Source organism: Mustela lutreola, chromosome 2 (assembly GCF_030435805.1).
Source record: "Mustela lutreola isolate mMusLut2 chromosome 2, mMusLut2.pri, whole genome shotgun sequence".
Lineage (NCBI taxonomy): Eukaryota > Metazoa > Chordata > Mammalia > Carnivora > Mustelidae > Mustela > Mustela lutreola.
The window spans coordinates 221860987-222141043 of record NC_081291.1 but is presented as its reverse complement, the minus strand read 5'-3'; the positions used below and the strand labels follow the sequence as shown (position 1 = coordinate 222141043).

Here is a 280057-nt window from a genome sequence, read left to right as displayed (position 1 = left end):
ATCCTCCATGGGAAGGTTGTCTCTTCTCCGCGACGTGGGATGGTTGTTACTCAACCGCTTATGCTCATCTGTCTGGACTCATGGATAATTGACTGTGTTTTTGGGTTACAATCCAACGCTGCTTTATTTTCTTGCTCAAATTGTTCCAGTTTTGGTCGCTGGGAGCTCTTTCAATAGGCTCCCGGGCCCCTTGGACATTCTCTACACGAGCTTTTCCATCTCCCTCCGTGGCTCGCTCTTCGTTGTTCTCACTTTCGGCACCACAAGAGGCTCCGCTCACCTGGCATAATTCTTGCCCAATTTGTGCATCAGCCTTTTCCCCAGGAGCCCTGGTTTCTTGGCCTGCGGGATGGTGTCTGAGACCCACATCCCGGGCTGGCTGTGCTCATTGCTTCTGGGCTGTCTCCGCTGACAGAACAAGAAAATACGTGTGTATATCCTGACCCGGGAGCAGACACAGACCCACAGCCTCTGTACCTGCAGCGCGCCAGATGTGATCACACCGGCATCTTCAACTCTAACCCGCTAGTTCCCGCACAAAATAACCTTTCCGGCCCCTCCTCTTGCCTACGCACCTGCTCCAGCTCCCACAGCGGGAAGCTGGCTCCCGTCACCCACTATCCAATGCTTAATCGTGGAAGCCCCGTATCCACGTGTCCTGACGTTTGGTGAGCCTGCCAGGGGTGCTGGGATCTCAGGGCCCAGCCACCCGGATGCAGAGGTGAGGAGGAGGGGTACCCAGCAGCAGCAACTGCTCTGCTCCTGCCTCTAGGACCGTGGCTGTGGAACATTCCAGGCTCCCTGCCCCGCAGTGTCAGGAGTTAGCCTTCTGCTGTGGCGTTCACGGGCCGTGGAGATGCCGCTCTGTACAGCGTTTGGTGAAGGGTCTGGACAGACCAGATGCCCTTCTCCCCCGCCGGCTGGGGCAGAAAGCAGAGCCTGCAGAAAGCCGGAGACAGTAGGAAGGATGTTCCCGTGAGAACTTGTGTGGGCGGCAAGGGGCTGCCTCGGCTCCAGAAACCAGGACGGGGCTTGCGAGAGAGAATGAATGAAGGCGCTGGGAGGGATGTGTCAGACCAGCCGGGGAAGGTCCTAGACCCAGGCGGGGCCCCCACGTATGCAAGGAACGAAGACTCTGCACGTGCTGATTTTGACTGCAGCCCCGACCCTCTTGACAGGAGGCCCCAGGTGGAAACAGCAACTTTGAAATAAGCTGTTGAAAGCTGGCCCTCGTCTTGATCTTCATCCAAAGGCACCTCTTCAAAGTCTCCAGACCCAGGTGGCTTAGGCAGGGCCCCTGGGAGCCCACCTGGTGAAACCGATGGTTTTATAACAGTTTGGGGGGTGGGGTCTGTTTCTGGATCTGCAAACATCTTTAGGGACTTCTGCAAGGCTTCTTTGGAAATGCTCCTTAACTGAATTTCGGTGTTTGCAGAATGTTATTAAAATGTTAGCCAATAGGGCATTGTTACGGTATGAGTGTTACAGAGCCAGAAATCCATTTGCTTCCATGGAAAGTTAGTCACTCTGGAATAAATATCTAGTAATTTGACAATGTAAACCTCTCCACTCACTGACTTGATGTTCTGTAGACAGAACTTTAATAAATCATTGTTAAATCTACTTAGCTGCCTCATGGAGGAAGGAGAAAATGATCTTTAACTGAACAAATGAAAAACAGAGACTCTCTCAAGCTCTCTGCCTTCTGTTCTTTGCTTTGACAGGGGATGGGAGGTCAGAAAAACTGCCACACCCATTAGGGCTCCCCTGCCTGCCCACCCTGGGGCGGGCATGAAAAATGGTCATCTTGGGTCCTTGGTCAGTGAGAAAGCCACCTTGCCTCTATGTGGAGATGGGCTATGATGATCTAAGATACAAAGCTTTCTTGGTCCAGGGTGCCTGCATCCCAGGGTCCCAGCAACCTCTAAGAAAATAAGTCAGAGGATGAGTCAAAGACAAAGTTAAGGTCATAAGCCACAAGAAGTGAGGCTGGTGATGAAAGGGATGAGAATATATCTTAAATGGGTGGATGGGTAGATGGGTGGATGGGTGGGTGGGTAGATGCTCGGGAAGATGAATCATGGATCACAGATCCTTGGATGGATGGATAGATCCTGGAAGCTTGGAGAGGTGGAGGGATGAATGCTTGGATAGATGGTTGGGTGGGCGGGTGTTTGCATGGATGCTTGGATGGATGGATGGACAGATGGTTGGGTGGGTGGGTAGATGGATGGATGGATGGACAGATGCTTGGATGGATGGATAGGTAAGTGCTCTGGTAGATGAATCATGGATCTCAGATACTTGGGTGGATGGATAGATCATGGACAATGGCATAGGTAGGTGGATGAATATTTAGATGGACGGATGGGTGGGTGGATGATGGGTGGACCATGGACACTTCATAGGTGGGTGGGTGCTTGCGTGAGTGCACGGGTGGATGAGTGGATTCTTGGTTATATCTATGGGTGGATGCATGGATGCTAAATCATGGATCACAGATCCTTGGATGGATGGACGGATGACCGATGCTTGGATAGATGGGTGTGCGGGTGCCCAGATGTCTGGATGGATGAATTGACAAATAAAGACGTTTGGTTTGGGCAATGTCAGCACCTGCGATCGCAGAAGTCCAGGAGGTGGGTGGACACACATTCACGCGGTACTCACTTTCTGACAGGCACAGTGCCGGCATAAGGCTTAGCTCTCAGAGTGTGAGGACCTGGTGGTTGGAAGAGGGTCAGAAAACATCTGAGGAGATGACAGCTGGCTGAGCCTGAGTGAAGATGGAGCTGGCCTTCGGCAGGGAGAGGTCAGAGCTTTCCAGCAGAGAGAACTTCGGTGGGAACAGCCTGGAGATGACGTTGGGCTTCGCAGAGGCCTGCAAGTCTGTAGCATGGTGCCATGGGGCTACGCCCTCTGGGTCCGCCCTCTGTCCCTTTTCTTCACCTGTCCTGGGGCTGGCGCATATGGACACACCAACAGGCCCCCTTCTCTTCGGGCTTCTGGTTGGGTTTAGCCAACACGGAGTCCTTGCGGGAGCTCAGAGCTGGGTGAAGAGGTCAGGGCCTCAGTCTCTGAGACGTTGCCCTCTTCAGGCTTTGTCTCCCGTGACTGACAGTCACGGCTCTGCTCAAGGTGTCCTCCTATACGTGGCTGTCTTCTCGCAGGCTCCTGGTAAGCGCTTTCCCCCTCCCTATAACCCCTCTGGTGGTAACAGCTCCAGGTTACCACATCATCTCTCACGTCCCCGATGCCCTGCCCACACCTTTATAACTAGTTCTTTGCCAAATAAGCCCAAATTATACCGATTCTGGAGTTGTTTCCTGTTGAGACTCTGACTGATAAGGTAGTTAGTACAGGGAGGGGCACAGAAAACAGATCCTCAAACAGGTTCTCAGAATGGGTGGGTCACATATTCCAGGAGCTCAGGAGCCATCTCCTTGATGACACAGGTAAGCACAGGTGCAGCGACATCTTGGTGATTCCGACAATCACTGGGGTCAACGTGGACTGAAGTGCAGTGGGGAGGGCAAAGGGCGAGGGCGGAAGCCCTACTGCGGCCACAGGGATGAGTCCCGAGAGTTTTAGTCTCTCGGCTTCATCCTATTTCCCCAGGGAGAGGAAAGACTTAGATTATGGGACATGCATGAGGTAAGGGCCCTGGCAGGCAAAGAGAGGGACACGAGACATGGGTTGAAGACACGTCTAGAGCCAAGAATTTTGAACTTCCAAGTTCCCTGAGCCTCCTTTCCCTCTAGAAGCAGTGCTCCCCTTTGTCTAAGGACACCAGCCCTGCTTTTCCCAAAAGCCTTTCAGGGACTAGACTTGGCAGGTGCCCCCTGAGCAGATGCTAAGTCACCTTGTTCCTCCCCTCAACCTCTCCCAACCCGAACCACCTCCGTTCCCACGAGGTGCAAATCAGAGTGGGGTCGGCTCTCCCTTCTCATGCTTCCGTGTGTCTGGGAATCTTCAGGGGGTTCTGTTAAAAGGCAGATTCAACTCATTGACTCCCAACAAGCTCCTGGCATTGCCACTGGGCTGTGGATCATGGGTTGAGCCACAGAGAGGCAGGCTCAACATAGTCCTGCTGGGGAGGGAGGAGGCACGTTACCCACCAAGAGGTTTCAGGACCTTGGCCAGTTATCAGCCGGAAATAGGGGAGCCCATGTGAGGGACTCTGATGGTATAAGACCAAGTAGGGATATGAAGCATTGGGAGGCCCGACCAACCCACTGGCCCACATGGGACGGGTGTCATCTGCCCTCTGCAGAGATTCTGATGTAATTATCTGGGATAGAGTTTGGCATTCAGAGTTTTAAACATTCCTCAGGAGAATCTGATGGGCAGCCAGGGCTGGGAACCATCGGTCAGGTGTGGCTAAAGGTATTGTCTTCATCAGCAGACGGCTGGGTTGCTCATCGGAGCCTAGACTCAGTGATGGTCTATAGAAGGGCTCTATGAGCCTGTGACTCTGCATTTCTAAGAAAAGTCCTAGAGTGGCAGAGGCCCAGGGCTTATCCGTCCGAGATAAGTGGGTTCCACTTCCATATCCAAATGGGAAGCGTGGTCTTCAGAGTGTTTGGACAAGCAGGATGTGCAGCAATGGCTAACTGATTATGGAAACTAGAAATGAAACAGGTGAACAGCCTCTCAAGATGTATGTATGTAAGGAGGAATATTCTATCTATCTATCTATCTATCTATCCATCCGTCTCTCATCCACATCATTATCTATGATCTATCTATATTGATCGATCTGTGGAAAATTCAAATTCTAAATTGATAGGCAGAAATCCAACTTAAATCACCCTAGTAGGGATTCATGACCCAGATCCGGACCTAAAGGCAATTCAGAGATCTGCATCTCTCCATTGATGGGGAGGCTGCCTTCTGTGAAGAGGATATTGCCATGAGGCGCAGGTGTATAATGTAGAACTTTCCTCAAACCTTCTCTAGAGATGTCCATGTCCTGGGACCAATGCAAGGACCATCCTTTGGGCAATATTAGATATTGATTTAGAACATACAGTGAGCCACTAAAAAAAGGTAGAAGAAGCTTCTGGGGGATCCTGGGGGCTTGTTTGGTTAACCATCTCCACTCTGGCTTTCAGCTCAGATTCCTGATCTCACAGGTTGTGAGACTGGGTCTGAACTCAGCAGGCGTCTTCTCTTTCTCTCTCTCAAATAAATAAATAAATAAATAAATAAATCTTAAAAACAAGTGGCAGCTTTTGGTAAGGTGATGATGGCGTCTTGGCCCAAATTCATCTCCCGTGGAACCCAGTGGACCTACAGATTCATTCCGGATTACTTCCCTAGACTCGGAGTATACAGTGGGGATAAATAAATGTGCTTAATGTCTCAGCTCAGCGTGCCGTAATCAATACTATAGACCAGGTGGCTTAAACAGGAGACATCTATTTCTCACAGCTCTGGAAGCTGGAAGTCCGAGATCTGGATGCCTACAGATTCAGCGTCTGGTGAGGTCTCTCTCTCTGGCTTGTAGAGACCGCTGCCTTCTCGCTGTGTCTGCACACGGCACAGAGAGAACCAGCGCTGGGGTGTCTTCCTCTTCTTATAGACACAAGTCCCCCACGATGGGGTTCCACCTTCATGTCCTCATCCAAACCTAATTATTTCTTTTCTTTTTCTTTTCTTTTTTTTTTTTTAAATATTTATTTATTTGAAAGAGAGAGAATGAGAGAGAGGGAGAGAGAGCATGAGAAGGGGAGGGTTGGAAGGAGACGCAGACTCCCCGCCGAGCAGGGAGCCCGATGCGGGACTCAATCCCAGAACTCCAGGATCATGACCTGAGCTGAAGGCAGGCACTTAACCAATGAGCCACCCAGGTGCCCCCAAACCTAATTATTTCTTAAAGGCCCTACCTTCAGATACCATGGCACTGGGGGTTAGGATTTCCATATACGAATTGGGCGGGGAGGGGAAATGCAGACATTTAGTCCATGATATTCAGCAACCGGCCCAAATGCCCGTACCGGTAGAGGGGGCCCAGGAAACTCCATCCTCTACACCATACCCCTGAGAAATAACGAATCATACCCACAACTACATCGCAGGGAAACTGAAAATCTGGGCCACCAGCCCCCTTGGGAGAGGCCGTGGTAGAGATCTGCACGGCCAGCCCGTGTAATACACCCACTTAGCTGGAACAAAAGTCAGATGGATCCTAGAGCACGATAGCGGACTTTTCACAGACTCGGAGGTGATGGGGACTGTGGCTCAGCTATGTCTTTACTGGGGAAAGTCAGCGCAGCCCCCGGCACCTACAGATTTGTAGGTGTTGCCTCGAACACGCCTTGTTCTCGGTTCCGCTCACTAAGCAGAATCACACACCGTCTGCACTTACGGTGTGCACTAGGTCCAGCCACAGGGTCCCCCTTTCCCCAAAGCTGACCTGGTTACCACCATGGCTGAGCGCTGACCCCAGACCAGTGCCTGGTCACCGTGATCTCCACGGGGACGAGCTGATGACCCGCTGGCTGGCCGGCTGCATACACCAAGCCCCGCCCATCGCAGAGGAGCCGCCTCTGCTTCCGCAGGAATAAAAGCTTCGTCTGCCTCGCTCGCCCCCGTGCTCCCCAGCACCACCCCCCACTCCGCAATCGTCTACGATCGTCCCAGACTTGACTGTGCCGTTTGCACCCCATCGCCTGCAACAGCAACACATTTCATGGCGAGCGGCTGCTGCCATCCCTGAAAGAGGTCACCGGCTGATCGTGTGCCCCAACCGTGAAATTGGATACACAAACAGAATTCCATCCTGGACTGCACGTTCTCGTGGGGACGCCGGGCAGGGGCAGACCCTGAGGCACACGTAAACTGCATGAGGGGTGAGCTCAGGCTTGAGGGACCCTTGTGCTGCTTCGTCACCTCTCCCTCAGCCTGCACCGGGGGCCACCAGGGGCATCTCCCGTGGTTCATGGAGAAGGAGCAGCTTGAGCCTGGTCAGGGGAGAGTCTGCACGTGGTGGAAGTAGTGGCAATTCTGGGCAATCAAGACGTTGCCCAAAAGGACGATGATGAAGGGAAATCCTCCTGGTGGGCAGGACTCCACGGAACACATCTAGGTGTCTACCTCGTGGAGGTGCGGAGTTTGCCGAAGGCTCAGAGCTCTGTTGCGTGATGGCAGTGGGGGCGCGGGGGTGGGCAAAAGGATGGGCCAGTCCTCCAGAGCTGTGGAAAGAGCACAGATAAAAACCCGGGGACAAGGCGGGTCCTGGGGAGACGTCTGTGGATCTCGTGGAAGGGGCCGAGTGTGAATTATTTGTACCTGACGTCAGTATCCACTGGGGGATGTGGGGCGGCCCAGGATCCAGGGTCATGGGTGACGCATCTCATGGAATCAGCGAATCTCTGTCTTCAACCAGCCTCGTTGTTGATCGGATCCATGCCAGAGAGGCAGTGCATTTTTAAAAGGATTAAAATTAATGCAAACAATCCACAATAAACAAAATATCAAAGTTTAAAATACAACCCGGTGGGACCCATGTATATTCTCCCGGCTCTGGAGGGAGAGCCTGCTCGGGTCTCTGTCCCACCGCTGGAAGGCGGCTGGAGGTTCTAAGGGTCCTGGCGGGAGGCGTCAGCAATGCTACCTGCGCCTCCTTCCTCACGTCTTTGTCCCCTCGGTGCGTCTCGCCCCTTCTCTTCTCTCGTAAGGACGATCATGTTGGATTAGGGCCCCTCCCAGTCCAGGACGGTCTCATTCCCAGACCCTGGATTTAATTACATCCGCCAAGACCCTTTTTCCAAATAGAGTCATCGTCATGGGCTCTGGGTAGCTCCATCCGGACGCGTGTACCCCTGGGGCTCATGAAGCGAAACATCAATCACGTACCCCAGACTGACTCGTTGGCTGATCTGATTTTTAACGGAGAGAATTTCCCTGTTTGACGATTTCTCTTAACTGAGGGGTCATCTTAAATAATTTTTAATCAACTTAAGTCGAAGTAAAATTATAATACATTTTGTTTCGATATAAACAAACCAGTGGCAGTCTGGCTTTCAGTACGCCTACTTCTTAGCTTTTTGTTATTTTCCTGCTGCTTTAACACTCGGGAGAAACGACCAGGTATACCTATGGCAAGCTTGTCTATGGGGCACACGCGCTTCCCCGTGTCACGAGCCCCCTGGGTTGGCGCAGAACTTCTCAGGAGAGAAGGGGCAGGTGTCGGCAGCCAGAAGCCAGGCTGGGGAGCACATGGGTGTCCGCTCCGTCCCCATTCTCTCCAAATCTAGTCTGGGCCCCCTTCTCGGTGGGTGGCGGCGTGATTTCAGGGGCAGGGGCGGGGGCTGCGGGGCCGAGGGCATACGGGTGTGCCTACAGCACCTGGAGAGCGGGGCAGGCTCTGGGGGCCGGGGTGGGGGCTGCTGGCTCCTGGACATGGGGGCCGTGGGAGCCTGGTGGGGGTCCACTTCGCCCCCTGCAAGGGATGAGGCGAAGGGGGCTGGGCCGGCACCGAGGTGTCGTTCGGATCAGACTTCGGGCCGGCGCTGTCCCCACTCCAGGGTCTCCTCCCGTTTGGGGAGGACACACGCCCTGAGGACGTCCCGCTCAGCAGCTTACAGAGGAATCCGGGTGTGATCAAGGGCCTCGGGGGCCATGGGAACAGTCACAGCTGCCCGTCTGACCCCGCGTGGGCCTTGCTGGGTCCCCTATCAAACTGCCACAGCTGAGGCCCTGATGGTGCCCCCCGACAGGCGAGAGCCAGGCCCCAGGGTGCAGACGCTCCCCCCAGAAGCTCTGTTTGGCCTGTCGTCTGGGCACGGCTTCCTGGAGCCCCAGGGACATCTCAGCCTCGGAGGATCACATAGATGAGGGACCCTGGGACAGATGGCGTGTCTCTTCCTGGTCCTCGGGGGTGGAGGGAAGGAACACAGGTGATTTTGCAGCAACACGCACTGAGAACATAGAATTGAACAGCTTTCAACTTCGAGCTGCCTTTCTGCGGGGTTTGTAGAGGCTGAGCAAATGCCTCCTTTCTGTTTTTAAACTGGGCCCCAGGGGTCGGCTGAAAAGATCCTGGAAGGAAAAGCCTGCAGTGGACAGTGGCCCGTCGGCAGCCTCCGTCCACGGGTCCACAGCCCCCGTGTGCTCTCCTGTAGTGCCACTGAGCTGGGAGCTGGGACACCCTTTGGCCGCCAAGACCACAGCTGGAAGTCCTGTGACGGGGCCTCCACCACTCCACCGAGCGCCACGGCGTCCCGCGGGCTGGGAGCTGGGGTCCCCGTTACAGGAGATCACACTGGACCCTGTAGACGCTCAAGCGTGTTAGTCACCAGAGGGGCCCAGCTCAGGTCCGGAATGCACCCTCGGGAGGACCATGAGGAGGGAGACAGAGAGCGAGTCCTCCCCACGACCGGAGGGCTCGTACGCTGCCGTGTGACTCGGGAACGCGGTTGGACGGTGCGCGCTGAGCCCGTGAGCATCCCAGCACCCAGCAGTCCGCTCCTGTTACACGCCCCGAGAAAATGCCCTCCAGTGGCAACCAAGGACATGGACGCTGTGCACCAGGCCACGGTTCGTCTCAGCCACGAGCCAGGAACTGCCACGGAGCCTGTGACCAGCAGGATTAAGGTCCCAAGCCCTGTGTACCCCTGCGCAGTGGTGAGAGTGGACGGTCCCGGGGCGCAGGTGACATCCTAGCGGAACAGCACAGACGTGACGCGGGGGCGGCAGACACAGCGGACCCTCCTGCGGTTCACCTGCTCAAGGGGACGTCGGACGGTCCGTGGTGCCGGCTGTTGGGACGTGGCTCTCCAGGGAGGGCGCGTGGTGGCTGGAGGGTCAGGTGGGATCGTGGGGGGTGAGGCTCTCCCGCTTGATCTGGTGCTGGTGCAACAGGTACATTCTCGGTGTCAAAATCCACCACACGAAATACGTAGGATTCATACACGTCGCTTCATGCAGGTCGTCCCTCAATAAAGAGCTGAGATAAAATGAAAGAGGAGATGACCGTGGGGGTCGGTGCGGGGCGCGGGGAGCGGGGAGCGGGCGGGGCTACAGCCTGAAGACCTGTCTCCATCAGGTCCCCAACGCTGTCACCGGGCGGCGTGGACGGAGGAGGAGGGTGAGGAAGAGCAGGGCCAGGCTCTGGGGGCACGGGGGGCTGCTGGCTCCTGGACAGGGGGCAGTGGGAGGCTGGTGGGAGCCCCCTCGCCCACTGAGGCTGGCGGTGCTGTGGGAGGGAACGAGCGCCCCCAACTCTGGGACCAGGGGAGGCTGCAGGGAGGAAGCCGGGCCGCCCGGGGGGGCCGCCATGGGACCGTTGGGAGGGCGAGAACAGGACAGTCAGGGACCGGACGGAGCGAAGGCCCAGGACACGGGGGGAAGAGCCTGCAGGCAGCTTCCTGGTGGCAGAGGGGCACGTGGAGGCGGGGGGTGGAGGGGTCTGCTGGAGACCGTTCATGGCCCAGGGACGGTGCTGCTCTCACGGCCCCTCAGCTGCCCCTTTCATCCCTTGCTTGGAAAAGCGCCCATCCTAGGTGCCTGCTGCCACAGCTCCCTGGAGGACGTAGCCCCCCACCCCAGCGGGCGCTTCCCAGCCCTGTGACTGGCAGCTCCAAGTCCCACACTGTCCCCTTCTGGATCCTCGCCCTGGCTCACCCTGGCCTCCGTCTCTCGGGTCTCAACGTGGACAGTGCGCGGTCCCCTGCTGTCGGGGGGGCCTTCGGGTGCTTCTCCAGCTGCTGCAGCAGACCCCGAGGGGCAGAGACTCCGAGGCTGGGCGAGACCCCAGCTCAGCCCCCGCCTCGGCTCGGCCACCGCGGGCTGGACGGGGAGGGTGGCTTCATTCTGCTCAGCCTCTTAGTCTGCGCTTGGCCATTGTGGGGCCTGGAGAAAAAGGGTGTGATTCTCTCATGCAAGGGGTGTGAGGGTCTTACGTTCCTCTGATCGCAGCCTGGAGTTCCGTGGGGAGCTTCGGTTACTTGATCAACAAAGCAAACGTGCCTGTTGGATCCAACCGTCTAGGAAATCAACCTTTTAAACACAGAAATTCTCGAGCTCTTTCGAACGTTCCCACGCTGGAAATAAATTTGGTACCATTTCCACTTAACGTCCCCGTCTGGAGCAGTTCCTGCTGTCTTAACTGAAAGAAGGAACCGGGGAGCCCTTCGACGGTGATGACAAGCTCGGCCAAGTCTGGAGATCCGTGGGTTCTCTGACGTCAAGAGCAGGACGAGGAGTTTGATTTCCTTAAAATTTCTGTACGGGATTCCAAACATTTCAGCTGCCGAAAGGTCCTGAGATGGGGTCCCTAGAAGGCCTCCGAGGAAGCAGGGACATATTCCCAGGCCACTGTGGGGACAGCAGCGTCTTGTTTCCATGACGACGTTATTGCCCAGGCTGACCTCGGCTCGTAGCCTGTGAAAGCGGAGGTCTCATTTTCAAACATGACTTATTGTAAGAGTTCGATGTGGTTTCGCATCGCAGAGGTTCACATCCGCCTGGCTAGGTTTTCCTGTTCGCCCCCGGAGGGTTCCCATTCCACGGAGGCCGCCGCGTGCTCCCTGCCAGGGGGCGGGACCTCCCTTTCTTTGGTGCTCCCGAGACTACAACAAGACACGTTTCCAAATGGGCACACAGTTAGGGAGAACAGGGAGCCCTCTGTCCCCACGGTCAGTTTCCGAGCACATATCTGATGCATTCTCTCCCACTTCCTTCCCCTTGAACTTGACCGAGCCCTGCGCTTTCTGTCCCCACCCTTCTTTCTTAGGGATGCTGAAGCCACGTGTCGTAGGCAGCCCCTCGGCCTGTCCCCCCTGGCCTGTTTCTTCTTTTCCCCCATTGGGCTGCCACTTCTAGAGGAGAGACAACGATCATGGAAAATACTGTAGACGTCCTGAGGAGGAGGAGGAGGGAGAGGGATGGCAGACAAGGGGAACCCGCTGGGTCACAGTCCCAACACCTCAGCCGCCATTCAGGTGGAGGGCCGAGCGCCAACGACCTCCGACGACCTCCGACGGCCTCACCAGGAAGTGCCCAGCGGGCGCAGGGAGCGTCTAGACCCGCTTCTGTTTCCTCCGTCACCGCACTCTGCCCTGCGGCTTCGGGCAGGTCCCTCCTCTGCAGGAAGAGGGCAAGGGGCGCGTGTCCTGGGACCTCAGCCTGGTCGGACGCCCCCAAAGCACACAGACGGCTCATCGGCCTGGGGGCAGGTGCGCTGCCCGCTGCCTGGGGCCCATGGGACACTTGGACTCGGGTGTCTGCTGGAGACCAAGCCCCCAGCAGGGCGGGATGGGGTCTGCCTGTCTGCTGTTCCGCGGCCGACACCCGCTGTGGGATGCCAGCCACAGACGGAAGGATCAGCAGGAGAGGCAGGGAGGGTGAGTTTTGAGGCAGGAGGAATCCCGGGTCTCGTCAGCCATCAGTTCCAGAACACCGAGGCCCGGAGGCTGCTGGCTAATCAGCTGACCCGGGGCCACCTGACGTCCGGCTCGAACCCGCCCACATTCGTGGAGGTCACCTTGCGACACATTTCCCTGTGGTGCCTTTTCTGAATAATGCTGGGGTCTCGTGGATTCCCAGGAGCAGCTGCCTCTATACCGTGACTTTAAAGCTCACATGTCACTGCAGGGACCTTTTAAATGTGGAGGAAAGTTGATGGTCAGCCTTTCAGAAACCTCCCTGTCCTTAAGATGACAGGCTTGCAAGATCACACAGGACCGCTGCCGGTATAAAGATAAGATCATTGCTCCAGGCTTGCGTTTGATAAACCGTCTGCGGTCTGAAAGCCCTGTCTCTGAAGACTCTTCTCCATGGCTTGTCCTGCCTTTCTCCCATCACGTCAGTGACCATCCGGTTCTCGGTTCTGGAAGGACGGCAGCTTGGCCCAGCCTGGATGGCTGCAGGAGCCCAGCCTCCTAAACAGTGGCCTCTCGATTAGCCTAGGTTGAAAACTGAATACGTTTACAAAAAAAAAAAAAAAAAAAGGGGAGGGAACGGCTAGTACCTAATTTGGGGACCCTAGAAGTGAGGTAGAGAAGTCTAGTGCAGACCTTGACTCTGAGAGCCGAGAGGGACCGCCAGCGCCCTCGCACTGGGACTGTGGTGTGTGCGACCGCCAGCATCGCTCATCTACAGAGGGAAGCAGTGTGGCTCCGAGGACGGAGAAGCCCATGGGCTGAGCCTCAGCACCTCCAAGACCTGAGAGTGACCGGCTGTTATTCCGTCCTGCTGGCCATCTCTGTGGCGATAAGGTACTGAGTTTGCTCCCTCTGGGGAACCCCTCAGACTTCACGTCTGTCTGTCCACCTACGATCGGCCATCAGCTTGGCCTGGTGTGGCCGGACCCTTGGGTGCTGGTTGCGGGGGGGTGATCATGGTACCAGAAGGACAGTTGGAGCCACACCTGGAGAAGACTTCGTTGCTGGCCTCCTGGCTGACTTCACTTTGCAGTGGAAACCCTGGGCAGGACGAGAGTGATGCTGTCAGGGTGTCTCAGTCTGCTTGGGTGCTTGTAGCGAAATCCCAGAGACTGGGTGCCCAAGCAGTACAAGTGCATTTCCACCTGCTTGCTTCTTCCCATTGTGTGCGCTTCCGCAGGGCTGGGGAGGGACAGAGCTGTATTCTCACAAGGGCTCTGGTCCTACAGGGTCAGGGTCCCACCACGAGGACCCCACTGAACCTCGTTACTTCCTTACTCCAAAGACACCCACAGTGGGGTTAACTTCAGCCTATAAGTTTGGGGGTGACACAAGTCAGTCCACAGCTGATGGTAGTTTAGGAGGTTTTATGGGGGCAGCAGAGAAGGGAGCTGGTGGAGAAGAAAAATATTTGAGCAGCTGTTGTATACCTGGCAGTGGGAGGGCTATCGTACGCCTTTTAGAACATTATCCTCTCTTCCTAGTCTTCTTTTACAATAAGGGAAACTGAGGCCAAGGAAGTGGAGGAACTGCTTGAAGGCATAGAGCTCCAGAGTGGGGAATGAGCCTCCAACCCTGTGTCATCCTACCAGAGCCTGGTGCTGTCACGCAGTTGAGGAACAGGGACTGGAAGGGGAAGTGGCGGGTGACAGTCATATGTTTGGGGACGGGGCACAAGGGACAGACACTTTTTGGATGTCTCAGGTTGGGAGTGGGCCATTTTAAGGGTACGGCGCAGGATCTGTGAGAGGGCCAGGTGTCGCCCAGGGAGAACCGGAGAGAAGCCTGGGGCTGAATCGTTCAGCACTTGTTGTGTAACAGACATCGGGCTGCTGGAGAAATCTTACGGTCTCAATGTGGCTCCCAGAGGAGTCTCCTTGACCAGGTGCAAAGATCTTTGTAAGGGGTTAGGAGGGTGACAAGTGCTGTTGTCCACACTTCTTTAATAATGGGGATGTGTTGGGGGTGTTGTCAGAGTGCCGGAGAAGAGGCATGGTTCGTGGGGGGCGGGGCTTGACAGAGGCAACTGCATGTTCCCTGTCTCCGAGAAAGGAGAGTGCACATGCCTGGAGTCCACAGAAATAGGGGCCACAGCACGGCGTCTCGGCCTGTACCCTGCATTTGATTAAGGGAGAATGCCACATCCTTTCAAGCTGTTGTCAATCAATGTGCTCTGAGTACACACATGAGCTTCCTTGGGAGAGCAAGGGTGGGTTTAAGACAGAGTGTTCCCCAAGGAGGTGGAGGCACTTGGCAGAGAACCCTCTCTGAGCCGGGAGGAATTTCCTATCCTCCTCAACGCAAAGGCATACTTTCAAACCAACCAACCACAATGAGCCAACCACAACCAACCAACCAGTCAGCCACAACCAACCAACCAACCATGACCAACCACAACCAACCAACCACAACCAACCAACCAGTCAGCCACAACCAACCAACCAACCATGACCAACCACAACCAACCAACCACAACCAACCACAACCAACAAACCAGCCAACCACAACCAACCTACCAACCATGACCAACCAGCCAGTGAACCACCACAAACCAGTCACAACCAACCAACCAACCGACTACATCCAACCACAACTAACTGTAACCCACCCACCAACCAATCACATCCAACCAACCAACCACAACCAACCACAACCAGTTCAGCATTTAAACAGTGTATTGCATAGTCTTTCACCCAGAAGTCACAGTCACAACACAAAATAACTCATTGTCTAAAGACCCACATAACAAAAGGGCACCTGTTCCTCCTGGACAGGATGGTGAGGGCCTCATTGCCCAGAGATGTTTCTTGCCCAACACTACTTCAGCTGCCGTGACCTCCTTCAGCCTTGGTCCCCCACACCCAGTTAGGAGGGGTTAAGGGCCTCATCCATGATAGAGATGTAAATTCTGGAATCAAATTCTGCAAGGCCCCGGATACTCTTCCTACAAGCCCACACACCCTTGCCTCAGCCTAGGGATGACTGTTCTGGCCATGCTGGCCACACACAGCCCTCTCCAACCTGCCTGTCCGGGCTGGATTTCCCATCTTGTGAGTCGAAACCGTCTTACTCTGTTTCATTTGTCTGGACTCTTCCCTTGTTTCTCTGCTGCAGACAAGGTGCTAGAACCTTGCCCTCTACTCTCAAAGGCAGCAGAACACCTGGGGTAGTGGTTCCACAGTGGGGGGTGGGGGGGCTCTTCATGTTAGGAAAGGCCATGTTTTACCTTCAGGCTCTTTTTGCCTTTTAGGACTGGGTTGTTTTGGGATTCCTCGCCTTGGATTGAGTCCTGCGTACCATCCCATGCTGGTGGAGCACTCAGTTGCCCTGGAGTTTCTGTCCTGGTGGTCTGAGAGATGGGAAGTTCTCCTGCCGGTCATTTCCATCTGTGGTTGGCTTGTTTTGTGAAAGTTGCACACTTGCTGGATAGGAGAAGGGAGCTGCTTCCGCAGATCCTCAGGCCTGGCAATCCTCTTACATTCACCAGTGGAAGTGGGTTTGACAACTGCTTCTAGGTGAGCTCTCTTCTGCTATTTCTCGGGGAGCAAGAAAGCACACGGGCTTCTCCAGCACCACCCTGTGTGGGGTCCACCTCTGGGGGTGCAGGGAAGCCTTGGGATCAAAAGCAGATTGAGCAGAATCTAGGCGGGGTGGCCACATTGGTCAGGGTTCTCCAGGGGAACAGATAAGTATGTGTTTAAGATAAGGAATCAGCTCACGTGATCACGAGACTGAGAAGTCCCTAGACTTGTGTCTGTGGCTGGAGACCCAGGAGTTATCCAGTCTGAGTCCAAAGGCCTGAAGCCTAGAGCTCAGGAGGTGTGAGTCCCAGTCTGAGGGCAGGAGTCCAATGTCCCTGCTTAACAGCCAAGCAGAGGGCAAGTCTTCCCTCCCTGCCCTTTGCTCTGTGCTAACAGACTGGACGGGACCCCCACCACACCCTGAGGAGGGGACACTCTGCTCTACCCAGTTGAATGTTCACCTTACCCAGAAACATGCTCACAGACACACTAAGAATAATGCTTAGCCTAATAACCCCAAACACCCCTGGCCTGGTGCAATTGCACACATTACCTCGACAGTGGCCTTGAAGCCACCAAAGAGAGGCGCTTCCTGCTCACTGGGTCTGAGTCCAGGATCCATCCACTCCGACCTGCTGGGAATTAGGCACTGGCGTCCTGCACTCAGGCAGTGGGGCTGTTAGGGAAGGAGCAGCCGGCCTCTCGGCTGACTGCTGGGGTTGGGTGAAGATGGTGTAGTAGGTCCCCTGTTTCTTGAAACAAGCGCATGTCAGTTTACAAGTGTGTTCACTTACTCGCATGGCCATTGCCGTGACATAACCCTGCACGCAGCTATGCACACTGCCGCCAGGGAGTCACTTAACATCACGCAGGCTCAGGTTCCCAGTGTCGGCCATGGAGACCAACGGGTGGCCCTTCCTGATGGAGACCAGCGGGTTCCCCTTCCTGATGGAGACCGACAGATGCCCCTTCCTGATGGAGACCAGCAGGTTCCCCTTCACGCTGGAGACCAGCAGGTGGCCCTTCCTGATGGAGACCAGCAGGTACCTCTTCACGCAGGAGACCAACGGGTACCTCCTCTCCATGGAGACCAGTGTGTGCCCATTTGAAGATCTGGTGACGATGCTATGAGATGAACTGGATGTCAGCCCCATTCACCTGTGTGGCTGGCACCTTTAAGGCACAGCCTAGCTGGGTCTACACAGCAGGTTTGGTTGTATTGCCGTGGAAGAGTAGGGGCATGGGAGGTGGGTGACATCTAGCATTAAAGAGAAGTTGGCGTACTTAGTTAAGTGTCTGAGTCTTGATTTTGGTTCGAGTCATGATAGAGGTGGTGAGATCTGACCCAGCTTCGGGCTCCAAGCTCAGTGTGGAGTCTGCTTGGGACTCCCTCTGCCTCTGCCTCCTGCTCTCTCTCTTAAATCCATAGATAAAATCTGATAAAAAATAAACAGACGTTTAATAGGTGCTTCTTGAAGAAGGAGAGCATAGGGGATAACCCCCCCCCACACACACACCACATGGTGGCTAGGTGTTGACAAAGCACCAATGGCGAAGAAAGAAGTTCAGGACGTCAGTGCTCTTAGGGTGTGTGTCAGGGGCTCGGCGTCCAGACCTTGGATCTGGGAGCACGCGGGGCTGGGAGCCTGCAACCGCTCTCGGAGCCCAAAGGGGACAGGAGTGAATGGGAGCTTGTGCCAGATGTCAGGATGCCAGCCAGTCTGGGGAGAAACACTTGTTTCAGGATCAAAAGTCCCCATCGGTTCTCTTCCTTTGAGGTCGAGTATTGTATGCGGAGGGCTCAGGGCAAGGGAGGTATGGGTGACCTTGAGAAATGGGGTCTGTGGGGCCATCAAGGTGTCTGTGCTGGGGACTCTGCCAAGAGACCGCATGGTTCAGTTACTCTCTCCCTCTGGGTCAGCCTGTGACCAGGGCCACGATCGCCCCAAAGGATAGTCAGTTTTTCATGAATATCATCTACCGAAATAAGAAAAATAGAGAAACGATTGATTAGGGCATAGCGAAGCTGTCGCCTGGAAAAGAAAGGTGCACTGAAGTTTTAGCACCAAAAACGGTCAAGCTGGGACATTCCAAATGGAATCCACAGTCCGACTCCACACCTGGAGGTTCCGACTGCATTTTCCACTTCGAGATTCCCCATCATGTGTGCTCAGAAGGCTTTGGCCATCAAAAGCATAGTGGGTTCTTTGCTCTGTGGCCGAGGCTGTGCTGGTCTGAGTCTCACCCGTGTAGATTGTGGGAACCAGTCTTGGGACCAGGTTTACATAGGGTCTGAGGAGCGTAGACTACAGTGGGCACGAAGCAAGCTCCCTGACCTGGGCGCTGGGGGGCCGAACTCCTGCATCACTGTGTTGGGGGTCCCAGCTCTGCGAGAGAGAGCAGGAGAGAGGTTTCAGTTTCCTTCCTCTGCAGGGCTCGAAAATACCACTGGGCACCAAATGACTTGGTTAATCTTACGACTGGTACGGGTGTCTGCGGTACACAAAATTTCACCTTACATGTTCGTAGATGTGAAAAACAGCCATTTTCCCATGTTGTTTTAGAAAAGTAGTAGCTTGGCATGGGCAATAAGGTAAAGTAGTTTGAGAATTTCAGAAGAGGCCAATATTCTAACTCGAGCAAAGAGGTTCCGAGGCCTGGGCTCCAGACCTGGGGACACCGAGTCCAGGAGGAGATTTGTTCACGCTCGGGGTCCCCAGTGCAGGAAAGTGCTCTCAGCACAGTGGGGCTTCTCAACTCTGGTCACATCAGCATTTCAAAATCCTCCCCAGAAGACACCCAGATCCTGCTCTAGACCAAAAGGAACCAGAATCTCGGAGGAGGGTAGGGCTGGACATCTGTGTTTTACCAAGAGCACCCCGGGTGGGTGCTGAGAGCCACCACATAGAGCTTTCTGTCTGCTGCAAAACCAGAGTCAGCCGGGTGCGGGGGTTGGGGCTGAGATGGTGCAGGGGACAGTGTGGTGTGGCTGGTGAGAAGTGGGGTCCCCTCTGCGGCCGAGCTTAGGGGGGAGCCCCGTTCCCTTTGCCCCTTGATCAGCATTATTGAGGCGGCCAATGGCCCCATGGAAGGTTGGACGGCGGCCCTGCGGGGAGCGTAGAAAGTTGACAAACACTGAGTGGGCCAGTCCCTTCCCCGCAGCATCTCCGCAGCAGACGAGCTCTCATTAGCTCCTCTCACGGTGAGTCATCGCCCAGCGGCCCCTCCGTCAGCCTGCGCCGACCCACGTACACTTCAGGGAAGTGGTGACTGACGGCTTGTCCCAAAATGGAAATGCAGATGCCAGAAGCGTAATTAAAATAGAACAATCAGGATTTTTAAGCCTGCACATGTGCAGGCACAGCTTGCGCTGGAAACGAAGCCGACGTGGTGGCCTTGAATGGGAATGCGTTGGGGTGTAGATTTGTGACGCAGCAGCACTGAAGGAGGGGGGTTGAGGCCTCTGGACTTTTCTCTGCCGGGGTCCCCGACTCCAACCACGTTCTACCCCCTGCAGGCTGGGCTGCGTCTTCCCCGGCTCAGTCCTCACAGCCTCCAGCGCGACGTCCATCTCCCAAGAGGAATTCGGTCAGTGACGTCTGAGCGGAAGACGACGGACCCGGCCTCTGCGGGCCCGCGGGGGGCACATCTCACCGGCTGGGGAACGTCTCCTGCCGCCGCAGGGTGAGCAGGGAGAGGGCAAACGCTGCTTGGTGTTTTCAACGCGGCGGTGACCGTCCGGCAGCTAGATGGGCCTCTGGGACAAGGGAGTGGGGGGAAGCCACGTCTTCGGGCCTGGCAGGAGGGAGCGCTCCAGAGGCTGAGCCCGGCGTCAAGAGCTCTGCGCCCTTGCGAAGGACAAGAGGAGCAGGTGGCGGCCCCGTGTGCTCCCGCACTCGTCCCCCCGGCAGGGCTGTCGGGATCGGCAGGGTGACCCGGGCACCGAGCTGAGGCCACGGCTCGCCCTCCTCAAGGTCCCTGTGGAACGTGGACACACGCTCTGACGCGAACATTTCCAACTGCATCTGAGCGATAGAGGTGGTGCGTGCGGGGCAGGGGGACTCTGAGGAGAAGCCCAGCCCGTGCCCGCGGAGGGGAGGCCCACCGAGGGTGGACGTGACCCATCGGAAGCATGAGGGCAAGGATGGGAGAGAACTTTCTTCTCTCCGGCATTGTGGCCACGTAACATTGTGACTGAATTTTAGAACACCAGTGGGAAGGCCCGGGGCGGGGGGTGAGGTGTACGTCTTCAGAGTGTCTGAGTAGAGCTGACACCATGCAACAGCCCAACGAGAGTACTGGGCTCCTGGTTTACGACGAAGGAGAATAAAATGTCTACTTTCCACTAAACAACTTGCAAATGCAGCTGAATCTCTAGTCCTGGGCTAGTCTTGGTTCCCGGCAGCCAAGGAGAGTGGAAGCTGGTTGAGGACAACGAGTGGGTCGCTTGGGACCGATTTAGTCACGTTTACTACCGACCCATGCCTTGTGCACCGCGAGTCCCCGACACATTGCAGGAGAGCAAAGGCTGACTTGTCCAAGCCCGCGTGGGCCCTGCCCTGAGACAGTTGCTGTCGCCTTATTAAATGTCTTTGTGTTTTCAAGGTCAGCATTTCTTGATTTGTAGCTTTTAATGGCATTTTGCCGGGATACTAATACAAAGGAAGATAGTTTGAATTTTTGGACGTGCTCTAACGTGTCCATATGGGAGATGGCGTGCCTAGGAACAGATGCTTACATTACTCCTGGGATCTGTTATTTCTACAGATTGCTGCTGCCAGACCAGCATCTCATAATCTTCTGGAAGTAAGGATGCGGATCAGATTTTCTACCGGCATTATACACGCCACGAAAATACTAGAAAGAAGACGCGCTCTGATTCAAGGGCACATTATGTTCTCTGGCCTTGTTTTCAGGGAGGCTTTGGGTTAATTCCTGTCAGCTCAAGTGGCTGATTACTCCAAAGAGCAATGGCCTCTCCGTCTTCGCCTTTACACTTCTTTGGACAAAGATGGGGCTTTCTAGAATATCTGCTTTGAATGAATCACATTCCCGTGGGCCATCTTGTGGCCTTAGCCATCTACTATGACAACAGGTCAAATCTGAAGACTGTCCCCGAGAGAATGACGTTGTCGTCTGCTGGCTACAGGGCCATGCACACATTTCTCCCATTTTAGCAGCGTGAGTCAGCAAATGAGCCCATCTGAGAGATTTTTGCTCGTGTGCACTTCTAGCTCTCCGTGGGGTCCTGTCTACCTAGGAGACCCTGCTGTTGTGAAGATACCCACACGAGGTAACTCAGAATGTGTGTTTCACCTCGATCCCCTGCGACACGACGTGGTCAAGGCAAAGAGAGGGCTGCTGTCTGTGAATTCCGAGGACACCATGCCCCCAAGGGAGGTATTCTGCATTCCCCAGAGCCCTTGACAAAGGGTCTCGTGGTGGTGGAACCCGGTAATTGGTGTGTCCTTCAGAAGCACTTTCCAAGAGGTAATGTCTGGGGCAAAGATGGGAGCCTCCGTACCAAGACACACTCTGAAGGCAGTGACCAGCAGGGGCACCATGACGCAGGCGACGGCCCATGTTGGGGGGCAGCTGGGGACACGTCTTCCTCCTGGACAATGGCAGTGCCCTCCTTCTGATGAAAAAAGTAACTGTAAGAAAGCTCCTTTGTGACAAAACTCTCTTTGATAAGTGCCCTAAAGAATAGAAGACACGGACCATCGTCTTCCGGCTGGTCTGCAACCCGGAGATTAAGTTAATCCCTCCCTCGGGTCGGCTGGACCCTTCGTGGCCGTGAAGGATGGGGCGACCCGGACGCCGGGGCAGGGAGGCAGGGAGGTGATAAACACAGCTCTTGTTACACTATTATTTAAAAGTCCCACGGCAGGTACTCAGTAGCTGTGCACTGAGAGATAAATTTTAATTCTGGGCAGTGAACAATTAGTTTAGATTCGCAAACATCACCACGAGACCAGCGCTGTCCAAGGCTCTCCACCACCCGCTGACGCTCTACTCCAGGACACTTTAATTCTTCACCGTGGGCGGGCGCTGTAGGCTTCTATCTCCTTTTCCCCTGGCTAACAAACCTCAGTTGTCTTTTAAAGATTTTATGTATTTATTTATTTGAGAGAGAGCACACGTGCAGGGACATTCCCGCTGAGCAGAGAGCCCGATGCGGGGCTCCGTCGCAGGACCTTGGGATCGTGACCCGAGCCGAAGGCAGGCGCTTACCTGACCGAGCCCCCCACGCGCCCCCAACAAACCTCAATCTTATTTGAGTGCAGTTTTCCCTGGTCCTGGGATTAAGTATTTTCTGGTCCAGGCCGACCGCAGCTGTCCTGTCCATGTGTCCCAGTGGCTATCTCTCTACAAGTTCGGATGTGACCGACTTCCGGCCAGTGAAATGTACAGGGATCCGGCTGGAACGTTCCTGGGAAATTGTTCTCTCCCTGATTTAAAAAAAAAAAGAGAGAGAGAGAGAGCTTTGTGAAGATGCTTTTGCTTCCTCGCCCTTCGTGCCATGGATGCTGTGTGTGAGAACGTGAGGTTGGCGTGGTGGAAGCCACTTGCAGCTGCGGGCAGGGTGCACGCTGGCCTCTGGGCATAGTGAGCTGGACGGCAGGGGATCCCGGGCTCCGTGATTCTGAGGGTCCTCACAGCTCGTGTGTGTGTGTTTGTGTGTGTGTGCGTACACACGTGTGTTTGAAGTCAGTGCCAGGTCACAGATCTGCAAGAGCTCCCTGTGTTGGGCTCACCATCTAGATGGAAACCGGGACATGGAGATCCCATTAACCACATTTTGTAAATCTCTGCACATCAGAGGAACGTCTTCGTCCCGGCTTTGGAAACAAAATCCCACCAGGCGGGCGTGTAAACAAGCATGTGCATTTCTCAGAGCTCCGCAGGCAGGACGTCTCTGATGGAGGTACAGGGGGTTTTGGCTCTCGGCGAGGTCCTGTCCCTGCCTGCCGGTGGCCACCTCTCGCTGTGCACACGTGAGCTCTTTGCGGGAAGCTGAGAGCTCTGGTGCCTCCTCCTCTTCTTATAAAAATGCGGATCTCATTGTGCGGCTCTGCTGCAAACGTCGCCCACATCGGAGGTTAGAGCTTCGCCGATGGATTTCGGGGGCGCACAAATGTTCAGCCCATAAGGGGAGGTGGCAGGGAACTGTGGCAAGATCCATAGACGTCCACCCCAGTTTCTGGAAAAAAAAAAGCTCTGTGAGCCCTCCGAGCGGCGTCTCAGGCCGCATTCTCAGGAAGAAGCGGGGCCCGAGGTGGGGATTGTGTGCAGGTGACCTGCGGAAGGCACGTGCTCCGAAGCGGAGAGAGGGAAGCAGGACGGGCCGGGGGAGCCGGGGTCTCAGCTGAGGACCGGTGCCAGCCCGACACCACGGAGGAGCCCTGCACAGCCCCCATCCCTCCTTGAGGTGGGCCGGCTTTGGAACTCTCCGGCAGCCGTGGACCATGGCTGCAGGGGCTGGGGAGGGTCTGACACAGGAGGGAGCTGGCCCCCTTTCGACTGACCGTGGTTCTTCGGAGAAGGTGGCCCCTCGCCCGGGCTAGCAGCCCTCCCGCAGCTGTGGGACGCGCCCCTTGTCACCTCCTTTCCTGTCGTTGCTCGGGAGCCACGGACCGAAGCAGCACTGACCCACTGTCAGCCCCGTCCTACGGGGGGCGTCACCACCGCCACGGGGGGCTTATGGGTGCATTTCTGGGACACCTAGAAATGATGCCACCAACAGCTCCAACCAAACCATGTCAGTATTTGCCATGCGTGCGATGTAGCAAGCTTTCTCGAGCCAGTGGACAAAGTGCAGAGATGGGTCCGTGCCGAGCACAAGGAACCTGCCACGGAGTGAGTTCATCAGAGAACCTGCGAAAACACTTTCCACCGCACCACGAATCCCGTGCACGCAAATTAAGGGAACAATTTGACACCAGCGTTTATGTCTCAAATTGGCAAAGATTAGAGACACGTTCAAACACACTAAATTTGCGGGTGGCTTCAAAGGCTTCGAGGTTTCCCGACGTGGCCCTTCCATGCTGGGGGTCTGCTTCACGCAGGGCTGCTTTTTGCTTCATCTCCAACATTCTGTTCCTTTCACGGCTGCCCTTCCCTGATCTTGGCCAAGTTGTGTTCAGAAATCGAACGGTCCAGGAGTGAACTCTGGCCAGACCCACAGCAGATTATACATGCCAGATATCCCCGTGTCCCTGCAAAGCCCAGAGATGTCCCTTTTGGGGAAAATATGGCAAAGTTTGTTGGCCCCCAAATAGCCCCTTGGTGGATGCGGTTTCCTACTACAGACACTGTGATAAGACAAACCCCGTAAAACGCGAGAGCCGAGTTTGAGAGGGAGATGCAGACTGTGCCGCGGAGCCCACGGGAAGGGCTGAACTTGGATCAGTCGCCCTGGGCTGACCCGGAGGGCCTGTGGCTTCTGCGAGCCTCATTTTCTTTGTGAGGTGGGACAAGCCACACCAGTGGTTCTGGGGGTGGGGAGAGTCACGCTGTAGAAGTAAGGAATGAGGAGCTGTGAGGTGCCGCCGGCACCCTCCACCTTCTTGTAACAGGCGCTCCCGCTGGGGCCACAGGCAAACGCGGCAAGTGTTCTGTTTTATGGATGAATTGAGTGCAAGGGAATTGTCCATGCGGGTAAAGCATAGGCGAGCCAATCCTGCTAGGAATGAAAACTTGACTTTGCTTTGTTTTTAAACTGATAACAAAGAGGCACCTGCATGGCTCAGTGGGTGAAGCCTCTGCCTTTGGCTCATTTCTGGGACACCTAGAAATGGTGTCCTGGGATCGAGCCCTGCATCGGGCTCTCTGCTCAACGGGGAGCCTGCTTCCCTCTCTCTCTCTGCCTGCCTCTCTGCCTACTTGTGATCTCTCTCTATGTGTCAAATAAATACATAAATAAAATCTTTAATCTGATAGCAAAGAAGGAAAAAGGAAAACAAGGCACCACACAGACACGTTGGATCCATCGGAAGCAAGAGACTGAAAAGCGTGAATCCAGAGAATCCCAGCCTACAGATGCGTGAGGGGAGCCCTGCCCTCTGCCCTCCCCCGTCTCCTGTCCCGGGTCCCCTTTGACACAACGCCAACAGCACTCCGCCCTGGCCAGACCTGGACCATGAAGAGGCTCCCACGAATCAGCATCGGACGGAGGAAGGAACTGGAAAAGCTGCCCTGAAGGAGGGAACCGAGTAGTTACTGTGACTCCGTGGCCGTCTCCCATTTTCTCTCTCCCCCAAGTAACTCCACCAAGTCTCCTGCATGTTTCCTCGCTGGACCCGGCCTGAGACGACTGGGTCGCTTGTTACAACAGGAGCGTCTTTGAAAACTTCAGATACAACGGGCAGGGGTTAGTGTATACCGGCCTTGAGGCTTTCTCCTGCCCTCATCTAGGAACTGACAAGGCCTGCAAAGGACTTTGAAGTTTTGCTACCAGGGAGGGCGATGAGATTAATTGGGAGCTTGAAGCACTTAGGGGGGACGGGCAGGATGAGACTCTCCAGTGAGTCCTGGGGATCCCAGGAAGGCACCCGGTGCCCGAGAGCTTAGGACACAAGTGATGAATGCCTATGGCAGACCCTATTTAAGAGTTTCTCCTAGTGCCTTCCTCCTGCTGGATAAAGAGGGGACACGACACGTCTCTTCCCCTGGTGCTTCTCCTGTCTGCACCGACATAGAATTCAGGTCACGGCTGGGGGCTCATGGTTCAGCCCTGCGATGGGGGGCTGGCCTGTCCTATATGGGAACATACATCCTGAACTCTAGATAACCTGTTTCCAAACAAACTTCAGAACACAACCTGTTCAGAGTTTTAGGTCAGCCTGTACTCAAGCATCTCTACTTTTTAGAGTCTGAAAGAGTTTTCCCCCATTTGTATTCAGAGCTAGAACAATAGTCAGGCTGCCAAAGTGAGCACATTTGAAGCTCTGATCTCTTGGTGTCAGAAGAATGAGTTATTATTGAATTTATGCTGAGAATAACACATACAGGCTTCTGCTTCCAGTAATGGTGAACGAAGCAATTTGCAGTAACCCTCCCTCTGAGGACAGCCAGACGTATTTGAACAAAATATCCGAAACAGTGAGCAAGTCAGGCAGTGAAAACCATGGCAGCAGCATTGGGGAGAAGACAGAAATTGGAAAAGGTGAGCCCAGCGTCTGGGGCATTTGCTCTATTGGGAGCATTTTGCCAATTATGGGAGAAGAGGTAGCTGAGAGGTGCAGCAACACCTTGAACCTTCCACGGGGATAGAAGACAAAATTTGGGGTTCAAGTTCCCCCAAGGCTGGGGGTCTTAGCAGCCGTTCTTCTTTGGTGGGGACCCTGAAGTGTCACACTTAAAGAAAAAGGTGAACTGGAAATAAACAAGCCCTCACAAAAACTTCAACCCAGTTTTAAAACATCTGGATGTCCCAGGAAAATATCAGCCCATAAAATTAGATTAAGAGGATTCCAGATTGCTAACACAGCCAGATGTCTGGCAGCCACAGAAGTCCCCAGTGAAGATGTTATCAGTAAATTATTTCTACAATTTCCCCTAAATGCAATGTCTAGCACACAACCTAGAATAAATAAACACACAAAGAGAAGAGAGTGTTGACAAGAACCAGCAGAAACAAAACACAACAAAATTAAGCCCTCAGGGGCTCTCTGTAGACGTTGTAATCAACCCAGCAAACTTTTCAAATAGGTGAGAATTGAAAGCTATTAGAAAACGACAGGGCGCCTGGGTGGCTCAGTGGGTTAAAGCCTCTGCCTTCAGCTCAGGTCAGATCGAGCCCCGCATCGGGCTCTCTGCTCAGCAGGGAGCCTGCTTCCTCCTCTCTCTCTGCCTGCCTCTCTGCCTGCTTGTGATCTCCGTCTGTCAAATAAATAAATAAAATCTTTTTAAAAAATGACATAATATATATTAAATATCTGAGTACAGATTTGAGAACTGCAATATATAATCATTGGAATTAAAAACTCAATGGATGGGTTGAAATGGTATCAGCTAGCAGGAAAATTAATGACTCTGAAAGCGGGCTAAAAGAAAATATCCAGAACAAAGTATGGAAAGAGATATCAGGACCCCATACAAAATAGGACTGAAAGACATAGAGGTTTCCTAAGTATTTACTGAGTCTGAGAAGGAGAGGAAAAAAAAGAATTGGGAGAAGCATTACAAAGGATGTTGGCTAAGAGGTTTTTTTTTCTTTTTTAAAGATTTTGTTAATTTATTTGACAGACAGAGATCACAAGCAGGCAGAGAGCCAGGCAGAGAGAGGGGAGGAAGCAGGCTCCCCGCTGAGCAGAGAGCCTGATGTGGGGCTCGGTCCCAGGACCCTGAGATCTTGACCTGAGCCGAAGGCAGAGGCTTAACCCACTGAGCCACCCAGGCACCCCTAAGAGTTTTTTTAATTGAAGGAAAACACTTAAGACTCACTTAAGACTCAACATTTCCCTCTAAACATTATTTTCCTGCATCCTACAACATTTGAAATGTAAGACTAAAAACTGCTTAAAACAAAATATTGGGGGAACATCCCCAAATAATAAGGAAAATGCCGTGTAAACACTCAGAAAAGGAAAACTAGTGTATATGGTCTCGTATCAGACAAAACTGACTGCAGGCATAACATCATTAGAGACACAAACTGACTAGAGACAAAGATGGACACTGATTCATCAGGAAGATACGGCAATTCTAAACGGGTATGCCCTAATGACGCGATGCCGAAAAATACTTAAAAACATTTGATAGAATGAAAATAAGTAGGAAAATTCACAGTTGCACCGATAGCAGAGGATGCTGCCACTCCTCCTCCATGGCTTGTAGATAACAGGCCCCAAAACCAGTAATGAGACTGAATATCTTCATAAAATCCAGACATGACACGACAGATGCATATGTGGACCTCTGCCCCCAAAATCGGCTCCATACCCATTCTTTTCAAGCGCACGTGAAATATTTACCAAAATAGACCGTCAAGTCCGTCTCAACGAGTCTCACAAGCTAAATCGTGCAGAGCATGTTCCTCGGCCGGAATGCAACCGAGCCCGAAAGGAACAGGAAAAGAAAAATAGAAAACTGCCCCCCACCCATGCTTGGCATTTAATTCTTTTAAAAGGCTCGAGTTCGGAGGAGAAATATCTATGAAAACTTTTTAAATATTTTGAATCAAAAGATAACCTTTGGGAAACAGTTCAATAGCTCTTTTTTTTTTTCTTAAAAAACAAAAAAGATTTCATCTATTTATCTGAGACACGGCGAGAGAGAGCAGAAGCAGGGGGAGGAGGGGAGAAAGGGCAGAGGGAGAAGGAGCAGGCGCCCCGCGGAGCAGGCGCCCGCGCGGGGCTCGATCCCAGGACCTCCGGAGCCCGACCCGAGCCGAAGGCAGACTTAACTGAGAGCCCACGGCGCGCCCGTTCAATAGTTCCTAACAACAGATTCGGAGCTTGAGGAGCTCCATTAGGAAGGAAGGAAGATGGGAACTTAACGGCTCAGAATTTTCTCAAGACGTTAGAACGGAAAGGAACACAAAGCAGGAAGAAGAAAACCAAGAAGGGAAGAACAAAAGTAGCCGAACAGACAGAAAATGTCAAACAGAAAAGACCAACAAAGACAGAAAACGCGGCGGGAAGATTAGTAACATTAACAAAGTCTGAGACTGATGAAAAGGAAAAGCCTCCGCCTTCCGCTCAGGTCACGGTCTCGGGGTCGTTGGATGGAGCCCCTGGTCCGGGTCCCTGCTCAGCGGGGAGCCTGCTTCCTCCTCGCTCTCTGTGCACGTGCTTTCTCTCTCTCAAATAAATAATTAAAAAAAACATTTTATTTATTTATTTGAGAGAAAGAGAGAATGAGAGAGAGAGCACCGAGGGGAGAGCCTCAGAGGGCGAAGCAGGCTCCTCGCGGAGCTGGGAGCCGGATGTGGGACTCGATCCTGGGAGTCCGGGCTCATGACCTGAGCCGAAGGCAGATGCTGAACCAACGGAGCCTCCCGGGCGCCCTCAAGTAAATGATATTTTTTTAAAGAGAAGAGAAATAATAAGAGGACTTTATGAACACTTTGTGCCCATAAATTTGAAAATGTAGGTGAAATAGAAACATTTCCAGGAAAATAACTTACCAAAACCAGCACAATAAGAAACACGAAATGTGACTAGTCCACAACCATTAAAGAAATGGTTGAATCATCTCAAGAGATGGGGGGGGAAGCATGACAATATGTCAACATTCATTTGTGTAAACTAGGCTCTGAGGGAACTTCCTAAATCTGATAAAATGTCTGCCAGAAAACCTCGAGCAAGCGTCATAACCCCACGCAGCACGTTAAAAGGTATCCCTTGGAGACTGGGAACAAGACAGTGACGGTAGCGCTCGTCACTTCTGCGTGGTGCCCTGTGTCCTGCCCTGTGCTGGCTCCATCTGAGAAGCTGGGCTCCCTGGACACTTCCACGTAACCCCGGGGAATGCCGACCTGTGGAAGCCGGCCTTGACCCTCAGACCGGTGCGGGTTCCAGGCCTCCTCATGGTTGGTGGGGTCACGTGACCGGCTGTGGCCCACCAGCTGTGAACCCCGGTGTATCAGAGCTCTTGCCCCCTGGGCTGTGTTTCAAGCTTCCAAGGGCTGGCTCGTCCATGAGCATGGCCCCCCCATTTGGGAGTTTGGAGAGGAGCCCCCAGACTCCCGCGAAGGGCATGTCGTGTGAATGAGACACAGATCTGCTGCGGTAAGTCGGAGGGCACGGCCCTGGGACAGAGGCTCGGGAGCTTCATGCCCTCGCAACTAAATGCTCCAGCACGATCCGATGTCGCATGCCCGCTCGTGACTGGTCCCTAACTGGTCACAGGGTCCCACTCAAATGGGAGTTCTGGAATGTTCTCTACAGAAACAGATGCAGAGATGCACCCCGCGTCCCCTTCAACCATGTGCGGGCTCAGATGTGGGAAGGCTGGCACCTCAGGGACTGTCTCAGACCCAAGGGCACACCTCCCAGGCAGCCCGCATTCCGTGGCCGACCATGGCCGGGGCAGAAGGACAGAGAAAGCTGGCCACACCCAGGACTCAGTCATCACAAGAACCAGGTTCCAAAGGTTAGATCCCTGACCCAAGCTAGGTGGGTCTGCTATGCCAAGGCCCTGGTCGGAAAGAAGGGATCATGGCCCCCTGAGCAGGGACTTCCAGGTTGACTCACCTGAAAATACTAAACTCCCAACTTCCCCGGAACCCCAGGTCTGCAGAAGTGGACCATCCCTCCTGGTATAGACGCTCACAGCCCTGCTTGCTCGAAGACGATGTACGCCGTCTACCTCGCCTTCTCTAAAGTGTCCGAATTTCATTCCCTGGCAAGGACCTAGGAGGAGATGTCCCCGACTTTCTACTAGGAGGGTCCCTAGAAGCCTGGAAAAGCACGGGCCCCTGCTGAGCATGATGGGAACCCACAGTTGCCGTGGCAGGTGGTGGACAGAGTAACCCCTTCTCCAGAGCTCTGGACGATGAGTATACGATGGAAAGCCTGAGGTCTACCAGATGGTTGGATGCCACGGGAGGCCCTGGAGGTGAACCCACTGAGCACGGGTGCGTGCACGTGAAGTGCATGGCTGGGGACAGCACCAGCCTCGCTCAGGGGTCAGCGACGGCCCCCTCCGTAGACCAGGCTCACTGCAGACGAGGCCACTGAAACCGGCTCACGGCGGGAGGGGCCACAGACCCAGGCTCACTGAGAGCGATGGGAACAGGAGATGGAAACCACAGGGCGCGCGTCAGGGCCAGCGGTCCGGAGGCAGCGGGTGTGACTACTGCGTGAGCGGGGAGCTTGGGGGGGCAGCTCCATCCTTAGAGGCAGAACGTGCGCAGCCAGCAAGGGAAGCCTCCGCTCAGACCCGAGAAGAAAGCAGAATGGATGACGTGGGGGGGGGGGTGACAGGTGCCCCGCGGAGGTCACGATCCTCCGTCCTATTCCCAGACCTGAGCCGTGGTGAGACCTGGGAGCTCTTGGCTGAAGAGCAGGTTGGATCCCCAGGGAAAGGATGACAAAACAGCAGAGCGGAAAAGCTTGGTGACAACTGTCCTGTTCCTTCCGCAAAGTGAGACGTGTGGTCATGTCCTCGGGTAACTGCACATGGGGCGGGGGCCGGGGGAGGAACAGCCAAACACCCTGAGGCCTGCTGGGGTGTGGGGGGCCGGGCAATAATGAGGTCTTGCCCAAGCACTGACGTCCAATGGGTCCACTCAGTCCGTGCCCCTGCCCGAGCGGCCATGTCCCCCATCCCCAAACTACAGTTACGACGGATAAACGGGGCAGTGGGTGAAACTCTCCTTAGGTCCTTGGTGGTGAAATCAAATGGAAGCCTCTGGAAAGGCCCCTGCCCCCGGTCAAGATGGGAAACATGAGACAACACTGTGTGTGCCCTGGTGAAAAGTGGTGGTGGGAATTAGCTCTATGCTGAAGGATCTGAAGGGGGCAGGGCGGTGGCCTCTGTCACATCCCTGTGTGATGAGGCCACCACTGAGCTCTCTTCCGTCCCCACGAAGAAACGGTCCACATTCATGCGGACTGCGAGAGTGTCTGTTTTCGCTTTGCTCTGGGGATGTGTTCACTCACACCCTCTCCACCCTCGTGGGGCCCGTAGAGAGATGGGCGACCTGGGCATTTCAGAGAACATCACATCGGTCTACGACACCGATGCCATCTCGCTGGTAGGGCGGCAAGCAGGGAGTGGCAAACACATCAGAAGTCTTGAGAAGCCTGAGCTCCTGCCGGTGGAAGATAGGCCCTAAGCAAATTGAGAGGAGCACCCCACTAATAATATTCCTGGGGAGCCCAGCCAGGAGAACGTGGGGACCACCAGAGGCATTTTGCGTCTCCCCAAACCAGAGGCAGACGGTGCCTGGGATTGGCCGCGGCTCTAGACACGGCCCCAGCCCATCTGCTGTTGGCGGGAAGAGCTACCGGCTCTGGGGGAGCCCGGAGCAGGGAGGGCTCCGCAGTAGGGCCCCCGCGTGTGCACACAGCCCCAGGCGGACCCTGCCTTATCACAGGCGTCGGAGGTGCGGAAAGCGCCGCGCGGCGTTCACGGCAAGCCTGTGTCGGAGTCACGGTGCAGGCCCCCGGGGTTTGGGAACAAAGCCATGCCATCTGCGGGAGAGAATTCTGTGCCTTTCGAGAAGCAGCTGCGGATGAGCTGCTGGGCCCGAGAGACACGGGCGCGTGGCCATGCCTCGGGGCCCACTCAGGGTGAGCCAGATCCCGTCACCCCCGACGCCGGAAGGCGGGGGGACGCAGAAATAACCCGTCATGGGCGGCAGTGGACACCCGAGCGGGGGCAGAGGACGGGGAGGGCCGGGAGGAGCAGGGACAGGCGCGGGAGGACGGCTGCGGAGCAGGTCACGCCCGGCGAGCGGCCACCACGGAGAGGCACCCAGCCACCCAGGAGGGAGGGCAGGCTCGGCCGCCCCCGCCGGCGTCCGCCAGCCCGCGGGAGGTCTAGCGCCAGCTCCCCGCGGGGGGTCCTGAGGCCGCCATCGGTCTGTACTGCGGCTCCCCGTCTCCCTTTGTCCCCCTTCCCTCAGCCGTGGACCCCAAGGGAACCTCCCGATAAGCTCCGACTCGGAGCCTGCCTGCGGGGAACCGGGCTGCAACCCCCGTTCCCGGAGCGAGAGGACCTGGGTCCCTGAGGGCTGCCCTGAGGCCCGGGCATCTGTCCCTCTGGTCGGGGGTCACGGTCGTCACCCAGGAAATACAGTCCCTATGTTGGCGCCCGGCGTTCCCGTCCAGCCCTCCCCACGCACCCCCAGTGGCCCCCCCAGGTCCAGACGTGCCCCTTCTTGATTGGTGGGTGGATGAGACGAAGTCCGGTTACTCCCGCCGGCAAGTGCTGGAAAATGGTGGAACGGTGCGGGGGGTGGGGTGGCGGTGACACACTCGGGGCAGGGCAGGATGACAAGAGGAGGAGCCAGGGTTCTGAGGCCCGTCCTGGAATCCCAGCTCCTGGGTTCGGCCCTGATTCTCCCCCCGGGAAGTGCCCCAGCCCGTGCCTCTGGCCCACAGCCCTGTGCTCTGGGGTCCCTCTCGTCTGATCTGGGCTGAGCACTGGGAGGCTGCCTGCGGCCCCTACAGCAGTGGGACCCGGGGTGGTTTTTAGGTCCTTGCAAAGGGTCCCCAACACGGCCCATCCCCATTAATTGTGGATTCTGTATTTTCAAATTCACCTGCTGGGAAGACGTTTTTGTAGTCCCCGTGCAAGGCTCCGGGTTGTTCTCAGACAGGAAGGGGACTGGCCAAAAGCCCGTGAGTGGCTGGACGCCCGCGCTCCCCGCGGAGGTTGGAGAGGACGGTCGCCGCCCTGTTTCAGGCCTCGCTGGAAGCAGGTCTCCCCTCCGTGGCCTCTTCTGAGTCGTGGAGCATTTCTCACATTTTTGTGCTTTTTGATGTTTAAACTGGTCCCCCGGCAGGATGGGAGTGCGGACTGGCGTGCGAGGACGCACCTCACGGGGAACCGGGCCTCCGTCGGGGGTGGGTGACCGAGCTGTCGCCGGGAGGTCAGTGCTCACGTGTCCACGGGACACGCAAAGTCTGTGCCGTTCAACAGAAGCTCGCGTCCAGCCGGCCGTGTGTTGGTTGATGACACGGTCGTGAGCACAGGCTCGAGAGAACCACCGTGGGTCCCCCCCGGGCGCGAGGGCTCCGTCTCTGCTGCTTCAGCGCTCGCGCAGACTTACTGGAACGGAGCTCCCGCACGGAACCGGACATGACTGTTCCCTGGCTGGGGGTTACTTCGGGGGGCACCTGCCCCTTGGAAAGGCCCGTGACCTCTTACTACAGTTATGGGGAAAGATCGTGGCTGGTCCCGCGAGCCTTACAAGCTCAGGTGGGAGCCGCACCCTGGGGTCCCGAGGTCCCTGGGTCCCTCCTGAAATGGCGCCTGGTGCTGCCGCCCTCAGTCCCTGGGGTGGGCTGGGCCTCGCACTCGGAGCCGCGGACTTTGGCAGTCAGCCGCCACAGGCGCGTCTCAGTGTCACCGTTCTGCTGTTGGGACGTGAGCGGCAGCTTCTGTCTAACCCGCAGGTCTCTGAATTTGTTAACTCCCTGCCCCCGCTCATCCCCAATTACACACCGAGCCGTGGGCTCCGGGCTCACCTTTCTCTTACACCTTCCCCACGGAACCCGACAGCCAACGCCGCACACGCCTACAGCCCAGGTTTGGCCGCCTCCCCTTGGGGACGCGGTGCCCTTAGGGGCAAGACCTGTCCCCCCCCTCCGCTGGGGACCCTCAGGCAGCACTTCTATGGAACGGGCCGTCCCTGCGCCCCCAGAAATCACCCCCTCCTGCCCCGGCGTCTGTCTCCTCGCTGCCCTACCCCCAGCCCTCCTTACACGCTGGGGCCGCCCGTCCCGCGTCACGCCCGAGCAGACCCAGGGGCCGCGAGCACCGTGGCAAAGGGAAGCAGCTCTGGACGGACATGCATGCACGGGGTCATTCCACGCTCTAGCACCAGAGGGACGTGGGTCACCACTCTCCCAGGACGCGGGCTGAATGGGCAGGGCGGGGGTGAGAGCATTGTTCCATGGGCTTCGAGGGGCGCGCATTGGAAATGCTGGGCAGGAAGCATGGGAGGCCGCTGGAGAGGACCGAGGGGGCCAAGGGAGCAGCTCTGGTGATGTGGTGGCTGGGGTGGGGGACGAGCCCCACAGTGGGGCGCCACGGCGGTCGGGAGAGTGCTCTGGGGTCTGTCCGCTGCTCCGGCTCCTGCTCGCTGCGCACAGTGGGGCCTGGGAGCCGTGCTCGGAGCCCCTCCAGGCCCGCTAAGCCCCCGCGCACGCCTGTCCACGCTGAGAGCCCGGAGAGCTCCCTCTGCTGCCCATGCAGGGTCCCCGTTCCGGGAACGGGTCCTGGATTTCGGCTCCAGCTGGACTGGGGAGCCCTCGAGGTGCTAACTCTCTTCGTGCCCCCCACGCTGCATTTGCAAATGCTCCTGGGCGCTCTGGAGGAGCCGGCTCTGTCCTGGAGGGTGTCATTAACACCTCCCGTCTGTCATGGACTTGAAAGCCCTCCAGGAGCTCCCGGACCTGCTCAGAGCCCGCCCCCGGGCTCCTCTGAGTCACTGCCGCTTGGACGGTTTTCTTGCATTTCATATAATTTGGAGGAATCGATTTATCATTTCCCCTACTTGGTATTCTAGAGACCTCATTTTTCATTTCATCCTGCCGCTTCTAAAAATAAAGTTAGTGGTAACTTGAGTTTCTTACTCATTTCTCTTCCCTCCGACAGCAGGCGATTAGATTTATAAAATCCTGCGCTGAGGCAACGGGTGGGGACCAAGCGCCCCGGGCTCCACCGTGGCACACGTGCCCTCCCCTCTGGTCATGTCCAGCTGGCGCGGGCAGGGAGGTGGGGGCGCCTGGGGTGGAGGCCCGCACCTTCTCCTCCTGGGCTGGGCCCCCAGCACCAGTGTGCCCGAGCGAGCACCAGATCTAATCCTGGGGGACCTGCCGTGTGAGGTCGCTCGACCTCTCCGGTGGCCTCGTCTGGGCAGTGGGGGAGATCAGGACGTGTGATCTTCGCTCCCACACGGCAAAGCACTGAGGTAAGTGGCTGGCTTAGGCGGGAAAGGGGCTTGGGGCACAATGACATGAATTTAGGATTTGCTTGAAACTATGTCGCATTATAAACCGAAAACGAAAAGGCCGGTGGAGAGGAAGCAGGTGTCGGGGTCACGGACGTGCCACTCCGAAACGGGCCGCTTGGGCGTAGTGACCAGTTTCAATAGAAGTGAGTTAAGAGCCAGCCTGTGCAGGAGGGACCCTCAGACCCCCTCCGCCCCCTGAAGGCAGGAGGTCAATCTTGTGGAAGGCGCCCTCCCTATCAGGAGGAAGAGACGCGTCCGTGTCCTCGTCACCAGAGGTGGGACACGGACAGCCCAGAGGCTGTATGAACAACACTCGTTACTTTTCTTGGCTAATTCACAACCCCAGCCCCAATTCTGCTTAGAATTCCTCCCGACCGGAAGGCCCCCCCGGTCACTTGTCTCGGTCCCGCCGTGCCTCTCTGACGCGGGGTCTCCCTGTGCAGGAGGCAGAGCCCGCTGGTCTTGCTGGTTTCTTTCTCTTCAGTTCATTATGGAGCGGCAGAGCCCACGTGAAAACATTTTGTTTTCTTTCTCCTGTTGTATCGGCCTCAGGTCGGCTGGATCCTCGGTGCAGCCAGAGGACTCGGGACCGAGGGCCTCCCTTCCCCTCGCGGGGCTGCTCAGCCCGTGCTCACGGGTGAGGCCGGACGCGGCAGCTCCTCACGGGATCGTGTCTGTTTCGGTGAGCCCGGCCCTTCCCCGACAGGCGCGCAAGGCCGTGAAAGAGAGTCGTGGGGAGGCCGGGGCCCTGGCGGCGAACCCCGGCTTCGGCCTGGTGACCTCCTCGGGGCCGAGCTCCCTCATTCCTCGTTAGGAGGAGGGGTGAGGAGTGGAGGGCACAGGTGCCTGGCCGCGTCGGGTCCCTCCTCCCTCCCCGCCCATCCGCAGGCTTTCCCGGTTTCTCGTGCCCCGGGAGGGACAGGCAGACGGGCGAGCCCACGGCCCACACCCCGGGAGGCGATGGGAGGGGTTTGCTGGGCAGCGGGCACGGCAGGGCCCCCAGCAGGGCCCGGCTACTTCCTGCAGGGGGAGGTCCTGGGGGCGCCGGGCTGTCCTCCTGTGAGGGCGCCGGGGCCTCTCGCGGCGGCAAGGATTCTGGGCTGTATTCGAGCAAAAGGAAACATAACCCCGGGGCCCAGCTTTTGTGGCAGAAGCAGCCCAGCGTGCCTGCCGGCCCCCAGGCGTGGGGCAGCCCCTGGGCCACCGTCAGTGGCCTCGCCGGTCATGCCCACGTCCCCACCCACACCAGGGTGTCTGGGCCCAGGGCCCGCTGGCCGCCTCCCCGTCTGCACAGGCCAGTCCTCCATCAGGGCTTCACGCCCAGCGGCCCGCCGCACCCGCTCTGAAGCCTGTGCGCTGTCTCGGGCCTCACACTCCCCCCTCCGACCCCTGCATGCCTCTGGCCCCCTCCCCAGCCCGGCGTGTCTGGAGAAACCCGGTCCCGGGTACCTGCTGGGGGCCCGCCCTGGGTCGGCCCATCACGACACTGGATTCTCTGCTCAACTCTCCCTCACGGGAGGCTGCCTGCCCTCAGATAACGCCGTGCCCTCTGCGGTGCCCTCAGCGCGGCCAGTTTCTGCCGGAGGCCGGCCTCCCTCCACGGCGCGGCTCGCTTGCTTGCTGCTTGCGGTCTGTGGTCCCCCGCTGCCGGGTGCAGCCCCGTGGGTGCACGGCTCGGGCTCACCCCGCCTGTCGCTGTCCCCACGCTCCCTCGGCACTGCGCAAAGCGTGTGTGTTGAGGGAATGTGTGAACGAATGGACGGCACCAGCCCACCTGTCGGGTCTGCGATCCTGCCGCCCGGCTCCCCGGAGCTGGCTTCACGGGGCTTGGCTTCAAGGACAAGGGGCTCCAAAGGACAGCTTGTAGAGCTGGTGACATCCCAGGTCACGGAGGGGCGGCAGGTGCTGGGCTCAGGACGCGTCTCGGAAACACGGACTCCAAACACAGCCGTCCCGGGCGACGCCAGCCCGCCGAGCGGGTGTCTCCGCTGCTACAATCAGTCAGCTTTAGTGCTCCTGAGTCTGAAAGTACGACACGTTCATGGCCAGACACGTGGATGATACAGGGAGACTCTGTCTACGTCAGGTTCCCCCAGAAACAAGCAGTGGGGAAACACGGATGGGGACACACACGCGTACCACACACACACCATGTAAACACAGACACACACACACAGACAGGCAGGTACACACTTACACAGACACACATACAGACGTGTGCTCACACGCGCACGTGCACATGCACACACACGCCCGCACACACACCCCTACACACAGACCTGCACGCACACACACTTACAGACATACAGACACATGTGCTCACATGCGCGCGCGCATACACACACGCACACACACACACACATACTCTTGGGCAGGAGCTGACACTGATTCATGGGCAGGATGTCTCGTTCTCCAGGGAAACCTCAGTTGTGCTCCGAAGACCTTTGGGGGATGGCGGCGCCCCCCCTCCGCTCATCAGGACGTGGCTTCCGCCGTGGGAAGGCGTTCACGCACCCACCGGGGCCTCCCAGCAACGCCTGCATTAGTGTCTGGCCGCCTGGGGGGGCAGCCCAGCCGCGCTGACCCGGAGAGCCAGACTGCAGGAGCCTGGAAGACGGTCTGCGCGTCGGGCAGGGGCCGGAGCAGGGCACCGCTGTGGAGAGGACGATGGTGCAGGGAGCAGCTCTTGTGACCCGCAGACACCCGGAAAGACTCGCTGGGCTCCATGCAAACCCGTGTGCTCAGAATAAAGCAGATGTGTAAGGGCGGGGGCCCGGGACTATTTCTGGGGCGCTGGTAATACTTTATTTCTTGCCCTGGATACTGGCCCCAAGGCCACACAATTTATGATTTGTGACCTGTCTGTGAGGGCTTCAGGGGCTCCCAGGGCCCGGCACCAGCTCTCAGGGCAGAGAGGATGCACTTGTCTGTGGGGTCCGAGCTTACGGAGGAAACAGTCTCCCTGGCCCTTTCCAACAGGCTTCCGGCTTCTTGTGTGTCCGCCCAAGCCCCCTGTGTGGTGCCATTGGTGCAAACCCACACGGGGTCCGTCACATCTGTTCTCAGGCATCAGGACATGTTTTGGGCAGAATGATCTGCCTGTCTTAGGCCTTTTGCTTAGTCCGACTCAGAATAATGAAACGGGAGTCTAAACCGACCCGTGTTTAATCCTGGTGGCGGCGGGTCCCAGCGCTGACTGTGAGCCGTCTGGCGCTCCTGGGAGATCACCGGTAAATAAAATCTGCTGAGAAGAGGGGGAAGCAGGTTTAGGACCACTGTGTTGGGGCCTCGGCCTGGGAGGGGTGGGGGCTGCACACGTACACGTGCGTGCACCGAGAGGCTGTGTGTGGGCTCGCACGGCGCTGTTCCTGCCCACTCGCCCTTCCTCGCGGTTCCCGTGTGCGGAACTCGTGAAGACCCTTCCGATGGGCTGGAAACCGCCGGCCGTGGGTGCGGGCGCAGGAGGGATCGAGGAGTTCTGGCTTCACGGAGCTGGTCTGGACAGAGCCACTTTCTGTTCTCGGCCAGCGTCTCCACCCGAGACGTCCGGGGATGCTACCGAGCCGGGTGGCTCTCCCTGCAGGCAAGGTGCACGCCAAGGTCTTAGTCCTTACGGGTCGGTGCACACCGCTCTGGCACGTGCCGGCAAACAGTGCTGTGCGACTCGGGGCGTCCGGCTCCCAGGAAGTCGGTGCAAAGTGCAGCCTCCGTGCGCGTGCCCTTCCCACCCGCGTGCGCAGAAGCCTCGATGGACGCTTTGGTGCCGGGGCTGGTGTGGCCGTGGGGGAATGAAGCCACGGCGAAGGCTGGTGGGTGTGGGAGGGAGAAACCAGAGCTGTTCGTGGCCTATGTGGGACTCGGATCTGGGGACAGCGACGGCTCGGGGAGGTCTTCCGGGGTCAGCAGACCCCGACCACAGTCCCCGGTGAGGCTTCTTAGAGGAGCGGGACAGTGTGACGGGAAACCACGCTTTCCGGCCCACCGGTTTCTTCCTAATGTTTGTTTAACGAGTGGATGGATCAGCGGGTGGATACAGGAAGTGCTGGTTTGCAGACACTAGCTCCAGCAGTTTGGGGCTAAAAGGGGCCCTGGAGCCAATCCATTAGGAAACCTTCATTTGAAATGTGAAGGTCTTGGGGGAGGAGGCTGGGGTGTGACCACTGGAGCCCAGGGGGGTCACGAGCTCTGAGACTTGAGAGCTGTGGTCGCACATCCCCTGGGCACCGAAAGCCACTGAAGGACACACTTTGTGGTGTTACGGGACTCTCACCTCCGTCTGAAAACACACTAAGGAAGCTCTCGGGCTGGTGCACAAGCCGCTCCTTGTGCTGGACTCGAAGCCGATCAGGGAGCCGTGTGGACGCCACGGCCCGAGACCCTGACCCGCTTCAGGCCATGAGCACAGGCAACCTCTCTGTGCCTCCACTCGGGGCCCATCCACCTGAAATGCCCTCAGGGCCGGTCGTACGAGCTCTGACACCTCACAGAGTGTCTGATTCAGGCGTCCGGTCAGAACCTCAAACCGAGGCAGGGCCGTCTGGGGCGTTAACAAGCCGAGGTGCTGCCCAGCCCCGCCCCTGCCCGCCAGGACGACCGAGCCCACCAGCCCCGTCCCTGCCCGCCTCCTCAGGGGCAGGATGCGGCCCTTCTGCCCACGGCGGGGCCTGCAGCGGCTCAGCAGGGACAGGGCTCTCCGACAGGGACTCACGCGGTCCCGGGGTGTGAGTGTGAAGGGATGTTCCTGCCCCGTCCTGGGGCTGTGTCGGCTGGGACGGGGGCTCACCCGTTTCGGTTAGTTGGGATTCACGTTTGTGACGCGTGTGGCTCCTCCGTGGAGGACTCCGTGGTGTCCGGGGCCTGACGGAGCCGGCTCCCTCATCGGGAACGTGTTCCTGGGAAGGCTCCCGCGGCGCCCAGACCTCTGCTCTCGCAAGGACTCGGTGAAGTGTCTCCGCGTTGGCCAGCAGCTCCCCGCTGCAGGGGGACAGGCCCGGGGACGGGAACAGGGCCAGCAGCCCCAGACACACAAAGGACCCGCCTTCGGTGGCCGTGACCCCACGCTGGCTGGTGAACGGTCAGGGAGGGGGTTGACTGTCTGGAGGCTTTGCAGGACCAGCTCAGAGCCTGGGGACTAACCGTCGGCAGGAGGAGGATGTAGAACATGCCGGAATGGAAGCTCACGGAGCAGCACCTGAACTTGCCGCGTGCATCAAGGCAGGACCCCCAGGGAAGGGGAGACCGAGGGAGCACACCCCGCCTTCCTGCAGCCCCTGCCCCCGGACAGCGGCCGCCGCAGTCAGAGGCAAGGCTAGGGCCAGCCCAGCCCCCTCAGCCTCCGTTCTGTCTGGGCGGAGCGTCTGTGGGGCAGTGTCCTGGCACGCGACCCTCCAGCCACACGGGCTCTGCTCCTCGGAAGCCGGTGCCTGGGGTTCCGTGCTCTGCAGTTGCGGTGCTGACGGTCTGTCATGTGACCTCCGTGTTGTGGTTTCTAACAAGTCAGGTGGGACAGCGGAGCAGGCGCTGGGGGACCGGAGCCCAGCCGCTCCCCACGTGTCCCCACGATCCCACCTCCTAGAGTAGGACGGACTGTTTCAGTACCTTGAACAGCACCTTTCCCTGGGTTTTGAGCAAAGGGCCCTCGTTTTCATGTGGTCTTGGCCCTGGCTGGAGAGACACACCTGCCAGCTCGGCTGCCTGCACCTCCCAGCCTGGCAGGCCCGGGGGTGTCCCAGGAGTCAGGCCGCTGTGGCTTCTTGGGGACATTCCTCGTGACACTCCATGAGGAATTCACAGCATCCCCCGTGCACTGCACCCACAGCCTCCAAGCCACGTGCCCCGCAGCACGCCAGACCCCAGCACCCCGGCCAGCACCTAGCACACGGCCACCTGCTGGGCTGGGCTCTCTCCCGCTCCAGGTGCAATCAGCGCGGGGCCACTGCTGGCCACCAACTGTGGAAGTTCCCCACAGAGACCCGAGGAAGCATTTACACCCCCTACAGCAACTGGCACGATGTCTGTCCAACCCAACAGGCATTAGGACTTGAGCTGCTCCAGTTCATTTTTTCTAGTAATTTGTTTTACTGGGTCTCATTAGGCAGCTGGAGAGGGGTTCTGATTTCTGACTGGGAGGGGAGCTCGCAGGCGCGTCACCTCGGAAGGGCTCGGCTCCTGCACTCGGCCCTCCGGCGCCGTCACGAGCTCGCGTTTCAGATGCTCTGGGCGCTGCCCCCTCCCCAATCTTTTTTCGGGTTTGACTAGGAGAACTCATGGAGGGCCGAGTCACATTGCCCTGAGAACACGAGCCCGCATGCCGCACAGCCAGCTGCGAGCAGAGGGGAGTCATCGGGGCTTAGCCCAGATGCCCTCTCCTGTATCAGCGAGGACAAGTCCTCCGTCCACGGCTCCGGCGTGTCTCAGCTAAACTGCCTTACACAAAGCTGCACGGACCCCTCGCTTTCTGATATCGACTTCGCACCTCAACAGGCAGCTCGGGGGTGCAGAGTGGCCTTTCCTCTGTGGGCTGTGGGGACTAATACCCCAGCCCCCAGAGTTGGGAAAAATAGTCACCCCAAAGTGTCCTGTGGCCGAACCACCCAGGCTGGCGGCTGTGCTTTAACACAGGTTGGGGGGGGGGGGCGGCGTTGACTAAAGGCCTTGCCGGGGAATAGGGCCGACTTCAGGCCTCAGGGAGATCCTTCCGCAGGGCAGGGAGCAGCGGGCTCCGGTGGGTTGTTAGGAAGGAGTCTCTGCGTGTCCGCGAGTGCACGTTTGCTTCCGGTTCTGCCCTCTCCGTGTTGTGGACGCTGAAGCTGGAGCCCCAGCGCAGAGGCCGCGGGGCGAGCGGGACGCTGCCGGGGTGCAGCGAACGTTGGCCAGGCGGGGCGGGTGCCTGAGCCCAGGACGGGGAGGGAAGCCAAAAAGGAGCGACCCGGCCTGTGGGCTCGAGGTGAACAGCAAACACAAGACGGAAGGAACCAGAGTGGCAGGGACCCCCGTGAGCGGAGCCGGCCTCCCACGAGGAACAGCACGGTCCGTGCTTACGGGAGCCACACTCCGCTTACTACTGCAACTTTCCAGCGTGTAAGTGACTTGTGCTATTATGCAAGCGAGCCTGTCTGGGGAGGACGATGGCCCCCCAGCAGAGTCCTCATCTCTCTGGTCCTTCTCCAGAGAGCCCGGAGCAGAAGCCTCCATGGGGACGGCGGGGAACCGGGCTGGACTCCCGTCGGGGGCAGTCTGTGCCGTGGCCGGGAAGGCGTCCGCTGCCTGTGCCTGGGGAGAGGCTCTGGGAGCCTGCCCCACGCCGTGCAATTCCTGGTGCAGCCGTGTCCTCCCCTGCATCGAGGACAAATCTCAGAATGTCCCTTAAATTGCATGATTTTCAAAATAGCCTGTTTGCCGGGGCCTGGGCTCAGCCACTCCTGAGCAGGGTGGCCCCTGCTTTGCTGGATGCTGTAAACGGCCTCAGCCTCCAGCCGCGGAACTCGGGGCGGTGTCCGACCCCGGAAAACAAGAACATACAGCACGTGGGGTTCTCTTTTGTTAACAGTGGAAACGGGAGCAGACACAGTCAACATTCTGCTTGAACTGTTTTAAAAAAGACTATTTTATTTCAAAGAGCAAATGAGTATTTTCCTGGCAACAAGTCGGAAAACAAGTGGCCAGAGGAGAGTCAGGTGTCTTAATAAATAAAAAATGCCATTTATGTTTCTAAAACTTCTAGAATACATAGCACATCCTCAATAAATAAGCCCGCACTGGTGCTACATCACTAGAGACAGTCCCAGGTGTCTGGGTGCCCGTCCGCCCCCCAACCACGTCATCCCCGAGACCTGCGGGGACAGCAGCCGCGGCAGCCTCCGAGCGCGGACCCCAGACATGTCCGGGTGTCCCGGCCGGCACTCCCGGGGCCTCTGGATGGCTTCACGGCTGCTCGCTTCCCGCCGGCTAGAGCTCAGGCCCGCAGAGCAGGAGGAGGTGCTGCGACAGTCCTCTGGGTGCTGGGGCGGCTCTGAGTTCCGTCTTGGTGTCGGTTTCCTCCGTCCTCTCAGAGGCTGGGCCCCGCGCTGGCTGCATTCGGGCACCTGCTGCGGGATCGGGTCCCCGCCAGCGCGCGCTCACCCACTCTTACATTCCAGACCGAGACACCTGAGACACCCCGGCTCTCGAGCACCCCCACCAGTCCCGAGCAGCTGCCGGGGGGCCCGCCTGTCCCGCCGTGCGTCCCAGACTCTGCCGTGGACACAGCACTTCCCGCACCTCCTAGTCGCCGTCACGAGTCCCACGGCTCGCCCGAATAGGACCTGGACTTCTCAGGGTGGCTTTTGTGTCTTTTCCAGGGGTGTGTGCAAAAGGCAAGGGTAAACCATTCTTTCCAACACAGGGTCCTTTATTTGAACGTTTCCTGGACAGTGTGTGAAGGACAGGCGCAGCCTCCCTCCAGGGGACTCGAGGCGTCAGTGTTCCTTGAACCTGGAAGAGGATCAAAGGGCAGCTGGTGACACAGCCGGCGACGGTCACAGGCCAGACGCTGCATCTGGGCAGGACGTGCAAACCCTGCAGAGCCAGTTTCTTTCCCTCCCGATGGGGTCTTCAAAGCCACGTGGAGGGGGCAGCCCCGGGGGACAGAGCATGGGAGACAGAGGCGCGCGCAGGACACCCGCAGCCGAGACTATCTCTGTCACAAAGCTGCAGCTCCAAGACAACAAAGAAGGCAATTTCCCTGATGTTTTTCCCAGATTTTGAGGAGAGAGGACCGCCACTGCCACCCCAACACTGGGAAAAATGAGCGTGAACGAGACGTGCAAAGTCGGGGACGTGGGTGGGTTCGCCGGAGCGGCCTCTGACCTGGCGCTGGGAAGTCGGGAGCGGGGGGCACTTACAGAACTTGGTCCCCGGCCGCAGACCCCGGGCAGCTCAGCTCCTTGTGAATGAGGCGGATCAGGAACTGCACCCAAACGGAGAGGAGAGACGGTTACTGCGGCAGGGAGCCTGCGTCCTGAGAGGCGGCCTCCACGCCACCTGCCGGGCTGCCCGTGGGGACTCTGAGGCTCCTTCAGGACAGAAAGGACTCAGAGGCCCACAGATGCCGCGCTCCTGGAGCTAAGGCTGTGAGGACAGAGCTCAGCCTAACATTTCTGGGATCGAGTAATGTTCAAAACGAAAGGAGTCCAATCAAAAGATACCCGAATCAGAAACAGAACAAAGACAAGGTGACCCATGACGGTGGAGACCTGCAGGGGTGGGTACTGGAGAGCCGTGCAGGGGACCCTGAAAGTCTGGTGAACATCTCCTGGGCCCTGGCACCAGGAGGCTGGCCAGGCCGTCTCTGGAACAGCCGCATCTTATCGGGAAGCTTCTGGGGGAGCTCCTGGCTCTGGCGGGACCCTCGCCCGCGGCCTCTGGGGCGGCTGCGGGAATAAACCAGGGACAGCTCTGCGTCACCTGCCGCCGTTCCCTCGAGCTCCCTCCCGCTCACAGGGCCGAGTCACTTTCCAGAGCCGGACTAATGGCAAAGCCGGACACCGGCGAACTGGCTTTGCTGTTGCGGCTGTGGGTCTGGTCTTCCCGCGCGCCGGCAGAAGCCCCACAGGAGGGCCCCGTGTGCAGGGCCTGGTTTTGGTGGTCCCCGCCTCTTCCAAGGTGGCCGGTGCCCTCGGGCCCAGAGGGACGGCGGGCTGGGAGAGGCCCAGCACAGCTTGAAAACCCACGTGGCTCTGCCGGGCCTGGCTCAGGTCGGAGCTCTAGGGGCAGGGACACTTTTGTCTCCGAGGCTTGCGTTTCCAGCAGGAGCTCGAAGTCCCTCGTACGCCACGAGATCGGGCGGAAGAGAACAGGTGTGTCCCCCGCAGAGAAGCACGGCCGGCTGCTCTCTGTGCCCCTCCAGCTGTGCGCGTGCGCTTGGAGTGGGAACGCAGGGAGTGCGTCGGGCGCTCAGTACGCGAACATACCCGCGGGCAGAAAATAACCGGAAGGTGGTGACAGGGACACTTCTGCTGGGCAAGCTGGGACCCCGAGCCCCCAGCTCACCAGCATCTGCTGCTCTGCGGGAGCTGGAACCTGACCGCGGCACGCGCCACCGAAGCCCACGTGCGAAGGAGGAGCCTCCGGTTACACGACACGGATGGGGGGAGGGGAGGGGAGGGGAGGGGAGCGGAGGGGTGGGGAGGGGAGGGGAGCGGAGGGGAGGGGAGGGGAGGGCAGGGGAGGACGACTACCGGTGCATCGTGTGACACGAAACAGTGCGGATGGGGGCAACGGCTCCGAAGGTCAAAGGTCAAAGGTGATGAAATGCCGTGTCTGTGGGGACACCAGCCGCCTGGAGCCCCCGTGACATGCGTCCGCAGGTGTAAGACCACACACGTGACAGCACGGCCACCACGCTCACGCTCCCCAGACAGTCCTACAGGGCGCCCGGATCTGACCCCGCCGGCTGACCTGCCCGGGCTGCCGAGCTTCTCAGTCCCAGACGGGCGGGGTCCAGCAGACACACGACCGATGCATCCCGAGTTCAGCCCACCCCCCACCGCCGGCCCCCGCTGCGGGGCGGCCTGTCTCCTGACACCTCTGTCTCGCCGGGGCCGGTCCGGCTTCCTTCCGGTTATCTTCTGCCTGCGGGTATGTTCACGTTCTCGTCTCTGTCCTTCTGGAGCCGAGACACATCGGTCTGCACGCTCTGTGGCTGCCCGGCTGGCACCGGGGCCCCTCCTGGTCTCGAGATCCCACCCGGGGGGCTCAGAGCAGACCACCCGTGTGCGCTCCATTCTGTGCGTGGTCTCCCTCCGACCGAGCCTCCGCCTCACTGTCCAAGCCGCCCCCGGACTTGGCGCTGTCTGCTCACCGAGCTCGCCCTGCTCTGTGCCCAGGGCTGTTCCTCCCTGGACAGCTCTCGTGGCGTCTCGCCTGCTTACTGTACGTCCGTCTGGTCCTCGTCTTCTTGGACCCACGTGCCCGTGTTGCCGGTGAGCCGCCCGCTGGAGCCCAGCCCGACACCTCCTGTCCTCTCCCCTGGGGCACAAGCAGTGGTCCCCCCGTTTCTGAGTGGGTGACTCGGCCGTGGCTCCAGCCGGGGCCTCAGTACTTGTCTATGCTGTCTCGATGCCGTGGGCCCTGTGGACACCCTGCCTCTCCTCGGGCTGCTGGGCGGCTGGAAGGGACGGATGTGCTCCCAGCATTGGCGAAGGAGTTTCCAGTCCTCGAACAGCCCTCCCTGGTGGAGTCTCACCGCCACCGAGCTGAAATGATCTGGGGACGCTGACGTGGCCACACCCTCAGACACCAACATGGAACAAACACTCTGAGAAGCTGCGTCTTCAAACCCAACAGGCCCCGAGTTGAATGGTGGCACTGGATTCTGTCTGAAACCGGGAGCCCTGGAGTTAAAATCCGAGCCTTGGTGTGATCCACGGAGCTGAGATTTCCAAATCCCCAACTTGCTTCCGGGCGAGGACTCTGCCCACCAGCCACCGCGGGGGGGGGGAGCGCTGCACACTGGTGACTCGGGCTGGGTCCTGTCTGCCCCCGCAGCAGCCCGAGTCTCGGAGCCTCTCCCTGCAGCCTCCGCTCTTCTTTCCCACCCTCTGGGTGTTGGGAGTCGGGCACCTTCCACACGGGGCTGCTGGACGCGGGGGCACTGGGGCGAGGGGGATCGCTGTGCGGGAGGTGGGTCATGGCCTGCCACCGCCTCTGGTCCCCTCGACAGTCCTGTCTTGGGTGCCATTGGATGCCCGTCTAGCCACCAGAGAAGCTACACGACAGCCGGCAGACAACGTGGCTGGGGCCCAGGGCCAGGGTGCCCCTGCTCTCTGCCTCCTACTGGCCCGCCCGAAGCTGCACAGCAGGACGTGTGCTCCAGAGGAAGGCCTCACATCATGAGCACAGGCCAAGTGTCCCCGAGGCCCACAGCTCCCCTGGAGAAGCGTCCCCAGAGTGCAGTCAACAACCAGAGAGACTCACCAGTAAGGCGCAGGCGTCAGCGAACATCAGCATGTAGAATACGTTGTTCCACCCAGACGGGGACAGGAGCCCGGCCAGCAGAGGGCCCAGGGCTGCTCCTGGGAGGGGCAAACAGACACACGTGAGCCATGTGAGGAAGACTCCGGAAGGCGTACCCAGGCCCCGTGCGCACACAGCGCGGTGCTCAACACCTCCCGCTCTGTGAATGAGAAACGCAGTAGAAGCAGCTCCTTCTCCCTCTCAGGCTGGGCGGGTGGAAAGCCCTCCAGGGCCCCGCACGGTGGGGCGTGGCTGGCTCCACAGTCTCTGGAAACAAATCTGAAAATTTGTATTGACCCTAAAACGTTCATTCTCTTGGTCCAACAATCCCAAAGGAGAACTACGGAAGAGCCCCGCATCGGGTGCACGACGTCTGACCGACGTGCACATACGCAGTGCGTCACTGCAACCGGGCAGGAGCAAGGTGCGGCCGCACAGCAGGGAGCGGGGCGCACCGCCCGGGGCTCTCCCTCTTCAGGGAACGCCGCACACCGAATACACAGCCCCGTTGACGGAGGGCGTGTCTGTCGTCTGCCCCCAGCGGTCCGGGCAAACCCACGTGTGTATGTTCTCACGCGTGCGCGTGTTACAAATGCACGCGTGGGAAAGGCGATGAGGCAGGCGCAGGATATGGGAATTCTCCACATCGCTTCTGCAACTTCTACGTAAGTCTAACATGTCAAAATGATTTTTGAGAGACTCTAAAAATGAAAGAAAGCAAATATTCCTCAAAATGCCTGAAGATACCCAAGAACGCAGCAAGCAGTTCAGGTATTTCCTGTCCGAAAAGCGACGGGAGTAGATTACGACCCGCGCACAGGCTGCGTCACCGTTTCGGCCCGGTAAGAAGCACAAAGTTATCCTGACACCTGACCCCGAGCGGCAGGAGTACGGGGTCCTTCCCACTTCGCGTGCACTAATGTTGTTCCATGTGTTTACAGACAGCTCTTACTACTTTCTTACTTGAGAAGATCGCGTGTGTGTTAAGTCTCAGAGAAGCTTCCGGTAAACACGGTGGATCGCTCCCCTGTGCTCATTTCTACACGTCCCAACACCGACATATGCCACAAATGAATTTAACAAATTACGAGCCACAGAGAGAGGGCGGATGGGAGACGGCACCGGCCCTGGAGGACGGACTTTCAAGGGCACGACAAGGACACGGGCTCCGGTCTCCTTGCCGGAGGGAGACGGCCTGAGGACTCCTTGCTCGTAGCCAGGCCTGTGCACACGCGCGAGGCAGGGGAGGGTGGGTGCGAGGGAAGGGGCTGTGGGTGCGACTCTTTCATGAGGAAAGACTGGCCATGCCCCTCCACTCTCCTGACCCAGGCTTTCTCCTCGGTCAGCATCACTCCAGGGGAACAGCCCCTCCGACTGTGAGCACAGGCCCTGGGCTCGGGGATTGGGGGTGGGGGGGCAGCGACTGAGTCAGGGAGCTCAGGGAAGGCCAGCGCCTCCACCAAGCAGCCCCGCCCCCCGCCCCCAACGAAGGCAGTGCCGTCCCGAGGCCCACACCCCAGCCGGCCCCGGGCTTTCCTCCTCCAGGACTCCGGTCTGATCCCGCGGCCGTGAAGACCAGCGGCTGATACATCCCACGCACAAAGGGCTTCTAGGAAGTGCTTGGTGGCTCGGATTCGTCTGGGTCTGAGGAAAGCCCCAGAGCAGCAGGGAGGAGGGCTACTGGGAGGAAGCGAGCAAACTGCGGAGGCGGAACGGCCCGGAAACCGGAACAGCCTCAGAAAATGGATAGAAAATTAAGTCGGATCACACGATAGTCTCACGTTTATACCTGAAAACCGGTATCAGCAATCACACGATTCAGTCTGACGCATGCTGCGTCCAAGAAAGGACACTAGGCTCTCCCTCCCCCACAGCACCCACGCTCTCCCTTCCAACGCCGCACAGTGGCTCCCACAGAGAAGGGTGGTGCCCAGGGCCGTCCTGCCTTCAACGGCACAGTGATCAGAGAACACACCGACAACGTTCACAAGCACGTCCACGGAGTGGGTTCTGAGATGCGTGCCCCTTGGCACACAGAAAGATCTGGAAATTTGCCGGGAAGGAGACGGGAACTCCAGAGGTGTGCACTGACACCAGCTCAACCACGCTGTCTGGTCAAAGGGATAAGGAACGTTCCACACTGTGGCCGTGCGCGGCTGTCCAGGAAGTGTAACAAGATGAATCTCGAGAAAGCTATGTCAGTTATCTATCAAAATCTCCAAAATCTCCAAAATGTGTGGAATGAGAACTAATCACTGGTTGTCAAATAAAGGTATAAAACTGGAAAAAAAGCCCCACAGAAAATGGGATGCACGAAAAGGGCAGAAAAACGCTGATGGATGTTAACATTACGGCAACCAAAGACGAGGTTGGAAAGTCAAGTCAAGAACAGCTCTGAAAGCAGAGAAAAGAGAAAAAGACGGGAGAGAAGGAAAAAAGAAAAAAAAGGAAGGATTAACCCAGGAAGGGTAACCTCTGATGAATCAGTTTTCCAAGAATTAAAAACAGACAGCAGTGGGGACACGTGTGCCCCGAAACCGCAGAGGGGGGGCCGCCAACGCTGGAGGCAGGAAGGACTTGAGGCTCCGCGTCAGTGCGACAGCAGAGGGCGTCCAGGCGGGACGGCGGCTGTCTCCATCCAGCTACACACAGGGCGGTGGGCGCCGCCAAGAGAAAATCCGAGTGTCCGACTCTTGGTTAGGGCTCAGGTCATGATCTCATGGGTCCTGGGTTCGAGCCCCACACTGGGCTCAGTTCAGCTCAGCGGGGAGTCTGCTTCTCCCTCTGCCCCCCACCAGGCTCTCTCTCTCTCTAATAAATAAATAAGTGAATCTTAAAAAAGACAAAAGCGAACCTCTTTAAAGAAAAAAAAAAAAGAACCCTAACAAGGCTGGTAACACCGGACTCTTGTACGCCTGGGGACCTGGGAGTGTTCCTGCCGTTTGTACTGGGTTCAGATTCTGTCCGTCTTGAACGGCAGGGATAAACAGGGACCAGCCCCCTTTGCCAGCAGCTGACTTCAGCGAAAACCTGAGCACGCTTCTGTCACACGGAGGGAAAGTACCCGCAGCCAGTGCCGGGCCCGTCCTCCCTCTGCAGCCAGAGACCCGCGGGCACACGCCTCCACGCCCGCGGCCCCCAGGTCCGCGCACACTTCGGATCTGTTCATGTTTGTAAAGGCCGGACACGGGGACCCTGTCCTCTCCCACCCACCCGCGGTCCTCCGCATGCCGCGCACTCCTACCGTCCGTGTGCGTGCCATGGTTAGGTCCTAGCAAACATCAGGTTTTCACAGTAACAACTGTTAGGAGCTCCTTTTTTCATTATCTAGACTTGTCGATAACAATTATCTGAACTCTGCGGCAACGGCATTCATCAAATTTCCCTGGGCTGGTTTTTATCATAAATTATTAATGTGAATTGGCAACTCTGCTGAAACACTAACTGAACTTTAAGTGACTCTGAGACCTGTATTTTTCCATTCATAAAAATGATTAGTAAATTATCGAGTACATGTGAGCACATTTATGACCTGAGAGATATTTCCCGTTTTGCCAAGTTAGATTTTATACACGTATTGTGTATTGGGATTAAATTTTGAAATAAGTTCCCTCTGTCCAATCAGCTAAGAAAGGGGACCTCCTGTAAGTCTTTGCTGACGTCTTCATTCCCTGTGTCTGCAGAGAACCATCGTGTCTCACCGCTCTTTCTTCTGGACTCTGCCATTTATAAGACTCTGATGCCCAAATCCCATATCAACCTTTGCGTTTTTAGATTATGGTGTTCCACTCATTTGTAGACAAAAAAAGATACTTTTACTAGCACGATGATACCATCAAACTAAAAATAATCTCGGATTCTTGAGAAATAATCTTTTTTTGAATTTTATTTGTTTTTAAAGTAAAGTTTATGCCCAGTGTTGGACTTGAACTCACAACCCTGAGATCAAAAGTGGCATGTTCTACCGATGGAGCCAGCCAGGTGCCCCAATAATCGTCTTTCTTTTAGAATAAGCATTGTAACAATAGCGTAAACAGTGTTTTATGCAGTTAAAAAAAAAAGGCCAGCCCACCCTAATATTACCGAAACATCTGGAATCCTTGGCATCTGGTTAATCGGGATGTGACAGGGTGGACAGTGTGGTTCCCCATGACCATGATGAACTCTTAGAGCTAAAAACACCCACGCACCTACAGAGCCGGTCCCGTCGATGATGGCGGTCACAGTGGCGAGGGCGTGCGAGTTTCCCTTGAGACTTTTGTGCGTGCCCTGGGAGAGAGGGGACAGCAAACGTGAGGCACATCCAGCAGCCTCAGCGAGAAACGAGCCCGCACCTTCTTACAGCAATTTGCCTTAACAACTTGGCAAAGCAGTTCAAAACATGGGGTGTTTTTCCGTCAGAAATTTAAACTCTACTCTATTCCAACTTACTTTGGAAAGGTACATGAAGTTTAAGGGTTTTCAACAGTAAAACCTCATCAGACATCTCTGTCCAAACATATTCTGGTTGAAAGAACTCTCAGAATTTTTCCTTAAGCAAATATTTACTCAGCACCGCCCACCAGCCAGTGGGGAAGACAGACCCACGGACGCCACTCGTCCCTGCCCTGAGCTACGCCAGCGTTAACGCCCACTTCCCCGTTCCTGCGAGGGGCTTTCTGGGACATGTGCCGGACGGCTCTGTACCACCTAAACGCCCACCCAGTTCTCAGCAAATGCCCAGGAGGGTGGGGAGGCAGGCAGGACCCAAGAAGCCAATGTGGGGAGTCACCAAATCCTAAATGACAGACCCACAGGAGCTCTGGTTTTCAGAAAGCAAGACAAAGAGACGGGAGAAAGAAGCACACACTGAGGATGATAAAGGAAGAAAAATTAATTGGGAGAAATGGTGCCCAGATGCCTAAACTACACACATAAACCCGAGACAGTAAGTACAGGTGCTTGTGTGTGTGTCCACGGAAGTATACAAAATAAAGTACATCCATGAAGCGATAACCAGCTGTAATCCACATTTTCTGGAGTTGGGAGTCCCTCTTCTGGCCTCTGATCCCATGGGGCAGACGACTGTTAGTGGTCTGGTGTGGACCCTTCCAGAATGTTCTGTGCCCCGTGCAGGCAAGAGCATGGGTGCACCCTCAGCACAAAGGGGGGCCTGCTGCTGGACTCCCCTGTGCCCCTCCTCTGCTTCTCTCTGCTGACCCGGCACAGCAGGGCCTCAGCTCGTCTCGGGTGGGGAGGATGGGGCAGAAGCCGCTGAGCAGGGCACAGTGTCGGGCAGACGCCTGGCCCTGGAGGAGGGGTGGGGGCAGGTGTGGGGTTCGCAGCCGCCTGGGTTGCCAAGTAGGAGAATGAGCGAGTGGCCGGGAAGTTCGGGGTCTGATTCTAGAAGGACTTGAGAGAGGTGTGTCCCTGGGGCGGGGGTTAGCGAAGTTCCGGGGCCTCGGAGGCCTGATGGGGGGGGGGGGGTGCCAGGCCAGATGCCCGAGGAGGCCGGCCATCCTGCCCACCCGACGATAAACCAGCTCTGGGGACCTGCTTATGAATTTAAATGAGCTTTTACTTTTAGAGCAGTCTCAGGTGCGCGGACCTGTGGCCCAGATCGCACACGGGGAGTACGTGTCCTGTACCCACTTTCCCGCGCCCCAGCTGCTGCAGCAAAGGTCCCGACACCTATGTGCCAGGATCCCCTAACAGGCGGGCTTTTAGCTAATGGTTACTTTACGTCCTTCTGTCCGGGACACCACACGATGTTCCGCCAGCACGCCTTCTGACAGCATCTGACGCCTGCCCTCTCTCGGATGCCGTCGCGAGCGGGATGCCCCTCTGCAGGGATGCTGGGTGGTGGGTCTGGGGACGGAGGCCACAGAGGGGAGGTGCCACCTTCACGGCACATGCCCAGGGTGCAGGCTGTCACACCCTGTCACTGCCAGCACTGACCTTGGTTCCCTGGCAGGGGGCAGGGTCTGCCAGGTCTCCCCATAGCTACATGGTTCCCTGCGCTGGGAGAAGTCGCTGTGTGCAGCCCACACCTAAGGACAGCGAGGCGTGCCCCCCTCCCTGAGGACAGGGCACCCAGTAAAGTCTTCTCTACGGGACATTTGTTTCTTTTCTCCCGTTTATTTAGGGAAACGACTTTTTAAAGGACATTTTGTGTCTTGGTACGGTGTTCCCTAAAGGTGGGGGCATCTGACGACTGCCTGAAACGTCCCTCCTGTCAGGTGGATGACGGTGGCCCTGCCTCCACAGGGTCCCAGAGCATGGGGGCCGGGCTCTCCTGATCCCTAGTCCTAGGTCACCTTGTCAGCACCCTCTTCCTCTGGGAGGAGGGGGCACGGTAGTTCCTCTGGATCCCAGGGCAGACCAGCAGAGGGCCGGCCAGGCACAGCGGTGGCCCGGTGAAGGGGGAGCCGACCCCACTGGGTCTCTGATCTGGGGCCCTGCGGCCGGGCTCCAGGGCGCAGGGTCACCAGCCCCCGGGTTAAGCAAGGGCAGCACAGAGGGGGCCAGCGAGCTGGATTCTGACCTCGGGCCTCACACGAGCCCCTCAGCTCTGCTGGGACGGACTGGGGGCAGCATCTCCCTGCATTTGCTTCGGAAGAGACTTAGGAGCACGGACTCCTTCCCAGAGGAAAGCTGCTTCTATCAAGACACGGTTTTACTGAGAGTGACCGTGTCTGCCAAGGACGACAGCAGGGACGGGCTCCTGCCTCCGCTCTGCGCTCAGCCGTGGGGCTACTCACCAGGTCGGCGGAGACGGCGGTCGTGATCAGGGCGTACGGCCCGCTGACCAGGGCCCCGCTCAGGAGCAGCATGGCTGTGGGAAACCAGAAACCAGAGGAGGCATTTAGGAGCAGAGCAGTGCCCTCTGGGAGAGCCTCCCCAGCCTCAGCTGCCCTGGGGTGAGCAGCCCAGGGTCAGGCGCAGGGCTGGCCTGAGCGGAAGGCGGGCGCAAGGGAAGGCGGCCCACGCGTCTGGGGAGTGGACACGTTGGGCCAAGCGTGGTGGGCATCTGCCTTCAAACCTGCCCACGGAGCTCTGGAAGTCCTCTCATGCGCCCCCAAAGGCTCTTGGCTGTGTTCGGAGGACCTGGTACTCCTGCATCCTCAACCCTCAGCGAGGACAGCTGGGGACCCCCCAGGAGTAAGCAGAACCCTGGTGTCCAAAGCATGACCGTGCCCTGGGCATGCCAGGGCTCCCTATCATTGGTGCCAGCACTGTGCCAACTCCAGCCACGGCCTTCTCTTCAGAGAAAAGGGCCCTCTCTCTCTCTAAGCGCCCACAGTCACTGGTGGCAGTCCCTGAGGGGAACCCGGAGACCCAGTGCAGCTGAGTTCCTGAGGGCAGGATAACATGATCGTTTCTGAACACACGCGTTCTATGCCACCCCCCAGGCTCATTTTCTCAAGCGTCTGGTTCACACTGTAGGCAGAAGCCGCTGGACCAGTGGGTCATGGGGAACCCCACGGTCCCACGCGTCAGTGACCTGCCTTCTGGAGACTTCTAACGGGATCACGCACAGGCTGCTTCCTTTCCAGTCCCCACTGTCGGCTTGCTACTACAGAAGAAATACTTAGCAGCTGTCAGAGGCGTCACCGGAGGGAAGCTAAGACGAGCCCCTCCGCGGCCGGCACTGCTCCCAGAACGGCCGCTGACGGAAGCCAGCTGGGAGGCTGGGCCCTGCCCGGCTCCGGCTCACTCCCGCCCGCATGGGGGAGGCTCGGGCTGCCGCGGCCCTGCCTGCCGCCTTCTGGGGGGCTCCCGGCGGCCCCGGAGCAGCGGCCTCTGCTCTCCCTCGGCAGCGCTCTGACCTGCAGACGGACAGGCCTCTCCCTGGGAGCAGGTGTCCCGCCCGGAGAGGGACATGGGCCTGCTGTGGCCACACCAGCGCTCCAGCTGGCCCAGCCAAGTGCCTCCGTGCTGTCCGCTTTGTCTCCGCGAGCTGCATGGACGGAACCCTACTGCACAAGGAGAAGAGCTGCACGGACTCACCGACAGTGGCTTCCAGGCCCATTCTGCTGATGGTGGAGAACGTGTAGAGCTGGCAAGGGCAGGAACACAGGAGAATTGCGGGTTACCAGAGGCGGCCGAACACCGCCCTGCCTAAAAAGCCAGGCAGGGACTCTTGGGCAGCCCGCGGGAGTCCCCAGGATCGGCCCCTGCGTGGGTTCCGACGGCGCCTCCCACTCTCAGCAACCTGGGCAGCTCTCCCTGGGCTCCATGTGACCGTCCCCTCCTCACACTGTCCCCTGCCCCCCGAAAAGCTGCAGTGCTGAAGGGGTCCTGTGGCGGGGGCCACACGTATTTCCCCAGTAAAGGCCATCGGAGGATCTGTGAGGGTCAGGGTCCCAGGCCCCAAGCTGGGCCTTGTCCTGGGGACGCGGCCTGGCAGAGTGGCAGACGCGTAGACGCTTACAGAGCAAGTTGATGGGTGACAGGATTATTCCTGAAATTAACACGACTAGAAAACGGTACTGATTTAGAAACCCTCGCACTGCCTCTGGGACGGGGTGCTACTGCACCCACATTTTTCAGACGAGGCAACAGGCCCTGAGAGGGAAGGTCACCTGCCCAGGGTCGTGTGCCACCCAATGCATGAAAAGCAGAATCCAGCGTGACCGTGGGGCAGGGGCAGGGAGGTGGGGCATCGCAGAGGCTGAGCAGGAGCCTGTTGGGGGGAGGAGAGGGGCGGGGAGGAACGCCCCCCAGGGAGCCAGGGATGAATGAAGAGCTGGGCCGGCCACTTGCAGGGGACACGGGAGGCACCCGGGGGAGGGAGCTCGGCAGGCCCATGGGGCGTGCTAAGAGGTTCGGAGGCTAGAGTCTGTATCCAGAAACCACGAGCCACAAATGGGGCTGAGTCTGGGCAGGACGTGACAGTGTTTGCTGGGTGGAGAGGGTGGCTGCTTCTGGAGACTTGGGGCCCAGGCAGGTCAGGGGTGCGGTGGGGGGGCCCAGGCTCACCGTCGGGGCCGCCAGCAGCAGCATCAGGCCACAGGTGGACGCCCTTTTCTCTAGTCGGTCTGAGATCACACCCGCCAAGATCCCACCTGCAACACAGAGAGGTGAGGCCCGGAGCGGCCCGGGTCCCCAGGGCAAGAGCCCCTCGAGGGGACGCAGAGGGTACAAGACAGAAGCAATAAGGGAATCATATCCTCCTCCGTGTCCCTGGCCACGTCTCCGGCCACGTTCACCGTTAGCAGGGGGCCGTCCCAGTGAACAGGCCCCGTGCGGTTGTGGGCAGACGGGGGCGACCCGGGGGCATCTTCCAGGGAGACAGAAGGCAAGTCTGGGGTCTGGGTCCAGGCTGGCCGCGAAGCCCCTTCACCGTGACGGCACTAATACTCCTGCGGCCGCCTACCTCGAGGAGGGCCCCTGCTCCCCAGGGAGCACCACTCCGGGCTCTGAGTCAGACGCGGGACAGGGGACCGTCCCCCAGAGGGAAGGCCATACGTCCACTCGGGTGATGCGACGTTTTGGGGAACACACGTTCCTCCCGACAGTAAGTCAGCTCGGAGAGAACACGGGCCCAGACATTCACTTACCGCCCCCCAAGTTTGCGGCCAAGGACAAGAGGGCAGGAGGGACTCACCAAAGATCCCGCCCACATCAAACAGGGTGGAGAGCTCCCCGGCTTGTCGGGCGTCCAGGTGATCTGAGAAAATGACACGTGTCCTTGTGAGCAAGTCACAGCCAAGGAAGACCCCACGTGACACCCTCTGGTGTCCCCAGGGTGACTCACACCAAGAGCAGCTGGGACTTGACCCCGCAGCCCGCCACGTCGGTAGACTCGCAGAAAAGATGAGCGCTGCTCTTTACCAAGAACTGAGGAGTCGCCCGGCTCAACCCGACTACCATCCCCTCTGGTTTGGTGTCCCCCAGGGGCGGCCGTAGCGTGGGACGCAGCAGAGAAGGTGGTAAGAGCCATGCGACACGGACAGGAGGGCCGCGGGCACCGGCCGGCTGACCCGGAGGCTTCAGGTCTGGAGGGACTGGAGCTCCATGTACAGCAGCGGAGGAAGCCGCGCGGGGCTCCCCGGAGGGCTCAGGTTGGCCCGAGTAGCAGAAGGGGCGGGGAAAGCAGCTGGGATGGAGCCCAGCCTTTCCTGGTGTCCTCAGTGCCACGTGTAAGGGACTTGGCTTTTTTAATCACCGGGTCTGGAAAAGCCAGCAACGTCTGACTCGAGTCCTGAACGTGTCACCCCTTCCACAGTCATAGGGAACAGGGGAAGAAAGAAGGCGGGGCGCCTGTCTACACTGCACGGGCTTGCCTGCCCTCATGGAGTCACCCGACAGGGAGCAGCTCCTTACCGCCCCCCTCACGTGGGCGGTCCCCTTACTGCCTCAACTGCTGTCCCTGGGAAACCCAGCCCTTCTGCCTCGGGCCCACGGCCACCCCTGCTGGTCCTCACAACCGTCGGGAATCCGCGGTGCTGGGGCCCAGGGCAGGCTGCCCCCACACGGGCCACTTTGACATGACGATCATTTTGAGTTAAAGGGGCGCCTGGTAGCTCAGCTGGTTAAGCGTGCGACTCTTGATTTCGGCTCAGGTGGTGACTCAGTAGTTGTGAGATCGAGCCCCGTGCCAGGCTCTGAGCTCAGTGCGGGGGCTGCTGAGGTTCTCCCCTCCCTCCTCCAATCCTGCATTCTCTCTAAATCGATCAATCAATATCTAAAAAAATTTATTCTGAGTTAAAGTAATTAAAACGCAACAGATTCAGGAAAAGCTCTCTGCCTCCCCCACAGCCGCCGAGATTTATGGGGGGAAGGAGAGCCTTCCCCAGGAAGGGAGCTATTACCAAAGACGCCCCTTTACTTCAGGAACTGATCTGCGTAAGGGGGTTTTCCACACCTCTCCTCTTACCTGCCTGCCAATGCGCGTTCGTCCCCCTGGGCCCCCAGACCCAACGCCGCTCCTGTGCCCACATAAGCTTCGTGTGGCCTGTCTCAACGCCCCCGTCTGCGAGGATATCTGATACACGCGCTCTCAACTGTGACTTTCTCCGGGCACCTGTCGCGTGGCATTTGATTCCAAGTCCGGCCAGAAGGACCACAGGGCGGAGGAAGGGCTTCCTCCCCGTCAGTGGTTTTGTGCTCTGCGAAGCCCCAGGCTCCAGATCTCCCCTCGCTGTCACCTTCCCAGAGCCCACACTTCCAGGGGGCCCTGCTTTCTTTCCTTTCTCCCTGCAACCCACAGCTCCTGGCCCGGAGGCTCCAGGGCCCTCCCTGCCGATGGCCCTCCTGACTTCCCTCTGTGGTCGCACACAGCACAGGGGCACACGGAGCCCATAGGCTGGTGCCTCTGACCTATCTGCAGCTTCAACTGCGGCCGGACTCAGGAAACATGAGACAGGCTGCCAGCTGTCCCCAGAACTAGAGCTCCTCTCCAAGGAGCAATTTCCAGGTCAGGTGACTCAGCATTTATTATCTCCGCTCCCGGGGGCCTCCCCTGCACGTGGGAGGGTGTGACCTGACGTTGGGTGTAGCCTAGATTCAAATGCGGGCTGCCCCAGATAGAAGGGCCCCACGGCGCCAGCAGCCACAGCTGGGATGGAAGAGGGGGCCCCTTAAGCCCCATCAAGGTTATTATGGCTTCTGTATCCGAATTCTCTTCTGGCCTCTACTTTTCTACTAACCACACTATTTGATCAACAGTATGTCTCACGAGACTCTAGAAACCAGAGCTAAAAGAGCGTCCGGATCACAGCCACGGCAGGAACGTAGCATCGGTGTTTCCAGCAATGGATACTCACCCACGTTTGTGATGTACAGAGGAAGCCAGAAGAGGAACGTATAGCTGACCAACTTCGCAAACAGCAAGCACAGAGAGAACTCGATCACACCCTGAAACGGAGAGAGCCGGTCTTCACCCCGAGCGTACACAGCAGGTTTGTGGAAACAAGCAACACAATTCTAGTTCCTTCATTCCTGTAAAAACAGCCGCCATCTCTGTCTGGTGGGGCACCTGCCGACGCTGCCGGGAGAGGGGAGCTGGCATCCTCGGGACTGGGTCCCGCCCGAGGACTGGGGTGGCGGCGGCCGGGGCTGTGGGGTGGAGGACCCACCCATGGCCACTCTGGCCACCCCTGTCTTTACAGATTGAGACCCAATTTCTTGACGTCAGATCAGAGTCCATGAAAGCCCGTGTTGACCTGATTCCTACACCACATCGCTCTGGAAACTCAGCTGTTGAAGGAGTCCTCCAAGAGCGTGCCTGGAAGGGCCGCCTCGACACGGTGCACGCTCTCCCTCCTTTTGCTGGAAACCCCTGCAAACTACGCAGCGGCCGACACACACAGGACAGGGCTTCCCACCGGTCATAGCACGCATGCCTGCCGGCACCTGCACCCGCACCCGGAGAAGTGGGGGCTCGGGGAAGACACTGGGAAGAGAAATGTGGGTCTGGACGAGGACCCCAGGGCCCACAGTCTGACAGCTGCTGTGAGAGTCCTGTCTGTGCTCTGCTTGACTACTCTTGGGAAGGCGTGGCATCGTGACACGAGTCCCAGATGTCTCCGGGAGGTCTGGGTGAGACACGGGGTGATGCTAAGGTGTCACGTGTGCGCACAGGGACCAAACCAGGCAGAGAACACGGATCTCAGTCTCTGTGATTGTGAAATTACGTGAGTTTGTGCTTTGCAGTGGCAAGCCCCGTCCGAGGATGCGTGCGGGGCTGATGGCGTGGACCACATGCCCTGTGTGGCCTCAGTACTGCCCTGAGTGACTTTGTTTAATCCTCAGAACATTAAGTATAATGCCAGGCCCTGAGCCCCATTGCAGACGAGGAGACGGAGGCTCAGCATGGGTGACACACTTGCCTGGGATACCCAGCACATCTGGCTGGAGCGGGCCACAGTGCCTCCTTCTGCCCTGACCCCGGCCGAGCAGCCGCACAGGAAGGCCCCGCCGGGAAAGTTACTAGTTGTTACTAACCATCATATGCGAAAGGCAACTTTCTATTTAGAAGCAGCCGACCCACATTCTCAGTGGCTGTGGGGGCCCCGGCCTGGTCTTCCACGCTGCCCGCTGGCCAGCCGCCCAGCGTCGTCTGGTGCCGCCAGGACTTTCTGTTCTCAAGCACCTGTTCTCTGAACGCACCATTTATGCTTCCTGCCTCACCCGGTCGCTGAGGGGCCTCTGGGCTCGTGCTCCCTCAGCCCTTCCTCGCCGAGGGCCGCGCCGGCGAGGCTGTCTCGTCTGTGTGTGAATTCTGCAGGAACTCCTCTGCCTGTCACACCCTGGGGCGGGAGTCCAGATGTTTCTAGGCGCGGTCCACACGCCTGGCCACCCCACGGGTCTGGATATCCTCTCTGACCTGGGCAGTGTTCGCAATCTCCCCCTCTGCATGCTTCTGCCCTGGGCTCTGCCTTCATCGCCTGCCGTGGCTCACCATGTTAGAACACATTTTCCATGTGTCCTTTGTGGGTCCCCCACATGCTCTGCTGAAGGAGCCCATGGATTTCAGACAAGAAAAAACCAAAGCAACAAGAGATCTCACCACAGCTCCACGCCCTGGGCGGAAAAGCCTCTCGCTGGACCCCCTTCACGCCCTGGCCACACACCAGCCTGGAGCCAGCCTCACCAGGACCAGCACCTGATCTTTAAACGACGGACCAGAGCAGAGTCCCAGCACCATCGGCGCCTGTGTCCGGGGGCTTCTGTCTCTTCCCTTGGCTCTGCACCCCCGTCCCTTATTTCTTCTCTTAGCACGTGTGGCTGCAACGCACCAGCTCTGGTCTCCTTTTTAAAAGCACTTTAAAGGGTAAAGAAAATCGAGTGGGCTCACCCACACCCCCACAGCAGGACTTGGGGACGTGCCCCCCCCAAGGCTCGACACTCAGGCTCTTCATGGGCCAGGGAGGGGAGCACCAGTGAGGGGCTGGGCCACGGGATGAGGGGCTTGCTGGAGCCAGACCTACTGGTTTCCCAAGTGGAGAGGGGAAGCCCTGTTTGTGAAACGGGTGACTTCTACATGGAGGCAATGATTTTGAAAAACTGAAAGCTTAGTGTGAGGCAAACACTGCGGCCTCACTCAGCCCCATGACTGCCGGCTGGCAACCTCGGGTTGATGCCCAAGAGTTCATGGGTTATGTGACCACGGATTTCTGTTGCTAAGCTTGATCGTCAACCGCAGGCACAAATGCCCCTTCCTGAAACGCCTCCCGGGCATGTACTCACTGGGATCCTCAAGGCCCCGGTGAAGCTGATGGCAGCCATGCTGCCCCCGCCGTCGGCTGGGAGGACCATGACGTGGCTCTGATGGACGGGGTGCTTCCCGTCGGACGGCAGCAAGCACTGCAGCTCGGGGTCCTGGAGGCGAATCCCATCGGGAAGGAGAGAGAGAAGAAAAGCTGTCAGCAGGGCACGCACCTGGCTGAGCGAGGCCAGTCCTGAGCAGGACGCTGTTCCGCTAGGTCGTGGGGCCTTGCGGGGCTGCGTCTTTGCCTTACGTCCCCGAGCGCCCGTGTGTCTCTGGGGAACAACTAAAAGCACGCAAAATCCTTGCACCCAGCAATGCAGGACTCTATTTGTGAAAGACCATTTGAAAGTTGGGAAAACACCATAAACTGAACGTTGCTCAAGGGCGTCCATGTAGAGGACACATCTCTTTGTGGTTAGGGAGGACGGAAGGGAGGAAGGAAAAAGCTGGTGAGATTTTAACGTTTATGTCCCATTAAATAATAAAAGTCAAAACTTCATTTTTCATTATGATCTTAAAAAACATTCAGTATATGCCTATTATGTGTCTAGGTAACTAGAGGGAACTATCTAATTATAGGGGAAAAAAGCAGCTGGATTCCAAATTGACAACAGTTATCACGGAATGACAGAATTAGGGGAAAGGTCAGTAAGCTCTTTACAGGACCCTGTATTTACTAAGGAGTTCACAAAGGACACCTGTGACCAGAAATAACATTAGTTTACAATTCATAAAGCACGTCCAATATTCTGTGAGTTCCAATCCTGGACAGTCCTGGAGGACAACGTTTGCCTTCGTTAAAGAACGGCGCTCCCCAGTTCGGGGCCGGGGGTCAAGTCAGAGCTGGGAGGATCTAAAGATGTTCTTCGTGAAGGTCCAAGACTTACAAAGAAATGTTTCTGTGCATCTCACGCTTTCCACAAAGTCAAACAGTTTCACTGTATGTATCTCACTACAACCTAGGTAAGTTTCAAGTCGTACTTAAATTAGGAAAGAAGAAAGAGATAAAGCGTGTCACGGTCCTCTCGCGATATTTACACTCCCCTTCCACGGAAGAGCAGAAAACTCGCATACTGGACAGAAGGCGACCCAAAGTCCCCAACACCGAGAAGGGGACGTCTGACAACGACGCGGCCCGGTGATGGGGACACACTCACATTTAAGCATATGAGCGGGTGTTTCTGGGTGAGGATGACAAGTCCCAGTGGGACAGCCCATCCTCCTAAGGACAACTCTGTACCAGCACACGGAAACAGAGAACTAGGATTGGAGTCTGCAATAAAGAAACTTCTCTCTCTAGAATGCCGCTGTTTAGCGGTTCCGCTCAGGAGACCAAACCGACGGTTGTGAATCACAGTGAAACATGGCCACCTCGGGGGCTGGGAGGGAGCCTGGTGCTCCGGCCACACCCCGGGCCGGTCACAGCCCTCTCGGGGGACAGGCTCCAGGTCAGTCTGGTGTGCGGTCAAGGCTGAAATTGCAGGACAAGTTTCGTTTTGTTTCGAAGAATTTTAAGGTATGAATCATGATCCACAGAAACCGGTCAACGTGTGCTTTCATTGGTTTCATGAGTACTGTCCCCACACCCATGAGATTCTACAAATCTTACTAGATTGTGTCACTGAATAAAAGATGTTATTCTAGCAAACTTGCAAATGAATGAAGAGTCTAAATTAGGACATGTATGAACTATAGGAAAAAAACTTCCAGACCAATTACAGGAAGAACCACTTCCAGATTCATTGCTTCCAGTCCAGTTGGTACCATGTGTAGCTATCAACAGTTACGATACTATTTCAATAAGGTACTTTTTTATGTTAATTCCCGTACAGTTGCCTACAGTTTCCGGTGTACAACACAGTGGTTCGTCACCGCCACACGGCCCCAGTGCTCACCACCCCGGGGCGCTCCTTCATCCCTACCTCTTCCCCCATCGCCCGGTCGACCTCCCCTCTGGGGCCCATCCGTGTGTTCTCCAGAGTTAAGAATCTGTTTCCTGGTTTGTCTTTTCTTCCCCTTTACTCTTCTAATTCCACAGGAGTGAGATCATACGGTATTTGTCTTTCTCTATTTTGCTCAGCATAATACTCTCTAGCTCCATCCATGTTGGGGTAAATAGGGGAATTTCATTCTTTTTATGGCTGAGTAATATTCCTACACACACGCGCGCACGCACGCGCACGCGCACACACACACACCCTACTTCTCCCGTCCCCATCCATCAGTCAGTGGACACTTGGCTGCTTCCGCATCTTGGCTACCGTAGATAAAGCTGCTGTAAACACGGGGGCCCTGTAACCTTTGAATTAGTGTTTTCGTATTTTTTGGGTAAATACCTAGAAGTGCGCTGGCTGGGTCCCAGGGTCGTTCCATTTTTAACTCTCTGAGGACCCTCCGCGCGGTTTCCCAGAGCGGCTGCGCCAGCCCGCATTCCCGGCAGCAGCGCGAGGCCCCCCTCTCTCCGCGTCCTCGCCAGCACCAGTCGTTTCTCGTGTTGTCGGTTTTCGTCATCCTGGCGGGTGTGAGGTGGGCTCTCAGGTGGTCTGGATTTGCATTTCCCTGATGACGAGAGTGTGTCTGTTGGCTGTCTGGGTGTCTTCTTTGGAGAAATGTCCGTTCATGTCTTCTGCCTGCTCTCGATAGGACTGTATGTTTTGTGGTGTTGAGCTAAGTTCTTCACGGGTTTTGCAGACTCACCCTTTATCAGATTTGTCATTTGCGAGTCTCTTCTCCTCTTTGGTTGTTTCCTTCACTGTGCAGGAGCTTATTTTGAGAGATCCCAACACTTGATTTCTGGTTTTATTTCCCTCGCCTCAGGAGACATATCTACAAAGACGCTGCCAGGCCCGAGGGCAGAGATGCTACTGCCGGTGCTCTCCTCGGGGTTTCTGTGGTTTCAGGCTAGGACAGGTGCTCGTGAACACTAAGCAGGCTCTCCAGGGGACGGCATGCAAGCAGACACACAGAGGACAGACAGTGAAGAGCTCCTGCCCAGCTGACAGAAGAGAGCCTCTAGCCTGGAGCAGGCACTGCACGCTGAGACCCACCTGCCCCTTCCCGGTTCTGGAAAGCACTTCTGGGCCACTCGCCGGGCTGGCGGAAAGCCAGATCCAGATCCAGCACTTCTGGTCTTTATCTAAGCAAGCTCGGCCTTTGCTGGAAAGGCCCCCACTACCAAATTCCGGTCCTCTGCGTGTCTGGAGGGCGCAGAGGGGAACTGGGAAGTCACGGTGGGTTTTCCAAACTAAACCAGGGGTGCAGAGTTGCCTCTTTACAGAGCCGGAGACCCCCTGGGCCGACCAGGACATGGGAAGCTGCGCACCAAGGGCCCTGCAGGGTTTCACGGCACCTGTGGTGCCCTCGGCAGGGGGCGGGGCCTCTTCAGCCACGGGGCCCCACTCCTAGGCTTCGGAATCAGAGAGCAACGGGGCTCCCTGAGATTAAAACAGACACACATGGAGACACAGCGGGGGGAGAAGCGTATAATAACACGCTGATGTTCACGTGAGAAGCCCATGCCGTGCCCAGAGGGGCCCGCAGCCACACTGTGCCGGGAGGGCATCCCCCAGACTCATGGCTCCCACTGGCGTGCCACGTGGAAGGCACCTTTAGCACTGAGACACCCACTCGATGCTCGTAAGTGTCCGCTGAGCCACAGCCCGTCAGAAGGCTCCTCAGAGAAGCCAAGGCTGGGCAATGACACGTGACTACAAGGTGACAAATCTCGACCACCACGAGGCCATCGTAAAGACCCGAAGGACAGAAGCGGGTCCTCCTGGCTCCGTGACGCGGAGCCCCTTCCTCTTCGCTCCTCCTTGCTTCCGCACTGGCCCCTTTCCTCACACAAGCCGCCAGGAAGGCAGTCAGCGTCCCGCCGGGCACAGAGTGGCGGTGATGAGGGGGTGGGTGACGCGTAACTCCGAGCCCAGGGGATCTGAGCCGGGGCATTCTGGGAAAGGGGACACCAGGGTGTCCAGTCGAGCTTGGGGGGCATCCTGGCTGGTGACCCTCATGGGGTCCAGCCCCCTCCAGCACCTTAGCCCTTCCTGCCATGTAAGAGACAAGGGACCAAAATCTGTGTGGTCGTGGGCACGACAGGGTCGGCCCGTGGTATAGCCAGACCCGGAGAAACAAGGCCTGCCCGGGCCCCTCGGTGACACGTTAGTCAACAGGCTTTGGCAGCAGAAGCAGGAAAGGGCAGAGGGAAGTGACACCGGAAGTATGCGTCCGGCTTTACTGGTCATTACAGCGCCCCAACACAGGGCCCGGGGGCTCGCCTCACGGAGAAGTCAGTCTTCAGTAACGAGCAGGACTTACAGCTGTCAGACATCGATTAACACCTGACGCCGTGGACCCGGTACTTGTGTCCCTCCGAAGCTCCTGAGTGGAACCCCGAGCCCCACTGCGGTGGGCGGAGCCCTCAGGACAGGGTCCGTGCCTTGTAAGAAGAGGCCCCCAGAGTTTGTGTCCCCGCTGGGCTCTCTCGAGCATCCCGGAGAAGGCGGCCGGCCAGGAAGTGGGCCTTGCCAGACCCCAGACCCGCCCGCGCCTAGATCTGGGACTTCCCGCCTCCAGAAGGACATGTGTGTTGTTTACGTCGCACAGTCTATGGTATTCTTGTTACAACAGCCCAAACTAAGACACCCAACTTTTTAAAATGCACACTGAGCATTGAGTAGAGAGATTAGAGCACTTCAGTTGAATTTCCCTAAATTCCAAGAACTAAGAGGTATAAGACATCATTTTTCTCTTTCCTGTTATTTCAACCACCACAAATAAGTTTCTGTAGGCAGTAAAGAAAAAAAAAATTAAGAAGCCCATTTGGTACATTTATCCTTTAAGATGTTTGATTTAAAAAGAAAAGAGCTTGTAATTTCAGTGTGTAAAGCTGAGTCTGAGTGTCCCCGTGGCTCAGGGCTGTGCGGCAGAGCCCCAGGAAGGACTGGTCGGAAGGACCCTGAAAGCCAAGGGGCCTGCCGTGCTGCCTCCAGGCCTCCTTTCTGAGCAGGACCGGGCAGGTCCCTGAGCACTCTGCCTCAGTTTCCCCCTCTGGAACATGGGAGTGTCAGGGCGGAGGCCTGGGAGATGACTCTCTTCATGACCTCTTGGGCCCACGTCCCATTCCCAGGCCTCCCTGTCCAGCTCCTGAACCCCTGGCCCAGGTCGGTGCAAACCAACCCCTCCTCCTTCAAAGCGCTGTCCATGCCCCCTGCTATCCACGCCCCCTGCTGTCCAGGCCCCCTGCTGTCCACGCCCCGTGCTATCCATGCCCCCTGCTTAGGGACGGCTCCCAAGACTGGGCCGGAACCAGGGCCTGCTCGCGCCCCGCCCCCCGGGGCTCCCTGCCTGGCATTTAGCTGCTGCGGGAACCTGCTGGCTTCCCGTCTGTACCCCACACCGGCCCCCCAGAATGGGAGTCCACAGGACAGGGGGGACCCTGTGGCTGACACTCCAGGCGCGGCCTGACCTAGGGCGTGCCTGGGACGCTGAATGCTGCCCACGGTCGTGGACCAAGTGTGCTGCTTTCAGGCTGATGACAGACTTCAAGTCCAAAGAAACTGCACAAGGCAAACGCGGGTCTTACAGGAGAAATACGAGACCTAAGTTTGTCACCGCGGCTGGGCTCTGACCTCTGCGAAGCAGCGGAGGCTGGTCCGACTCACCAGGGGCTTGTTCTTGTCGTCCGTGAAGATCTGCTTCTGCAGTCGGAACCTGTGCGTGCCGTTCTCACAGCCCTTCGGCTGCGGGGACAGAAAAGCACACTTAGCAATTACGGACGCAACAGCCAGACGCCTCACCTGACCGCAGGGTAGGAAGGGCGCTCCGCACGAGCCTCTCAGAACAGCTGCCAAGGGCCAGTAAGACGCAGGATTAAAATAAAACACAGGGCTGAGGGGCCTGAGGGGCTCAGTCGGTCGAGGGACCAACTCTCAGGTCACGAGCTGGGGGGCATGGGATCCAGTCCTGCGTTGGGCGCCGTGCTGGGCATCTGGGGGACTCTCTCGTGCCCTCTCCCTCTAGCCTCGTGCTCCTGTTCTCAATCTCCCTCAAATAAACAAATAAAACAAAACAAAGGCCTAACTGGGGGCTCTAGACCCTCAGATAAAAGAAAGCGAGAAGAGGGTCCTCTCGGGAACAATGACCGAGGACCGGCTATGAGGTCTCGGGGCCGACTGTGTCAACTTCACTTTCCCTCACGGTTTTGATGTTTTTAAACGACCTTGAAAGGAAAAGCCTGTAGAAACAATACTGGGAGACATTCTCCTCTGGTGAGAGAGGAACCAAGGTCCCCCTGGGTCAGTAGACGGTTCAGAAGGCAGGGTCAGTGCGCGCAGGAGACGCGTGTGGCCCCTCCCTCGGCTGGGCACCTCGGACGGCGCTGCCGGGCCAGCTGTAAGGGTTAACTCTCAGCACAACAAAACCCAGATCCGTATAAACTCTGAAATCCATGCTCGTGGAAGGAAAATGGGCTTTAAAATGTTGTAAAATTTCGCCTGTTGTTCGAAGGCAGTGACTTTCAAAATTGAGTTTTTATATCTGCTTAGGAAGGTACCGGCTGCCACCAGGAGGCACTGGTGGTGAGCAAACGGGGAGCCACAGGAGGCTGTCAATCAAGTCAATCAAGTCAGCGACCTGCTCTGACTCCTGCTGCAAAGAAATCTTCCCAGGTTGGGGCGCCTGGGTGGCTCAGTGGGTTAAAGCCTCTGCCTTCGGCTCAGGTCACGGTCTCATGGTCTCATGGCCTCAGGGTCCTGGGATCAAGCCCCACATCGGGTTCTCTGCTCAGTGGGGAGCCTGCTTCCCTCTCTCTCTCTCTGCCTGCCTCTCTGCCTACCTGTGATTTCTGTCAAGTAAATAAAATTAAAAATAGATAAATAAATAAAATCTTAAAAAAAAAAATATTCCCAGGTGACGTGTGAAGCACGGCTTTTGCAGGAGCAAAGGGGAACTACTTGCAGAGCTCGAGGAGAGATGCCAGGGCCACGGGCCAGAGCGGTGGAACACGTGTTTAGGAATCCCGAGGATCCAGCCTGCCCACAGTGAGGACAGGGCTTCCCTGACCGAGACAGGGAATGTGGAGCCCAGCAAGCTCATGGAGTGAAGTGGGGAGATGACCCTAGCTGTGGCCCCTCTGAGCCCCCCGGAGGCCCCTGCAGGGATGGCAGGGGGCAGGGGCCTGTGTGACTGTGGCGCTCAGGGGATGGCCCTGCTGGGGGGAGGCGCTGACCACCAGGGCCTGTGCAGATCCCTGGCGGGGAGGGCACAGATGGGGACTTGCGCCTCTGGGGGTCTGGCATAGGCGAGGGGCCAGCAAAGCCCTCTGTGCGGGGCCAGCTAGGGTGGTGGGGCATGGGGTCTGGAAGCCCAAGAAAGAGCGCTGTATGAGGGAGGGGAAAAGTGTATCTCCTGGGGGGCTCAGCCGTAAGATTCGGCCTTCGGCTCAGGTCATGATCCCAGGGTCCTGGGATGGAGCCCTGCACTGGTCTCCCTGCTCAGCGGGGAGTCTGCTTCTCCCCCTGCTGTGCTCTCTTTCTCGGTCTCTAATAAAGAAAATCCTAAAAAAAAAAAAAAAAAAAAAAAAAAAGTAGTGAAGCAGGTCCTTACCACCGCCAGGGACGAGAAGCAGGCGATGTCCTTCGGATCTGCAAGACCAAACGGGAACAGCGGTGAACCCAGGGCTGGGCGTTCCCACTACCCAAGAAGTCACAGCAGAGCAAGACCCCACCTGCGACTTGACCAAATGAGGAGCAGCTGAAGAAAAGGACAAGGCCCGAGCCAGCAGCCCGCCTGTGTCCCGCCCGCACCCCTGTCCTTCCGTCCCCGTGACACACGCAGGGTGGGGTGGGGGAGCTTTGGCAAAGGCAAACCGTCGCGCGTGTGAAAACGGCTTTGCACGACGGGAAAGATTTCACACGGGACAAGTGAAAACAAGCATAGCGTGTGTGTAGCACAGTGACAAGCCGCAGATAGCCCGAAGGACAAGGATCGGGAGGAACCGTGAGGGCGTGCGCAGTGGGGGACCTGTACCATGCGTGATGGGCTGTTCCACGTTACGGGATTAATTACAAATACAAATTAGTGGGAACAAAACAAAACAGCTATCTTGATAAGAACTGAACACTTTTTACCTAAATGCAAAGAAGGAAGGACACATGCGAAGTCACAGAATCGACAGCCAGACCCACGGCCACGAGGAGCCGGGGAAGCAGATGCCCTTCTTCAGAAACCAGGCGGCAGCCTCCAACAGCCCTGCCCCTCCCCAAGCCCTGAATCCGGGTCTTTTTGTAACTTTTGGTAAAACCACTTTTCTGGAACTCCACCAGCCTGGCTGGGGCCTGGCTGGGGCCTGAGCGGGCAGGAAGAGCCGGGCGTGCTGACCCTACACACCGGGGTCTCTGTGCTCAGACACTCGTGCATGGGTGCCCGGGGTCCCAGCACGAGGTGACGTCAGAAGCCTACAGAGATGCCTCCTATCGTGAGGCCGGCGGCCTCCAGAGGGAAGTTCCTGTGCAGAGAAGCCCCTCCAGACCAGGGCTGCAGGGAGCCGGCGGGTGTGTGGCGGGGGAAGGGCACTTCCCCAGACAGTGTGATGTCTGAGCAGAGGGTCCTACTTGGGGGTCAGGGGCTGTACTGCGGTGATGAGGTCCCCCGGCTGAGAGGTGCGGTCTGGTGCACACGCCACAGTGATGGGGGCACGAGCGCTGGGGACCTCCTCATGGCTCCCGTTGGGGGGCCTCATCAGGGGCAGGAAAGAGAAGGGCCTGGAATACCCGGGGTGCGTCCACCTCTTCTCCCACGGACGCTCGGGCCTGCAGAGAAAGGAGGGCAGGAGGCGGGGGCCTGTGGCATACGCACGGCGAGGGAGGGAAGACGGACCACGGGTGGGCCAGCGCGTGTCTTATGAGAAATGGCCAGTCGCCCACTTAATCAGCAGGGGAGGCCCACGCAGTAGAACGACGGTGGCCGAGGAGACCCGGATGTGTGCCACTTCCTTTGAAGGAAAGAGTTCCCGTGGTTCCGGGGAATAATGTTCAACTCCCGGGGTTCTACGGAACCCAGGTTTGAGAAACAGACTTCAGAAGCACCTACATAGCTCACTGCAGGAAAATGTCTTTCAAACACGTATTGTCTCTACAAGAAAAAGCAGTGTTTATAAGACACAAAGTTTTTTTTAAATTATCATCTAAATGAAAAAATATTTTTTTTAAAATTGAGTCTGTAAGAACACATCCCAGGGACCGAGGGAGAAAGTCTGAATGGGCGAGCAGGTACCCCCAACCCCAACTTCACCGCTTAGTGTGTGACCTTGGACAGGTCACCTACAGCCCCTGAGCCTCAAGACTTTTCCCTGGAAATCTGCCAAATAATAGCCGCCCTAAGCCTGGCCCTGCGCCTGGGACACAGCAAAACTCCTGTTACATGGTGGCCGCCTGTCCCCCGAGAATGTCCTCCTGATGACGAGGAAGGCCACAGGGCACGTGCCCACTAGTTACTTGGGGAGTCTGAAAGGTGTCTCATCTCCAGTACAACTACCAAAGTAAACCTCGGATTTTAATACAAGAGGGTAGGTAGATGCCAACACCCGGAGGGAGCACTCAGGAAGACAGCAAGGGGACATCTGGTGGGAGGGCGGAGAAGTGCCGGGGTCAGGTGTCCGTGAGCCACGTGAGCCGGGCGCTGGGGAGCAGCCCCAGCAGAAGCCAGGGGAGGAGAGCAGGTAGCCAAGGGCGGTGGGACGGGGAGGACCAATCCTGGGGAGACCAGCTGGGTGATGTCGGGGGAGAGCAGGCACCAGGGGACAGAGATACGTCGGGTGACCTCGGGCTCTGGGGGGACCCAGTGCAATGAGAAACGTGCTCCAGACCATGGAACGTTGGGGAGGAGGAGATCCCATGTGGGGAGTCCGGGAAGGAGGAAGGAACAGGGGCTCACCTGACATCTCGTGTCACCTGCAGTGTACGTACTACTAAGGGCTGAAGGTAGACACTCTTGGCACGAATCCATCCCCAACCATGAGAATGTGTTGAGGGGACAGGAGGGCGGTGGGGGGAAGGTTCTGGGTCCAGACCTCAGTCCCACTGCACTCACCCTGCCTGTGGAGCCCTGAGTCTCCCACCAGGGTCAGCACCCCGCCTACCCTGCAGGTCACAGAGGACCCGAGGAGCAGGAGATGCAAGCCCAGGTCTGTGCGCCCGCCCCCCTGCAAGTAACAGCAGGGTGTGTGCCTGTCCCCCACCCCGGCCAAGTTACAGCAGGGTGTGTGCCTATTACCCCAGTAACAGCAAGCCTCCCGGGACAGTCTGGCAGGCACGGTCCCCTGGCCTCAAGGCTTGGTGGGCCTGGGGAAGGTGAAGGATTGCACTTCTGTCCCCCAGCGGGCCAGGGTGGAGAAGCAGCGATCCACGGTCACCACAGGAATAGGACAGGGGCCGCAGGTCAATCCCTGGATGGAATGGGAGGCCCCAGCAAGAAGTGGGGGGAAGGCGGCGCCAGGAGAGCCCCGTGTGGACTCTCTCCGCCCTGCCCCCCGCCCCGGAAGCCACAGGAGGGGTGGCCCGGTGGGAAGAAGGCTCTCGTTTTAGAACAAAAGACAAAGCACAGCTTCCTTGTCTTGGGATCCCTGCCCAGAGCAGGGGATGAGGTCCGGCCTGGGAGAACTGGGCTGACCAGGTTCAGGCACTAAGATCCGGGCGGCCAGCGGCTGTTCCCGTCTCTGGCCACACACCCCATTCCTCAGTGCACTTCCTCTTGCCCCCGGAACCAACCCTTCATTGGCTGAGGAGGAGAAGAAAAGGGACTGTGGACTCTTGACCTCGGGCAGGACACACCCAGGGGCCCCTGTGCACGAGCCGAGAGGACTCGCGTTGTTCTCCGGGTGACTACTGCCTAAGGAACAGGCTGAAACGCCCCGTGACAGAGCTCCGCGTGCTAGTGGGCCAGCCTGGAGGACAGGTGACACAGGGGACCTTTCCCGGAACTCCATGACACTCACTCCAGTTAAATGCCACAGGTTGGTGACGCTGGCAAGCAATGAGAAAAGAGAAGCGAGAAGCTGAGTAAAACACGCCTTAATGTCCTGGATGAATTGGGCAGCTCCAAACGCAGAGCCGAAGCTGACGCCCGCATGGGTGGCAGCACCGAGCCCCTGAGCACCCCTACCTGGGATTAACCGCCATCTAGTGCCTATGATTTTATTTTGCTTTAAGGCAAATCGAAGCAGCAAATGCCCAATCCAGCTCCAAGAAGAAGACGCCCTGCCCTGGAACGGCTGAAGCGGCTTTCCTATCACTGGACTAATGGCCAGGAGTCCTTGTCCTGCCAGATTCCCGTTTTGAAAATTAATTTCAAACCCAATTCAATCAGAAGTCTGGCACTGAGCCTAGAAGGGAACAAAGAATTTGATTTTCTGGCAGAACACTCTTCACCTGATTAGGATACAGGGTCTGCAGTCACGCAGTGATTTCATGAAGTTACCCTATCAGAAGGCAGGCGAGCTGGGGAGATGCCCGTTTGTGGCAACAAGACGGCTGAGCAGGTGCTGGGCGCTGTGGCCCTGGGGGTGAGCGAAGTGGCAGATCTCATGTACAGGACTCCTGGCACCAGGCGAACCACGCGTGCCCGATGCTGGGGGCGGGCAGGAGAGGAACTGCCACATCGCTTGCTCCAGAAACCAGGAGACAACAGAAATGCAGCAAGAGCCAGAGAGAAAGCGCTCACGGGAGAAATCTATACCTGAAGAGGGAAGTCCACCCGGCCGGGGGAGAGCCAGGGCCACCGCGGGCCTTTCCCTTAACACTTGGCCCCCCAAACCCCCCGCCGGGACGTCACCGCCAAGGCCGCGTGTACTTACGCTCGATGAGAAAGAGAAAGCACACGATGCCCATGGCTGCCACGATGGCCCCGGGGACGATGAAGGACAGGCCCCAGCACGTGGACACCCAGTAGCCGGCGATCAAGGATCCTAAGATGTTGCCCACGGAGGTGTGCGAATTCCAGACCCCCATAATCAAACCCCGCCTGCAACACAACAGAACACAAATGACCCTGAGAAGTCGTTATGCGCCAGCAGGTGCAGGACAGACGGTGCCCAGGACGTGTCAGGGGCCCCACGGAAATGAGCAGGACGACAGATGCCACTGCCCGAGGCAGACGGACGGACACAGGAGACGCGCACAGAGCAGTGTTCTCGCCGGACCTCCGGAGGAATCCTCGCACGCCTCTCTCAGGGCTTAGTGAGTCTACGCTTAGAGCGAAAGAAGCCTCTGCCTGAGTTCTTGGAAGGGCCCAGAATGAAATCTGTGCCTTCGTAATCTATATACAGTTGTTTGAGAAATCCGCCATTCACAGAGCCCACCGGAGGAGCCAAGTGGGGAATCCTAACAAAGCTTGCGGGCTCTCATTCTGCTTTCCCTGCCGTGTTTAGTGGCTTCAGGCACTTCTAACCTTGGGCCCCGCCACGCTGTGCATCACACGGATATCACCGTGTCATCCGGACTGCGGTCTGTCACCAAGGCTCAGTGTGGCTCTGCCGCTGGGCGCTGGGTGACCCGCTCAGGACCCTGCCACGCTGCCATGTGCCTCTGAGTCTTGGGAAGATGGAGCGCAGGGGACCAGCTGCGCAGAACAGACCGCCCCAGCCATGACACGGAATGGGGGAGGGGTGGAAGGTGGGCGTGTCTCCTGGGAGGAAGGCCCTCCTGAATCCAGCACCCCAAGTCCCAGCGGAGTGCACTTCCTTCACGGAGTGCACTAGTAAAAGTGGCTTTTTCTGCAGTAAATGTCAAGATCACCTAGAAAGGAGGCGGTCTGGTTTTCATCAGAATCTCAGAGAATAAATGCCGCTGGAAGCGGGGCCTCCTTTGCTCACCTTCCCTTCCCAAACCAGTTGCTGAGGCAGGTGACGACGCTGGGCCAGCCGGTGGTCTGCACCAGTCCGTTGACGATCTGCGGCAGAGGGAAAGGGGGCTCACCGCCAGCCGAAGAGGGGGCGCCCCGTCTTCAGGCCCGGCTCACGAAAGCTCACTCCGCCCTGTTCCTGGCACGTCTGGGAGCGCAGCAGAGACTCCCACAAGAAGGCAGCAAAACACTCTCTGATGGGAGCTTCGGGAGCCAAAGATGGGTTGTAAACGGCGTACGCGGCACGTGTGTGTAATCGTGAGCCTAAGCGCGTACAGGGAAGCTCACCGACCACACGTTTCACTTCTTGTATCCCGACCCTCTGGAAGGAGCACAGGCAGGACCCTGAGCTTGCGAAAAGCATTTCTCCACTTCTCGAGAGTGCTCCAAGCTCAGGCTCCAAGGGGCTCAGGAGGGGCGGCAGGTTTGCTTTAGTCTCAGGAGCTTCGAGCAGAAGTTCACAACGGGAGGCAGGTCCAGCCGACCGCCCTCCCCGCCACTGCCGCTGGGCGGGCCAGCCCTCCGGGAGGGAGTCGGAGTGACTGTGGGTCTGGCCCCGGGGCCAGCCGGGCTTGCCTTCCCTCTAGGAACACGGCTGGGACTCTGGGGAACTGTTCACTCTCGCCCTCCAACTCTCCATTTTACTATGAAGTGTGAATCACTGTTGTAATTAAAACAACCAAACTTTTCAAGTCCTGAGGCAACACTTGAAAAAGCAAATTACATACAATCTGCTTTGATGACAGGACGCACCCCCAGGCTGTGTGGAGAGCCTCAGAGGCTGAGCTGCAGTTTCACAAGCCATTTTCCATTGTGGTCGGGACTCACCCATGGGGCCGTGGGGAGCACCGGAGCAGGGGCTGCAGGAAGGACGGCCCCACGGGATGGGCAGAGCCTGCCCTGGCCTCTCCCCCACTTGGGGCACCATGGGGTTCTCTCCTTGCCTCCCCGCTGATGGCCTGCAACCCCGGAGCCCTCCCCTCCTCCTCCGCCAGCCACACCTCCCGTCCCTCCCACACGAGAGGTCAAACGCACCACAGGACACATCTCAAAGCCTTCCACGTGAGGGAGGAAGAGCTCACAGGCTTCCTGCGTCCCCCATGCCGGGTGCCGATGCGGGTGGGGTCCTTCCGACGCCAGCGCCGACCCCGCCGGCAGACAGGACACGGAGCTGGCCCGGCCCGCAGCTTTCTCCCGTGGCAGGGATGGAGACCGGAGGCCCAAACACCCAGTCTGATTCATCACAGACACCCGGCCCCTGGGAAGCCACGGACCCAGCCCTTACCTGAGTTACCACGTAGAATCCCAAACTGTGGATGTTGTAGAAATAGCCTAACCCGAAGAGGGCGGTGAAAGCGCCACTAGCCAGCATCCCAAACGTGAGGTAGTGCCGAATGGGCAGGCGCTCCCCTATGATGCCGCTGAGGACGGAGAACAAAGCAGCGAACGTGAGAATGAGCAGACGGACACACCCATGATGTGGAGGAGCCGTGACCTTTCTGGATGTTCCCACGCTGTTCCCGGAGCTTTCAGAACTCGAATGCACTACAGTTTCTAGGAAGATTTCATCACAACTGTGTCCAGCAGACTGCTCATGAACCAGAGGCTGGCCACCGGCAACATCTTTTAGGACTTTATTTCTGGAAGGGCCATGGACTGTCAAGTTGTAAACCTCAAACACTGTGACTTGTGCATGATGGCTGCCAGTTAAGACCACCGGAACCCCTGGGGGGCTCCGTCGGGTAAATGACTCTTAGTTTTGGCTCAGGTCATGATCTTGGGGTCCTGAGATCGGCTCCGTGCTTAGCAGGGAGTCTGCTTGCCCCTCCCCCGCCCCCCACCCAGAACGGGTAAATAAGATCCTCAAAAAACAAAACAGTAAAAACCTGTCCCGCTAGTTAGTCCTGCTTTTATATAAACAACGTCCAGTGTGTGTGCACAGTATTTAAAATGGTGATGTTCTGACTGTAGACGTGTGTCATGAAAACATCGCCTGTCGCCTCCGGACGTCCCTCGGCCCTGAAACTGTCGCTAAGTCACCTGCGTCCACACACAGGGCTGGATGGGCTCTGCCATTAGCTGCCCTCCAGCCGCCACCACTGTGACCAGGCCTGAAGACAGATTATCTTTAACGTGAGTGCTGACACAGGAGGCTAGGGCTGCTATGCTCCTGTCCCAGCGACGTGACCCGGTAACGAGCTGGCCTTGCAGGACAATTCCGTTCCAGAGCTGTCTGGGATGGCTCCCATGAGATCAAAGTGGGCCAAGGGCCTGGTCCATGGTGGCTGCTCTCCGCAGAGCAGCTCATGCCTCGGGAAGTAGGTGGCCTGGGGAGAACTGTCACTGTAGAGCGGTGTGTCACTGTCACTTATGAAGGGGACAAACACCAGAATAATCAAATGATTGTGAGCCTCCTACAGTCACTGAAAAGCACGGATCTCCCTTCCTTCCACGTAGCCATCCCGGAGTCACATAAACAAGAAATATAATGATACCTGCCGGCTGGGGAACACTGCTCAGGGAATGATCTCCAAAATTCTGTCCTTCATCTCAAGAACCAAGACAGCAGGACACTTCTCCTTCTGAAGTCCCCAGAGAGGACCATCTACCTAGCACCAACCAAGTGACTACAGAAAGTAATTTAAAATTAGGTCTAATTTATAATTATAAATATTTATGATATATATTTATAATTATTTAAATTAGGAATTACATCCAGGTCAAATTCAAAGTTGCATAGAAACATCATAAGCTAAAGAGCATTCTAGAGTTAAGCAAGTGATGTTTTTCCACTTGCTGGCTTCAGAGCAGAGAAAACGTGTCCCAGAGGGTCTGGCTGTCCTGTCTGACGTCACAGGATAGAGCTAATGCCATCGGCCAGGGCTGAAAAATGTTCTCAGTCTTGCTATACAATAATGAGCCCAAATTTAGTCTCTATTCCAAAGTTTTTAAAGAAAAGGCCTAAGGGAACGGACGCCATTCTGTCTCACATCCGATTCGTACGGGGACTAAAGTCCTCGCTGCACCCGCTAGGAAAGGCTTGCGCTGACACAGGCGCCCCTGCAGATGATTCACCTGACCAGCCACGTGCCCTGATGTCACTAAAAGGCCACGGAAAGCAGTAGCTGCCCTTGCTACAGTCGCGAGTCTACTCCAGATTCTACGCTAGATGGAGTTCTGTAATAACCCTCTTTAGCGACTTGCATGACACATTACCTTCGCCAGTGAAGAAGCAACAATAAAACCACCTATTTAAAGGCTTCACCTCAACACTCTCGATGTGCTGCGGGGTCATTCTTTGTGGCGAGGGGCTGTCCTGTGCTTTAGCACACTTAGCGGCCCAGCTCTCTGCCTGCTAGATGCTGCCAGGAAGCCCCTTTCTCCTGCTGAGACAACCAACCATGCTTCCAGATCCTGCTAAATGTTGCCTAGGGGACAAAATCACTCCTAGCTGAGAAGCACACGTAAATACTATCTTCTAGTAACCAAGAAAAACACATTCAAACTTTTAGGCCTTTTTGTACTATAGGTTATCGGTGTCCGGTAAGACTGCAATCTTCGGGTATCAGTATTTGATCTCAAGATGGAACATGGCCAGCCGCCCGGCTGCAACTTAGCCCCACGAAGCCGAATGCTTCCCCTGCCTTCTCTCAGCGGGGCTGTGTTCCGCTGTGGGTCACACACAGAGGGTTTTCGCATCCATCCTTATTCATTCGTTCGTTCAGACAAGTTCTGCAGCGCTAGGTAAATACAATAAAATGGGGGTGCAGCCACTCCACCAACGGGAACTGCCTGCCTGGGTACCGGCCACCCACCAACTGCCCTGAGCTGGGACAGGGGCAGGTCTGGAGGATGCCAGGCTCCAGGGGACTGGTCAGGAAAGAAGCTAACCATTTACAGGGATCCCCAAGATTCTTAAACCTCTGAAGATCTCTGAACAACAATCTCTTGAGCCAAGGGCCTTAGTCCCTACAATTTTTTTCTTTTAAGATTTTATTTATTTATTTGACAGACAGAGAGAGAGCACAAGCAGGGGGAGCAGCAGGCAGAGGGAGACGCACACTCCGCGCACTCCCCGCTGAGCAGGGAGCCCATTCCAGGACCCTGGGATCGTGACCTGAGCCGAAGGCAGACGCTCCACTGAGTCCCCCAGGAGCCCCATTTTTTTTTTTTTTTTTAACCTGGCTGAACTGATACAACGCCGGTGTCTAATCAGGTAATCACCTGTCCTGGTACTGACATACTACTTCCACCTTCCCGGGTCCATTCAGAATGGGGTAATGATCACACGGAAAGATGCTGGAGCGCTCTGCAGGCCAGGCTCTGTTCTGAGCGTTCGTTGGGTCCTCACCACGATCCTATCAGTTAACTACCGTTCTCTTCGGTTCACAAAGGGGAGACTGAGGCCCACAGAGGGGCAATGACTGGCCCAAAGCCGTGTGAGCCAGTGCTGGAGTTGGATTCATTCCCAGCAGCAAGCACAAGGAGGGCGGTGAGGCACCCTGTGGGGCCGAGCTGGGCAGCGGGGACGAAACTGCTCTGATGTTGGCAACCATGTGGGCAGACGGCAGCACCGGAGACCAGAGGGGAGGACGTGCTCCACAGCATATCCCCGGGGGCGACCAGCACCCCGCCCCTGGTGACCACATCGTGGCAGGATTCACTGTGCATGTGAAACCCCAGGGCCCTGAGCGCCGTCCCTGGACAGTCCGCCCTGATCAGCATACTACTGGGCCATCTACGTAGGCAGCTTTGCAGTGGTGCCCCGACCAGCAGGGCACCCTGCACAGGCCGGCTTTCACTTTGCCCTCGTCTGTGAGAAGACACGGGAAGGGAGGTGACCTGTGGACGCGTTTTGCCCCAGAGGGACAAGAACCATCAGGGGACGGAGAACCCCAGCAGACCTACCTCAGGTACATGCCGATGGCGTAGGCACACAGAAACGAGTAATCCAAGGCTCCGAGCAGCTGCTGGTAGTTGTCCTGGTCTACAGGGGTGAAAATCAACAGGCAACAGTGAGCACCGCTCACTCTGCACCCAACACTGGTTCGTGCTCCGGGGCAGGACAGCCCAACACACACGTGCCCTGTACGGTAGGACAGTGCACTCGGGAGAACGGGGCTGTCCCCAGCACAGAAAACCTGGGGAACACCCGAGTGGCTTCTTGACAGAAGGAAAGAAAGTCACCATGTTTTCAAACAGTCACTAAACAAACATGGGTGACAGGAGATCCCCACTCGTCCCGGAGAGCATGTGGGGCATTCACTCTGCCTCCCGTGTGGGTCTGGCTGCTCCTTGGCCGCCCCAGGCCAGCCCCAGGCCAGCCCCTGGCCAGCCCCTGCCCCACGCCCCCCCCACCTCCGGGGGTCTCCCTGTTGTTCCCAGCTTCGACATGGACAAAACACAAGTGATCCGCAGCAGGTCCCCCAGGCCGCGAACCTGTCAGATGGCAGCGGCTCTGCACACAGGGAGGGCCAACTGACAGGATACCACTGTCCCCGGAGAGGCAGTCACACTCAAGAAGGTGGTTCCTGAGGCTCAGACGGGGCAGGCCCGGCATCCAACAGTGCCTAGTGGCCCAGCCGTGGTGGAGCCGGAGGACAGGGCACTTCCAGAACCCCCGACCCCAGCGTGCACACCGGGGGACAGATGGAGAACTCACCGAATGGGGCCCAGCTACAGTCCGTCTCATTGTGGGCTGGCTGGCGGTGGGGCGCGCCACTGGCTTTCTGGTTCCAGCTGTTGAACTGGACTTGCCCCTCGTGCAGCGTAGCGCAGTATCTGTGCAGCTCGCCCTAGGCCACCCACGGGGGTCAGAGGCCAGAGGGAGAAGGTGTGCTCAGGGCAGGCTCCGCGGGCTCACAGCAGGAAGCCTGCACATGGCAACACTTTGCCCAGGGAGTGAGGCCCCATGGGCGCGATCTGTCTGCAGGACCCAGAGTGCCTGCAGAGACTGAGGCTCGTGGGGCCCTTGGCCGTGGCCAGCCCTGAGCACACACACAGCCCACACAGGCCTACGTGGGGCCCCCAAGACGAGTGTCCCGCGCAGCCATGTGACAGAAGCCGCCTGCTGCCGTCCCGGCGCCCATAGTGGAAGCAGGGACTCTTCGTGCTCAATGTCGACAACCCAACCCTGCCCAGCAGAACGCGAGACAAGCCACGGGTCCATGCGACGATGAGGACAGATCTTACAACCAAGGAAGCCTGACACGGTGCCCACGGCAGGATGTCACCTAATGACAGAGGACAGGGCACACGGAGCCTGGACCTGGAGCTGGAAGGGGGCCAGACCTGAGCCCAAGGGATGACTGGCCAGGCGAGCATGTAAATGTTCGCCAGGCTAGATGCTGAAGGTCCGTGGACATCGCTGTGTGCAAATCAGATACCTCATCCAGAGAACCAAACAGCAGGGGCACAAGGCCACCAGCCCACCCAGAGAACCAAACAGCCGAAGCCCACCGAGCTGTCCCCAGAGCCAGCAGGCAGGCCAGGGGCAGGGCGCAGGGGAGCGGGAGGCTCCGGGGCTCTCGGGGTGAGTGTGAGGCCTGAGCAGGCCACTCCCACCCTACCTGTGTGCCTGCCCACCGACAGGGCTGCCCCCCCCCTCACCCACAGAACGCTTCCCGGGACTGGAGATGCCAAACACCACATCAGCACCACACTCGGGACGGGGTGCCCCGTGAGGAAAGGTGGCCGTTGCGGTGGGGCATGGGGGTGCCAGGAAGGGCTGGAGGGGTGGTCACTGGAGACGTGCACAGGGGACACGGGGGGATGCTGGGGAGAGGAATCCCACTTCCGGAAAAGTGCCACATGATGGCTCGGGCCCATCTTGTTCTGGGGGAACCTCCCCGCGCCTGCTGGGCTGCGGGTTGTCCCACGTCTCCCTCCCACGGGGCTCCCTGCCACCTGCTGAGCGTTTTCTGGGTTTCTTTACTCCAAGCGGCTCGGAGGAAGCAGTCCTCCAGATGGGAGGACAGAAAGGAGGCATCCTCGAGGTCAGGGAGGGGCCCTTAGCAGGAGCAGGGGCCCTAAAAGGGCGTTCCTTATCGAGCCGCCACCTGGGAGACAGGGGGCTTGGGGGGCACCAGCAAAGCTGGTCCCAGGAGAACCCCTCCAGGTCAGGACACATGCAGTGGGCAAAGAGCCCCACCCCAGTGCACCAGGCTCGGGGAGGGGAGTGTGGGGGGCAACCGGAGTCCTGCCCACCACCTTCCCTTGCCCACACCGTTTCTTCGGGAGGGAGTCGCCTAAGAGGTTGATCACCTCCAGGCAGCTGCCCTTGCCAGGGCTGTGGTCAGCCTGGCCTGGACGCCTCCGGGTTTTGCATGGACACACGCCACTGAGAGCTGGCATGACCCACGGGACTTGGCCACTCTGTGGTCCTGTGGCTTTGGCACCCTCACTGGGCGTTCTGCTAGAATCCAAACACTGCCCTAAAAATCAGCAAGGCTTGCTTTACAGACTCGGTTCAGTCTTTGCTAAATAGCTTTCCTCTCACCCTTCCTGCATTACTTCGAGCCCCTCTGCCCCTGCCGGTCCTCCGGGGCTCGCCCAGCTGGATGTCTCAGGGAACCCGGAGGGAGGCTGGGGAGGCCGAGCCCCTCCCTCCCACGTGCCCCGGGGAGTCTCCCATTTCCCTGTCCCCTGATTCTATATTTAGCTCCTCTTCCTCACCTGCAGAAGTCAGCCTTTCCCCGGGCCGGACCCCGGGCCTCACTGTCCTCCCCGTACACTGCCCACGAAGAGAGCTGCAGGCGGGCTGGCGGGGGACCTGCCCGCTGAGAGGGGAGGTCCCCACGTGGGAGCAGGGGAGGAGGCGGCTGTGGACCCCTGCTCCGAACACGGTTTTCACATGCTCTCCCATCAGGTTAGAGTCCCAGGAAGCAGCCGTTGTGAGAAACAGCAAAGATTGGGAAGGATCCCTTCTTTCGGAAACAAGCAGAAAAGCGATTCTGGTTTGGTTTGTCCTGCGGTAAGCGGGCTCTGAGCTGGGACACAGGGGCCAAGGTGCTGCCTTCCTGCCTCCACCATCCCTGTGGGGACCGCTCCTCCCCTGGCCTCTGGCCTCTCGGAGAGTGTGGGGACTGGCAGCCACCAGCAGCAGTCCCCCACTCACAGCCGGCCCCTCCCCCGCCCGCCCTGACAGCAGGTGGTCGGTCACTCAAAGCTGAGCAATCGGGAGCCTACCTGGCGTCGAGTGTGCCAGCTACACAATCTTTGAGGTCGTCTTGTCACCGTGGGACCCACGGGGGAACAGCAACAACAAAATACAGAGCACAGGCCGCGGGGCCCGGAAGGTGGGGCGGGAGAGGACGGTGGCCGCAGGACGGAGGGCCACAGCGAGCAGCCCCGGAGAGCAAGCAGCGTGGGTGCAGGCGAGGGGCTGCGGAGGTGGGGGTGGGGAAGCAGGTGTGGGCCCTGGTCCCCCCGCAGATCCCACCCAGCCCTGGCCCTGCTCCCTGCCCCACCAGTGGGCAGCGAAAGGGAACCACATGGGACCAGCAGATAGCACGGCCCTTCCGAGGCATACACATCCACGCAGCCGCAGGCCACGTCCTTAGCGGAGCTACCTGGAAGAAGGCTGCTGTGTAGGCTTGGAACTTGAGCGACATCGCAGAGCGAGTACTAGACCAAAACCCCAGCCCGCAGGCACTGGGGGTCTCCAGCCCCCAGAACCATGAGCAGTAGATCTCTGCGGCTGAGAGGCGACCGGGCACAGGGCCGGTGGCAGAAGGACCAGACGGCTGGGACTCACCCACAGCACGACCCACGTGTGGTCAGGTGCCCCGAGGGAACACAGGGGCCACGGGACCGCAGCGCAAACACACCCCCACCGGCAGGTGCACGCCGAGAGAGAGGAGAGGTTTGGGCTCAGGGCCGATCTTTCAAAACCAGAAGCCTTTAATACAGACTTAAGGACACCCTAACTCTTCTTACTCAAAATCCTTCTTGGAAATCTTTCTGTGTCAAGTGGCGAGGCTGTAATTCTTTTTTTTGTTCGTTTGTGGTTTGCTTATCTATTTACTTGCTGATATACTGATTTATTTTTTAAAGCTTATTATTGTTATTATTATTATTGTTATCTTTTTAGGAATCTCTACGCCCAACATGGGGCTCAAACTCCATTCCCCCAAGAGCTGCAGCCCTGCACGCCCACCAGCGGCGCCCGGCTGCCTTCCCGCCCCCGCTGCCCGTGACCGGGGCTAGCGCGCTGCGTCGGGTGTCTGGACGGTGGATGTGAGGCGACCCAGTGGTCCTTTCGCCGGCCTTCACGGGCACTGGCCAGCTCGCACACGGCTCATCCAGTCTGGCGGGATTCAGGCTCCTTGTCTGTGAACTTACTCTCCTCCCCCTCTGGGGTCTTCCTTCTGCTTTGCCAACTTCACACCCCTCCGACGGACATAATTTTGTTCGTGGATTTTTACTTATTTATTACACTTAAATCTTCCATCCACCCATCCATTTTTGTAAGCTAGGGATTCAACTCCGTTCTTCTAGACGAACAGCCAGCCGCGCTCACGCCGTTTGCTAAAGATGCTCCAGTTTTCCCTCTTCTCTGTCCACCACGCCGTATTTCCTACTCCCTTCCCCTGACCTCTCGGTCTGTTCTCATGCCGTACCATAAAAATTTGATTGTACTGGCTTAAAAATGCTATCTTTTCCACACTTTCCTTGGACATTTTGCCACATAAATTCTTGGGCTGATTTTTTTCGGTGCAAAAGGCCTGCCGAGACATTCTGCTGCAGCCGCCTTCATCCCGGGACACTGGTCTTTCTAGAGAGCAATCTTCCCACCCAAAGCCGGGGTGTGCCGCCAGCCGTCTTCCATCTGTCACTGAGCATTCCACAGCTTCCGCCTTCCGGGCTCTGTGCGCCCAGAGAGGACCGGGCGCGGACACTCAGACCCGTCGGGGTCGCCGTTCCCGCGGGGGGCACGGGAGGCCGGGCTGGGACGGCAGGTGGAAGGGAGGAGGGCTGCGCCTGCACCCACCGCCGCCCGGCCCGTGTCCGTCACCGCCGCCCGGCCCGTGTCCGCCACCGCCGCCCGGCCCGTGTCCGCCACCGCCGCCCGGCCCGTGTCCGTCACCGCCGCCCGGCCCGTGTCCGCCACCGCCGCCCGGTCCGTGTCCGCCACCGCCGCCCGGCCCGTGTCTGTCACCGCCTCCCGGCCCGTGTCCGTCACCGCCACCTTTGTTTTCTTTTTGCTACACCACAATGTCGCATGTCACGCCACTCTTTGAATGTCATTGAGGGATATAAAGTTTTATAATTCACAACCACCGGTGATCAATTCCAGGTAAGCAAATACATTTTCACTTTGTTTTGCTTCTCGTGTGCTAGCGAATACAGACTACAGATAGTTCAAGCTATTCCTTGGGTCACCAGAATCATCCGTAGCTGTAGTTTTATAAGTAAGACGCGCTAAGCATGTCGAAGCTTTGTGAGGCGTTACAAAGTTGAGGCTGACGTTTGTAGGGGGACGTCCGGATCGATCTTAGGAGACTGTGCGTGAGGCCCATCCGTGTCCAGGCACAACTAAGGCGCTAAGTCGGGAAATCTGTGCGTGGGAGAAAATCGGGCTGCGGGCCCGTGGGCGTGTTTGAGATCCTCAACGCCCTTCAGATCCCGCAGCTCAGGGCTTGAGAGCAGAGACCCTGCCCAACTCACCAGACCTGGCACCGCCCTGCATGAGGGGACTGGGCCCCCGAGTCCCCAGGCCACTGTGAGGACTCCGTGTCAAACGGCAAACAGGCCACCCTGTCACACCGCGGGTCACGACAAACCCTGTGACCAACAGATGCTTTCAGAAGGGCTGGCAGGACCCTGCCTCATCAAGACGTCCATCATCAGTGCGCCCCAAACTCCCAACAGGGACACTGGGAGTGCGCCCTACGGCAACGCTACATTCCTTCCTGGCTACGCGAGGCCCCTCACAATATCACATCGAGTCCCCATGTCCTGTCCTGCGACAACGATCCTCCAACAGGCAGCCCGCCTTCCCCACACCGCCTGCGTCCCAGCAGAGCCTCTGCCCCCCGGGCTGGGGCTTCGTGGTGAGGGCCCACGCTCCATCGGCTACTCCAGGCGTCCACCCCCACATCCGAGCTCGATCCTGAAACCCCAGCAGGCTCCCCAAGCACTCCCGCTCCTTCAGCCCCACAGCGCTTGCTGGGACCTCTTCAACAATCTCCTCCACTTCTATCACTTGCCTTTCCTTGAGCTGTGCGTGTGTTTCCCTAACACGGAAGACAGAGAGTGAGTGGTGATATTTAAATGGAGCAGCTGGGGCGCCTGGGGGGCTCAGATGATTGAACATCTGCCTTCGGCTCAGGTCATCATCTCCAGGTCCTGGGATCGAGCCCCACATTGGGCTCCCAGCTCAGAGGGGAGCCTGCTTCTCCCTCTGCCTCTGTCTCTGCCGCTGCTTGTGTGTTCTAATGAAGAAATAAAATCTTCAAACATAAATAAATAAATGTGGTGGCTAGTCCTTGGAACGATTTTAGAGTGCCTGGCTGGATGCATTAAAGCCTGCTCTCTCTTGTCTCTTCTTGGAAAACCACATTTTTAAAAGTCTGCAAACATTTCCACAGCCATTAAAACTTGGTATATCAAAAACCTGAGAATTCTGCAAGTGACGCGAAGGGCACCGAAGGTTCCTGCTTACGCGAGGTCAGCGAGGTCCTGCAGAACCCTCTGCATAGATGGATGCTGTTTTCAAGTCCCCTGGGCATTACTGGAGAAGGGGGAACACAAAACTGTCCACAGGAGCAACAGCCTCGTTTGGCATTGCTGCTCCCACCGGCCTGAAGATTGAGAGGCCAGCGCTCAACCACGTGGTGGGCATGAAGGAAGCGTGGCTGCTAAGGTCAGAATTACAGCGCTGGATCCGTGTCCCTGCCCACGACTAGGCAAGGGAGGGGGCAGTCTTTGGCACTGGACAATTTCCTTGTTCCTTCTACAATCAAGAGTCAACAGCCTACAGCCTTTTGAGAGTTTATAGGCAAAATGATGTCATTTCTAAGAGGGTAAGAAAACGACCTGTTTCTTCCCAGTTGTAACTGGCTATTACGTAGGCTTGTCTACTTTAATCTTCTTTTCTCAAAGTGTAGTTAAATGCCTGCTGAGCAACTTTCTGCTCTCCCGTCACTCAAACAGAAGCTCGGGGTTCTCAGAATAACAAGAGAGCCACCACCATGGCCAGACTTAGAGGACAGCGATCGTAGAGGCACTTCGGGGAACAGTTTAAGACAGGATGTATTTGGAGGGAAGGTCACAGAGTAAATATTTGATTAAGCTTTAGAATTCTGCAACTGTCAGTTACTACAACTGAAAGCATATTACCTCTAAAACGATAAACCCTAAAAGCATGTCCAAGATTTTTGTTTCAGAAAAGAGAAACTAACAATCAAAGCAGGATAACTTGATTCTAAAACCACCTGTTTTCTCCATGGCCCCGCCCCCCACCCCTTCTCCTGCCCCTCCCCCATTCCCGAACTGGCTCCTCGAGTAGCTACCAGCTTCCAGCTCCCGGCAGAAACTACAGGCAGGATACGAAACTGTGCTTTTTATGCTTTCTTACCTTAACTATGCTGATAGGCTTTCGGGATAAGTGGAAACTTGCATACAGCAAAAATGTCAAAATAAAAATGAAGGCTCTGTACCTGCAACACAGAACGGAGGCAGGGATGACATAAGTTAACACAAGACGCATTAAGATTACATTGTATCTCCCTGGTCTCTGGAGACCAACCTAGAAAATGTTGCCAGGGCCGATGTCTGAGAATGATGAGAAAGTCCTGCCTGCGCTCTCCTGCGGGATTTTTTTTTTTTTTTTTTTAAAGATTTTATTTATTTATTTGACAGAGATCACAAGTAGGCAGACAGGCAGGCGGGGTGGTGGGGGGAAGCAGGCTCCCTGCGTAGCAGAGAGCCTAACGCCGGGCTCAATCCCAGGACCCCAGGATCATGACCTGAGCTGAAAGCAGAGGCTTTAACCCACTGAGCCACCCAAGTGCCCCTCCTCTGGGATTTTTATGGGGTCAGGTCTCACACTGAGGTCTTTCATCCATTTTGAGTTCATTTTTGTGTGTGGTGTAAGAGAGTGGCCAAGTCCCATTCTTCTGCATGTGGCTGTCCAGTGTTCCCAGCACCATTTATTGAAGAGATGGTCTTTGTCCTGTTGCTATTCTTGCTTCCTTTGCTGAAGATGAGTTGCCCACAGAGTTGAGGGTCCATTTCTGGATTCTCTGTCCCATTCCACTAACCTGTGTCTGGTCAGCAACTGTGTCTGGTTCTGTGCCAGGTACTGTACTGCTCTGATCGCGACCGCGCTCCGTAGTGTATCTTGCGATCTGGATTGCGATTCCTCCAGTTTTTTCATTTCAAGATTGCTTTGACTGTTTGGGGGTTCTGTGGATTCACACATGTTTTAGGATTGTTTGTTCTAGTTCTGTGAAAAATGCTGTTGCTACTTTAATAGGGACGGCACTGAATCCATAGATTGCTTTGGGTAGTACAGACACTGTACGGATATTTGTTCTTCCAATCCATGAGCACGGGGTGCCTTTCCATGTCTGTGTCGTCTTCAACTTCTTTCATCAGGGTTTATAGTTTTCCGAGTACAGACCTTTCACATCTTTGGTTAAGTTTATTCCCAGATATTTTATTGTTTTTGGTGCAATTGTACATGGGATTGTTTCCTTAATTTTACTTACTGCTGCTTATTAATGTATAGAAATGCAACACACTTCTGTCTATTAATTTTGTATCCTGTGACTTTACTGAATTCACTTACCAGTTCTAGCAGTTTTTTGGTGGACTCTTTTCAGGTTTTCTATACATAGTATCATGTCATCTGCAGACAGTGAGAGTTTGAGTTCTTTACCAATCTGGATGCCTCTTACTTCTTTTTATTGTGTGACTGCTGGTGCCAGGACTTCCTGTCTATGTAGAGGAACAGAGGGGAGAGAGGACATCCCTGCTATTTTCCTGACCTTCGGGGAAAGTTCTGTTTATCCCCACTGAGTGTGATGTTCTCTGTAGGTTTTTCATGGAAGGTCTTTATTATGTTACGGCATGTTCCTCTAGACCTGCTTTGATGAAGGTTTACCAACAGATGTTGGACTTGTCAAATGTTTCTTCTGCATCTACTGAAATGATCAGATGATTTTTATACCTTCTCTTATTGATGTGAAATATCACATTGATTGTTGAATACCAAGCTACCTCAGCATCCCAGGAATAAATGCCACTAGATTGTGACACACGGTTTTTCTTATATTTTGTTGGATTTGGTTTGCTCACATTTTGTTGAAGACTTTCGCATCTATATTCATGAGAGATATTGGTCTGAAGAGGTAAAAATCCTTGAAGAGAGCACATACAGTACTTCCTCTGACATCAGCCCTAGCAATATCCTTCTAGATATGCCTCTTGAGTCAAGGGAAATAAAAGCAAAAATAAACTGCTGGGACTTCATCAAGGTAAGAAGCCTCTGCACAGCCAAGGAAATAACAAAACTAAAAGACAACCTACAGAACGGGAGAAGATATTTGCAAATGACATACCTGATAAAGGGTGAGTATCCAAAATCTATGAAGAACTTCAACCACTCAACACCGAACAACTAACAATCCAATTTAAAAATGGGCAGAGGACATGAACAGACCTTTCGCCAAAGAAAACATCCAGATGGCCAACAGACACATGAAAAGATGCTCACCATCACTCATCATCAGGGAAACACAAATCAAAACCACAGTGAGATCCCACCTCACACCAGTCAGAATGGCTCAAATGAACAAGTCAGGAAACAACAGGTGTTGGCAAGGATGTGGAGAAAGGGGGGCCTCCTGCACTGCTGGTGGGAATGTAAGCTGCTGTGGCCACTCTGGAAAACAGTATGGAGGGTCCTCAAAAAGTTAAAAATGAAACTACCGTACTATCCAGTATTGGCACTACTGGGTATTTACCCCAAAAATACAAAAACACAAATTCAAAGGGATACGTGTGTCTCTACATTTACAGCAGCAGTATCTACAGAAGCCAAGATATGGAAGCAGCCCAAGTGTGCACAGAGAGAGGAATGGATAAAGAAGTGGGATGTGTGTATATACGGAATAGTACTCAGCCCTAAAAAAGAATGAAATCTTACCATTTGCAATGACATGAATGGATCTAGAGAGTTAAGCGAAGAATGTCGAAGACAGACAAATACCGTATGATCTCATGCATATGTGGAATTTAAGAAAGAAAACAAATGAGCAAAGGGGGAAAAAGAAAAGAGAGACACAAACCAGAAACAGACTCATAACTCTGGAAAACACACTGGCGGTCACCAGAGGGAAAGTAGGCGGGGGATGGGTGAACTAGGTGATGGGGATGAAGGACCAAATAAATAAAATACATACATACAAAATAAATAAATATTAAAATTAAAATAAATAAATAAGATGAAAATACATACACACATAAACAAACAATACCTTGTAACTGTATTTTAAATCATCTTATATGTATATTAGTCCCTCAATCCTATATCAATTACTAATCCTATTTGCAACATCACCATAATACATTTAAAAATTTCACCACTTTTGCTTTGTGCAAATTAAAACTGTTTCAATACTTATAAAAACATAACTACAATCAAAGAGAGATTTGGGACGCGGAAGGTGAACACACAGTTCATGGAGTAGACACGAAGAAACCATTAATTGGTTAGTAAGAGCATGAAGTACAAATTTCCTGTAAGCCTGTATCCTGGGCATTTAAGAGCACATCTATTTTTTACTTTGAGCTTCTGTGCAACTTTTTAAGAAGGACACATGCAAGGCAGGAATATAAATATCTCACTGGCCTCCATGAGAAACTTGGTGACCACAGACACGCTATGAACAAGGCAGATGGCGGCAGAAAGCCTGGCCTGAGGCCGGGTGCTCTTCTTGGTTTATGCAAAAGCAGCCCCAGAGCAAGACTGAGGTGAATCAGAGACTAGAGAAAAGAACACCCTGGGCAAGAAGAGAAAAGTTCATTCCAACGTCCAAGCTGGAACCCCTCTCTGGAAAAGCACTTGTTGGGGAAGAAAACAGGTCAGTGGGAAGAGAACTTGGCAAGAGAGCAGAGCAGGGGCCCTGCCAGGAAGGCAAGGCTGGCCCCCACTCCTGAAATACCTGCCTGTTTCCGGCCTGAAAAGGCCAATGACTTTCAGACAGAGAGCCCACCCAAGTGGATAGTCACCTACGGCAGAGGTACGGGCAGCGGAAGGGCACAAGGCAGGGCTCCAGCCCTGCAGGGACCCCGAGCTGGTCCCACCTGGGCTCAGGGCCCCCTTCTGCAGTCTGCTCAGGGAGCACGGACGAAATTCTGGGACCAAGTCAGCCCAGCACCTCCCAGATCAGGGTCCCAGAGAAGAATGGAGGCCTCGAGGATGCTGCATGACCCCGGGTCTCAGGTGTGTTACGAACCAGGAAAATGTGAATGTCATTGTCACCTGGCTAAGGATTTTGATAGAGTGACTTGATTTCAATGGGCCCTGGGTTCACACTCTCCAGTCTCTTCCCAGACATAAACAGAATATTCTATGTACAAGTAATTGATCCTTATTAAATATATTTATTAAGTAGGATAAATAAGCCTAGAAATAAAGAGCTCTTGTGTGTGTCCAGATCACATCTGAAGAGCCCCAGGGATCCCGATACGCCTGCAGCCCTAGAGGACAGTCTGTCTAGCTTATCCAGACTTAGTGGCCAACCTGGGCCTCCACCCACCACCTCTGGGCTGCTGCCTCCTTCCTGGAGATTCTGAACCAGAAAACCCTCCTTCTGTGGAGCCAGTGTCGGGGCGGACTCCGGTGCCCCGACTTCTAACCCGGCCCTTCCTCCCGTCCTTTCCTCTTCGTTGTGACACAGGATTTGTGGAGGGGAAGAGTCAGCATCCCGGGCTGACGGTTCCCTTCCGGAAGGTCTGGAAGACATTTTACTTCCACGGGATTACCTGGGGTTATAGGACCAAAGTCCTACACAACCTTCCTGATTGCTTTTCCTGGCCTGTAATTAATTCTACCCTCATTTTCTGTCTTCCTTTATGCTCTACGAAGCAGGACTGTGGATGATTGTGACCGTCCACTTTGCACTGGGTTGAATCCTCTGCCCCCCCAAATTCAAGTCCAACCGAAAATCTCACAACATGACCTTATTTGGAAATCGAGTCCTGGGGATGTAATTAGTGAAGCTGAGGCCATACTGAACCCACGTATGACCTGAGACCACACGAGATCTTTAATCCAATGACTGACATCCTTACAAAGGCCTTATGGAAGATACAGGGACAGACAGGAAGACGGCAGCGTGATCACAGAGGCAGAGCCGAGATAAGGAAGGCCAAGGACCACCAGGCACTCCCAGAAGCTGAAGGAGGCAGGAGGGATCCTTCCCTGGAGCCTTGGGAGCCGCGCAGCCCCACCAACACCTGGGTCTGGACTTGCAGCCTCTGTCGTGTGTGGGGCTGTTACAGCAGCCTCGGGACACGAATGCAATCTGATACTGGTGTTTTTGTTCAACGTCACATTTGGGCTTGGAACAGGAAACATGTACAATTACAAGGGAGCTACAGAACCCTCTGACTCTTCCACCTGCTAGTACTCTGCGGTTCTGTCTAGCGGTGGCCTTATTTGCATCAATCAGCACAAGAACGGTGCTGGGGTTGATGCAAAGTTTCTAGCAAAGCAAAAGTGCATCTCGGCAGTGACAGCACAGGCCCGGTGTGCACCTCAGAGCCTCGCAGACATGGTCTCCAGCCTCGCGTGTGCTCCCGGACGGCAGCCTGCTTCTGCCCGAGATGAAGGACACAGCGTCTGTTTCCAGCTGCAGCGGTACTCGTCGGAGTCGTAGGCCAACGGGGGAGACCAACACTGTAGAGGACAGTTACTGGGCGGTAGGATCTGGCATGGGAGTTTGTCCAAAGGCGTCCTTAACTTGGGAACAAGGAAACCACACAGAGCTACGATGGGACACCTTCCCAGAGCATCCTAGACACAGACGGGATGTCAGAGATGCTGGCACGGACCACCTGCTCAAGCGGCCCTCTGCCCCAGCAGCCCCGTGCCCAGTCTGCCGTCCAGGAAGCGGCGCTTCTCCCCTCTGTGTAACTAACACGGAGTCTGTGGAGACACACGTAGAGCTGACACGGGCATCCTGTCCCTCTGGTCTCCCCTCGCAGTGTCTGATCCTGAGGATCTCAAAGGGCGCGGGCCTGGGGGGTGGGGAGCTGCAGGCATCCCCTGCGGGCGGGGCTTCCTTTCTCACCCTCGTGCCCGCACTTACAGCCCTGCCGCTCCGGGGTTCTTGTTCTGTCCATCGGACTAATCCACCACTAGCATCATTTACTTTAAATCTCAAGTCCCTCCAGACTCGGCTCGTCATTTCTGGTACGAAGTAGTCCTGGCTCCTCCTACCGCGCCTGCGGCCCAGTCCTCACATCGGTCCGGACTCCAGGGTGCCTGGGTCCCTCCACGGGAGACCGCACGCAGAGCCCGAGACCCGCGGAGCCCGACACCCAGCACCCAGTGCTCCCTACCCTGAACGCCGCTTCATCCAGGGCCTCTGAGCCGACTGGGTGTGGTACGTGACTCACATGCATCACACAGCCCACACTCAGACAGCACACACCACACACACACACACACACACACAGCAAACACACGCACACACAAACACAACACACCACATATACACCATACGTATCACATACATCAAACACAACACACATGCACACCATACACACACACACCACACACCAGACATGCACAAACACATCACACATACCACACACATCTAACCAACACACATCACATGTACACGTACCACACATGCGTGCACACACACACACACCACACATACATCAAGCCCACGTGCAGAACCACATGTAGCTGTTTCTCTCCGGGTCTTCCTGATACGTTACTTCCCGACCAGCCCCTCCTGCGCCCGCGTCTGTAGCCCCTCACCAGCAGCGAGATGTCCTCTGCCCTCCGTGCTGTTCCTAACAGAAGAGCGTTACTGAATCCAGTCCTGAGGAAATACTAACTAGACACCCCAACAAGGGACAGTCTATGACAGAAATGGCCGGTACTCTTCAAAAATGTCAAGGTCATGAAGGACAAGGGAAGGCCAAGAAACAGCTTCCGACTGAAGGACACGGAGTCCCACAGGACAATGGAACACAACATGTGATTGTGGACGGGGTCCTGGACCAGGGGACACAGGACACGACATCCTGGGACGTTGGCTGCTGTGACTTCTGATATGGACCGTGGATTAGATCACAGCATTACCTCACGTTAAATTCCCTGATTCTGACCTTCACGCGCAGTTGTAGGAGAATGTCTTATCGCCAGGAAACACACACCAGCATACTGAGAAATAAAAGGGCATGATGACTACAACTGACTCAAATGATTCAGAAAAATACGTGTGTGCGTGTGTGTGTCACACACACACACACACACACACACACACACACACACACAGAGGGTGGAGGGAGAAGCAAATGGGCAGAGTGTGCAGGTGTGTCTGGGAGCTGAGCCCTGGCCCCAGCTGGACTGGCCACATTCAACAGTCCCTCTACCCAAGGTTTACTCTGCTCAACACTCAGCACCCCAGGACGAGACCAGTATCCCACCCTGGGCCCCAGACTGCCTCCTGGGGGACGTGAGCCAAGGAGAAAGGTCAAGGACACAGAGCCTCGGGGGCCTCAGTCGCACCTACTGAGACAGGGAAGCTAAAGGACCCCATAGAAAACGGCTTTTCTCCCGGCGCTTCCAGCTTCGGTTTTTGCTAGAGCTCTGCCCCCACCCCTTACACATCTGTGACAGAACAGATAACGTCCGTCTTTCGCATGAACACCGAGGAGTTAATGACTTCTTCAGAGTTTTCCAGCACAGCAGATGATATCTAAGGAGTGACTGGGGGGAGTCATCTTGAACTTTTCCAAAACCTTGGACTCACCAAAACCCCCAGCTCCAGGGCACAAGTGACTTCCGGAGGACAGCTCAACACTGGCTTTGTTCCTGGGTTACTGAGGAGGCACGGGCACCAGACCACCGTCAGTAAAAACCCCAGGCCCCAAGCGAACATGACACGCTCTCTTTCTTCCCTTCTGAGTCTCCCGGACGCGCTGTCTGTATCCACACTCTCTCTGTACCTTCAATAGACTCCGTTCTTACTTCCTCTCGGTTTGTGTCTGATTTCTATCCCGCCTGAGGCCGAGGGCTTTCTTGGCTGGTCCTCCGGGGCCCTCCTCTGGGTCCCAAGACCCAGCCAGCCCGCTTTAGTCCCACAGCTGCGCACAAAGGAGTCAGGTCCCCAAAGGAAATCAAGGTGGTGTCAGCAAGGGCAGTGCCCACTGGGAGAAAGACATCGCCAGGCCTCTGAAGGAAGGTCCAAGCTAGCTTTGTCCCTCTGGGGACGGGAGCTGGGATCTACAGAGTAAAGGCCAACGAGCAAGTCCGAGGCAGAGACGAAGAGACATGCTACACCCTTGTCACCCAGAGTGCGGTCTGCGGACGCAGGGCACCCTGTCCCCTGGGAAATGCAGACGCTTGGGCCCCACCCCAGACCTCCTGAGGAAGCATTCGCATTTTAACAAGTTCCCAGGGGGAGGAAGCACATGTAAACTCAAGTGTGAGAAGCCCTAGGGCCTCAGCCTGAGAAAAGGGAAGGAAAAGAAGAGAGAAGAAAAGAATGAACCTGTGACGCACAGGACATGGGGTTCTTTGTGATCGTCTTACAATTTTCTTCTGTGATTTTGGAAACTGTATCAAAACAAAGTTACAAAACAGACAAGGAAACTGAAGGGAAGCGCCCACTAGAGGAAAGGGATGTGTCTACAGCTGGCGACCAGGTGCCCCGTAGACGAGAAATGAAACGACACGGGAACCACTCCGGGAGGGACGCAGAGGCCCTGTGGGTGCCACCGACCAGCAGGGGCCTGAGACGCAGGAAAGGGTGTGAGGGCCACAGGTGGGCTGTCGGGGCAGAGATGAAGGGGTCCAGGATGCGGCACTAAGGCACAGAAACTGCTCTGAGTGGAGGGAATCTGAGTGCCTTTAATTTCTAACCTGCCCACAAGCACAACCACCTAGAAGGACTTAAGTGCGGCAACCCCCTCCCTGGGAGCAGCAGGGCAGACACTCTTCTTGCTGGAACGGAGAAGCACCAGCAGCTCACCTAAAGAAAGGCCCACAGCACTACCTTATCTCCCGTCTGTTCCCATAAGGCCCGCTGAACCTTTCCGAAAAGTCACTTGTTTTTCCCTTGTCCTCCTCTTCCCTTACTAAGATGGCACAGAAGCCACCGGAGTCACTTTTCTGTGACCTCCCCTGCACATGTGATCACATCTGTCTTTCGTAGTTTAATTTGCACGTCCCCAAGGAAAGAGCCCAAGAGGATAGAGGAAAACTTACTCCTTCCCAGTAGAGAGCAACAGGAAAGAGAAACTTCTGGGCGGGTGGGCTCCGGGACGGAGAGGCTGGCTCCAGTCTCTGCCCTTGCCCTCTTCTTCCTCTAGGGGCGTGAGATTCCTGCCCCAACCGTGCGAAGGGCTGTCAGAGCATGCGACGTGAGCTTGGTCTCGAAACAGGAAGCGGTATTCTGGTCTGCATCTAACTTGTTTAGCCTTCATCTTCTCTCAGTAAGTTCTGCCCCAGCTAAGCCACTCACCGCACTCAGGGTTCATACACTTATCTCCCCCGGAGCCACTTTACAATCCTGCCCATAGCCAAGGGGCGTTTTTCCATGGACACCGTCATTATTATAGAAACTACTGAAAACCACGAGGGAGTCCTAACGCTACCTGTCATGGCCAGAACCAAACGCAGAGGACAGCTTAGCAAAGTTCCTGGTCAGACTTTCCAGTGTTGATAAGCCATTCAACAGTAACCCAGGGACGCCAGGCATCCATACGCGTTTGTTATAATGACACTGGCTGTGCGCGCACCGCCACACAGCACCGGGCCACGGACTGAGCGCCAGCACTCACCACTGATCCCGGGAGAACGAGACGATGAAGCGGACGCCTGGGGGCAGCGGAGCCATTTACGCCGCGCTGACCACGGGGCTCTGGTCACAAGAGGCGTCGTGCGTGGGTTACCAACCCGGGGCTCCAGTGTCTCTCTGGCCCCTGCAGCTCCCGCGGACTGGAAGGTGCACCGAGGTGTCCTGCTGGGTCTTGCTTGCCCTCTTCCTTCAGGCAGAGGCTCGGCTCCCTACAAGGAGAATGAGCAGTGGAAAAGTCAGGTGTCCCGGCAGGGCCACTGTGGGAGTCCCTGGCAGATGTACCGGAGTGGGTGTCGGCCGCCGGCCCAGATCAAAGCTGGGCTTCCAGCCCCACACCGAAATCCCCCCACGAGAGCTACTGGGGGAGGCAATCTGCCTGCCCTCAGGGACAGCTTGTTCAGAGACCACAGACACAAACTCCACGTGGTCTGACGATGAACAGAGAGACTCCGAGTCCCTCCCTCTCTATCTGGGAGACATCCAGAGATCTTCCCACTCGCTCTTAACCACCACACTCTACGGAACGAATACTAATATTCATGGAGACCAGTCCGTGCCCAGTAGTCATACCGTGTGCTCAATTACCAGAGCATGCCAGGCAATGGGACAGGCTCGACTCCACCCCCTGTGGACCAGGCCACGTCCAAGCCATGCTAACAGAGAGACACAGAGGCCTGGGCGAGATGGCAGGTCGTCAAGCCAATCATTTCACTGTGGCCTTGCGACTGAACTGAAATGCACCTCGTGCTGTGGGAAGGTACCCAACTGTCCACCGGCCTCTTGATGCCTCATGTCCTGGGGAAGGACCCCATTCCGAAGCCAGGGCTGATGGCAGAGTAAGGCGGGAAGCCACGGCCAGGGAACCCTGAGAGCCAAGGACGCCCGGCACAGCAGTTAGGCCTGGTCTCTCATCCCAAAGCCAACCTCAGGACACATGACTTCTCAGTCTATCCTCGATGCTTGGCCACAAGGAATCTTTTGGACCAAGGCCTTAGATAACACGGGACCCAGCGCATGTAGGAGCACGGCCTGGGCTGTCTTAATACTTACTGAAAATTCACAGTTACGTAATTTGTTTTTTTTTAAAGTTACTTTTGAGTAAACATTCATCTCAGTTTAAAGCTGCTGAAATTTATTTAATGTCTCCCAACAACTTCTTTGGGGTTACAGAGAAGCAAAGCAAATAGCTCCACTAGAAGGTTCCAGCTACATTCCTAAGAGTCTGGGCACCCCCCCACCCCCTGCCGGCTGACATTCTGTCCCTTCCCCCCTCCACACATGGTGACTTCTTCAGGGATTGCCCTGCACACTTTTTAGTAAAAAAGTCAAATTCCTTGCTGCGTTTTCATCCCAGGACCCCCAGCCCTGGCCCTCCCCAACCCCCTTACAGCTGACCTTGGGCTGGCTAATCCCAGGCACATTACTTCAACTGTCTGTTTTCTTGCTGTCCCTGGCTAACAAAATAGGGATGGTGGCACCTACATTTTAGGGTTCTTATGAAGAGAAAAAGAGATCACCCATGGAAAGCCCTTAGCACTGGGCCTGGCGGGCAGAAGCAGCTCAGGAAAAAGCAGCTGTGTTCCGGAAAATCCAGGAGAGCCAGGGTGGTGCGCGGCTGCCCCATTCCCGGGACTTAGGTTCAAACTTGGCACAGAGCGAGCACTCTGGAGACATGTTAAACCAGTCTCTGCAAATGCTTCAAAGATGTTTTGGCTCAAAATCTAGATTTAAAGAGTATTTCACTAAAACTTCATTCAAAATGTGTGGGCTCCTGTCCGGGCCTCTATATACTCTGAGAAACAATTTTGTGACCGCAGAGTAAAGGATTTAAATTTTACAGTGCCTGAAAAGGGATGGCCAGAGTCCACTTCCTTCCTCTGTCCAAACACTGCTTCGCTAGGTGTGGCTTGTCTAGGAATATTCTAGATGGTATTCCCCTCTGAATCAGTCAATCAATAAACCTCGATTAAATAAACCTGTAATTTAAAAAAAGAAATCCAGAAGGCCCTGGAAACCAGCAGGGGAAGAAAATCTCAACTTCTTTTTAAAAATAATTGAACGGTCTTCCCCTGTGAAATGGGTGAAGGCAAGTGCTATCACTCTCCTAGAAGTAAGGGTAGGGATTTTACACGTGGGATGTTAAGAGCTCAACTGAGTGAGGCTCCTTCCTCCAGAGCCAGGCAGTGGCCCCTGAGAAGCACGAATTGCATGGAGAGCCGTGGAGCCCTGTGAGGTCCACCGGCAGGCCCGGCACTCCCTTCCCAAGAGGACGGGCGGCTTGCCCCATGGGCGGGACACTGCGCAAACTCAGGTCCAGACTTTCTCAGCCGCACCCACCCTCTTCTCTTCCTCCGGCCTGTCCCCTGTCCTCCGGAGAGCACAAGGGAACGAGGCGAGGCACTTGACACCCTGCGTTGAGCACAAAACCCCATTGCATAAAAGATGATGTACTCTTTCTGCTGGCCGCTCTTCGTAGGGTCTCCAAAAGTCACTATTCCCGAGAGAAGTCACACCCTCCAGAGTCATTCTACCATCAGACGGGGAATTCAGCTCCCACCCACCCTCCAGAGCAGATCAGTTAAACCTACTAACAGGCAAGGTTTTATAACCACCTTCTGAAAGCACCCAAACCCCGCAACTAGATGAGGAATGACCCGAGGCAGAGAAGCATTCCCGGGCTGTGCCCTCGGGCCGTCCGTGGGTGACCTGGCTGCCCAGGACGGCTCTGTGAGCTCCTTCAACTGAAAGGGTCTTCTCGGAACGGAGCGCTGTGTAAACCTCAGTAGCCCTGTACGGATGTTAAATGAGCTACTCAAAGAGAGTTTTCTAAGTGGATCTTATTTTAAGGCAAAGTCGGGTGGAAGGTACACTTCCCCCCAGAAAGTTACTTCTTTTTTCTGCAAAGAGAGAGAGAATGGCAGGAGAGGGGGAGAATGAAGACAACTTCCTTTCTAGAGAAAATACTTTCTAGGGCTTCGACTTTAAAGGCTCTATTCCCTACGAAACATGACTGACAGTGCCCACTATCTCTTTCCTGGGGTTTAAACACAAAAAGAACTTCTCTCTCCGCATCACCTCCTCTCCCCGACCCCCAACCCACTGAATGTCAAAGGTGATACACAAAACAGACCCTGCCCGTAGGGGTCCACGCCTACATGGGGAGACACTGAAGGTCTGGAGTCTTGACCTACAGGGAGACCAAGGAAGGTGCCGGGAAGAGACCCTTAACAGTTACCAACTCAAACAACCTCCCCAAATCTCTGGTCCCAGGCGGATGGCAGCCACCCAGCAGCTGGCCACCACCCAGCCCCAGGAGACCGGGAAGGAGAGGCAGGCTTTGTAATTTCACCTTTAGAAATGCAAACCTGGGGCTGGAAAAAGGGCTTTCCTGTGTCCTCCGTTCAAATGCAAATCAGGACGGTCCCTCGGGGTCACCGGGTCGCCAGGAGCCGCAGCGTGGCTGCTAGGGCGGGGTTGCACCGGAAGGCGGGGGAAAGAGGCAAAAAGAGCCCGAAGGTTGGAGGTCGACAGGTGGGGGACTTTCCGGCGCTTTCCAAGCGATCCACAGGACGCGGTCACTGGTGTGGGCCAGGAGGCTCACGAGCTCCGGGAACCAGCTGCTCAGCAGGCAAACAGCCCAGAGGCCCAGAGCGCCAGCTCCCCGAGCCTCCCGGACGCCTTTCAGCGCCGGCTCCTCCCCGGCGGCGGGTCCCCGGGAGAGGCAGACTCGGCGACACGCCCACGTCCCGGCGCGCGGCGGCCAATGCGCGGGGCTCCTCCCGCGGGGTCCCCGGAGCCCCCGCTGTCACCGCGACCGGGGCAGGGTGAGGAGGGGCGCCCGCGGGACCGCTCGGCTCGCCCCTGATTCCCCTTCCGAGGCAAGGCAGGAGTCGAGACTCTCGGCCCAGGCCAAGGCCAAGCACAAAGGCCGGCGGGGCGGGGAACGGCCGGAACGCAGGGGCCGCCGCCGCGGCAGGTGCTGCGCGGCCGCAAACCCGGAGACCGGTAGGCCGGCGGGTGCAGGCGGTGCGGGGCGTCCCCGCGTCGCTCTCCCCGCTCGGTCCCTGTCCCCGCGCCTCACCTGCGCCGCGGCCCGAGCCGGCCGCCGCGGGCGCTTCCTGCTCGCGACTTCCTGGGGCGGCGCGCGGAGGCCCCGCCGGCCCCGCCGGCCCTTTCACTTTCCTGCCGCCGGCGGGGCGCTGGGGCCCGGGCCGCGGCGGGTGGCTCGGCCCTCCCCCTCCGGCTCATCCCCCCCCTCCTCCGATCCTTCCCTGCCCTCCCCCATCCCCTTCCCCGCCCCCCACCCCCGGCCCCGGGGCGCGCCGGGGTCCCAAACAGCCCCAGGGGCGCCCCCACGCGAGTGGCGCTGCCCGCCCGCCGGCTGCTGGGGCCCGCAGGCGCGCCCCCCGCGCCGGCTCGGCATTTTGGCGGCGGACCCGTGTCCCTCGCACCGGCCGGCGGGTTCGCGGGCATTCACTGGCTTGTTCTGCACTGGCCGACAGGGAGCCCCCTGGGCCCTTGGCCCTCAAGGTAGGTCTTACCAATAAGCTGCAAAGCCACGGGTCCCTCTGGAAGGCCCAGCGCTAGAGTGGGGGTGCCTGGGACTGCTGGCCTTTATTCCCGCGGTTCCTTCTCAAGGGTCAGAAATCCCCAAACCAGCGTGCTCCTGAGTGAGAAGGGGCCAACGGACAGGCTCTGTTGAGCCTTCCCGAATCACACCTGTGTGTGCATGACACGCAGCTCGGAGGGGTCGCCTGGAGAAGCCCAACCTGGGTCCTGGCACCTGCGACCGGGGCCCCGGCTGTGCCCTCATACAGTTCCCATCACCGCCCAGGACCACTGTTCTCTGAATCCCACTCTCACTGGGGCCCACAGCTGTCCTTGCGCAGACCCCAGAAGGGGCCGCTTATATTCCCACAGGCACCCACAGTGGACACAGCTCCCTAACTGGGCCCAGGCAGCCAGCTCCCAGAACAGCACGACCCAGGAAGAGCAAAGGGAAGCAGAAAACACATTTTGCAGAAAAATTCCAGGAAGGAGGCCGCCCCTGGCTAAAAGTAATCGAGGCCTCACTGTTACTTGCCTGGAGGTCTGTAGGGACAGTGGGTCTGGGCACATCGGTAGGCCCTCCCCAACATCTCCCTCAGGCCAGCCCTGAGGAGGTTTCCTCCTCCCCGTCGGGCCTCACCGTTTCCCCTGGGGCTGTTCAGTTCTAGAACACTCTACTGTTCTTTCCCATTCGCTGAGTTGTGCAGAAGGTGCCACTTCTCTGGTTTTGGTGGTGGTGGTGGGTTTTTTTTTTTTTTTTTTGAGAGTGTGCAGGGGGTGGGGCCGGGGGAGAGAGAATTCCAAGTCGACTCCCACCCCCCCACCCCCCTGCCCCCGCTGAGTGCGGAGCCTGATGCTAGGTGGGGCTCTAACCCAGGACCCTGACCTATGACCTGAGCTGAGTGCGACACTTAACCTTAACCACTTAACAAATGTCCCCTTTGGCTTTTGAGAAGCCTTCTCCGTGCAGAAGGGAAACCTGTTAGCCTCAGGGGGCCCCAAGGTTTCAGCCACAGGACACCCGCTGGGCCCCCCTCCTCCTGCAAGTGAGATGGCCCCAGGCCTCTCTCCTTCTTTCTCCCTTTGGCAGGGTCTCTGAGGGCCAGTTCCTTCTGCCCTTCCTGACTCTCCGTTCCTGGTGATCCCCAAACCAGCCCAGCCTGGCTCGCATCTCTCCCCACACGGGCCCTCCTCTGCTGCTCCCAAGGGCATCCTGGTCTCTCACGGAAAGTGTGCCCTAGCTCTCCCAGCCCCGGGCGGGCTCCTCCCCAGACACCCACTCTCCCTGCTGCCCCGAATTGGCCTCCAAAAGCAGCTGGCATCCTGTCATTCCTGATGAAACCCCTCACGGTGCCCCTGGGTCCCGTGGGAACGAGACCTGGTCCCTTCGTAGCCAGACAAGGCCTGACCACGCTCCTGCCCCTTCCTGCCCCGGCTTGGGGACAGCACTGTCACCTCCAGGAGGCGCGCTTTCTCACACACTGCCGGGTCTGCCCTGCCCGCCCCACCTCAGCCTCTCCGGCTCCAGTAGCTCTGTCCTCTCATTTCCTGGGGGCCGCAGAAACCCGTCTGTCCTGACGGACCACGGTGACTTGGTCCTAGTGATTTCTGAATCTAGCTGGGGAGATACTCAGGCCATGCCCTGACTCGGAAGGCAGCAGTCTGTGTGCAAGCTGTCTCAGAGAAAATGGTATTTGTGTGGCATACTGTGGAAAACCAGAGGGGGCCAAGATGGTCTACAGATTATTTGCCAAAAGTGTTCGTCTTTTAATTTTAAAAAGGTTAAAGTATTCATCTTTTATAAAATACTAATCTTTTATATGATCATAACATCCAGAAAATATAGTAAGGGAGGTAATAAATTTGTACAAAACTTTCAAATAAAACAGTTTGCACTTTGAAATGAGAACCTGCGATTGCTTCGAGGAACATTCCAGGCTTTATGGTTAACATGACTGTACACAAGCTCAGGATGGAGGGGACAGCTGGCATGTCACCACTGAGATACTCTGTGCCACTAGGTAACCTTTTAGAAATTTTTACAAAAGGTTTTATTAATTTATTTGAGAGAGCGTGGGAGGGGCAGAGGGAGGAGGAGAGAGGCAATCTCAAGCAGATTGCCCCGCTGAGCACGGACCCAGACGAGGGGCTCGATCTCATGACCCCGAGATCACGTCCTGATCGGAAATCAAAAGTCAGGCAGCGAACGACTGAACCACCCAGGTGCCTTAGGTGACTCTGACCCTGTTTTTTTCAATCACAAATTTTGTAACAGTTGAAAAGATAAAGAATCTAATGGTTCTTCCTTTTCTTTCATTGATTTGTGTAATATGGAAATTTCCTGTGAGAACAGAATGAATGAAGCTCAACTTTTCCAATCCAGTGGTTCAAAGTCCTGACAAGGTGTGCAGCACCAGAGGTGGTGTGCCCTGAGGCTGCCACCCACGGACACAGGCCAGCCGGCTCCAGATGGATGACCCCAGGGGGGCCAGATGTGGAGCTGTCAGCTGAACACACCTGGCCTGGTTGGGGGGCTCTGCTTTAACCGGAAACGTCCATGCCTGCTTTGACTGTTCTGATGCTATTTCGGGAAAAGAGGAACAGACCAAATGCGCCACGTTGGTTCTTAGCCAGCAGGTGTTTACTGCCCTTCGGGGTCAGCCCCGTGCCAGGCACTGAGGCGTCGGAATAACAAGGGGCCTTGACTTTGCAAAGTTCACAGAGCAAGAGCGTGCAGCAAGAATCGGCTGGGCCCCTCGAAAGGAAACTCATGTGCGAGTGAGGAAGGGGCTCAAATGACCTCAAACAGGGTAGCTTCAACCACAGGGCAAACAGGTCTCCCAGTTACGGGGGCCAGAAGTCTTGAGATGAGGGTGCTGGCTGGGCTGTGCTAGCCCTGAAGCCTCCCCAGAAGAATGTTCCAGGCCTTTCTCTTAGCTTCCCATATTGCTTCCAGTATTGCTGGCCAACCCTGGTGTTTCTTAGCTCGCAGATGCTTTGCTCCAATCTGCCATCACACGGCGTCTCCTGTGTGTCTGTGTCTCTGTGCCTCCTCTCTTACAAGGACACCGGTCATACCGGATCTGGGGCACACCCCACTCCAATAGGACCTTGCCTTAACTACATCTGCAACCACCCTATTTCCAAATAAGGTCACGTTCTGCAGAACTGGGAGGGACTAGAGTCTGGCGAGGGTAGGTTGGGGAGGGCACCAAGCTGGCACAGGGCCACTAGAGAAGGTCAAGCAGGGCACGGGGCTGGGGGGAGGTCGGTGTGGGAATGCACCCGGGGGCTAGCAACATCTCGAAGCTGCCAATGTGCTGTGGCCAGGGAAGTGAGCCACTGCTCGGACTCGGGGAGCTGGGGCTGAGGCCAGAGCTGCTGGACAGGAGGGGGCTTGGGAGGGGATGTAGCTGCTTTCAGGTGGTGCCCGGCAGGGAGGGAGCAGGGAGTGAACAGTTTTACCTCTCAGGTCCCACTCTCCCACTGCCCCAAGCCAAGAGGGAGATAGAGACAAGGAAACCCCAAGAGGGAGGTAGAGGCAAGGAAGCCACAGCACAGCTCCAGGAGGCAAAGACAGATGTGGGCTCCATCCCCCTTCCCCCAGAAAGAGCATCTGGTTAGGGAATAAGTCACACAGATAACCAGCAATCACAACACGGTTACATTATAGCGGCAAACACAGGGTGCAAAAGAGGGTCACCTGATCTGGCTAGCCGGTCACAGGAGGTAATGTCTCGGGAGCATACAAGGGGTTGGCCAAGAGCATGGGCGGAGAAGGGACACGGTCATGCAGAGCGAACCCAGCATGCACGGAAGCCTGAGAAGCAAGGCAGCAGGCTGGTCGAGGGGCAGGGATGGCTGGAGATTGTGGCAGGTGGGGCACATGGGTGGGAGAAAGGTCTAGGGGACAAGGAGAGAAGCGAGCTGGGGCTGGCCCCCAGGCGTCAGGCTTGGGCAGCTAAATGAACGGTGGTGTCCTCATGGAGAGAGGCACACAGAGCGTATTGCCCTTGGTGGGGCGGGTGGGAAAGGAATTTATTTGTATTTGTTGGGCATCTAGTTCCCAGGGGACCTCTCAGTGGAGATGCTGACCAGGGCTGGAGGTGTGGCTTCAGAGTCACTGGAAGATCCTAAGCTGGTGAGGGAGGCTGGGTATGGGCAGAAATGGACAACAGTGGAGTAGAACCTTGCCCAGGCAGGAGGTTCCAGAGGTACCAACACTTAGGGGCCAGGCAGATGGGAGTAGTGGGAAAGGCCAGAAGAGGGTGATGTCCAAGGGCCCAAGGCAGGCAGTTTCCAGAAGGGGATGGAGGGGGCCACAGAGTCAGATGCTGCACAGAAGTCAAGTTTACAGGCTTCACTAAGAAGAAGGGGGACTGCAGCTTCCACGGGGGTGGGCGACCGCTGTGGGGCAGGACTGAGTGGGGAGTGAGGACGAGGAGGCAGGAGAAAGCAGACAGTCATTTCAGGAAGGTTGGCTGTGACTGGGAGGAGAAAAGAGTCCAAAGCTTGAGAAGGACTTGGGGAGCAGGAAGCATAGGTTTTAAACGCCTGGACGTTTTCGATCGTATGTAGAAGTTGAGAGCACGCTGGAAGGAAGCCCCAGGTGCCCATCAGTCAATTTCACCGATCACCAATGCGCGGCCAAATGAGTCTCCTGGTTCGACCCCCTTCCTGCCCCGGCCCCGGTGGTATTTTGCAGCAAACCCCAGACACTGCAGCACTGGATCTGTAACTTTTCAGTCTGTATCTCTAAAAGATACAGTCAGCCTATTCATCAAGGCTCCCCCCAAACAAAAGTAAGCCCAGAACAGCATCCAATACCCAGCCAGTGCTCTCAGCTCCCTGCTGGTGCTACACATGTTCTCACCCTCTATTTCGTTTTTAAAGGGGGACTCAAGCAGACCGCGCACGTATTGCCCGGATGCGTCCCCTGGGTCTCCCCATCTGGGTATTTGCCCTGTGCCTCTCTCTCTCTCTCTGCCCCTGACACTTTGTTCCCGTGGTTGCAGGGGCCGGGCGGTTTGTCCTACAGTTTCCCACACTCTGTGTGGGGCTGGCTCCGTCTTCGTGATGTGATCGAACGTGTTCTCTTGCCCACTGCCCTTCCTGAACTTGGCAGTGAGATCTTGAGGCACCATCAGGTTGGGCAGTGAGGAGCGCGACATGGGTGACAGTTGGTGTTCCCTGCCGAAGTCCACTCTTCCTTGGAAGTGAGAGTCACAGAATTAGTGAGTTCTCTTTCTTTGTAGCACATTCCATGAGACAGACTTGTCCTCACCAGCTACTTAGCTAACTCTGAGGTGTGGTTCAGGTAGGAAAGGCAGGATAAAACCGGGATTCCTTCCATTCTCTGCTACTTGTCAAAACAAGGACTTGGTTTTCTGGCATGCCTCAAAAGTTATCAGTTTCCTTCCATGTTGTTCTGCCCTTTCTGTGATATGCGTTCATCTCATTTGCCCATCTTGGCTGGTGAGAGCCTCCTCTTCTTCTTTTTTTAAATATTTTTAAAATTTATTTGAGAGAGAAAAAGAGGAGAGAGCAGGGACAGAGGCAGAGGGAGAGGGAGTCCTGCGCTCTGTGTTGAGCGCAGAACCTGATGTGGGGCTTGATCTCACGACCCTGAGATCCCGATCTGATACCAGGGGTCAGACACTCAACAGGACAGCAGCCACCCAGGCGCCCCTGGTGGGAGCCTCCTCTCACTGGCCGAGTCCTTCTGCCACGACTTGGTGCTTTGATAATATCCTTGTTTTCCGGTGTGATATGATGTTCCAAGTGTATCTCACCCATGCTCCCCAGACCTGGAAGCAGCCATTTCTCTCAGGAGCTGCCTGTCCTACAGAAGCCAGAAGTCAGGACGGGAGTCCGGTGCACAGGAAAGAGGGCCGTCAGCTTAAAGGGCGTGTCCCGCCTGAGGCAGAAAGACAGGGAATCCAAAACGTGGGAAAAGAAATGAACCCCCAGATGGAGAAGGGACCACGGGAAAAGGACAGACGCAGACAGAGGTCATTTTAGGTGGACAGGCAGGAGCTGGGAGCTGTCACCTACGTTCCCCTGTTGCAGAAGATCAAGTCAGTTGCTGAAATGGAGGGAGGAGGTAGCCTCGGGGGTTTGAGGAAAATCAAGAGGATTTAAGGGAACCTGCAGCGGAACACTGCCTGGAGGGCTGCGGGTGGGTACTGCTGGCCTCCAGCAGAGTAATGAGGTCCTTAAGTTTCTATCCGTGCCAGTGTGAGTGTGTGATGGACTGTGTCTGTGGCCTGAGTGACACGGAGAGGACAAAGGTGGGCAGCGCTCAGCTGAAGGGTCAGCTTTTGTCACCCCGCCTCCTCCAATTTGCAGGGAGGAGTCCCTCCTTTCCCCTGGCATTGAGAAAGGGGTGATTCTGACACCTTCTAGAAGGTTCGGTCTTCCATGAGAAAGACCCATGAAGCATGAGACCCTGTGTGCCAAAGACGCCTTGTGCCAGCAGTTGCAACGGGAAGGAAGGTTTAGAACAAGTACCTTCTGCCCAAAAGCTCGGGGTCTGCGAAAGAACCAGGCGGCCAGGCCACGGCACACTGGGGAAAGCAACAGACATCCCTGGGGGAGAACCTCTTTGGAGGGCGCTTTTGGCAAGTCTGGACTTCAGAGCTTGAGAGAATGCAGCAAGGTTAGAAAGCATGAAAGCACTGACCGTTACCAGAGAGGGAGGGACAGGTAAGACCAGAACCTGCTTACTTAGTGGGGAGAAGAGAAGCTTCGTTTATGTCTCCATTCATCAGAAAGTCAGACTTCCAGCAGGAGGGGTGCAAGGTGATTCTGTTCAATTAATAATGTTGATAATGAACAGAATGGACAGCTTTCCAGTGTTAAGCATGTCCTGCAGGTCCCCCCCTTCACTGTGTGTATCACGGCGGGGCAGGAACATCACTGTCCTCCTGGGCACCAGCCAGCTACAGGGACGTCCTGTGGCTGATCCGGAGGTGAAGGAGGTCACATGTTGGGATGTGGGCTCTGTGAGGGCAGAGATTTTTTTTATCCGTTTGTCCATCAATGAATCCTCACCACCTAGAATCAAGCCTGGCACCCAGGAGACCTTCGAGGAACCCCTGCCGTTGAGTGACTGTTCCCAGGTGGGCAGTGGTGACGTTAAGTGCCAGAAGGTACAGCAGGTCTGTATGAATGTGCCATGATCTGTGGCCATGCCCCAGGTGCCCGGGCAAGAGAGAACTAGCTACAAAGTCCCTTTCAGCAGTGTGCGTGGCTGACTTGCCATTTTCTTCTAAAAATGCAGTTTGAGCTCCCACCTCCTGTCTTTAATGTAAGTCCCGTTAAGGCTGGATTATGCAGCAAAAAGTGAACGCGAGTTTTAAATCCCAATGTGCCTACTAAGGTCCTGTGGATCATTATGTCTCAGCCACCGCCCTCCCACCGGCAAACTCAGGAGCATCTGTGAGGGGACACGCCTGGTCACATTGGGGGAGGGGGATCAGAGGGGACTGACCGCCAGCGCCTGCGGTCTCCCTGCAAGGGTGCTGCCCGCCCTCCTTGCCTTGCCCAGCAGCACGTATTAGATGTGTCACCCTGGAATGCTCCTCAGTGTCTTCTCTAATGCAGGGTCGCCGAGCAACCAAGCGCTTGGCTCTGCATGACGCTGTCTATGTTACAAAGAGAGAAGGACGGATGCTATTCTCAGGAGCTTGCCACCTAGGCGGCAGGTAACTACAGAGACCTTCAAGCCACCAAACACCCCAGCCCCCAAACCCTTAAACATGTTACAAAACCTCCGGTTACAACAATATAAAAACTCTTTTAGGAAAAAAAAATCACAGGGCACCTGGGTGGCTCCATGGGTTAAGCCTCTGCCTTTGTCTCAGGTAATGACTTCAGGGTCCTGGGATCACGCCCACATTGGGTCGGGTTCTCTGCTCAGCAGGGAGCCTGCTCCCCCCCACCCCACTGCCTGCCTCTCTGACTACTTGTGATCGCTCTTTGTGTGTCAAATAAATAACATCTTTAAAAAAGAAAAAAAAATATCACATTTTCTTTGATATCGTCACTTCTGAAAACCAACAATATTTTGGACGGAGTAAGAAACTAATCAAGGAATGCACTGGTGAGATGAAGTCATCTTTGCCCAATTGAACTTGCTTCATACGTGGGGGTTTTTCCATTTCTGTTCTCGTGCAGCGGGGAAAATGCAGACGGTCCCTATCCAGAGGCCACGCACCCAGCCCTAGAAGTCCTTAACACTGAGGTCAGGAGTTGTGGCAAAGCCCAGAGCTGGCGGCCAGGAGCCTAGCGGGGCCCAAAGTGGACTCCAGCCCGGTCTTCAGGGCCAAGTTTTAGGGCTCAGATGGCGTGGATGCCAGTCCCATGTAAAATCTTCCTGGCTCTCTTCGTGCAGGGGAAGTGAAAAGGCTTCTGCCGCTCCGACTAGGGTATCTGGTCCACAGCGGCTCAGAGCCTTGCCCTACCAGCTGGGCCATTAAAAGCCAGGCCCTGGGAGGAGAGAAAGATGCACAAAGAAGCAGGGCACCAGAGCAGAGGGCAGGTAGCGCCCAGAGCCAAGGAAGTGCTTTTGGTGGTCACCCCAGGGCCAGATGAATGAGGTACCGGAACACCCGGAGACGGTATTTTCTTAGTAAACGAGTGCGATCTCCTTAAGGAACGCTCCCGACCGCCTTCAAACCTGAATTAAACATTTCCATTCGTTCTATCATCAAACTTTGACTGAGTCAAGATGATGCTGACAGGCCCTCAAGGTGAAATACTGCTGTTATTTAAAACGCTTCTGAAGAAGCTGATGTGTTTACTGTGTAAGGGCCCCTGAAAACAGCAAGTGATAAAGGAAACCGTTCCAATTAAGTGCAATCATACGTGCATTTTAAAGGCCTGGAAGGATTCACACCAAAATGCCAGTAAGTGGCTGCATACTTCACCGCATTTTACCGATTTTGCCAACATCACTTAGTAATTTTTAATAACGTGAGCCTTGACTGCATGGCAGGCTCTGTGCTAGACTGTGGGGGCCAAGGCCCTGGGGCATGGCGGGAGGCTGACCTGTGGAAACATAAGTCACAGGGATGCGAGGACTGCAGCGGAAGCCGAGAGAAGGGGGGTGCCAAGGGCTGGAAGCAGGAAGGACAGCGTCCCCAGGAGGTTGCATCTGGGTCCGATGTTCAAGGTGAAGGGCAGTTCACCAGCTAGAGAAATGTGAGAATCGCGTTCCAGAAAGAGAGAAGATTCACTGTTCTGGGAGGGAGTCCTGTAGCAAGACCATCTGAAGAATTACACACGGACAACGCAGGTGAAGAATAAGCCTATGGGGGGAAGCGCTTATCCTCAGAAGTACAAAATAAAGGCACCATGAGATGCGGTTCTGCCCACCAAATGAGCTGGGAAAAATGACTTACAGCAGGCGAGGGGTCCTCGGGCATCAGTCACTCCGCTGGACAGCGACACGGGACCGGCCATCCTAGGAGGCAACACAGGGCAGTGTTTAGTCTCCCTCCTCCCCCTCCTGGCCCAGGACCCCTCAGCTCCTCCAAGACTGAATCCTGCACAGAGGGATTTGAGGTGTGGACAGAGATCTTTGCACTCAGACGTTCACAGTGATTCTACTCATCTCCTCCTTTGCTTCCTCATTTTGGGGAGCAGGTTCACAGGGGTTCACCATCTTACTGTGTCCCATCACTGACACATGGGAACGTGCATTGTTCCGTACGGATCAAGCAGTGTGTGATCACTGATTTAAAAACCCGAGCTGAGTACACACATTCCATTTCTACAGCATGTGGCCTTTCCCAAGCATTTCATCCTCATGATCTCATTCTATCCTCATGACCTTCCTGCTAGTTGGGCAGGGCAAGCCTTATTCTGGGAAAGGTCACTTGGCTTGCAGGCTCCTCCCCTGCACCTGCCTCGGAGAGTCTGATGCATCCTTAGGCCCCGGAAGGTACAGTCCCTTGAACCTTGGCCTCACCCTCCACCACCACGGCCCCCCGCAAGGTCATCTTTGGTACCAGAGTAGAACCGGCCTTACATACCCACTAGCTTTTAAGAATGACACTGTTTTAGAATAATGGATCCAGAGGAAGCCACAGAGGATCAGAGTTTTGTTAAGTTTTTAAAGAGCGTGCATTAATGCTGAATTTGTCCCAGACGGGTTTGTACATTTTTCTTGATCCTCAGAGCCCCCTAATAGACAACCCAGGGGCTCAGCACATGCTCAGCTACAATTACTTCACTGAGGTATTGAGAGAGCCCCTGGAAAACTGAATCTGATGTAAGGAGAATCAAGAAAGAATAAAAAGCAAGATGAATAAATAAATAAATAAAAATAATAAGAAGAAGGGGAAAAAACCAAGATTGTCAACCAGACGATAAAAGGAACAAAACACGGATATGCTCTACTTTTTCTCTCTTCTCCAAGTGTTGCATAAACTACAGTTCTGTTGCAAAATGACACCCAACATGCACTTTGGTAAGCGTGTGGCGTCGAACACTTGCTCTGTGCTGTGTGATGACAGAGGGGGTGGGGGCGAGCTGCAGGCTCTTCCCTTGAGTGGCTGCCAACATAAAACCCTAGTCTGCCCGGTCTCTGGACATCTCCTCTGCAGCCCTGTTGACTCCCCGAACCTCTGTGCCCCGCCCCACCGGCTGGGCTGCGTTACTGAATGGGTTCACTTTCCGGGGGGAGGAGCACTGGCTTGTGTCTTGATGACCGCGTCCTGACATCGCTCCATTAACCCACATAACTCCGGTGGGGGTGCATGTGGCCGGCTGTTTCCTCTTTGCTGGCTGCCACCTGCAGGGGAGCCATGAACTTACAAGTGGTCACTTGGAACCGCAAGGGCTGCGGTCTTTTCGCGCCCTCGGGGACATCGGGCTAGTGGACGCGAGTCTTCAGCACAGCCTGACTTCGGACCCCACAAGCGAGCCCCTGGCTGAGCCGTCCTCGGCGGTTTGATCCTCCGCAGGAAGGAAGGACGGCTGAAAATCACGAAGACCAAACGGAGCTGGAAGTTCCCCGAAGACCGGGGCAGGCGGCTCCGGCGGACTACAGGAGCCGCGAGCACGGTGTGAGCGGGGGTCGCCGACGCCCCCTCACGGCGCCAGGCTCCCCGCGAACATTTCACGCGGACACCGCAACAGCGCTGGAGGGCATTTCAGAGATGGGCACGCGGCCTTCAGAGCCTCGAAGAGGGGCTCGGGGTCCCGCCTGGCACCTGGTGCGTGGCCCCCAAACGCACTACAGTTCTGTTCTAAGGAGACACGGGGCCATCCCGGCTCCTGAGGGATCCACTGACACGGCGGGTCTCGGCGCGCGATCGGCGGCGGCGCACCGCGGCCTGCGCAGGGGAACGCGCGGTGCCCGTCTACGCGGCCGGGCCCGAAGCAGCCCTAACGGCCAGCGCGACATTTCCGCGGCGAAGGCGGCCCGAATCCTCTCCGAAGCGGCCCGGCTTGTTCTCAGGCGGCTGCTGCGGCCTCAACCACACCGGACAGGCCTGTGCGCTCTTCCGGTGCCCCGGTCTCGGGGCCGCTTCGGGCGGGTCCCCAGGGGCTCGGAAGGGACAGGCTCAGGGACGCAACTCGTCGCCACGGCAACCGCCAGGCCTGCGGCCCCCGCCCGGAGCTGGCCGGAAAGGCGTGGGAGGAGGGGCCGACCCCGGGGGCGGCCAGCACCTCCGGCCCCTCCGGAGCGATCCCGAGGTCCCCCAGGGCCCTCACGGCGGGCCGGCCGGACCGCCTTCCCCTCGCTCGTTCTCTTCGGAGGAGGGCAGGGCGGTAGCGACAGGCGCGTCTGTCGGCTCGGCCTGGGAAAGGCAAGAGAGAATGTCTCACCGGGGAAATGGAGCGGGCGGACCGGCGGACCCTCCCGCTCGCCGCCCTCTCGCCGCACCGAGGGACGCGTCTGCGCAAGCTCCCGGCTGCGGGGTTATGGGAAGTCCCTCGCGGGGGCTGACGGGAAGCCGCGCGGGGGCTGCTGGGAAGGGCTCACTCGTGGGCGACGGAGAACGCCTCGTGGGGGCTGCTGGGAAGGTTGTGCTCGGGGCTCCCCGGAAGGGTTTTCGGAGGCGGGGACGGTCCTCCTTCCTTGCCCGGGAAGACGCCGCCTTCGGCGACGTGCTCGCCCTTTCCCTCCTGCCCACGGAGAAAGGAGCGAGACGAGTTAAGGAGGCGTTTCGAGGCCTTCCTCGGAGTTTGAAAGCGCTGCCGGTGTGACCCCCAGGCCGTCGGGGTCACCCGGGGTCAGGGGTCAGGGCGTCGGGGGCTGCGAGGAAGCCTCCCGGGACTCCGCGGTCTGTCCGAGGCGGGGAACCGGTCTGAGCGGATCCGGGCGGCGCAGTCTGGATCGGGTCCGGCGTTGCCGCGGGAGGCTGGGGACGCGGCCGTCTCGCTTCTTCAGGCCCCGCCGGACCTGCGGCGCGTGACACCGCCGTGGACGGACGATGGGGGGCGGGGTGACAGCGCCGTGGACGGACGATGGGGGGCGGGGTGACACCGCCGTGGACGGACGATGGGGGGCGGGGTGACACCGCCGTGGACGGACGATGGGGGGACAGGGTGACAGCGCCGTGGACGGACGATGGGGGGCGGGGTGACAGCGCCGTGGACGGACGATGGGGGACGGGGTGACACTGCCGTGGACGGACGATGGGGGGCGGGGTGACACCGCCGTGGACGGACGATGGGGGGACAGGGTGACAGCGCCGTGGACGGACGATGGGGGGCGGGGTGACACCGCCGTGGACGGACGATGGGGGGCGGGGTGACACCGCCGTGGACGGACGATGGGGGGCGGGGTGACACCGCCGTGGACGGACGTTGGGGGACGGGGTGACGCCGCCGTGGACGGACGATACGGACGATGGGGGGCGGGGTGACGCCGCCGTGGACGGACGATGGGGGGCGGGGTGACACCGCCGTGGACGGACGATGGGGGGCGGGGTGACACCGCCGTGGACGGACGTTGGGGGGCGGGGTGACACCGCCGTGGACGGACGTTGGGGGGACGGTGTCACACCGCCGTGGACGGACGTTGGGGGACGGGGTGACGCCGCCGTGGACGGACGATACGGACGATGGGGGGCGGGGTAACGCCGCCGTGGACGGACGTTGGGGGGCGGGGTGACACTGCCGTGGACGGACGATGGGGGGACGGGGTCACGCTGCCGTGGACGGACGATGGGGGGCGGGGTGACACTGCCGTGGACGGACGATGGGGGGACGGGGTCACGCCGCCGTGGACGGACGATGGGGGGGGCGCGGTGACGCTGCCGTGGACTGAAGGATTAGGGGGGCGCAGGGTGACACTGCTGTGGACTGACAATGGGGGGGCGAGGTGACACTGCCGTGGACTGACGATGGGGGGCGGGGTGACACTGTCGTGGACTGAACGATGAGGCGGTAACTGACTCTCCGCAGGAGAGGTCAGTCGCGTCGTAAGCTCCAGGACTCACGAGCTCCATGTCCGGCTGGCGCCCAGTTGCTCCCTGCGATGGGATCCTGAACAGGGGCTTAAGCCACTTGGGGTTCCTCAGTCTAAGCTCACGGAGCTGCGCCTCTGCCTGGGAGGTGGTTTCGGGCCATCCCAGAAAACCAGTTACTCCTTTAAACCAGAGATGTGGGAGGCCAGGAGAGCAGTGAGGGGCAGCAACGGCTTTGAATCCCGCTGGCTCTTCGCCCTGGAGCGAAGATGGTACCTCCCAGCGCTTCCTTTCCTTGGCCAGGGGCTGGGGGATGACTGCGAGGACTCAGCAGGACAATTCACATAAAACAGCGACGCGGAGCTGGACACCTAGCAACTTCAATCGCTGTCGTTAGAGCAAGTCGGGAAGTGGAATTTCTGACCTTCGTTTTCACTTGCAAAAACGCTAACATGTATTTGAATGACCAATTGCCACCCCGGATTTCTAGTATTTAAAATATTTTTGACATTTTCTTATAAAAAGACATGCTTAATTGTACTAAATGTGGCAACTGCCAGGTCTAAAGGAGAGCATGACCATCCAGTCCCCAAACACTTCACTTTTCCCCACAAGAAAAACTGTTAAATTTTGGCGTTTATAATCTTTTTTCTTTGCAACTCACAAATAGTGCTAACTGTAGGGACTTGGGTGTTAATTTGCTTGTTAATTGTCTCTTTTTTCAGTAAGTGAAGTGTTTGGGACTGACGTTAGGTTAAGATCACTACCTTCCATTACGTCATTGTTCTGAGGGACAGGCTGGAAAGCACGCGCGATCTGGGAGTTCTGTGGATGCTTCGCCTCCCGGGTTTGGTACTCTGTAAGGCTGTCGGCTGTCTGTGTTCAGATCAAACTGTTTCCTCAGCCACCCCTTCCCTACCCTCACAGCAACAACAAACAACACACCTTGGGGTCGGCATGAGGGGAACTTTTTTTGAATGATATGTGATTTCTTTGTAATAGTTTTGTTTACATTGGATAGCTTTCATAATAAATAACATGTTAATAAAATATTATTTTTGGTCCCCATGACAGCTCCTTGAGAGCGGAAGGGCTTATCCTCCCCAGTTTACAAAATAGGAATCCAAGGTTCAGAGGGCAGGTGAATTACCTGAGGTCACCAAAGCCATGGGAACCCAGAATTAGAACTCGAACATTCTGGCTCTAGGAGAGTCACGTCTTCATCTAGAACAATGATGACTTTAAGACCTGTTTCCCATCCATTTAGATGAAATTTTTAATACTTAAATATTAGGTTTGATGAAATAAAATGATTGGGTTATTGTTATTGTTCAAGGTATTAAAACTCCAAAAAACCCCAACAATATTTAGATTTGAGATGACAGCTATTTGTGTCATTTGCAAAAACTCATTAGAAATTGGATATGCAAATGTACAAAGGCCAAAGCATACAGAAAAACAGAATTCTGAGCCATAAGCTACAGCCCAGGAAACCAACCCATTATCTATAGTAACCAGTCCAGGAAGCCAGGGTGCTGTTGAGTCGGACTTGTAGGAAGTCAGTCTGCTATCTCCTCCAAGTGATCTAGGGGCAAACACTAACCCCTGTAACCAGTGGCCAGGACTTGATCAATAACTGAGCAATTTTGTCATCGTCGTCCCCATGTCCAGCTTCGGACCAACCAGAGAAAGTCCAATATGCATTGCTCACCAGTCACACAGAATATCCCACTTCTACTGGGACACCCACAGCTTCCCTGGACTAACAGCCTCCAATCGGGGCGCACCTGGAGACCCCGCTCTTTTCCACTGTAAGCCTTGCCTCCCCTTTGCCTGCCCATGAGCTCCGTCCAAATGCAAGTGATGGTGGCTGACTTCCTGGCTAGGGCAAGCTCCGAATACATGGCCTTTGCTTGTTCATTTGGGTGGTCTTTGTCTATTCACACACACAAAATAGAGATTCTGTTAAGTACCACTGATGAAGAAAGACCTCGACCATATTTCCATCTCACCGGGAATCTAACGGCCCCGTGGACTGATTTCAGTGGCTTGGCTGAGCGTCTGCTGCGGGAAAAACACTTTCCTCGGTGCTGTGGGGGCTGAGAGCTAGACGGAGGATAGACAGGTGGACGGACGACAGGCGGTAGACGATACATGGACTTGAAGTCCTTTCTTCCTTGGGGTAGAGAGGGGACTGGACCCAGGCCCGCGGTGGAGAAGGGGTGTCAAACTCTTAAGAGCATCAGTGTGGACGCGCCCGCACACTGACTCCCTGTGTCAGAGAAGAGCTCTCGGCGGACAGATCTCTCCGGACGCTAACACCGAAGGGTCGGGAGAGCCCAGAAGGTGGGGAGGAGCAGGCAGGGCCCACGGAGGGACCCAAGAAGCCAAGGGGCCGGGTCGGAAGGGTCAGGGCTCAGCGCAGGCAGAGGTGAAGCCCTGCCCAGGGCGGGCCCCTGTGCGTCGTCTGTGCTCCACGTCTTTAGGGCCCCGATCCAAAGGCGGCCCCGCGTGAGCGCACCAGCCGGCAGCCGGCCGCCCGGGCCAGCCACACTGGGTCCCCGCTAGACCGCGGGTGGGCGACGAATCCATCCCTAGTCCGCCCCCTCCCTCTTCCCGGGCGCCGATTGGTCGAGGTTCCCTCCCGTTGCTATGACAGCACCGAAAGCGGTCAGTGGCTCCGCCCCACGCCCTCCCGCCCCGCCCCTTCCCGCTAGGCCCGGGCGCCCCTTCCCGTTGCTATGACAGCATCCGAACGCGGCCGGTGGCTCCGCCCCGCCCCTCCGGCCCGCGCCAGGGGGGAGGCGGGGCGGACCTCGTCTCCATGGCGACGGCGGACGCGGCGGTGCGGGCGGCGGGGACCTACCGACTGGAGACGCGCTGGTGGCGGCGAGGACCGAGACCGGGGCGAGGGCATGTCGGACTTGGGCTCGGAGGAGTTGGAGGAGGAGGGAGAGAATGACCTTGGGGTGAGCGCTCCGGGGGCGGGGGGCTTCCCGGGCGCCCCGCGGAGGCCAGCCGGGGACCGGGACCGCACCGGCCACCGCCGCGCCGGGACGTTGGCGATGGAAGGTGCCCCGCTGACGTCCTCTTGCCACATCCCTCCTCGCCGCCTCCTCCCTCCGCATCCCGCCTCCCGTTAAAGGCGAAGACTTCCCAGTCCAGCCTCTGGGAACATCCCCCGCCTGCTGCTGGTCTCCGTCCTGGCGCCCTCCGAGGCGGCGGGTCACTCCGCTCTGGCGAGCCGCAGGGCGCTGGGTCCTGCCCTGGAGCCTGCGCCTCAGGATCAAGGGGGTGGAGGGAAGGGCTTCGCGGGGTCCTTCGAGAGATGCGAGGGGCTCTCAGCGAGGCTTCCACCCTGGAAGCCTGGAATCCTATGGGCTCTCTCCGCTCTTGTGGGAGCTGACCCAGGTCACTGGACTAGTTCCCGGTGCAGGCAGCAGAGAGTCGGTGCTGGGTGCCTGGCGTCCGGGCGGGAGCCGGGCTCTGCGTGGGCATAGATGGATGTCCCCAGACTAATCACTCTACCCCACAGGGTGACTTGTCTCCTGGCCGACAGGTGGGAACCCCAGCCACGGTGTGTGTGCTCGGGGTACAGAGTGGAGACAGTTTCAGAATTAGCTGAAAAACCTACCACTTCGGCTGTGATAGATGCTCAGAACTTTTTTGCTCCCTGGGTGTGCCCACCTCCCAGCTTCTGTCCTGGTCACTGCTCAAGACTAGCCCCTCTAGGGGTGGAGCCACCCGGCCAGTAGGATGGCTGGAAGCCAGGAATCCACGCTCCCCAGACAGCCAGCAGCTCGTGCTAAAAAGAGGACAAACCACAGTGCTTTACCCTCCAGCATCCCCGGGGCATTGAGGCCCAGGTGGGGACATCTCCTGACACACCCACCCTCCTCTCTTGTGTCTGTTTCCCCACCTCCTTTGTTGGTTTCTCAGAGGACGCTTTTAAAACATCACTTGCTCAGAGTCTGTTTCTGGGGGAACCCATTCTTCAGCATCTGCCCCGTAAGACTTCGAACTTGTCCCCTCAGGTAGCCCTGGTGATTTGTAACTCTTTTGTGCCCATAACTTTAGCTTTGAATCACAGCTGGGGTCATTTTAGAGCCCCCTCCCCCATTCGGTCACTCCCGTCGGGTGCCCTGGGAGGTCTTCTGAGCGAAGTGGAGAGCTTTTACACATTTTGATTTCGTCTAACCCTGAAACAAATTGGTAAGGTCACACATGTTTACCTTCCGTTCTGAGCATGGATTTCTGAGCTAGACAGATTTGCCTGGGCAAAGGCAGACCGCAGATGGTTTTTTCCCCACGTCCTAGTCGTATGTCTGAGCTGTATGGTGCCCTCTTTGCAGACACCACTCTGTGTCAAACCGTTACTCTGTGCCTTCGCCCTTTTATTATGTATATGTTCACTCTGCACTCATGGTTAGGGGCTTGAAGAATGTTTATTTGCTGAAGGGTAGGAGAAAATAGGTGAATTACAAACCCGTATTAGTTTTTTTTTTTTAATTGATTTACTTGTAAGCTACATATTATTTCCATGTTAGTCTACGAGTGTTTGAAACTCGAGTCTCTCTCTGAGGAGTTGAAACTTGATAACGAGATTAACTAAGTGGAGTTAGGGACACTTGTGACAGCTGAGCCCTGGTCCTTAGCTTCCCCTGTGGCTTCCTGTCCTGCGGGCGCCCCCATGGTGAAAGGGGTCCTGAGGCCACAGCAGCCCTGGAGATCCTTGGAGGAAGAGGTGTTTTTTTTTTGCATTTTGAGTCCTGGATTATTGGAGGAAGGAACAGGGAGGTATTCCTAATGTGGCTTGAGGCCATGCCACCGGCATCTGTCACTTCATGCCTGTTCCCACAGAGAACACAATCAGGAGCGCCTCGTGTTTCCCGCAGTTTGTCGATTTTGCTCACAGGGCAGAGGATTATCATGATCAGTTGCAAACTCAGATGCTGGAGAGAGCGAGGGAGGCTTCCACCCTTGACCGGTCCCAGGATATCACCTTAGACCAAGGCTCCACATCGCCCAGGTGTGGTTTCCTACCTCACCTGTCAGACGGGGCTGAAGACTGGGACGGATCCCATGACATATCACTTACAGAAGCGCTGAGCGCATCCTTAGTGACGAATACGCAGTGGCTGTCCTTGTCTCTGTCTCTTCTGCCCAGGAGTACGAGGGGGAGCGGAATGAGGCAGGTGAACGGCACGGGCACGGGAAAGCAAGACTGCCCAACGGGGACACGTATGAAGGCGACTATGAACACGGGAAAAGACATGGCCAGGTCAGAACAGGTGCCTTCAGGGGCTAGATTTCTCCAGTTACTATTCTGGTGGTGAGCCCGGAACACAGGAATGATACGAATCGTATATAATCGATGTGTTTCAGGGTGTCTACAAGTTTAAAAATGGTGCTCGGTACATGGGAGAATACGTTCAAAATAAAAAGCATGGTCACGGCACTTTCATATACCCAGATGGCTCAAGATATGAAGGTAAGACGTGCTCACAAAGCAGATGTTTGTGTTGTAAAGTTTATGTGTGGGGTTGAGCTTGTCGTGGTTGCTGAGCTGCGTGAGGGAGCTTCGAGTCCTCCAGATCAGTCAGTCATTCAATAAACACAGCTGTGCTCCTAGGTTCACGGGGTTGATGCAGAGACCAGAGAGGCCTGTAATGAACGGACCGGCGGCTGCCCCTGCAGCCAGCACAGCTGTGAGCCCGTGTGCTCAGTACCAAAAGCAAGGGAGGCTGTGGGGGAGCACAGGCGTCTGGGGTCTGGACCCTTGACCTCAGATACTCAGTCCTTTCAGTCTCTTGATGTTGACTTGCTGCTTCCCTTTCTGGCCAGTCCCTCTTCTGACGAACACGTGGTTTCTTTAGACCTGGTGGCTCCTTCGTTGAAGGCCGCTGGTCTGGAAGACACATCTGGAAGACATGTCTGCCACGATTTCTTTCTTTTTTTTTTTTTTTAAGATTTAATTTATTTATTTGACACAGAGAGATCACAAGTAGGCAGAGAGGCAGGCAGAGAGAGAGGGGGAAGCAGGCTCCCGGCGGAGCAAAGAGCCCGATGCGGGGCTTAATCCCAGGACCCTGAGATCATGACCTGAGCCGAAGGCAGAGGCTTAAACCCACTGAGCCACGCAGGCACCCCTTGCCACAATTTCTTACCTGCCAATGTTATGTGGGAGGGAAATTCTTGTTCCCTTATTTCCAAGAACCCCACGGCTGCCCCCACACACCGTCATCACCCGGTGTGACTACCATGTTGATCTGATCCCAATGAGGGATGAGCCCGGGAAGACAGACAAGTGGGGAGTGGGTGTGAGCCCTCAGAAACTATGCAGGATTCTGTGTTCTGGACTTTTCCTGGGAAGAACATATCCAGTTTTCATCAGATTTCCCAGGGGAGCTATGACTGCAACCCTGGAGCCGTGGTGACAAGCCGTGGTGAGCTTGTGTAGGGAGCCTCACTGCTCGCTGTCCCAGCTCTCTGGTCTGCAGCGTGAGGAGTGAACACGGGGAACCGTGCCCGGTGGACGGCGAGCTCTCAGTACGTGTCCGCCGGCAGCATCGCCTCCCGGTGCGGACATGTCCTTCGGCGCGAGCCCGAGCTGCCTCCCTCATCACCGAATGAAAGTAGAACCAAGGAATTCTGAACCAGAGGTTCTGCCAGAGTCTGAGAGCCAGGGAAAGCCTGCCTGCGTTGGTCGTGTTAGAGAGGAATTTCTGCTCTGTTTCCTATTTCTTAGAGGGCTTATCGCAGAAGGAACACCATCTGCTTTTTAAATCAACTTGAAACAATTTAATTTAGAGTTTGATTTAATTCCTTCCAGACTTTTATGAACCTAATCTCATTGTTGTCATGTTTTATTTTAGTGTAGACGTTAATACAAGTGGAACAACATGTAAATATGTAAAGAAGGTACTCAGAGTAAGGGATCGAAGGGGTTTTTTAAACGTAAAGATTAGCCAAAATGTAGACCTTCTTTGCCAACAGCCATGAGTTATTGTGTCTCCATGTGGCTTTGTAGGTTAAAGTGTGCAGGGTGTGGTCACTGCTCAGAGATTTCTTCTTTGAGGTCAAAAGCTACAATGTTAATTTTAGCTCAGCCATTGAACAATCTTCTAGTCATAAAGTCCAAGTTAAGACATGGTTGAATTTTTCAAGACTGTGTGTTGGCCCACTGCCACCCTAAGGGACACAGAGTGGTTTTCTGCAGGTTATCAAGAGTACTCAGCCTCAGCCCGGGGTTGGGGGCACATTCCTGATCAACCCACTGAGCCTGATGGGGAGCCCAGGGACCAGCGGATACTCCTGGTTTGGGGGCCACTAGAGCAGTGGTAAAGTGGGGAATGAGGTTGGGGGGTGAGTGGGAGCCACTTTAGAGGGGCTTTCGGACCACTTCTCTGGACTGTGAGATGCAGAGACGGAAGGTCCACAAGGGCTTGGGAAAGGAGAGGGAACACCCCTCTCTAGGACCGGTCCTGTAACCAGCTGCAAGGAGCCAATAAAGATGAAGATGTTTGGTCATGACAACGTGGAGAGACAAAACGATATGACTCAAAGTTGGCTTTTCTGGACGCTCTCAGTGGCCAGAGCCAGAAGAAGACATGAATGCATGGCCCTTGCTTGTGCAAGAGAGCACGATGTTGGAACCACGGAAATCGGGATCTTTGTTTCCGTCCTGCTGTGTGGCCTTGGGCAAGGTGCATGATCTCTCTGGGTTTTGGGTGGTGTCCCTGTAAAAATGTGTTTTGGTTATTACACATCCCAAAGGAGGTGACCAATGCAAAGACCCTAGCTGGCAGGAAGCACCCCCAGAGTGATGCCCCACCGATGTCAGCTCCCGTCTCATCCACGTTCTGCCGACCCGGCAGCGGAGGGAGCCAGCGGGGCAGACAGTGACTAACCTGCATCTTAGGTGGGCAGAGAGCTTCTTAGAAGGGCATTTCATTTTAATTATTTTTAAATATTAGTTCTTAAAGATTTCATTTATTTATTTGCTTATTTATTTGAGAGAGGCAGAGAGAGCGCGAGCACTTGCACACGAGCAGGGGTGAGGGGACAGAGGGAGAGGGAGAGAGAGAATCCCAAGCAGACTCTGAACCCAGTGTAGATAGAGCCTGATGCAGGGCCTGATCTCAAAACCCTGAGATCGTGACCCTGAGCTGAAATCAAGACTCAGACAGTTAAACGACTTGAACCACCCACATGCCCCAGGGCATCTTGCTTTAAATGGTCTTTAATCCCCAGAGCTGCAGACCCGGGAGCCCTAGAAGCCTGGGGATAGCGACAGGATGGACGCACGTGGAGAGCTTTGTAAGGGGACGGTGCTCTCCTGGAGGAAAACCAACACAGACCACCAGCCAGCCAACTGTGGAGTTCCTCCCGAGCAGAAATGTAGCTGAAAACGCTCTGGTGACGAGATGGAGAATGATGAGAAAGTACAGAGTTAGGGGTTGGAAGGCTGAGCAACGAAGTGCACGGTTAAAGCAACAGCAACACAGCTTCTCAGTGGCATGCGTGTATAAAGGGAAACCTGGCCCGCGGTGTTAAAGACCTGCTCCAGGAGGCGACCTTTCCCTCACTTAGCTCCCTCACGTCACCACTTCCTGCCACCCGGTTACCATCTGCTGGGCAGGATTGCGAACACCTTATTTGTTCAGTAAACCAGGATTTTTATTTTATTTTTATTTTTTTTAAAGGTTTTATTTATTTACTTGACAGACAGAGACCACAAGTAGGCAGAGAGGCAGGCAGAGAGAGGAAGGGAAGCAGGCTCCCCGCCGAGCAGAGAGCCCGATGCGGGGCTTGATCCCAGGAATCTGGGATCATGACCTGAGCTGAAGGCAGAGGCTTTAACCCACTGAGCCACCCAGGAGCCCCTAAACCAGGATTTTAAAAAAAATTTCTGCACTGCCTTGAAGTTTGGTGCCTTTGCAATTTAATTATTTTCTTTCTTTCTTTCTTTCTTTCTTTCTTTCTTTCTTTCTTTCTTTCTTTCTTTGTTTTTTTTTTAAAGATTTTATTTATTTAAGAGAGAGAGAGAGCATGCACAAGCAGGGGGAGGGGCAGAGGGAGAGGGGGAAGCAGACTCCCCGCTGAACAGGGAGCCCGATGCGGGACTTGATCCCAGGACCTTGAGATCATGACCTGAGCTGAAGGCAGAGGCTTCACTGACTGAGCCCCCCAGGCGCCCCCCCCTTTCCTCCCTCCCTCCCTGCCTGCCTTCCCGTATGTCTATTTATTTATTAGCAAGAGAGACCGAACATGGGGGAAGAGACGTAGGGAGAGGGAGAGAGAATCTCAGGCAGACCCCACTGAGCACAGAGCCCGTCGGACAGGGTGCTCCATCCCATGACCCTGAGATCACGACCCGACCTCAAATCAAGAGTCAGATGCTCAATTGACAGAGACACCCAGGCGCCCCTGTAATTCAATTTGTTTCTTGAAGATTTTCTGTGAAGTGCTCACTACATTGTTCTCGACACGCTGCCCTGGAGACCAGCTGTAATGGCCGAGAGAAGAGGAGGGAACCGTTTTGTCATGGTCTTTTTGGGTGAAGAAACCAAGTGATGTCTTGGCCTCCCGGGGCTCTGTTGCTTGGCTCTGAGCGCTCCCACGCGCCAGCTCGGGGCCACTCGTCCCCAGCCCCGTGCGCAGTCCAACCTTGGCCGCAGTGGGAATATTTACACCACAGAAGCGCCTCTGCTGCACATCTGCCCTCCTCCTCTTAAACTGGTAATTTACCGGGACACAATGGCTCCTTGAAAGCCGAGTCCTGCAGGACTCCTGCACCCTCTCTCTATCCTCAGGGCGACTTCAGGTTCGAGCCCCTGTGTTTGCTGAGTTATTTCAGTGTGGGGCTTCTCCGTCACCCTCGCTCATGCTGTTCCTGACACACGTCACACCTCTTCCCTCACTCACGCCGGTTCCCGCCGCCTCCTCTCTGGGCTGTCAGCTGTGGGTCCGCCCCGCACGTGGGGGGTGGGGGGCAGGCTCCCCCAGGTCAGCGCTCTTGGAGCTGCTGCTTGTCCGTCTCAGAGTGCTCGAGGCCTTGTGGAGCTGGTAGGGAAAACGTGGGGCTGTGCCCTTCCGTCCATCTGTTGCTGTGGATGAACATGGGATTCACGTCGCGTAAACACGTATTTCCTGGACGATCCACATGTCCTCGGCGTGCTGTGTCTTCTTCCTCTTGAAGGGGAAGCAGAGCCCGTTCTCCTGTAAGCCAGAATCTTATGCAAGTCTTGGGGGCTCTCTTTAAGGAAAAGAACATAAGATTGGCATACATGTGAATGTTCATTTGTAATAAAAAATCAAAATAAAATGCCACGACTGTTATAAAATCCGAGGACTTAACAAACAGAAGTTTAAAAATTCATGCCTGACATGGCTGTCACACACCTTTTCCTTGTCTGTCTAGCTATAATGGAATGTCTCTCTGACCGCAATTCTGTAATATCCTTCTCTACAGAGAAAATAGGGAATTCTATCTTTTGTCTTTGATCAGAAATTGATGAAAATTCATTTTTTAAAAATTATGCATAGTCTAGAAAAGCGTCATTCCAGGTAACAACTTGTTATTAGCAACGCCACGTGCCTTTTTAGGAGAGGGGTCAACCTCAGAAAACTCTTTAAGTTTCTTCCCTGTGTGAGCTGCAAGGTTGGAGGGTGTCGTAAGTCTCCTGGAGCAGAGATCCATCCTCAAGGATCGACCTCATGCCCTAACTCGTTTGCTGTTGTCATTACGGTAGAGGTGTTGGGAATTTTATGATATTTTTGCCAGTTCCAGTATTTCTCAGCAAGGCAGCGGGAGATTCGCAGGAGGCGGCACGGGGGGAAGCAGGCAGGGGTGATCAGTGAGGGAAGAGTCCGGGCACAGGCAGGGGCTGGGAACGGTGCAGGGTCCACACCCTTGGAGCTGGTGTGTAGGTGGGGCACCCCGGGCACCCTGGCCGGGAAGGTGTGTCGGAGCGAGGTGATGAGGTGGGAGAGAGAGTGAGCTGCTGGGAGAGGTCGAGGCGGGGTCGGCAAGCCTGGGTGTTGTTGGATCGCGGAACTGTGCAAGCAGGGGTGCGGTGTAGGGAGGACTACAGGACAAAAGCCGGGTTTGAATCCTTGCTCTGCCACCGACCAGCGGGGATACCTGTTGTCGGCACACGCAGGTGACGGCGGCCCGTGTGTGTGCACCTGTCTAGACCTGCGTCCAGGAGGCCCTTGACTCAGTTTCCTTTAGCCAGCCGCCCACACCACGCCATCCAGCCAGAGGGGCAGGGGACAGAGGAGGGTCACAGAGGGAGGAGACAGCAGGTGAAGCCCGTCTTTCCCTTCTCACCCGGGCCATCTTTTGTGTCCTCCCTTCCAGGGGAGTGGGCGGATGACCAAAGGCACGGTTACGGCGTCTACTACTACGTCAATAATGACACCTACACGGGGGAGTGGTTTGCTCACCAAAGGTTTGCGTTCTCTCTTCCGTTCTGTACACTTGTTTATGTGACGAGAATATGACGACGTCTTATTATGAGGCGGAATCATGACAAAAACCCATTAGCCAACTCTGCCAGGCAGTCCAAACCCTTCAAGGCTTTCAGGTGGGCACTCCAGATGTGACATGACTGGGCAGGTACAGATGTGTGGGGAGAATACTCGGTCCTTCATTCAGAGCCCCCGGGGCGAGGGGGCCACAGAAGTACCCACCTGGGGACAGAGCCACAGAGCCTCCTGGGAGCATTGCCTCTTTCCCACGTGACCCGAATGATATGCAGGAAGGGCATCGGGAAGGGTGTCGCTGTCCAGCACGCGATGCCCCTCTCATGCATGGGCACACAGAGCAGGCGCGTGCTTTGATGGGGGCACAGACAGAAAAGCCAAGGATAGGCCACCCTCAATTTAAATGTCTGTCCTGTAAACCTGGAAGGCTTTCCACTGTGCGGGGAGACTGCATGTTCTTTCTGTCTTTACCAGGCACGGGCAAGGCACCTATTTCTACGCAGAGACGGGCAGTAAGTACATAGGTACCTGGGTGAACGGACAGCAAGAGGGTGCGGCCGAACTCATTCACCTGAACCACAGGTACCAGGGCAAGTTCTTCAACAAAAACGTAAGTTGGTGGGAAACGAAGCGCGCCCTCCTCCCCCGTCTGCGTAAATATGTGAACGTAGAATCCTAAAAACTCAGGGAACCCTCCAACCCCTCCAAACACAGGGAGGGGGCAGCTGTGCCTCTCCCCAAGTCTCTGCTGCCTACAGACGGTAGAGTGGAGGGCACCTGGTTCTTTTCTCTGCGTCTCAGTGAACCCCCACTCTACCCGGCCGGGATCCAGCCCATCCTTATAAAGTGGAGGGGGGGGGGTCCCGTCTCCCATAGGTGCTCCTCATGGGTAGGTCAGATGTGAGACATTTCCTGTGCTTGTGAGCATGTGGGTGTTCGGACATCCTTTGCCCTGGGGGGCACGCGCTGCAGCGCCGGGTCGGCAGACCCACAAGCTTCTTCCTTGCCGCAGGCTAGTCCGCCCGCCCTGGACGCGGGCTTGCGTGGGAAGGTGTGGCCAGTCCGCAGGGCTCATAATTGGTCGATTCTGTTGGAGGGCTCCGTGGTTGTGGGGGCCCCGCTGGGACACAGAGATGCCCTGCTCATTCGGCCCTCCCCCCACACTTCAAGCCAGCGTGGCCAGAAACGTCCCCTGAAGAGTTTGCAAAGCAAGTTAAAGGCATTAGAAGTTGACACAGAGAGAGGCGCCTGGGTGGCACAGCTAGTTAAACATCTCACTCTTGGTTTCAACTCAGATTGTGAACTCAGGGTCGTGAGATCGAGGCCCAGGGCAGGCTCTGTGCTCAGCAGGGGGGGGTGGGGTGTCTGCTTGAGATTCTCTCCCTCTCCATCTGCCCCTCTCTCTGCTCTCACACTCTCTCTCTCTCAAATAAATAAATAAATAAATAAATAAATAAATAAATCTTTAAAAAAGAAGTTGGGTGCAGGGAATATTGAACTAATATTATGAAACCACCTTGGACTCTCTTAAAACTTAGTTTTCACTGACATAAAATTCATTCCCTGACTTACAGATTCTACTTTTAAGTCTTTGTAAAGCAGCATCATTCTCCCCAAATCCATGCATTGCATATGTAATTCTCAGGAAAATTCTCCCGGGATGCTTTTCAGCACGGGGAGCTGTGTGGAGGGAACAAGAATTTGACGAAAGTTCATTGGGAAAATCAACAAACCTAGACTCCTCTGGAGAAGGAGAGCTTTGGTCTGCTGGTTAGTGAGACCTGTGCACATGGCACACAAGTCCAGTGGGCCGTTGAACAATGCAGGGGTAGGGGCACGGATCCCTGACCCCCGCACAGTCAGAGATCCACACAGGACTTTGACTCCCCCAAAACTTCACTACCAAGAGCATGCTGTGGACCGGAAACCTTACCAACAAGCCTTACCAACAAGATAAACAGTCATTAACACACACTGGTATGTTTCGGGGGCTATACACTGTATCCTCACAAGAAAGTCAGCCACATACTTTGTATCTATACTAGATACTGTATTCTTATAATAAGGTAAGCTGGAGGAAAGGAAATGTTATTAAGAAAATCATTAGGGGGGCACCTGGGTCGCTCAGTGGGTTAAAGCCTCTGCCTTAGGCTCAGGTCATGATCTCGGGGAACTGGGATTGAGCCCCGCATTGGGCTCTCTGCTTAGCAGGGAGCCTGCTTCCCCCACCCCCACCGCCTGCTGCTCTGCCTACTTGTGATATCTGTCTGTCAAATAAATTAAGAAAATCTTTAAAAAAATTATTAGGAAGAGAAAACATATTTATAGTGCTACTCTGTATTGAAAAAAAAAAAATCCGCATGTAAAGGGACCCGTGCAGTTAAGACAAGCATTGTTCAGGGGTCAGCTGTCCGTTCTAATTGAAATGTCCCCAGACACCCAGCCCTTTCTCCACGCGTACATACAGCATGAGGGCTGTCACTGTATAAAATAGGATCACATTATATCCGGACACGAAAATAGGCACAGAGACCTCGATCTCTTTGCTCATTTGGGAATATTTACGTAGGTTAGACACGGCCATTGCTGAGTTTACAAATATTGACATTTTGAATCATGATTGATATCACCAGCTGCCCAAAAGAGCTGTGCTAGTTTACACTCTGGTGAGCAGACTCTGAGATCTTCTGTCATACATTCTCCAACATTGGGTATCACCAGTCTTTAATGTTTTTGCAACTCCGATGGATAAAAAATGTCTTGTGGTTTTAATGTGCATTTCCCCGATTCCTAGTGAAGTCCAGCATCTTTACGCACTTCTGCTCCTGGTTCCACTACCTTCCTCGGAGATTACCCGTTCATATCCTTGCCGACAAGTTATTAGAACGTACTTCAAACTTTTGATAATTGCAACTGAGCTACCAGGTTGGAGAAATACAGATCATGAAGCAGATTAGAAAGTCTAGGGACAGATGTAAGTGCATACGGCAAATTAGCTCCTGAAAAGGGCATCATTTAAATTAATGAGGACATGATGGGGAGAAGTCGAGGAGTGGTGCTCAGACAACTTAATAACGAAACGAAGAAAAACAAAGTCCGTTTGACATCCAGCACGAGGTGAAGACACACTCTAGAGGGAGCACAGGTTTAAATGTAAACAAAACCACATACAGAAAAAAAAATAGGTAAATGTTCATTAACTTTGAAATGAAGAAAGAGGACTTTCTAAGCAGAAATATAAAGGAAAACCCAACAGATTTTGCTTGCTAAAAATAATCCCTTATTGATTAGAATATGCTTTAAAGAAAGTTTAAGAGATAAATGACCAGTGGGGTTAGGATGTTTGTAAGATTTAGTACGCATACCTAAAGCATTTGCATCAGTCAGTGGGATTTTAAGTGGTCAAAAATGTTGAAAAAAATCCAACCCTACTTATAACTTAAAGATGTGACTTAATGATGAGTCCTGTTACTTATATACTCAAAAAATGTAAAGATAGAGCAAAATGTTGATGCCCAGGAGAAGCAAGGGTTTACTGACAAAGGGCTCTTAAGTGTTGTTGTGGGAAGGAGGATCATTAGAGCCTCATTCTGGTGAATATATAACAAAATAGGTGTGTCTATATATTTTGTGAGTATATATGTACACACTGTGTGTGTGCGCCAGAATTCCACCTCTGAAAACTTCGACTCCAAATACATCTCCCGCCATGGTCTCTGTCAAGGGATAGTGTCAGCACACCAAATATTAACAATAGTAGATGGGTAAAATAGATTACAATTCTTAAATGAAAGAAAACTGGAAAGAACTGGAATTGTGGAAGACCATTTGTGAATACGGGAATTCATTTATGCTGTGTTTCTAAGTAACAGCAGAGTATGAGTCACTGGGAGTAATTACGGTCAAACGTCTATTTGGAAAAATCTAGGCACTAGAAATAAGGAATAAGGTTATAAAGACTATGTCACAATATATATTTTAAAAGATTTATTTATTTAGAAAGCAGCAGGGGGAGAGGCAGGGAGAGAGGGAGAGAATCTGAAGCAGGCTCCACGCCCAGCACAGAGCCCGAGGCAGGGCTCGATCTCATAACCCTGAGATCACCACCTGAGCCGAAATCATGAGAAGCCAGTCACTTAACCCACTGAGCCATCTGGGTACCCCAAGACCATGTTCCAATATTATTAACACTTCTATCTCTAGCTTGTTTGCCTGTGGGTATTGACTTCATGAAATTTTTGTAATAAATACATTACTTTTATGACAATGAAACTCAAGTTTAGGTAAGAAAGCAAACAGGCCCTATACCTGACAATTCCATTGGCCGTGAGTTCACAAAAGCCCTTTAACCCTCATCCGCTGTCTCGCTCCCCGCCTTTGGGATGGGTTTTGGTTTTCTGACATCCCCGTGGCATTTTGTGCTCCGGTGGGTACGCAACACTAAGTGTGAAGCCCTCTTGGTCTCTCTCTGCTCGCAGCCTGTCGGCCCTGGGAAGTACGTGTTTGATATCGGATGTGAGCAGCACGGGGAGTACCGTTTGACCGACGTGGTGAGTGGCAGAGTGCATACGGTTTCCTCTATCCGCGGGCCAAGGAGCTGCCCGGGCTGTTGAGCCCATGGATCCCATCAGATCACATGAAGTCATGCCAGCTCTCGGCCACGCTCATGTTGTCGTCCCCCTGTATGCATGTGCCTTGGTCCAGACCCAAATTTCCAGATCTGAGCAGTGTCACGTCACCGTTGCCACAGAAGCCCACATGCAGCTTGGGTCAGGAGCAGCAGCTGGCCCGGAGTCCAAGGGCTCTGGGCAGCGTCAGGCAGCAGGAGTGACGGCTGGCATCTGTGGCTGTGGTGCCACCAAGCCTGTCCAGCGTCACACTTTTGACATGTGGCTTGTCCTGCCCACTTGTCTTTTTGCGCCTTCCCAGCACTCAGCGCTGTCGTGAATACCTGCTCCATGCCTCCCGGTTCACAGGAACTAGTCAGCGAACACTGTCACTACTAGGCACGTGTTTGTGCGAGCGTGTGCGCATGTGTGACTGCATGTGCGTGCGAACGTGCCTGTGGATTTCTTGTCATCATCTCCTGATCTACAGGAGATTTCATAAAATACCTTGGCACCCCCTTCCTCCCTGGGCATCACCCCCAGGCACATCCCGCCAGGACACCCCACGCCCAGGCCTGCCCTCGGCCCCTCTCCCCTGCTGAGTTCCTTCAGATCACTCTGCCAGAGGCTCTTTATTCTGTAGAGTAAATATCCATGCCCTCGGCAGTGGCCAGAATCCTCCGTGGGCTCACGGCAACCGGTCCCCTGGCCTCATGCCCCCCACTTACCTTCACCATCCTTTAGACCAGGGGCCACGGATTGTGGCAAGGGTCGGTTTCCTGGCAAACTACCCAGTTTGAAGTGTCCCAAATGCTTGATTCTGTTGCTAAAAATAGGCCTGACCCCAGCCCCAGCATCGTTTTGGCCTGGATTCCAGGACGTGCAGTGACTGAGGGAAGGGCTCCCAGAAGCTGAGGCATCTAGAGAAATGCGATGTGTCACCCCCTGCGGGCCACAGCTCCCCCCATTCCTGTCTGCGCCGTGCCCTCGGCGCACGCGGTCTAGAACTGCAAACACAGCTGAGCTGCGTGCTGAATCGTTAGATGGGACAGCGATGGACCGGGTCCTTGCTTGTCTCTTCCTGGGGCCGGAAACCCCTCATGGGCCCCTGAAGGGACCTGCCAGCTCAACTTATTACACTGCTCCCACCGCCCCCCCAAATCTGTCCCTTATAGCCTCGGTGACTGAGCCCTTGTTGTGATTTGGGGAGCAGGCAGTTTTAATCTCTTCGGGGAAAAGTTCTTAGAAGTCCGAACTGCAGGATGCTGGGGAGAAAGTAGAAAGAACACCCTAACACCTAAGTGGGGGGTGATATTGCCATAAGCTCCCAGAACTGCCCCGGTTCAGGAATAAGCCTGGGGAGGAACGCACGGCCCGGGGGTCTTGGTCTAGGGCTGCACTTGGACATTCTGGTATGACGCCCAGGGCTGTGATAAGCACAGAAACCAGGTGTCACAGCACACGGAAGATGGGAGATCTGAGCTCTAACGTCTGCTAGAAACGCAGGTGGTAGGGCCCCACCCCCGACGTCCCAACACAGGAGGTCCCACCCGTATTTTCACAAGCCCCTCGGGAACTCCGGTGCAGGCCTAGAGCACTGGCGTCCCCCTTCAGAGGGGATGGAGCTCAGAAACTTGGAAACCAAGCCTTGTGGTTCTGAGTGACTCAGTGGAAGTGACAGACGGGTCTCTGTCCCACGTTGTCATCTGTATTACCCTCTGTGTAACAGTGGCAATCCCAGATATATTGATATTCAGATTTTTGGAAATGTACAGACGCAAAACCGGGAACAGGCTGGGACGCTCGGTCCGGTGGGCATATGCCGGCTGCTGCACGGCTGGAATTAGGCTCTTACAAAAGAGCCTGCGTGTAGAGGTGATCAGTTCTCCCTCGGCTGTCACGGGACTTCATTTCCCTCCAGAGTCCTTGATCCTAGATGCTCAGCGTTCAGGCCCTTGCACGCTGTCTGGTCGTCTTAGGATGCTCCCAGCCCTTTCCTCCCAGGGACGGGATACTAGCTATTGTCCTAAAGAAGCTGTGATCGGGAAAATGCGACCGAGCAAACTGAAAGCCACACCCAGTCTCTGTCACTTCTTGAGGGCTCCAGAAGGTGGGAATGTCAAGTCTGGAAGCCGTTCACAGCAGAAGCGGGAGTGCACGGGTGGGCGCCGTGCGGTGATGCTCGTCTGTGCCTCAGCCTAGTGCTTCCAAGACCCACCTTGGAGCCCAGATCACACCAGGGACAGCTGGCCACTGGCCTGACCACCGAGCCGTGCTGTCACGGTGGCCGAATGTCCCCGGCAGTAAGCATCCCACACCGAGTCTACACGCATGCAAGTAATTTTGTTTTTAAACTTACCAACAGGAAAGAGGAGACGAGGAGGAGGAGGAGGAGGCGACAATGATGACCGCGCTTCCGAGGTGGAAAGCCACCAAAATCACAGAGCTGGCTCTGTGGACCCCGACCCTCCCTGAGGAGCAGCCCCCTGCGGACGGGCCTGGTGCAGAAGAGGCTCTGGAAACCGAAGGTACGGGGCACCTCCGCGGTGCCGGCCCTGGGTACCCGCTTTGTGGACCTGGAACTCTGGGCCTGTTTTGTGTGCATGAAAATGTCGGGGGGTAGCCTGGGGGGTTGGGGCCTCCTGGCGGTGGAAGGGGGGGATGTGGGACGACCGGCTGGACGGACCACCTGGTTGGTTCCATGGGGAGCCTGGACCAAAGCCCACCGCCCTCGGTCAGGACTGGCTGTGGCTGTGGGCTCGGGCCAGGGCCGGCACAAGCAGCCAGGTGACAAGTCCTTCCTGAAGAGGGGGTGGCAGCAGCTGACCGTCCCCTGCCCCGTGCTCTTCCCGAGAAGGAGCCAAGGCGCCATGGGTTGTTGGAGAAGTTTGCACGGGGCACGGGTCCCAATGCGTTGGAGTTCCGACGGCTGGAGAGGACAGCCAGGGAGGGGACAGCCTCAGGCACGGCAGGGTCAGGCCTCCCCTCTCTGGTCTCTGCTTGTGGGCATCCCCTTCGCTTCGGAGAGCAATGTTCATCGACTCCATCAAATTGCCCCCGTCAGCTCTGGAACCCTGGGGAACAGACAGTGGCTTCTCAGTGGGAAGTAGGCCCCCCTCCCCCACCAAGCCTCTTGCCGAGATGGGGGATGTGTGCTCCAGCTCTGGACCTGATCGGGTGACGTCCAGCAGGAGTGGGGGTCCCCAGAGCGGGTGGCGGGCACCTTGTCGGCAGGAGGGAGTGGGCGCTGGCAGGTGAGGAAGCAGCTGAGACCCAGGCCCGCAGGCCACGTGACAGTGTTTCCTGTGGCTTCATCTCAGGCGGCGGGGAGCCCTCGGAGGAGGGCCAGGCTCTGGCCGATGGTTCCGAGGGGGAGACCGACTCCATGAGGCCTGGGGAGGACGACGGAGAAGGCAGCCGGGAGGAGGGCCGGGAGGACTTCCGCTATGACACCATCGACCAGGGTGAGCACGCCCTCGGGCCCAGGGAGGAGGAGGGCGCACCCTGGGAAGGGCTCTCGGGTTCTCCTGTCTTTGACCTTGGCCTCTGTGGGCTGCCCCGGGGACTGGGATGAGATCTCAGGGGCCGGCTGAGGACTCCTGCTGGGCCGTGGGATGTCCCACTCTCAGGCGCCCGACCAACCCCCTGTCGGTGGCGGGGACAGCCTGCAGCCCTGCAGGGTCTCTCGCTGTCTGTCGCTTGCTAATTATCTCCATTTTTACCAAAAGAGCAGCCTCAGGCTGAAGGGTCTTTCTAGAGATTTAGAATGCTGCTTCCTTTTTTAAATTTTTCTTTTTACCTGATTTTTACCGCTGTGGGATCCCAGCAGTCTGATCAGTGCTGGGAATCAGCCCCTTTCAAGTGGGTTTGAAGGGACCGTTAATCTCGAAGCATCTGTGTCTGCAGGTCACAGGCCAGGGATGTGACCATCAGGCTGTTGGGGCTTCAGGTTCCTAGAGCCTTTGACAAGGTGCTGTGGGCAGCCTCAGAAGTTCAGAGAGGGCTTTCTTCTTGGAACTCAGTTCCTGTGTCTGGTTTAAGGTGGGCATCTCTGTGGTGCAGGACCCAGTGGTCTGGGAACCGCTGGCTCCATCCAGATGGTGGTTGCTGGGCCGGGGACCCCATGCAGGTTTGTTTGTCTCTATTGCAAATATAGAGCAAATGCCTGTTTGGGGGAAGACCTGTACTCCCCACTTTTTTTTTTTTTTTTTTTTCTTGAAGACGATCTCTGCACTAATGAACTCCTGGTAAAACAGGTTTCCATCCCCATGCGCTGGGCGCACATAGGGTCAGGCTTTGGTTGTCAAGTGAGACGAACCACCGCTGTAGTTGCACCAGAGAAGCCCATGCTGGCGGCTGGGCAGCCTGTGGCTTAGAGTGTGGGAGGCCTACGCCAGGCATGCCCGTTGGCAGCCGGGGGGCCTCTGGCTTGTACCCCCTCATCCCGCATTTATCCCCAGGGTCCTGAGGTTTGTGAGGATGGAGGAGGCCCTCATCTGCCGAGCAGGGACATGGCACGGGGATGCTCCATGCGGGGAGGCTGTGGCTGATCTGAGCACGTCTGGCGGTGGGGCGGGGGCACTGTGCTTGCCCTACCGGGGGGCCCTGGGCGAGACCTAGGGCCTGACAGTGTGTGGAGAATCGTTGACTTGACCGCTGTGAGCCTGCACACTGACAGCTGTGTGCCTGCTCATGTGCCCACCGTGTACCCACTCCTGTGGCCACCGTGTGCCTGCAGAATGACAGCCGTGTGCCTGCCGTGTGCCTGCAGAGGGAACCGTGTGACCACCACTGACTGCTTTGCCCAGAACGTGCACGGAGCAAGTACGGCCGCGTCAGTATTCCTGAGAGCAGGGCAGAGATGGGGAGGCAGGGGCGGTGCTACCCACACCTTCCCGGGGAGATGCCAAAATGTCAGAGCGCCTTAAATGAACAACGGGCTGCAGTAAGCAACGGGCCTTGGAGGCACACATTTCATGCCAATAACAAAAACTTAAGATTTAACCCAATTCCTGCATCACGGCGGAGGGTCAGCCTACCAATCTCTTTTCATCGCCTGCAGTGAGGGTTATAGGGTTTACTTACAATGAAAAATAACTCTCAGTTTCATGGCGCTTTTAAGGGAGCACCTTCCTGGAAGGCGGCAAGTCCTTGTCTTCCTTTGTACGGATGTAAGGGCCGAGCAGCGAAGCCCCACGTTCGCAGAGCTGGTGTGTATGGACAGCGCGTGCCGGCAAAGATCGTTCCTGAGCTCACCCTCACTTACCGGAATATTCTCAGCGTCGACTTTGGGTTTATCTTCTGCTCCGTTTATTGCTGGTGTCACAGGACTTTTTGGTCCCCTTAGCGTCTGTGGTTCTTTGGTCACGCTGCCTCGAAGGATGAAAGGGTCGACCGGACGGAGGGTGGGGGGCAGCAAGCCAAGTTTATTGAGCGACAGTATAAAGCTCTCGGAGAGGGAGGGGGCCCGACAGAGTCGCCCTGGGAGTTTCTAAGTTTCGGGGTTTGAGGGCACTCTTCTGCGGAACGATCGTAAGCAATCAGGGTGAGCTGAGTCGTGCCAGTCAGGGCTCTGGTCATGTGTCCGTCCGACTATTAGGATGATATCCACGTGTTGATGATCTTTTTTTTGGCTGACATTTGGGGTTTTAGGTTTTCGCTGCCCCTTGCCTGTGATATTGACAAATGCTTTGGGGTTAACGGTCTTATTTCAGGACATTTTGCCAAAATCACTTCAGCAAAGGCTATGAGGCAGAATGTTTGGTCCTGTCTAAGCTGCAAAATGGGGTGTCAGTGCTGTGTGATCTTAGCCGTCCTGACTCCGTATTTTCTTGTTGGGGACCCTGGCCCCGATTCCCTAACTGGCCAACTCACTCCTAACACTGGTACCAAAGAAAAACCATGAAAGTCGGTATAAGATAAAACTTAACACGGTATTTTTTTGCCTGATATATGCTTACTATTTATAATATTATTCATTACAAAAGATCTGTTAGCACAGCATTTCAGCATAGAAAAAAGGAGTGTGGACTATATTCGTGCTTCTTTTCTCCCCGCAGGAATTGTTAGTTTTGAAGAAGAAGAAAATAAACAGTCGGAGCCACCGGAGTGAGCGGAAGCAAGCGGGAAGGATAGGAGATCGTGTCACAGAAACGCTCCGTTATAGGGCCCTCTGATGCTCCTCTGTTATTAATCTTTTCTATCAGTTGTTAAGTAGTGCACAGTATGAATAAATGTCTCCCTCCTCCTTTGTTTAAGGATGAGCCTCTGCGAGGTCTTTAAGCTGGGCCTCTCTGGGTGACCGGGCTGCGGTGGTGCAGCCCTGTTTTCTCCTGGGATCAAGGACAGGGTCACATACCCCTGACTCCGCAAGAGGCGGTTCACGGAGTTGGCCTTCTGGCTGAGCACGTACAGTGACTACTTGCCAAAGCTGCTCTCTCCAACCTCCCTCGGGAGAGCCACGGAGACACCTAGAAAGCAATCCCGTGCCCGAAACACCGTGGTGAATAGACTTAGGGTGGGGTGCCGGGGGGCGGGTCGGGCATCTGACTCTTGATTTCAGCTCTAGTCACGACCTTGGGGTTGTGGGGTTCAGCCCTAAGTTGGGCTCTATGCTCAGTGTAGAGTCTGTTTATCCCTCTGCTCCTCCCTCCCCCCTGCCCCCTGCCCAGGCACAAGGGCTCTCTCTCTCAAATAAATAAATAAAGTCTTAAAAAAATAAACTTCGGGCTCAGGCAAGTAACCATCAGCTGCCGTTGGAGGGGGCCCTCCTGCCTGTTCTACGGCTTCAGCCTCCCAGCGTGGATTTCGGGGGTCCCTGCGGATGGTTGAGGGCAGGGCTGCCCACGGACACGGCTCTGACCTCGTCAGTGCTGCACCTTCTTCAGGTCCTCCCGTGGGGGCTGGGGGGAGGGGCTGACGCTGTCCAGGCCCCTCCTCGGGGGCCCCGCACCACCCTGAAGACACGTGGCTCTGGAGGAGCCCCCGCCCCGTCTCCCGTCTCCAGCTTCACGTCCCCCATCCTCCTCTACCCCCAGAGTCGCTTGGAGGCCGGTGTCTTCAGTTCAGCCCAGAACAGTCTCTGTAGCTGGCGTGTCCAGCGTCACGTGCTGCGTCTATGGTCACGAGGTCCCAAAACATGGGGCCTTTTTAAGAACATCGCATCATGAACATGGCATCCGGACCTGTCTACAAAAGCACACAGGACACCATGAATATGAAATCGCAGTAAGACGGATACTATTTTAGAATAGGAGATTCCAAATACAATTCCCAACCACAGAGCTGGCGAATCCACAAAGCGCACATCTAGGAAACCACCAGAAGGCGGATGTTCTAACACGGCTCCGACATTGCTTTTGGCCACACTTCGCCTCCCTTCTCCTTACGATGACAATTTTGCACGATCTCCTGCAGGGAGGTTGGGGAAGTCCTCACAGCTGTTCCTTTACCGCGATTTATAACCACCGGCCACTCGGGATAGAACATTGACCTACACACCCCACATCTTGCGGTTCACGAAACTGCATTGGGGTTGTGCGCTCCCAGCGTGCCGTCTGGTAAAACCCTACTGCGTGTGATTTGCGTCAGATATTGTATTCGACGGACCTTTGATGGATCCTGATGGGAGAGTCCAACCCCATGTGTCTGGTAATTGAAGTAGTGTCCACAGACAGGAGCCTGGTGCTGTGCTCCTCGAACCTCGTCCCTCTAGGCCTGCAGACGTGGTGTTTGAGCTGCAAGACAAGGGCAGGTGGAGATCAGACCCACAGACCCCATACCTGGGTGCCGGAGTGCTGGGCAAGTCACCAAAATGGGTAGCGGGTGTATTTCTGGACGCTACTCCAGAGCAGCTAACAAGAACTGACACATGGAAATGATGACAAACCAGGACCCTGCACATTTTCCAGAAGCCCACGCTGCCGAAACCGTCCCCAATGCAACTTACTTGGCACTCCCTTAGTGTGTTGTGAGAGTGCCCGCATTGGCTCCGGGGCCCAGCATCACAAGGGGACAGGTGTGCCAGTGCCTCAGAGGGAGAAGGGACAGGGGACCGCGGTGGTTACACTGAAGCACACTGTGTGAGGCACATGATCCGGGCGTGGAAGGGCCTTGGGCTGGGGAGGCTTCACGCCCTTTATCGGGAGGATTCCTTCCCTTGTGGCTGGTTTGCAAGAGCGAGTCACGGCTCGCAGAATGTCACAGCTCCTGGGTGGGTCCGGGCTCTCTCAGGTGGTCCCGCTGTCCCCAGTATTTCTTGTTTCTGGAAGTTATGCTGAGAGGCTTGGTGGATGCCCCGTTTGTGAACGGCTGACTGAATTCTCCATATTGTGCGCCGTGTACTTCCTACGGGATCAGATCAGGAGCAGCAGCGTGTCTGGGCTGCATGTGTCCCGCCGACTAAAAGTGGTGTGTACGCTGCCTTGCTGCTGTACAAGCCTCCGGACTCCAGCCTCACTGACCCCCGTGCCTCCTGGCCACGTGGAGTCTGAGTCCATTTCCTTGCGGTGTCAGTTTCCTGGGGCTGCTGTCGTGAATTACTATAAACGGAGCGACTTCAAGCAGCCGTGCTGTCCTCGTTCTGGAGGCTGAAGCCCAAACCAGAGGCTGTGTAGGGCTGTGCGAGCCCAGGAGCTGGAGGGAGGACCTGTCCCTGCAGCTTCTGGTGGCCTCAGTGACCACCTGATGCCTCTTCTGTCTGTGTCACCACACCTCCTCCTGCCTCTCTCATAAGGGCCCTGGAGATTGGACAATCCATTTCCCCATCTCAGGACCCTTGGTTTAATCACACCTGCAAAGACCCTTTTTCTGAATAAGCAAGATTGACAGATTCCAGGGATTAGGACCTGAAATCTTTTGGGCCATAAATGTAATAGTTATGATTATGGTTAAACAATGGTTTTTCTAAGTCTACTGTCCCTTCTACGTTTGTTAGGTAGGAAAGTGTGGACTGATTTGGTTCCCATGAAATACAGTCCTCCAGGCAAGACGGGATAAATGCTTCTTTCCTTCTCTTGAATGATTTTAAAAGCAGGATGTTAGTTTAATGGACGTTCCAAATGGTGGCACGTTGGTCTGTCCTGGAGCTCTCTTTTTCGGTCAGCGCTCATGGCCTCACAGATTTTCCTCGGTTCAGTGTGTTTCAGCGGCCGTGATCCTCGGCTTTATCGTGCTGAAAGGGACAGCTCCGGCCACTGGAACTCCTCCTACTTGCTTCGGGTCCTTTTGACACAACCCCATCAGTCCTTGAAAATTTCATTACCTTTTCCCAGTGGTTTTGATGTTTTGTAATTTATTTTTATATAATTTCGATCTCACAGAAAAGTTGCAAGAACAGTAAAAGGAGCTTGTATGTTCTTTCCCAGACTCGGAATCATTTCTATCTTGCTCCATTGGCTTTGGAAAGAGAGTGTGAAAGGGAGAGAAAGAACAGAATTTGTGTGTAAGTGTATATACGCTGTTCTGTAGTGACTCTTACCCACGGGCTGTGTGTGCCCAGACCCCAGGGACGCCTGAAACCACGGGCAGTACAGAACTCTGTCCAAACTACGTGTTCTTCTATACATACATACATGTAATAAAGTTTAATTTACAAATCAGGAGCGGTAAGGGATTGGCAACAGTAACTAATAATAACATGGAACAGTTCTAACAAATACCGTGATGGGAGTTCCATGAGTGAGGTCTCCGTCTCACGCAGCATCTCACTGCCCTGAGCTCGCCCTTCTGGCGACAACAGGAGAGAAAAGATGCCCGCGGGACGAGGCGGAGGTAGGTGAGTGACAGAGACCTTGTGACCTAGGGTGAGGCTCCTTCTGACCTTCCGGTGTGACATCACCGGCTTCCGGATGGTGGTTGTCTGTGTCAACACAAAATGAACAAATCTTTCAGGATCTCTCAAGGAAAGAAACAGTTTTCTTCAAGCCCGGTTAGGACAGCTGCCTGGGAAACTTGCTCTTCATAGGGAAGAAAGTACTCTGGAGAATGAACAGTTTTTATGGTTATATACTTTTTTTTTTTTAATCTTGTGAAAGCCCAGGAGATTACAGATTAGCATATCGGCAGGAATCAGGAGTTTCGCCGTAAACGGGGAGCAGGGCCGTTGGCAAGATGGCTTCCCTTCAGCTCACTCGTTCACAAAGCAGGTGCACCATGCGTGGGGGGTGGGGCCGTAAGGTGGGTTTTGGGTTTGAACAAAGTGTACATATGGTCGTGCTGACTTAGAATCTGGACTGAGGTAGCTCGGACCTTCGGAGGGTTTTTCTCTCAGCTGTGGTAGCTGTACCGTAGGGAGTGGAGCCACACATGGGGCGGGCGATGGTAAGTCAGTAGCTACTTTTTTCAGAATCATTTGAGTGTGAGATACACCTAAATATTTCAGAGTATACTTTATAAAAACAAGGACATTCTCCTATGGAACCACCGTGTGGTCAGCAAAATCAGGAAATCTCATGCTGATAGGATTTGCTAGCGTTCCCCTGATCCGCACGTCTGGTCTCGTCCGTTGGATCCGTATCGCTCTTCGAGCTGAGGCCGGCGATACCAAGCGTTTACGCCCGTGCTTTTTGGATGATTATGTGTCAGCCTTTATGAAACATCAGTTCAAATACTTATCTGGTTTTTAAATGGCTTGTCTTATTTTGGGGTTGTAAAGATCTTTATTCTGGACACAGACCCCTCGCCCGATGCATGTTGTCTGTCAGTCCACGGCTTGCCTCTTTGTTTTCTTGACAGAATCCTCGAGCAGCAGAACTCCGCGTTCTGGTGAATCTGGTCGGGCAGGTGTAGCCACGGGATTTGAGTGTCCCTCTTCCTGGCTTTTTCTGCTCCTGGATTCTCCGCTCACTTTCTGAGGCTGTGTCTGCCCCGAACCCAGTCCTCTGTCCTTCAGGCCAGGCAGGGGCCGTCGGGGCTGAGGTCGCTCTGGGTGGTTGCCGCGGATGCAGGCTGAAGCCTCGGGAATGGACGTCCTGGTGACGGCTCTCTTCTAGAAGCTGGCTGCTCTGAGTCCCTCTCCCCTGGCATCCGGGCCTTGTGTTGTAACTTGCACAGAGTACATGCTATAATCTGCTGGACGGCTGGGTGGGGAAGGAGCTCCCGGGGGGAGGCGGGGTGGAACCCACCCTGTGTAATGCTGGGGAGAGCAGAGTTCTGTTCCCAAATGTCTTTATCACGAATGGAACGATTACGGCGTTCCTCTGGACCTCAAGATGGAACTGGTTCCTTTTCCTGGATGTCTAACGCCAGGGCTGTCCCCCGCCCTGTGGCTTTGTCTCCTTGGCCTCGGGCCTCCACGGAGCCGTCCTAGGGGCTACATTCTTCCTCCCATGATTGCCTTCGGGGTGAGGTTTTTGGGGTCCACCTGCCCATTCAACCCAAAGGGGTGGCCCGGAGCCTGTCTGTGCCCCCCTCTCTAGCTGGGGGCCACTCTCTCAGGACACGCTCTCCTGCCATGTCCACCAGTGCCACTTCCTGCTGCTGATTCGGTTTGGGTGGGCAAGTAGGGCCATCTGGGAGCTATCCCGAGTCACCTTGTTCGAACAAGAGATACTCCTATCCCCCAGGCAATCCCAAGGGAGTTAGGAGCTTGGGGTCAGGAACCAGGGTCGAACACCAAATTTCTCTTAACACCTAAGAAAGGACAAAGGTTTTAGGATGATCATGAACAAAACCTCAACCAAGTAAATGGAAAGATCTAACTGGCCCTGCGGTAGGATTCACGACGGGGCAGCATCCTGCCAGACAGACGGACGGAGCTCCGGGGGGGCGGGTGTTGCACGAAATGGAGGGCCTTTGTAGGCGGAAATGGCCAGGACAAGGGAATTACTGGCAAGACGAAGAAGAGTGGTTTCAGGCAAGGTTGCCTTCCTACAGGAGGGCAGGGGCTCATCCTGCCGGCCACCAGCCGTGCCGAGGAGGGAATTCCAGCGGGGGTTGGAAATCCCGCTGCTGGGGAAGGCTGCGACTCTGCCCGGTTTGCTATGAAGTCTTGGCAGAGGCGCAGCTACAATTTTGCGTAATTTGCACTTTGGTAAATACAGGGGAAAGGTTCCCTGTGCTCCTAATTTTTATTTTGTCGAGACCGTGTCTAATCGAGCCGAAGTTTTCACTGCGTACTTTGATTTTGGGTTTCTGTTTTCCGGGCTGTTTTGGGGTGGCTTTTCTCTGTCCCCCGTCTGCTGCTATGCAGAGCTTCCCCATGTGTTTTCATAATGGCCTGTGTAACGACCGCTCCCCCCAGGGGAACGGAAGGCCCTCAGACGCGTTGTCCTCTGAGATCGGGACCCTGGCAGGACACGGGAACACTCTCAAAACAGGGCAGTTCGAGGGGGCACGCCGTACAGCCTCCCTCTGGAGACGTGAGGACTGGGTGTGGAGAACTGGCTCCGTCTGGGGTCTGGGAGGAGCCGCGTGTGAGGTTCCTCGTGAGCGGACCAGGGCTGCTCATACCTGAACGTGTCACACAGCGCTCTGCATGCATCTCCTTTGTGTCTGGGGACCCTGTGAGCAAAGAGCCAGCAGCACGCCTGCCAGGACACTGTGGCCCTGCTCTCCACGTGCCTCCTTGGGGCGTTGGGGCCCGCCGGGTCCCTGCTCCCACTCCACAACCCCACTGTCCCTGTTGAGATCGGAATTTAGTGCCAGCTCTGCGTCCCCAGCCTCCCCTCCAGGCTGCAGAGCACAGCCCCCAGGGCTCCATAAGGACTCCCGTGTGGTCTCCGTGTCCTCCAGTCCCCTGCAGGGGAGAGACTATGACAAGGGAGTGGCTGCATCACTCGCAAAGACCAGCTCCATTTCTTTTTTTTTTTTTTTTTATAATTTTTTTATTTTTTATAAACATATATTTTTATCCCCAGGGGTACAGGAGGTCTGTGAATCACCAGGTTTACACACTTCACAGCACTCACCAAATCACATGCCCTCCCCAATGTCCATAATCCCAACCCCTTCTCCCAAACCCCCTCCCCTCGGCAACCCTCAGTTTGTTTTGTGAGATTAAGAGTCACTTATGGTTTGTCTCCCTCCCAATCCCATCTTGTTTCATTTATTCTTCTTCTACCCACTTAAGCCTCCATGTTGCATCACCACTTCCTCATATCAGGGAGATCATATGATAGTTGTCTTTCTCTGCTTGACTTATTTCGCTAAGCATGATACGCTCTAGTTCCATCCATGTTGTTGCAAATGGCAAGATTTCATTTCTTTTGATGGCTGCATAGTATTCCATTGTGTATATATACCACATCTTCTTGATCCATTCATCTGTTGATGGACATCTAGGTTCTTTCCATAGTTTGGCTATTGTGGACATTGCTGCTATAAACATTCGGGTGCATGTGCCCCTTTGGATCACTACATTTGTATCTTTAGGGTAAATACCCAATAGTGCAATTGCTGGGTCATAGGGCAGTTCTATTTTCAACATTTTGAGGAACCTCCATGCTGTTTTCCAGAGTGGCTGCACCAGCTTGCATTCCCACCAACAGTGTAGGAGGGTTCCCCTTTCTCCGCATCCTCGCCAGCATCTGTCATTTCCTGACTTGTTGATTTTAGCCATTCTAACTGGTGTGAGGTGATATCTCATTGTGGTTTTGATTTGTATTTCCCTGATGCCGAGTGATATGGAGCACTTTTTCATGTGTCTGTTCGCCATCTGGATGTCTTCTTTGCAGAAATGTCTGTTCATGTCCTCTGCCCATTTCTTGATTGGATTATTTGTTCTTTGGGTGTTGAGTTTGCTAAGTTCTTTATAGATTCTGGACACTAGTCCTTTATCTGATATGTCGTTTGCAAATATCTTCTCCCATTCTGTCAGTTGTCTTTTGATTTTGTTAACTGTTTCCTTTGCTGTGCAAAAGCTTTTGATCTTGATGAAATCCCAGTAGTTCATTTCTACACTTCGTGTCCCTAGCCTGTGACCTCGAACAGTTTGACCTCTTTGGTTCCACACCGCCCTTGTCCAGGTTTCAGAAGTCAACCTGCTGACTTAGCAACGGCACCTTCAGGGCTTAAGTCAACAGGGAAGTCCCAGGTCAGGTGCGGGAGCCTGGGGGTTAGGTCCGCACGGCTGAGCCTGGGGACAGAGAGGGACCTGGAAGCCGTCCAGCTCAGCCACAGCATACACAGCCCTTGGCCCGGCACAGACACTCAACCAGGAATGCTGAAGAACATTCCGGGGAGGGAGGGTCTGGGGAAGGGTTGCCAGCCTGTGAGCTCACCTGGGCTTCCCGCTCCGCTCAGCTCCAAGCCCGAGGCGGGCTGTGCGCCCCTCCTGGAGAGCCTCTCTGTTCCCGAGCCCCACCCCGGTGCACGTCCTTCCGTCCCGTGGTCCTCTTTTCTGGCCATCGGGAGGAGGAGAAGAGAATGGCTTGGATTTTACCGAGGGGCGAACCAAAGGGAGTGCCCTGGTTTGCTCAGGGTCCCATCCAGGCAGCCCCACATCCCGTCCAGGTGGCCTGCCCCCAAGACCACGACACCTTCCGTCACGGTCACATGAAAGCAGAGCAGGTCACCGTGGACAGAGGGGCCCACGCCGCGCGGCTGCTGCAGCTCCCCTGTTCCCTGCGGGGAAACGACACGGTTTCCTCCCACGCCTGGATCTGGGCGGCAAAGACTTAGGCTCAGAAGGTCCAAGCCCCAAGCTCCCAGAGGGCCGCCTGAGGATGGGGTCCCGGGAGCTGCGTGGGGGCGGGACCAGGGCTCTGCTGAGCCTCTGCATTGCTAACAAGCTCCCGGGGACGCCCCACGGACCACGCATTAGAGAAGCGGATAGGAAAGGCTTATTCGGCGTTTCCTCACCTCTCCTCGAGGCTGCTTACAATTCTCAGGGCAGAGCGCTCCGGGGCGCCTGGTGTTGCACCACGAGATGAAGCCGGGCGGGCGCACACTCAGCCCCTCTGAGCAGCGCCCAGGCCCAGGACGGCAAAGTGGCCCAAGGACCCCTGGGGGCAAATAACACGCGCGTTTTCCGGAGCCGGTCGCTAAGCTCAGCGGCGCCGTCGTCCTTCCGGGAGGCGTTCTGGGGCCTGGCCCTGCAGTGAGCTCTTCACGGCCTTTCTCCTTCGGGGCTTGTGCAGGTTTTGTGTCGTAGCTTGTTTGGGTCATGCTTTGCTTTGTTGCACTAAGGAACTTCTACTTCCTTATGGACGGCACACAGCGCAAGACACTGAGTTCCTGGGGGAGAGACATACACTTTTTTAAAAAAGATTTTATTTATTTGACAGACTGAGATCACAAGTAGGCAGAGAGGCAGACAGACACAGAGAGAGAGAGGAGGAAGCCGACTCCCCGCTGAGCAGAGAGCCCGATGTGGGACTCGATCCCAGACCCTGGGACCATGACCTGACCCAAAGGCAGAGGCTTAACCCACGGAGCCACCCAGGCGCCCTGAGAGAAATACACTTTTGCAGAGAGAAGGAGAAATCTGATATTTCCAGATCATCCATTTTCTGAATGACTTCTTAGGGAACTTCTGTGCTTGCAGCCTTCACTAAGAAGACGGTGTGTGTGTTGCGTGTGTGCATGTGTGCGTGCGTGCGTGTGTGAGTGCGCAAGTGCGTGTGTGAGTGTGTGCACGAGCGTGTGTGTGTGCCTGTGTGTGATTATTTTGCTTAAGTTTTAGGGGCAAATGGTCCTCAGCAGTTGGAAGTGGCATTTGCTCGGAAGCAAACGGGGGTGAACAGTGAATGACTCTGGAATGTTCCGCGGCCTTTGGACGAGGCGGGATTCTGGTTACACTCCCGATGGGGCATCTCTAAGATCCCCTCAGTCTCTCAGAATTCCGCCTGGCTTAAGAGCTGGACGCCCGCCTGTCAGTTTGCTCTCAGCGGCTCCGAGTGGCTTCCTGGTGCGGCTGAGCCGAGGGGGCCAGGAGAGGCAGAGCACCCTGTTGAGCAGGGAGGTTGGGGAGGCAAGGCGGGGGGCTCCCTCCAGGCACCGGAATTGCCGGCCGGGCAGGGGGCGCGGAGGAGATGCAGCCTCACAGGGACCCCGGGATCGAACTGTCTGTCCAGGTCCCAGCCCTTCCCCGGCTGCCCCCCAGCTCTGCTTCCCTCCGGGCTCCAGGTCTTCGTCTCCCTTCTCCTGACGCTGTCGAAGCTCCCTCCTCCCCCGCTTTGCTGGAGGCCGGCAGAGCCCGCCATGCCTGCTGGGGTGGTCGCCGGCAGGCCTGTCCTAGAGTCTTGTCACTAAAGGTGACCTCGCCCCACACAGAGAACAGTGTTCAGGCCCCCTGTCAGCAGTGGGCTGAAGACGGCTCATCAGCTCACGACGGCTGATTTCTACATTTTCAGGCATTTTGTAAATCAGCGATGAAGACACAACGCAGGTGGCTCAGAATCGGCCATGGTGGGAGAATTTACACCCTGGAAACCGGCAGACACTGCACATGCTCCAGCTGAGCCCACCGCTGCTCAGTACTTGGAAGACAGCCCTCCCTTGGGGACAGAGGCTGGGGGCTGGGACAGGCTCAGCCCGCTGGCAGCCTGCACCCAAGCCACACTGAGATCGCACCCAAGGTCACCATGGGCAGGAGACAGAACGGGGGCACCAACCCAAGTCTCCCGAGACCCAGCATAGTCTTTTGCAAAATGGTCCGATGAACGTCTCCTTTATCAGTGGAAACCATTTCTGGCAATTCCACGGATCCCTGTGTGCGTGGATCATCTGTGGGGCACACGTGGGGGGCGGGTATGGGAAGAGACTCCTTGCCTGTAGCATCCTGCTGTGCTGGGATCCGGCCCCGGACCCAAGGACCCCGGAGCCTTCTAACGTTCGTGGCACACTTTCCAGGTCTGGAATCTGGGTGGGAGGGGGGCCTGGTTCATGCCTGGATGTCCTCGGTCCTCACGTCCCAGGACCCCACCCTTCAGAGCGCCCCACGCTGCTCAACTCAAGAGAGACACCTGATGTTCTTCTCTGTATTTGTGCGTCTACTCTGCGAGGGTATGGAATGGCTACGCCAGGGTCCCCCGCACACCGGGGCTGTCATGGGTGCCCAGGGCCGGTGCCACACCGCCTGTCACAAGGGCTCAGGGAACACATCTGGGTTTCTCCACGGGCGACGATTTTGCTCCTCAGGACATATTTGGCAAGATCTGGAGACGTGTTTGGTGATTGTGACTGTCAAAGGGGCGTGCTGCTGGCATCTTCCTGGGTCAAGCCCAGACGTGCGGCTAAACACTCCACAGTGGGCAGCACAGCCCCCTCTCCCTCCCCCAGCAAAAAGCTCCTGTCCCCAGATGTCAGCAGTGCTGAGGGTTTGAATCTGGGGCGCACAGCTGTGCAGTGAGCTGTGATCACAGGTGCTGGGTCCCCAGGGAGCCCCATGAGCACTTCGTGGGTTAATGTGGGGAGGGGTCAGCCTGGCAGTGCAGCAGACCCTCCTATGCAAGGACACAGCGTGCCTGTTGACCCAGACCGTGTTCTTCTGGGCCCGCGATGGCATGTTTAGGCTCTCAGGCGTTCTCCTAAGCATCGCCCTGGGCGTCTTCTGTTCTGCTGTCATTGCTGTGCGCTTGGGATGTTTTCTGTTGCATCCCCCGATGGCATACATGAGATCTGTCGATGTCTGACTTTTACCCTTGAGCTCAGGCACTTACTGGATTCTCCTCTGGTGGTCCTAGAACCTTGGTTGATTTTCTTGGGGCTCCAGGTCTGTGGTCCGGGCATCGCTGCCCACTTTCAGCGTGCCAGCAGAGGGAGGGGGCTCGGCATTGGGAGGAGTGAGCCTGTGCCCCCCACCCCCAGCCTCCGTGGCTCTCCAGACTGATCTGAATCTCCTGAAGGACGGAGGTTCTGGCTACGGCTGTCCGTGGGGTTTTGTGAGCCCCTGAGGCCAGGCGACAAGGTGGTTCAGGGTGGAGAAGACTCTTGGGTCTGCAGAGGAGGCCCTGGGAGTGCTGGGTGGTGACCCCAGGTGGGGACCTGGTCTTCCTTCCGATGGGCGTGTTGGCAAAGCCACCAGTAAGCCCCCTCACTCGAGGGCTGAGAAGGGCCGGGGCTCCGCGGGGAAGCTTGGGCCCGTGTCACCCAGACTGAGCCCCTGCGAGCCCCTGGGGGCTCCCGGAACACCTGGACGGGGTCAGGGGAGCCCAGGAACGTAGAGCCGTGTTCTCCCCCGGCCGGGAGCACGGGGCGGCTGCGTGACTCGTGTTCTTGCCTTCGTCCCTCAGACCAGCTATAGCCCACAGGGAGTCAGACTTTGATGTTTAACACTTAAAAATAAGTACAATAAAGGGAAAAAAGGTCAGGAGAGGAGGCGCACGGCGGTGGGTGTAACCGGCTCGGCCGACGGTGCCGTTTCCACACGCCTTGTGCCGAACCACCTGACGTGGCTGGTGCTCAGCCGTTCAGGGGTTTGTATTTTTTGGTGTTCACACCCACGTTTTTTATGCACCGTGTCGTCCTAGGGCTATTGTGACAAAGGACGGTGAGAGAAGTGTTTCTTGGCCCAGCCCGGAGGCTGGTCATGCAGGGTCCAGGGGTGGACAGGGCCGGCTCCTCCCATCCTCTCTGAGGCCGTCACATGTGTCCTCACGGGATTTCCCTGCGCGCGTCTGTGTCCTGATCTCACAGGAACACAGGTCACATCGCATCACGGCCACCCTGGGGACCTCATGTGACCTTACTTAACCTCCTTAGAGACCTGACCTCCAAAAAAAGGCTACATTCTGAGGTGCTGGGGCTCTGGAACCTCAACTTACGGGTTTGCGGGAGGCACACGATTTAGCCCATGAAATTCACCAACATGACCAGGCACCAAAATAAATAAATAAATAAATAAATAAAAATCTCAAATGTGGTTCTAAAAGAAGACTTGCTCCCATGGGGAATTATGATGGATAACGCAGAAGGTGTTGGTGCTGGCCCCAGACCTGTCACCACGCACGTGACCCTCAGAGGCTCCAGGTGCCCCGTCAGACCAGACTCAGGCTCCCCCGCCCTTGGCTGCCCGGCCCCGAGGCCATTCGGCCCCCCAGCACCTTCCATCTTTTGAAAGAGCTGGTGGTGGGTGGGGGAGAGGCTTTCCTCAGGGTGCCACAGGCTCGTGTGTTCACAGGAACACCAGCCGCATCAGGGGACGCCCTGGGGATGCCCAGGGTGGGCTCCGCGGGGCCTGCGGCAACGGAGGTCATTCCCAGAGGCCGCCAGCAGGGGTCAGTGTAGGCCTACGGACGCACCGGCGCGGCCCGCTCGCTCGGAGGGCGCTAGGGTCTGTGTATCGGCGTCTCCTTGAGGGTCTGATTGCAAACTTGCACCAACCGTAGATAAACGTCGGCCGTCCCTCCCTTTCTCCAGCGCGGCTCTGTTCTCAGGGCCCGTCCTCAGGACAACGAGGTCATTCTGGAAGCGCAAAGGGATGGAACCGCGCGTTCCTGCCGTTGCATCAGAATGGGGGACTGGGGAGAACGAGAATGAGAAGGAAAGACGGAACTCAAAGACAACGGAGTTTCCCTGCTCCGTGGGGAGCCTGCCTCTCCCTCTCCTCCCTGCTTGTTCTCCGTCTCCATCTCGGCCGGTCTCTCTCTAAAATAAATAAAAAATCTTAAAAAAAGAAAAGAAAAAAGAAAGTGGAGTGTCTTGCTCTTTGGACCTTGGAGTCTGAGCTCCAAGCCCATCTCGTGGTCCCTGCAAACCCCCGCCTGCCGCCGGGCAAAGAGGATGGTCCTCCCTCTGGTTACCCAGGGCCGTGCGGCCCAGCAGTCTCATCCCCTACCCGGCGAACCCAGACACCGCGGGACCACCCCAAAGAGGGCACTGCTTGCTTGATTTGTGAACGTTTGGGTCATTCTCATGGGGCGGCATCAGGCTATCTGTGGGGGAGGACAAGGGAAGATTTCCTCCTGACCGCAGGCAGCGGTCCAGGCAGGTGAGGACTTTGCAGCAGGTGCTGCCCTCCCCGTCTTGGGGGCCCGTTTGCTTTCTGGTCGGTGCCCGCTGGGAGGCGTGCAGGGCTCCCCCCTCAAGACTCTTGTGCTGGAGGCCAGGGGTGGGAGCGGCCCGTGAGCAAGCGGCCCTCTGCCCTCTGCTCTTGGCCAGCTGCAAACATCTTCATGTTGACACAGGAAGACAACGTCACAAGTGAAGTAAAACAAGCGACAAACATCTTGATGTGTTTCTCGGGAGATACGGCAGGACCGCAAAGCGAAGAGCCTTTTGTGTGGCCTGTGTGTTCTTTGTGACGTGGCTGCTTCCCCGTCCGGGTTCCGGGGGCCACCCTCTCTGTTCCTCAAGAGCTCCACGGACTGGGAGCCTCGCCTGGGAGATCTCAGGGGAGATCTGGGGACGGGGCCGGCACGTCCCGCCAGCTTCCCTCTTTGCTTTGTGAAAGGCCAGAAACCGGTCAACCGGGGTCCCGAGCACCGGAACTGGAACACGGTGGGAGAGGAGGAAGGGCAGTCGGGGTCACGGTGCCACGGTGGGACTTCGTTTGGGACACCGAATGCATTGGTGGTGGGGACAGGTGTGCCCCGTGGGGGATGGGGGAGAGGACACCGCGGGGGGATGCCCATCCCCCACCCGGGCCACCGGCCGGACAGTCAGAGACATCACTGGATTGGCTGCTTCCGGGCAGGGGTCCCCGTGGTGGTGGTGGGTCTCTCCTGTGAGTCAGGGCGGGACAGGGTCCCCCTGTTTGCAAAGCCACCTCCCCTTCCTCTTGACCAAAACAGAGGAAAGGGGAATCTGGCGAAGGACTGAACTGATAGAGGGTCTCACATCCTCGTACTGGGGCTCCGGGACAAGCGGCCGGATGTGTGGGGTGTGGAGGGTGGACAGTGTCCCCCAAACCGTCGACATCTGAATCCCAGATCTGTGACCTTGTCCCTTCCAGGGCAAAGGGGACCCTGCAGACGGTGTAAGTTGTGGATCCTGAGAGGGGAGACCATCCTGGACTATCGGGCCGGCCCTCTGTAATCCCAAGGGACCTTATAAAACTGGGACAGGTCCGAGGCAGAAGGGGAAGGGGCCGTGGAAGTGGAGGGGCGGGGTGGGGGGCGGGGGTGAAGATGCTGCTGTCTGCAGATCTCAGGGGGCGGGGACAGCAGGTGCCTCTGCAGCGGGGGGGGGGGGGGCAGGGGGGAGGCAAGGGGACACCCCCCACCTCCGGGGCCTCCCCAAAAGCCTCTGGAAGGAATGCCGCCCGCTGACCTGTCTCAGAAATCCTGACCCCCAGAGCTGTAACAGAACTAATCTGTGCACGTGTGATCAAAAATTTGTGTCGTCCCCAATTGCCACTCCGTGGTGATGTGGGAAACTCGTACCCGGGGAGGGGACCCCAAGCCGCGGCTCCACGCCTTCAAGCTAGCGGGTGGTTTCCTGTTCCATTTTATTGAGTATCAGACCCCATTCGGCCTGTGTGGACAGAGCCACCAAGTGACTGGCACGGAACGAGGAACAGGGCAGGGAGCCCACCGCATCAGAACACAGGAAACAAAGTGGGTGTGTCCTTCCAGTGCTCCGTGGTGGGTCACTGTGGCTCCTTCCGTCCCGGCCACATGGTGGGTTCACAGTTACCAGGGCTGCATGGGTGGGGTAATGGTCTCCCGGTGGCTGCTGCACGGGCGACAGCAGGTGGCCAGCATCCGGGGGTCCAAAAGTGCATCTCGTGCGTCTACAGCTCCCACGGGGGGCGTGGAGGACATGGGAGCGCGGCTCCTAGCTGCCCGGGAGCCAGTTCTGCCAGTTAAACGCCGCGTTCGAGCCGTGGGTCAGCGTCTTCACGGGCGGGCTCACCAGTTCCCACTTGCCTTCCTCTCGGTTCTCCTCACAGAAGCACATACCCAGGGAAGGGACCTAGGACGGTTTCCCATCGCTTATGAAGGTTTTACACCAGGTCTACACTGGCGTCGCTGCCCCAAACACGGTGCCTGCGTCTCACACAGCCGTCCGGGGTGGGCGCCTTGCCCCCCACCCCCATGCATGAGGAAAATGCCTGCGTTATTGGCTGTCAGGCTGGGGATCCTGTGGGTAGGGGCAGAGGCCGGGACCCTACTAATGTCCAATGGGCACAGGGGCCCGGGGCCCTCCACTGCGGAAGCACCTTGCCCCGGAGCTCAGCAGCGCCCAGGCTGAGGAGACCCAGCAACTGCTGGGGACTGACTGACTCAAATTCAGCATCACGAGAAGGTGCTGGCATGGTTTTCAGGGCCCAGGGAAGTGAATTAGACCCCAACGCCTTCTTCTGCAAAGCGTTTGTGTAGATTTTAAGGCTTTTTTTGGGTTTGTTTGCATGTTTTGCTTTCCTCTTTCCCCTCCATTTGGATGCTTAGAAATTCCTCAATGAGAGAAAGTTTGCAGAAATGTCAACCCACGGGGGTTCCCCATGGAGGCTGGTGTTGACACAGGACAACTCTGTCCTGGTTAGACCTGGCGTGTGTGTGCGTGCGCATGTGCATGTAGGTCCGCAGGTGTAGGCACGCACGCACTCCGTGCACATATGTGTACGTGGGCACATATGTGGGCGTGTACATGTGTGCACGCACGTGTGTATGTGCATACATGTATGTGAGCACACGTGTGCACATGTGAGTGTACGTGTGGGGCAGCACAGTGCCCTGGGCTAGGGGAGGGTTGTGAAGGGCCTGCTTCCATCTGTCCTTGATCTGAAGGCCTGTGGTCCCCAGAGCCCCTTAGTAAATGTCTGATACGTGCAGGCAAGTCCCGCCGTTGGGGAGGGGGTGGGGCGGACACCAAAGTCTCAGGATGAGAAGGTCACGGGAATTTGGAAGTTCAAGGCTGTTGTCTTGAGAAGGGGAGGCCGAGGCTCGGGGGAGTGGGTGGGAATCTGGCCGCGGAGACAGTGGGGCTTTGGAATAGCACCAAACCTGCGGCTCTGTCAGCTACCGGCCGTTGTGTGGGGGGCCTGGAGCCCCAGGACAGCCTGCAAAGGTGTAGGATCGGGAGGCAGCACGGGAGGACGGGGAGGGAGACGGTGACATCTGCAAGAGCAATGCTTGGGGAAAGGGGGTGCAGGGGCCACCAGGAGGAGCCCCAGGAAACTGCTTTGTCATCCAGCACGGTGGGCAGGCTCAAGCAGTCCACGAGGGGCCCAGGACCCAGAGGGCTTGGGGATGTCTGGGTCGCTGTTGGGAAACCCCACCTTGGAGACACTTCGGAGGAGATGCATGCGTTCACACGGGTCCAGAGGGCACTGAACGAGAAGAGAGAAGGTGCACGCAGGGAGAGCTCTCCGACCACCCCCACCGCAAGGGAGGACCGGGCTTGACTGGGCTCTCCCAGGTGGGCAGGGCGGGCTCTGAAAGCCGGGGACTTTGCACAGGCTCAGAGCTGGTGCTGACAGGGGGGTCCTGGGGTCTGCTCCTCTGGGGCCAAGCTGTGGCTGCTCACGGTCCTGTGACAATTTCGCACCAAGGAACCGGCTCAGGGACCCATCTCCCATCACGGGTATTGTCCACACACTGCACTCCTAGCCTCAAGGTCATCGGTCAACTGATTCATTTGATGGAAAGGCCACGGATGGGGGGCAAGTCTAGCTCTGAGTAGATCTTCCAGGTCAGAGCAGGGGTGGGTTTGAGCCCCAGTTTGCCTGCTTGGGCTCATCTTACCAATAGATAAAGCTGCCTCTGGGTGACCATCTGAGTGATGGTCAACAGGCAGGTGCAAGGTACCCACTGTCCTTCTCTACGTGTTGGTTACCTGTAAGTGTTTGCAGAGCCCCAGCCCAGCCCTGGCAGCCATGGTCCTTCTCTACAAGTTGGCTACCTGCAAGTGTTTGCAGAGCCCCAGCCCAGCCCTGGCAGCCATGGTCCTTCTCTACATGTTGGCTACCTCCAAGTGTTTGCAGAGCCCCAGCCCAGCCCCAGTACCCACTGTCCTTCTTTACATATTGGTTGCCTACAAGTGTTTGCAGAGCCCTAGCACAGTCCCGGTACCCACGGTCCTTCTCTACATGTTGGTTACCTACGAGTGTTTGCAGAGCCCCAGTCCAGCCCCAGGCACTCGGGCTACAGAGAGTCCTGTGGGGTCCATGGCAGGCTGACTCCAAAGGAAGAGGGTGGGATTCCTTTCTGTCCTCCTGCCCCCCACCCCCACCCCTGGGCTCCCAGAACAAGCCAGGCCAGCCTTCGCTCTTTCTCTTGGTGTCCACATGGCTTACTCCCCGCTGGACCATTCGTCCCCACTACCGGAGCTGCACGGCATTACCGTATCTTAGTTTTTGTAATAATAACAATATATAATGATAGCAATGTGGGCAGAAAATGGCCAAAGTTGCCCTAGTGATGAGGGCATCAGTCCCTGCCCAGGGCTGCCCTGTGCAGAAGAGCAGGTGTGCCCACCCTCAGGAGAAGGGGCAGGCGGGGTGGTCCCTGCTGCCCTGGGTGGCCTGGACCCTGTTTTCCTTCTGAGAAGGAAGTGTGATGAGCCTGTGGGCTCCGGGGCTTGACTTCATGGCCTGAATCTCTTCAGGGGCAGGCACGTACCTTTCTCACTAACTGGGCGAAGTCTCCACTGTCCCGGGGTGGCAGCCCAAGGAGCGGGCGCGTGCAGGAGTCCAGCGCCGAGCCATGGCTCACAATCAGGATGACGCCTGCTGTAGGGGAAAGCACACTCGGGGTCAGAGGGGGCACGGAGAGTGCCTTCTACTAGAAGAATGTCCCCAGCGTTACTGGGGGGAGCCACCTCAAGGTGCATGCAGCCTGAGAGAGCCCGGGGAGGAAGCGGCGTGGCAGAGCCATGTGTGCTTCGTCTGTGGGGCATCACGTTCACAGTCTGGGGCGGCACCTGCCGTGGGCTTCGGGGATGGGACTGTGCCGTGATTCAGGTCCCCACTTCTGGCAGGATGTTGTGGTGGCTGCCGCCCAGGCTGGGTCTCTTAGCTAGAGAATCATCAGCCGGTTGGCCACCATGAGCCCGCTGATGCCTCTCACTTCGATAGGAACCTTCCGAGTCCACAGGTGCAGCGTGTCTCCTGCCGGCAGCGTGACTGACTCGAGGACGAAGCCCAGCAGGGGAGAGCTGGCCCAGCCGGGCAAGTCCGGGAGGTGCCCTGGCCAGACCCCCAGACTCACCTGCAGGGGGGAGGCAGGTGACGGGCTTCCCCAGAGGGCTGTGGCTGACACAGAACAATCCGCTCATGCTGCCTCCTAACACGACTGTCATTCTCCAGCAGGACCAAAGCCCTCCTGTGTTATTTCCTGTTATTTCCTGTTCATTCCACTCGCGCATCTTTGGTTTCCCAAGTCACAGTGCAGCCCGGTGCCGTCCAGGAGGTGCACGCGCAGCTTGGACTCGGCCTGTGCCCTCAGCACGTGGGCGACTTGGACACACGTGCTCCAGCCCTCGGAGCTTCAGCGTCGTGAGCGGTACGTGGCAGTGACGTCACAGACGGCACAGGAAGGTGAGCAGTTAACAGATGACGTCCGTGGAGGGCTCCCTGCCCGGGGACTGGTAGGTGTTGGCTTTCACCCTCCAGCCCACCTGGATTTCTCATTCCTCCTCCGTGGCTTGCCACACAGGCCACCCTCCTGCCTTGCTCACACTCTGCCTCTGGGGCACTGTTTGCCTTCCAAACCCTGCTTGTCCCATGACTGTCTCTGCCACACGTGTGGCCCCGTGGACGACGGGCTGTGTTCCCTGCAGTGAACAGCACATAGATGGTGGTGTTCAGTGGGAGCGGGAGCTGATAAAGCAGATCTCCATCCCCATTTCCGAAGGCCTCACCCCTGTAGGGGCTCCTCAGAAGGGCGGAGCCTCCCATGGCCTCTGAATTTCAGCTCAGAACAGAGGCTTGACATGAACGGCTGGTAAGCAGTGGGCTGAGGAGGGACCTACTGTGCAGTGGAAGGCTCTGAAGTCATCTTCCGTCCTTCGGTGCTCTGTGGCAGTCAATGTGAGGACAGGGCTTTGGTCATTGATTAAATGTCACTAAGGTGTGGTTTACAAAAGTAGCTTCCCAGGAGGCCGGTTGGTCGGAATAGCCAACATAAAGGAGCTTCGTGCCAGCGTGTCTGGGGGCTGGGGAGGCAAGGTTGGGGCTCTTCCTGCAGGATGTTTGGGAGCGTGTCCCCCTGTGCACCAGAGACTCTCGGGGAGGCCAGCGGCTCAGCTCTTCCCGGAGAGCAGAGATGGTCGTCCCCCGCCCGCATACATCTCCATCCCAGGTCTCTGGGATGAAGGACGAAAGGACCCCGGCCAGGGAGGGGGTCTGCTGGTCCCTTAACACCTCCGGGACTCTTCTTGGTGTAATTCAAAACCCGTAATGCTCCAGATGCTGCACACCTTCCCCAGCAGCACTCAAAGCCCTTGAGGGTCGACCACGCGCTTCCTCACGCAGATCTCCCCCGCGGTGTCTCACTGGGTGTCTGACATTGCACGGTGTTCCGCACACCCTCGCTAAGCTATATATTTAAATGCTTAGTTTTTAGCTTTTTACTACAGACATGTTCAGAGAAGCCCAAAGAGGCCCCAAGGGGGGCCTCACGCCTGCCGGAGCCGCAACGGCCTGACATTTGTGCTTCGTGCGCCGCTGGGACTCTCCCCTGCCCCTCCCCCCTGTCCCCGATGTCGTGGTATTTCAGGCTCTACCCAGGGTGGCCCCTGCCTGTGAGGACTTCTCACCCTCCCACACCCAATCCGCCCCTGTCCCACCTCACAGGACCCGCTCAATCTCTCAGGCGATTCCCACATTCGCATTTTTCTGAGGGTATCAGCCGTGTCTGCATACAGATGTTTGTGCCGATCGGCATTCAAATGTGGCCTGACCTCTGGTCCTCCATCCTTGGTCTCTTGTTTCCCAGGAAGGAGACGTGCATGGCCTGTGGTGACAGGCTGTCCTGGGCCCCATCGGCTCTCAGTCTCAGAATTGGGGACCCGGGGGGAGATGTGTTTATGCACCCCTGTTCCTGTAGACGCGGCCGTATGACATGCTGATTGGGGTGGGGGTGGGAGAGGAGGGGACACTCCTAGGTTCACGATAACCGCCAGTCTCCACCCCAGGAGTAAGACCCCAACCCCCGGGGGGCTGCCCATCCCCCGGAATGGAGGAAGGGGGCAGGGGAGGCACTTACCATCCCGCGGGCAGGCGCTCACAATCCGTCCCACGCTCACCGCACACCTCTCCACGTACTCGTCGTAACTCTCGGCCGGCAGGAGGGAGGCGAGGGGAAACGCAGGCCTGAGGACGGGAGAGAGGACCCTGCCATGCTGGCCTGCTCGCTGTGTGGTCAGAGGGAGAAGGAGCCGCCCTTGCAGGACAGCCCTGCCTCAAGGCTGCTCATGGTCCCCAACCAGCGAAAGGCTGACGTCCAATCTCCAACAAGCGCCCTCACTGAACACCAGAGGGTTTTGTGATGGCAAAGAGTCGGCCACAAGCAGAAAACGACAAAACTTGTCTCCTTGACCATGCGCCCTAGCCAGGCTCCTCCAGCTCTCGAGGCCGACCACTGGGCGTCCGTGTCCAACTGTGCAGTCAGTTTTAGCAAGACTCTTACTAACACGGTGACACGGGCTCCCCCATGATAGCTGAGTGACCCCCGCATGTCCCATTCCCCCAGGTGATGTCCGGTCACTCCGGCCCGCGTTCAGCCAGCCGCTGCTAGGACAGTGTATGGAGAACCGCCCCCCCCCCCCCCCCGCCACTCCCCCCCGCCCCCCCCCCCCTACTTGTTCTTGCCGTTCGGAGCGGAGTCCTGTCTTGTTCCCCCGTGACAACCCCCAGGGCAGCCGTCTCCCCAAATCCGTCTTGCTTACTGTCTTTAACAGGTGTCAGGAATACTTCTTGAGCAGGAGCTAGAGAAGCGCCCGGCCCCTGCAGAAGGCGAGAGGACGGGCGTACCTGTACTCCGTGCTGACGTTGAAGTTCGCCTCTTTCAGCTCGTCCAGGGTCATGAGAGCCGGGGTGGTTTTGCCCGACTCCCACTTCGTCCACTCGAAGATCCCGGGTTCCACTCTGATCTTGATTCTCTTCTCCAGTTTGAGCTCTGAGTTGGAACACAAGCGTTTGTCATTCTTAGAAAACATCCTTAAAAATTGTTTTCCCCTTTGCAAATACTGTTCTGTGATTACTCATAGCCGTGCTTTTTCTGAGTCAAAAACCACTAGGTGTTTGGGAGGTGACTGAGGTGCGCTGATGGCCGTCTGTCGGGAAGGGACCGGGGCTGGGGGCTCCACCGGCAGCGGGCTCACCCTGGCACTCACTCTGATGGTCCAACACAGCCCTGCAGCCGGACCAGCCCTGGGTCTGGTCCTTGGTCAAGAGCGAGAGCACACCCCATGGCCAACCCGATGGTCCCGGGAAGACGCAGCCAGTGGAGGAGCACACTGGTCCCGCCGAGGCCCCATCCCGACAAAGACCCCAGACCGAGCAGAAGGTGAAGGCAGAGGAAGCTGTCTCTTGGAACACCCGGACTCCCCCACCTAGCATTCCCAAGCGCTGTGTCCCTCAGCTAAGAGGACACCTGCGGCAGAAGGGCATCCCTGCGTGTTTTTGTTTGCAAGGAAGCAAATGTCATTCCGCTCAAATGCTGGAAATAAAATCAGTTCCCAAGACGCATTCCAGGTCCGTGGAACCGGTCCCTGTGCCAAAGAATGTGGAGAAAAGGGAGTTACAGGGTCTAGCCCGGCTTGCGGCCTCTCGCCAGCCCTTGGAGGGCCCGTGTCCACTGTGTGCAGGTCACGTGAAGGAGCAGTAGGAGAAGTGCCTCAGTGGGCTTGGTCACTCCATCTGTGGAGCCATCGGGCAGCCACGGCTCTGTGGGCCACCCTTTGGGAAATGGTCCCTCCAGACAGCCACTGACACGGTGTTGCAATTAAGGATAGCAGGTTAGCATCTCAGACGCTTGTCGGGAAGCAGATCAGTCATGTTCCAGGACCCAGGACGAAGGCCGAGTGCCCTCCTTTCTCTGAAGGGACCCAGGGTGAATGAACTGGTGCCTTTATCAGGCATCACGATAACAGTAAAGATGTTCTGTGCGTAGACCACGAGTCCCCGAGAGACCACATTGGAGACACTGTTGTTACCTCCACCAGGGACCATTTTGGAGAACTTTTTATCCCGCTTCTCAAGCCCACCCGTCGTGAGAGTGAGCTGTTCCCCTGCTCCTCCGTGTCTGCACCTGCAGGAAAGCCCCGGGCCCAGTCGGTGGGCGGGTCTCAGTGCAAACTCATGCTCTCGGCCTCAGTGGGCCTCAGTGGGCCTCAGTGGGCGCTCCATGCTGCCCAGCGGCCAACCTCTATCTCCCCGTCATGACCTGGCCCCTCTCTCTGATGGGCGTGTCATACCTTCTGTGTGTCCCCAAACCTCCAGGAGGCCTTCCCTTCCTCACTTTCAGCTGGTGGCCTGACTCCCTCTGTCTCTGAGAACGTGGAGGCAAGCCCTCCCCCGCCTTGGCACCCTGCTGCATCTGTGTCCACGAGCTCTGCCCTCCGTCCGATCGCTGTGCTCGACCTGTGCTCCCGCACCACGACCTACACCACACGCCCCCCCACCCCATACAAGGAGGGCAGGGGTCCAGCGGGAGATGCAGAACCAAGGTCCCCACACAGGCTGCCCTTCTTTGGCAGAAGCTGCTAAAGGCCTGCCCGTGGCTTCCTGAGAGACATCAGCCTTCGATGGTGCTGGACAGCTCCCGGGAGCCCATCCCCTTGCCCTGGCAAGAGTCCTGGGCTTGGGCTCAGAAGGGACCACGGTCATTCTCAGCTCTCTGGGTTTCTGAACGTTCCTCCTCGGACTTTTTTTTTAACATGTGGTGGACGTAGGGTGAAGGTGGATAGCGTGATGACAGGCTCCTGGCACTCAGTTACAATCCTGGCATTTCAGAAATGTGGGGGGCTCAGTGCGTGTTAATGCTCTTAGAGGGCTGCTCCATGACCATCTTACAACTTCCGTGGCCATTCACCGCCCCTCACCCAATTCTTGCCCTGCCCACTTCCCTCTCCCCTTGGAGAACAGCCCTGAGGGCAGGGCTACAGCAGCACCTCCCTGCGGTTCTCACCCACCTTCCAGGATGTGTCTGGCTGTCTGCACACAGCGGAGGGCCGGGGAGGTGAAGGCGGCGGTCACTCTGATGCCACTGTCCAGTAGTGCTTCCCCTGGAAAACAGCAGGTGCAGAAATGCCTCCTCGTAACCGTGGCCTCCGATGGGTGGCTCAGTACCTGAGGGAGGCAGGGTCTTCAGGGGCCCCGAGATCCCCACCCCTGGGGCACACGCCTATATCACCCCCTTGAGTGTGGCTGGAAGCCATGGGGACATGAAGTGGCCCTCCTGGGACTGTGCTGTGTCACGCGGCAGAAGGGGGTCAGGTGGGCCTGACCTATTCAGGAGAGCCCTTTAAAAGCAGAGATTTGTCTCCAGCTGTCGGAGAAAAGAGTCAGAGAGATTCAGAGGGATGGGGATTCGAGTGCCTGAGGGGCTCCGTCGGTTAAGGTCTGACTCTTGGTTTCTGCTCAGGTGGTGATCTCGGGGCTGTGAGATCGATCCCCACCCACATCGGGCTCCACACTGAACACAGAGCCTGCTGAGGTTTTTCCCTCTCCCCCTCCCTCTGTCCCACTTCCCCCCCTGCGCTCTCACTCTCTCTCTCTCTCTCAAGAGTCCTGGGATTCGACATGCAAGCGATTCCTACTGCTGGCTTCAGAGATGGAGAGGACCACATGGCCGGGAATGTTGGGGGCGTGGGAGCCGAGCACGGACCTTGGCAGATAGCCAGCAAGGGAATGAGGGCTTCAGTCCTCCAACCGCAGGGAACAGAATCCCCCCAACAGCCTTTTGGGAGAAACTGGAATTGCTTCCAAGAGGCCCCCAATGGGCACTTATCCTGGCGGACACCTGGCTTTCGGGCTGTGAGATCCTGAGCAGAGAACCCAGCCTCGCCGTGCCTGAGCGTCGGCCTCAGGGAACCGTGAGCCGGCAGGAGCGTGGGGCTTCAAGGTCGCGTTGCTGCAGCAACGGGGAACTCAACGCTGCCCGAGGCTCGTGGGAGGACAAGCCTGGGAGTCCCGTTGCCTCTCACAAAACCAGACAGCCTGGTCCTTGGGAAAGAAGGGGTCTTTTCAGTAGGATATATGCACAGTGCCAAGGCCAGTGAGGCTACAGAGGAAGGTGTCACAGGCTGGACTGTGTCCCCCAAATCATATGCTGGGGTCCCGACCCCCAGGTCCTTGAGTGTGACCTTCCTCGGGCATGGTGCCTTCATAACCATGCCCAAGGCACAGTGGGGTTGCTGGCGGGGGGGGGGGTCTAGTTCATTCTGACCGGTGTCCTTGTAAAAGGGGGAGTTTGGACACAGAGACAGTGGGGACAGAGGGATGTGTCTATGCGCCACGGGGACGGGCCCGGAGCAGATGCCCTCATGGCCGCAGGAGGAACTCGGACTTCTGGCTTCCAGAACCGAGAGAGAACGCGTCCCTGTTGAAGTCACTCCGTGTTGGCACTTGGTTATGTGGCCAACGGAGCCCTGCCTCGGCATCCTCCTCAGCAGAGAGGGCGTGTAGTGAGGGCTCAGTGATAACCGCTGCTGTGATCACGGCAACTGTCCCCACACGTACCTGCCATCCTGGACTGGAATATTCCACACGATGATAAGGGCGGGTCGTTCTCAAAGTCTTTGATTCCGTTTCTCCTTCTGGGCAGACTGTAAGGGAAGTTGAGGTCTGGCCGGTAGTATTTCCCTGAAGCAAGAATAAGCACCAGGCGTTCAGGTCCCCAACTTAGCGCATCTTTAAAACCCCCAAGATAGAGACCTGTATTGGAAGCGGGGTTATCCCTTAAATTGTCACCAGCTGTGTTTTTTCTGGAATGGGCTCTATGATGTGGATTCCGTTGGAGAGAAGTTGCCGCACGCATTTCCTCAAATACAGAAAACACAGGTTTTCACCTCAGGAAACGTGAGACCCTCTTTGTCCCCTGATGACCTCTCACAAAGGTTCAGTCATGCAATTCTCCTGACTAAGAATGGAGCGTCTCCATTCCTGGCTGAGCTTAACTTGATGGGGATCCCAAGTTGGCACCAATTACAGACGTGAGATTCTGCGTGTCCCCATAGCTGGCAGTGTGCTATATTGTCTCCGGGGGTGGAGGACCCACGGCTGAGTGCTCTTGCATTCTGCATTATTCAGCCGATTGCTGGGGTGCACCTGGAAATCAGGAGGACGTGCGGGGACTCCCCCCACCCTCTGTGTAGAGACTGTGAAGAGTTCGACCTTGAGCTCTACAACCTGACAGTCTGGTGCAAACCCTGCCCCCACGGATTGCTAACTGTGTGATTAGAAGCAATGGACTTAATCTGCCTTATCAGTAAAAGGGGGAAGTGATAGAGCTGTTACAGTGAGTCTCGGAGATATCGCCTGGGTCCAGGGCCTGGCTCAGGGTAAGAGTCCAAGTGGCGGGCCGCATCTCGTACTGAATTATCCATCATTCCTGCAGAGAGCATGGCACCATGTCCAGCCCTCATGTTCTCCCAAGCAGCCTCAAACCTCCTGGCTGCCAGCAAGTTCCCACAGCCAAGCTGCCTTTCCTGAAACCTGCTGTACATTGGGGGCAGGGCCTGTCACATGCTCTGCCGGATCGTGCCAGCCCAGCCCTGCTCACAGCCTCCCAGCCCTTCACAAACAAGGGAGGCAGCCTGCTGCTTTCAATGCCTTGGTTTTCCAGTTCCGTGCACGATTTTCCTGGAAGTTCCCTCGCTGGAATATCCATTGGCAGAGACATTGTTTGAAGAAAGGCCTTCTTTAAATACCAAATACATGTTGTATTCACTGGGAAAAGCAGAATTTGTTTTTTTGGTTTTCGTTTTTTCCAAGAGAAGATCCACTGACTGTGTTGTCTTCTCAAAGGCATCTGTGATCACAAAAGGTCGACCTGCTTCTGCGTCGGTCCCTTGTCCTTGTTGATGCTGTCTGTGCGAGTTGGGGAGCAGAGCTCAGAAGAAGACAAGGCTTTGGTGCAACGTTAGGTTCTGGTGCTGAAGAACCTTTCAGATGTGGGGGTGACCTGGCCAACAGCATTGAGAAACGAGGGGCTGCATGAGGTGTGGGAATTTGGCCCAGAAGTGAGCTGAATGAGAAGGGTCAGAGGAGAGGCTGACCGCTCGCTCCCCCAGACACCCCATTGTAGCATGATGTGCAGAATTTGGACAAATAAGACCATCAGTATTCACTGCAGGGCCACTCTGCCTAGTGCAAAGAACCACCAGGAGCCTCCTTCAGGCTGGGGCTCTCCAGCACCTTTAAAGCCCTTTCCCCTGTAGGTGACCTGGGCTTTTGTTTGGATGACCAATATCTTTCCTCTTTTCATGATGTCCGGTCCCTGGTTTTGGAGCTGGTTGGCTTGGGCTGGTCCTCACACCAACACCGCCACTCGCACACTGACGTCAGGGGTCCTCACACCAACACCGCCACTCGCACACTGACGTCAGGGGCCATTTCAGTCCGTGGTCTCAGTCATTGTGGTCTTACAAGAACGTTTCTTCTAACTGCTGGTGTGAATGCCAACCTATCCACAGCCACTGACCATCCTGTGGTTTCTCGCTGGGGTCTCTGATCCATCTTGTTTGATAGAGACAACTGCCACATCCCTTCCATGGGTCCTGCAGATATGTTCGGTCATGATGTAATCTGCTCAGAATTTTCCCGGTGTGTGCTGGTCATCTACCAATGGTTTTCCCCAAGCATTTCCCCCTCTTCTCAGCCCGCTGGGCTCCCGGAGGAATTCCAAAAGAGCTTAGCTAGCCCAGGTACTGTGAACCTAGGTTCATTCAATATCTTCATTTATACAGTTATCTGTGGCTTTGAAATCATGACATGCTGGGCTTTCCGTTAAGGGGTGTGCGTGGGTACAGATGCGGGTCACTAGTAGAGACTGTTAGTGGGTGGGCTGCATTTACAAGCCCTGTCCTTAGTTCTTGGTGTTCTGGGGGGTGACCTTGGGGTACACAAGATGCATGTTCAAAATACATCTGTCCATTGAGCAGCACAGTTAAACATTGTAGGGAAATGACCACAGCAGTGAAGAGTCGCTCAGAGAGATACAGCAACGAGCCTGTGAGATAGGGTTGTTCCAGCAGCTGAGGGTTCAGAGACCGCACGGCACAGAGACCTCAATCCTCTCGAGTCAATGCTGCCCACCAGCCAACTACCATGTGTGCGTCCAGAAGAAAGACGACCATCCACGGGTCACACCGGCAGATTGCTTACTGTTGGCAGCCATTCCTCCACCTCCCACACAGCATGTGAGGTAAGATACTCCCAGACAGCGAGCACACTCAGGGTATAAGTATACGTCCCACCAAGAAAGATGTGGCACCCCTCCCACACATACTATCTCTACACAGTCACTCTCAAGAACGGTACCACAGGAGAACGGCCTCAGGAAGTTGAGGAGGGATGCCATTTGTTAGCTCTACCTTCTTTCTGGGCTTCAATTCTGTCAGGATGCTACCTACCATCTGGAGTGGAGCACTGCTGTAGCCACGACTTCCCGAAGATTTGGTCCACTCTCTCCCCATGGCGCACCACCAAAACACTCCTTCTCGCTATCGTGGCCTGAGATGATGGAAGGAAAGACACATGCATTTTTACATCTGCATTCTTAGACTTTCTCAGTGGGCACCTCTCCCTGCCATCCCACGGTAGCCGAGAAAATGGACCTCTTTCTTCCTGCCTCAGTGGCTACAGCCCATTTCACCAAAATCATTGCAATGAAAGAAGGTTAGGAATTGCAGGTAGAAATCTCTTCAATTTTTAGCAACTTTTTATTTCCTGGGCATTATAACACTACCAAGGAGATGAAAAGCAGTAGGAACAGCCCATACCATACAGAGCACGTCCACTTTCCTACCTTTCCATGTCTTCCAAGTCCTTACTCCTGTCCTAGTCCTTCTGGGCAGCTGTAACAGGACGCCACAGCCTGGGGGCTCATAACCAACAGACATCTCTTTCTAACAGTTCTGAAGCCTGGAAATCTGAGATCAGGGTGCCTACATGCTTGGGCGAGGGCCCTCTTCTGGGCCAACTTCTTGTTGGGGCCTCACAGGGTAGAAGGGGCAAGGGAGTCCGTGGGGTCCCTTTCAGAAGGGCACTAACCCCATCATGGAGGTTCCACCCTCCTGACCAACCCACCTCTCCGAGTCCCCCCCTCCTAATGCTAGTACATTGGTGCTTGGGATTTCAACATGAATTTTGGGGGGGGACACAAACACTCAGACCAGAGCATCCCTCCATAGTTACTTCTTAGGACATTTTTTATATCCACACATTATCATATAATAGATATTACATATTTTCTTTCTATATAGATACTATTGTTAGTGTCCTGGGGGCCCAGCATACTGGCAACATGCCTGTCAGAACTTGGGAGTCACAGACTCCCCAGTAAGGGACCTTCGGCTCTCACGGGTACCAAGGGACAAACATGGAAAGACGAGTCATAGAAGAGGTTGGGATACAGAACTGACAGTATGTGCCATGGGAGGTGGGCTGGGGGGACTTCAGGTTGGACATGGAACTTGGTCATCCCTGGAGCCCAGGTCACTAAGACGGACAGGCCAAGGTCACCGGCATGGATGGGTTCCGGTAACCAGGGATGGCTGGACCAACCTCATCAGGGACGGCTGGAAGGGGCATCTGGGTAGGAAGCAGCTCTAGCTGCCGGTCTGCTCGCCCCTGCCCAGCTCCTTCTCCCTAAGTAGAGCCTTCGCTCCCTCTCCCTGTCTTTGGCCTCTACAGCTCTTTGAGGCTGGGCTTAGCGTGAAAGTGAAGAGCTGGTACTTTGTGTGTTTTTGCTACTGGGCGGCGTAAGGAAGGAAGGTGGTAAGACGTGGCCTTCCTCAGCGTGGAGTCCCTCGTGAGCCCCAGCCCCGCTCTGACTCCCCTAAAATCTAGAGGGGAAAATGCAGATACGTTGACTCCCAGGTCCCTGTGGGGGCAGCAAGACCTCCGGACTCAGCCAGTGCTCCTGACCATTCCCTTTCGGGTTTGATTCTGCTCACAGGGAGGAGCCAGGAGGGCCCTGAGCTCGTTGGCAGGTGGGACCTGAAGTGGGACCATGTGTTGGGAAGCAGCGGGGAAATGCTGAGAAGGAGGTGGGCACCAAGGTCGCCCGCCTCCCAGGGTTTGTTGGGCCAGCATCCCAGGTAGCTCCTGCCAGACCCTCCCGTCTCTTGAGGAGTCCACAGCCCTCTAGGCGATGTAGACGGTCTGACTGCACTCGGATGTGTGCACGAAAATATGTGTGAGCCTGTGGAAACTTCCAAATCTCCACGTGCAGATTCTTGGTGCCTTGGGGCCAGTTCTCCGCAATGGACACAGGATCAAGGCAAAGGAAAGATTATGACGGTGTCTTCCTACAGTGTGCAGCTCGGCGGTGCTGGGGACAAATGCCCCTTGACGGACAGAGCCCCCAAGGGAAGTTTGCCTCATTGTCTTGCAGTCGTGAAGGGCGGCTGATGCCTATGGGCGCCAGGTTGCCTTTCCCCAGGGGAATGAATTTTACCATAGCTTAGCCCCTGCCCCTGTCAAGGGCTGACCTGCAGGCAGATTGCAGGACACACGTGGGCTCCCAGCTTGAATCTGCTTCCTTACGATTTCCATTGTCAGTACTGATGCATCGGGTGGAGGTTCTGAACTTAGAGCATTCTCTTCTGCAAGGAGCTGAGAGCATTTGAACTTTGAAATGCAGAGCTTTGAGATAGGACTATTGAGATAAAAGGCAAGGTCCTCGGGGACTGGAAAAGCCTCACTCCTGGGGCCTCGGGGACACCAGGACCGCATTGCCTCTTTAAATGTGAGAGGTCCCAGGGCTCCTGTAGCAAAGCATCACCACCTGGGACTTCAAGCAAAAGCCATGCAGTCATGGAGTTTGGAGGCTAGGATTCCAAAATCATGGTGTCAGCAGGGCCGCTGCCTCTGAGCTTTGAGGGAGGGATCCTTCCTGTCTCTCTCCGCTCCTGAGGCCCCAGCAGTCCTTGACCTTGGCTGAGACACTCCAGCCTGCCCCGACACTCACGGGGCCTCCTCCTCTGTGTGTCCGTGGTCTCTCCTCTTCCGGGTGGATCAGACACCGTGCTTGTCTCTCCTAGGGGCAGCTGTGATTGGATTTAGGGCACATGGGGTATTCCCCATCAAGACCTTTAGCTCAGCCTTTGGGCAAAGATGCTTCTCCCTCATAAGGGAACACTCACAAGTTCCAGGAACCGGGGCCTCCTATTTTGGGGGGCCAGTTTTCAGCCCACTAGTGTCTGCGTATTGAAGCTGGTACCACAATCTTTTTTTCCTCTACGTGGAAGGGTGAGCTCAGACCAGGCGAGAAGGGCCGGCCTCCGGGAGGATCTGTGAGGTTTTCACCCATTTAAAGTTGCAGTGAGTTCGGATGTAGGCCGAGCTATGAGCTGACCCTTCCATCGCAGCTTCCCGTCCTCCATCTGGAAAGGGGGGCATGGCCTCAGGGAACCCCATCCCAGTCCGTGCCTGCTCTCCTGCACCCCACTAAGGGGCCCAGTCCGGCCTCTGCTGTGCCTTCCAGAGTCTGGGCAGTCTGGGCCGGGAAGCCCTGTTTTTGTTTGTCTCTGGCTTCTGCCTGGCAGCCGCTCGGCCTGGGGTGTTCCCTCCAACTGAAGACCTGTCTGACGGGGACGCTCTGTGGCCTTCCTGGGGTCAGCGTCTGGTGCTCAGCCCTTGTCTGGACCCAGCACACCCCAGCCTGGAGGGCGGATGGCTTCTTGGGGAAGGAGGGTGAGTTTTGGATTTAGGGCGATTGGATCATGAGTTCTGATTAGGGTGCTCAGTAGGTCATTCTGTGATTCACCCAATGAGACTTGCAAGCCAGGCCCTGAGCCAGGGGCCGAGGACACAGGGATGAGCCAGACATCGTGGCCCTGCCCTCTGCGGAGGGACAGACTCTCAGCACCGAGGGCCTGGCCTGCGGTGGGTACCTGGCCCCATGTGATCCTCCCAAACAACAAAGTTCCGGGATGCTTAGGTGCCTGATTATCCCCTGCAAGCTTCCTACCCTCCATGGGTCTCAGTCTTCAGTCCGTGAAATGGGGACTAACATCTCCCATGCAGTTGGAGGCGGCTGCGCTGAAATCCTCATGTGCTGTGGGGGCACGGGACCCAGGGCGTGGAGGGACCCCTTCGGAAACGACGTGGTCAGAGAGGCATCTCCCCTGAGGTGGGAAGGGGTCACGGGCTAGTTGCAGGAGTTGCCCTGCCCCCCTGGGGGTTCCTGCGTGAGGAGCCGGAAGGCCAGGCTGCCCACCACCCAGATGGCGCCAGGGACACCATGTCACTTGTTTGCTTTGGGGGAGGGGCTGTCTGCTTCATGGAGGCCCTGCAGGTAGCCTTTCCTCCTGGACATGCCCCACACAGGTGGCAGGGCTCATGTGTCCCTGCTGTGCCCCAGAGCCTGGCCATGTGGCTGCCTGCCTTCCGAGTTACCAAGGACCAGCCCCATTTTCTCCCCCAGTACTGACTTGAAAGACCCCCATCTTTGGTGCCCTGGGGCAGGTGACTTCTTCAGGGCCACACAGCGTGCTGATGAAACAATTGGCATAAGAGTCTGGGATTCTGGGCAGGGCTGTGTCCCCACATCTTCCCTGTCCCTTGTTCTGGCGCCATGACCCACTGAGTTATAGACATGTGCTGTGTGTTCCTGCGACATCCAGAAGCTGCCTTCAGGAGCTCACAACCTGGCTCACGGTATGGGGGCGTCCACGCCTCTGCCCGGGGTGGATGGAGCAGCACGGCCAATGTCTCTGCACTACAGGGCAGAGTGTGTTGCAGAGACACCCAGGTCTGTAGCTGTACCGAGGGCCCAAGACTACCATGGAGTTAATAGAAAGTGTGGCTTCCCTTTGCTCATCTTATAAAACAGAGAATTCTGTCACCTGTAAAGCTTGGATGCTGCTGATGTCCCTTGATGTCTGTGAAGGGTGGGGTTCCCCGTTTCGCCGGCTGCTGGCCTCACCATCCTTTCTGGACATCAGGTCCATGGCCAGGCTGAAGGTGTAAGTCCTGCGGGAGAAGAAACAAGTATGCTCTTGCCATGAAGACATGGGTAGGCAGCTGTCTGCATCTGGTCATGCATGTGCGTGGGGACGTGCATGACAGGATGGGCAGGGAAGGTCAAGCATGAAACACAACCGGGTGTTCAAAGAGCCCAGGGCGCAGCACATAACAAATCCCGAGTAAATCCCCTTGTGGGCTGAACTGCATCCCCTCGACATTTACAGTCCTGATCCCCCTCATCTCAGAGTGTGACTCTATTGGAAACAGGGTTTTTAAAGAAGTAAATAAGGTAAAATGAGGCCAGGTAGGGTAGCCCAATTCTATTTTATAAGAGGAGACAAGGAAGTATGGAGAAACACCAAGGATGCTGGCCCAGAGGAAAGAACATGAAGAGGCATCAGAAAGGTGGCCGTCTATATGCCAAGGATAGAGGCCTCTGGAGACCAGCCCTTCCCACACCCTGACCTTGGACTTGCAGCCTGCGACCATGAGAGGAGAGATGTCTGTTGTTTAAGCCCCCAGGCTGGCGGATGTGGCACGTGGCCCAGGCAAACCAGGGCACATATCTACATAGATTCACCTTCTAAAATAGCAAAGGTGTGAAGATAGGTGTGGCAGGGACACAGGAATGGGAAACACATAGGAAAGGAGTGGGTGATTTAGGAGGATGGTGGGTAAAACAGGGCCTGAGAAGTTGTGGGTGATGAGGAAATTGCCACTTGTCCAAGGAACCAAGAAAGATGCCATGAGGTGGGCACACATTTAGGGGACTTGGGGGGATGGAGGGAGAAGATGACAGCTAAGCAGAGTCACGTGAACTCCGGGAGGGGCATCGAGTGTGTCTGGAAGGAATGGGGGAAGGGCCAGAAGAGGAGAGTGAACGGTCACTTACATCCTCTAAGAATAAGCAAATGGCCAAGTTCCCCAGGGGAAACTCATTTTATAAAAGGGAAGACATCTTTATAAATTCTATTTTAAAATAATCTACAATCAACACCCAAAACACAAATAATCCAATGAAAAATGGGCAGAAGACATGAACAGACATTTCTTCAAAGAAGATATCCAGATGGCCAACAGACACATGAAAAGATGTTCAACATCACTCATCATCAGGGGAATGCAAATCCAAACTACAATGAGATACCGCCTCACACTTGTCAAGATGGCTAAAATCAAACACAAGAAACAAGTGTTGATGAGGGTGTAGAGAAAGGGGAACCCTTGTGCACTGTCGGTGGGAATGCAAATTGCTGTAGCCAGTCTGGAGAACAGTATGGAGGCTCCTCAAGAAGTTAAAAATTAAACTACCCTACCATCCAGCAATTATACTACTAAATATTTAACCAAAGGATACAAAAATTCTGATTCAAAGGGCCCATGCACCCTGATGGTTATAGCAGAAGTATTTACAGTAGCCAAGATATGGAAACAACCCAAGTGTCCATCAGCTGATGAATGGATAAAGAAGATGTGGTATTTATACACAGTGGAATATTACTCAGTCATAAAAAAGAACAAAATTTTGCCATTTCCAATGACATGGGTGGAGCTACAGAGTATTATTCTGAATGAAATAATCATTTGGAGAAAGACAAATACCGTATAATCTCAGTCATGTGTGGAATTTAAGAAACAAAACAAAGAAACAAGAGGAAAAGAAAGACAGAGACAGAGAGAAACCAAGAAACAAACTCTTAACTACAGAGAAGAAACCCATGGTCACCAAAGGGGAAGTGGGTAAGAGGATGGGTTAAGTGGGGGATGGGGATTAAAGAGTACAGTTACCATGTTAAAAAATACATAAAAAACTTAAAATCTACATCAGAACAGACAAAAAGAGCAGTAATTAGAAAGGGAAACAAAAAAGGGTTTATGTTTCCATTTGTTTTTAAGATAAGCATGTGTTTGTTTGCTGGTGGGAATGATGAGAGAGAGTCTTGGGAATGGTAGGTGGTGCTGGCGTGGTGCCCTAGCAGGGCCTGGGATGCCCAGAGGGATGTAGTGTGGGCCACGGTGGCTTGGCACCCCTGGGCAGGAGCTCAGACTGCATAGCACAGTCTGATGGGGGAGAAAGGCATGTGGGCCTAAGCTGCATGTGGGCGGCCTGGTGGCCAGAGCTGGTGGATATTCTTCTGACTGTTCACCTGCCACAGTGGCCAGAAGTGGAGAATCCAGTAGGTGGCCTCTTGGTGAAGTGAAAACTTCAGAGACAAATCTGCTGGAGGACAGAAGTGCCCGGCCACAGCTGACATGGCTACAGAGGAACTGCGGGGGGAGGTAACGGGCTCACGCGCACCGGGGTGGTTGGGAAGGATGCACTGCTCTCCCTCCTGTGTTCTGAAGAGCATGGTCTCCTCTTGATCTTCCAACTAGAGTCTGCTGCATGGTTTTCTACACCCAGAAGCCTTACATTCTAAGCACTTAATAGTCACTATTAAACATCGATTGCCAGGTGTCTGACGAAGACTCCTTCTGCTGCTCCCATGCTTTCAGTGCTCTCCTCAGTCCAGAAATCAGAAGCAAATTCACTTGAAGTGCCTTTTACTTTATATGATTTTCTGTTTCCATTTAATTCTTGGCTTGGAGTTCTGCGTGTGAGGGGAGACCACATAAAATACCATTCATTTTATACCCATTTCTCTTTCTGATGCTCCAGCAGCTGTGAACAGGCCCGGTCTCTGCTCTGGTACATGTTCTGCTCCATGGATCTGCTTTTCCTCCTTCCCTCAAACCAGGACTCAATCCTCAGTTTATAACAGGTTTTTAATATGTGTGAAGTAACTATCTCTTCTCATCATGTTTATTTTTCAACATTTTCTCAGTTCTTCTTCCATTTATTTTGCCAGATATGCTTTTCAACCATTCAGGGAAGTTCCAGAAAATGATCCTGTTGAGATTATTCCTGGAATTTCATTAAATCTGAAGATACAGTGAATCCAGGAGGAAGTGATACATTCCCAATTCGTCTTCCTCAACCATGAATGTGGTGTGAGTCTACATCTTCCCTCCGTGTGGGAATGTTAGTGTTTCTCCCATAGATACTTCTATATCTTGGATTCTCCTGAACCACTGCTAGTCCCGATGCGTCCATGCTGAAACCTGACCAGGGCCAGCGTCCATGCTGAGACCTGACCAGGGCCAGAGCCTGGGGTTCCTCAGGAGTGTTTGCCCCGCACCCCAGCCTCTGGCCACCAGCCTTCCACTGCCACCTCCACCTCTACCACTGCCACCTCCACCTCCACCACCACCACCTCATGCCCCAGACCATTCGTGCCCATGTGGTGAATTTGGTGAACGCATTCTCTAACTGTCTGCAGGTTATACCTTCTCTAGTCAGGTTGTCGCCTTCCCCCATGTTGTGCTGGAAACTCCCCATACCGAGATCTAGCTCACGTGGATTTCCTTTGCTCACATACTCTCAGCGTCCGAGGCCAGGTCCCGAGAGCTGCAGGGCTCTGGGAACTCTGGCGTTCACGTCCAAACCATTGACATCTCCCTCCTCCTGGAGCAGAGCCCCATTTACAGTCTCCTGTTGTCGAAGGAAACGTCGGTGGGTTTCCTCTTCCTGAGGATGAGGCGGGTGGCTACCCTGCTCAAGCCTCGCTGTGCACACAACAGAGCCTCCTTATCTATAAATAGCATCTGTGAAAACTACAGTTGGAGAGAAAACCAAATTGTTTTTTTGCTTGTCTTTCAAATGAAATAAAATCAAGATTACAATGAGAGGAGAAAGGAAAGAACTTAACATTTAACTATTTTTCATTTTTTCTCAGGAGAACAACTTAAGGGTCCACTTACAACACAGAGTAGATGGATTCAAATTCTCCCTGGCTTTTAGAAGGGGTGTAGCTACCGTCTATGGGGTTTTACAGACCACATCCCTGGATTCCTAGGCAAACATAAGATGGCAACAGAGACCGGCCGGCTGATCCAGTAGACATCTATTGTCTCCATTCGAGTTCAAGTTCCGAGATCCAGGCTTGGACAGGGCTGGCTCCTCTGGAGGTCCCTCTAATGGGTGGTGTGTGGACACCATCCTCTCCCTGGGTGCTCATGTGGTTTCCCTCTGTGCGTGTCTGTGAGCTGATCTCCTATCATCAGGACATGGGTCAGACTGCCTGGGGGCCCCTCTAGTGACCTCATTCTTCCTTAATCCCCTCCATAGAGACCCCATCTCTACAGTCACATTCTGGGGTGCTGGCGACCAGGACTTCAACACAGGAATCTGTGGCAGATCGAATATTCAGCCTCTGACAGCATCTTTTTACAACTGAGTTACTCACCACCAACTCACTCTGTGGTTTTGGAAATTACTAGATGGGTGTGGCTTCAGTGTTGAAAGTCTTCTCAGCTTGGCCAGAAGACAGACTGTTCTCTAAGCCGTAACACACATGGCCTCTCCACTCTTTGTTCTAGATCATGCTACATGTGTTCTTCTATGTGGAGCATTGAAAGCCACTAAGATTCATGAAGACACGCCCCCCCCCTCCCCGTACACTGCTGGTCACCTTTCATCTTCTTCAAGGTCACGGACAGATTTTGGGGTATGATTTTGTCATGTAGTGAATCCAAAGTCTCCCAGAACCATTGCAAAAAGGCTGAAGTTGAGTTGGAGGTGGGCTGATGGTCGACGGAGGTCACAGCACCCGAGCGGAACAGCACGGCTACAAGCTCAGAGATGTCCCCTCTGGTCTTCCACACCTGGGATGGCTGTGATCATTTCGTGGAAACCGTGTCCCTTTCTGCATCAGGTGTGGGAAGGCGGTCCCTGTCGGGAGCCGGTACAGGAGGCCTACTCTAAGAGCCGTAAGGGACTGAATATGATTGGCTGTTCATTTAGGTCCACTCTCGCGGGAGGTGCATGAGCACTGCATTGTGATTGGGTAACACTGCCTGTATAAAAACGCATGCGCCGAGGGTAAAGGGGAAGAAAGAAAAAAGCGATTAAAGAAGGTTCGCCGCTACGTGAGTCTCCGAGTCGTTCTTGCGGGCCGAGAGCAACAAGTGGTGCTGAGACCCGGGAATCTCATCGTGAGAGACGCACGGAGTCGGCGACGATCAGGTAAAGAGTGCACCTATTTCTGTCTAGTGACAGGGAAAGTTCCTCAAGTCGAGGACGAGCGTAGAAAGCTTTCCGGGATGGGAAACGAGATGGCTGCAAAGTTCCTAGGATAAGGACGAGAGTAAAGCTTTCCGGGATGGGAAACGAGATGGCCGCATATAAAGTGCTGGGGCCGCTTTCTGATATCCTTAAAGCAATTGGTACTCCTTTAAAAAATAAAACAGCTCATTTGTTTTTGAGAGAAGTGGGACAAATGGTTCCCTGGTTTTTGGAAAGGAGCAGAGGAGGGAAATCGCCCAAAAGCCAAAAGGTGAGCAAGATGCAAAAGGAGCTTGCAAAAAAGGAGGAAAAGCTAAAGAAGGCTATGGCGCAGCTCAAAATGCAGGGGGAAGTTATGGCGCAGCTGAAATTAAAAGTGGAAGAAGGAGCTATGGCGCAGTTACAAACAGAGACGGAAGTGGTAGATAACTTAGATCCTGTGCCCACGCGCCCAGCCCCAACAGCGCCACCTTAGGAGGGGCCTCCTCCGTATAAACCTTGCTGCGCCAAGGCCTGCTATTGTGCGAGCTACACCGCACGAGTGGCTGCCATAGTAGCCTCTCAGGAGTTTGGGTGGGAACAGGATTCTCATTCAGTCCTAAAATCCCCACTTACTCTAACTCCACCTTTTTTGGCTATAATTATACCTACCAAGACCCGGCGCAAGGCACGTCAGCTCACCTTCTAGATAGGTGGCTGCTCTGCAACGCTGCACAGGCATGTACAGGCTTGGAAAGCCTTCACTTTATTAATGGTCTACATGGCGTAACTGTACGTACAACTATCACGTAGGCTCTCGATTTGAAACAAATGTTACTTGCAATTGCACCTCAGCTAAGCACATAAGTTACTCACCAATGCCCGTCTGTGTTAGAGCTCCCTTTCTCTTCATAGTTTTTAATGCTTCTACTATTAACAAGTCATCTAGTCTCTCTTGTGAGTCCCAGAATTGTCTGCTATCAGAATGTTGGAACGCCACGGTGGGAGACTCGGCAGTAATAGCCAAGATACCGACATACATCCCTATGCCGGTGCAAGTGAACTCCGATAACTTGCCTGTGTTGCTACGGCATAAAAGAGATTTTGGGATAACAGTGGCCATCATTGTGGCTATTGCAGCATCTGCTGCTGCTGCTACTGCTGCTGCAGTAGCGTTGACAACCTCAGTACAGACAGCAGCTGCACTCAACAACGTCACAGGAATGGTCGCTGAAGCATTGGCTACACAAGAACAAATTAACGGACATTTGCATGCTGGGATCCTTATTGTAAATCAAAGAGTTGATCTAGTACAGGAACAAATAGATGTCTTAGAATCTATAATCTCAACAGGATGTATACATAATATGGCGGGACTTTGTGTTACTCCCATAGCTTACAATAACTTGTCAGTAGCGGCCAATCGGTCTTGACAATTGGGAAGAATTCTTAATGGTACCTGGAACCGTCAATTTCAAAATTTAACTAGGCAATTACGAGCTCAAATTATATCCATAAATTCTACCAAAGTAACTATTGCACCTGTTAGTGAGTGGAAAAAATGTTACAGCAATCTGTTTCGTTCCTCAAACAGTGGGCCGGACTTGGTGCCATGGCTGTTCTCTTAATCACAGCTAACGTACTAATGTTACGTTGGGTGTGTGGCTGTGTCCGTCGCAATCAACGACAATAACACCTCATGGTTCAAGCCATGATGGCTCTTGAAGCTGGTACCTCCCCCCATATATGGCTAAGTATGCTAGATCGGTAGTCAAAGACGGGTAAGACTGATCCCACACCATAGCAACCTAAGACAGGGGCTCTTCGACCAGGGAGAGTACCCGATGACGGGTAAGCATGTGTGCTGAGGATTGGCAACCTAAGACAGGCACGATCTCAGCCATTATAAATAAATAAAAAAGGGGGAGATGTCGGGAGCCAGTACAGGAGGCCTACTCTAAGAGCCGTAAGGGACTGAATATGATTGGCTGTTCATTTAGGTCCACTCTCGCGGGAGGTGCATGAGCACTGCATTGTGATTGGGTAACACTGCCTGTATAAAAACGCATGCGCCGAGGGTAGAGGGAGAAGAAGAAAAAAGCGATTAAAGAAGAAGGTTCACCGCTACGGGAGTCTCCGAGTCGTTCTTGTGGGCCGAGAGCGACAGGTCCCCACCCGGCCTGCATGATGTGTGCAACCCCAGCCCTGGATTGTCTGACTTCTCCTGTTTATTCTCTTTGACCTGATGTCCTCACAGTCTTTTCCTTAAATTTGAAATGAGGTGAATCTATATTTTGAATAAGTAATGAATATATAAGGCTCAAATATTGACAAATCATGGACCGCAGAGAACAGTCTCCTTTCCAAGTCTTCTTCCACTCCCGGACCCTGCCCCCGCCTCCCCGGGCACACTGTTGGAAGTTTCCAGAGATGCTCCTTTCCAGGGAACTTTAAGGGACAGGCATGCATATAAATACACATCACACACATACACGTACAGTCGATTGTGTTCCAGTTCCCCCTTCCCTCCAATAGTCCTGTGCTCACCATGGTGTTCTGTAACCTGTCTTGGATTTTTTCATATCAGCACATAAATTACTTCCTCGTGACTGTTTTTAAACACGGGCGAGTACCCCGTTGTATGGATGTATCCTCACTTATTTCCCAAATACATCATTTCATAATTTCTTCATCTCTTTTACAGACCTTTTAGGTCATGGTGGGAAGCGTACACACACCCTTCCCTGGCCATCCAATCAATCCCTAAGCTGCTTGCTGCTAAGCAAGTCCTTAAAGTCCCAGCCAGTGATTATGTTAATCCCAAGGTTATCTCCTGTGGCCTGACTTACCCAGTTGGAAGGTCTTTCAAACAGGCTTAGGGCTTCCCTGACCTCCGAGTTTCCAAGTAGCTGGTGTGTCTGCATCTGCTCTCCTGTCTGCCTGGGGAGTCCCTCCCGACTGTCACGCGGAGACAAGCTCTTCTACCATCATGGTTCCTCCCACTGGGTCCCTCCCTCCCTCCCCTCTTGTCCCCACTGTCACACACGCACTTCCTTGTAGTAAATCCTCGAATGGATGCATATACACGTGGTGTGTAACATACACATGTCTCACCATATAAGTAACATGACATGAACGGAAACTAGTGTATTACAAAGAAATCATTTTTGTATATTAACTATAAAATAGTATATATTTTAGAAATGTATTCATATTATATATGTATCTATATGTATTAAATATGTACAATAATATATATAAATTTGTACATATATAATATATATATATAAATTACTATTCTGCTGTTCTGCCTCTCTGAGTAAACCTTAACTGGCCCTGAGTCTGGTATCGGGCATGGGGTGTTGCTGGGACAAATCCCTAAAACATGGGAGCCATTCTGGGACTGAGCAGCGGGTGGAGGTGGGGAGAATTTTGAGACGCTCGATACAGGAACTGGCTTGGACAGACTGTTGGAGGTAACATGGGTGCTGGGGAGAATACGCTGCAGGGAGTCGGAGGAAGCGGGAGCCTTACCATATAGTGGGGAGAACTTTAGTGAGAATGTGGGCGGAAAGCAGAACCTTTCAGCAGTGAGGCTGGGCGTGGGGCTAGGAATGTTTCCAAGCACAGCGCTAAAGGCATGGCCTGTTTTCCTCTTGTTGCTCATAGTAACACACGTGAGAAAATGGAACAAAAGGAACCAGGACCTGGTGGTTCTGAGCACACTCAGCCTCTCCAGACGACGCTAAAAAGCTCAAGTGAAGCGATTCTCCAGCTGAACTTGAAGAAGCGAGCCACCAGGAGCCCTGTGGCTTCTGGGAAACGAGTTCTGCCTACATCACGGGAAGGGGAGGGCCCTGAGCTTAGATGAGACCCCAGCCCCGGCCCAGACCTGACTGCAGCCTTGTGAGACCCGGAGCTAAGCCATGCCCAGACTCCTGATGCATGAAAACTAGGAGAAAACGAACGTGTGTTGCTTTAGCTGGGAAGTGCACAGTCATCTGCCAGAGACTGACGGAAAACCAGCCACGCATCTTAGCACTTTACAGCCGACACATCGAGCAGAACGATAAATAAAGCCAAGTTTAGGATCTCTGTGATCTCTTATGTCCATAATAAGGAGGTGACTTTTATAGTCATTTGGGGATTATGATCTCAGAAGCCAAATAGAGTAATTCATGTTTTCCAAACATGACCTGCAGAAAACCGTGAATCGGCCAAAATAGTAACTGTTTACCTGCAGGGATAATGTTGCCAGCTTGGAGAAGGCAATTTTTACCAGAGATGGAATGTTCCAGAAGCATACAGATATGGCAGCCCGTGTTTTGGGAGGGACGGTCTCCGACACTAACCCGGAGAGAGACGTTGGGGCTGCCGCAGGCAGCACTTACCTGTGCTTAACCCAGGTGTCTGACTCGCCGGCTGGCTCCGTGTAGTTCTCAGGCAGGAAGCCCTGGCAGCCCGTCCGCTGGGAGATCCCAATCACCCAGCCCTCGCTGGCCTCCTCCTGCTGCGTGGGGTCCACGAAGATGTAGTCGCCGGGGCTTAGCGTCAGCTCATCCACGTTCTGAGGTTTGTACTGGAAGAGGGCCCTGAGGGTCTGCAAAAGACCAAGGGCTTTCCCGTCAGGAACTGGAAGGCACACCAAGGCTTTCGATGACAGATCAAACCTATACTAGAAGGTGGCACAGAATTCTTGGGTAGGTTCGGACATGCATTCTGGTGTCTGTCTGTCTGTCTATCATCTCTCTGTCTCATATCACTATCTACTGATCTCTAATAGGAAAGAGCCCAGAGCATAATTCGACTTTCACATCTGCCTTCCTCGGCAGGATTACTTGTAGCTTCTCACCCAACAGAGAACACGCTGGATTCACTCACGCTAATTCCCTGGGTCTGAGCCGGAGCACTGCCTCTCTCCGTGTCAGCCACTCAACTTGGGGTCTTGCAATGATATAAAAGAATGCAAGTTCTACATTGCACAAAAGGGGACATGTTTAAGAAAAAAAAAAAAAGGAAGACAAAAACAATGGATGGTTTCCCTTTTCCTGAAATCCCTCCAGAGGAGGGCTCCTGGGGGTCAGTGTTCTGCTGGCTTCACCGGCCACTTGTTCCACAGAGGATCTAGCCCGAGAGGACTGGCCGACTGAGGCTGCTCTGGCCGAGGCCCCCAGGCCGGGGTTCGCTCACCTGGTAGTGCACAAAGCGCATATCTCGGGAGTAGAGCGCGGCGGTCCACTGGCAGCTGTGACCTGGGTGGATGGCTCTGGCCAGCTCCTCCAGCGTCCTCTGGTGGTGGGGGTAGAACTTGTGGGCCAAGGTCAGATGCAGCTGCTTGGTGCAAGGCTTCACAGTGCAGTCTGGGAGGTCAGGCAAACACAAGGGTGGTGAGCGCTTTAACCCACACCGTGGCACTGCCTTTCCACGGTGCCACGCACCCACGCGGGCCAAGCACCCAGGACTGCTGGTGCAAAGCCTTTCCGCATGATGCCTCCTGCCTCTGCCCACTCCCTCCCCCGGCACAGGGGCTTTCTTGGTAAGGCAAGGACCACCCCCCCACCTCATGTGCCATCTGCTCAGTTCAGCTTACAGAGGGCATGGCTGGGGACTGCGGATCTGACAAGGGGCAGGGAAGGGGTAGAGATATGGGTTGGGGGGTGTTTGGAGCCTGGGGATTTGCCGGCTCGTTGCCCAAACAGTTGACCAAAGCAGACACAGAGAACAGCGTCTCCTTCATTCCCCACGATGGGCATCTTACGCAGCGGCCTGGCCGGACAGGCTGGTGCTGCAGCTCAGCGGGGTTTGGTTCTGCTGTGGAATCTCAGCAAGAAAACATCACAGGCCACTCAGCTGTGTCGAACGTGGCAGGATCGCTACAGCTTCCGTCCCTTTGGCGAAGCAAGAAGCCCTCGGAGTAGCCAGCCCTGGGTCATTTTGGGGGCCCCAGCTCCTCCCCGCGACCCGAGGGCCCTGATGTCGCCCAGGATCTGCTTTTAGCCGTGCCACAAAGGACTTTACGTTCCAGGGAGGCAGAGACCAAGGGAGCACGCAGACTTGGAATCGGGTAGATGGATGGTGGGTGACCCTGGGAGCATCCTGGCCCGACTCAGCTTTCGTTCTGACAGCGACAGTTTGGGGACAGGGACCACCCCCGGCTGGGGCTGCCCTGAAACCAGTCTCTTCATGCCCGTCTCTGGGAGTCTTTTAGTAAATACTGGTCCCCTGGAGCCCCTTTCCTGGGCAACCCACACCAGCAGACAGGCTCTGATCTCCCCTGGAAAATGTCACGGCTGTTGCCATCGCTTCCTGGACCCAGACCCGGTGGCCCCGCCGATGCCTCCCACCCCCTACATGAGCCTTTAGCGGCAAATGAGAAACCGTTGGGGAGAGAAGCCAAGATTGAGGTCGTGGGTGGGTGGTGGGGAAATTCGTCCCTGAGGTGTTTCAGCACCACGGGGAGGATGGCCTTGCCACGTGAGTCACGTGGCCTGGGAGAGACCCACGCTTGTCCTCCGAGTGATCCGTGAACCACGCATGACTTCCGAATGGGGCCCTGTCTGGTCTGCTCTCTGCAGGCCCTGCCTGTGGGGGCATTTCGCCGGCGACGGCGCGGTGGCAGGGAGAACACACTTGCCTTCGAGGGAGGCAGGACACGCTGGAGGGGACGGTGGCTCCCCACCCCGCGGGGTCCAGCCCAGGGCACAGGTGTGGAGGGCCTGGGCAAGAGATGGGGCCATTGCAGCCACTCCGTGGGAGCGCAGGGCGGGTCAGCAGGAGCCCAGGTGGGCCGAGCGAGACAGGGCTGGACCCACGTTCCAGCTCTGACCCCTGCTTAGGGGACATGGTCCCCTGGGCCTGTTTTCACAAATGGCCGCGGGCTGCGGGGTTTGAACCAACAGAAACATGTTCTTTCACACGCTGGAGGCCAGAAGTCCGAAACCCAGGGGTGGGCAGCCCCGCCTTCCTTCTGAAGGCTCTGGGCAGGGTTCCTCCTGCCGCGTCGGGTTCCCAGGGCTCCTGGAGCTCCTTGGCTTGTGGCCGCGTCCTCACATCTCTGCCTCCCTCGCCCACGGCCTCCTCCCGCGTCTCTGGGTGTCCTGTCCTCTCTTAGAGGGACACCAGTCACTGAATGGGGGGCCTACCTGAGTCTAGTCTGGCCTCTTCTTAACTAATGACATCTGCAGAGACCCCGTTGCCCAATAAAATCCTTCTCTATGGTTCTGGGGGGAGGGGAACTTTAGGGTCCCTTTCACTCCATGACAGTGACCTTGGGCAGGCTACTCTTCATAGGCCTCCGTCTCTTCACTTTTAAAATGGGGCCCATGAGACCTCTGTTGGGGGGGGTGCGAGGCATCAAGAGAGGTGGTGGTGGGGCACCTGGGTGGCTCAGTGGGTTAAAACCTCTGCCTTCGGCTCAGGTCATGATCCCAGGGTCCTGGGATCCAGCCCCGCATCGGGCTCTCTGCTTAACAGGGAGCCTGCTTCCTCCTCTCTCTCTACCTGCCTCTCTGCCTACTTGTGATCTCTGTCTGTCAAATAAATAAATAAAAATAAAATCTTAAAAAAAAAAAAAAAAGAGAGGTGCTGTGCCCGCTCCGTGGCCAGGGGCCGATAGGACACGAGGAGACCACGTTGTCCTTTGCAAGCAAGGAGATTAAAGAGCCACCGCTCGACTCTTGCCTATATAAAGGACGCAGATCTGCAAAGACGCAGGCTAAGCCGATTATCACCCAGGAAGTAGGACCCCAGAGGCCAGAGGCCAGCCTCCTAGCGGAAAGCCGGGGTTCAGTGACCTCCCGATGTGGCCAGATCCCTGACCAGGCACATCTGAGATCGGGGCCGCTGGACGCCTGCAGAGGGCAGTGCGGGGTCTCCCTGCCAGGGTCCCTGGAGTCACAGCCCTGCGTGCCTTCCCCATGCCAGGACGGATGGGGAAGGGCCACAGGAACGGGCTTGATGCTGGAAGGGTCAGAGCCCTCACCAATTTGCAGGGAAGGAAGAGCGGGTCGTGCAGCTGATGAGGCTCAGGAAGGCCCGGCGCCGACCAGAGACCCGGGAGGAAGTCCAGAGTCCCTCCCACCGACCCCAGCTGGAGCCCATCTCCAGACCAGCGCAGGTGCTGGGGGGAAGGGAGATTTGCAGACGCTCAGAGGGAGTCCAGACGATCCTTCCCCAAGAGGCCAACCAGAGAAGAGTGTGCTCCTTCCTAAGACATCAACAAAACCCAGCTAGGACTTGGTTTTAGACACAGCACTGACCCCAGGAGGGGATCTGCCCAAGGTGGGCCTAGGGCTGGGGAGCCCCCCTCCCCCAACATGGGCCTGTAATCCACGGCCTTCACGTGGCCACGCAACATCCCCTCCTGGGACCATTTCCCCGGGCAGCTGGAACGTGCCAAGTGCTCCGAGAAACCACATCGATGCAAACAAAGGTATTCCCAGTTAGAGAAGAAAGGGACTGCGGGTCCTCGGGGTCTGCTCTCTGAAGTAATTAAGGAGCAGCCCGCACCCCGCCCCGCGCAGCCAACCCACCGTACCCCAGGAGCAAGCCTGGCCCCAGACACAGAGCGGTCACTCCCTATTAACTGTGCCCTTCCTGTGCAACTGGCCAGGACCGCCTACCTGCCAAGACAGAGGCTTCTGTGGCGAACGTTAGGGCGAGTTCCCGGATGATGTCTGCGGGGCCGTCGTTCACGAAGAAGCCCAGATAGCTGACGGAAGAGTGCAGGACCAGAGGGAGCACCGCGGGGAAGGAACCCAGGATCCTGTCCCCAGCTCTCTTCAGAGCCTCATACAGACACTCGACCTTGTGGTCTTCGCACTGAGGGAGAGGAGACAGAGTGTGTTTTCTCGCCTCTTGTTAGAAGGTCAACTATGAACTTGGTTAAGAAAAATCGTGCACCCCACCGAGCCTATTTCTGGGGGCGATGCTGGGCTCAGGTCTCTCGCCACGTTACGGACTGGGGTTATGGATTTGTTCTATCACCTGGTCCTCAGTTTCTTAGAGATGCGGGTAAAATTCCTTTCGGAATGGAATATCTTAAGTGTCTGGGTTGGAAGCCCGTTGTCACCGTCGCTACCTCCCGTCCCTCCATGTCATGTCAACTCAACCCACAGCTGTGGTCAGCTTGCATCATGCGGCTTCTGGAGGTTTCCCGTAGACTCCGAGGCAGCCGTGCTCATGCACTGCCCAGAGCTCACAGTGAGGAGGATGGTGGCCAAAGTCCCTGGCATGTGGCCACCATCCCACAGTGACCAAGCCAGTCACTGCCCCTGATGTGGTTTCCTTGGAAGTGGGCCAAGCCCCCAGGCCCCCTGCCGGCCCGCTGTCCTTCTCGGAGCCGCCCGGTCCCCCTCCCCTCTCCTTCCTGTCCCTTTCTTCTTTGCCATTCACAGGTGTTTCTCCCAAATAAACCTCTTGCCCTTCTAATTCCACCTTGGGGTCTGCTTCTTGGGGGGCCGTGACTAACACAGGCTCCGACCCAGTCTCCCCACTGCCCCCCGTTCCCTGCACAACTTCTGCCTGACCATGTGGCCTAATGCCATGCCTCGCTCCGCCCCGAGGCAGCAGGTGCTCCCCTGTGGCCTGCAGAGGGCTGTCTACACTGCTCAGCCTGCCTGCCAGGGCCGTGGACACCGTTGGCGCCCTCGGTGCTCTTCCCCACTCACACCCTCTCGCCCTCCTGGTTCCGGGGCTCAGCGCTGCCCAAGCCACTTCCTGGGCTTGAAGACCTTCCTCCGTGGGGAAGAGCCACGTGGCCACACGGGACCATGGTGAAACCACGGCGAAACCCAGACCCTTCCCCCGCCGGCCCCCTGCCCCTCCCCACAGGAAATCAGCCCGAGCTCTGCTCTTCCTCGGCAGCGGGCTCCCTCCAAATTTCTCACAGCCCCTTTCCTCCTCCGCGGACCCAACCGCATTATGGTTTCAAGATGTATTATGTGCATTAATATGCATAGAGTGTAATATGCATTTTTATGTCCCCTTCTGACCAGCACCTCACTCCGTTCATCCATCTGTCGCATCTTTGTGGCCCTTGCAGGGCCTGGGAAAGTGCGTGACCCCGCGAGGCGTAACCGTGAAGAAGTCACTGTCCGTCCCGCTTGCGTCTCTGGGTCTCCGGGAAGCCGTCTGGAAGCCCAGAGTCGTACAGGCAGAGCTGCGGCGGGACATCAGCCCGCGAGGCTGACCACTGTCCTTTCATGGCCCAGAGGGAGACCCTCGGTCCCTCGGCTGCTCTCCTGCCAGAGAAGGGGCTCAGCCAGCCCAGGTTGGGGGTCGGCAGGGCGGCTGACACAGGAGAAGGAAGGGGCATGCGTGTGTATCTAAGTCTGTGTCTCTGTGTGTCACGTAGTGCGTGTGTCTCTGAGTGTCTGTGGACATGGGCGTGCTGGGCACGCGTCCCCGGGGGTTGGGAAGAGGAGCTGGCAGGCCAGCCGGACCCCTGGCTGCCGTGATGAAGCGCGCCCGTTTCTAAGGTTACTTTTGTCACCGGCTGGACGGCCTTCCTTTCCCTGACGAGCTACCCAGGACATGCCGGGAAGGAGTCTGACTGTCACAAACGCTGTCACTGGCAAAGGAAGGGGACCTACTCACGCTGGTTTGCCCGAGACTTTCCTGGTTTTGGCTCCAGAAGTTCTGTGCCTTGGGACCCCCCTCCCCGCAGACGGGGATGGCGCACAGGCTCCCGGGGCACCTGCTGGGAAGGTCTCCTGCAGAGGCTTGTAGCCCCCTTCCCAGGCACGCTGTGGAGTTGGGGACGGGGCGTCTTCGGGTCCTGCTGGGCACCCTGAAATGGGGGAAGCTGCTGACAGCCGAGGGGGCCGGCCACGGAGTGTCCCCACGTTCGCCCCGTGGGAGGCCGCAGAGGAGGTGGCTGCCTGTCCCTCCCTGCCTCCCTCCCTGGGCTGCCTGCTTCTTCTCTTCTGAGCGGGCCCAGGTCCTCCTCACCTTCCCTGGACCCTGTGAGGCTGCCTGTTTGACTGACTTCTCGACCAGGGCTGGTCCCTGAAGCAGGGAAGAGTCCCGTGTTTGTGACCTTTGGGACGGGCCAGCAGCACCATTCTTCAGGTCACACATCTCCGAAACACCTGCTCTGAAGCACTGTGCTAGGCTCGGGGTACAAAGAGGAGGGATCTACCTTCTCTTGAGGGATTCAGTCTCGTATGGGGTGCAGGGTAGCACTAGACACATTGTCACAGCACGTAGTGCCACTAGAGACACAAACAACATGATGGTGGGTGCACAGAGGGCGGCCCCTTCTGCCTGGGGAGCAGGGCAAGACTCAACAGAGGGAGGGGCTAAGTGAGCGGGGCTTTGAGGAATGCGTAGGAGTTGCCCAGATGAGAAGAGTGAAGGGTGTTCCACACGAAGGGGCCAGCAAGTGCGACAGCTGCGGGCCACCATGGAAATAGATCACGGGCTGCCCTCAGTGACTTCCAGCAGTGCCTAGATGTCGCAGGGGGCTGCCCCCAGCGGCGTGTTAAGGGGCATTGAAGGCACGTGGGGCCGACTCACCGTGAAGAAGTCACAGAGCGTTATGTGAGGGAAGACCTCGTGGGCTCGGTTCTTCGTGCACTGACGCTTGCTCTCCCTCCAGAACTCCTGCAGCTTTTCCAGCAGGGTTCCCGTGGGGCAGAGGAAGAGGGCGTACTCCTGGGGGATGGGGTCGTCCAGAGATGGGTCGTTGCGGTGACAACGTAGCCTGCAAGAGAGCAGGGAGCTCATGCCCGCTGCCGTGACGGCGGGACGATCGCCCCACGTGGGGAGCGTGGCCACTCAGTGCCAGCCACGTCCACGCCGCACAAACTCATCGCCAGCCCCTCTCGGCGAGGCTCAGTGCGCCCAGGGCTGGTGTGGCCGCAGAGTGGCGCCAGGTCCCCTCACCCCTGGCTCTGCCCCACATTGGTCTGATTCCCGGCCAAAGACCAAGACTGAGAGAAGTTGGCCTGGTCTTCAGTCCTGGGGGCCAGAAAACTTGTAGAAAACATTCACGTAAAAGTCAACACCACCAAACCCCCCACCAAAACACAACTGGACAAAATGTAGGTGGCTATTCTATACTTTCTTTGAATGCAGACGGTTATTTTAAGGACAAGGAGAGATGATACACAACCCCAAATTCGAGTTCATTCTCACCGATACAGAAACAAGAGTTAAGACAACCACGAGGCGACGTTTCCTCATCTGCCAAATTAACACATTTTTGAAGGGAAGAAGGTTCTGCTCCACGTGTCTAAGGGGCAGTGGGTCTGTGGAACGTCTGTAAAAATCAGACCGTCAGGCCACACCCAGAGCCTTCAAAGGCCCACCCCATCTGAGCTGACAATTCTACTTCCAGAAACTTCTCCAAAGGGGAAAGCAAGTCACACGGCCCATGCGAGGTATTTCATGTTGGGATTATTCATCAGGAGTCACGGTTTTAAAGAATTTCTCGTGATGCAGAGAAAGGCCCGAGGCGCAATATTGAGTTCAGGGGGCGGGGCGTGGCCCCTGGGGGAACAGGCGCCAGGCACCCACGGGGTCGCCTTAGGAGCAAAACACCAACGGGGGCGCTCCGCCCCCTGTCCTGCGCCAATGCTTCCTTCACTGTTCACTTTTCCTTCCTTAAGTAACCAACATGGAGAGAACATGCGCGTGTGTATTTTATGATCATAAGCGACGGTTTACATTATTCTGCGGGTCGCGTTGTGTGTAGTCCGCACCGTGTTATTGTGGTTGATCCCTGTCCGGGGGCGGGCGCAGGGTCCGGTGTGTCAGGAAGACCCTTCCGAGGGCCGTGCGCGCTCGTCACGCCGGTGGTGTCTCCCTCTTCCGTTCCACTCCCGGACGCCTACGCCGGCTTCTCGGTGAACAGTTTCATTTCACAGTAATCAAGACCTTTGTTCATGCTTCTTGGGCCCTTTCTATGTTCCCAAGGCAAGGACCTGGACACGGATGTGAACCTGGACGTGGACATGGACGTGGAAGTCCACGGTGGGCGGCAACGCTGGTGCACCCCCAGACCGCAGCCAGGACAAGGAGAGACCCTCCCTTCTGCTCACCCACGTGGACCCTTGAAGCTGCCGTTCATTTTTAATGGTATCTGAAATGGCACTTCCCGGGTTAGCGAAGGTCGGCCCACTCCGGTAGAGCCTGGGGACCCCACTGTCTCCCCAAGTCTCAGTGGGACTTGCGGTCCTCTTGGCTGAGCTGCGACTTGCAGGAAGTCACCATGCCCTTGAGGCAGTCGGTTTTGTTTGAAATTCAAATTTAGAGTTAGCCCAGCCCAGAGGATCCTGGGTGTTTCCCTTTGACTGGCAAAGGGGTTACATCATTTGTCCTTGGTGTAGAATTTTTGGGGGACAAAGGGGGTTCCCAGTGAGGACATACTGGCCCCTCAGAGACCCACTGTCCGTATTTGCCATCCTGCTCTGGGAGGGCACCCAGCTAGCTGAGACCTGGTTTTTACTGCGATTTTCCAGAACAGAGCGTGAGGGGACTTCCCGCCTTGGGGCAGAATGAGAGCATCATGGCACATTGCGTGGGGGCCGGGAGCTAGAGAACACGGCACCTATTCTCCCAGAGCAGAAAGCCGAGGCCTGAAGCAGTGGGCGGCTTTCCGAGTGCGTAACTGGTTGGCGGCAGAGCCTCCTGGAACCCCGAGTTCCTCCCCCGGGCCTCACTCCCTGGCCCCTGATGCCTCAGGGGGCATCCAGACCAGCAGCAATCTCTCTCCCCATCCGAGGTGGCCGGAGACGGGGCTCTATTCCGTATTCTCCCTACTCAACAGATCACGTGGATGTCTTTCTTCTTTGATCGTCCCATTTGGGTAAACTTGGATTTTAAGGTGAAGAAAGGCTTGTTCAAATTTCAATCTCTCTCCACCGTTTGCCATTTTGAACGCTGATTCTTTTCTCCTTTTCTCTGGCTCTGGGTGGATACGCAGGGACTCCGTCCCTGGCCGCCTGGCGTGTGCGGGGCACTTCCCCGGGTCCACCCAACAGAGCTTTCAAAGCCAAGTACGCAGCAGGTCTGCGGAGACAGCCCTACTCACCAATCACATGCCTCCTCCACTGTTTTTCTTCCCGTAGCTGCCAACGCCTTCAGCCTGCAGGAGACGAGAGGAACATTCAGAGATCTGCCTTCCGTTCTTGGGGGAAGCAGGGGAGAGGCAGGGGAGGCCCTGCAGCACAGGGGACCTTTGGGGGGCCCCCATGAGGGCCAGGACGGCTGGACTTGGCAGCTGGATGCCCTGCCCGGGCCTCCGTCTCCGTGTGGCATCACTGTGGTTTCTGAAAACGCACACCTGCTCATTCCTCCCTGCTCAGGCGCTCCCGCCTTCAGTTCTGGGCACCGGCTCCAACCGTGCCGGCAATCCTGCCTCCTCGGCCAGCCCCCGCCCCCCCGCCCCGAAGCCAGGTGAACCCACTCTCGAGTCCAGAAGGTGGCCGTGAGGGGCCGCATCCCCGGCTCCTGGCTTGCACACGCACCTCCATGACAAAAGGCAGCCATGTGCTGACACACCCCAGAGAAACAGCACGGACTCCCCCAAGCTTGGCTCAGACGTCCTTCCTCCGGGGTAACTTCCCCAAACCTGCCAGGGAGGTGGACGGGGAAGCCCATGCTGTCTCCCCACTGCACGTCTGGGCACCGTGGTTCACCTCTACAGACCTGTGTCTGTTTGTCCCTCCACCAGCCCGCACAGTCCCTGAGGCCCAGTGGAGTTGCACCCATCACGGTCACCCAGGACGCACACACGCTGAATTAAGTTTCGCTGAATGGGACCAATTGGACAGGACGGACGCCGGCTCACTAAGGCAGCTCGCTCGGGAACGGAGCCCGGAAGTCTCTGGAGTCAACGAGCAAAGCAACATGGCAAGGCCCCATGCTGCTGCTGGTGGACACGGACGGCGATGACCTTGGTTTCATTTCGAGGGATTCTGAGTTTGCCTCCAGCTTCAGTAGCATAGTAAAGCATGGGCTTTAGAGGGGCCGAGAGGGGGGTCCTGCCTTCCCCAACTGCCTGTGCTCTTGGGCCTCCATGTCCCCGGCTGCACCCGAGGGAAGGTGCCCGGGTGGGGTGGCTCATGGTTCCATGGCTTATGTCAAAGATCCCTGGTTTATCATTAGTATGAAGGCGACAAGGTTCTGATTTAGGTTAGAAAAGCAAGGAGTATAGCTCCCAAGTGATTTCGGCCAATTTGCTCAGGTTTTGTTTTAATGTTTAAGGAGCCTTTGGTCCCTCCCCAATCCAAAGTTACTTACAGGTACCTTTTTTTTTTTTTTTTTTTTAGAATTTATTTATTCCTTTGGCAGAGAGACAGAGGGAGCACAAACAGGGGGAGTGGCAGAGAGAGGGAGAAGTAGGACCCCCGTGGGGCAGGGAGTCCGGTCCCAGGACCCCAGGATCATGACCTGAGCTGAACACTAGATGCGTAGTCTAGTGCCTCTTAACGGGTCTTCTGATGCATTTCCCCGTGTGGAATAAGCCTGTAAAAACTTAGTACCCCAGGCCCTTATCATAGCTCATTGCTTTTAGTGACTTCTCTCTCTGACAGGGTGGCTCTTAAGGTTGAAATGTTCCATGTGGGGACCTTCTCCTTGGGTAAGCAGCATCGAGCCAGTGCTGTTCCCTCACTTTCTAACCATCTCTTTCACTGATCAGACATTGAAGAGATTTTCCCCTGTAGATGAAGGTTGCCTTGCACGGCTTAGAAATACATCCTTGTTGGGGGTTCTCTCAAGAGCCCCCTTCAATGGAGAGTCAGAAACACTTGTAGTGTCATCTCAGAGAGGGCACGACTAGGCCCACACTCCTTCAAACCCGGAAAAATGGAGGTGTCCCAGTAATACATGACTCCCAATTTTTTTTACATTTCAGGGTCCTTTGACCTGCCAGCCAGCAGAGCTTGTCTGTAAAGATCCAGATCATGTCGTTTAGAAGAAGCAGAAAAGGGCCCTATTTTGAGACAGTATCTCGCCCTGCAAGGTGCACTCCTTGGGCAGGAAGCAAGCACTCTGAGCTCCCGGCAGTTGTGCTACAACGGGCAGAAGGGTTGGGGGCCTAGGACACACCCCCAGGGGCCTGCGGGCCCGGGGACAGTACTCACGCAGTATGTGCCGGGAAGCCCATTCCCAGGAGGGGGTCCAAGAGTGAGGCAGTGCTGCGGCCCTTGTGCTTGTTGGAGACCTTGGCGTAGAGCTGAGTCTCCGCGGCTGCCATCTCTTCCTGCCTGCGGACAGCAATGAATAGATAAAGCCAGAGAGAGTGAGACAGGCAAGGCTTCCTGAGAGTGTAAAGAAAAACCTCAAGCCCTTTTGATCTTTCTGACAATAGCTAATATCCTGTTTGCATGAGATGTTGGTTTTTCAGAATTCTCTTTGCAGGGTGCTGGGGTATGGCATCCCCCACCCCCGTTCCCACATGGGGTTTGCGTTCCAGAGCTCCAACACGCTTACCAGAAGAGCAAAAGTTGGAGAGATCGACAGGACTACATTTTGACAAGGCCGTGGAACACTTGGAGCTCTTAGGCATTGTCCCAGCATTTTGGAAAACGTTTGGACAGTTCCTCGTACAGTTCCACATATATTGGCTCTGCAACAAATCTACAAATTTAGCTATCTACCAAGGGGAGGTAAAAAGGCGGGACCGCATGAAGATTTTATGTGAACGTCCACGATGGCTTTATTCACAGTAGACCCAAACTAGAAGGAATCCAGACATCCATCCACTGCTGAATGCACCTTCGGTCCACGAGTAACACTTGTCAATAGCAACAACACACTTCTGTCTCGTGAGAGAACAGGATGAATTCCAGACAACATTGTTTTGATTTAAAGAAGCCAGATTCAAGATCATATATACTGTATGATTCTACTTAAATGAAACAGGAAACAGATAAGGGGTTGCCCAAGGCGAGGGTCTGAGAGAGTTTTGAGGTGATGGAAATGTCCTCTATCCTGATAAGGATGTACTGTAGGTCTTCAAGACCGACGGGACCAAACCCTCAGATTGGGTGTGTAAATTAAACCTCAATAAAATTTATATTACAAAGGAAAGAGAAGGAATACTAAGAACATAAAAACAGCATGCTGATCTTCAACAAACATAGGCCTGCTGGGGTTGTGGGGGATTATGTTGAATCTATGGGTCAGTTTTAACAATATTGATTCTTCCCTTCCATGAATATGGTATATCTCTCTATTTACTTTCTCTTAGTCGTGTTTTGTGGCTTCAGGGTCTTGTACTTCCATCACCAAATTTATTCCTATGTGTTGCTGTAGTTTAAAAAAATTCCTATTTCCATTTGTTGTCAGAATATAGAAATATTATTGATTCTCATATATTGACATCACATCCAACAGTTTGGCCAAGATCACTTATTAATTCTAATATTTTGTAGATTCTTTTTGATTTTTAAGTACTTAGTTAGTTTTCATCTTCAAAAAATGCCAATTTCCCCCTTCCTTTTTAATATTTATCAACTTTTTTTTCCTCTCCATGCCATATCACTGTGGCAAAGATCTCCAGTGACAGGCTGAGTATAAGTTTAGTGTAGGTACCCCTTATTATATTAAATAATTTTTTTACTACTAATTCACTGAGATTTTTTTTTTTTAAAAACTCGTTAAAATGGGTACTGAATTTTATCAAAAGCTTTTTCTGCATCTATTGAGATGATCGTGTTGTTTTTCTTCTTTATACAGCGAATGAGGTAGCTTATTCCAATTGAACTTGGAATGTTAAATCAACCTTGGTTTCTAAGATAAAGCTTTGATCATGTTATCCTGTGTAGATATTAATCAATCTATTAATACTTCATTTAGAATTTTTGGCATCTGTGCTTGTTAATTAGCATGGCCTGTTCTTTTCCATTCTTATAATTTCCTTGTCAGGTTTTGGTGGCAATAGAGTGATCAACTCATTCCGATAATCCGAAGAGTTCCTGGTCACAACACTGAAAGTTCCTATTCTAGGAAACCCCATCTCAGTCCCTAGCAAATGAGGAGAGTTGGTCGCCCTAAGGGTCAGTGTTACTCTGGCCTCACACATGAGTTAGGAAATATTTCCTCTTTCCTGATACTCTGAGTTTTTGTAAGACGGGTGTAACGTCTTAAATGTTTGAAAAGATGTATCAGTAAAGTCATCTGGGCCTAGAATTTTTTTAAGAAAGGTTTAAATTATGGATTTAATTTTTTAAATAGATACAAGAATATTCTTCTTGCATTGGTTTCATTAAGTTGTTTTTCAAGGAACTTGATCATTTTATCCAAGTTGTTAAATTTCCTGGAATAGAGTTATCAGATTTTCTTTCAATTCTGTTGTGTAATTCTCTGTGTAGATGTCTTCCATATGAGTTAGATTATTCTAAAGTATTTGATCATTTTCAATGTCACTGTAAATTGTTTTTTTTTTCAATTTCATACTCATACTCTTTGTTGCTGGTGATTCAAAATACTATTGATTTCACATTGTTTTAATTTAATTTACATCCAAATGTCTTGTTGGGCTTACATATTAATTCCAGTAACCAATCTCTAGAATTTAAAAAATATTCTATGTACAAAAGGAGTTGTGTCGATGAATAATACACTTATTTCTTCCTTACCAGTACGTATTCTTTACTTTTAAAATTTCTTTTTATTTCTCTTTTTCCTTTCTAGTTTTCTTTTTTTAATTTATTTTTTATTTATTTTCAGCGTCACAGTATTCATTGTTTTTGCACCACACCCAGTGCTCCATGCAATCCGTGCCCTCTCTGATACCCACCACCTGGTACCCCGACCTCCCGCCCCTGCCCCTTCAAACCCCTCAGATTGTTTTTCAGAGTCCATAGTCTCATGGTTCCTCCCCTTCCAATTTCCCCCGACTCCCTTCTCCTCTCTTTTTTCCCTTTTCTTATCTTCTTTTTTTCTCTTCCTCCTCTTCTTTATTCTTCCTTCTTTCTCCTTCTTCTTCCTCTTCTTTTTCCTCTTCTTCTTTTATTGCACTGGCTCGGACCCCAGTTGTGGAGTAGATATGGTATCTTTCTGGACAGTGCATCTCCCTGTATTCTGCATTTCAGAGGAAAATCGTTCAATATTTTATCTTTAAACATAAGTTAATTATGTTTTTTAATATCCTTCTTCTTTGAGGAATTAAAAAGATGAAATAATTTCATAACAAATAGCTCAAATTTGAAAGTCTCAAAGCAGAAAAAGCCTGTGACCAGAAAAAAAAAAAAGTAGATTTGGGGTCTGGAATATAGCCTCCACTCAAACATATTTTTCTTTTCTCAATAGTAAATCACTTTCTGAGCAATTATCTTTATAACATATTAAAATACAAATTTCTCTCTCTCTCTTTTAAAAATTTTATTTATGTAAGCCAGGAAATGACCAATCCAGCCTCATCCCTTTTCCTTAGCTTGAAAAGTTATCTTCCAAGACGAGTAGTGGAAAGACAAAACCTTCTTGATGGACACGTCTTGGGGCCAACTCCCAAAGCTTCCTTCTCTCACCAATGGGATCCAGGTGGAGACTGAGGGGGGCTGGGTAGCTTGGTTGGTTGAGTGTCCCCTTCAGCTCAGGTCATGATCCCAGGGTCCTGGGGTGGAACCCAACATCAGCCTCTTTCACTCCCTGCCCCTTACTCTGCTCATATTCTCTCTCCTTCTCTCTCAAATTAAAAAAATAAATAAATAAAAAGGTGGAAACTGATACAATGCTTGGAACTCAAGCTGTGTGCCAATGGTTACAAAATCTTCACAGCTCCTAGGGGACCCCTAGGGGTTCCCCTCCCCTTCTCGTACCTCCAAACCAAGACCACGCAAGACACCACCTTGGTGAATGCCAGTTCTAGGTACGATGATTTCTCTTTCCTTAAAGTTGTGTTTTGAGATTGATGAAATCAACTTGTAGGTGAGCTTTCTGAGAGCTCCTACATGGTCATAGAAGTTCAGCCATCATCATGGGTCAACTCCCTGCTCTACCTTAGCAAACTGACCTCATTTGACACATATCCAAGATGTTAACCTGTTAATGTATTAATACGACATATGTGAATTCATGATTGTTTCTGGTTTTCTACCTGTCTACTCAGTATTGTTCCATCACCTTAGTTTATGACCAGCTCAACCGTGCGCCTGGAGCCTCATCACACACTCATCCCTGTGCCAGACGCCATGAGTGTACATTCTAGACTGTCCTCTGAGAGTGATATTCCATTGGCACATTGCTTACAGCACTCCAGTGAAAACAGAGAAAGAATTGAGTTCTAAGTCTCCTATCCCTGTCTTCGAGGGCAAATGTTTGTTCAAGGACTGGAGAGAGTCGTTAGCAAAGATGTGAAGGGGGTGTGTGTGAGCTTGAAATATTCCCGGTCTTACATCCCAAAACATTGAGATGTGCATGCACAGGTGCTGAGAGGTAGGAAAACAAAACTGAGTCACACCACAACTGGCTGAATGTATCTCTCTGGCTATAGCTGCCATTGGCCAATCCTGCCCACTCTATCTTTAAAAATCAACCCCCAAACCCGCTTTTGTTCTCCATTTGCACCACCAGCATCCTGGTCCAAGTCACTACCATGGGGGCCCAGGTCTTCAGTAGTTTCCTGCTGGCTTCTTGTGACTTCACCTCTGTCCCTATGCTCTGTACACATGCACAGAACTGACCTTGCCCTGCTCAGATCGTTGGTGGATTTTCGTCATACGGAAACCAAATCAGAGTCCTTCCAATGGTCCAGGCCTTCCATGATCCGCCGATCTGCAAGCATATATGTTTTCTGATCCCCAGCTCATATTCTCCAGGCTTTTGGAGTTGATGGTCCTGGGCTTAAAACAGTCTCCCCTCCTAGCTCACAAGACCTACTTTATCTCATCATTGAGGTCTCCACTGAAATACCACTTCTTCCTAGAAGTCTTCCTCCACCCCCCTGTCTGATCACTCTCTAAGCCCCTCCCAGCCTCATCTCTTCCTAGCATCTGTCATCACCTGAGACCACAGGTGAAGGCTTTGTCCCCTCTGCCATCTGCTGTGAGTCTAGAGTGCCTGGCTCATGGCAGATGGCCCATCAATATTTGGTGAATCAATGAATGCATCTAGCTCTATTCCACCAGACTTCCAAAGGGGCTCAGTCCCCACAGCAGCGGGGCTATGCTCTCTCCTGATCAAACATTTTAAAGCTGTGTTGTGTGTGCAGAAATCCCTAAGGACAGAGAGGCCCCTTACAGAATGTGCAAAGTGTCTCTAGTCTCTATCGAGTGCTGTGAGAACACCTTTGGGCTCCCTCTCCTTGGTCTCCAGAGCAGCTGTGAGTCTAAGCTTGGACTCAATCACACGGAGAACCCCCCCACCCCGAGCTGGCATTTTGCCTGCCTCTCTTGCTGTGCTGGCTCAGCACTGGGCAGGACCTATCCGTTCTTTTATAAAAGGAGAATCTGTGTTCCAAAGACTCTCTTATGTGTAGTTTCTGAAAAGGTTCGCTTACCTTGCTTACTAATTAAAGGCAGGTCACATTTTTCCCCTCTCTGGTCTCTGCAGTCATCCCACGGACGGCCACGGCCACCCGATAGCCGCATCCAGGTCGGGTTACACAGCTGCCTGCGATCATACCATTTGCCACTTGCGATGATTGAGTCGACAAGGCTGAGTGACTTGGGGAAGTATTTCCCGATTGGAAGAACCTGTTGGCAGCCTGCTTACCATCACACTGGCCTTTATAATGAAAAAGGAAAATATTTCTGCTTTTAATGATGGCAGCCCCAGAAATGGTGAGTAAAGTGGTTCGGGGAGAGGTCATGCTTCTGAGAGAAGGTTTCTCGACATTGCCGCGTGTTCTGAAGCAGACCAAGGACGGACCGTTCGGGAAGGGACTTCCGTGCCTAGGTTCAAGGTTTCAGAAAGCATTTTACCACTTGTCCTTACTCTGGTCGTTAAGTTAGGCTGCGTCATTTGCCACATGCTGATAGTACGCGGCAAGTGTCCGCAGGGATCAGAAGCAAAAATGGCAGGTGTGTATTTACTAGTTTTCGAAGATTCTCTTCAGAGCCACTTTTGAGGTGGAGAGGAAATAAATATTTATAGGGCATAATCCTTGCTTCGATTTTCCTAAGACTGCCTGGACCAGCGTGAAGAGAGAGTTTGCCTTAAACGGCTTTGTAGTTTCCTGTTGGATCTCCAACACTGCAACCAGTAAACAGAAATTTAAAAGGGGTGATTTAAGGATCTATGTTTATGTGACTGTTGGAACCTCCTTTAAGGAAGCAGGTTCCCAAAGAACTGATGAACTGGGAAGGTGAGTTGGGCTTTACTTGGGAACATTCCGCCATTTCCTCGCTCACTCCGCCCCTCTTAGAGCCGCAGGAATGACTTTCGGAGGCTTCTGACCTCTCTGGCTTTGCGACAGGTGCAATTCTCTTGGAGGAAACAAAGCCCCAGTGTAGCTGGTGCGAGCCAGAGGTGCCTAGCTGCTCCCCCCTTTGCTGTGTGGGGGACTGGGCACCCAGAGGGCATGGATACTCTCATCCTTAACTAGGTCATGTCTGTGCGAGCCAGGGAAAGGCTGTGTTTATGGGAAACTACAAATACTGTGGGTGACTGTCCCCTCCCTGGTGTCATCTACATTTTTTGGGCGTGGACACTGTGAGTATAAGAAACTTCTTATGGTTACAATAGGTGTCCCACAGGTGCAGGCAAAGGGTTGAGTTTATATGGGACAAAGAACAATGACAAAAAAAAGAAAGAAAGAAAGAAAGTGCTTTGAAAGTGATTTATCTTCTGAAAAATAATGCTGCAGTAATTTCTAAATCGTAAGAGGGGATATCTCTGAAGACGGCTAGTCCTTTGATTTTAAGATCGGTAGAATACACAGTGAGAAAGTCATTATTTTAGCAGAATTAAGTTCATAGTTCGGCGTTAACTGGAAGTTTCTCTGTGACCTGCTGTGGCTCATGAAAAGAATTTGTTCTCCCTGGACAAAGAGTTTTGATCTATCGGTACCGAATGTGCTTTATGGGGATTGTTGGATTACAAAGATTTAACGTGACAAAGATACGCTTGACGCTAAAAATGCAAACAGGAGCAAATGCTGTCTGTTCTTCTTGGTGAAGGAGGTGGAGGTAGAGCCGGATCTCAGAGGTCCTGAGATAGTCACCATGGGGGAAAACGACCCGCCCGCGGCGGAGGCTCCCTTCTCCTTCAGATCACTTTTTGGACTTGAGGATTTGAAAATAAGTCCTGTTGTACCAGGTAGGTGGAACGTGGTGTGACTTTTGGGGAAGTGTCCCGAGTGTTCTTCCTCAGAGGGACACCGATTGCTTGCATTTCCTTGGGTTTATGGAGCCCTGGAGAGGGGGGAGCATTAGATGGGGGCATCCCCTTGGTCAGCCCCTTGCCAACTCCTGGAGACAGAAGTTTGCATTCTCTGGGGGGAGGTTTTCAGAAATGGAGGCTCCAGTTGCCCCTGGGAGAGAGGGGTCAGGTCCCGCTGGAGAATCTCTGAGTCCCCCAGGGAGTCCTGAGAACCATCAGCTCTTCCAGGAAACTGAAAGTAAGCCTGGCATTGCCGAAGGTGTTTGATGCCTCGATTAAAATCCAGCCGCAGAAGACAAGAGCTGCTCTGAGCAACAGGGAGAAATGGTTTTACACGTCGGTCTCAAATGTGGGACTCGTCCCGGTGAGCCAGTACGCCGTGGCTCGCTGCTCCCAGGTGCAGTCAGGAATGCTGACCTCGGGGGCTGGGAAGGGGGACACCTGAGGGGATCTGGCTGAGGTTCCAGAAAGCATGGAGTGGGGGCCGCCCTAATGATTCCTTTTAGACCCTCTGGGCAATGGAGGTTGTGGAGAAATGGGAGGTGGGAAGACAGGCTTTAAGTAAGGGTAAGGACACACTATTCAAAAGTACAGCTCAAAAAGTGAGCATAAATGTAAATTTAAAAAATACCCTGCTATCATCCGACCTCCAAGATTTACCTGGTTGTTTGTCTTCATTCTCTTCCCGTTCTTGCCCGTAAGTATGCATTCTTGCGGATGACTAGGAACCCCCCACGTGACCTAGTGTCATTAGGTGTATCATGATGGATAGGTATAGACAGGCGTTTTCCCAGGTGCTACTTGGTTTTTGTAAATGCCTTTTGTTTATAACATCACAACATTCCATCAAGTAGATGTGTAATTCACGTAATTTAAAAGTCATCATTTGACATATAATTGTTCCCAATATTTCCATAGTACAAATAATACAAGCGTGAATAACACTGTACGTATTCACTTCTGATTTCTCACTTCTTCATGATTAATTTCCAGGAGTGAGAATCCAGTAGTGCTTTAAATAAATAAGCAATGTATTGTTCATTATAGAAATTTAGAAAACACAGTTAAGCAAAGAGATTTTTTTTAAAGTTACTCAGAATTTTATCATTACTCAGAAATAACCCAATTTGTGTTTTAGTATTGGATTTCTTGCCTTTTTCTGATCTTCTTATCTGTATTGTCTGTTGGAAGTGGAATATTCTATTTTGAAGCTTTTTTCCCCTCCAAATGAAACAGTATCATGTTCTTCTTTCCATGGCATTAAATAATTAAATATTCTTTAGGAGTTTGTGAACTATGGCCTGATGACCATGTGGCCCACTACTTGGTTTTATAAATAAAGTTTTATTGGAACAGAGACACATTTGTATTTCAGCAATTGTCTATGGCTGCCTTCATGCCATAGTAGTTGAGCAGTAGCAACAAAGACTGTATGGACCATAAAGTTTAAAATATTTACTATCTGGTCCTTCACAGAGGAGGTTTGCCAACCCCCTTTCCTTGTCATGGAACTAACGCTATACGTGTTTTGTCACCAGTTCCTTCTGAGGGGCGTTCAGGCTGTTTCCTATGCATCAGTATCATACACATCCCCTCTCTGACTGTCCATGTAGATAGAAACTTATGTACATCAACGATGACATCTTAACATAAATTTCTGGAAGTGGCCTTACTAGGTCAAAAATTCCACCCATTTTCAAGACTTTTGGTTCGTAATTGCCATCTGACTCTCAAAAAGTTTATGCAACATACACACCTATTGACTGACTCTAAGTGAAGGTCCATTTCCTTTCACCTTGGACTGCAGTGGGGATGCCCTAACCGCAGTCATAATAAATATTGTGAGGTTGAGATGTCATTACATTTGGTTGGCAGTTTTTCAAATCTCCAGAGAGGGTGAAGGTTTTTTTCCTGCGTGTCGATCATTTGCATTTCTTTTTTGAGGAAGTGCTATGCATTTGGCTTTCAATCCATTCATTCATGCCCTCAAAGACAGAACAAGGAGGGGGAGCGGGGCCATGGTGACACCACAGGACACTATGGCAGGACACCTGTAAGGAGGCAAATGTGAATGATACAAAGGTTCTCACCGAGTACCAATCTTTGGGTCTATAATTAGGATGAATTTCCTGAATCTAACTCTTAGACACAGCAGTTGGAGTGATAAGAAGTCATTCTTGGGGTTCCTGCAGATTTTTAAAGTGTAAGGGAATGTGGGTTCTCGGGAAGGAGAGTTCTTAATTTGGTTCAGGCTTCCGGGGGTGGGGAAGGCTGTAAAGAAGAGACTGGTCTGTTAACCCAAGACCACGAATTGGTTGTCCTGAAGGGAACTGGTCTCTCCTGTTGAGATAAAACAACCTCCGTTCTCACGATGTCAGCCATTCATGCAATTTACTGATACAGTTGACCCTTGGACAACACGGGGGTGGGGTTAGGTTGCTGATTCCCCACCTAGTAAAAAATCTACGTATAACCTTTGGCTCCCCCAAAACTTACCTACTAATAGCCTACTACTGATTGACAAGAAGCCTTCCTGATCACACAAACACTCACCTAACAAGTATCTCGTGTGTTACATGTATTATACACTGCGTTCTTACGATAAAGTAAGCGAGAGAAAAGAAAATCTTAGGGAAGAGAAAATACATGGAACTACTAAAAATCCACGTGTGAGTGGACCCAAAGAGTTCAAACCTGCATTGTTCAAGGGTCAGGGGTCTTCATCAAGGACTGCTGGGCACCAGGTGTTGGTCTAGGCTCTGAGAACACAGCTGCAGAGCAAACGGCCTACTCATCCTGGCCAAGACAAGACCTTGCCATCTGCCTCGCCCTCTTCATTCTGAATCCGTCAGGCCACGGAGCACGTGCCTTTCTTATTCTCCTTAATCGCTTCTCCCTTCCCTCTTCCTCATTCCTTCTCTTACTCTTCTCTTCTTCCTCTCCTCTCCCCCCTCCTTCCCCCCATTTTTGTCTTCAAATTCCCTCCTTTTCAAGTAGCCCTGAATGATATTGGCCATTTTATAAGCACACCCTTCATTGCGAGAGGGTGAAGCTCTGGGTTTCCAAAGACAGGCAGGGGGAGATCTCTGAAGCTTTCCGTGGGAGATCTCTCAGCTCAACATCTCTAAGACTAGGGTAGGAGAGAAAGGGATGTTCTGTCGCGAGTAACCACGTGCTGTGAAGAAAGCCGTCTCCCCCTCCCACATTCCCACCTTCCTCAGTGTACGTGGGGACGACCGTGGCATGGATGTATTTTCAGGTCTGGTGAGATAATTTGCAGGACATGGCTTGTTCTCCTTGGAATAAAAGTGCTGATGGAAATTCTCCTAGTTGCTCACAGATGCTCATAATTTTGGGCATCGTAATGCTTGTATAGCATCCCATCTGCCTGGTTCTTCGGCAAGAGCTGGGACAGGTCTGGGGTTTACCTTACTTGCAAGCTAATAAGTCAGCCCGCCCAGTTGGTGGATGCTGGCAGAAGACAAGAGACTCCCAGCTCAGACATGGAGGATGTTATTACGGCATGAACGGCACGTGCGTCCTGTTCAAGTCAGTTCCCCGTGCCTGCCAAGTCCCATGAAGGTGACGTGGAATAGCCCAGGGACACACTGCATGCCCGGGGTGGGGGTGGGGGGGTCTGTAGCACACAAAGGAACCCAGAACCAAGGCCAACTCAAATCTTTCTTAACGAACTGGAAGCTGACCTGTACACAATTTGTCCCAAAGGAAGACATTGCATTTGTTAAGCCAGAAAGTAAGCAGGCCTGCTCCTTGCTCTGGAGAGAGATGTCATCTCTGTCTTTGAAGGCTGCTTGTTCTGCAAAGCATCCTCTGAGAGACGGTCTGGGACAAGGTTGTCTGTGTTGCCATGCTCAAGACTCACGGAGAACGGGCTGCTACATCACCTTGTGACCATCTTAGAGGTCCCAGCCCTCCGTCTTCTCAGAGAACCCTGTTTGGGTTTTATGGGTCACCCGTACAGGTCACTGTCCTCTGTGGGAAAGCATTTCTGGGCACCTGGGCTCCACTTGCCCCCTGTACTACAGAGGACGACAAACTAGGTGGCTTAGAAGAACACAGGTCTATTGTCACATGGTTCGGGAGACCAGAAGACCGAAACCCAGGTGCCAGCAGGGCTGTGTTCTCACTGAAACCCACAGGGAAACCCTCCTTCTGGTGTTTGCTGATCATCTGCGGTTCCTTGGCTTGTAGGTTTGTCACCCCCCTTTCTGCCTGAACCTTCACATGGTGTCCTGCCTGTGTCTCTTCACACCACTCCCTTCTGGGCATGTCTGTTTTGGGTTCAAATGTCCCCTTTCTAAAGGACACAAGTGAGATGAGATTAGACCCACACGATTATTTGTTTTAACTCGACAGCCCCTGTAAAAACTCCATTTCCAAATAAGACGATATTCTGAGGTCCTGGGGGTCCACACTTCAACATACCGCAGGGTGGATGGGGCGGGGGGTGGGGGACACGTTTTGGTCAGTAACGCCATCCCCTAACCCGGGACGGTCTCAGCTGGGTCAGGGGTGGAGAGCCTGGGGCTCTGGAGGGTGTGTCCCCAGATAGATGGCCTTCGCTCTAACTACGGCGACTTTCTTTGGGCCAGAACATTCTCTGCTTTGAGGGGAGGAGGGCCGAATAGCTCAATTTCAAGTTTTATCTTATTCAAATCCGCCGCTCTGCCGCTTTCTGCTCTCCCCACCCCCACCCCCTTGTCGGTTTCCAGACGCAGACGCGGTCGCGGCGCAGATCCTGTCCCTGCTGCCACTGCGTTTCTTCCCCATCATCGTCATTGGGGTCATTGCCCTGATACTGGCGCTGGCCATCGGGCTGGGCAGTGAGTACAATTCATTATTCAGTGGGCTCTCCAATGCCTGTCCAGGTGTTGAAACTTTGATGAGCCCCCCACGGCCCACACCGGCGGGGCGCTGCCCCCCAGCCTTAATTACTGGAGACCAGAATCTCTGGGGCTTGCAGACTTGGAGTTTTCTTTGCCTGCTTGAACGTGGAGCCCACTGGGGCCCGGGGGGTGGGGGTAGGGCTGCTGGCCGTGCTCGGGGCTTTGTCACCAAGGAGCCTGCCCAGTTAGAAGTGTGGAGAGGCAGCTGATGAAATGCGATTCTGTGGGCCGGGCCGGGGTGCGGGGCCGGGAGGAGGAGACAAGGAGGCCATTCACGCTGGGCCACGCCTACCTGCTATTTTAAAAAGAGGTTCATGTGACTTTCGAGAAAGTGAGTCCTTCGGGCGGCTCTGATACGGACACTGTCTCCTCTTCTCTTTCAAATAACCGGCCCCTGGCTCCGCTGTGGGGTCCCCGGTCCCGTCTCTTCTCCCCCAGGGTCGGAGATGACAGGAGGTGGACCGGGGGGCCGAGGCGTCCTCACTCAGAACCCCCTGCTCAGCTGGCTCAGCCAGTCGGCCCACAGCCATGCACTTTCTCTTGACCTTGAGCCCCAGACCTGGGGCTCGAGGCCACATACTGAGCCAAATTGGGGTATAGCAGCTCCACCCGCTGGGATTTGGGACAGAAACTGGGCTGAAGGAAAGCGGCCACGCTCGTGGCCTGGCGGCCTGGGGATGGTGGTTAGTGTTGTGCACTGACGAAGCCGGCCCGTCCTTGACACCCTGGTCCTCCCCTCTCCCCAGTCCACTTCGACTGTTCCGGAAAGTACAGGTGTCGCTCGTCCTTTAAGTGCATCGACCTGACGGCTCGATGTGACGGGGTCTCCGACTGCAGAGACGGGGAGGACGAGTACCGGTGCGGTAAGGCCAGGCCCCTCCTGTAGGACACCCCGAACCGGACCTACCCATCTGGGCAGTGAGATCCATGGGCCCAGATCCATGCCGCGGTCAAGTCACGTCCTTCAGCGGGATCCCCTGGCATTCAGGGCCGGCTGAGCTGGGAGCAAAGCGGGGGCTGTCCCTTGGGGCCAAAATTCGGTTGGGGAGAACACAGGGGTGGAAGGGAGAGAGCTCGGGGTCCAGGCCGTAGGAGCTGGGGTGGCCCCGCAGGGTGGGGGTGCTTCGGGGGAGGGGCAGGTCGATTCAGCAGGGCGGGGACCTGAGCGAGCTGCAGAGAGACCTCTGCGCCCATGCTCAGGCCCCGTGGGCGGCTCACAGACCCTTCCTCCCGTGCACCGGGCAGTCCGTGTGAGCGGCCAGAGTGCCGTGCTGCAGGTTTTCACAGCTGCTGCCTGGAGGACCGTGTGCTCTGACGACTGGAGAGGTCACCACGCTAACGTCGCCTGTGCCCAGCTGGGCTTTCCAAGGTAACTTCAAGGACATTTCCCGCGGATGGGTAAAGCATTTGATTGTGGTGGGGAGAGAGAGCCTCCTTTTAGGGGGCATGGATGGGGTGCCGCTGCCCACCATCACAGCGCACCCCCACGCCAACCTCGGTATCATCCCTGATCCCCCGGTGCACACACTAGGCTCTCGCACGCTAAGTGGTTCTGTCAGGGTCACATGGGAAGGGACATGTTTGGGGGCGTCTCATGGTCGGGACAGGACCCCAGACCCCAGATGCACACAGGAAACAAGGAACTTCCGAGCCAAAGACTAAGCCCCCAGCGGCTCGGGCTGCAGCCACAGGGCACCTACAGGGCCCCCACGCACCGGGTGCTGGCGGACCCCAGGCGGTCACGCACACTTCCAAGGCGCCCCAAAGGACCAAGTTGGAAACACCCACCATATAGTGAAAGCTCAGTCCCTCCCAACAGTTATTTGGAAAGATGTCGAAGGGACAGGCCTGGCAGCGGGGTCTTCACTTCTCAGTGTTTGGTTTTGTCCCGGGACATTGTGCACTGAGGGGACACACGTCTGACCTCTCTCTGCTGGCCCCTCCTCGGACCCCCGAGCACGCTGCCCTCCGTGGCCTCCCACCACGGCACCCCAGCCCCTTTTGCTCTTGGCTCCGGGTTCAAAGTGAGCTCTCTGTGTTCCCACGCTCCTGGGCGTTGGTGCCCGAGTCCCCGTGTCCTTGCCCAGTCCCCCGACCCCGGCATCAAAGCCGGAAACCGCTTGAAGTCCAGGGAGTCTCGATGTTCAGATGTGGGGCATATCTCAGCTCCTTCCTCCGGTGCCCGTTGCACCCCAGCGTCCCCCAGCCCATGTCCCTAGACCACGTCCCTCTCACCTCGTGACAGCCTGCATTCAGGAGTCAGCTCGGTCCAGCTGGGGACAGCGGCTGAGCCCCACACACGGGCTGTGGATGGCACGCCCCACAGACGGGGAAGACGGGGTTCGCAGCCCACGCGCACACGCACGTACCACACGCACGCACAGCTACACTACTCGTATGGACGCATGCACAATACCCACACTGCACAGACACTAAGTCACGCACCCGTGCCCACTCACAGGCCTCACGCACACACCTGTGCTCACTCACACGCCTCACGCACCCGTGCACACTCACACACCTCACGCACACACCTGTGCGCACACCTACACATACCACCACCTCTGTGAACCGAGGAAAGCTTCCCCAGGCACCTCTGTTCCCTCCAGGGGCCCTTTCTTGGACTTTGGGGTGTCCCTACTACTCCCCAGCTCCCTCTCCCTCCCGGAAGGCTCCCCCTTCCTTCCCCTGAGCCCCCAGCCCCCTCTCCCACGCAGTAGGGCCCCGAGACTCCTCTCCCTCAGATTCCCGTCCGCCCACCCAGAGACGGTCCCTCCCGCCCTCCGCGTGCGCCCTCGGGGGGAGTCTAGCCAACGCCGTTTCCCGAGGCGGCCCCTCAGCACGGCCTGCTTCCCTCCCCGAGAACCGGCTCTGCCCTCCACGTCGACGCTGCCATTCCGAGAGTGACTTTTCCTTGCTGCTCCTCTCCCGAAAGCCCTTCTTTGATCTCTGCCGGCCGAATCCCATGTCCGCTGTCTGTGGTGGCAGCCAAAGGGGAGAGACTGTCAAGCAGGATGGCCTGGATTAGATCCCCGGTCCTCAGCCCAGTCCCCTGACTCGGCCTCGGACACAGGGACAACAGCAGGACCTGCTCTGAAGGGTGGGGGGCGGTGCGCGACGGAGCGAGCCGGGCGCACGGGAACGTCCTGGGAGAGCCGGCCGCTGTGATGGTCACGACCTCCTGCAGACTGGGCCGTTTTCTGGGGATCCCAGAGTGGCCCTCGGAGGCCCCGTGCGTCCCACAGCTCTCTGTCTCGTCTCGGGAGCTCATCCTCGAGCGCCTGCCCTGTCGGTGGCGGAACCGTCACCACCAGCGCTGGGAGGGCCCTTGCCCCCCAGACTTTGGGAACCTCGGCTGCATCTACTCCCCCCGCCCAGAGCATCTCCGTAGCGGGATGCAATCCTGTTTGAGAAACCGGTGTGCTCGTGAGCGAAACAACCACCTGCTTCGTGTCTCGTTCGTTCCGTGAGGAAAGGGGAGGAAGCTTGTCACCCGTCTCCTAACTCCTCAATCATCTGATTTTTTTTTTTTTAAAGACCATGGCCTCTTTACCATTGTTCTCGAGACCTGTTTCTTGACACTTTCATCATTTGCTGGGGCGCCCTGAGCCTTTTCCTTCTGTGCTCATCTCTCTCCAGTGGGACCCCCCCCACCCAGCCCTGCTCTGGCTTTCGTTGTCCCCGACCTATGACCTATGGCCCTTGGGTGCTCGGCACCCCCACTCTGATCCCGCCCGAAAATCCTCCACCGAGTTCTGTGTTCTGCTCTGTCTGGGGCTCGTGTCAGGCCAAGAAGGGTCAGTTCAGCTGGATGCACGGAGGTGGGGCATGGCTACAACAGGGACTGGTCTCCCTGGCACATGTCGGGAGCCTGCAGTGGGTCAAGGGGCTGTGGGGGCCCCACAAGGACCCAAGAGACTTGCGAGTGGGGTGGGGGCGCGGTGGTCTGTGGGCCCAGACAGTACAAGGTCTGCAGTGGCTTCCTAAGCCGGCAACGGAGCTGCTGATGGATGGAGGGGAGGGACCGACATGGCCCGGTAGGACCCGGGTAGCCCCGGGACTGAGCGCTGGCTGTTCGGCGCCCGGAGTGCATCCCGCGTCGGGTCCGCGTTTGCGCTGTGCTTGCAGCTACGTGAGTTCGGACACCCTCAGCGTGGGCTCGCTCGAGGAGCGGCTCCGGGAGGACTTTGCGTCCATCAATCATCTCCTGCCCGACGACAAGGTGACAGCTCTGCACCATTCTGTGTACGCGAGGTGAGCGGCCGGGCAGGGCGGTCGTCTGCACAGCGTCCCCGCGGGCTTTGCTGAGCCGTGCACGGCCCCGCGAGGACCCAAGGGCTGCGAGAGTGTCATTCTCCCAATGCAAGGCGGGGGCTCGGCCGCCCCGCTTAGACTGGAGGGAGGGAGCACCAGGCGGGATGCGGGAACCCAGCCCCGCACGGCAGATGGGGCCCGACAGAGGGGGAGGAAGGGGCACCGCGTGCGTCCTGCTGTTCTCATCGTGGGCAGCAGGGGCGTGCGCGGACGGGGCGGAGGGGCAAGGAAACTAGAAAGTATTAGAAAGTTCGGTAACGTTTACCGTTCGCGTTCCGTGTTTCCCCCGAGGACTCACGAGAAAGGTGAGATGAGGCGCCCGTAAGTGACGGTACCCTCAGCCTAGCGTGTCCCCTGCCTCTACAGTCAGGCGTCCCGTCCCCGTAGGCTCTTCCTGACACGTGGGACTAAACCCCAGGAGCGTGTCCTCCGCTCTGGGAAACAACAGCTTGTCAGTCTGTCCATCCCGTAATTGATTGCCACTTGGGGACCCACGTGCAATTTGTGGGGACAGCTCATCGCTTAGGTCCTAAAACCTTGGTCTGGTGACGCCCCCGTTTTCTTGCATGGTCGTACGAGAGGACTGGGGCTCTACAGGCAGGGCGAGTCACAAAGGGACGGGGTGGGTTGTGAGCGGAGCACATTCCCTGCGCCCCTCCCCCATGCAAGGGCCAGCATGTGTCATTTCTCAGGGCGAGGGGACAGCAGTGTGATCCAGGCTGCAAGGACTTGGCGCCAGGAGAGGCTGCCACGTTGCCCTAAGGGCACTCTGTGTCCTCCAGGGGCCGGCGAAGAAGCCCAAGCCCGGGGTGAAGCTGGCCTGCGGCCGACGGCAGTGATGTTTCTGTCATAGAGCCCCTCCCACGCGTCCTGTCCTCAGCCGCGCAGAGCTCAGAAGCGGTCACCTGCCACATGCACAGCACTGCACTGTGGCCAAAAGTTTTGGGATGAATGTGTGACCTCACTCGCGTGCATTTTTTAAAAAAATACGGACTAAAATTGCCCGGGAATAGAGTCCGTGTTTCTTTGACCCCAGGACTGGAAAAGGGCTCACCCGCCGGCACTTACCGCAAGCCCCTCTTTTGTTCCTCAGGGAGGGCTGCGCCTCGGGCCGGGCGGTCACCCTGCAGTGCACAGGTGAGCCATCTCGCAGGGCAGAGGAGCCGGAGCCGCGCTCGCTCGCGCACTCCGTCTCCCCCGCCTGCTGGGTCTGCTGGGGTCCCGCATCCTGGGTGCCAGCGGGGAGCCCCGCGGACCCCACCTGAGTGAGGAGGACAGTGTGCCTCCCGTGGGCAGGGGGGAGGCAGCCGGAGCTGCTCCTCAGCGGCAGACAGGACCATGGTCCGTGAGGCCCTGTCACCGCGGTGGCTCCGGCTGCCTGACTCGCTGTCGCTTTCTCCCCCTGCCCACCTCAAGGAGGAGTGGGCCCAGGCGGGTCAGAGCCCCGGGCTCCCTGCCTGGTGTCCACACTGCAGGGGTGAGGTCTGGAGTCAGGCAGGTGCCCACGAGCCCTGCATTACTGAGGAGAGGGCTGCACAAGGTTCCCACACACCTGGCAAGTTGTGGTCCTACTGGGGTCACGGGCCTCACGGTGAAGGGTGCGGCCAGCACCGGCTCCTCCCCCTGCACCCCTACCTCTGCTCCTACCCTCTCCCCCTGCGCTGTGAGCTCTGCGAGGCCGACGGGCGTGGGGGGAGTCTGTGGCGGTGGCAGCAGGTCCCCAGAGAGGTCTGTGGGATCGACCCCCGGCCCTCCTTCTCCCTCTGCAGTCTGTGGTCTGAGAACGGGCTACAGCTCGCGCATCGTGGGTGGAAACGTGTCCTCGCTCATGCAGTGGCCGTGGCAGGCCAGCCTTCAGTTCCAGGGCTACCACCTGTGTGGGGGCTCCGTCATCACCCCCGTGTGGATTGTCACCGCCGCGCACTGTGTCTATGAGTGAGTACCCATCGCCCGCGCACCCCGGCCTGCACTGGGGGGGCGCTAGGCTGGGGTCGGCTCCGGCGGTCAGCAGCAGCTCCAGAGAGCCGGGAAGCCGGCCAGATTGTCCCGCAGAGGGCACCCATCGCTCTCGCTGCTGGCTGTGACCGGTGACCCCGAGGTCATTCTAAGGATGTCAGACCTGCTACTCCTACAGAGAAGGTAGAAAGCTCGGGGCTGAATCTTCCATCCCGGAGGGAAACCACCAGCTTCCCTCTTGCTACTTAACGGGGAGCTTGCTGTGGTCACGAGAGTGAAAGGGGGCTCCGGCCGCATGGGCACCGGGGTCCCAGGCCGTGTCTCGGGGGACCTGAGCACAGGGAAAAAACCAGAGGAAGATTCCCAAGCACAGAGGAGAATTCTCCGTTTTTGTTTCTGTTTTGGCTGCTGTCTGACGGAGAACGGGCTCTGCGGGGAACGGGCTCTGACGGACCCCTGGGACGCTGAGAAGTCCGGAGACGCAGGCGCCGAGGCTTGCCTGCGGGCTGTTCGGGCGGGTCTCTGCTCCTGCTGGGCGCGGGACCCTCTGTCAGGGCGGAGCATCCGCAGGCAGGGAGCGCGGCCGTCTCTGCCACCCGCCTGGCCCTGCATCTCCAGTCCTTTGAGGTCCCCGGGTTAACGTTCTGGGGGAGCCCCTGCTTCACTCTCCGCCTTGTCATTTCAGCCTGTATCTCCCCAAGTCCTGGACGATCCAGGTGGGGCTGGTGTCCCTGCTGGACAGTCCCGCCCCTTCCCATCTGGTGGAGAAAATCATCTACCACAGCAAGTACAAACCCAAGAGGCTGGGAAACGACATCGCGCTCATGAAGCTGGCCGGGCCGCTCACCTTCAGCGGTACGTCGGGGTTCCCTCCCGCTCTGCTGCTTTCTCTTCTCTCAGGAGAGTTTGGAGTCACCCCTGGAAGCCATTTTCCGGAGCCCCTTGGCGGTCTTTGCCGGGCGGTTCCAGGGGCTCACACGTTTCCCCGCTGGCCATGGGGATCACCTTTCCTCACTGAAGTTGTGGTTTTCCTGGTTCTTGGTATGACACGTAATTTTCGACGGCGTTCTGGACATCGGGCTACCGCGTCCGGAGACGCCGGGTCCGTTTACCTCCTCAGCTTCCGCAGGAGGTGCCCGTCGCGGTTCCCGCGCGTGACTTGCCTATGTTGTGCACCGTGCTTCTGTGGACATCTGATTTTAGAGACCTGTGGTCCGACTTTGGTCAGCTCGGTTCATGCTGGGACCACGTTCTTCCTACTGGTGCCACTGGAGATGAGAGGGACTTGCCCAGGCCAGGTCAGGGGTGCCTCTAGGCGGTAGAAGGGGGATCTCTGGCCCCGTGGGCTCAGAGTTCCTCCCTGCCCGGGAGCTTATTCTATACCAGAGCACATGGGATAGATCTTCCAAACGTCTTGCAGAGACAAAGGATTAGGACCCTACTCTTAAGCACACCCAAGCCCCTTCGCCTTGCCCAGCACACGCCACGTGGAGTGTTGGCACAGGCGTATTGAACGGGCTCCGATGCCGCGGAATCCTGGCCCAGGGTCCACGTGTTCACCACACCGCGCCCCGAGTGTTCTCTTGTAATGCTCTAGAATGCGTGTTTCTGGAGAAGCAAAGAGAAGTTGTAACGGTGACATTTGGTTATTATTATTAGTGGTTCTTGGTTATAAAAACGAGGGGCTGAAGTCTGCACTTTGATAAAACTAGGTGAGTGCCGACGACTTCTCTGTCTTTCCATTACGGTCCCGTGCGGAAATGCTTAGCGCGTCACCCACCGTGTTCCTGAGACAGCCTCGCGGCAGCCGTGACCCTGTCTCTGCTGGAGGGTGTTTGTGACGCCGCCCGCGGGAACAGGCCAGCTTCTTGCCTCCAGGTGGGCTAGGCAGGACCACAGCAGGCACCAGGGGATGTTTCATGGCAACGCGGTGTGGTCCAGACCAGCAGCGGGCAGGTTAGGGCCCTCGGTCCCAATCTGACTCTGCCTGTAGCTTTCAGACCAGTCAAGGGCTTGACCTTTCTTTGGGAGGTCGTTTGAGCTCCTCAGAGAGGTGGACTTTGGGGACATTGACTGTTTTCTTGGACGAGTGCTTCAGCTGAGTTCAAGGCTGCTGTCTCCCCTGCAACAGACGCGATCCAGCCCGTCTGCCTGCCCAACTCCGAAGAGAACTTTCCGGATGGAAAAATGTGCTGGACGTCAGGATGGGGAGCCACAGAGGATGGAGGTCAGTCACCCGAAGTCAAGGTTCCACGTCCAGGGAGCCCAGAGGCCTGAGGCCCGGGCTGGACGCCCACCATGACATGCTGCCCTTCATGTCCCTGGGTGGCGTCCCCAGGGGAGGCCACACGTCCCAGGCAGGGGGTATGGGTCTGCTGCCAGACACACGCTCTCAGCAGGGTGGTTGTGGGTCAGTCATGGTTCTATTTGTCTTGGGGCACGAAATTGCAGACTTTGCCCGGAGAGAAATAAACAGGAAAGGAGCACGGGGGACACCCCGTGTTGGGAAGACGCTCACTAGATCGTCGGCGGTTCTCCCTCCTCCTCCCCACTGGGCTAGCAAAGCACATAAGGAGCCCACAGAGAACCCCTCCCAAGGCTTATTCAGAAAGCCTCCGTCTGTAACCGGTGAGGAGTTTTCCTCTTGTGAGAGGTTGGAAGACCTCTTATTTCATTAGCGGAAGCAGACGTACGGCAACTTAGTCTACACTCGTAAGGGAAGTCGTCATCCTAGTGAGAAGAGGGCATGCCCTGGAACCCAGCCCGTCCTTCCGTCGGCGTGGGGCACCCCTGTGCTCATCACTCAGAGGTTTTCCATCAATTCCTTTCCTTCTGGTAGGAAAGGTAGGAGTTCCTTGAAGGGGGGCGTTGGCTATCGTAACAAAGCTCCACGAACAGAGGGGCTTAGCCAGCAGGACTCATTCCCTCTGGAGCCCAGAAGTCTGAGATCAAGGTGTCTCAGGGCTGGTTCCTTCCCGGGACTCCAAGGGTGAAGAAGCAGCCCCTGGCTTCTCCTGCAGCTGCCGATGGCTCCAGCCGTCCTTGGCATAGACACAACCCTACAGTCTCTGCCTTATCTTCCTGTGCCCCCACCCCCAGTCCTGTGTGGCAAGTCTCTCTCCCCTTTCTCTTAGAAGGAAACTCATCTTTGGACTTAAAGCCCACCCTAAGATGAGGACAACCTCATCTTGAGGTTCTTACCTTGGTTACACCTGCAAAGACCCTACTCCAAATAAGGCACGTGCTAAGTTTGCAGGTGAACATGGTTTGGGGGGGGGGGTCCCACTCACCCCAGTACAGCAAGTTCAGTATTTTCCTTCTAAGGCTTATTAGTGGAGTCTCCCCCTCCCTGAATGTCCCCGGCGCACGGCGCTTCCCCAGATCTGCCGGGTCGGTCTTCTTCCCCAGGGCAGGGTCTCGTCCCCCTGTCCAGCCGTGTCCTCTTGTCCGTATTGGAGTCTTCCTCCACGGACCAGTTGAGCTCCGCTCCAGCACGTACTGGTGCGGAGCTGGGCATCTCCGTACGACACTGCCGGCTCCTCGCAGCAGCCCCTCGGCAGGACGTCGTCTTCGTGGCCATCGTGAGGGCGAGGAGCCTGGGGAGATGGGAGCTGAGCCCCTGCCTGGGCTCCCGTGACCGGACGGAGGGAGGTCTGGGCTTCCACAGCCTCTGCACCTTGTTTCTCAGGACTTGCGGTGTCAGAAGATTAGTTTGTCACTTCGCTTGGTCCTGCAGGGCAAGTAGGGACAGGCGGCACTCTCAGCCGAGCTCTGGGCGGTGGTCCTGGGCACGTGGGGCGTGGGTGGAGTGGAGAAGCCCGCGCAGAAGACGGTGTGCGGCTCGCACTCAGAGAACTCTAAGAATGTGGGTTTGAGGAGTGCGGACCCGCACCCTCCTGCTGACACGTGCGAGACGTGTGCCCTGCTTTTGGCCTGTAGAGCGTAAAGATACCCGGTTGCAAACAGATCAGGTTAGAGGTGCGGATCCCTTCGGGTCGGTGGTGGGGCTGACCCAAGAGTGGGTGTGTCGTTTCCTATTGCTGTGGCAGCAAGACCAGACTCACTGGTTTCGACCCCAGGAACATGGTGGCTATGGTCCGGAGGTCAGGCTGGTCCCTCCTGCAGGCTCTGAAGGAGGGTCCGTTTCCTGGCCTTTTCTAGGGTCAGGGGCTGCCTGCTGGTCCTGCCTCTGTCCTCACAGCAGGCCAGGCAGTGTCCCCCGTTCCCCACCCCCGTCTGACCTCCGCCCCACTCTCACGTCTGCTCTGACGCCTGTGGTACCATTAAGAACCCACCAGACAGCCCAGGATCGTGTCCCCATCTCAGGGCCCTTCTGCCGTGGAAGGTGACCTAGACGCCTTTGGGAGGACACTTCTCTGCTGACCATACCAAGTTTCCGCGGGCCCCGGAGCCCATGTCCTTCATGGGCCTCCGTTTCCCTTCTGTAGCCTGGATTGTTCTGAGGACCGAACAGGCCGGTGTGGGTGGAGCGCGTGGCCCGGGGTGGATCCCGGGGGGTCCCTGATGGCTTCTGCCGTCCCACCTCCTCCTGCGTTGGCCACTTTAGGGGAGTGCACGGTCCAGACGTGAAGCAGCAGGGCTGCCCGGCCTGCTCATTGGGGAGCTTGCCGCGGACCACGTGCTGGCCGCTTCCAGGAGTGGCCTCCTCGGCCACCAGAGTGTGGGGTGTGGCCCCGCCCCGGGGGTGCCCTGAATTCCCAGCAGGGCCCCTTTGCAGGTACTGCCCTCTCTCTGACACAGGGGACGGCTCCCCCGTCCTCAACCACGCAGCCGTGCCTTTGCTGTCCAACAAGATCTGCAACCACAGAGACGTGTATGGTGGCATCATCTCGCCCTCCATGCTCTGTGCCGGCTACCTGAAGGGCGGCGTGGACAGCTGTCAGGTAGGAGCCCCTGGGGACCTCCGGGTGCCCCAGCAGCAGGGGGGCTCTGGACGGTGACCCAGCCCGTGGGACGGGCCACGGCCAGCATTTCCCTGTGACTGGCTGAAAAGCAAATTTACAGGGTGTGGGGAAGACGTTTGCTCAAGATAGCACTCCCTTTTCTGGCCGGTGTCCCAGTGACCCGGCGCTCCTGTTCTGCCTGTGTGCGGGCGGCAGGAGCGGTCTCAGGGTGCTTCCCGCTCCCAGCCCTGGTTCTCGGGGTTTGCAGGGGGGCACAGGGGGGCTGTAGGCGGGTGGGGACCGGCCAGTCTGGCCTCCAGAGCCTCAGTGAGCGAAACTCCAACACCGCGGGGTTCCAGACCGGCCAGGCAGACCCTCCCTCTAGTTTGCTTCCGAGGCTGTGTCCATCTGCCTCGACCTTCACGGGGTCAGCGCCTCTAGAATCTGGCAGGGACACAGCTTGGGGAGACGATCCCTGGGGGGCCGACTCCTCTGTTCGGGGTTTCCGGCGGGAGTCCTCGGAGACGGGGGTGTGAGCCCAGAGCCGGGTTCATGATGGGAAGGGGGTGGATCCTGGAGGGGGACAAGGGACACCCCCACAGTGCGTCTCTCCTCGCCACCCAGGGCGACAGCGGGGGCCCGCTGGTGTGTCAGGAGCGGAGGGTGTGGAAGCTGGTGGGGGCGACGAGCTTCGGCATCGGCTGTGCCGACGTCAACAAGCCCGGGGTCTACACGCGCATCACCTCCTTCCTGGACTGGATTCACGAGCAGATGGAGGTGGGTGCCGCTGGTGCTGGTCCCGGTCGTTCGCCTCCAGCGTCCTTCTCTGTGGCCCCGGGTCTGCCTGGGCTGGTCCAGCGAGAGGTGCCCTGTGGCCTCTGGGTGTCGGACGTGAGCATGGCCAGTCCCATAGGCAAGGCTCTGTGCGGGGCAGGGCGGGCAGGAGAAGGGAGTGCCCCAGGCTGACGGGGTGGGAGCGGGATGGCCTCCCCTGGGGGGGACAGGCCGGAGTGGCAGCGGGCCTGGCCGCACAGGAAGCCCCAGCAGCGCGGCCTTCTACCTTGCGGACCCCCGGTGCACATTTGCTGACTTGCCCTCCCAGGCTGAGCCACACCACGCCTTGGCCTCGTTTCAAAGAACATGGGATTTGCCTTTTGTTTTTAAAATTATGGCCAAATATACGTGACATAAAGTTAACCATTTTCAAGTGGACAAGCATCCTCGGGGAGCTGTGGAGCCCACACCTGGAGGCTCTGATGCTCCAGGACCCGTTTCACAACCTCATCAAGCCGACCCTCCCCCGCCCCCGCCCCGCCCCCTTCCCTGCCCCGCCCCCCCCACCCCCCCCCCCGGCCCCCGCCCCCCAGCGGTTCTCCAGCAGCTCCTTTCCCTCCATCAAAGACCTTGTAAAACGCTCCTTTCAACCGGAAACAACAGACCAGGGAAGGCATCAAGCCGCTCCTGGGCCCTGGACGTCGTGTTCTGCTTCCGCTGGGAATTTTTGCTTTGAAGGAAAAGCTGCGTCAGGGCTGCCCCGTCCCTGCTGAGGCCTGTTCTGACTCCTGGCCCCACTGTGCCACCGCACTGTCCATCCTCTGTAGGCTCGGATAGTTCCTACCCCGGGGCCGGTCCCTGGCAAAGCCGTGCTGGAAGGCAAGCCTTCTCCAGAAACGCGTGCTGGCTCTCGTTTTGTGAGCCGGGGAGCACCCCTGAGGGACACGTAACACCCTTAAGCACAAAATTCAGCCCAAACCCATCAACCTCTTTGGAAACAAGAGAACAGACGTTTGCAAGAGCAGCACCCCCCACACCCCACCCCCTCTCAGGCAGAACCCCTGGGGTACAGATGGCCGTGGGAGCGGCGCATGGAGGGCAGGAAAGGGGGGTCACCCACAGAGGCTGCAGAAGGGCTCCCTCCACGCAGCCCCGCTCTGGGACAGACGGTGCTCGCGCCAAGCTAGTTGTCATGAAAGTCCAGCTGGAAACAGGTGCACGCTGAGGACCCCCAGGAGCCCCGTGTGGTCGGGGGTGTGTGGTGAGGGCCCTGGCGATTCTGATGCACCGGGCCTTCAAGGGAAGACTCTGGGGAAGCGCCGGTGGGGAGCCCGTGTCTACCTCGGAGGGCTTAAAAAGAGCTTCCATCCCCTCCCCGCACCTGGATCTGTGCTCCCCCTGCCCTGATGAGCACGTCCACGAGGGACGCACGGATGGCGGCTGGGGGCCTCCTGGAGGCCTGAGACACCACCACCGGCTGCCTCGGGTCCCCTGAGGGCCAGTGTGAGAGTCGCCCTTTAGCAAGTCTCTTCAGATGTTCGGGGAGAGGGGAAGACCCAGAAGAGGCTTCCCTTCCCATGGGAGCTTCTCCAAAGGTCTGCATTTTTGGTTGTTTCTTTTGACTATTCCCACGGGCCTTCCAAGGGCCCACACGGGTCCAGGGACATTGGCCCGGTCATCCGCTGACACGGGACTGCCTGCTTTCATCCACTGTGCTCTGCACAGGGGCCAGAAAACAAACCTGTTTTGATCCAAACCTGGGCACTGTGAGCATTGGAAAGGCCACGTGGTGGCTAGGGAAAGCACCCCCGGTCAGGCCTCCTCTAGCAGAGGCCAGCTGTGTCCCCCATGCAGGGCGGGGACCTGTCCACGCTCACTCGGGGCCAAATGTGGGTGCCTGCTCCGTCTCAGGGTGGGGTGTCGGCCTGAAGGGTGAGAGAAGGTGACAGCTGTGTTTTCATTTCCAGAGGGACCTGAACACCTGAACAGGAGGGGACAGGATGCCACCTTGACTTCCTGCCTGACCGAGACGCCCCGCCCTTCCACGGGTCCCTGGGTCGAAACTCCCAACGGGAGGCGGGGGCCTTCGGTGCTCTTCTTTCTGGCGGCACCCGCAGAGCCAAAAGAAGGAGCACCTTTCTGCCCCTCCACGTCTGGAACCTCCTGCCTCCAGCTCCTCCACAAGCTGCCGGGGGCCTCGGCTAACGTGACCTTTGTGCTCTGTGACCTTCGCTGAGAACAGAAGCGGAAACGCCTCCGTGGTGTGACCTTGTACCCCTCGTCCATTCCGTTTTCTCTGCCCCGGGGCACAGGCGAATCCCACACAAACAACACGGGAACTCAGTAAGGACACGCGCCCAGAGCCGCGGGGTGCGACGCCGCTGTCTGCGCGTCTTTATCCCGAGGCGCTGGACCAACTCAGAACTTCCTACTTCCAAGGTCCCGGTCTGCATGTGGGACCTTCATCTGCGAGGGATTAGTGGCAAAGTGTAGCTCTATTCTTCCTTCGTCGCTGTTGGTGCATTATTTGTCTCTTGTTTCCAAAGGACGCGTGTTCCTGCCACGCAGCCACCAGTCCGCGCTTGTGGGGCGGGTCCTGACCGCTCGTGCGCTGCCTCCCAAGCCTGACTGGAGAGTCAGTCCTCCGATCTCCTCCATACACGATGTCCGTTTTGCATTTCCCTGTTGAAACAGGTTTCTTTCTTTGTGTGTGTGTGTGTTTTTAACGATTTTATGTATTTATTTAAGAGAGAGGGAGACAGCGAGAGCATGAACGGGGGGAGGGGCACAGGGAGAGGGAGAAGCAGGCCCCCCGCGGAGCAGGGAGCCCGATGCGGGACTCGATCCCAGGACCCCAGGATCATGACCTGAGCTGGAGGCCAACGCTTCACTGACAGAGCCTGCAGGCACCTCCTGGCACAGATTTCTCAGCAGATCGGAGTTACAGCAAAGACTCAGAAGCAGAGTAAGATGCGAAGGTAGTGGGGCAAGACCGGACCCCATAGGCTGCTGAAGGCCGGGGTCACAGTCACAGGGCATCAAGAGGCCAGAGGTGTCCCTGCGTCTCTGCACGGCCCTGCTACCCTAGCATGCACCTGCGGCATTAAAGACCCACCTCCTCCTGGTTACCCAGCCCCTTCTGCGCCCCCCCGGACGCACACACGGAACAGAGAAGAGGCGTCGTAGGCAATCACTGAGGACGTGACCATAGATGACTCTGTTGCCTCCCCCTGAGGCGGCCGTGGGGACGATGGTGGTTTCAGAGCCAGCGGGTGCACGGGCTGGGAGAGGCGGCGGGGACCGAGCTGGCCGCACACAGGGAGGGAGGGAGCGGCGGGGCCCACGGGCTGCCCACTCAGCAACCACCGTAATTACCAGAGTTTTCCTAGGGAGCATTTGCCGTCTTACAATCTTTCCAAAGGTCCTGAGTAAGGCGAATGCCAGGCGATGAATCAGCGTGGACCCTGCGCCTGGCCCGGCTCTGTCGCATTTCTGTGCACGCTGACCCTCCCAGACAGGAACGCTCGCTAGTCCCGTCCCGCAGATAAGGACACTGGGGCGTGAGCGGGAGTGACGGCCCCAAGCCCCAGGCCAGGCCAGAGGGCCGTTTGGGGTCCGCACCACCCAGGACGGACCAGCCGGAGGTAATGGGATTGATGCCTCGTTGGCGTTCGAGTCTGAAGACACTGGGCCCTGCGTGTTTGCACCCGCTGGAGACATCAGTCATTCTAAGTCACGGTCGACCGCTCCCTCCCGACAAGCGCTGAGCACTAGTGGAGGCCACTGCGGGCTCCAGCTCAGGTTCGTGGGTGGGATCCTCTGCCATTTGGTTGCTTTCTTCCGTGGCTACAGCTTCGCCTCCGCGTCTGCCCGGCAGCCGGGCTGGAGCGGGAGCCAGGCGAGAGCCCTGGGCGGGCATGGCTGACCCGTGGCCAGAGCAGCAGCCTGGAGAACACGCCGCAGGGCCAGTGGGCTGCCGGCGGCTTGGCCCGCAAGAAGGAGCGCGGGGCAGGCACGTTGTGGGTCCCTGAGTGAGGCGGCCCTCGCCTGCTCCCCGACGTCCAGCCCACTGCCACGGGGGCGGCTCCTTCCGGAAGACATGACAATATTCGGAACGTTTGGAAAAGCGAGTGTTCTAAACTGGTCAACGTCTTAAATGCCAACGTGGCCCCCAAAGCTGTGAACGCCTGCCCCTGTCTTGGAAGAGGAGGGTTTCCAGATCCAGGGATGGTCCCAGAAGTCTGATTTCTCTGTCTCCCACCCAAGGGGGGGGGGTGCGAGCCTTCGCCCCGTCAGAGACCAGCCGGGACCCAGCACTGGTCAGGGAAGGTCTGGGTACGGACATGGTTGCCAGGCCTCCATGCCCAAGGGCTGGCTTGTCGGCAGGATGCCCAGAAGGGCAATCCCGGGGCTGGCATGCGTGTGCAAGGACCACGCCCTCCAGGCAGAGTCCCCGGGGGGCCCCCAGCCACAGGGTGGCACAGGGTCTCCCCAGCGACACAGAGATGGAGTAACGACCAACAAGAAGGTTAAGATGACACAGTAATCGCAAACACAGGCTTCAAATCAATTACTTTATTATTATTTTTTAAAGATTTCATTTATTTATTTGACAGAGATCACAAGTAGGCACAGAGGCAGGCAGAGAGAGAGGGAAGCAGGCTCCCTGCTGAGCAGAGAGCCCGATGCTCCATCCCAGGACCCTGAGATCATGACCTGAGCCGAAGGCAGAGGCTTAACCCACTGAGCCACCCAGGTGCCCCCAAATGAATTACTTTAAACAAATCTACTCACTGGGCCACCTTCTCCCCACCCTTACCCTGCATGAAGGAAAGAAGGACTCTCACGAAGCGTGCCACCATCGTGATGGCGATGGCTTGGGGCATGAGGTCCCCTGTGTCTACACGGGTGGCCGGCCACGCTCGAAGCTAGATCCCAGCCAACTGAACTGCCTGTGAGCCGCTTCTGGGGACTCCTGTGCTCCTGTCACTTGCCCCTTCTGGTGTGCCTACATGGTTGGAATTGGTCCCCCCCCCCCCAATTCACGGACCCACAGAGAGATCATTCTTTGGGCTCCCATGATGCAGGGTGTATGCAGGGTGTGTGTGTGTGTGTGTGTGAGTTTGAGTGTGATTACACAGGTACGGTGACACTTACATGGGGGGGGGATCACTCGTTTCTGAACCCGCCTCTCTTTCTAAGCAGAGGGCTCTCAAGGGCAGGATTGTCTGTCCCCAGTGCGAGCCCTGCAGCCTCCACCCCAGTGTCACCAATTCAGCTTTCACGAACCCAAACATGACGCCCGAAGGGGCTTCATCGGACACTCGGACCTCCCGTTCCATGAACCAGCACCTCCCTGGCCTGGAGGGGGTGAAAACAGCCTTCATGCTCTACGATGGTGCTTTATTTAAAAAGTCTCCGCATTTCTTCCCTCAGAAGCACAAACACAACTACTGGGTGTGTGAACATTGGAACCTGCTCTGCTGTTCCTATCTCGTATTCCGTCTTCCGTCGAGGGACCAAAATCACATAAACTACGTCTCAAAGTCTTGTTCACAGAAAAAAGGTCAAAGTGATGTCCCTAAGAGACGAGAAGTCACAAAACGGAGGATTTTCGTCAAGAATGAGAGAACGATTGTGCGGGTCTTTAAATTCCCCCACTAAGCACCGAGGTCAGGGTTTCGGAGTTGGGGGGAGTCGGACACACTTTCCTGCCAGGCTGTGTTTGACTTTGCCCCTTCCATGTTTGGTGCTCACTGGAGACGTCCCCCCTCCTGCTTTCCCGGGTGAGGTGGGGCCCGCGAGGACGGCTGCGGCAGAGCTGAGGTCCGCGGTGCCCCTGCGCACGGGCCGAGCCACCCGCCGACCCCCCTCGCTGCACCTGCCCAGCTCCATCGTCCCCGGAGGCGCCCACCGTGCTACAGTGTAACTTGCACCGTAATGACGGTCCCCGACGCAGAGTTTATAAACTTCGCGCCCACTTCCCGGAGGTGCCAGAGGGAAAGGTGAGGAAGGGGAGAGACGGAAGCCGGGGACCGTGTCTGTGTGCAGATGGTGTGCGGACGGTGTGCGGACGGTGTGCACGGTGTGCGGACGGTGTGCACGGTGTGCGGACGGTGTGCGGACGGTGTGCGGACGGTGTGCACGGTGTGCGGACGGTGTGCGGACGGTGTGCACGGTGTGCGGACGGTGTGCGGACGGTGTGCACGGTATGCGGACGGTGTGCGGACGGTGTGCAGATGGTGTGCGGACGGTGTGCGGACGGCGTGCAGATAGCACCTGCTTTATCCCCCAGCTTCGAAGAGCCTTCTTCTAGGGACACCTGGAAACTGGTCGCCTGGTCACCCGTGGGGCTCTGGGAGGGCAGCCCTCCCACCGCTCCTCACGGTCCCTGGAAAATTCCAGAATCGTTCCCAGGCCCCGGGGCAGCTGGCTCCTGGCCTGACCTCGGTGGCACATCTCCCCTGCCTCCTGGCGTGTCAGAGGGCTGCTTGCTGTTGCACCAGAGCCAGGGCTGCGTCCTGCCACCCACTGTGACTCAGGGCTGGCGGCGGCGGGGAGGGGGTGGCGTTGCACACGCTGCCAGGCGGGGTCCCAGAGCCGGAGCCCGTCTCATCCTCTGTGGAGTCAGGCCCGCGGCCGTGAACTGTGGGAGCCCTTCATCGGCCCTGCGCAACCCCAGGCTCAGGCAGAGCCCCTGCGGGGGCCCCCGTCACGCCCTGGTGGGGGTCGGGCTGGGGACTCCGAGGGTCCGTCCCGGCCCCCTCCCACGCCCTCGGGGAGCACCAAGCCCTTAGAGGGGGATTGAGGAAAATCACCTTCAAAGTGGCCTCTTCAAGTTTGGTTTGGTTGATGTGGCCATAAAAACTATGATTTCAGAAACATTCTTATTAGATAACTACTTTTTTAATTAAAGTTTTTATGGAGATGATGACAGAGTCACGTGCAGCCACAGGAACAGTACGGGGCGGGGCCCCCTGGGAGCGGCCCCGTGTGCCCTAAGGAGGGCAGTTTGCCACCGTCCAGCGGCTCCAGCTGGGGCTCGGCGGTGACACGGTCCGCTGGTCTCTTACCCAGATTTCTTCAGTCCCATTTGTACCCTGTATGTGTGTATGTGTGTCTGAAAGTGTATATGTGTGTGCAGTATGGGGTATGTCTCTCTGTGTGCGTATGTTGTGTGTGTGTGTGTAAGTGTGTGTGTGGTAGGGTGTGTATCTCTGTATGTCTCTGGGGGGGTGGCATGGCATGTGTCTGTGTATATATGTGGTATATTACGTGTGTGTGTGTATAATTGTATATCCATAAGTTTGTGTATGGGTGTATGTAAGTGCATATGTGTGTGTGGTATGTTGTGTGTGATGTGTGTATAAGTGTGTATATGTGTGTGTATGGTGTGTGCAGTCGTGTGTATTTGTGTGTCTGTGTATAGGGTGTGTGTCACTGCATGTGTGTGTGTGGTATGATGTGTGTGTGTGATATCTGTGTTAGTGTGTGTATGTGTGTGTCTGGTGTGTGTAGTTGTGTATGTCTGTGTGTCTGTGTATAGAGTATGTGTCACTGCATACGTGTGTGTGTTATGGTGTGTGACTGTGGTGTATGTGTAAGTGTGTGTATGCATGTGGTATGACTATCTTACCCCATGTCTGTGCGGTGTGTGTGTAACTGTGCGTGTGTGTGTGTGCGCCTCACTGTGCACTGTGTGCAGAACCTGGGGGGTTGTGTGCCACCACCACAGGCAAGACCCTGCGCACTCCATGGGCTCAAGGATCCCCGTTCCCCTTCCAGAACCGCAGTGCGCTCCCTCACGCGTCCGTCACCGGCCCGTTGTTCTCAGTCGTGGCGGACACCGGAGCAGTTGTCCACAGACGCCGCGTCATGGAACCATGTGGCCCGTGTTCCTCTTGCGTTGCGGGTGGAGACCACCCCTGCACACGGAAGCTGTGCTGCTCGCCCGCCATTTCCCACGCCCACCAGAAATGGGGGAGGACCCCAGCGTCGGTGCCGCCACAGCTTCTCCTCTGTGCCCTTCTGCGAGGCCAGTAGTGACGCTTCACTGTGGTTCTGATCTGCGTTTCCCTAGTGGCCAACGAGGCTGAACAGCTTTGCCCGTGCTCACATCCGTCCGCATGTCCTCTTGGAGGAACGTCTGTTCATGCGTTTTTGCCCGTTTTCTAATTGAATGGATCTACTCTGTTGGCTTTTGAGAGTTCTTTATATATTTTGGAGAGAAGTGCAAGTGCCTTCTCCCGCCGGGACACTCGCAGCAGGAGTTCGTTTTAGTAAGGTCCCGTCTGTGAGCTTTTCTCTCAGGTGTAGTGTCTGTGGTGTCAAGTTGAAGACTTCAAGGTCCCAAAGATCTTTACGGTTTTTTCCTAAGAGATTTATAGTTTTATGTTTTACATTTAATTCTAGGGTAAATTTTGAGTTAATTTGTGTGTGAAGATGTGAGGTTTGGGTCTAGGTTCACTTTTTTCTCCCCTATGGACATCCAATGATTCCAGCACCATTTACTGAGAAGCCTGTCTTCTCTCCCTAGAATTGCTTTGACCCCTTTGCCAAAAATCAGTTGGGCATAATCACGTCCGTCTCTTTCTGGGGTCTCTGCTCTGATCTGTGGCTCTCTGTGTCTATCCCTCTGACAGCACCACACTGTCTTGATCACTGTAGCTCCGTAGTAAGACTTAGTATCAGATAGAGTGATTCCTCTCCCTTGGTTGTTCTTTTTCAAGATTATTTTAACTATACCAAGACTTGTGCCTTTCCATACAAATTGTATTTATTTTATTTGACTTTGTTTTCCACATTTTTATTTAAATTCTAGTTAGTTAACATGGAGTGTAATATTGGTTTCAGGAGTAGAATATAGTGATTCATCATGTACACAGAGAGCCCAGCGCTCACCACACGTGCCTCCTTCACACCTAGCCCGTCCCGTACCCACCTCCGCCCACCAACCCTCCGTTTGTTCTCTATCGTTAAAGTCTCTTACGGTTTGTTTCTCTTTCTCTCCCTATCTCCATATGTTCATCTGTTCTGTTTCTTAAATTCCACACATGAGTGAAGTCATGGGGTATTTGTTTTTCTCTGACTTATTTCTCTTAGTGTAATATGCTCTAGCTCCATCCATGTCATTGCAAATAGCAAGATTACATTCTTTTTGATGGCTGAGTAGTATTCCATTATAGATATTCCATTATATATATAACGTATTATTATAGTAGTATAGTTGTATACTATAGTATATAGTGTGTACATATATGTATATAGTATAGTAGTAGTATATGGTAGTATTCCATTATATATATAATGGAATTCCATTATATATATATATATATATATATATATATATTCCATATATATACTACCATATACTACTCATATATACTACTACTATATATATATATATATATCTCCCATATTCTTTATCCATTCATCAGTTGATGGGCACCGGGCTCTCTCCATAGTCTGGCTCTCGTGGACATCACTGCTATAAACATCAGGGTGCATGTGCCCTTCAAATATGTATTTTGGTATGCTTTGGTAAATACCTAGTAGTGCACTGGCTGGGTCATAAGGTAGCTCTATTTTTAACTTTTTGAGGAACGTCCATGCTGTTTTCCAGAGTGGATGCTCTGGTTTACATTCCCGCCAACAGTGTAAGAGGGATCCCCTTTCTCTGCATCTTTGTTAACACCTGTTGTTTCCTGTCTTGTTAACTGTAGCCATTCTGACTGGTGAGGTGGGATCTCACTGTGGCTTTGATTTGCATTTCCCTGATGATGAATCGTATTGAGCATTCTTTCATGCACCTGTTGACCATCTGTTATAACTTCTTTGGGAAAATGTCTATTCATTCTATACAAATCTTAGAATAAACTTATTACTATAAAAAGTCACTGGGATTTTGATAAGGAGTGCATAAATCTACAGATCATTTGGGGGGAATAGACATCTTTACGATGTTGAGTCTTTTAATCCATTAACCTAGTATATCTATTCATTTGTCTTTGATTTCTTCCATCCAGCACACAGATCCTCAGTCTGTTAAGGGTATACCTAAGTAGCCCATTTTTGAGTGATTGTAAATGGTACCTAATTTCAGTCTGCAGGTTTACTGACTGTATATAGAAATACAATTGATTTTTGTGGCTAATCTTGTATCCCATGGCTTTGATCATTTCTAAGTGTTCAGTTTGTGTTGGGTGAGTGTGGGTGGATTCCTTGGGATTTTATTCCTAAGGGATCATGCCATCTGCAAACAGTTTCATTTCTTCCCTTCTCATTTGTATGCAATTTATTTCTTTTTCTTCCCCATTTCAGTGATTAGAACATTTAGGACTATGTTGAGTAAGAGTGTTAAGTAGACACCCTTGCCTTGTTCCTAGACAAAGGGCAAAGCATTCAGTCTTTAAGTATGACATCAGCGATAGGGGTTTTCTAGTTGCTTTCCCCCCTCAAGTTGATGTGATTCCCCATAATTGCTACCTTGCTAAGAGTTTTTGTCATGAATAGCTATTGGATTTTGTCAAGTATTTTTTTCCACATCAGTTGATAAAATCATATGATTTTTCTTCCTTAGCTTGTCGTTAGGATAGATTACACAGATCATTTTCTAATGTTGAACCGGCCTCACATAGTTGGAATACACTGACTGTATTGGATCATGGTGTTTAATTCTTTTTTATATATTGTTAATTAGGTGTGCTACTATTTTGCTCAGGAATTTTGCACCTAAGTTCATGAGAGATAATAGCCCATAGTTGGTGTGTGCGTGTGCACGTGTATGTTGTCTTTGGCTTTGATATCAGGGTAATACTGGCCTCATAAAATGAGTTGAGAAATGTCCAACCTTCTTTTATGTTCTGGAAAAGATTGTGTAAATTGGCATTAACTCTTCTTTTAAAACTAGGTGGAGATTTCTTTTTCTTTTTCTTTCTTTTTTCTGGAGATTTAAAATTATGAATTCAAATTCTCTGATGTTTATAGGGCTATTCCAATTGTCTGTTCCGTCTTCATGGAATTTTGTAGTATGTGGTTTTTGAGAATTTATTTGATTCTCCTAAGTATTCACATATAAGAGCATAAAGTTTCTCATGGTGTTCTCTTATTTCTCTAGAAGTTTGTAGAGTCTGTAGTTTTGGCTGTTTCGTTTCTGAGGTTACTTGTGCTTTCTGCTTTTGTCACTTTTGCTCTAAGTTTTTCAGTTTCCTTGATTTTTCTCAAAGAACTAGCTTTTTGTTTGCTTCATTTCATTTTTGTTTCATTGATTTTTATTTCTGCCTCCCTACTTTCAGTTTCACTGATTTCTGCATTTCCTTCCTTCTCTTTGCTTTGGGTTTCTCTGGCTCTTATTTTTCTAGCTGTTTGAGGTAGGAACTCAAGTTTTCGATTTGAGGACTTTTCTCATTTCTGGTGTAAGTTAATCCAACGGATCTCCCCCAAAGCACCACCTTGGACGAGCCCCACCCATTTTGATATGTCGTTTATTCATTTTCACTCAGTTCTATGTACTTTTAAGTTTCTTCTGAAACTTCCTTGTTGGGTTGTGGATTAGTTAGTAGCACGTGATTTAGCTTCTGTGTGTTTAGAGATTTTCTTGTCTGCTGTTGATTTCTCATTTGATTCCCTTATGGTCAGAGAATGTACCGTCTGTGATTTTTTAAAAAATTCTTTTAGATTTGCTGGGATTTATTTTATGGGCCAGTCTACAGTCTGTCTTGGTGAAGATACATGGATCCTTTAAAAACAGTGCGGACCCCGCTGTTGTTGGGTGGCATGTCCATAAATACCAGCTGGTCCTGTCGCTGGGGTGTGGCCCCGATCCCCCATCTCTGCTGATTCCTGGACTAGAAGTTCTGTCAGCTGCTGGGAGGGGGTCTCGGGGTCCCTGATGGTAATCTATTTCTCCGTTCAGCTCTGTCTATTGTGTTTCATCTACTGAGGCTCTGTTTCTTGGTAAGAACTAATACTTCTGAAATTTTAAAGTGCCAGATAATGTTTTAAAGCTACGTAATTGCCACAAAATTTTGAAGAAGACACACACAAGGATTTTTGTCCTGAACCACCGTCCGCTTCCACATCACGCCATCCTCAGTGCCGACTCTGGAAGGAAAAGCAGGTCCACAGGTCCACAGGTCTCAGAAACCGACTGTCCTCTTTGACCTGGTTTCGAAATCTTTTTTCATTTTGTCCTTATGTGGAAACATCAAGAAGGGAAGGGTGGCCCGGCGGGACAACAGTCTAAACTTTCCATTGGAACACTTGAGAACCATGACGGCTCCTTTTCGAAAGCAGGGATTTAAAAACAGAACGTCACAGATGGGCGCGTGGACGTGAAGCCGTCCCCTGCTTCCTGGGCCAGGGGTGAGTTTCACACGAGGGACCGGGGCTGCGTGGGACCCCAAGCTTGATATCTCTGCCACCACTTTTCCCTGCTGTAGAAGAAAGCCTCCAAGAACGTGAGGAAGAGCCAGAAATAGGGGGAAACCCTCGAATGGCTTCCCATTTATATTTTAAAAATGAAGTCGCTTGTGTTGGCACTGCTGGTGACACCGCAGAGGCTGCTGGGTGGCCTGAGCTGGCTCGCGCTTGATGTGATTGTGTTTGTGGGCAGGAGTGGCACCTGATGTCAGCATGCTTCCGCGTGACGCCGCCATGCCTGCCACGGAGCCGTGCCCTCGTGGGGCGCAAGCAGTGTGTGAGGCCGGGGTTCAGCCTCCCCTGCTGCCTCCTCCCGCCGCCTAGCGGGGGGCCTGGGTGTTCTCTCCAACCCACCCCGACCCCCCGGAGCCCTCCCTTACGACCTGCCCCGGCCGAATCTTGGGGCTGTCAGGAAGAGGAGACGGGATCCTTGCTGGGGGGATTGCTTCTGTGGTTTGGTTTTGCATCAGCTTCCAGTAACAACTGTGATACCATAAAAGTGGTGAAACGTTTTCGGTTTTGTCTCCAGCAGGTGTGAGGGGCTCGCAGTAGCTGCAACACTGACAACCAGCTTATCCCACAAGCCCTCCAACAGGTGCCAGCCTGTGGTGGGGGCTTCCGTGCCCCACGAGGTCCAGCCCAGCAGGGACACGAGGACCAAGTAAGAGCACAACCGGTGAGCTAGGACTGGGTCCAAGAACCACAATCCTTTAATGCACCATAATCCAGCCATGACCGTGTGATCAGATCTGCCTGCATTACAGGGCCCGGCCCTTGGTAATCACACGCAGAAGCAAACAACCACGGGAAGACATAAGTTGAAGGGGTAAGATGGAAATGAGTTTACTGAGGATCTTCGGACCGACTTCAGGGCGTTTGTCCAGTAAATGGGCCTCCCTGTCAGTCGGTCGTGACTGATCTCTGAACCACGGGACATTCTGGCCTCTTCTTTGTCCTTCCTTCATCTCTGGGACTCTTAAACAGCATAGGGCAGAGGCCTCACGGCAGAGCAGGGACCAGAACCGCCGTTCGTGGGAAGCTCTGCTCGAGGAATTCACATGGGATCCCTCTCGTTTCTTGCTCAGTGGGAGCAGGACCGCTCACCATCAGTCCGGGCCGGGTAGACAATCCTCAAAAAATACACCCACACACCTCAGTCTGGGGTGGGCATGGACTGAAACTGATCAGAAGGCTGTGTCGCAGGGCTCCATGGGGGGCCGGTGGTCACGCTGGTGGGGGACCTGGTGGACGGGGGGAGTGGGGGTCTGTGTGTGGACCAGCCAGCCTTCATGCTCTGAGAGCATGGAGGCCTGAAACCGTTTCCTCCTCCTGCAGGAGGAAGGCAGGGGTGAGTCAGGACCCCAGGAGGGGCTGGGCCAGGCTGCTCACCAAGGGGACCGAGCTGCAGATGAATGGGGGGGTGCTCAGTGCCCACTTAGCCATGCTCCCTGGGACCTGGCAGGGCAGACCTACCTGCTGGGAGTCTGGAGAGACTGAGCAGGCTTTGTTCAGACCTGCTGGGTGCTGAGCTGCGTGGGGGAGGGTCGCTGCGGTTTGGCCGGGTCGGGGAGGCTGGACGGAGTGACTCAGAAATGACGGACTGGATATCGGCTTCCTTGTCTCTCCCTGCTAGTTTCAAATTCCTAGGAGGTCATGGTTGGGGCTGGGTACTGAGCCCTGCTCCGTGGAGGGGGTGCTGTGCCCTGGCCTCACGTCCGTGAGCAGGATGGGGGCAGCTGGAGGGGGGCCACGTCAGGGAGTGCCTGTGGGTCAAACCAGTCACGTTACCGAACTTCAGTTTTTAATCAGAAGGTGCGATGCTGCTGGTGGTTGGGTGAATGGACCCCTACGTCCATTCAGAGCCAGTGGAGATGGGCGTCACCATTGTGGAAGGTGATGCTTTGTTTCGAGGATCTCAGAAAGAGGGGTGCCTGGGGGGCTCAGTTGTTGAGCCTCTGCCTTCGGCTCAGGTCATGATCTCAGGGTCCTGGGATCGAGCCCCGCATCGGGCTCTCTGCTTGGCAGAGAGCTTGCTTCCCAGCCCCCCCGCGCCTGCCTCTCTGCCTACTTGTGGTCTCTGTCTGTCAAATAAATAAACAAAATCTTAAAAAAAAAAAAAAAAAGACCCTCAGAAAAAGCTCCTCTCAGACCTAGTAAATCTACTTCAGGTGAGGCCCCGAAGAAACAATCCTAAGCACGGAGAGATCTTTCTGCACAAAGATCCTCGTGGAAGCAATCCTACTTGTGAAAAGTTGAGCGCGACCCAGATGACCCATCGTGCGAAAAATCAGTCCCAAGTTCGGTTATGGCTGTGTGATGGCCGCCGTGCACCGTCACAGCTTATTTTATGGAGTCTGTAACAGCACGGGGGATCGTCACGCTGCCATGTTAAGTCAGAAAGAACAAGATGAAAAGTTTACGAACAACTCAGCCCCGAGGAGGAGGAGGAAGAAACAGCCGTGGGGGTCACTGTGCGGTGAGAGGGCGAGTCTCAGTGTTTCCTGGCATTCCCATTTCCTAGTCACTGAGATACATTTTTTAAGATGTATTCATTAGTTTGAGAGAGAGATGGAGAGAACGAGCAGCGAGAGAGGAGACAGAGGGAGAGGGAGACTCCTAGCCGAGTCCAAGCTGAGCGAGGGGCCTGCCCTGGGGCTCCATCCCACCACCCCGAGATCGGGACCTGAGCCAAAATCAAGAGTCAGATGCTTAACCGACAGAGCCCCCCGGGCGCCCCCGAAATGTTTCTACAATGAGCATCCCTGACTATAATAGAAAATTCTATGTTTTTATGAGTCAACTGGAATGATTTTTTCCCCCAAAAAAAGAAAGGGGAGAGAGTCCCTGTGGGCCCCTCGGCCCGAGAGCCAGTCATGTGGGTGGGGGTGTTTGACCTTGGAGGGTTCCCCACGGGCCATGCCCCGACATGTTTGCCCCGAGGCAGGCTTCCTCGCACCTTCCCTGAAGTCAAACACAGACCTGGGGCTGGTGTGGGGTGTCGGTTATCTTGCCGATTTCAACAGTCCACGCGGAGAAGCCACACATTCCTGCCCACGGAGACCTCGTCCTACCCCACAAATCACAGCGCGCGCCAGTGAGACGCCGACTTGCTCGCGCCGGGAGCAGAAACGGTGAGAGTGGGGGGGCTGCACGCTGCCCTCCCCCAGCTGGCCCCGCGGCAGCTGCGGCCACCCTGTTCTCCCCCACCCCGAGCCCCGGAGCGGCGCTCCAGACGCGTGTCCAGCCCCAACCGTGGCCTCTGAGGAATTAAAATGTTACGATCGTCGTAAATTATTTGATGACTAATTATTTTCCTCTCCCTCCCTGTGACGTGCAGGCCCTCGCCTGCTGCCTCCGAACGATGCTGTGTTCGTGCGCTTTGCTCCTTTATCTTGGGTGGCTCCAGAGTTTTAAGATTCGACTGGTGTGAGAAGTTTCTGTCGTGACAATCCTCAACCTTTGTTCATCCCCTATACTCTAAACTTTATTTTTTTTTAAAGTATTTTTGTACCCAAAGTTCTAAATATTTTCCACAGTGGAATTTGCTCTCCACCTGCCAACGTCACAGGCACTTCGATGATTTCTCGTAACGAGGCTTCGGAATACCTACACCTTCCAGACGCTGGTTAAGCATTTACTGAGATTTCTCTAATTTGCGTGAGAGGGAGCTGCCGCCAGGGAGCTGCTGGGACTGCCGGCCACGAGGTCGGGTCAGGGCCGTGCGTCACAGCATCCTTCCCACTTCCTCTTCCATGTCACCTGCTCTCACTTCAGCGGGACGCGGTTCCTCGCTGGAGAGGGGGACCCAAGTCTCGACACCTGTAGGGCGTGAGTCTGAGTCCGGAAGCGGTCTGCACGTAGGGGTTGCCTCCGTGTTCCCTGGAGAAAGCCTGGGGTGAGGAAGTACTAACAAGCCGCCAAGCCTCCTCCCCGGGGCTCCAAGCACCAGCCTCCCCGCCCCCACCGTGCGGCAGCAGCCCCGTCTCCCGTGGTGGTCAGGAGCAGTCCCTCCCACGGCTCCTCCTCCCCGACCTGCTGTTCTGGGGCAGGACGTGGACCCGGGGTGTGTTTCCCAGTGGAAGCCAGCCTGTCGGGGGCAACGGCATGCCAGCCCACAGAGGCCATGGTCATGGGGATGGGAAGCACCATTTCTTCCAGGAGTTCCATCTGAGAGAAGCCGTTCCCACCTCTATTGTTGGCGTCTGGATGTAGGCACTTTGGTTGAGCAGGAACCATTACTGGTCTGGTTTAAGGTGCTCACCAAAGCACAGGCCACCCGTGGGGGGCTGCGCACGGGATTCCACGGTCTGCCAAGCCACCTGCTCCTGGGCACATGGCAGGACCCGTGAGTCCCCTGCACACTGTTACCTGTCCTTGCCCTGACACGCGGTGATGTAAGCCATGCCCCAGGTTATGCACTCGGTCAGCTCACAAGCGGATGCTGCCGGTAGCTGCAGGCTGGGAGGGAAGGCACGTCCAGCCCCAGACCGTGCGACTCTGTCCCTTCATAACAGAAGGAATCCTGTGGCATCGGCATGTCTCCAGGTCTCTGGGGACTCAGAAGTGGCACCAGCCAGCACCATCCAGGTGTAGATCCCCGGCTGCCATCACGGTCCTCTCCGCGGCCCCGCGGTCTGCGGGCAGGGAACGAAGAGGAGGTGCTCCCATCCATGAGATTTTGATCCCCGTGTGGCTGACAGCCAGAGCGCAGCCTGTGGAGACCTTGAGCCCAGGGCTTGGCTTAGCCGTGCCCGGATACCTGACCCCCAGACACCGCGTTTGGGGGCCTTTGTGCCGTGGGGATGGAGAACTAACACAGATCTGCGCTGCTTCTCTTATGAGGACTTCCAGAGACCCACACGGGAGCCACATCGGCCCTACGTCCTTCTCCAGCCCTCTGGACGCATGAGGCACCATGGGTTGCCCCAACCCACTCCTGCAAGGCATTTGCCGTTCTGAACTCCCCTCGAAACTGCAAACCGGCAGCCCGACGAGGAGCCAGACCGTGTGATCACATCTCATCTGTATTACTAATGGCCCACCAGGCTTTACTGGGGTGAGCAGTAGCAGGTGCAGAAGCTTTTCTCCCTGCTTTAGGTAGACTACGTCCCAGCGCCTCATCTGCTAAGCCCCTCACCGGCAGCCCGGCGCCCTGAGCGCTGAAACACTCCTGCACTTTGCTCCGGCATCTGGTAGCCCTTTTCCCAAACCCAGTTAGCACGACCTCCTGTCGCGGGTGTGATGGGCCAGCAGGATGGGGAGCGACGTCCAGGGTCTCTCCAGAGCCTTGTGGCCAAGCAGGAGAGCTGGTGGGACCCTCAGCCCCCCGCAGCGTGGAGCGCTGGTGCAACCTGTGCCGTAGGATGCAAAGCCCACGGGCGGTCTTCTCTGGAGGCAACGGGGGAAGAGCAGACAGTTTTCAGGCCGTGAGCTGGGAGTCGGGTGCCAAGGAGCGAGCTCTGGGGAGCACAGCACGTCCGGAACCTCGGTTAAACGTTGGAGGCTGTACACGCGGGGCTCAGCGGATCCTACCGGTACCTGCTAGCCAGGAACGGGCTCTGTGCTTTTGACGAGTCGCAGAGATAAAACAAAGATCTCTGTGGCAGAGACCGCAGGTGCCACACCTGGCTTGAGGTCTCTACTGTCTGGCCGTTTGCTGAGAAACCTGCTGGCCTGGACTTTGTCGTCGTCCACGGCTTCAGCGCTGGCGAGGACGCCAAGTCAAAAGGCGTCTGTCACGTCCCTCCCCGCCTCCCCAGGTCTTCCGAGTCCTGGAGGTGCCGCTGCTGTTGCACCTCCCTCGTGCTCTGTGATGCTGGTTTGGTTCGGACTCGGTGAGGGACTTCTGCTGTATTGTCCCTCCCCACAAGGACAGAGATGACGGAGCTACGAAGTGTATCTATTCCTGCTTCACGTGCTGGGCTGGGGGGGGGGGGGGCGGCAGGGCCAGGGGACCCGGGGTGAGACTCTGTCCCGCACCGGAAACCCACAGGCTCACTCTTCGGTGGCCCACGCAGGGACCGGGCCTCACGATGAGCATCAGTTGGGAACAAATCTTTGATGACCGTCAGAATGTCTAAATACTCTCCTCTCTCCGGTATCCAGTCCCCCGGGTGTGTTGTAGGGAGACAAGCACCACACGCTGAGTTTACAACCGAGACGTTGCTGCTGTCCAGTCCGGAGGCGAGAGGTCCGAAATCAAGGTGTCATTGGGTGAGTTTTACTGAGAGCGAATCTGCCCGGGGCCCCTCTCCGGCTCCTGGAGCCATGCGCATCCCGGGCTCATAGACGGCGTTCTCCCCGGGTATTTATACCGTCTCCCTCCTGGGCACGTTTGTGTCCAAATGTCCCCTTTTATCGGACGCCAGTCATGCTGGATGACGGTCAGCGCTGAGAACCTCATCTCTACCTGGCCCCCTGCAGAGATCCCACTCCCAGATGAGGTCCTACCCACGGGCGCTGGAGGTGAGGACGTCAGCACCTTCCGGGGGGCGCAGGTGAGCCCAGAGCACCGGTCGATGGCGCCGATCATTCTGGGGAAGGCTCGGGGTAGGTTTATCGTGGGCATTTGGGGTCTTGAGGTAAGGCCCTTCCTCGGCGGGAAGCCGGCATCCATTCCTGTAGAGGCTGGAGAAGCCGTGGCGCCTGTGATGGGAGCTGAAGGTCCCCGAGTGACGGGGCACACTCTGGGCACTCCCAGGGCGGCTGAGAAGGGTGCCCGTGATAGACCCCCTCGGGCCTGAGACCCCGTCCCCGGCCGCAGCACCAGGCTTCCCACACCTTCTGTGCACGTGGAGCCCTGGAATGTTCTAGAATGCATTCTGACCTCATGCGGTCTGTGAGGGAGCAGACTGCCTTGAGTAGCGAGGCAGCCATGTGCTGGGACACTCCGGCGTGTCCCCTGCACAAGTGCAAGCCCCGTCCCGCCCACAAGACGGTCCCAGGCTCCCGTGAGCCTGTGCTGGTGCCCCTGGCCCGCCCGCTGGGTGTGTGTGACAACATCAGTCCTCTGAGGCCCTGCCCTCCCTGATCCCACGTCGCGGTCCCTGCTTCCCAGACGCGTCCATGACAGGCAGGTCGGCGGCCTCCTCTGCATCCCCGGCAACGTGAGCTCATGGGGCGCAGCTCCCACCTCGCGCTCCCAGCTCTGAGCTCCGGAAACCGGCCTCACTCGGTCTGCGGGCTGGGGGCGCCCTTCCCAGGCTTCCCGGCCGGCTTCGCTGCCAACAGGCATTCATTCATTCATTCATTCATTCCCATAGTCTGCAGGGTCGCGATGCACACAGGTGCCGCACACTCTCTCCCCTTTCCCCCTCCTCGCACGCGCACGAACACCCGCACCGCACGCTCCTCGCACGCGCACGAACACCCGCACCCACCGCTCCTCGCACGCGCACGAACACCCGCACCCGCCCGCACGTCCCTCCCTCCCTCTTCCCTACTTTCTCTCTCTTATCTTATTTTCTTTCTCTTTCTTTTTCTTCATCCTCTCCGTGTCTTTTCTTCCTTCTTCTCCAGCGAAGGTACTACAGGCAATCTGCCAAGATCATCCTGTCTCTTTCCTCCTAAGTGTGGGGATTTACCTGGGGGACACCCAGACCCAGAACCAGTGGAATGGCTGGACTTGAGTTTGTGTAAATCAACTCCATCGACAGTCACACACTTTTCTTCCAAATCGTTGTGCAATTTGCATGTCCGTGTCTGGGAGCTCCTGTTTGCCTCGAGAACTCAGAGGTGGTTTCCCACGATGGAGAGCATCACTGAGGTCCTGCCCCCCCCCCCCAGAGGACTCTGCGTCCTGCCCATCCCCCAACACTGGGTCCTGGACATTGAGCCTCTCCTGGACACCCTGCTCCGCAGCCCCCGTGGTGGGGGGTGGGGGGTGGTCAGGGCTCAGGGCGGGGAGCGAGAAGGCGGCACCCCCAGTTCTGACTCCCACAGGGGCTGCCAGGACTGGGTGATCAAGTCACTTAGAAAAGCTCCTCTCCAAGGTGGATTCGGCTCAGAACCTCATCACTCACTGAGAAGATATTTCTCTTGCTGCTAATTCATTCATTGATCCATTCATTCATTCATTCCTCCACAAATGTCTGTTGAATAAGAATGATTGTCAGTGCAGGGCCTCCGGAGGCCACAGAGCATATGGGGCGCCTTGACCTCACCGGCCTGCCGCCCTCCTGGGGGACAGGCATGCTCCGCGCAGTGTGGCAGCTGGCCGCCCCGTGCACTGGGGACACCGAGGACTCTGGGAACAGAACTGGACCCGGTGGGGCCGGGGTGGGGGGGCCGGCTGGTGGTTGCCAGTCGAGGGGGCTTTACTGGGGGGATTGAGACAGGGAGAGGGTCCCTGGAGGGGCCTCTGCTCGGTCCGGTCGGAAGGCCAGCCTTACGTACATACAGCATCATTTTTGAAAGGACCCTGCTGTAGAATGAGAGAGAAACACAGAAAAATTAATTTAGGTAAACAAGTTGAAATACTCTAAGTAAGATGTTGGACAGGCTCAAGTTTTCTTTTTTTTTCCTTCTTTTTAGGGGAGGGGCTGCAGAGGAGCAGAGGGAGAGAACCCCAAGCAGACTCCCCACTGAGTGCAGAGAGCCCGGGCAGGGCTCGATCCCATGGCCCTGATCACGACTCGAGCCGGAATCAAGAGTCAGGTGCTTAAGGGACGGAGCCCCCCCAGCACCCCCATGCTTGAGTTTTCAATGTCCGTGCCAGCGGGAGGGAGAGCCCTTCCCCTTGCCCCTCCGAGTCCGGCCGCCATGGAGGGCGACCCCGTGAGCCACTGTTGACACAACTGTGCCTTTCGGGGCCAGCTCTCCCATGAGTCACCCTCCTGGGAGCGTACTGTTGACATGGGCAGGAGGGTCCCCACTGCGGTTAGCTGTCCGGCCAGGCCTGAGACAGGAGAGACCTTGTGAACCTCAAGTCCTTCCTTCAGGATGATTACGTCCCACGGCTCTGGCCCGTATCAGCAACTCGTTTAATCAGTGGAGATTACCTGGAATGGAGGACCGGGGGGCCCTCCTTAGGCAAATGTTAGCCAGCAGTCGGCAAACAGAGCCTGCGCATAAAATTCAGGGCCTTCCCCAGGGTCCCATCCCTGACGCGTGGTCTCCCCGGAGCAGAGAGCAGGGTCACGGCTGCCATGGAGCCCAAGGTGGTCTGTGTTCTCCTGCTGGTCTGCGTGCTGACCCTCAGCTCCCTGGCCCAGGGCGAGCTCGGTAAGCGGCCCCCGTCCCGCGTCGGGGCCCGAGCCACCGTCCGTGTGTTTGAGATGAGTGTGGTGCTGGGTGCTGGGAGGATTTGGGAGAGTGAAGGCCGGCGGAGAGCACCGCACGGCCACGGCCACGGCCACGGCAGCTCTGAGCGCCACTGTGAGCATGTGGGGTGTCCCGGTCGCCGCTGGCCATGTCCGGCACCCAGTGCCCCGAGTACCAGCTCTTAAGGGTGGTCTTGGAGGTGCGGTAGGAGAGCAGCTCCCCAGTGTCCGAGGTGGACTCTGGTCCAAGCCACCCGGGTGCCCGAGGGCCCGTTCAGTGGACGGGCATCACCTGAGGACACCCGCGGGCTCCGTGGTCCCAGCGGGCGGGTTCCGGGGGCGCCACAAGGTCGGAGCGTGCCGCCCTCTTGAGCCGCTGTCTCAGCCCCTGGACCGAGGCGCTGGGCTCAGGGGGCTCGGGGTGGGACACTGTTTTCAGAGAGCACCTTGCAGGCTCCCCTCTGCTCCGTGTTACTTATTTTCGTCAAATGCTGTTGTATAATTTCCCAGGTTTTCCAAACCGGGATTTCCATAGAGGTTTGAGGAGAGGGAGCTAAAACTGTGGTGTCCGTGCATCTCAGGGTGCCTTCCGATGACCCAGTGGGGAGGGGGACGACGAAGGCACCTGATGGCCTCCCAGAAGGTCCCCAAGGCAGGGACAGGCTGAGGCTGAAGGGACGCGTGGGCTTCGGGTCGGGAGTGGACGTGGCTGTGCAGTGGAAGATCCTGCGAGTGTGGCCACGCGGCCGCCCCCAGGCCCGGCTGTGGCTCCCTGTCCCCCCACCACCCGGCGTACCCCTTCTCGGTGGCTCAGGGATCCTATCACAAGGGACTCCCGAAGCCCACTCGCACGCACAGCCCCTGCAGAGACCGCACCGGTCGAGGTCCGTCCCGTGCGGGGAAAGGGGAGCCCAGAGCTCGGAAACCTGGAATTCCTGATCAGGAGCGTGAGCTGGCAGGGGCTGTGAGCTGGCGAGCCCCCGCCCCACCCCGGCTGCAGGACACAGAGCCGTGTCTGAGCGTGCACGAGCACACGCACTCCCGGGAACACCTGTGCTCACACACAGCTCCTCCTGACTTCACAACCGCCCTGGGGATGGGCGACGCCACCTGCCTTCTGGGGCGGGGGGCAGACACGGGGACAGACACGAGGACACTGACGTCCTGCAGAGGCCACCCAGCCTGTGGGTTAACAGGGTTCAGCCCCTTCAGTTCTCCTGCGTAGACCACACGGGAGCCCTGCCTCCCAGTGTGTCCCCCACCGCGTGTTCCCCACCGTCCTGACTCCCATTGTCTCCCCCCAACCCGCCGCTAAAGCTGCTGATTGGCTGAAGCCCCCCCCCCCCCAAGCTCTGTGTCTTTCCTGCAAACAGACTACACCTCCTGAAATACACCTGGGTCTGTCTCGACTGCCTGGGAACCCCTGCTCCCTGTGCAGGGCACGGCCATCGCTTCATCCCCTCCTGGTCAACCTCCTCCCACAGGAAGCCCTCCTTGCTTTGTTCTGCTTTGCCCTTGTCCCTCCTGTGACCGCCTTCAGCTCCCTGGGAGGCCTCCCGGGCTGTTCTGCACATTCACTCGCTCTCCTTCTCCATCAGACTATTAGCTTCTTAATGACGTCTCTATTTTTAATTTCTGGGTCCATCCCCCGGGCTGGGGCCACCACGAGCTCAGTCCTTGAGCGACCTTCACTGCCTACTTTTGCTCTGCTGATTTCTGTTTCGAGCACACGCAGACGGTGTTCAATGGATATTTATGGGTTGATAAAACTAAATGATAGTTGACGTGAACGAATGTGTGGGTAAACAGGGTAGGGAGGTGTGACGTTTGCAGATCCCGGGCACCTGGCCCTGGCCCTGAGCTGAAGGGGCTTTGCATCAGAAGATGAGGCTGGAATGTCCCTCTCACACCCTGAGCCCCAAGTCCCCGTCCGTGGTGTCAGGTGGCTGCTGGTTGCAGTGGAGAAGAGAGAGGGACATTGGCCAATGACTTACGTTCCCTCTTGCCCCCTGCACCTCCAGAGACGTGTGTGGTGGCCCCGCACCACAGGATGAACTGTGGTGCCCCAGGAATCACGCCCAGCCAGTGCAAAGCCAGAGGCTGCTGCTTCGACAACACTGTTAGCGGCGTCCCCTGGTGCTTCCAACCCGTGGCTGTGGACAACTCTCCTGACGGTATGGCCAGGGTGGCTCCGTGGGGTCTGAAGGTATAGGGTGGTGGTGGGGGGAGACCTCATGGGGGCACAAGGCTCTGGTCTGCACGTCCTGCTGTTTGCACTCACCCTGGGGGCTGGGGGTGTGCATGGGGAGGTGGTCCAGCTTGCATCGAGCTGATATTGGGAGGGGGACACAGAGACCAGGCTGGGAGACTGCTTGACAAGGAGCCCTGTCTGTGCCTGTGTTTCTTCACATCGCTCGCCGCAAGCCCCTGGTAGCTCTTTCCCCTGCTTGCACCGGAGTGGAGGGAGGGACCGAGACGGAAGGTGGGGTGTGTCTTCTAAGGGATTTTCCCACTGGTGCTGCCGAGTGGAGTTGGGTTATTCTCAAGTGAATGAACTGTGGGGTTTTCATTGCCTCGTGTCTCCTTCTCATACCTCATCTTCAGAGGAGTGCTCCTTCTAGACGCGCTTCAGGGGAGCGGCGCCAGGAGCTGGAATGGCCTCGCCCAGCAGCCTGGAGCCCAGCCACGTCACCGGCCAGCACTTGGGGCCCTCCGCGTCCGCGCCTCGGCAGGCTTCGTGGGCAGACAGCACACACCCCTGGACTCGAAATTGGCTTAACGATTAAAAGAGATGAATGTCACTCATGCTTTCGTGGTTGTTTTTTAAAATTGCCAATGATTGTCCTTTCTTGGATAGGGAGGTACACCATTTCCACATGTGGCCTCTCATGGGTCGTTCATGGGCTCACCCCACCTTGGGGAGGCATGAAGGTCCGAGGAGGGAATGAGGCTGTTAGATGGTCATGGGCGGCTCGAGCGTCCCAGGGAGTACAGCTGGTCTGGTCCCCAGTACCAGGCAGGTGGGCTTTCCCCCCTGACGGGGAGCCCCAGGCCTGTTTTTGGGTACCTGCTGCTCATTCCTCACATTCTTTCTTACCTGACTTCCAGTCTATAAAAAGGGGGGCAGCTAGAGGCATCTCTAGGACTCTGTTCTGACTCATGAGGCAGGAGGGCATCTACTTGGAGGCTCTGGGGAATGACTTTTCCTCCTTGGAAGAAGAACTCCCTCTTGCTGCCCTGGCCAGCCCCTGCAGCCTGCATTGAGATGTTGTGTGGAGTTAGAGTGCGATGCAGTGCTTTGAGCAGCCGTTTTGTGCTAATGAGGAACAGCCATAGAACTAGAGCCCTGACTCCCCTGAGCTACGGATTTGACTCACCCACCTTGAGACTTCATGTTGAGTCCACTCAGATGTCCTGATGGGTGAAAGCATGGCCAGCTGGGTTTTCTGTTCCTTGATAATACATTACCAGGGCCCAGCTACCACTGGTGGGGACAAACTCACTCAACGTGAAACGCTTAGGCTGAATCCTCCAGGCTGGCCCCTTGAGCTGGCAAAGGATTGTGGGCAACTCATTTGTTCCCTCCTCTGCACCTGGCAACTTCCTAAGCCATCTGTGCAGCTCAGGCTCTCTCTCGGCCAGAAACCTTGGGCTCAGCATTAGGAACGAGCCAACAGCAGAGGAAGGTGTTGTGCGGAGAGTCAAAGGCGTATCTATGATTTCGAAACCAACTCCCTTCCAAATGATACTTCATCCTTAACTCCATCACCCCTGCCCACCCCGGTAACTGGAGAAGGGGGCCAAGACTGTTTACCTGCTCGCCTGCGGGACCCAACCCACAGCCTGACGGGTTCAGCGCCCCCTCCCAGCATGGGACACAGAGGGAAATCCGGGTCTGCCCTCCGCCATCCATGGATCGTCCAAGTTGTGTGGGTGCGTGATCTTGGCTCCACCGTGTGGATCACAGACCTAGAGAGAGCCTGGGGGTTCTTGCTGGGACAGCCCTGCCTCAGGCTGGTGGGGACACCAGGTCCTTCTGTCCCTACCCTGGAGGTGGGGCACAGGGAAAGGTCTATGCTCCTTGGTCCTTGTGGAAAATCATAACCTTCCCCAAGAATCTGCCAGGGGGGCTGCAGCCAAGCAGAGGGAGAGAAGACAGTTGGGCAGCCAGACTGGAGGCCTGACAGAACCGAAGGGCGGGGCACCCCACTAGCTCCAGGACCCGAGTGCCTCAAGGAGAACTCAGGGCAGGTTTCCGGCATCTGGCCTCTCTCCCTTGGTGGTCTCAGCTCCTGGAAGCTTGGCTGCGTGGGCTGCGGAGCCCGAGGGGTGAAGGCTAAGTGGGTGCAGAGGCTGGAGATGGGGGCAGGGGGACTGGGGACGTGCGACTTCCTCCAGGTTTCAAGGAGAGAGAGGAGGGTGTCTGCAGGACCGAGAGGTCCAGCAGCAATGTGGGGGGCTGTGCTAGCAGCGCTGGGGACGAAGAGAAGTCACCACAGCCTGTGTGGGGACCCCTGCACGACTTCCCGGCCCCTCCAAGACCCTCCTGTCACATCTTGGCTTTCCTCCAGACCACGTCCCAGCCCCCCCCCATGGCCCCTTCCAGCCCCTTCCCAGCCACCCTCCTGGACCCCTCCTGGCTACCCCCTTGACCCTTTCCAGACCACCACACTCCAGGCCCCCTTGGGCCCCTCCCCGGCTCCCTCCCAGGCCCCTCCTGGCCCGCTCTCAGCCCCTTCCAGTCAGCCTCCAGGGTGAGAGTCTGGGGTGGCCAGTTGGAGGCTACCTGGGGCCCCTTCAGTCCTTGAGGTGCGGGGGTGTGGGGTGGGAAGCAGGCAGCTGTGACAATAAAGCGCCTTCGCAGGAACAGTTCTGCTGATAAGACACGAGGAAGACGTGTCTCTCATACGCATGCACACACGTGCGCGTGTGCATATGCACCCCCCCACACACACACGCACACACACTCGACTCTTAAAGGGCCCGGGGAAACTGGCGGAAGGGGGCCATGTGGGGGTGAGCCCTCCGCACCTCGCGCCCCTGGATTTCCCTCAGAGGACAGGTGGCCTTCCCGATAATTGCTCTATTTGAATACACTTCCTGGCAGGGGAAAGTGTTACATATTCTCTATTTTGTATTTAGAAACAGGCTTTCCACCTCAGAGCAACGCAATGCAGCGATGTGCCTGTTTTAAGTCATCTTGGTCTCACTAGGCATGAAGCTGAAATGCCGACCTGACCCATTTAACACCTGGCAAAGCTGTCCATGCCATCCTGCCCGGCTCCTACCAGCCTGGAAAGCGGCAACTCAGGGGACCTTCTAGAACTTTCCATGTCCTTGAAGGACTTCAGACAGTTCAGACGTCTCTCTGGTTGGGGGAGCTCCATGTTCCAGGGGGAGCTGTGGGTCTCCTAGGTAGACAGCCGGGGTGGGAGGGAGTGGCATCTTGCATCTTGGTCGCCCGGAGATAGATTCGGAATCTCAGAATGTGTGATCAAGGAGTTTCCAGGAATGGAGCAGAGGGAGGACAACAGAGAGGGCCCAGGGCAGCATGGGAGCACGTGCTGACCCTGAGGCAGGTGCGCTGGGGCTCCAGATACTAACCCGCTCCCCACTTTCTCCTCTGGTGTGAGTGGGCGTGCTTATCAGCGAGTATCACCACTGGCTGCGAAGGACCACACCCAGTGTGGCTTCGACCACAGACATTGATTGTCCCCCAGCTCCAGAGGCTGGATGTCCAATGTCTACGTATTGGCAGGGCTGCTTCTGCCTGAGACCCCTGTCCATGGTGTTCATTATTCTCCCCACATCCTTCCGTGGGCGTCCTGCCGTTCGTGTCTGTGTCCTGTATCTCCCTCATTAGGACACCAGTCTTGCTAGATCAGGAGCCACCCACCCTACTGGTCTCATTTTACCTTCATCACTTTTTGGAAGATTGTATCTCAAGTCAAATCATATTCTGAATACTGGGGGTCAGGACTTCAACATATGAATTGGGTGAGAACCCATTTTGGCCCATGACAGCGGGTGTCTCCTCCTTGCTACTGAGAAGCTCTAATTGATGTGGATCACCAAAGAGCAGGGGCCATGATATCTGAGACTCATCAATTTTTTGATAATGCTGGGAAACAAATGTCATGGGTGAAACTGAATGTGTCAAGTACAGAGAGTGGGAAACCTGTGGCCTGTGACATGTGGGTGGCATGCCTAGGATGCCTTACATGTAGAGGGTTGGTCACCTGTAGGATGTTTTACATGAAAAACATGATCATGTTTTTCATGATGTTTACAAGGAAGGAATGAGCAGAAATGATACTATAGATAGGCAACGATGGAAAGGCCAAGCCATCAGAAGTGGACCGTGCATGTCCAGGCTGAAAGCTCAGATACCTCTAAACCAGGGACCCATCAGTGATCCCTGTCATGGCCCAAATTAGGCCCCCGAAGCACAGACTGTCATGGCTGCCCTGTGGTTTACCATGGGCTATAGCTGGGTCAGCAATGCTTGCCCTGAGTCTCTGCAAGGAAGCTTGAGCATGGTGGTCCCTGGTGCCATCTGTGTCCTGGCCCCTTGCTCAAGCATCAGTGCTGGTCTTGGTTACCAGCGAAGGTTGAGAACAGGACAGGATGTGACTGAGGATCCAGGTGTGTGGTCCTTCCACCCACCTGTACCCCACACAAAGCATTAACTTTCCACTTCTCCCACGGTTTCCACACATGATATCCATGGATTTACCATACTCTGTGGCCTTTCTGTTCTGTGGCTGGTCCTGTACTTGGAGGCTACGTCGCTTCTAGATAATTTCCACACACCAGGATTCTGTTCAGAAAATGTTGATCTAAGGATCAGACCAGGAACCAGTTCTTGAAGCCAAGTTGTGATTTAAGATCATATTTGTAAGGTCACTGGGAAGGATACTGTCAGTTTAAGAAAACTCCCTTGCCTTTCTTTGTGAGTGTGGGGAGGGGCGGTCAGTGGACATGTTTAATGCTTGCGACCCTGATAGGAAACATCAGCTAGTGAGAGACAGACACAATCGGCAAATTCAGCACGGAACTTACCGGAAGGTATCAAAGGCTCCTAGGGCACGGTCACCTTCTTAAGGGTCTAAGCAGTTGGAAGTTACGGTCAGCAACAAAAAAGAAATAGTGTTAATTTTTAAAAAGATTTTATTTATTTAGAGAGAGGGAGGAGGAGGAGGAGAAAGAGTGTGTGTGCTGGGGGAGGGGCAAAGGAAGAGGGAGAGAGAGAATCCCAAGCAGACTTCCCACTGAGCAGGGAGTCCAATTTGGGGCTTGATCCCACACTCACAAGATCATGGCCCGAACCGGAATCAAGAGCCAGACACCTAACTGACTGAGCCACCTAGGCGCCCCAGAGACTATTATTTTTAAAGGTATTTCTTAATTGTTCTTCTTCACTCTTAACATTGCCCTGAGCTGGACATTTTGGGGGTAGCAGATTAAATCGGGCAAAAACTTACATAGCTGCATATCTGTGTGGTTTAAGGAGATCGAGTGAACTAATAAATGGGGAATGTTTATTCTAAAGGGAAATGCTGGACGGACTTTTGGTCAGTGTGGAGAACTGGGAAGAACTGAGAGTTTACCTTCCTTGCAAGCTGAGAGACTCCCTGATGCTGGCAGAGGTTAGGAGACTCCCGGTTCAGAGATAAAGGGCTTCATTACTCATGGCTTGGCCAGTGGCATGGGCAGCAGCATCTTTGTGTTGGTTCCCTTTGCCTCCAAAGGGGTGACATGGATGGGTCCAGATAGATGCCAGCACACACAGTGGGTCACAGTATAGGAGAGGAGCCCTGACCTCTTCAGGGGCTCAATTCGTGTAAGGGAGTAGGAAGCTTGTCTGCCTTTGCTCTGGGAGGAGACACCATATCTATTTTCCAAGGTTGTTTGCTACACAAACACTGGTTAGCTGAGATCAAGAGCAGTTGATGAGTCATATATGCCCAGCCTGGGGAATGGGGAAAAGACATTACACCACCTGGGGATGGAAGGAAACAGTAGGGTTGTGGCAGGGAGCTTTGTAGGAACAAGAGGGTGGAGTGCCCTCAGGAGGTTTCCACAGGAGACTGTGGTTGGCCTGTTTGAATAATTCTGGTTGGGGAGTGGAACTCACTGCTCAGGGGTGAGCAGCAACTGTTCCTGGTCCCTTGATAAGGAGGGTTGTTTGACTAGGGGTCATATCTGTGGGAGCAGAGCAGGGAGGGGAATTTGTGGTTAGGTCACTCAAAGCCTTCTGATGCCACCAGACGTCAAGGCAGCACACATCCCTGAACCTTAATTTAACCCCGTATGGATAGTTAATGCCTCAGTCATATGCACAAATGTGAGAGACTTGAGAATTGTCTCCCAACAACCAGGGTATCAAATGTATTGTTTTCAAGACCGGATTACCAAAGAGGAAAGAAACCGGATTACCAAAGAGGAAAGAAAACATGGTGGCATGCTTCCATAACATTTAGTTAATAAATAAAATAAAATACAAGATTTCGACCCATCTTCATATTTTAAATTCACTGTTAGAGAAGTTTAAGACTGTAATACAGGAGTATGCAGATTTTTTGGTAAAGGGCCGGGACTTGTGGGCATAGTTTCTGTCAGAACTACCCAGCTCTTCCTTTGTAACTTGAACATAGCCAGAGACAATATGTAAATGAGTGGGTATGACTGTCTTTTAATAAAGTTTTATTTTAAAAACAGGCAATGAGCCTATGGGCCATAGTTTGCCAACTTTTATTACACCGTATTATTTTTCCTTGGCATGTGGTGACTTGAATGGTTCAAACATTTCCAAGTTTTAAGATCAGCCAGATCATGTCTCGTCTCAAACAAAGCACCCACTCAGACACCAAAGAGACATCTTAAAGTAATTTAAATCTTGATGAAAATCAGAGAAGTTCAACGAGGACATTGACAACAGAGAAGTTCATCCCATGACACCCTGAAAAATGTCCTTAAATTTGTGTCTGTCCAATTATATCCCTGAAATATAACTTATCAAAACATCCCCCATGTCATCCCCTCCTAGACTCAATATCAAAATTCCCATCAGCCTCTGTTGATTTCCCTATCTCTTCTCCCAGCTTCGGCCACACTCTTTGTTATGTAGATATGTATTAGCTGTGGGCTCTAAAAGACTCTGTTATTCTACATCATTGACCAGCACAACCAAACCGCAGAAACCAAACCAGAAACTTACAATGGTAGGGGGATGGGTTCGGCTGGGGGGGCCTCTGTCCTTCTGGATTTGACATTCTTATGCATATAAATGTTGGAAATAAAAACATGTTTTCTCCCGGCAATAGCGTAAAACTGAGATATTCTATGACACAGGTTTTAGAAGGCATGTGAGACTTTGAAAAGCATTTAAAATTCCTCATTCCACCTATCTTATTTTTTTTTTAAAGATTTTATTTATTTATTTGACAGACAGAGACCACAAGTAGGCAGAGAAGCAGGCAGAGAGAAAAGAGACTGATGCGGGGCTCGATCCCAGGACCCTGGGATCATGACCTGAGCCGAAGGCAGACGCTTTAACCCACTGAGCCACCCAGGCACCCCTCTACCTATCTTTTGACAGAGGACACTAATCAGGAGACAGGAGGAGGTTTGCCTGGTTTATTTGCATATATCCATATTTAGATATTGTTTTATGAATTACAGAAGGTAATTTGGGTAAGGGGCAACACTAGGTGCCAAGTTCAGTTCGCGGGGTGTTACACACTTGTCCACGCCCCTCACCAAGTGTGGCGGTCATGTGCACACACTAGGTCAGTTTCCCGGGATACAGCATGTGGGAGGCAAGGTCTCGTTCTCACCCTACATGCAGTTGCTGTGTTGCTAGGGCAAATCCTTTTACCTATACAGATCATGCTTGGTCTTGATGTAGTTCTCTTTGTCTTTATCTTGCTTGGAGTTTTATTTATCTTGCTTGGAGAATCTTGAGCTTCTAAGATATATGGGTTTAAGCATTTCACCAAGCATCCCCCCAAATTGTCCAATATTTCTTCAAATACTTATTCTCTCCTCTCCTGCTGGCACACCAATTACATGTCTGTTAGACGCCTTGATGTCTCCTGGGGCCAGAGGTTCTGTTCATTGTTTTCAGCCCCGTTTCTCTCTCGACTTCAGTCTGCAGAATTTATACAGTACTGGCGTCAGACAAACCAGCCATTTCTCCCACTATCTAATCCAAAGCCCGCACAGTGGATTTCATCATTTCAGTTACTGTGTTTTCATGTCTTGAATTTCCACTCGGGTCATTTCTAGACTCTATTCTCCATTCAGATTTTAAAATGTGTTCCCTCATTATATTTTTATGTTTCTTTAAATGTTTGAACATTTTAATGCAGCTTCTGGGTCTATTTCTATTCACTGTTTTTTCTCATGACTATGGGTCCTGTTTTCCTGCTTCTTCACACATCTGGTGATGTCTGGTTTTGCGCCAAACATCATGGATGCAATGTCGTGTGTCTGGCCTTTCTTATTTTTCTTAATAAAATAATGAGTTTCATCCTGTTAGGCAGTTAATTTACTTGCTGGGTGAACCTGATTCTTTAAGGACTTGTTTTAAAGTTCTGCTAGAATGGACACAGAGTGACTTTCCTCTAGAAATAGATCAAGCCTACTTTGATGGCATATTGTGGGCTGAATGTTTGTGTATCCCTAAAAATTCATCCGTTAAGGTCTTGATGCCCAGTGTGGTTGTATTTGGGAGGTAGTTATGGTTAGGTGAGGTCATGAGGAAGGAATCCTCATAGTGGGACACCAGAGAACTTATTCTCTCTCTCTCTCTCTCTCTCTCCCTCTTTCTCCACCAGGTGACGACACAGTGAAAAAGTGGCATCTGCAGACCAGGTGGAGGGCCCTCCCCTGAACCAGACCACGTGAGGAAACTTATCTTGCAGTTCCAGCCTTTAGAAGTATTTAAGGCACCCTGTCTGTGGCATTCTGATGTGGCTGCGCAAGCCAACAGAGACACGACATGGCCTTCTGTGTCCCTGCTGATGACCAACATGGCCAACAAACCTACTTCCCCATGACTGTCAGAGCTCAGATGATTGCTGCCACACTACTTGTCTCCCCTCCAAAGAGCACGTTCTTTTCTGGAAGCTTCTGCCACCTGCTCTTATCTTCATGGGCAGCTAAGTCTTTGCCTAAAATGCCAGAGAGACCACCACTCATGTTTCTGGAGCACCCTCTTCTCCGGGACCCTAGCCTGAAAATCCCCTGCCTCCATGGCTTCTAATTCCAGCCTCTGTCCCCACGGCCTGGTGAGCCTGCCTGCTCAGTGTGGTCGCCCTGCCGGGCTGTGGTCCAGGCAGAGCTCAGGGTGACCGAGGGACGCCTGCCTTGCTTCATCCCTTCAGCTGCCTTGGTCTGTTGCTCGGCGTCTGAACATTCTCTGTCCCATAGATCCAGTGACTCAATGCCAGGGAGGGAGAGTCTGGTCCCAGCTTCTCCATCATAGTCAGAAGCAGAGGTCCACACAGGTAATGTCTGAGAAAGTTCCCATTTGTGGATTTCTGTCTTCTCTGTGAACTGATAGAAAACATCACCCCCAGAGTTGGGAGGGAGGAAGGCGCGGGCGTGATGGTGCTCGCAGAGGGGAAGAGAGGCTCTGAGGCAGTGGGGGGCCTTAGCATTTGAAGAACAGGTGTCACGGGAGTACCATAGAAAATGTTAGATGCTTAGGACATCCAGAACAGAAAGGACATTAGCAAGTCTTCTTTCTGAGTAGAGGCTGAGTTCCAAGTGTGGTCACGGGAGACACGCGGCGACTTGGCGAAGGGATGGATGCTTCTAGAGATGAGGAGGAAATGGAAACCAGGTGACATGAATTTGGATGAGCCATTCATTGGGATGCTGAAGCCATCCAGGAGGTCACCAAGTGGTGGCGTGATGAGGGACACAGTGAGTTCAGTGCTCAAATCCTGAACAGAGTGATAGGCTGAAGGTCGGGAGATGACAAGAGGGCAGCGGCATCGGAAGTGGTCTAGTACACAGCCTGCATCTCTGAGGAGTGTGGCTTTGCATGCATGTGGAGACAGTGGGGCACAAGGCCAGTGCCCACCCACCCTGGCCGGTGACGGGCATGTGGCCACCCAGCAGGGCCGCGAGGGTTGTGCTGTGCATGTTTCCGCGTTCGGGGGTGGAGGGTCACGGATGTGGGAGACGGTGCGTCCATTGTCATGATCTGCCCACAGCTCCAAGTCACCTGTCTTGAAGGAAGCAGCGTGCCTGGGGGACGCTCCTGGGAGGAGCACAAGAGAAATGCGTCTGGGAGGCACAGGTTTCTGCAGGCGCCAGGAGGGGTTGCAGGGAGAGACATCAGGGACTCAGCGTGGATGAAGAGGTTCTGCAGGTCTTCTGGAAGGGTCAGGATGGGGGCATTGGGAGGAAGCGGGTAGCGGGTCAGGGAGAGGAAGCAGGGTGGGGAGGCAGTGGTCACACAGACCCTTTGTCTTGTGGGTGACCAAGGGTGGTGGAGACACAGGATGGGGAAAGTTGACTTTCCAAGGTTTCAAGGAACCCGGTGGCTTCCCAGTGGGTCAGGGACCTGGACTGGAGGGGCTGGAGTGGGTCAGGCAGAAGCTTTCTGGACCCCGAGAACATTGGGTTTTGGATTCTGTGCCTCTCTGGGTCCCTGGCGGCTCAACCCACGATTCACTGATGGGGCCCCTCCTTCAAGACCTCAGGGGCTCGTGGCTCCTCTCAGCCCCAAATCTTCCCTCTTTGTCCCTTGGGGTGCCTCTCTCTCCCCCGTCTCCTCTCCCTCCATCCGATCCGTGGGCTCTTCCCTGGACCATGGCTCCCCCCCACATGAGGGCAGGCTTAGGTCTTTAGGAAACACACGGGGCTCCCATGGAGGAAAAACAGGCATTTCGGGGGTTGCTGAAAGGATCTTGTGATTTTTACCCATCAGCCTCAAGCCCATGGAGCCCAGGGGACACAGAAGACCGGAGCCTGGCAGAGGCATCCACACCGACCTTGAAGTATGGTCTTTTCTACGCCGTGGGCTGGCCTGGTCATTTTCCCCAGTAACCTTGGGTCTAATATTTAAAAAAAAAAAAAATCATGTGATAACCACTTACTTTATCAGGAGACATACCTGACTTATCCCTTCCTGGGTGTGACCCTGGGGTGGGGGGTGCCCAGTGCCAGAGGTGCATGTGGCCTCTTTTCCACGTTGGCGCCCTCGCTCGACCTGGCTCCCGGCCCCGGGGCAACGTGGGAGCCCCTGCCGGAAGCCTTGCCTGCACGCACAGCCGCTCGGTCTCTGCCCAGTGACCTATCTCAGCTCCTGTTCCCAACAAAGGACCCGAGGGGTTGGTGCCACAGGGGACAGAGAAAAGCTATTTGCACTTGCTGAGCAAACAGAGAGGCTGTTATAAAACAGCTGATGGCAGCGGGCGGTGCACATTCTGTAGGCGGCCCCGGCGCGCGGCGTGGACATGGGATCTCCAAGCGTCCAGCTCCTGGCTGTGCTCCTTGTCCTGGGGCTGTGTGCCCTGGCGGGGGCCCAGAAACCTTGTAAGTGACCGCCCACATGTCCCCCTGTGCAGCCCAGCGTCCTTGACCGGGCAACAGAGCATTCGGGCCCACGAGCTGGGAGAAGCTCCAAATGCCATGGGGGTACGCCAGTCCCTCGGCCTTGGTGCATCTCCGCTCTTATTTTCCTCAAAGCCACGGGGTGAAATGACGGGCTCACTGGGGGCAGAAGTAGCTGAAAAGGCATCCTAAGCTCTGCGATGGGGCTGATTGCCCTCGTGCATCCTTTCCTGCCGTTGAGGAGGGACTCCCAGGGCTGTGTGAGACCTCCAGAAAGGCCTCCTTCCCAGAGAGGTCAGAGTGACCACAGGTGCTGCGTGGCTGGCTGGGGAGAGGGGCCGGGGCAGGAGGCCCCCAGGGCATCTGGAACCCACCCTGATTACCTCCCATCTCGACTTTCCTGAGGTCCACGGTCCACTGTCTTTGCTGAAGTTTTCTTTTCTTTCCTTTTCTCTTCTCTTCTCTTCTTTCTTTCTTCCTTCTCTTTTTTTTAACTAATAACTTCTGCAAAGCCCTGTTTGTCCCTCAGGACATTGCATAGTTCAAATCCGGGCGAGATGAGACGTCGCCGTTTCCCCGTGTGGCCGCAGGACCCGAGGAGGGGTCTGAGCGCGCCCCCGAGAGCAGGCAGGGGGCATGCGAGGGGACAGGTTGACAAGGCTCTCTCCGCAGCCCCCTGCCGGTGCTCTCGGATCGCAGCGGAAAACAGGAAGAACTGCGGCTTCCCGGGCATCACCCCCGACACGTGCTTCAACATGGGCTGCTGCTTCGACTCCAAAGTCCCCAATGTGCCCTGGTGTTTCCACCCGCTCCCGAAGCAAGGTAACCAGCCAGGGAGCTGCCCGTCTTCCCGCCCCCGCCCCAGCCAGCCAGAAGGGAAGAGACAGCGGTCCCTGGCCCACTGTCCACACCTAGAGCCCCAGGTGTGGTTCAGTTAAGACTTCTGGAACTTTCCTCCGAGAATGAGGTTTACAGCCATGCACGTTCACGAGGTGGAAGGTCATTCATGCCTAGGTGCGCACAGAAGAAAGTGTGGGTGCGCAGCACTCTGTGGGGGTGGGGCTCGGTACCCACAGCCACCAGTGCTGTGGGTCACAGGCTCCTGGGCTCTGAAAGGGGCAAGACAGATGGCTGGTCACTAGGTAGGGCCCTTTCTCTGGTGGATGCATGGCTGGCTTTCAGGGCGCTCGCTGCCCCTTCTCATCAGGGTACCGCGATCACCCATTTTGCAGATGGGAATGTCAGGTCCAGAGAGGTAAGCTGAGTTTCCCAAAGCCCCGGAACATGGGACCTGTGGCATCTGTGCAGATTCACGGGCAGCCAGCCCTTAGACGGTCCCTGGGGCTCGTGGTCAAGCAGCCCCTCACGACACAGGGAGGCTGACACCCGGTGGCGTCCCCGCGAGTGGGCGGGCAGAGATGCCGCAGGTTCCGGAGCTGCCCTCATTGAGAGTCCGTGGTGCTGCTTTCCAGAGTCGGAGCAGTGTGTGATGGAAGTGTCAACCCGGAGGGACTGCGGGTACCCGGGCATCAGCCCCGAGGAGTGTGCATCTCGAAAGTGCTGTTTTTCCGACAACATCGTCGAAGTGCCCTGGTGTTTCTTCCCCATCCCCGTGGAAGGTAACGTCCTGCAGGACGGCGGCTGAGAGCCTGGGCTACGGCCCCTGAGCCCATCTCAGGAGAAGGCCGCTCTGAGGGGTTCTCTCCACGGTGACGGCTGCTCTTGGGGGTGCCGACAGCTGCTGGCATTCCTGTGGTGGCTTGTGTGATGGCCGCAGAGAGCAAGTCAGCTTAGGCGCACGCCCGGATCCCGGCCCGGCTGGTGGCCCCGCCTAAGTGACTGCCGTGGGTCGACCGTGCCCCCGAGGGTCACACGCTGTGCCGGGCGCTGGGGGCAGACGGGGACTTCTCCCGTGGGCCTCGCTGGGGACCTGGGAACATGAGGGACAAGTTCTGCCCACGACGGCCTGCTCAGGGCCACCCTTGCGGGGGGTTGGGGGTGGTCTGGTCCTCCCCTCTCCTGTAGCCACAGTGCATGTCCTGACTCCGAGATGTCAGCACCAAGGAAAGCTCCAGCATGTCCCCCAAGACGGGCAGCGTGCCCGTGCCCCTGCCGATGCTTTCCCTTCCCCGTTTCAGAACATCGGGGGGAGCCAAAGAGCTTGCCCTTTGTTTGGACACTTGTGAGCGATTTTTGTGGGACCTAAGGGTCTCTCTGAACAACTGCAGTTACACCCCTGAAAAGTGCCCCCCCCAGGAGGGCAGACTCAGGGCCTGTCAGCGCAGACTCCCTCGGCCCCCGACGCTGTCGCCCACCACTGGCATTTCACACTTCTAGATTGCCATTATTAGGAGGAACCCCTTCCGAGAACCCACCAGGCTCCACGGGTGTTTGGAAATGAAGACTTGCCGCCGCGTCTCATGTCTGCAGACTTCCTGGCTTTCCTTCATCTGCGTTTTATCCTGGTTCAACAGTTTCTTCAAATAAAGAAAACCCTTAAAATCTGCTGAGTTTCCTTTTGGCTTCATTGATATGGAGGTGGAGAGACGGAAGGAGAGAGGGAGTGTGTGAGTGTGTACAGGTGTGAGTGTGTACAGGTGTGAGTGTGTACAGGTGTGGGTGTGTACAGGTATGTGTACAGGTGTGAGTGTGTACAGGTGTGAGTGTACAGGTGTGGTGTGTGAGCGGGGGGAGGGGAGAACTCATCTAGCAGGTGCACCCCCGGAGCAGCGAGAGGGAGTGGCGGACCCACGACCACTCCCAACCCAACCATTTGTACAGAAACTCAAACGACTTTGCCCCTGAACACCTCTTGGAGCAAGGCCTGATTTCAGATCGCAGTTACAAAATCGCCTCGCCGTTCCCAAATACAGCCCAGACCATGGCTTTTGCGGGACGGCAGGCCACCATCCTCCGTCCTCGCAGGGGTGAGGCAGGGTGGACTCCGACGTTTCCCGCCTTCCACTCGAGAGCAGCTGTGTCGTGCCAAAGTCTTGGCCCTAAGAGAAGGCTGCCACTGCCACCGAGACCAGGCCGGCCTGGGGGAGGGTTTTGGCACTAAAACCTCGGGCAGGCAGCTCCGCGGAGGGGTCCTGGCGTTCTTTAGTCCAGGGTGGGTGTGCAGGGGAAGGAGCCCACTGGCTCAGCCAAGGAGTGTCCCCATAGCCCACCTGCCACTTTGGAAATCCAAGGCCTCCCCTTCCAGGGTGAGGAAGGACCAGCGACATTGGCTCTGTGTGGATGGAAGGAAGGACCTGACCCCGGCCCACACCAGCTCTCGGGACACTTGTTTTATGAGTCAAGTCACTGCTGTGTCTCGTCTGGCTTACGCAAACAAGGGTTCTTGTTGGACTTGGGGCCTCTGACGCAGAACGGATGGCCGGGGGAGCCGGACGCCCATGAACTTACTCAGCACGGAGCACCCTGCCCCTCGCCGTGTCGTTCCAAGGGAGCACGGCCGGCCACACCTGAGGCCCCCAGCCAGGTCAGGCCCCGTGTTTTGGAAACAGCCTTTGACATGCACCTTCTGGGATGCATGACTCTTCCACCCCGACACCCCTGGATGGAGAGTTTGGGGTTCTGCTCCCGGCACTGGTGCTGAGGCTGGCTGGCATGCTGGGTTCAGTGCCAGCTCCTGGCTTCGTGCCCTCCTTGGGCATTTTCTGGTCCTCAGCACCACCACCTCCCGCCCTCGGCAGGCGGTGGGGGCCCCTCGGCACACATCTCCGGGTGCGGGGACCGGCCACGCTTCCTCAGAGTCTTCTCCTCAAGTGCCCTCCCCAGTCCCACTTCCTTGGCAGGTGTCTCCCCGATGCCGTATGCCCCGGCTTCTGAGCCGACCCTGCGTCTCCCTTCTGATAACCGCGTCTCCCTTCTGATAACCGAGCGCAGCTTTGGAAGAGCTGCGGTGGCCGTCGCCATGGGCCCCGGAGGGGCTCGGCAGATCTACTTCATGTCAGGTACTGACTCCTGTGGGCCACAGGTCGCCGCGTGCCACCCCCTCCTTGAGCTGGGCCACCCAAGGGTCCTCGCTGCCTCGGCAGCCATAGCTGGTAACCTTCACACCCACCCCGTCAGAAAAGCCAATCGTTCTTCCTCCTCCTGTGGTGGGGTAATTGCCTGGCCTGCTTCCCTTTCCCTCCGTCTGGTCTCCTCCGGGGAGACCCCGCTGGTGGGGGACAGGGAGACCGGTGTCGGGGGTCTGGCAGCGGTTGCCCCCAACGGGACCAGGGGCAGGGGAAGGCCAGCTCTGCCCCTCAAGCCCACTGTCCCTGTCTCCTGGATCCCCAAGGTCATGCAGTCCTTGCCTGGCTGGCTCAGGTAGAGAGATGCTCCGAGAAGATTCCTTCCGGAGAGTCTGGGCAGAGGTGACTCTGCTCTCCTGTCCTGAGAGGACCGGGCAGGGACGCATTGAGCATCCCCTTCAGTGTGCAGAGCTGCGCGGCTGCGTCCAGAGTGGGATGGAGCCCAGGACCCTGCTCACCCGCCACGGACGGTGGCTTCTCTGTGCAAGGCAGTCGTGTTCTGTAATGTCACTGACACTGAATTAGTAACTCGGAGCCACCGAGACTGGGGGAAAGGCAAGGTCCAGTTCCTGAGCGTCTCCTAACCGGGTTCATCAACGATCAGTATGCAACCTTGCTGGATGCGCGTTTCTGTTTCAAGACCATTTATTTCAAACACATTATTGAGGCACTGACATTGGACTTGTGGTCACCAACACTGGGACCCATGCCCGGATGCAGCTCACACACACGCGTGCATAGCAGGTCACAGCCTGCCCGCCCGGGGCCACCTGGCCCCCCTTCCCCCGTGCATGGGAACCATGTAAAACAGTAAAATCAACAGAAAGCACAAAAACGGGCATAAAACGAGGTACAAAAAGGTCACGAAAAGATGCCTGCCTATGCTCCTGGAGCTGAAACAAGAAGGCAGAGCCTCCCCTTGTTGGACTGTGGCTGGCAGAGTCCGTGGTACCAATAAATTTTAGCAAGAAAGTGGGTTTGCAAATAGGGATCCGTGGATAACGGGGATCGGTCGTATAATCCTCAGACATGTTGCGTGTGTTGTGGAGGTGAGGGGCGTGCATGCAGATGCCCCAGCTGTCGTTTCGGGGCCCAGCCCTCCTGGGGACACCCCTCCCTGTTCCCTTTGCCTGAAGAAAGAGAAGGAAAGACCGTGGCACGCTCGCCCTTGGAATCAGGGAGTTGCAAAGAGAGGTTACGAATCCCATCTCCAAAACCCAGATGCTACCCTTATGTTCTCGGTGATCTCTGCTTCGAGCTCACTCCCAGCTGTGTACCTGGAGCAGGTTACTGGGACGTTCTGTGTCTAGTTTCCTCATGTGCCAAGTGAGGGTATGAATAGGGTCATTTTCTTAGAAGTTCGTTGTGAGGATTCGATGAGTTAATTTAGGAGACGAGCCAACAACAGGGTCAGGCACATAACGAGAGCTTTGGTGGGAGCATAGCCAGTCCAGGCCTCACCCCCTGGGGAGAGGAAAGTGTCCCCACGGTCTCGGGACACAGTTCTGGGGCCCTCCATGATCCCACGTGCTGATGCAGGAAGGCCAGTCCCTGCCGAGGCCCCTGCCCGGGCTCCTCCGGTGGCTCTGGCCGTGCTGTGGTCCCAGCGGGCTGTGGTCCCTGTCTCAGGCTGGCACGTTGCTACTGCCTGTCCTCGGGCAGGGCTTGGCCGGGGGTGTTCCAGTGGAGTGGGAACTTGTCAGCCTGATGAGGGAGCAGGAGGCTGGCTGAGAACGGAGCAGGGGCTGGTGCCTTGCACCCCCTCTCCACCCACTCCCCTTGGTAATATGTGTGACATTCCACAGGCACCCCTGACTGCCCTAAAAGAAGAGCAAATGGTTATCTTGCAGAGATCACAGTCCTGCAAGGCAGGAGTCTCTCTTGGTTTACAAATGACCTTGAGATTACAACAAAGAAGTTGCCTTATCAATAGCCCAATTTCCAAAGATACATAACTCAGTTCCTCAAGCCCTAACGTCACCCTCCCCTCCATAAAAAACCGAAGGAGATGGAGGTAGAAGGAAAAGTAAATAAAGTTAAATTTCTTTTAAGACCTAAATCTCATTAGCAAGGACGCTTGATAGCAGGAATGTAACATTCCACCAGGAGACTCCCAATTGTCTTTATGTTAGTGCCTCATTAGAGGGAAAGTGGCCTTGGCTTGATAGTAACCAGGCCTTCCATATCCTGACAGTCTTCTTTATCCCAATAGCCCTTCTGAACAACCCTTTGTCCTCACCTACCCAACTCCTGTGTATATAACCAGCCACTCCTCACAACCCGGGGCAGCAGCTCTTCCTGCCCACAGGTCCTGTCCCCGTGCTTTAATAAACCACCATTTTGCACCAAAGATGTCTTAAGAATTCTTTCTTTAGTCGTCGGCTCCGAACCTCACCCCACCAAACATGACTTAGGTTCTGGAACTTCATCAAGCCCATTGAGTCCCCCTTTTCCCAGCCCCCTGTACCTTGCCCAAGACTTGTCCGTGTCTGTGTGAAGGGCTGTGGGAGGTTTCCAGGACATTCCTGGGAGTTTCCTGAGCTTCCGGGAACCCAGATGGATTGGGGGCAGAGGAGTCGCCTTGGTGCGCGGCACCTGCGAGAGCCTGATCCCCGCTCCAGCCCGGCCGCCCCCTCCCCACCCCCTGCCCCTCGGCCCGGGCCACTCAGACAAGGACGCGCCAATCCCGTGGCTCTGGGGCAGGGTCACCAGCTTGCCCGTGGGTGACCGCTCCATATGACTTCCTGTCATTCACAGAGCATGGAACTTCATAAGTACTCAGACTTCATCGGGCACAGTCAGAAACGTGGCTCCGAGGAGAGGAGGACCCCTGTCGCGCTCGCCCTCCCTGGGACCAGGCTCAGGGACGCGCAGGCCGCTCAGTGCCTGTCCTCCAGTGCCCTCTGCTGGCCACGCTGGGAGCGGACGTCCCCAGCCTCCACGGGTGGGGCGCCGTGGGTCTCCGGGGCAGCGAGGGTGCGGGGTCTGACCACACGCAGCCTCCCGAGGTCGAGAGACTCATCTCAGTAACTCTTGTAAGTTACTAAACTGGTCACTTAAGCCGGATGGGGCTGGGGGTATTGACGTGGGCACAGGAAGCAGAGATTCTGCATTTAACGATGCAGCTTTGGGGGGTCAGAAAGGCGTTCTTCCGGCTGGAAGACCTGGGGCTTCACTGGCCTTTCCTTTGTGTGCAAATGGAGACGCAGGGAGCACGGGAGGGGGGAGGGAGGGGGAGGGAGAGAGGGAAAGAGGAAGAGAGGGAGGGGTGCGCGGGAGGACGGAGACCAGTCTCTCTTCCTGTCTGGACACTAATCCTCTTGCGTAAGGAAAGGGTTAAGGTATGGGCAGAGAGAGGAGGGGCCCCTGGCCTCTGTCAGGAATCTTTCTCTTTGGCGCTACAGTGTATCATACAAAATGACCAAACTCATAGAATGAAGTCATTCAGGGGGTTATCAAGAGCCCACGCTCAAACCAAGATGGTACCAGACTCAAGACCACAAGCTTCCCGGTCAGTTCCCAATAACACACGGTGCCTGGAAGCCCTCCGTGGCTGCCCATTCCGGACCCTCTCACTCCTCGGAGCTTTTTCTTCCCTTTCTGCTCTCGCCTTATCTTCTGCGTCCGCGGGATTTGTTCTTCGACTCCGCGAGACAAGAAGCCTGCGATCCAGCAACACTCAGATCAGGGTCCTACAGTTATGACCTCATTTAAGCTTAATTACATCTGCGGAGTGCCCCCCCCCCCATACCATCAGCTGAGGGTTGGGGTTTCAACATACAGACCTGGGGGGGGCGAGTTACAACTCATCACAGCATCCTTGATCAGCTCACTGTCTTTGTACTAGTAACACTGATAATAGTAACCATTATATGTTAAAGCTTTTTCTTAAATTAACCCTGCTGGGGGCGCCTGCGTGGCTCAGGGGGTTAAGCCTCTGCCTTGGGCTCAGGTCATGATCTCCGGGTCCTGGGTTGGAGCCCCACATCGGGCTCTCTGCTCAGCTGGGAGACTGCTTCCCCTCCTCTCTCTTTGCCTGCCTCTGCCTACTTGTCATCTCTCTCTCTGTTGAATAAATAAATGAAATCTTCAGAAATAAATTAGCTCTATTGAGGTATAATTTAATATAATATAATTTTCCCGTTTTAAGTGAACTGGTTTGTTGAGTTTTGAAAAACATTCCCGGTCATGGAGACTCTACTGCAAAGAAGATGCTGGGTTCCCTCTGCCCTTTCAAGGTCAATACGTCCTCCCAACTCCAGCCCCAGGAGACCAGTGATCCTTTCTTCCTCTACAGTTTTTTTTTTTTAAAGATTTTATTTATTTATTTGACAGAGATCACAAGTAGGCAGAGAGGCAGGCAGAGAGAGAGAGAGAGGAGGAAGCAGGCTCCCTGCAGAGCAGAGAGCCCGATGTGGGGCTCCAACCCAGGACCCGGAGATCATGACCTGAGCCCAAGGCAGAGGCTTAACCCCCTGAGCCACCCAGGTGCCCCTCCTCTACAGTTTTGACTGGAATTTCACACAAACGATGCAGCGGCGTGCGCTCTATCAGCACCACACTCCCGAGTCGCGGCCAGGTCTGCATGTACGGGGGCTCCCCTCCATCATATCCTGCCTCTCCCCCACCCCCCAGCAGGGACATCTGATGCCTGGACCGCCCGCCGCTGATGGACGTCTTGGCCGGCTCCCAGATCTTCAGTCTGAACCAAGCTGCGATGCATAATTACGCGCAGGTCTCCTTGGACATTGGGCAAATTCCGCCTCTCCTGGAAAAGATCCCGGGTGAGACCTCCGGGTAGCACAGGCGGGTCACACTTCACTTTGTAAGAATCGAACGAGTCCTTGTCCAGAGTCGTTGCTCTGCCTTCCCAGCAACACTGTGCGAGAGGTCCAAGGCTCTGCATCCCTCCCGCACTTGGATCGTTTGCTTTTCAAGGGTAGCCAGGTTCGCATATGGGACACCAAATTTCAATTTCATTTTAATTCCCGTTTCCCTAGCAGCTGGTGACTTGGGGTATCTTTTCATGGGCTTATCTTTGTCTTAAGTCTTCCCTGCGAGAGCCTCCGCCCCAGTCTTGACGTCATTTTACACGGGGGGGCTTAGTTTTCGTCACAATGAGCTGTTCATCTATTCCGCAAACAAGGCCTTTATCAGGAGTTCACTGTGCAAACACCTGCCCCTCCTCCGCGCCTTGCTTTGCTGGTTCCTTAGCGGTACCTTTCGGAGAGCAAAAGTGTTTCTTCTTGCGGAAGCCCACCCTCTTTATGACTCACACTTTATGAGTCCCCTGCCTAAAATAAATAAATAAATAAATAAATAAATAATAAAATCTGCCTGATCCAAGGTCACAAAGGTTTTCTGTTACATATTCTTCTAGAAGTTTTGTAGCTTCAGCATTTGCACTTTGGGCTTATGGGCCTTTCCAGGTTAATATCTCCATACAAATCGGGATATTTTCCTTTGTTTTTTATTCTCTGGAACCATCTGTGTAGGCAGGGGAGCACTTGTTGTTTGTGGCTTTGTTAGGATTTCCCTGAGAGCCGCTGGGCATGAAGGACTGACTGCACAGGCTCGCGCCTGGATAACGTGTTCTATGTCTCTTGTGGTTTACTTGAGCTTTTGGTATCCACTGGAGTAATTCTGGGGAACCATGCTTTTCCTAGGGACTTATCCATCTTGTCTAGGTTTTCCAAATTGCACAGAGTTGCGTAAAGTGTTACAGAGCAGGGTCACACGATTTTTAAAGTTTCCTCTGTTTCCAATAGGTGTTTCCCCTTTGTCAGTCCTTATTTTGTATATTGGGGTTTCTCCCCGCCTTGACTAGGTGAGCTGGTGGTTTGAACTTTTAGCTGTTTGTTCGCTCGTTTTAAGAGCAGACGTTCTGATTTGTTGCTTAATCGAACTCTTTCCCCCTTCGATCCTTCATCATTTGCTGTATCGGGGCTCCTGTGATCACTTGCGCAAGGAGTTCACTCCGCTCGTTCGTGATCCGTGTCCGAAGCTCTCCATTTTACTGTCATCGATATTTTAAACATTCTTTGTAAATTCAGAAATACGGTGTTCTTATTATCACGATTTTAAAAAGAATCTGTAATTCTGGTTTGAAGTTGATCTCTTCGCCATCCGTGTTTCTATTTAAAGGATGTAAATATCCATGTGCAAAACCTTTTAGAAATGTTGTTCTGATTTCCTAGTTTTGTTGCCTTTGCCCACAGAGCGATTGTAAGGCTTCCACTCTGTGGGACGTCGCGATTTCTTGGTGACGTTTGGCCATTCTTTCCTGTGGCCACATAATGGGTTGTTTTGTCAGGACTTAAAGCCTGATGTGCTTGTGTCGCTACGATCTACCCTACTCGGGACTTTGCTGGAGTCCCTATTTCCTCACTTAGTTTTCTGTTCACATGACTTGTCTTATGCCCAGCATGGTGTCCCCAACATTCTTCAGTTGTGGGTTGGTTTTTTTTTTAAGATTTTATTTATTTATTCAACAGACAGAGATCACAAGTAGGCAGAGAGGCAAAAGCGGAGAGAGAGAGAGGAGGAAGCAGGCTCCCCATCAAGCAGAGAGCCCGATGCAGGGCACGATCCCAGGACCCTGGGATCATGACCTGAGCCGAAGGCAGAGGTTTTAACCCTTTAAGCCACCCAGGCACCCCTGTTTTTTTTTAAGACTTTATTTATTTATTTGACAGATGGAGATCACAAATAGGCAGAGAGGCAGGCAGAGAGAGGGGGGAAGCAGGCTCCCCACCAAGGAGAGAGCCCGATGCGGGAATCGATCCCAGGACCCTGAGATCATGACCTGAGCTGAAGGCAGAGGCTTAACCCACTGAGCCACCCAGGCACCCCCATCAGTGGTGTTTTTATCTGTTTTTGCCTGCTTGACCCATTTTTTCTGGTTTGTAAAGCAGAAGACCTTTGCCCAGCCTTTTATGGGTACAAACATGTTCATAATGGTTATATCCTCATCGTGACTGGTGCCTTGTAAGTCATCCTTCTTGGTCATGTCTGAGTGCTTGGGCCTGAATTCTATTTTGTGGGATCATTGAGATGGGCTCCCCTATTCAGTGTCCTGTTAGATAAATCCCTTCTGATCCTTAGTGTTTTATAGTTCTATATTTTTAGCAATCTATCGATAAATTCCAATTATTCTGATTTTTCAGTCATGACGACTATTGTTTAAAAGCAGAAAGCAGGGGCACCTGGGTGGCTCAGTGGGTTAAAGCCTCTGCCTTCGGTTCAGGTCATGATCTCAGGGTCCTGGGATCGAGTCCCGCATTGGGCTCTTTGCTCAGCCGGGAACCTGCTTCCTTTTCTCTCTGCCTGCCTCTCTGCCAACTTGTGGTCTCTGTCTGTCAAGTAAATAAATAAAAACTTTAAAAAAAATTGTAGTAGCAGATGGAATCCTGGGCAAGAAGTGTACGAAGCAAATGAGGAAAATCATGATACAAATAATTAGAGTGAAAATTCATCTTTGGATATCACCAGATTAGTTAGCTGCTGGATTGACTTAAAAATCTTGTCGACATGAACAGACATTTCTGCAAAGAAGACATCCAGATGGCCAACAGACACATGAAAAAGTGCTCCTCATCACTCGGCATCAGGGAAATACAAATCAAAACCACAATGAGGTATCACCTCACACCAGTCAGAATTGCTAAAATTAATAAGTCAGGAAATGACAGATGCTGGCGAGGATGTGGAGAAAGGGGAACCTTCCTGCACTGTTGGTGGGAATGCAAGCTGGTGCAACCTCTCTGGAAAACAGTGTGGAGGTTCCTCAGAAAACTGAAAATAGAGCTACCCTATGACCCAGTGGTTACAGTACTGGGTGTTTACCCTAAAGATACAAATGTAGTGATCCGAAGGGGCACGTGCACCCGAATGTTTATAGCAGCAATGTCCACAATAGCCAAACTATGGAAAGAACCTAGCTGTCCATCAACAGATGAATGAATAAAGAAGATGTGGTATATATACACAATGGAATACTATGCAGCCATCAAAAGAAATGAAATCTTGCCATTCGCAACAACGTGGATGGAACTACAGGGTATCATGCTTAGCGAAATAAGCCAATCGGAGAAAGACAACTATCATATGATCTCCCTGATATGAGGAAGTGGAGATGCAACATGGGGGGTTTGGGAGGTAGGAAAAGAAAAAAATGAAACAAGATGGGATTGGGAGGGAGACAATCCATAAGTGACTCTTAATCTCAAAAAACAGACTGAGGGTTGCTGGCGGGGGGGAACGGGAGAGGGGGGTGGGGATATGGACATTGGGGAGGGTATGTGCTATGGTGAGTGCTGTGATTCACAGATCTGTACCCCTGGGGATAAAAATATGTTATATGTTTATTAAAAATAAATTAATTAATTAAAAAAATCTTGATAGCATCCACATTCCTCAGGAAAGTAAAAATAATGTTAAAAAGAAAAAAAAAACTGGGGGTGCCTGGGTCGTTAAGCATCTGCCTTCTGCTCAGGTCATGATCCCAGGGTCCTGGGGTGGAGCTCCACGTAGGGCTCTCTGCTCTGCGGGGAGCCTGCTTCCCCCTCTCCCTCTGCCTGCTGCTCCCTCTGCTTGTGATCTGTTAAATAAATAAAATCTTTAAAAAAAAGAAAAGAAAAGAAACATGACCAGAACATAAACTCTTGTGTTTTTAATGAAGCACTTACCAGAAGTAAAATATTTGTCTACCAACTCACTTCTCCCTACACCCCACAAAGTTACTACCAATTATTTGTCGTAATCCGTACAAAAGGGCTTGCGGCTCTGTTTTCTATGAGAAGTGTCTACAGAAGGGAGGGTCGGGGAGCGTTGCTCAGTGTCTGCTTTTATGTTGCTAACTGCTCTTGATTCTCAGAACCACACCCGAGATCTTCATTGGCTCTAGAATCTGAATGCCTGGTCCCTGTCTCTCAATCAGCTCAATCATTCCATCCCACATAAAAGACAGCGAGGGACCCGGCTATGACCACTCTGCTTGGTTCTTGCCATCTGGAAGCCAAGCACCAGGGACCCTCTGTCCCCGGCTGCCCAGGGTGTCTTCCACCACATATGCTCCGAGCCTGGGGACGTCTGGCTCTGCCCCGATGCCCAGGAGAGAGGTGCCTTCTTGCTGCCATCTTCATGTTTAGACAACCCCGGCCCCATGGACTGGCTGACATCGTGTCCCCCTGCCGGAGCCCACTGCAGAATCTTCTGTTCCTTCAATACCGCCTCCACTGGAAGAGTGATGGGCTGACGTTGACCCCCGACACCCACATACCTTCCCTCCTACAGCCTGCACGTGTGTCTGTGACCTCACTTGCGAAATCAACACATTCCCCTGCCGGATCCTTCTCCGCGTGCCAGGCCACTGGAGGGCAGTTGCCGCAGCGTTAAGGAGGCAGCCGGGATTGCACAATGTGGCTTTGACTTTGAGTTTAGGATGCCCTCCCCATGACCGCGGTTTTCTTATCAGTGTTGACCACATCATCTTCTTCCTCTAGAACCTCCCACAGGACCTGGGCTGAAGCTTGTGCACACAAAGGATGTTTGGTAAATATTGACCAATCATCCTTTGCTCGGGAACTTATCCACCTACAGGAGCTCAACAAATATTAACGCTTTGGTAAAAGCCCTCAAGACGTTCAAAACAAGATGTCGTAGGGTGCTATGTGGGTCCGCATCACCTGCGCACGAACCACAATATTTAGCTTCTTGCCATTTGATATGCAAAACAGGTTACGATGAATCTTGAGACTGTGCGTGCCTTTATAACCAAGCACTGCGGGAAGGTATGGGCCCTGCGGCTCTTGCCTGTGGTGCTGCCACTCTGCGTGATCTCACACCTGGTTTTCAGTTTCCTGAGGGATTACGTACTTATTGGGGTACACCTGCCGCAGCAGGGCAAAAGCATTCTTTGAAACGTTGATGTGATGGCGAGTCCTGAAAGAGCCAACACGAGCACTATACTGGTTTCAAAGCCAACACATGTCCAGGCGGCTCCTTGAACAAGAACCACCCAGAATCCCTGAGTGCGGCTGCCCTGGAGAGGTCGCTGCCGTGAGGAATTTCTCCCCCGCTCAGAGGATTCTCCCCACCTGCGTAGACAGACACAAGGAGGCATGTGGAGCATCTGGCCCAGGCCATCTGGAACATTCTCTCGGCAGTTTGGATGTTCCAATATGGTTTTGGCTTTTGGCAAACCATGCGTTCCTCAAGGATGGGATCTGCCCTCAATTTCTTTTGAGCTTCCTAAAAATGACCGCAGCTGAACTGGGACTTGTCTGGGGTGGGGTGGAAATAACCAGGTACGGTACAGGGTTGTGTTTTAGGAGATGTAGGTTGCTTCCAATTCCGATCATTCTTAGGCTATGTTTTAGTGAAAAATCCAAGGGGCCATTTTTTTTCTCCCCCAGAAAGTCAGAGTCATGGTCTGTAGCTTGTTCTCTCTGATGGACGTGGGGTGAAGGGTAAGAGGGTAACCCAGCAGGGGACCCTCCGGCAGCAGCCTTCAGAGGTTGGTGAACGCAGGAGGACTCACTCGGCGCTCCCCTTGGGGCCACCAAGTCACACTCCTGCTCGCTCGTCCTCCCCGCCCAGGATATAGTCAGGTCTTCCTCTCTAGAAGCTTTGGCAAACCTTCTAGCATGGAGAGAAAGTTGAGATCGCACAGGAGCGGCCCCAGGAGCTGGGCATCAAAATCAGAAAACTTGAAACAACTGGAGACTTGATTAGCTGTTCGGACGGATGCTGGATGGGGTTCCGAAGCGCCCCTCCTGCATCCCAGACCGGTAAGCCTCTTCCATACGGACCAGGCATCCCCAGTGGAACGTTAAAACGGTTCCTCCAAACCAGGACCACAGAGCTCGGACCCCCGAGCCTCAGACCCAGCTCCTCCTAGCCTTGGCCACTCTCAGCACTTCCCCCCTTGCTTCCCAAACTGCCTTATGTCACCCGGATTTTTTTTTAAGATTTTATTTATTTATTTGACAGAGAGAGATCACAAGTAAGCAGAGAGGCAGGCAGAGAGAGAGGGGGAAGCAGGCTCCCCGCTGAGCAGAGAGCCCGATGTGGGACTCGATCCCAGGACCCTGAGATCATGACCTTGAGCCGAAGGCAGCGGCTTAACCCACTGAGCCACCCAGGCGCCCCTGTTACCCGGATTTTTTTAAATGAACAATTTTCAGCAGCCAGATTTCATACCCTTCTTCTTGGATAAACAGTACATAAGTAGTGCTCCGCTCTACCCAGTTTTATCCATGCCAGACGTTTGTTTGTTTGGCTCGATACCTCTCATTTTATACAAAAGGAATAAAACGAAGAAAGTGCCACCTGTACCCATTCTCTTCCCTCCGTTCCTGGAGGTAACCAACATTCTGAACTGAGTGCATATTATTTCCACATGTACCCATAAATAGTATGCGGTGTTTTTGTTGTTTTTTAAATAATCAGGAATGGTATTATAATAGAAAGGCTTTTGATCTTGTATTTTACACTTAACTTCTGAAATTTATCCCTGTTGATAAAAATAGGTTGATGCCTTCATTTTAATATGGAATGCATTCCCCTGTTGATAAGCAATCTCATGTATCATACCCAGTGCCCTCCTATCAAAACAATATCGGGGCGCCTGGGTGGCTCAGTGGGTTAAAGCCTCTGCCTTCAGATCAGGTCATGATCTCAGGGTCCTGGGATCCAGCCCCGCATCAGGCTCTCTGCTCGGCGGGGAGCCTGCTTCCTCCTCTCTCTCTGCCTGCCTCTCTACCTACTTGCGATCTCTGTCTGTGAAATAAATGAAATCTTTAAAAAAAAACCCAATATGCACTTGTTCCATTTATTAGGTTTTGACAAAACGCTTGCCCAAGGAGCTGCGTTAATTATACTCAGCAACGTTGAGGAAGAGTTTCTTTCTCTCCGTACCCTAGTCAGTGCCCTTGTCAGTCAGTACCCTGGTCTCTCGCAACATGGGTACAATCCACGTGCGCAAAATGGTGTGCAAATGTTAGTTTCTTTTGTCATTCCCAGCTACGAGGGAGGTGGGGCCCCTTCCCTCCCTCCCTTACGGTCAATACCTCTGTGTGTATTTTAAAAACCGTGTCTGTCCTTTTCTCATTGGTCTTTAGAAATTCTTTATGTATCCTTGATAGTGATCCTTTGTCAACGGCGTGGGTTTCAAATATCTTTTCCTAGTTTGTGGCTTGGCTTTTTTATTCACCGGTCCCGTCTGGCTGAGTGGGTTGTCTGAATTTTAATTGAGTCAGACCTATCAAGTGTACCTTCACGATCGATATGTTTTTTAGAAAATCCCAAGAAGTCTTTAAAACCGCAAAATTATAGGATACAAAGTTAATGTGAATTGTGGTTTTACGAGTCAGCAGCAAACCGTTGGAAATAAAGCTATGCCCCGTGAACAAAGGCAATCTTGCTTCTTCTTCTGTGATCTTTATGACTTTCCCTGCCCTCTTGCCTAATGGAACCTTTACAATGTTGAATGGAAATGAGGGTAAGAAACGGGTAAGACTCGGTCCCAGGCTTACGGGGAGAATCTCATGAGCTTTGTTAAATGCTTCTAACTTGTTGACTAAAATGACACGTTTCTTATTTTCATTTTTTCTACCAATGTCTTGAATGCACTGATGGATTATCTGATGTTAAAGTTACCTTGTCATCCTTGGATAGACCCTTGTCATCCGTGATGTGTCACTGCGTACGGGGCCGGGCTCAGCTTGCTGGCATTTCGTTACGATTTCCTGAATCCATGTTCCTGACAGTCTTTCAAACGTCATAATGTTTTCGCCGGGCTCCGGCCGGAGATCTCTGTCGGCCCCATAAAGCGAGCTGGGCCGCCCTTCTTGGTCGTCTTTCTTCGTTCGCGTGTGACAGGAGCTCTTCCACAGAGCGAAGCCGTGAAACCACCTGAACCCGAAATTTACTTTGCGGGAAGGATTTTGGCCGTAACTGCAAATTTTCCGTAGAAATCGGGCTGTTTAGATTTTCTATCTAGGCTTGTAACCGCTTCGGAAATTGCGTTTTTCAAGGAATTTGTCCATTTTATCGGAGGCCTCAAGTTTGTTAGGATAAATATTCATGAATTTGCTCTGCGTTTTACCTGATTTTCCTCTTAGTGCCTGCGGGACTCCAGCCACCGCCCACCGTTCCTTCCCGATACTGGTCATCGGTGTTCCCGCTCACTGTTTCCTTGACGGGTCTGTTAGAAACACAGCGATAGTGTTTTTACCTTTTCAAAGATCCAGGGTTGTTAATTTTTTCTTTTTTCTCTTTCTTTCCTTTTGTCCATTTCACTTCTGTGAGACCTTGTGCTGCTGCCACCGCCCCAGGCCTGGAAGCTTCGTCGTTTCCAGCTTCCCCCACCTCCTCCTCCACCATGCAAGGTGGAAACGCGCGTGAGCCGGAAGAGAGCCCTCACCCGAAGTCAACCACGTGGGCGCCGTGAACCTTGACTTCCGGCCTCCAGAGCTGTGGGAAATAAACCGATTGATAAGCCTCCCCAGCCACGGCTTCTGCTGGAGCTGCCTGAGCACACGGAGGTCCAGACACACGCGCTCGCAGCCGCCCAGAAGAGTCCCGTCAGCGCGAATGTCAGACGTGGTGGGTCGCGGCACAGTCACGTCTCACGGAAAGCTTGTGTGGGTCCAGAGCTCGGAGGAGTACCTGTGCCTGAGCTCCATCAAAGCCGCACGGACTCGACAATGAGTGCCACCCCCGGGGGGCCGGCGGGAGGTCCCCTCCCTGTAGGCTCTGTAAAGTGTCCCAGTTTAGACAACTCATGACACAGTCCCCTCCGGAAGGGGCCTCCCCTGGCGCCGGGGGTTGGAGCCTGGCCCAGCTTCGACCAGGATGTGGGAGTCTCACAAGTGCCCACCGGCCTGTGTTGTCTCAGCCTCCCCTGAGACAAGGAAGTAAGAACAAAGTGCTCCTTGAGGATTATCTGGGTGAGGTGTGGGACGGCAGGAGAGGCTTCCACAAACACTGGTGATTGATCACCTATGGCCAGCGATCTGTAGAGACCAGAGATCGAAGGTGACCAGGGAGGACAAAGACAGGCCCAGGACGGGGTGGAAGCCCGGGGCTGGGGCCGGCAGGGTGGACAGGGTCCCAGGTGCAGGGGCACCGAGCCCTAGGCGGAGGTCCCGGAAAGCCCAGTCGGGGTGGGAAAGGGAAGGTGGGTCCCGGGACACAAGCCCTCCAGGCCCTCCCGGCCTCTGACTCTGTGCTTTCCTCCCCATTGTGAGAAGATGCAAACGAAGGTCAGTCCCAGAGCTAGAGGTCCCTTGAGGGGAGCAAAGGCCATTGAACTAGGTGGTCCCAGCGGCGAGACCTCTTCCCTCGCAGTCTGGGGGCCAGAAGTCTGAAATGAACGGGTGTAAGCTGCACCCCTCCCGGGACGCCGGGGGAGGGTCCCTCCTCTCTCCAGTACCCCTTGACCCAGGCAGTCCTTGGCGTTCCTTGGCCCTCTGTGCGTCACCCCAGCCCAGGCCTCCATTGTCACATGCTGTCTCCCCGTGTCTCTGCATTTCTGTCCCTATAGGGACACTACAGGGACATTCAAATTGGATTATGGGCCACCGCACTCCAGTCCAACCTCATCTTTATTTAAATAATCACGCTTGCTGCAGCCCAATTCCAAATAAACCATGCTCGGCGGTTTCAGGAAAGACAACGACTTTGGGGAGGACACTGTCCATTCCCGCACCCCTGGGAAGTCGCTCGGTGACAAAGGCTGGCTTCACAGGGACGAGCGCTGTGGCTGGCGGAGGGCCATCTTCCGCCTTCCCTGGCTGTCCTCCTGGGACACGGCTTGGGCCGCGCCAAGGGCTGGCAAGCGACAGGTGCACGTCGGGGGCGTCTCCGCCTTCTGTGTCAGGGCAACTGCCAGAGCCGGGGCTTCCTCCTGGAGCTGGTCCAGCTGCACCAGAAAGGCCCATCCGGGTCTGAAAGGCGGGGCTGCCCGTGCAGGGCCTGGTGCCCCCAGGCACATCTGCTCCCCGGCTGTCAGTTCTGTTTAGTTCTGACTTATCTCTCTCGGTGTCCTGGTCATCGGCTCCCTTATTCCTGGGAAACTTTCCTTGTTGTAATAGCAGCTGGGCTGATACAACAGCCCCAGACTCCGAGGAGCTCTGGGGTTAGCCCTCCTGTGGCTGAAACCACTGCAGTAGGCTCCGGGCTAGACACTGGTTCCTCCAGAACACCCAGGGGCTGTCGCATGCCCCCGGATATAGTAGGACAGACACTGGCCCAGTATTTGTCAGGGGGCGGGAGACACACGCTCCATGTCTGTCATGGCCTCTGTTCTGACTCACCCTCTGTCCTCCCCCAGATCAGGTGGGGGACTCATCGGCACAGATCTACCCTCCCCCAGTGGTCCTCAGCACAAACCCTTGCCAAGGACAGGAGCCTCCAGGAAGGCTCTGAAAGCCCCTCTCCAGGAAGCAGGAGGAAATTCTGTGCAGAGCAGAGAGCGAGGGGCCCACACCCAGGGCAGCTGCAGAGCGTCTGACGGATGGTCAATAATGCCGGGGGGTGTGAGCCCAGGGCTGGCCCAGGTGCACCGATTAACCTGACTCTGTATTTCCCCATCCGGCTCTCTGCTGGCTTGAAGACCCCAGAGTGACAGTGAGAGGAGACTCGGCATCTCTAAGCCCGCGTAGGCCATGTCGACTCTTGTGTTTGGCTGAGTCAGCCGTGCCCTCCTGGGACACACGCAGACCCTCACCCGTCTGTGAACTCCTACTCCCAACAAGAAACCTGTTGGCCGGCGTCCCACTGGCCCTTACCACTCCACCACTGTCCACATGTCCTAGCTGGCCCCTGGGTTCTTCCCGGCATCCTTAGGGTCCCATAGTAGCGTCCCGCCCTTGATCCACGCTCAGTCCCTGCTTGTGGCATATACGCGCCAACGGCCATGCCCTCTGCAGGGGGGAGTTTGCTGCCCCAGCACTCGGGGCCAGACCGCCCACTGCTCGCAGCCATCTGGGAGAACCTCCCCTTCCCTGGGACACCGGCACACAAAGCCCGGGGCAGCGAGATTCGCAGGGGAGGGATCCCAGGACAGTCCAGACACGTGGCCAGGGAGACAGCGGCAGAGGAAGGAGAGGACCCCCAGCAGGGGCCAGAGCGCGCTCACCCTAGATTCTGGGCACGAGGGCAGCTCCTTGTCAGGGTAGGGCTGGGGCCAGTCCTGGGCTGCAGCTCCTGCCCTAGCTTTCTTTCATTCCTGGAAGATGAACGTCCCCCCTGCGCTGCCCAGAGGAGCTGGAGGCTAGGGGAGGCCACAGGCCCGTGAGCTCCGGAAGGCAGGGGGGCTCCTTGGGCCCCATCCTTCAGCAGGACAGAGAGGAGGAATGCACAGGACAACCCCCAGCCCCCACAAACGTTTACCCAGCGCTGTAGTCCCTGGGGCCAGCTCAAGCCCACTGTCCTCTGAGAATCCGTGCTGTCTCCGGCCGGCAGCCCCCACTCTTCTGCCGTGGACACTAGACCACGGTGGCCCTACCAGACCCAGGGCTCTCGACCCTCTCTGGCCACAGCTGCTGGCCACCCCCGGCAGATGCCTGACGCAGCTCTGCATTACCTGCTCGTACAGCCCTGTGAGTGAGGCATTCTGGGACAGGCGGGGAAACTGAGGCATGGGTGGTCAAGGGACTCGGGCCAAACCTTCAGCTTCCCATCAGAATCCCAAAATGAACCGGTCTCCTCATGGGGGACTCTTCAAGGGCAGGGATCTGTCACCTCAGCGAGAACCCCGGGCTCCGCTGACATCCCGCTGAGTTTCCCCCATGGTGGTGGCTCTGGGTGCTGGCTTCGCCAGCGTTCATCGGAAAGGCCTGCCCAGGCTAGGTAGGCCGGGGGCAGCTCCCCAGGAGAGGCCAGGTGGAAACCAGGGACCTCCAGCAGCCCCGATTCCGGGGCATTTGCACTTTCCTGGAGCCTGGCTCAGCCCCGCAACCCGGCCGAGCCTGAGGACAGTGTGGGGGCTGGGAAGGCAGAGTCTGTCCAGGAATGGCTCCCAGGGACTTTCTCTACGATGCACTTTTCGTAACAGAACTTGTGCCGTCTGTTAGCTTGGAGACACGCTCTCCTTCTGGGAGCAAAGCAAAGCCTGGGAAACAACACAGACATTCCTGTCTCCAGCCTGCACTTGTCTTGGAAGCGGGGAGCAAAGCAGAGGGTGAGGGTCGCCTGGGGTGGGTTCCCCGAGGGTGAGGGCTGGGCGGTCACAGGTGGGACCCAACCCTCCTTGCCAATGCGTGTGCAGGCAGACCCCCTCAGTCGGTGGGTGGAGACAGCTTTGTGGACAATCTGCAGGGGCTTAGGACCTCTCCAGCCCTGCAGCTCCATGGGGGGCTGAGGTGACCAGACGGGTGCACCTGCTTCTGGGTCCTACACAGCTCCCAGGATCCCGGCTCTGCCAGACCCACGAGAGGAGACCCTGACAGGCACCCTGCATTGTGAGCCTTAGTTGATTCGCCTGGACGATGGGCGTAACTATCCCCACGTCGCTGACAGGCTGTTATAAAGTCATGTCCAGGATACAACCTTCATTGAGAAAGAAAAAAAAAAAGGAAGCTAAGTAAAGATGTCTAGTGAGTTCTCATTTGGGTAAAAAACGTGCTTAGATCTAGAGAGAACGTTTCTGGAAAGATACCTAAGAAAGTGTTAAACGCACATCCCACACGCACCTCTGGGCAGGGAGGGCTTTTTTGGGTTGTCTGATCTTCAAAAACCTACTGCGTGTCTTCTCTTTTTATCAAAATATTGCAATTTATCACCCTCAGTTTTGTTAAAATATGGAATAAGTTTATGGAATACATTTATGAAAGTGTACTTAATGACGAAAAGAAGTCTTGTCATTGACAATACAAACAGAAAGGGCAGGATTTTGAAGAATTACGAGGGAGGAAGGAGGTCTGTGCGCACAGCGGGCCTCACCCGCGGGGGGGACCCGCAGTTTCAGTCCCCAAGGCCGTCAGGGATTCTGGGCTCTGTGGTCACTAAGGAGGGAGCCTTCTAGACTGATCCTGGCTGGGTTTCTGGCTGCCAGCCAGCCCCACGCCGAGCCTCTGTCCTCTGCCCCAGGCCAGGCAAGCCTGGGACGAACAGCCCTGCCCCTGGAGAGGAGCATTAATCTGGAGACTGGAGTCTGGCCTCCCCGCTGGCTGACGTGCTACCGCGGCGGTGGCGTCAGGCTGCCCCGTTCCCCTTCAGGAGGACGAGCCGCTGGGGGCTTTTCAGTCCTGTGCAGGGAAAGTAGGTGTGGTCGGAGCCAGAGGGGAGGGCCGTCCCCAAGCAAACAGAAGCCAGAGTGCCTGTGCAAACACGGGGGTATAAATGCATCTTCTCGGCTGTCACGGCAGGTTCTCCGAGTAGAAGGGTCCCCAGAGCCCGCCTGCCTGTGACCATGGAGGCCAGAGCGCTCTGGCTGCTGGTGGTGGTCCTGGTCCTGGGGTCCTCCAACAGGGCAGCGGCATACGAGGGCCTGTGTGAGTACTGCTCTGACTTCCTCCCCACGCCGTAGGCAGGAGGGCGCTGGTCGCAGACAGGGAATGGAGTAGGATAAGAAGAGACCCAAGATCCAGGCTCGGGGGGCCGTGGGGAGGCTTGAGGAAGGTGACCAGACCCCCCACGTTACTTAGTAATGGCCATTTACCAGACGCACACGGTTCCTCCCAGTAGCCCCGCAAACTGGGTCTCGCTGTTCCCATTTTACAGATAAGGAAACAGAGGCTCTGAAAGTTAGTCACTGACTGCAGGCGACCTTCCCAGGTGGTGCCAGAAGCAGGTTAGAGCCCAGGTCTGCCTGGCCTGGCTGGCGGCTGTGGCCGACCCTTCTCACCCCATCGCCTTCTTGGCGCGGGTTTCTGAATTACCAGAAAGGTCTTGGCGCACCGTGTTGGCACATTTACCAAACAGAGAGCCTGATGAACCCGGTCTCTTCCAGAGTATTTTCAGCACAAATGGCCCATTTCCACTTAGCCCTGGCCCTGCACCTGCTGGAGGGGGTGTGGCTGTCCCATCCACCCTCATTCGAAGAAATTAGGGTGCGGCTCTTATCAGGTGCCAAAGGCGGCCTGGGGTTCCCAGGCAGGGTGCCCGCCAGAGTCCCCCGGACGGCTTGGCACATCCTGCAGCCCGGGACGGGGCCCCCACGCCACGGCGAATCTGGGATCCCGGCACTAGGGAGGTTCGGGAACCCCGGGAGTGAGGACTTAGCGAGTGGCAGGGGCAGGAGAGGACGTCGGGGTTCCCTGTGGTTTCTGTTTTCCTAAGGAAAATCCCGTTAGGTGATGAGGGAAACACCGCAGCACTTGAGACAACGTAGGCTTCAAAAGCAAGTGTTGCGGCCAGAAGGCTGTGCCGGGACGACGGTGCACAGCAGCAGCTGGGGGACAGGGAGCCACGGGAAGGAGGGAGAACAGCACACGCTGTGGTTTTCTGTTCTGAGTGTGTGTCTTAAAACGGTGTGTTTAAGGAGGCAGAGATGAAACAGTGAAGGGGAACTTCATTTGTGGGTTCGGTGACCCCCAGAGGGTCCCTGGTTCCTGCCCGTGGACCCCTGATGGGACACTGGGGGTCCACAGTGCCAGGGGCCCCCGGCAGAGGCCAGAGCTCCCGTGGGCAACACGGGAAGAGTGACCTCCTCAAGCAGGCGTTGGGGTGAGGGTGGGGGTCACGTGCTCTGAGCTGGGAAGCGGGGGAGGCTGTGCGCTGGCCAGCTGAGGTCAGCGGACCCACCGGGGTCAGCCAGCCTCCGGCGCTGACCGGGTGCTCTCTGGGACAGCGACGAACCTGTGTGAGGTGCCGGCCAAGGACAGGGTGGACTGCGGCTATCCCGAGATCAGCTCCGAGCAGTGCACCAATCGGGGCTGCTGCTTCGACTCCAGCATCCACGGAGTGCCCTGGTGCTTCAAGCCTCTGCAGGACACAGGTAAGCCGTCCCGCGCGCACAGCATCCTTCCTGGGTCCCCGGAGGCCATGCACACCCCAGCAGGACCCTCGGCACCGTGGCTGTCCGTCAGCTGAGTCCGTCAGAGGAGTTGCGCCCAGGGACGTCAGGGGCCGGAGGCTGTCCCCTGCTGTCCCTTTGCTAAGGGGTTTGTGCCGATTCTCAAAGCCATTGTCTGGGAAAAGGAGTTCAAAGTCAAAGCACCGCGTGTGTACAGGGAGCCGGTCTAAAAACTGGCCTGGAGAGGAGTGGAAAATGCTCAGGTTAGGGAAGCAGGGCCGGTGCTTGAAGCCACATTCAGCAAACAAAGCACCGTCGCTCGTGACGTGCTCCTGGTGGGACACATAGTGGCGGCCCCGGCACTGAGCCCGGTGCCTCTCTGCAACCCCCATCTTCCTCCAGCCCGCCTCCTCCCGGAGGGCCCCCATCCTTCCTCAGCAGTGCAGTAGGGTGAGGACAGCCACCCCGGGGTGTCAGCCGCAAGCAGGTGTTGCCCACACGGGGGTGGGGGCGGGGGCGGGGGCAGGGGTTGGGCGGCCCTGGCTCTGTCCGTCCAGCCCCACATCCGGGGCGTGAGGTCTTTCGGAAGCCACCTGGCAGTCCAGAGGCCAGGTCATCTTCTAGGAAGGACACAGGTGCCTTCCTGGAACCAGCCCACGCCCTTTGTGCCCCGGTGATGAGGGACTAGGGCCGCCCTCCAGCTGATGCCAACTCCCCCGGCCTGGGGCCCCGCCCACCGCCCCGAGCCTCCTGGCCCCTCCCGGCAAATCCAGGCAGAGGCCCAGATAAGGCTTTGGGAGCAGGAGGGAGTCAGCCACGGCCTCTTTGCTGGCTGTCCCCGTTCTTTGGGGCTCCTCAATGGAGGGGCGGGGAGGGGGCTGCGCCTTCTCCTTTGGCTGCTGACAGCAGACCCTGCTGAGGCCCATCCACCGGCCCGACCCCCTAGGTTCTGGTGGGTTCTATTCTCCACAAGGTCAGACACGCAACACTTTCCCAGTGACTTGGGGAGAACCCAGCACGAGGCACTGACCTTAGAGCCTGTCTTGACCTTGAGAAGCCTGGCACCTGGTGGGTGAGGCCAAGGCTGGTCGTGGGGACGCAATGCCTCTGCTTTGTTTCCAGAATGCCGATTTTGAAGCAATGTACAGTGGCCCCGGACACGCTGGGATAAGACCCCCCGCCTCGGGGCCCCGGCCTGGGTCCTCTGCCGGCCGCTCCCTGCTCCCTGCTTTTCTCCTACCCGGCTCGCGGCAAGCCCTTCCACGGAAAGCTAGCGCCTGGCGCCTGACGCCTTAACGAATAAAGATCCCGTGCTCAGCATGAGGGCCGTTCCTCGTTCCCGCGACTCGAGACTCGAGACTCGACGCTCCTGTGTCTTATTTCGCCAGCGGCTCTCCTCTCTCGGGGTCTCCCGGTTGGGGGCTGCGGGGATGGGGGGGTGAGCGCCTCCAGCCCAGGGCCTCCCAGCCCTCCCCTCCCAGGGTGGAAAGTCCGCATGAGCTCTTAGCCCGGCCCGACACGGCAGGGAGGACCAGCCCCCTTCTCAGTGGCCACCACGTGGCGCAAATTCAGAAAAGACATTTCAAATGTCAGTTTAAAAAAAAAAAAAAGACACCAAGGTGATTAATGTCTTCCTTCGTGAGGAGAGCAAAGCACGAAAGCCGTCTTACCGCTGCACGTTTGCTGTTTATTTGTAAGTCAAGGGTGACCCCTGGGACGCAGCGCTGTGAGGAAGGGCGCTGGTCTCCCCGTGAGGGCTCTGTCTCGGGTCCTCGGGAAGTCCTCACGGCCCCGCGATGCAGGGCGATTCCTTCCATCCCTGACTTTCTAGGACACGTGGCTCCGCTCCGACGTCGCAGGGGGCCCCCGGGTGTCCCTCCGCTCAGGCCGGGTGTCCCACAAGCTGTTTCTGCCACCCACACCCTCTTACGCCCAGAGATGCGATGCCCCGCGTGCTCCTTCCTGCCGAACAGCCGTCAGGGAGGGCTGCAGCTCACAGAAATGGGGTCTCTTGGTCTGAGACACCGTCCTACACCAGCAGCTCCCATCAGAACGACAGGCTTTGTCTTGGGGCCAGGTCCGCCGAGCTGACAATGTCCCCGCAGGTGAGGTTTCGTTACCCTTGCCTTACAGATAAGGACGAGAAGGAAAAACACTTGAAAGATCCCGTGCAATGAGGGCTGCTCCGAGGGGCCACGACAGGACGTCCGGGCCTCCGGATCCAAAGCCCCGTGTGTTCCCTCTCACGCCCAGCCACGCCACCTGCCGGGCTTAGGGAGCGACCCTTTCTGGAAACATCTCGGGCCACGCAGCAGGTGCAGCCCAGAGCGGTGCTCACCGGGACGGACCCCTCCTTGGGCCTTTGGGTCCGTTTCTCCTTACACACCCAGCCCAGCCTCGGAGACCAGGCTGGATCTTAGCTGGAGGGGTTTGGAGGTCATCCTGGTGACGGGGCCACGTTGTCACCGTCCTCCTTGCTACACACCTGGCTCCTTCCCCCACGGCCCGGCTCGCGGCCTCCGGCCTCACAGCCCCATCCATGGGGACAGCCCGCATGTCTCCGCCTCCCTCTGCCGAGTCTCGGCGCCGAGCCGGACGCCCCCTCCCTCCATGCTCCCCACCGGCCCCGGGACTGCCTGTTGGCCTGTGCCCTGGAGGACAGCGTCCACCCAGAGCCTGCGGCTGGGGCCCCCTTCCTCCCCCCGTCCCTTCCTCGGTTACAACAAGGCTTCGAGAATGTCCCCGCTAGGTCAGCTTTGGCTCTCGCTGTCCCGTGGGGGGCGGGGAGGCGAGTTTGCTCCCGTCACTAGGTGGGCAGACGGGTCCCTCGAGCTGCCATGGGAGAGCAGGACCCCGACTGACGCAGCGCTGTCCCCCCAGAGCCCGTCGTCACACCGGCGCTCCCCACGCCCTCCCACCAGCGAGGGGACGCCACCCAGTCTCTCAGCTCCCTCTGCCTCCTGCCAGCCCCCAGTCCTGAGCCGCGGCGCCCCCAACCCGCTCCATGGGTGAGATGCGCACACGGTGCCGAGCCTCTGTGGGGCTGCCTCACCCCCCGGGGCTCTCAGCGCGAGTTCCGCAGCCCTGGGCACCGCGGACCTGGACCCGGGCCCATGACTGCCAGCTGAGGAGTCACTGCCCCGCGGGCCGACGGCCGACGTCCTGGGGGGGCTCGCTTGGGGTGGGGGTGCAAAGAGCGGCTGCTTCCCCTGCGTGCCGCCTGCCGGGCTTGCAGCCTGGTGACCACACAGGCCCTTGGGGACGCGCGGCTTCCAGGCATGGTCACGCATCTACGGAGTGAGGAGAGCACCGAGGCCTGGCCAGGGACAGGGACAGCCCCCGGCCTCATGGAGGCACGAGGGTCCCCAGGCCTCCGTGCCCCCCCCTTCTTGGATGCAGCCATCACCCCTCACAGACACCGCGCTTGCCACCTGCCGCCCCACTCGCGGGCTGGATCGGAGGCCCCTGCCCCATCACAGCCCAGACACCACCACGGGGGGGGGCGGTCCTGCCCCCCCCCCCCCGGGGAAGTCTTCTGTCCCTCCTTGTGCATTCTAGTTTTGAGAGCGTCTTCCTGGGTAACTTGCAGAGAGCCCAGGTCAGACTCAGACACAGAAACAACCTTCTCTCCGGCACAGGGGCCTCCTTCCAGAGACCCCCCAGCTTAGGAGAATCGTCTGGGGGGCTGGGGGTCTCAATCATCTCATCCTGGAGCTCAAAGTTCTCTCCCCAAACTTCTCTCTGTGGTTCCCCCAGGGGGCACGGGGGATCTTCACACGGGTCGTGTTCGGACTGTCTGCTCCCTGCTCCCTGGGGGTCCTGGGCAGCATGAATGCTAACCCGCCCCCCCCCCCAAGCCAATAGCATCACAACATCTTCAAGGAGGGACTGTGGATGCTACAGTCGTCTGGGAGCTTCTGAGGCCTCAGTCGTCAGGGTGGGTCCCGGCCCAGACACGGGCCGGCCGGGCAGAGACACCGGGCAGCTCCCTCTGCAGGGGGCAGACGCCCAACCGCGAAAGCACGTGAGCCATCGGGGAGGATGGGATGGCCAAGTCCAAGGTGCGGATGCTGACCCCGGCCCCAAGGTCACAACTCTTCCCCAGCCTGGGTCAAAGCCAAAGGAGCAGGCAAAATCCTGTCTCACGTGTCCCCTTAAAGCCTCTGGGGGATCAGACGATCGGGGGACCCTGCCAGGCCACTTTACAAAATTAGTCCAGTGAAATACCTTTTACCTTGATAGCTCGGATTCAGGATTTCCCTTTCAGTGTCGGGCCTGAGCCTAGCCCTGTCCCGAGCCCATGGGGGGCTGTGCTAAGCTCACAGACGAGTTCACAGACCACCTGCAACCCGCCAGGCTGCGGACCCCCATGGAGACACCCCAGCCCTAGCCAGGCCCCCACCCGCTGACCAGGTCTGGACCCCAGGGACCACCAGCCCCCCACCGCTGGCTGGCCCGACAAGGATTTACTGGGATACCCAGTCTCTCAGCTCCCTCTGCCTCCTGCCAGCCCCCAGTCCTGAGCCAAGTCACATAGCACACGCCCAAGGCCTATCGAATCTTTCCTCGCTAACACCGTCTTACCGAGATGCCCAGTGTGCGTGGTGTCCCTGGAAGGCTCGTGTGTTCCTGCGGTCTTCGGCAGGTGGGCGTCGCCAGGACTGGGCTGAAGGCCTGGTGGGGTGATGGGGGCCCAGGGACACGTGGACTTGGCCAGTGGTTCTCGGCCTGGGGCTCCCTGATTTCCTAGGTGGTGCTCTCGTTGGGGGGATGGGGGATGTGGGGTTCTGTGCAGGGGCGCGCGCCCGCGCCTCTGACACCTTCCCCCCGGCCGCCATGCGGGGGGCGGGCACACAGAAACATGAGGTGTCCCTCGAGCTGCCATCCCTCTCCTAGTACTTCTCCCATTTTGTAGGGCGATATGTGTAGTGATCTTACGTTGTGTGTAGGCATGTCACTAAGCATAAAATCATTAAGTATGACTTCCTTTCAGGAGACCCAAAGGGGTCTTGTGAATGAGGAGGTGGGCTCTGCGGGGATGAGCCTCGTCGCCCGGTGAGGGCTCCTGCCTCTTCTTGCCTGGTACCCCCAAGCCGGGCAACCCCCGGAGACCCCTGCCTCCCTGGCCTGTTTGTTCCCATCCTTTCCATCTTAAACCTGAATCACAGCTTTTGAATTTAAAAAAAATCCTAAAGGCTGACAGATGTGTCCTCTGTTCCCCCAGGGCCACCTCCCGAGAGCCCCCCCCCTCCTACCCAGGTCAGGTGGGGGACAGTCAGCGGCCCACAGAAGCGGGGATGACAAGACCTGGGCTCCCACCTGCCCCAGCGTTCTGCACCCTTACTTCCCATTCAGGGGCTCTGCTCCCGCTTTCTGGAACAATCCATTTTCCCCCAGGATCCCAGCAGCTGTCGAGGCTCAGGGGGTAAAGCCTGGTGTCAGGCGCCCCCACCCTGGCGAGCCTGGCCGCACCCAAGGCACAGTGCTGGGGGACCCCGAGGCAGGCACCTGGGAAGGTCGGGTCTGTAGCCGGGTCTGCGCCCCTGCGAGGCTGGGATGGAGCTGGCCAGAGCCCGAGAGCCCCGGGGCCCCTCCCTTGTGAACAAGGACTGCCTGGCCCCCTTCCTCCCCACCCTCCCTCTCTCCCCACTGACACCACCCAGGCGCCAAAGGACCAGTTCCGCTTCCTGAAATCCTGGCTCCGACCTGACCTGTGCGTCAAAGACCAGGATCCCTGCAGCGGGGTCACACCCCCTCACTGCCGCCCTTACAGACCGACCTCCGGGCTCCATCAAGTGAGGGAAAACATCTTTGCCAACACGTCAGAGTTCTTTCTCATTCTCCTTTTCCTGTGGATGAGCTGAACCCCGGGTGTGGTCTGTGCCCCC

General features: G+C 55.7%; 7 protein-coding genes and 2 long non-coding RNA genes across 21 annotated transcripts; 7 read left to right on the top strand and 2 right to left on the bottom strand.

Moving 5' to 3' along the window:
* The first annotated feature begins 12091 nt into the window (after positions 1-12091).
* Positions 12092-17154, top strand: LOC131826014 (uncharacterized). The gene is made up of 3 exons (XR_009351397.1): positions 12092-13223; positions 15640-15904; positions 16783-17154. It is a non-coding gene; the product is annotated as an uncharacterized LOC131826014 (long non-coding RNA).
* A 25980-nt stretch (positions 17155-43134) lies between these two features.
* SLC37A1 (solute carrier family 37 member 1) lies at positions 43135-113177 on the bottom strand. 7 transcript variants are annotated; one of them, XM_059164804.1, is made up of 21 exons: positions 113073-113177; positions 110639-110700; positions 96670-96895; positions 87215-87296; positions 80297-80429; positions 79543-79621; positions 75920-76055; positions 74606-74682; positions 73589-73755; positions 69343-69380; positions 67368-67478; positions 61716-61847; positions 59291-59381; positions 57130-57192; positions 56502-56587; positions 55530-55578; positions 54281-54354; positions 51731-51809; positions 47502-47599; positions 44429-44493; positions 43135-44018 (listed from the first exon to the last, which is right to left on the bottom strand). In XM_059164804.1, exons 3-21 carry the CDS (start codon positions 96723-96725, stop codon positions 44003-44005), a joined length of 1632 nt encoding a protein of 543 aa, XP_059020787.1. In that variant the 5' UTR covers positions 96726-96895; positions 110639-110700; positions 113073-113177; the 3' UTR covers positions 43135-44002. The 7 variants fall into 7 exon arrangements, with proteins under 7 accessions (XP_059020787.1, XP_059020788.1, XP_059020789.1 ...); XM_059164805.1 differs by lacking the exons at positions 110639-110700; positions 113073-113177 and adding an exon at positions 100768-100868; XM_059164806.1 differs by lacking the exons at positions 110639-110700; positions 113073-113177 and adding an exon at positions 100036-100476.
* A 4294-nt stretch (positions 113178-117471) lies between these two features.
* On the top strand, positions 117472-147663 carry RSPH1 (radial spoke head component 1). 2 transcript variants are annotated; one of them, XM_059164812.1, is made up of 9 exons: positions 117472-117627; positions 119826-119939; positions 120044-120149; positions 126024-126114; positions 126623-126758; positions 130627-130698; positions 133121-133283; positions 134076-134219; positions 147048-147663. In XM_059164812.1, the coding sequence occupies exons 1-9, from the start codon at positions 117574-117576 to the stop codon at positions 147056-147058; spliced, it is 891 nt and encodes a 296-aa protein (XP_059020795.1). In that variant the 5' UTR covers positions 117472-117573; the 3' UTR covers positions 147059-147663. The 2 variants fall into 2 exon arrangements, with proteins under 2 accessions (XP_059020795.1, XP_059020794.1); XM_059164811.1 differs by lacking the exon at positions 147048-147663 and adding an exon at positions 136815-137477.
* Positions 145800-191033, bottom strand: UBASH3A (ubiquitin associated and SH3 domain containing A). Of its 4 annotated transcripts, none has more exons than XM_059164800.1 (14): positions 190892-191033; positions 188836-188889; positions 186318-186504; positions 183422-183620; positions 179991-180160; positions 179192-179400; positions 169597-169723; positions 165157-165256; positions 162263-162385; positions 160714-160806; positions 158552-158696; positions 157785-157891; positions 155199-155308; positions 145800-145929 (listed from the first exon to the last, which is right to left on the bottom strand). In XM_059164800.1, the coding sequence occupies exons 1-14, from the start codon at positions 191002-191004 to the stop codon at positions 145888-145890; spliced, it is 1779 nt and encodes a 592-aa protein (XP_059020783.1). In that variant the 5' UTR covers positions 191005-191033; the 3' UTR covers positions 145800-145887. The 4 variants fall into 4 exon arrangements, with proteins under 4 accessions (XP_059020783.1, XP_059020782.1, XP_059020784.1 ...); XM_059164799.1 differs by lacking the exon at positions 145800-145929 and adding an exon at positions 152067-152550; XM_059164801.1 differs by lacking the exons at positions 145800-145929; positions 186318-186504; positions 188836-188889; positions 190892-191033 and adding exons at positions 152067-152550; positions 184878-184988.
* A 6869-nt stretch (positions 191034-197902) lies between these two features.
* TMPRSS3 (transmembrane serine protease 3) lies at positions 197903-217636 on the top strand. Of its 2 annotated transcripts, XM_059165306.1 has the most exons (12): positions 197903-198011; positions 202808-202918; positions 203728-203844; positions 204227-204350; positions 207110-207235; positions 208389-208432; positions 209065-209230; positions 209937-210106; positions 211383-211478; positions 214013-214155; positions 214780-214932; positions 216897-217636. In XM_059165306.1, the coding sequence occupies exons 1-12, from the start codon at positions 197918-197920 to the stop codon at positions 216912-216914; spliced, it is 1362 nt and encodes a 453-aa protein (XP_059021289.1). In that variant the 5' UTR covers positions 197903-197917; the 3' UTR covers positions 216915-217636. The 2 variants fall into 2 exon arrangements, with proteins under 2 accessions (XP_059021289.1, XP_059021288.1); XM_059165305.1 differs by lacking the exons at positions 211383-211478; positions 214013-214155; positions 214780-214932; positions 216897-217636 and having other exon boundaries at positions 197918-198011; positions 209937-210679.
* An 11886-nt stretch (positions 217637-229522) lies between these two features.
* Positions 229523-236004, top strand: LOC131825409 (uncharacterized). 2 transcript variants are annotated; one of them, XR_009351249.1, is made up of 4 exons: positions 229523-230480; positions 233455-233562; positions 233773-233846; positions 235882-236004. It is a non-coding gene; the product is annotated as an uncharacterized LOC131825409 (long non-coding RNA). The 2 variants fall into 2 exon arrangements; XR_009351248.1 differs by having other exon boundaries at positions 233718-233846.
* Positions 236005-236109: 105 nt separating this feature from the next.
* Positions 236110-239410, top strand: TFF1 (trefoil factor 1). Its single transcript, XM_059165112.1, has 4 exons — positions 236110-236124; positions 236391-236571; positions 238631-238783; positions 239214-239410. Exons 1-4 carry the CDS (start codon positions 236110-236112, stop codon positions 239228-239230), a joined length of 366 nt encoding a protein of 121 aa, XP_059021095.1. The 3' UTR covers positions 239231-239410.
* A 10591-nt stretch (positions 239411-250001) lies between these two features.
* Positions 250002-252687, top strand: TFF2 (trefoil factor 2). Its single transcript, XM_059164796.1, has 4 exons — positions 250002-250163; positions 250854-251003; positions 251654-251800; positions 252519-252687. The coding sequence occupies exons 1-4, from the start codon at positions 250085-250087 to the stop codon at positions 252530-252532; spliced, it is 390 nt and encodes a 129-aa protein (XP_059020779.1). The 5' UTR covers positions 250002-250084; the 3' UTR covers positions 252533-252687.
* A 19857-nt stretch (positions 252688-272544) lies between these two features.
* Positions 272545-275526, top strand: TFF3 (trefoil factor 3). The gene is made up of 3 exons (XM_059164797.1): positions 272545-272706; positions 274005-274151; positions 275292-275526. The coding sequence occupies exons 1-3, from the start codon at positions 272625-272627 to the stop codon at positions 275303-275305; spliced, it is 243 nt and encodes an 80-aa protein (XP_059020780.1). The 5' UTR covers positions 272545-272624; the 3' UTR covers positions 275306-275526.
* The last annotated feature ends 4531 nt before the right edge of the window (positions 275527-280057 follow it).

What these genes read in the sequence shown, in the direction of transcription:
- SLC37A1 (XM_059164804.1), bottom strand. Translation starts at nt 96,725, where the DNA reads ATGGCTCCGCTGCCCCCAGGCGTCCGCTTCATCGTCTCGTTCTCCCGG. An exon ending in AGCCTATCAGCATAGTTAAG is followed by an intron (nt 80,430 to 87,214) that starts GTAAGAAAGCAT and finishes TGGGTGGCCTAG; the next exon opens with GGCGAGCTGCACAGATACTG. An exon ending in GGGCCTGGAAGCCACTGTCG is followed by an intron (nt 54,355 to 55,529) that starts GTGAGTCCGTGC and finishes GGTTTCCCACAG; the next exon opens with CCATGCTGCTCCTGAGCGGG.
- RSPH1 (XM_059164811.1), top strand. Translation starts at nt 117,574, where the DNA reads ATGTCGGACTTGGGCTCGGAGGAGTTGGAGGAGGAGGGAGAGAATGAC. An exon ending in ACGGGAAAAGACATGGCCAG is followed by an intron (nt 119,940 to 120,043) that starts GTCAGAACAGGT and finishes GATGTGTTTCAG; the next exon opens with GGTGTCTACAAGTTTAAAAA. An exon ending in AGTACCGTTTGACCGACGTG is followed by an intron (nt 130,699 to 133,120) that starts GTGAGTGGCAGA and finishes ACTTACCAACAG; the next exon opens with GAAAGAGGAGACGAGGAGGA.
- UBASH3A (XM_059164799.1), bottom strand. Translation starts at nt 191,004, where the DNA reads ATGGCAGCCGCGGAGACTCAGCTCTACGCCAAGGTCTCCAACAAGCAC. An exon ending in GCAGTGCTCCACTCCAGATG is followed by an intron (nt 162,386 to 165,156) that starts GTAGGTAGCATC and finishes TTCTTGCTTCAG; the next exon opens with GGAAATACTACCGGCCAGAC. An exon ending in AGCCAGACACATCCTGGAAG is followed by an intron (nt 158,697 to 160,713) that starts GTGGGTGAGAAC and finishes GTTCCAACTCAG; the next exon opens with AGCTCAAACTGGAGAAGAGA.
- TMPRSS3 (XM_059165305.1), top strand. Translation starts at nt 197,918, where the DNA reads ATGGGGGAAAACGACCCGCCCGCGGCGGAGGCTCCCTTCTCCTTCAGA. An exon ending in AATAAGTCCTGTTGTACCAG is followed by an intron (nt 198,012 to 202,807) that starts GTAGGTGGAACG and finishes GTCGGTTTCCAG; the next exon opens with ACGCAGACGCGGTCGCGGCG. An exon ending in GCCCAGCTGGGCTTTCCAAG is followed by an intron (nt 204,351 to 207,109) that starts GTAACTTCAAGG and finishes CTGTGCTTGCAG; the next exon opens with CTACGTGAGTTCGGACACCC.
- TFF1 (XM_059165112.1), top strand. An exon ending in CCTGGCCCAGGGCGAGCTCG is followed by an intron (nt 236,572 to 238,630) that starts GTAAGCGGCCCC and finishes CTGCACCTCCAG; the next exon opens with AGACGTGTGTGGTGGCCCCG.
- TFF2 (XM_059164796.1), top strand. Translation starts at nt 250,085, where the DNA reads ATGGGATCTCCAAGCGTCCAGCTCCTGGCTGTGCTCCTTGTCCTGGGG. An exon ending in GGCGGGGGCCCAGAAACCTT is followed by an intron (nt 250,164 to 250,853) that starts GTAAGTGACCGC and finishes CTCTCTCCGCAG; the next exon opens with CCCCCTGCCGGTGCTCTCGG. An exon ending in CCACCCGCTCCCGAAGCAAG is followed by an intron (nt 251,004 to 251,653) that starts GTAACCAGCCAG and finishes GCTGCTTTCCAG; the next exon opens with AGTCGGAGCAGTGTGTGATG.
- TFF3 (XM_059164797.1), top strand. Translation starts at nt 272,625, where the DNA reads ATGGAGGCCAGAGCGCTCTGGCTGCTGGTGGTGGTCCTGGTCCTGGGG. An exon ending in AGCGGCATACGAGGGCCTGT is followed by an intron (nt 272,707 to 274,004) that starts GTGAGTACTGCT and finishes TCTCTGGGACAG; the next exon opens with CGACGAACCTGTGTGAGGTG.